This window comes from Rhinolophus ferrumequinum, chromosome 8 (genome assembly GCF_004115265.2).
Source record: "Rhinolophus ferrumequinum isolate MPI-CBG mRhiFer1 chromosome 8, mRhiFer1_v1.p, whole genome shotgun sequence".
NCBI classification, from domain to species: Eukaryota; Metazoa; Chordata; class Mammalia; order Chiroptera; family Rhinolophidae; genus Rhinolophus; species Rhinolophus ferrumequinum.
In genome coordinates, this window is record NC_046291.1 from 28853323 (window position 1) to 29118155 (window position 264833).

Below are 264833 nucleotides of genomic sequence, written 5' to 3' on the forward strand. Positions count from 1 at the left end.
TTAAAAACATCTTTTGTGTCTTGGTCAAATTTTTTATAATGATCATGTGGTGTATATAATGGCGGGGGGAGCTTTTTACATTATTGGGGAGAAAAGGTAAGTTCTTGACATACTATTAAGGGAAGAAATTAAGGCGCTGAATAATACGTATATGATCCATTTGTATATACATATCTGTATATTTATATATATTTAAAGAATATGGATATATATATACATATTAATAGAGGAAGGATAGAAATAATGCACTCTAAAATGCTACTGACAGTGGTTCTGTGAGGAAGGGATGTGGGGAGGGAGCCATTTACTATGAATATTTCTATATTTTTTGGATCTTTTAAAACTAGAATATTTTTGTTACTCAAGTAATAAAAAGACAAAAACCCATACAAATGTTAAAAAACTCAAGGCCAACAGAAAATTGTTTTTAAGTAGATTGCAATATAAATATGGGCTAGTGAAAAAACTGATATTTCACACAAGAAAAAAATAATATATTAAAAAACACTTCATAACAAAAAATGTTAATTTTAACAAAAATGAGATATTTCAAATTGGAAAATTTTTTAAATTATTGATTTAATTCTTATGAGTACACGATCAGATAGATGCACAATCAAAAATTACTGTGAGGTAGAATAAAACAATAATAAATTACAGAAAGAAATCTGATAATATCAAGAGCATAAAAATGCTTAAGGCCTTTAAACAGTAATACCATATTTAGAAACCTACACCAAAATATACAATAGTTAGAGATACAAAGAAAACGATGTTTAAACAAAGAACATTTGGCACTAAAATATTGCAAATATCTAAATATGCAACAATATGGGGAATGGATAAACAGATGTAAAAAGCAATATTGTGCATCATCAGAAATAACAATTTTGAAGAACCTTTAAAGCAATGGAAAAATACAATGTAGTGTTCAGTTTTTAAAAAGCAGACATATAACTGTATATGATCCAAATTATATTTAAAGAAGACAAATTACAAGGTTTCCAATATAATTATTTTTCTATCTTTTTCAAGGTTCGTCAATGGGAGCTTATTATTTTAACAATTTTTATGTTTTTAAATTAAATTTACTCAGTAGCATTTTAAAACTATGTTTCAGACAATCACTTGTCTGTTTAATCTTTGATTTCCTGATAGAAACCTAACACAATACAATAAAAAAAAATTTTAATTTACTGGATAAAGCACTGAACTTTTTAAAGTTTATATCTGGGTTATAGCTCTAAATCTGACAGTTACTGTATGATTCTGGGAAAACTTTTTATCCCCTCTGAGCCCAATTCACTCATCTGTTTTGTTTTGTTTTTGTTTTTTTTGAAACATTGGATCAGATTTGCAAGGTCTGTTCTAGATCAAAAAATGTTACAATCCACTATTATTTATTGATACCACTAATAAAGTATAAATCTCTTCCTTCTACTTTAGTTTGATGGTTTATGCAAGTATGACGGATTAATTCAAGAGCGTTAGTAAAATTGAGGAGGGCTGGATTAGAAATTTATAATTAGAATTAATTTTATTAACAATCTGCTATTGTACAATTGTTCAAACGGAGGCCAGGGACTCCTCCTGGTAGTTGAGTAACCATAGTCAGAAAAGAGAGAAACTGAAAACCAAGCACCAAAAGTAAAAAATCTCCCAGAGCTAATTTTAAGATGAATGGTTTTCCAAACTGTTCCTTCTACATATCAAAACATTTCTTTGGTTTAGACACTCTTTGAATAAAATAAACCAAATGTGATATTAGTAATGTTTTTAAATTAATGCATATTTTTATTAATGCAGTTGGACAAATAACCACATATAAATATGCAAGTCCTATTATTAGTTTGTTTAGAGACAATATTAGAGTCTCAAATCCCTCTAATTAATCTACAACCCCTCGGGGGTCTCAGCCAACAGGTAAGGAACTACTGATAAAGACAACTAGCAAATATGAAAGGAAAGAGGTAAAACTCAATTCACATTAAAAGCTGAAAGAGATACTTTAAATTGAATCTTCAAATGTTAACTGCACTTGACAGAATTCTCCTCTTTGAGTCTCAATTTCTCATTTACAAAATGAGAACAGTAATTGCTGCTTATAGGACTGCTATAAAGATTGAAAGATAATTATGTAAAAACACAATTTATAATATACAGTAGATATTCAAATAATGTCCCTTTCCCTTTGCTCTCTGCTTTCTGAAAATTACCATAACCAAATAGGAACAGAACCTGCAAAACTTGTATACCAAGAAATTTAATGATACAGAAAGAGAAAAGAAACAAAAAAATTTCCTAGCTATAAAATCTGCATCAGACCCATTTAGTAAAAAAATTGTTCCATTTAATAGATTGATATTACTCGTTTGCATTCAGTCCCTAGTGACAGATACCCATGTCATGAGAAGTATTAGCAGCACTGGGGCCCATATGGATAGTTTCCAAAACTCATAGGCTCCATAGGGCTAAGATATTTCAGAGAACCATTATATTCTATCATTCATCCTCACTCCCTTAGGTTGCAGATGAAGAAATTGAGGGCCAGAGAAATGAAGCAATTCACCCAATATTACTCAGCTAAGTAAGTGGCAGAACTAGTTCTCTGCTCCTATTATTTCACAAAACTACTTATCCTACCAGCATCCATTGCTGAGTTTTCTACAGTATTATATAGTTTACTTCCTGTAAAAATATTTTTAGCCACGGGGTATAGACAAAAATAGAAGAATCAATTGGACATAAACTTGCAAAGCAAATTTAGGTGAAATTAGAAATAATCAATGGATAGCTAAAGGTTGTAACTAAATGAAATTCATGATCAATTTAAACCATCTTTTTCTTCCTTTATATTTTTTAAAGTGAAAATGGGTAGAGCTCTAGTTTCTGTGCTTACTACTGCAAAGTTAAAATCTATGGAACTGTAAACTCTAGTGTAATTAAAAATTAAAATGACCTCAGTGTTTCCATGGAAATAAAAAGACCTCATGAATAAAAAATCACGATTACGCAACTGATATAAAAGTCTATTACTCTGAAAGCCACACTTTGTTTTATAGCTACAACAAGCTGGATGTTTTTGTTTTGTTTTGTTCTTGCCTATATCCTCTGGCTAAATTCTTCTTGAAAGTCTAAATATACCCATATTTTTTATTAATATAAGTCTGATGTCAAAACATTACAATGTATTTTCAAATGTTAACCAAACCTGAAAAGAGAGGGAAAGATATTCTTCAGACAGTTAACATATTTACATATTCGTATGTAATTCTAATCATCTTTTTAAAGCCAGAACTTACAGTGCCACCTAATAATATTTTAGGAAAAAGCAAAATAAGTGAAAAAAAATTATTTAATCAAAATTGAATAATGCATAAAAAGATAACAAAAAATCAATAGCTTCAGGTAGTTAGTTAAAAAAAAAAAAACAAGACTAGAAAGGAGAAGATAGACTTCTCCAAAATATTTTTATAATCTAGTCTAGAAATCTGATGCCCCTTACTTGCAGGAGTATGCTTTATGTAAATACAGTATATCACCGTGTTTCCCCGAAAATAAGACCTAGCTAGACAATCGGCTCTAATGCGTCTTTTGGAGCAAAAATTAATATAAGACCAGGTCTTTGTGATGTGATGTGATGTGATGTGATATGACATAATATAATACTGGGTCTTATGTTAATTTTTGCTCCAAAAGACGCATTAGAGCCGATTGTCTAGCTAGGTCTTATTTTCGAGGAAACACGGTAAAGGGCATTTAGACAGGAGTTACCTTATATTATGTCTCTTGGAGACCCCTGTTTATAACACACTGAATATGCTATTTGTTGACTAAGGGACTGAAAAGATTGCTTCAATTAGCAACTAGTCTGAGACATTTCCTGTCCCTATATTCCCTCACAGATTCCAAAATGGACTCCATTGACCAGTCCAAAGCATTCTTGTTGTTCCTTTCAACTTTTTAGCCATTTTTTCCTGCTCTAGCTAACCTAAAGTTTGGAGGCCTCTAGGGCTAGATTCTGAGCATTTTTCTCTTCTTTACCAACATTTCATTCCCAGGTGATTTCTCTGTTTTCTAGTTTTATTTTTTTTTTAATTTTATTAGTGTTTATTGTTTATATCAAAGTTTGAGATGACTTTTTTCTTTTTTTAAATTAGTTTCAGGTGTACAAAACAATGTAATAGTTAGACCTATTTATCATTTATATCCCCCACACAGTGATAACCCTCCTGCCCCTATCTACTACCCCTCTGACATCGCATACAGCCATTACATCTGTTTTCTAGTTTTAAATACCATCCCTATTAAAATCATAGAAATGTTTATCTCCAAACCTGATCTCAACTCGTATCTCTAAGTGCCCACTTAAAATTTCCATTTGGAAGTCAAAGTAACCAGGTCCAAAAGAGAGTTCTTGCTTTTCTCATCCAAATAAATTCCTCTCATCAGTCTTTCTCAACTCAGTAAAATTTACTACCATTCACAGTTACTCAAGCTAAAACCCTGATGTCATTCTTCATTCCTCTCCTTCCTTCATCCATCATTCCTGCACCCGCTGGCTAACAACCAACCCATCAACAACTCCTGATGATTCTATCTCCAAAATATATCCTGAATTAGTCTTTTTTTTCCCTCCTGTATTACTATCACTCTAGTTCCAAATCACCTAAGCTCTCACCTGTGCAATTGCCATAACCTCCTAATTGCTCTCCCATTTTCATTCACGTCCCTCTACAATACATTCTCCCGCAACATAAAAACGAAGTTATACCACTTCTCCACTACAAATCCTCTAATGGTTTTTGTTGTACTTAGAATGAAATTGACCCTATGATTACCATGGATTCCAAGGCCTTCTGTACGTCTCTGACTTCATCTCATACCATCTTTTCTAAGCTTATGCCACACTAACATTTTTGTACCCTTCAACCATTTTTCCACCTCAAGGCCTTTGCATTTACTGTTCCTTCTACCTATGAAGCTCTTTGAATGACAGCTCCTTTTCATGTGTTGAATGCTATCTCCTTGAAATATCACCAAAATAAGCCATTAACAAAACAAAAACTAAGTTTTCTCCTTACTGTCATAAGGAAGAATACTACCTCAATAAATCTTAGCAGTGTCTCTAAGGGGGAAGGGCAAAGGTGAGAGGTTTATAAGGTTTTGAGGGCATAATTTGAGTTTTTAATGCAAGGACCTAATTGATTTTGGGTAAAGTCTGCAAAGCTTATGGGAGAGGTTCGAGCCAAAGTTACCCATCAAAAAGCCCTCCTTCTCACAGAAACGGGCCTTAGTACCTTTGCCATGCTCAGCCATTGGCTCAGAGCAGCCTGTGAGAAGCATAGCTTCTGCACAAGCACCATGGTAGATTCAAACATATCAGTTGGGGCAATACGCCAATTACTTCATCTGCAGCAAGAGCTCTGAGTGGGTCATTTTCAAAGCTGCCATGGCCCACCCTTTGCGCTGAACAGATTTATCTCTTCCCATAGGTTCAGGATGCAGGTCTTTCACGGTTCTTGTGGGCCTATCTTCCTGAGGGAAAACTCAGAAAGGACCTCTGACACTACAGTTGATCTTTGGAGTTACAACTGGTACTCATGCTCTCTCTCTTCCAGTAGCTATTCTAATTTCCCTCACCCACAACTATCACCTCATCAGGTCTTGCTGGCGGTATGACTCAAATCTTAATCCTGAAGGGTCTGGGTAATCATATTGCTCTTATGCTGACATTCCTGCATTTGTCCATTCAGTTACAGTGGGTCATGGGAGTACCAAAAGTGCCAAATGGGTCATCTGGGTTCCACATGTAGTCTGCCTGCCCTGTTTTCTCCTGCTGATCAGGCTCAATCACCCCTGCCAGAAGGCTGATGCCTCTTGTTACCTGCTGATGCCTGGATAAAAGGACTTGCAAGTGCACTGACAGCAGTTATATCTTATGGTTCAGAAAACACTTTGTGTTCCCCCTGGCAAGAGTATGCTCCCTTTGGGCACCAGGATCTCCAACCTGCCAAGCACAGAATTAAAGAAATGGGAAGCACAGTATCTCCCAGTGTGTCATTGGAAATGATGGTAAATGGAGCCACTCCTGCTTCTACCCCTTGGTTTCTGGGCCCACGTATTCTTCCTGTTGGGAAGGCAGCTCCATAAGAGATCTCTTATTTAAAGCATATACTACATCTTCAACGATGACACCCATCCTTTCAGAATATTGTCTCTGAGTTAATGGTGCACATCTGCTTTCAGAAAGCAATTTCAGCATTCTACAAATTTACCATCTTAAGGCCAACAATTTATTTAAGGAACAAAAAATATAAATTATTTTAACTACATATTCATTTCTCTGTATAATTATACTGGACAGTCTTAATTGCTCCACTTAGCCTAACCTAGGTGACCAACTTTGTTTTCCCCTGGACAAAACTAGAAGAGAGAAAACCAGAAACTGTTTACCTGTTTTTCTAATGAGCATGCCTGTCCTATCTTTATAAATTTTAAGGAGGCTATTATATAACAAAATGCAAAGGCACTTCCACATCTTGTAAATCAGTATCTATTTTTAAATATATAGCAATAACAGTAAAATAAAACTGTTTGGTGACCAATGTTTTCTCTCTCCTTTTCTTTTAGAGTTTGTCCAAGTAGTCAAAGATTATGTATTAATTAACTCAGTTTAACATTTGTCTAAAGTCTTTAAATTAGCTAAGTATCTAGAAATTACAATTTTAGCTAAATATAAAGTTCTTAAGAATTTTGATATTATAGAAATATTGTAAGATCATAAACATTTTTAAGATATGCATCATTATAATTTTATCTAGTTAATCATGATTCTAAGTATTTCTAATCTTGAACAATTAGTAGAAATAAAGATAATGATAATTTGTTCATACCATAAAACAAGTGCAAGAAATGTAAATAGTTTAAATTATGAGACGATCAATCTTCTTGTACAAACTAGAATATTGTGTTGACATCAATGTCATACAGTAAAGTCAGGAAGAAGATAATTGTTTTTCAATCCTTTAAACCAATATGATTAACTCATTCTAATTTGTCCATTGATTCATCTATTTATCAGGAATATCTTATGAACATTTTCTATATAATATGTAAACTTTGTATTCATAAATGTAATTATAAAAACTCTTTAAATCCTGTTTCAAAGCCCTTCATCTTGGAACCAAGGCCTTTTCTTCTTTTCCTGTAGTTTTAACCAGAAATACGTCTTAAAAAGCAATTTAAAAAAAATCTACAAAACAATTTAAAGACTTTTCTTTCTATTTCAGGAATTCTTCATTAGATATTCCTAGATTGAGCACACAATGACAGAGTAATGTTTTTGTCAATTAATCTTTAATGTTTCCCTAGGGAGGGAAAAGAAGAGAAATAGAAAGAAAACATGAGAGAGGAAACCAGCTTCACTCAAATACAAAATTATCATTGTAAGAGACTAATTATTTTTCCTTAATTAAGGAGAAGGGAAAGTTTAGATGCAGGAAAACCTATTTTGACATACATGCACACAAGCATGGGAGAGAAAGGGAGAGTAGGAAAGGGAGAGGGAGAGAGAGGGTTAGTTATTATTACAGATGGTTTAAACATTAACTCAGGCCCCTTGACAATTTGATTTGTATGATTAAAAAGCCAGCATTTATTAATACTCGAAGCATGGAAATGAGAGAGCTGTCTCCAATACTAAACAAAGTGATCTTTCTCTTTTACAGCTACAAAACCATCTCCTTTTGAGGTGTTTTGGAGGGAAGGAGAAAAAGGCAGCAGGAGAGATAGTACAGAGGAAAATGAAGGACTATAGGATGAGAAAATGAAATAGAAGAATAAAGGACATTATCTTTAAATTGTGATTTAAAGGGATCTAAAAGATACAGTTTTAAATTTTTCACAAATTTCTCTTGCCTTTGCCAAGGAGTCTTTTAAGGATGCAATTTCATTATCCCTTGAATATATTTTGGAAGCTTCCTCTTATTTAAAATGGAGACAATTGTATGTTTGGGATATTGCTCCCCTTTTGCTTCAAAGTGCCTCCCAAAAGGAAAAATTTTGTTCATATCAAAAGTTCCCCAAAATAACTATTATAATTCCAAAAAATGCTTATATCATTTAGCAAGTTAAGAAGACACATTTTGATAATACTATAAACATATAAGATGCAGGAATCCAGCCCAGAGTAGGTACAGTACTAGACTAAAGATAAACCTATGAATCTAGCAATAGTCAGTCAAATCTTGTGTGCTCTGCATCTTGGGGACCCCACCCCACCCAAATAAATTTAGAGTTTCATAGACAAAAGTTTTGATACGATTTTTCATAAATGATCTGAGATAGTTTTTCCAAAGGATGCCAGTCCGGAGGGAAACCTTCTAAACATGTAAGATCACACCCATCTTCATCCCTGTCAACTTCCTCTTACAGACGCACACTGAAGAAATAAGGACAAAAGTACTGTCAGTGATAATGTAGATTTCTACCGAAAATAAAAGTGTTTCAAACGTGATCAATCAATGGATTTTTAAAAAGAGTTTCTTATTCCTAGATACTCTCAAACTAAACTTAGCATTGGGCGTGTTTGATGAAAAAGTAAAACTATGAGAGCTCAAACCCAATCTGAACTTACCTCACCATCTCCATTGGAGAGACCCAGTGCAGGCGGTTTAAAGCGCCTCAGAAAAGCATGCTGTTTCCATGTTGACCAGATTTTGATAGGACCTCCAAGATCATCAAACAGTGGCTCCTTTAAAATACCTCCAAAATAACCTGTTGGTAAAGCAAAACTGAGTTTTTTGCTTACTGCAGTAGGGAGAACACTATCTTGATAGCCTTTGCAGTGACTCACGGAAAGTCAGAGATGCAATATCAATGAATTTTGGAGATGTGGTTTAAGATGAGTTTCAAAGCAGAGGATCTGATTGAGATTAGCACAGCTTTTACGTAACAGTTTTTGACTGGACACAGGGATGTGAGAGTTTAGAAGTGATTATTATTATTTCACAGTCCTCTGCCTTCTGACACCAATCTGCTGTTCCCTCCACAACCTGAATTGTTCACCAGCCTCAAACTTCTTTAATATAAAATGTTTTTCCTTTGTTAGAATTGATAGCTCTTATACCATTTTACAACTGGTTAATTGTATAACTGACACCACACTGTGAGTTCCCATAGAGACAGGATTAGGTTTTGTTAATCTTTCTTATACAGTCAGCAGGTAAGTGTCTGGTTCTCCATGAATACTCAGTTACTGTTGATTGCAACTGGCATAAAACACACAAACATGCTGACTAATCTGAATTTCAATTTATGAACGTAAACCTCAAATGAACCCTTAATCAAGCAGGCCTGTTAACATTATTATACTTCCCTAGTTTAATTACTCTCCTACTAGCTTTTCTCTTCAATGCCCCAACATATTTTCCCCCACATACCCCTCTTCACACTTATCTAGGGGCCTTGCTTCTTATTTCACTGAGAAAACTAAAGCAATCAGAAGAGAATTTCTACAGACTCTCACTTGTGCCCACCTACTAGCCCCCCTACCCATGTAGTCTGTTTTGTCATCTATCCATAGATAAGGTATCCATGCTCCTATCTAAAGTCAAACCCTTTGCCTGAGCACTAGGTCCCATCCCCTTTCTCCTATTCAAAGACATTTTTCCAGCAATTCTCTCCCCTTAACTTTCCCATCTCTCTCTAGGTTGTTTTCCATTTATTTTCTTTAAGGACACTCTCAAATCTTAAATGTAAATGGTCATTCATTCAAAAATGTTTTCTAAGCATCTACCGTGATATATTAATAAACAAAAAACTACCCTGCCCCTAGGTAGAAACAGATTAACTATAAAGTTTATTCTGAATACAATGGTCAAAGTGATCCTTTTAAAGGGTAAATCATATCATGTTGTCATTCCTCTGCTCAAAACTCAGCAATGGCTTCCCATCCCCACTCAGAGTACAAGCCAGTCTTCATAATGGATTATAAGACCCTATGTGATCTGACTCTCTATTGCCACTTTGACTTCATTTTCCACTACTTTCTCACTTGCTCACTCTATTCCAGCCACATTAGCCTTCTTGCTGACCTTCAGGCACAGCAAGAAATTCCTAATCTTGCAGTTCCCTCTTATTGCACTACTCTGCATGGTACCTGCTTGACTAACTTATTCCTCTCAAGAATTTACTAACATATACCTTCACAGTGCGGCCTGCTCTGATTGCCCTATGTAAAACTGCAACTCTCTCTACACTGAACCTAGTATTTCCCTCTTTCTCTACTCCATTTGTGTTGCATAGCACTTTTCAACCTAAGATGTAAGTACATAATATGCATATAATAATTCATAGATGCACATATAATAAAATATACTTATGTATAAATACATACATTAATGTATTATCTTTATTATTTATTGTCTATCTCCCTCTACTGGAATATAAGATCCAAAAGGGCAGGAAACACGTCCGTTTTGTTGAATGAAAGAATACCCATGTTTAAGATTTTAGAGTGTCCTTGTAGAATATAAATGTAAAAAACCCAAGAGTTTCTAAAAGTAATTATAGATGCAAGAGTCACGGTCAGAAAATTTTATTACGGTAATCACTAAATTACTCTATCACCACTTTGGTAACCGTAACTATCTTCAGAAATCTGTAAACCTTAATTTTTCACCCAGATTTTACAAAAGCTTTTGGATTCAATGGGTTCCTTTAATAGATCATTTAAATAAGACATTAGTCTAACACATGCTAAGTAAAATGTAAAATTCTAGCCTGGCCTTCTAGAATTTCTGCCATTTAACCAGTTTTATCTTTCCAATCTTTTCCCAGCTTCTTTCCTTCATTGTATCCTGAAGTTCTCACCAAAATGAACTTACCCATATCCCCCAAAGTGCCACATAATCCTTCCTACTTGCTCCTTGAATTCTATACATCTTCATTTTAATCCCATGTCCACATTCTGTCATGAAAGATTCAACCGAAAGATCCTATCATAAAAAGACCCTTGCTTTTCTGGACTGTGTAGCAGAAGGAATGTGGAATGATACTGGAATGATACTTGGTACCCAAATGAGTTTTATCACTTAATAGTTGTGTGACAACCTCAGACAAGTTGTTGAATTTCGGAACTTCAGTTCTCTCATTTGTGGGAGACACCATTAGTGGCCTAAACAATATTCAAGGAATTCTGTTTTTCTCTATTACTAAAACACAATTTTTCTTGGGATGGTAATGTGCTCATATGTTAAAAAGAACTATACTTCCTAGCATTCCTTGTAACTAAGATAGTTATACGATAGTTCTAACCAACGAGATAAAAGTGGAACTATGTTTCCCTGAAAATAAGATCTACCCAGACCATCAGCTCTAATGCGTCTTTTGGAGCAAAACTTAATATAAGACCCAGTCTTATATTAATATGATATTAAAATAAGGTCAATATAATATAATACTGCATCTTATATTAATTTTTGCTCCAACACGCATTAGAACTGATGGTCTGGCTAGGTCTTATTTTCGGGGAAACATGGAAGTGGTTGATGGGTTTTCTGAGAAAGATCTTTGGCTCACTCACCTAGCACAGGTCTTTCTTTGTCCATTCCTTTCTTCCTATCTGAACTCTGATCAATGCTGGAGATAGGGAAACCATCATGGATATAAGAGTAACAACTATGTAGATGAAAGCCAAATGTGATGGCTACATGAATAGATTAATGAGTCTGAGTTCCTGGTGGCAACTTGGAACCACAATACCAGCCCTGTTCAGACTGGCTTTGGACTTGATTTCATTAAAAAAAAAAAAGACTATTTCCTTAAGCCACTACAATCATGTCTCTGTGGCAAGCAGCCAAAGGTGCTCCCTCCAGACACACCATTTTGAGATTAAGGATAATGCTTACCTTTTAGGATTTTAAATTTCATTATTAATAAAATTAATTATAAAAATTAGCATATATTGAGTGGCAGGATTCTGATTCTGTCTAAGATATTAATATGGATTACCTCATTAAATCCTCATCACAATTCAATGAGGAAGCCACTACTACTATTCCCTCAGATGTAAAAAAAAAAAAAAATGTGAAGAACTAAGTCTAAGTATTCTGTCCAAAGTTACATAGCTAATAAACAGCAAGTGGATTCAAATCCTAGCTGTCTGATTTCAGGGCACATGCTCTTAACCAATCTACAACAATAAGAAACCATTTACTTTATGCCAGGCAAAATGCCAAGTGGTTTAAACAATATGAAGTACCAAGTATAATGTCAGTTCTGTTCTTTGGAAGTATGTAATGTGTTCTTCCTCTGAATTCTTGTATAATATTATCTATATTCCTATAACCAAATTTATTATTTTCTATCTTGTATAAAGTTACGTACCTCATGTATAGGCACTGAATTCCTTTTTGGCAAACTTTTAAGTCATTCACCTTGGTATCCTGCAGTGAGCCTAACTCTCAGTGATGATACACAAAAGGCTCAGTCATTATGTTTGGTGTAGCTAAGACAGTAGAGACAGGAAATTATACCATTAAAGGTGGTCCCTATACAATCAGGCATTTCTTGGGAATTACTTTGGGCCAATCTTATACACTAAGTCCCACAATGATGCACATTCTGGTCTCACCTAGATTTGTTGTACCCTATTCTATTTCATAATCTATCCTTGCACTTCTCTTACAACCTCTTATTTCATCTTCTGACTCTACTGCTCCTGCAGAAACCTAAATGTGACATTATGTCAAAACTTCCACATCTAGTCAAGATGGACTGAAAGTGACTAGATTTACCCTCTTGCCTGAAACAATTATAAAATGGACAAAATATATGAAACAGTAATTCTCAGAACATTAGAGATCATGCAACAGAGTACAGTGATCCCTAAAAGATGGAAAATAAATGAGATAAGGCCTACGTTATCCTGGATTACCACCTGAAGAGGGTTTCCAGGCTATGGCACATGAAAGGGGCACCCAGGCAGAGTCTCTCTGAGTAGAGGAGATGCAACTTGGAATTCAGAAAGGTCAAAGCAGCCAGAGTTTTTAGGATAAAATACTAGAGAAGAGCGAGCTACACAAATAGAAAACTCCAAAAATCTTCAGGTCACTCTCTAGCCTTCAACAGAGTATAGTAGGTCTGCGAAAAACATCATTTTGTTCAACATCATTTCATTGTAACATTGATGAGATGCCAAAGAAACTTAAGTCTTGTTTATATCAATTAGCCTATGGTAAAACTGTTTTCATTACATGATGTTTCACTTGAAAGTCACAGAACTTATTGGCGACATGAAGTGAGGACTTACTGTACTTACTGATTAGGGCATGAGTGTAAGGAAACTACTTGAGGTTAGGGAAAAAACAACCTAAAAGGATTTGAGGGAACAACCTCCAAGGTTTACAACGGACCAGAAGAGTGCCTATTCTCACCCGTCAGAGTGGAAAAACCCATTAATTCAAAAGCACAGTGTAGAGTAAGAAGAAATGTTTTGCTTCAACAGCGGGGAAAAAATTAACATTACATTAATCGCTGCCTTGTTTTAACTAAGAATGATTGAAGGTTAAGACATTATAGGAACATATTGTTTTCAAGAAACTTAACTGTACCCTAGAACAAAACTCCAGAATATTTATAGGAATACAAAAATATCCAGCATCCAACAGGGTAAAAGTTAAGTCTGACATCTAATCAAAAGTTACCAGGAATTCACAGAATCAGGAAAATATATAAAAATAATGAGTTAGAAAAATCAATCAATTGAAATTGCCTCAAAAATGATAGAATTAGTAGACAAAAGCATTAAAATAATTTTATAGCTGTATTCCATATGTTCAAGAAGCTAGAGGGAAGATTCAAGATGTCAAGTAGAGACATGGAAGACAAAAAAATTTCCCAAATTAAACGTCTAAATATGAAAACTACGATGTCTGTGTTAAAAACACATTGGATTGTCAATAACACCAAGTTAACTTGGCATTAACAACAGATTAGACACTGCAGAAGAAAAGATCAGTGAATTTGAAGATAGAGCAATGTAACTACACAAAATGAACAGAAACAGAAAAAAAGATTGAATAAAATGAAGAGTGAGATATCTTGTATTAGTGAGATATGAGATAACTTCAAAAAACCCAACATATATTAAATTGGAATTCCTGATAGGGAGTTAAGCGGGAAGACTATAAAATTTTTGAGGAAAAGAATGGTCAAAAAGTTTCCAAATTTGATTAAAACTCAAACTTATCGACTCAAGAAGCTCAAAAATCAACAAATACGAGAAATGTGAAGAAAACCATATCAAGGCATACCATAAGCAAATTGATGAAAACCAGTAATAAACAGGAAATACAGTCATGCACCACTTAGTGAGGGGGAACACATTGCGAGAAATGCACCATTAGGCGATTTGTCATCAGAGTATACTTACACCAACCTAGATAGCATAGCCTAATACTCTAACAGTATGTGCTATATACTTTTACATGACTGGCAGTGTAGTAGGTTTGTTTACAATAGCATCTCTACAAACACATAAGTTATGCATTATGCTACATTACCACGGCTATATCACTACATGATAGGAATTTTTGAGCTCCATTATGATCTTATGGGACCACCATCATGTATACAGTCTGTTGTTCACAGAAATGTTATGTGGTTCATGACTATATTAAAATCAGCCGGAGGATAAAATGACAGATATGCTAAGGAAAAAAGATAAGAATGATAGCAGATTGTTCATTGGAAATAATTCAAGGTAAAAGGTAGTGGAGCGACATTTTTTAAATAAAGGAAAAAGCTGTTAACTTGGAATTCTTTATCAAGGGAAAATATCACTCAAAAATGAAGGCAAAATTGTTGTGGAAAATATAAAGGAGGTAAGACAGGCCCTGGCAACTGACTAGACATAAGGAAAGGTGATGCCAGGGTTGTATGCACAGGAACTAAAAGAAAAAGAAGGCAAAAAGAAAACAAAAATGAAGGCAAAATAAAGACTTTCTCAGATATGATAAACCTGAAAGAATTCATAATCCACAGACATATACTACAAAAAAAGTAAAAGAAAGGTCCATGTAAAGGAATGTATAAAAAAGGCAAAAGGAAAAATGACACCAGATAGAAATATGGATCGACACAAAGGAATGAAGAACATTGACAATAATAACTATGTGGGTAAATAATTTTTATTATTTAAATATATGACAATAGCACAAAGGTGAGAAAAGGGAAAAATGGAAGTCTACTATTTTAAGATTCCTATACTGCTTGTGAAATGGTGAAATAGTAATTGAACATAGACTGTGATAGTTAAAGATGTACAGTATAAACATTAAAGCAATTATTAAAATAAGAGTTACAACTAATAAATCAATAATGGAGGTAAAATTAAATCATAGAAAAGCTCAATTGCACCAAAAGAAGGCAGGAAAAAGTATAGATGGAACAGAATAAAAAACAAATAGAAAGATGGAAGACTTAAACCCAACCATATCCATAATAATATTAAATGCAACTGAAACCCAACAATATATAAAAACAGAATACATCCTAATGAACAAATATGATTTCTTTCAGGAATGCAAGGATACAAGGCTGTTTAACTCTTTCAAACTGAATCAAAGTTTCTCACCATACTGAGAGAAAATGGAAACATCAAATAATATTTTCAATATATGCAAAAAAGCACTTCTCAATATCAAATATCCATTCCTAATAATAACTCACAGCAAACTAAGAACAGAAGAAATCTTGCTCAATTAGATAAAAAATACGTAAAAATTATTGTTAACATCACACTTAATAGTAAAAGACTAAATACTTTTTCCCTAAGATCAAAAACAAGGCAAAGATGTTCACTGTAAATACTTCTAATCAAATTGTACTTTAGGTTCTAGCCAGTGTAATAGTTGAGAAAAAGAAATAAAAGGTATCAGATTGGAAAGAAAGATATAAAATAATGTGATTGTCTATAAAAATAATATGATAGGATCTCTCAAGGAGCTATTAGAACTAGTAAGTGAGTTTAATATGGTTACAAGATATAAAATCCATACAAAAAAATCAATTGTATTTCTATATACTAAAAAAAATCACGAGTTGAAATTTTTAAAAAATGCCATTTATAAGTTCTTAGTGATAAATTTGACAAAAGTATGAGACCTGTACAACGAAAATTGTAAAACAATGCAGAGAAAAATTAAAGAATCAATATTAAGATTTCAATTACTTCCTAATTGATCAATATATTCTACATAATCACAGTCAATACCCCATTAGGCTTTTTTTAAAGAAATTGACAAGGTGATTCTAAAATTCACATAGAAAAACAAAGGACTTAGAATAGTCAAAGTACAGTTGGAAAAAAAAAGAGTAAGGTTCAAGGACTTATACTACCCGACTTCAAGACTTACTATGAAACTACAATCATCAAGACAGTATAGTATTGACACAAAGATAGACAAGAATTTTTCAATCTCAGTACTATTGACATTTTCGGCCAGATAATTCTTTGTTTTGGAGCTGTCTTATGCATGTATGATGTTGAGCAGCATCTCAACCTACCAGAAACCAGCAGTATCTTCTTAGTTGTGATAACTAAAACTGTCTCCAGACTTGGCCAAATGTCCCCTGGATGCAAAATTGCTCCAGTTGAGATTAATGGAAGATGACAGAGTCCAGATATTAGCCCATATATTAAAGAATTTTTCATCAAAGTGTATTAATTCGATTGAAAGGAGAGAGTATAGTCTTTTTACAAAACAGTGCTGGAACAATTGGATATCACATGCAAAGAAAAAGTCAATTTATAACTTGTACTATGTATATAAAAATTAAGTCAAATGGATTAGGGACCTTAATGTAAACATAAAGTTATAAAACTTAGAAGAAAACACAGGAGAAAATCTAAACTTGGGTTAGGCAAAGATCTCTTAGGCAAAGATATAACACAAAAGTATCATTCATAAATAACAAAAAAAGATAAATTGGACTCTATCGCAATTAGGAACTTCTGCCCTTTGCAAAATTCAGAGGATGGAATTAACATGGTGAAAAGATAAGCTACAGATCAGGTGAACATATTTGTAAATCACATTTCTAAAAATGGACTTGTATCTACAATGTACTTTGTAAACCTCTCTAATAAGAAAACAATTCAATTAAAAAGTGGGTGAAAGATTCAAACAGACACTTCACCAAAGAAAATATACAGGAGGAGATCTAAGATGGTGAAGTAGATAAACACTGTGCCTGCTTCCTTCCATGAACACATTAAAATTACAACTAAATTATAGAACAATCAACCTAGAGAATCATATGAAGTCTAGTTGAACAGAAGTTTTACAACTAAGGACTTAAAAAAGGGACAGTGCTAAAACTGGTAGGAGGGGTGGAAACACGAAACAGGCTGGCCCCAAAACTCCATGTGGTGGTTTAGAATCAGGAGGAATATCTCAGCAGTGGAGGTTTCCCCCAGAGGAGCGAGGGACCCCAGCCCCACACCAGGTTCCCCAGCCGAGAGCACTGGTGCCAGGAAGAGGAACCCACACAATATCTGGCTGTGAAAGACAGTGGGGATTCCAACCATCCAGGTGAGATGGAAGGTGGCGAGACACCCAGACATTCTCTTAAGGGGCACACGTACAGTCTCATTCATTCACAGCCACTCACCTTGGGCTCCAGCACAGGTACTGTGATTCAGGGGGCGTCAGAAGCATATGGGGGGCAGACTGAGGTGTGTGGTGAGGGCTGGAGGACAGTCACCATTTTCCTTATGAGGGGGGACCTTCTCCCGTGCAGGCCGCAGGCAGGCACCATCTTTCCTGTTTTGAGCCCTCCCTGACAGGCCAAATCTGAATATGATTGGTCTGGTGAGCTCCCCTGTTCCAACCTGCTGACTCAGTGGGAACCTGCCCCCACCCAACTCCCCAACACCAGAGGCACTTTCTCTGTGAGAAGGCAGCCCCACCCATATTGCACTCTTTCTTGGAAAAACATCTGAGTCCACAGACCCCAGGCAGGCGGCGACTGGCCTTGGAGGGCTCTAAAACTTTTGCTGAGTCGCTCCAGGCTCAGCGCTGACACCAAACCAGAATCTACATTAAACTGGTGACAACTCTTCCCACTCTGGAGACTTCCTGAGACCCTGCCTCACCCAACTTGTGTACCACACAGGCTTTATCAGTGGCTGAACCTTAAGTGAGCTGGCAGGTAGCAGCAGGCCTTGGGGTGTCCTGGAATTTTGTGGAGCTATCCCAGGTCCAGTACTGGTGGCAGACATCATCAGTTTGCAGCATGGCCTCTCCCACATTCCTCTAGGTTTAGCACAGGTAGAGGCAACCATGGATCACTTTGCAGCACATACCAGATAATCCCTGACAGGTCACAGGCAGTGGGTGATCTGGGCCTGCACCAGAACCCCTCCCAAGAGGCCCCAGAATCAACCACTTGGAGGTTGGTTTCAGACCACAGCAGAAAACTGCCCAATTAGCCCCACAAGTGGCACACCCAAAGGGTGGTCTCAACAGGCACCAGAACCTGCTGGGATGAATCCCACTTAGTGGGGTGAGCCCCCCATACAGCCTGTAAGCCTGTAAGCTGTAGATGACCAAACCACACAGCCAATCAGCCTGACGGTCAATCCCACCCACTGACACGCCAGTAGCAATCAAGACTCAACTCTAACATGAGGGCACACACAACCCACACAAGGGACACTTCTGGAGCACTAGAGCAGGTGACCAGGGAAACTGTGCCAGGGCCACACAGGGCTCCTACTACATAAGGCCACCTGACCAAGACTGGGAGACATAGCAGATGTACATAATACATAGAAACAAACACAGGGAAGCAGCCAAAACGCGAAAACAAAGAAATACATTCCAGAAAAAAACTCCAGAAAAAGAACTAAACCAAATGGAGGCAAGCAATTTACTAGAGTTAAAAACAGTGGTTATAAGGATGCTCAAGGAACTTAGTGAGAAGTTCAACAAAGAGATAGCAAAGCATAAAAAAAGGTCATAGAAACCATAAAAAAAAAAAGAAGTCAGAAGTGAAGAATACAATAACTGAAATGAAGAATGCACTAGAAAATCACCAACAGATTTGATAAACTAGAGGATCGAATCAGCGATTTTGGAAGACAATGTAGCATAAAACACCCTATTAGAATAGCAAAAAAGAATCCAAAAAAATCAGGATAGTTTGAAAGACTTCTGGGGCAACATCAAGCATAACAACATTCATATCATAGGGGTACCAGAAGGAGAAGAGAGAAAGCAAGGGATTGAGAACGTATTTGAAGAAATAATGATTGAAAACTTCCCTGACCTGGCAAGGGAAATAGTCATACAAGTCCAGGAAGTGCAGAGAGTCCCAAACAAGAAGAACCCAAACAGGCCTACACCAAGACAGATTATAATTAGAATGGCAAAGGTTAAAGACAAAGAGAGAATCCTAAAAGCCACAAGAGAAAGGCAACTAGTAAGTTATAAGGGATTTCATGAGATTATCAGATGATTTCTCAGGAGAAACTTTGCAGGCCAGAAGGGATTGGCACAAAATATTCAATGTGATTAAAAGTCAGGACCTACAACCAAGGGTATTCTACCCAGCAAGGCTATCATTTAAAATCGAAAGACAGGTAGAAGAGCTTCCCAGACAAGAAAAAGCTAAAGAGTTCATCACCATCAAACCAGTATTACAAGAAATGTTAAAAGGACTTAAGGAAAAAAAGATCAAAATGATAAATAATCAAATGATAATAGCTACATATGTATCAAAAATTACTTTCTATGTAAATGGATTAAATGCTCCACTCAAAAGACATAGGAGGGCTGAATGGATAAGAAAACAAAACCCTTATATATGGTGCCTACAAGAGCTCACTTCAGATTGAAAGACACACACATATGGAAAGTAATGGGATGGAAAAAGGTATTTCATGAAAATGGAAATGATAAAAACAAAAAAAACTGGGGTAGCAATACTTAAACCAGACAAAACAAACTCCAATTCAAAGACTATAACAAGAGGCAAAGAAGGACCCAATAATCCCACTTCAGGGTATTTTCCCAAAGAAACCCAAAAAACTACTTCGAAGATATCTGTGCATCCATATGTTCATTGCAGAATTGTTTACAATGGGCAAGATGTGGAGGCAGCCTGGCCTGAATGAAAAAATGGATAAAGAGGAGATAGTACATATATACAATGGAATATTGCTTAGCCATGGAAGGGAATGGGTTCTTGCCATCTGCAGCAGCATGGATGGACCTGGAGGATATTGTGCTAAGTGCAGTGTCAGACAAGAAAGGAAGGTGCAATGTGATTTCGCTTTTATGTGGAATCTAAAGAAGAAAATAAACAAACAAAAGAGAAACTCATAGATACAGAAAACACTTTGATGGTTACCAGATGAGATGGGGGTGAAAAAAAGGGAAGGGATTAAGAAGTGCAAATTGCTTGCTACAAAGTAGTTATGGAGATATAGGGTATAGCATTAGGAATATAGTCAATATCATAATATCTATGTATGGTGTCAGATGGGTACCAGCTTTGTTGGGGTAATAGATGGACGAGGCTTGGGGGACAGGTTGAAAAAGGTGAAGAGATTAATAAGAACAAAGTGGTAGTTACAAAATGGTCATGGGGATGTAAGGTAAATCACAGGGAATATAGTTAACGATATGGCAATAACTATTTATAGTGCTGGGTGGGTACTTGACTAATCAGGTCAGTTCTTAAATTATACTAGGATAAGTGTCTAACCACTCTGCTGAAATTAATATAGAATAATATTGAATGTCAACTGAAACTGAAAAATTTTAAAATGGGGGAAAGGTGAAGGGGAATAAGAGGTCCAAATTCCCAGGTATAAAACAAATAAGTCATGGGAATGTAATATACAGCATGGAGAATATAGTCAATAATATTGTGATAGTGTGGTACAGTGTCAGATGGTTGCTGGACTTACCACGGTGATCACTTCCTTAGGTATATAAATGTTGAATAACAATGGTGTACCCCTGAAACTAATATAATATTGTATGTTAGCTATATTTTTAATAAGAATCTTTAAAAAATAAAAAGAAGATATACTGATGGCAAAAAACACATGAAAAAATGCTCAACAATTTTGGTCATTAGAGAAATGGAAATTAAAACCACAATGAAATACTACTACACACCTATTATAATGCCTAAAATTTAAAAGCTTGTCCATACCAAGTGTTGGCTATGCTATAGAGCACCTGCAATTCTCATACCCTGCTGATAGGAATATAAAATGGTACAACCACTTTGGAAAATCAGCTGAGAATTTCTTTAAAAGTTGTATGTATACCTACCATATGACCCAACTATTCCACTCCTAGATATTTACCCAACAGAAATGACAGCATATGTCTATATAAAACCTTTTACATAAATGTTCATAGCAGCTTTATTTGTAATAGCCAAGAACTATAAATAACCTTGATGTTCATCAATAGGTGAATAAATAAACAAATTTTGGTACATTCACAAAATGGGATACTAATCAGCAGTAAAAAGGAATGAACTATTTATCCTGTGACATAGATAAATCTCAACTACACTGAGTGACAAAAGTCAGGTTAAAAAGTTCATACTATATGACTTCATTTTTATAAAACTAGACAAAGAAATTGATCTCTAGTGACAGAAAGCAGATCAGTATATTTGGGAATGGTGGGGTGAGGTGGGAGGGACGAAGAAAGGGAGAAGTGGGAATGGATAACAAAGGAACTCTAAGAATCTTAGGGGGTGGTGGATATATTCATTATCTTAACTGTGGTGATGGTTTCATATATGTATACGTGTATCAAAAGTTATCAAATTGTACACTTTAAATATGTGCAGTTTATATATGTCAATTATAAGTCAGTAATCTAAAATAAAGACTGCTGGTATCAGACTCCCACTGTCTTCTGAAAGTTTTAGAAATCATTTTTTATGGAGATATAATTAACATATAACATTGTTTAAGTTTAAGGTATCCAATATGTTGACTTGATAATTTATATATTGCAAGATGAGTACCATCATAGCATTGGCTAACACCTCTATCATATCGCATAATTATTATTTCTTTTTCGTGGAGAGAACAATTAAGATCTAGTCTCTGAGCAACTTGTAAGTTTATAATACAGTATTTTTTACTGTAATCACTATGCTGTACATTAGATCTTCAGAACTTCAGTTGCAAGTTTGTAACCTTAAACAACATCTCCCCTGCACTCTTATACCCATTTCACAGTCTCAAAGGTTTTCCATATTAATCACACAATTTATTTTTTTCATGAATCAATTTAGGATCCATTAAAATGTGAGATTTTTTTAAAATTCTGATTTTATTCCTGAAGTTTAAATAATTCACTCAGCAACAAATATTTGCATTATTTAACAATAGAATTCATAGCTAGCGTGTATGTGGCAAAAGTATACTAAGACTTTGCCAGTATGACTAAATTAAGTAGAATTACAAATCTTTAGATACCAAAACAATACACCATTTAAGATGTCTAAAGCCTAAATCAGTTGATGGAAAAGAATCAATGCAGTCTCCCTTCTAGAAAGAAAAAGATTTTCTATGGTCCGGAAAAATAGGCAGAGTGGAATAAAGCAAAGAAAGCAGAGGGGGAGAAAAACTAATGATCCCTCCTTTTTAAATACGTACTTCTTGTCACTACTCCAAAAATATAAAGCTGTACTTGAAGACAGTGGCAAAACATGGGCAGAAAAGAATTATGCATACCTTATTTCACATATTATTTTAAAATTGATGGTTTGCTGAGCTGAGAGTACTAAATGCACATATTATGCTTAAAAACCTTCAGGTTCCAAATTGAACATAAATCTCTAGCCAAAATTCTCAGGTATTGAAGTATTTATTCAGCATCTTCAAGACGAACAAAACTACCACTAGACCCAGGGGGCAAAAAGGATAAAAAACTAACCAGTTTAAGAAACAAAAGCACAGTATTTTTTATTAAAAAATTACATTATAACAAGGACAGTATACATTAAATTACAATATATACATATATATATATACACACACATTACCTTAAACTTTAAAAAAAATCCTGGTACAAATTAAATGGCATCTATCTCATGCTCACATAATTAAGTATGCATTTTGATAGAAGATAAAGATGAAACACAAGCTGGTGGGCCCCCAAATTAGAAACTTTAATGCGGGGCCAGTTTCCAAAACTTTGTTTTCTATCACTTTTGTGACTTTTAGAAAACATTTAGCTTGTATAAGAAATAAAATCTTTAAGAATGTTAACTGCTTATAGTAAAAAATAATATTGAGAGAAAAGCCCACCATGCCTGTGTTTATCTATAATTCATTGTAGTATATATAAAGTTCATATATACTTGGAGATTTGAGACATAAAAACTACAACGAAGAAACAAGCTCAGCTGTAATTATGAATTTCTAATTGCTTATTCTAAATGTCGAACTTACTACTACAGATATTACACGTCGTAATACATGAAACAAAAGAGCATACGTTAGACTTTGCTGTAGAGCTGTTAGGAGAATGCCAAATATAGATACCGAAAAATTTATGTACTTGTATTTATTACCCTGTTCATTAAAAAAAAACTGGTTATTTAAAATATGTCGATGTACTTTTTAAAGTGATGCCAAGCACCTTTAAAATACAATACTGATATATTGTGACTAAACATGCATTTAGAGAACAAATAAATTTTTAAAAACTAATTTAGAAACCATTTTTAAAGAGCTATTTATTGAAATACTTACATGAAATATTGATAGTTCCAGTTTCTACCTAAAAACCAAAAGAGTATACAATTAGGGATTTAAATCTTCCTTCATGCTTTTTTTTCTTTTGTTTTTTTGTTTGTGGGGAGGATGCACTGAAACATGATTTAAAAAAAAAAAAACGGTATCAGAAGAGACATTCACATAGTATGAAGTGAGAGAAATATTTTAAACTATGTTTTGCTCCTAATGAAATGCCAAAGTCTGAATCCTTGGACATCTCTCATCCTCATCAGTAACTAAAGTTTGTATCTTAACAAGCATTTCTCCTTAGCAACTCAACATCAAAAAAGAAAGGAATGTCTCCTAAGAAATAAAGTTCAATTGGTGAAATATTTCATAATAAACTATTGTCATTAATGAAAGGTGAAGATTATTTAAAATATTGAAAAAGTTTCCATAAAAACTGGAAATAACAAGTGAAAAGAATGTTACCTACAATGCAACACTAAACTATAAATTAATTTGGACTTATTCCCTTTAAGTACACACAGTCTAAGAGAAATCTGAGTTTGAAGTAACCAGCAGTTGTGTTTAACTTAGCATAACATAATAGATTTGGCAGCTTAATTCTATAAATGCCCACATCAAATATTTTCATTTCTTAGGAAAAAGAAAATCAAGTCTTACGAAAAAATCATACATGTAACTGAATGTTAACTTTGCATTAAATAGGGGTATAAATAATAAATTTTATAATAAAGAGGGTATAAATCTAAAGGGCAAAGAACTTTAAAATTCCACCCACTTCTAATATAATACATGTTGTGTACCTGAAAATATTAAAGTGTATTAAGAATGGGAGACTGGACTTAGAAAAGCTAAAAAGACTCATAGTCATGTAAAATATTATCATTAAATTTCATATTATATTTCACATGCTTTGAATATTAAACATTAACATCCATTTGAAATCCTTATTACTTTTAAATATACCCACAGATGGTCTCTGGAGGAAAAAAAAGCCTTTAGGTTGATTTTTTGACAGTTATAATTGACATTTCTAGTTTACCAACCTTCCAGAAAACAGAGGCTTGTAATGAATATACTGATTAGCACTTTTTCAGTTTTTGAAGTAAATATACTTACTCAATAAGCCAATATAACACATCAGTTTTAAAGTGTTAAATATGAACTAAATTTTAAACTATAAATACTTACCTTGAAGTACTATAAATTCTAATACTATCAATTCAGTAAGGACTCTGGCTTAAAAAAAAATAAATACAACTCAAATTCTTCTCTAACCACAGCTGAATCTTCAACACAATATAGGAAAAAAACCTTCTGCTGACATCAAAAAGTTCCCCAAATTACCTGTAAACATCAGGAAATTCTACTATTCTTTCTGAATTCTCTCAATTTCTATATTTTTCTACCCATAAATAGTGCTTTAACTACAATACTGTATAAATACATGCAATATACATTTATTTCTGTTGCTTATCTTTCAAATTAAAATTTTCAGTACTTACCAAGACCCTTAAATTTCTACTAGATGACTATTAGTATGCTATTGGCTCCCAGTCATAAGTATAAAAATTAGAATGGAAGAAGCTAAAACACAAATAGTTTCCACAGATGTAAATGCTGGGCTTTGTGTTATGACGTTAAATTTATTGTTTTTTCTTTCCAACGGAGACAGACTAGAAATTTTCTCTCAACTGCCTGCCAATTTAAAAAATTTCTTCACATCTTTAAAGAGAGAATAAGTTCTTTTAGAACTTAAAAAAGTCATGATACACACACACACACACACACACTCACACACACACACATACAGTCACACACTATTTTTGTTGTTCTTTTTTCATTTTTCAAGAGCCAAAATTGGGTATTTCCAGCAGATGAGTTAGATAACCATTTGTGTTCAGACTTCACTACCATAGTAAGTTCAGATGATCTTCTGAAATACTGGCCTTATCAGATACTCAAAAAAGCATAAGAATTATACAAAATAAGAGTAAAAATAAGAGGTAAAAATATGGAATTAGCAACAACTATATCAATTTTAAATCAAAGCTGTTCATCAACCCAGTCTTCAGTCCATTTATAATGCTGCACTTCGACAATATTCACCTTCTTTTCTATGACATCAGAAATTACTGGAGTTGTTCAATTCTGAAAAGCTTCAATAATTTATGTAGCAGATAAATTCTTACAGTCCAAATTTTTTTTGGCGTCCATTGACAATGCTGGTTCTTTGGGTTCTTGCTTAACTTGGTTCACAGAAATGGTACCTTCTGGATTTTCGTCAACTTTAAAACCAAACATAAAAGAAAAACCCTAAAGGTTAATATGTCATAACACTAAAATCTTTAGAATTATATAAATTTAGGAGCAACGCATAAAACAGTAGTTTGGAAAAAAGAACCAAATAATTTAGAAAAGCAGTTGGTATATTTGAGAACTCAGTGCTTCTGATATCTTAACAGTCATTCATATTAAATTCCTTCAGTATGCTTATAGTAATGAAAAAAAAGAAGAGACCAAGGAAACTATAAAGTTATTCTTCTGTAAAGATACTTTGTCCAAAAATATCAGCCCATAATTTGATAAAATTATGAGGAACATCTCATATTTAAACTTAACTGTCTTTAAAAATATTTGTAAATAAAGGTCAGGAAGCCTCCCATTATTTGAAAATGATTTGTTTTAAGTTATGATTCTTGTTGATTTACTAGATGATTAAAAGTAGTCAGTGACTGTCATAAAATCATAACAGGAGAATTAGTAAATCTTTTTACCACAATTATTAATGTAAAATAATGCTTCTGGGAAATACTGATAATAAAATATTCTAATTCTAAGAATATGAAAAAACAAGAAAATGATTTGTTTTGCAAACAGCAGGCATATGCATCACACATTCACAGACAGGTTACCATTCCCACATGGTTTCCACATGTGGTCATACATCAATGAAAATGTTCCCTCCCTGAAGAAACTTCACTATATAAGTACTTAAAAAAAAAAAAAGGCACGTCTTAAATGATAGCGCTGACAGCTGCACAAGCTGTGTTTGCTTCTCTGAAATATTTCAGAATGCACTTACCATTCTGACTTCAAAGTACTTATGACCAAATTAATCTAAATTAATCTAAATCTAGCATACCAGCAGCACTATGGTGAACTGGCAGGTGGGAAACCTAAGATAAAGTCTTTCTTTCTCAGGAATATCAGTTTTTTAGTTTCTATAGAGAACTGAGGTTAAGGTTCAGTAAAGTGTGTCAAACATACCTGATGCTTGTCACATATGGATGTGTTGGAGTTTAGCCCATACCATAGAGAAAACAAGCAGAAGATGGATTTGAATGACCGTGAGAATAAATATTCAGGTGAAGTAGTCCCTCAGATCATGAGCTAACTTGACAAATTATGCAAGTTCAAATTCAAAGAGGGTCTCCTTTAAAGCAATCTAAATTAGAGATCCCAGAAATACTTTAGCACAATACAGGGGGAGAAATCTTGTTAAAATGGAAAAGAAGCTTTGGAAGTAGAAGATCTGAGTTAAAGTCCTACTTGGTCACTTATTAGATGTGATTTTAGGTCAATTACTTAACTTCCCTGAGCCTTGCTTTCCCCATCTGTAAAATGGAGACAGCACCAGCTATTTCATGGAATTGTGAGGATTAATTCATATATATTCCTTTTCCCTCTCTTCTACTCAATTCCCTCAGTAGTGAAAACTGCCACACCACTCTGGATAAAATTTCTTAATAGTAATAAACTTAAAAGACAACGATTCTTTTCTGAAAGGAACTATCTCACACTTTTCCTTACCCAAAAGAATTATCTTTAAGGATGGAGAAGAAATATATGTTCTAAGGATAATTCCTATGAAGATTTTTGCTCTTCAAAGAAACTGAAAGTCTTTTCCCACAAAAGTGTCCAATCCAGAATAATCTGTCGGGAGTGACATAGGTCAAGTAGGAGTTAACAGAGTTTATTACTATATTGACTGAGTTCTTTACAAAGTGATGAGGAAAAAGCTCATGGATAAAACCCAAGTCCCCAAGTCTTACTAGTTTCCTTCCAATTTCCACAGAACTCAACATTTAAGTCTATAACTTGAACTCTTTCTTTTGACCTTTACATCTTCCCATTTCATTCCATTTTTCTATTTGTGTGTATCAATTTTTCCATAATAACCTTTATACTAAGTAGTTTTCCTTTTAAAGTTTCTCTAATTTTTTTCGTGCATTCTAAAATGACATTCCTGATCTTATACCACCACAGATTTTTCCTAGTTTCTCTAAAACTAGGTACTTATAGAATGAATAATTTCAATGGAGAAAAAACATTTTAAGTTTAAAAAACTTTGCTCATGAAATTGTTCCTTTTTTCTTGTAGCTTTACTTGATTTTTTATATATTATAAACCCACTAAGTAGAAACGATAGGTTTTTTTTTTCTGTAGTGTAATAGTGATGTTAGTCCATAAAAGTTAAAAAAAATAAAATCATGAATTGATTTTAACTTACCAAGAGCTGGGTGGCTGTCTATAATCTGTACTGGAATGGTCTGCACATCTCCCAACAGAATCTGATCAACACTGCCTTCCAGATTCTCTGTTTCTTCAACATCTCCAACGTCCACCAGCTGATCCATTGCAACCAGGTTTTGATCTGGTCCTGGAAGGTTACCCACGGTAGAGGCAATACCGTTGTTCTGGGTTAGGCATGTATCGGTTTGAAGGCTATGACTTTGACCAAGCAGTAGAGAATTATTATTCATTACAGCACTTTCTATTGAATCTAAAAGTGTTGAAGGACTGGACGAGGGATGGTTATTTACTGACATCAGAGTCGGTGATCCATCAGGAGAAGTAAATCTTGGTTGCAACTGCAAACCCTTTTAAACAAAAAAGAGTTACATCAAAATGTTTGAATTTACTACGTACGATTTTCTCATAGGATCTATTATTGTTTTAACACAAAGTTGGAATAAAATACAAGATCAGTTGACAAATATCAAGTGAGGACAGAAACGAGAACTAAAGGAAAAGTAGTACAACTAAATTTTATTGCATGCATAGTTAACTCAAACTTTTTCAAAACATATTGTTTAAATTATCCTCTTAAATCAAGATACAAAAAAGTCAGGAAATTAATAATGAAAACATCTTTGACCATTATTATAATTCTATAATAATTCTGTAAAGTGCCTGAGAGAAGAAGAGGGGAGATTGAAGAAGAAAGAAAAGGCCCTCAAATTTGGCTACTTTACTGGATATTTATTTACCTGTAATTGTGTGAATATTTTGGGGGGAAATGAGGAAAGTGAGGAAAACACATGGGTTGGTTCTGGAGACAAAGAACCCCTCGTCTGATTTGTATCCACTTTGGTGGTAGATGACTCTCCTGGTGAATTTCCTAAATTACATAAAAAGGAAACTATTAAAACAAAATAATTTTTATGGCTTCTAGGATACCATACTTTATTACAACCCTTACTATCAGAATTGGAATAGAAAATAAGGTCAAAAGTTTGAAAAAGGTCTTTAAGAAGTTATCTAGTCCACTATTTGCAGAACATGGTATATAATCAGAATCACTAAGGGAATTTAAAAAACACACACACACACACACACACACACACACACACACACACATATATATTCCTATTAATTTTAATCCAGTATATCAAGGATGGAATGTAAGAAATGGTCTTTTTTTCCTTGAAAGATTCTACACGTGTAACTCTGAGTCCATTTTTCCATGCTATGATGCTGGGTTACACCTAAACTTCTCTTATGTGGGTAAACTATTCAGCCTCTCAATTACAAAGACCAAATTTAATTCATCTTTGGTAGCCCTAGGACAATGCCTGATATAAAGCAGGTACTCAGAATAACTGTATTAAATTTCTTTCAATAACTCACTTTGGAATAAAAGAATAAGAGTAAAAATCTCTCTGTTTTCTTAATATCTCAAATTTTAAATTGTCCTTAGGGAATTCTTTCTCATGTAATTCTTATGTTAACCCAAATATATTCATCTCTTTAAGTCAATCAAAAATCAATTGTGAACAACTATCTATTGCTTTCATACTGTAATTGAGTAACTTTTAAAATGACACTGGTGTAAGACAAGGATAGATTTAAACACTGGCTTTTCTCTGTAACCTTCAACATACTATTTAACTCAGTTTCTAAATTTCAGTTTCATGTGTGAAATGAGAATAATAAGAGAATCTTCCTCTAAGGACTGCTAAGATGATTAAATAGCACTCTCACATTTCTTGGCTTCTTCATTTCTAATTGTCATTCTGCTTCACTCTGCAGCAGTCACCCACTATTATGGTCATACCTGGACTAGTCTACATCTACATTTCTAATTCAAACACCCCATTCTCGGAACACAACCTCTTATTCTCCCAGGGATTTTGCTTAGCTACTCCACTACAATTGTTCTTCAACCTCCAGTTCACATGATTCCTGTTTTCTTCAGATCCATCAGTCTCTGCCCTAATAAAATTCTCTCCCCATCCATCTTAGGATCCTGGGCTTATAATTTTAGTCACACTCTTGCAAATATCCTAACCTCCCCTGCCTCTCTGCCCTTTGGTCATAACCCACTGTGTAAAATCCTCATCCTGGATGAAAATGGCTTCCACTGCTTATACATGTGAAGCCAAATACCACCGAGTAAGAAACTCACTGCTACCACTAATACCAATTCATGATCATCAACTTCAACAGAACCTCACCTGTATCTGACAACCTTACAAATTTTCTCTCACTTTGTATTAGGGATATCTAATCTCCATTTTCCTAAAGTCTTGGCCACCCTTCCTGAGATCTGCTCTCATCCTTAGCACTCTTACTTAAAGAGAAAAGAGAAGCTATCAGAAATTTCCTCAACTTCCCATCATCAAAGCTATCGAGTACCTTCACCTTTATGTATCTCTTCACATCTCTTCTGTCTTAAAAAAAAAAACTTCCCTCAACCGCTGTCGTGCGGGGTGTCAGGTGGGGTCTCTGGTCCCACTCCCCACATAACGCAGGACATGGTGAGGCCAAAAAGGTACACCCACGGAGCCATAGGTAGGGGAGTCATACCACTATACTCTCACTGGCGGCTGGGCTGGAGACACAGGAACCAGGAGCAACAAAATTCTCAACCCTCACTGTGCCGCTTGCAGACTCAGCCACCATCTTCTTGCTAGCTCCCCCTTTTTTTGCTAGCCTAGCCACGGCAGTTATATTAGTGCCCAATGGCTCACTGGTTACAACTGACGGCCAACTAGCCACAGCTGATGGCCATTTGATCGTAGTCGATGGTCATTTACTACCTGAGCCAGCACCTTTCTATGTGAGGCCGAGAGCCTGGAAACTGCTTTTTGGGGCTCTGTCCCCACAACCGCATAGCAAATCTGATAGTCCCCTTCATAGCAAACTTCCTGAAGAAGTGGCCCACGTTGTCTCTAATCTCATTCATCTTCCATTCACTCTTCAACCACCCTAATGGTTGCCTCCCAATCCACTGTATTGAAAGGGCTCCAATAGCAAGCTTTCCAAAGCTGATCTCATGAACTTTTTTCTCTCCCCTGCAGCCACCAATATCCTATCCTTATGCCAGTGTTGCTGAGCTCAGTAAATGCTACTATCAGTAAATTGCCATGGAAGAAACTCAGGAATCATCCTAGGTAATTCCCACTCTTTAACCTCCCACACCTATTCAACCGGTAACAAAGGCCTTTGAGTTCTATTTTTAAAATAACTATTAAATCATTCCAATTCTAATATAAATGCTATCAAGTGTAGTCTAAACCACTAACACCTTTCAAATGGAAAACTGAAAGGGCCTCCTAAACCTGTTTTGCTTGTCCAGTCTTATCTGCAAGCATTATTTATGCTTAAAACCAGACTTTAAGTTCTTTGAACATGACAAGCTCTTTCTTGCTTAGCCTTCAAACATGCTATTCCTTTGATTGGCAAATTCCTATTCATTCTTCAGATCTTAGTTTAAAAGTCACTTTCTCAAGTGCCACTTCCCTACTCCCTGGACTAAGTTTTATGTCTCTATCACTATTCCCACAAACTTTCTCATGGCACTTTTCATAATGGTAATTAATTAAAACATACACATATTTGCCTTTTTCTCTAGCTAAACTTTAAATTCAATGAAGCAAGAAACTTACTTGTTCTTTTTTTATGCCCAGCATTTATCACAGTGAGTGAAATATGTACAGAAAAAATGAATAATGTTAAAGAATTTAAAAGTTATTCTGTAGGGCAAAGTGACTCAAAGGTTAATAAGTTGAAGAATAAAAAAGTAATTGTGTTACCAGAGGGCAAGGAGAGAGGGTGGTAGATGACGGTAAACGGGGTCAAATATATGGTGATGGGAAAACTGACTCTGGGTGGTGAACACACACTGTGATATACAGATGATTGTACACTTGAAACCTATGTAATTTGACTAACCATTGTCATCCCAGTAAATTTCAATTAAAAAAGAAGTAATTATACTGTATATAGTTATTCATAAATTTATTCTAAAGCATTTATTTAGGTGTTAACTTTTTAGCTGGCATTATGCTATGTATCAGGTATTTTAATTTGAATAAAATACAATCCTTGCCCCTGAGGAGCTCAAATCATAACGAAAGATACAGATGTGTAAACAAAAGGATACCATGTAAAATGCAGAAGTAAACACAAAAGAATGAATATCTAACTTTATAAAAGGGGTTTAGTTAAGAGAGCACTTAAAGCCAAAGAGATTGCTATTTGAGTATTGAGTAGAGAATGCCACGCAGAAGAGGAGAAAAAACATTTCCAGAAAAGAGAACAAAAGGGCTGAAATAAGCTTGGACTATTGAGAGAACATAGGAGTAAGAACATATGTGAAAAAGCAAACCATACAAAAAAAGGACAATAGTTTCCTGATCAGAGTATCTAACGGTTATTACTATTGGAATTAGCCTAACTTTATAGTAAACTGTGCTAGTAATCAGACTCAAAATTTCAACCATAGAGAAGCATAAAAGCTGATTATAGGAGGAAATTTAAATAGCTGGAATAATTTTGATAAATCCTAACATAATTGTTCTTGCCTCTTTGGGCCATGGCTTGCTTATCCATAAAATTTGATTAGATGAGATAATATCATAAATGTCCTCCAGTTTTAACACTTGATTTTATATTTTAAAGGTATTTAAGATAACCTACCTTCTGCAAATGTAACTGTCACAGTCTCTCTGAGAATATTCCCACTATCCGTAGTCCATTGAAGCTTAAAAGGGAACATTTATTTCAGTAAAAATAATACTTCATTTATATTGAAAAACTATTTTAAAACATCACTATAACTGTCACATTGTATTCAGTCATAGTATAGGTGTGCTTTATCCTGTAATTACTCTCTTCACTTGTTTATATTCTCAAAGCACAAGTATACTTCACTATCCAAATGCATTAGCTTCCCAAGTTCAGATAGCAAGAATTTGGATAGCAAGTGTAGGTAGCAAGGATCATTGCTAACCAAATGTGTTTTTGTTCCTGAATTCTAGATAGTGAATAATTAAGAGTTTTAGATAGCAAAGAATAGTAGCTCTAGTTAAAAACAAAAAAAAAAAAATCTAAATCTATTCAGTTACAGAATTTGGGCAGTAAAAATGTAGAGAACAAAGAATACTGTTACTGAGATTTGAATACCATAATCACTGCTTGCATTATAATTAGTATTTTCTGGGTAATTATATTAATCTCTTCGGAGTAGGAAAAATTTTCATAGAAATGACCAATATTCAGGGGGAAACCACAGTATCACAGAATGAGGTTAACAATGATATCGATAGGTGGGATATAGAACTAATATCATCACGTTTTGTATTCAAGTCTGAAATATTCTATTTTAAATTTACCCATCTATTTAAAAAAGAGGGGAATATATACACAGCATGTACTCAATAAATGTCTGTTAAATGAGTAAGATATACTTTTTACAGAGATAAACTATGTTGATTTTTAAACATATATTTCTATTGCTATTATAGTCAGAGTTGGAAATTCAGTGGTTTTTCTTCTTGTAAGAGTAATTTAAAAAAATTGTCCAATCATCATCTGAGAGTTCATAGTGTTTACGTCTTACGAAAAAGACACTATTTTTCTTATATTACAGTTATGACCTAACTTTAAATAGCAACCATCCCTATTAGGCCAAACAGTAATAGAAGCTGAGAAAGATTCTGTAATAAAACAAGGAATTACAGTTGTAATCATACCGTTGCTGGAATAATCTCCGAGTTATATACATTATCTCCATTTCTCAAGGATTTCTGTACTTCATGGATGTGGTTTTTTATATCATTTACAGTTGGAAAAAAGGATAAATTATGTCTTTCAGGTACCTCATCAGGTTTGAACAGTTCCCTTTCTACAAATTTTCTGTGGAGAATGTAAAATGTAATAAAACATAAACAATCTAGCAATATACTTTATATCAAATGAGAGAAAGGTTCTCTTTTAGCATAAACTTTGGTAAAGCACGGTTTACAGCTTTATAAGTAGTCTACATTTTTCCAGTTTTAATTTTTTCCATACATTAAATCACAGAATTCATGCAGATTAAAGAAATGTAATATTTAAATGTTAAATGTTAATTTAACATTGGTTAAATACCTGTATATCTTAGAGTAAGTTTTAACATTTTTATGAATTTAAAGGAATCACTATTTTCAATTTAAGTAAGCTTTTGAATGTTTATTATGTCAGGCACTATACTGAACACTTCATATCAAGTATCTCCTTTAACCCTTAATATAAACCTATGAGGTAGGAACAATTAGCGTTCCCACATTAGAAATAAGGGAACTGAGGGCTGCAAAAGTTAAATAGTTTGCCCAAAATTATACACCTACCTAGTAAGTAAAAGAGCTTGGGCCTACACCCATGTTATCTGCATAAATATAATATTATATTTCTTCCAAAAGGCATCAATTAATATCATATGAAATACGACCTGCTTGCATTTTACAAGTAGACAAAAGAGAAGATAAAAACAGAAGGCGGCATTGCCACCTAATTGTATAAAAATAGATACATACAAGAAATGATAAAGTTTTATATATATATATATCATATGCTCTATATATGATATATATATATATATGATATGCTGTCTCTCTATAGAGAGAGAGAGACAGCATATATATATATATAGAGAGAGAGAGAGCATATCATATATAGAGAGCATATCATATATATATATACAGAGAGAGAGCATATCACAGAGCTGTATTATATCTCTGTTTTTAAGATTCAGGTTTCGTAAATAGTGGCTGGCTTTACCAAATTTTCGTTCTGCTCTAACAATGTTTGATGGAAATAAATATAAAATGTGTAAGAAAGCTACTAAATAAAAAAGTAATGTATTAATTAAAAAATAATCCTAGGAAACACTCATTTGTTGCTCAAATCTAGGATTTCCAGGCAGGAATTCCCGCCCATTCTCAGGAATATTTTTTGCTTATCCATTCCAAAATCCCGAGATATAAACTGTTTTCTGTTCTCCACGATGAATCATTTCCATAAAGTGACAGTCGATACTACCAACCACCTGGGTTCAAGGAACCAGTTTTTCCAATTTCCCGACCAACTTTTTTCAGGATTCGGGAATTGAAAAGCGAAAAAAATTCCCGAGAATGGGCGGGAATTCCTGCGTGGAAACCCTAGCGATAAATAGGAAAAATGTCTAAGAGATACATTGTGAGTAGTACGTTTATTTCCCATTCTGGGTATTACTGGGTTCAAGGAGCCAATTCTCCCAATTTCCTGACCAACTTTTCTCAGGATTCAGGAATGGGAAAGCGATAAAATTCTTCAGAACAGGCGGGAATTCCCTCCTGGAAACCCTACTCTGATCAGACTACATAAAACCAGTACAAACAAGGTCAGTTAAGTACTAGAGATCTGGCGTGAGACCTAGATTTCAGTTCTGCCTCCACCTCTTATTTAACCACCCTGAGTATCCATGGTCTCATCTGCAGAATGGGGATAAATATACCGACTTTATAGAGTCGTAAGAATAAATGCAACTATGCATATAAAGTGCTTAGCACAATACCTGGCACACACATGGTAAGTGCCACATGATAATAATTATTATATCCTGAATATCAATAAAATTAGACCCAAGTATTACATATAAAATCATTAGATAAAGCACTATCCATATTCTTTTCAGGTGATAAAATTTAATTGCTTAGAATAAGTACCTTAGCCTAGGTTTTAAAATCTTTGGTTCTACAAAGATTTTTTTAATGTAAAGGTACTTATTATATAATTCAATTCATATATCATTTAGAAATAGTCCAATTTGCCAAATCTGAATATGGAATATCTCAAATGAGTAATTCAAATCATTACTCATGGTTTGCCAAGCACTGCTGGGTTGTGATCATAAATAATATTATTTTAATAAACTATATTCCTTATCTACTCTGATAGCACATACCCTGGAAAATGTCTATAATGTTAAGCATATTATTTAAACCAACAAACAAAAATGAGAAACATAAAAGAACAATTTTCTTCTGTACCTTAGCTGTTTCCTCACTGCATACACTTGTTCTATTCCCTGTGATACTAATTCTTGAATCTTATGTGCTACTTGAGGATGTAAACGTGAGGGTAAAGTACAATCCTCATCTCTAATGGCAGTTTCCTCTTCTTCAAGAGAGGACACAGGAAAAGGAGAAGGTGATAAAGGGAGGGAAGGAGTCTCTAATTCGTGATACTGATGAGCTTGCTGTGTAGGCAACTGTACATACCACCTGATGAGAGAAAATAGTTAAAATTACATTACTAGGCAGAGGCAAGAATCAAAATTACTTATGTTAATACTTATCAAGAGAAGGAATAATCTCTTAAGAAAAAATTATATATGATTATATCATATTAAATAAATATAAATAAAAATTTTACAAATAAATTAAATATAAATAAAATTTAAAATGTCTTTCAAACCAAAGAGTGGATATTATTCAGAGTCTATCCAGATCAAGCTATGTGGGAGAATCTTCTGTGACAGGAGCTTGCCATACTGCCTCGACAGTGCTCCAGCTCTTGTAGCCCCAATGAGCAAGACAATCAACTGAAAGGTGAGTATAGACCTCTTGTACAGTAGTGCAGTGCAAAGAACAGATGCTAAGAAAATGAACTGATCTGGTAGGATATTGTTTTAATTTATATTTTTGCTTGCAATGACTGATATTGCAATGTTCTTAAAATGCAATGTTCTCCAAACTAAAGGATCTAATTACTGATTCTATTCCTTTTTCATGTATCTGAAAGTTTTTTTTAAAGATCACACAGAAACCATATTCCACACCCTTAACCCCATTATACAACTGTAAATTCTTCACCTAAAGTGACACATAAAAGAAAATAAGAAAGAAAGCTAATAGTTCTTATTTAAGACCTTCCTATAAAAGTTATAAAATGGAATTTTACGTAGGGCTTAAAATTCATTTCTGGCTGCCATAAGTTACCAAAGATGGGTTAAAAAATATATAGGCGACTGTAGATTTGGTTCTTAGTAAGTGTTTGAAACAAAGTACTAAATATAGAGAGAAATATGTTGCTAAATATGTATTTGTCATTTTGGAAAAAACCTTCCATGTGATATATAGAACTCTTTGGTCAGATTTATTTACAACATTTGGCAGATAAGCTCAATGATTTATACAGTGGCAAGTCATTTGAAAACCTATGGAACTACTAGTGAGACACCTCTCTTATAAAAACCATTTCTTAATGAAGTAATTGGAAAACATAATTTCTCTTACAGAAGGAATTCTTGCAAATGGAGCTAATTAATTTGTAAAATAAAAGAACTATATAAATGTCATACCTAAGAATACCACCAGCATCTACCAAGTTCTTCTTTAGCATGTTAAAGGCTTTCTCTTGCTCCATTCGGATTATTTTCCTGTCAATTTTGGGATCTGTAGGAACTCTATATTCAGGAAACTTTTGTACCTTTTTAATGTAAATCCTTTTTAGAAGAAAAAAAAATTTGCTTCATTATATTGTAATCTCAAGAAAACCTAATTAAACCAGAAGTTTACCTGAAATATTAAAGTTTACAGAAAATTCAATTAATCAAGAAAGCATTCAGAGGATTTTGTGAAAGATATGCCATATTCTCAGTGCATAATACTTAGCAAATTAACAATAATCATGACTTCAGTAAAAATATCTAAATAATTATAGTATACTATGTATTATACTATTATGTCCTCTAATATTTTTTTGTGTACTGATCTACAACATCGATATTTTAAGTTCTCCATTATTAAGTAAAGTATTATACCTCTTCTAGTCTCCCTGTTTCCCATGGCACCCAATATAGTTGCTGGGCACAGAATATTAGTAAAGGACATTACAACAGTCTTTTATTTTTTTCACATTTTTCATTGTTATTGCTCCCAAAGCAATAACTATTCTGTAGTCTTATTCTATCTAAAACTTACTATGTTGGTTTCATACATTTCTGGTATGAATATAATTAGTAAAATCTCTCTAAAAAAGCAACTTTCAAAAGAATATAACATTTAAAAAGAATATAACTTTTGCCCTAGCAATTTCATTTCAAGGAATTTATGCTACTGATACACCAACACAAGTGTACAAATAGGTACAATGTTGTTAACTGCAGCTTTGTAAATAATAATAAAGAATATCTTACAGAGCCTAAATGTCCAGCACTAATTAAGTAAATGTTAATTCATCCATAACTGGAATATTATATGGCTATTAAAGGAAGGATCCATGAAACTAATATATATCAATTATATCTCAATTCTAAAACTAAATTTTTTTTTTTTTAAAGGAAAGAACCAGTGCTTTTATGCACAGATATGTGGCCAGGTTTGAGATATATTGGGAATGAAGAAAAGCAAAGCATAGAGTAGTATATGTCATATTCACACTAGCATAAAGCATAATAGGTATACAGTAAATAACCACAATAGGTATTCATAATGAAAATAAATCAATGTGAATTCATAGCAGGAAAGAACCTACACTACCACCTAACTTTAAAAAAATATTAGTAAGCTTTACTGAAATCTTCAACATTTATGAGGGTAAAGAAGAATGTACATACCTTGTTTCCCCGAAAAATAAGACCTAGCCAGACCATCAGCTCTAACGTGTCTTTTGGAGCAAAAATTAATATAAGATCTGGTCTTATTTTACTATAATATAAAACCGGGTATAATATAATATAATATAATATAATATAATATAATATAATATATACTGGGTCTTGTATTTATTATATTATATAATATAATAAATACTGGGTCTTATATTTGCTATACACAAAATATCTTCGGAAGATTACTCAAGAAACTGGTAAGAGCTGTTGCGTTGGAGAGGGACATAGGAAGCCAGGGTACGAGGAAACTTAGATTTCACTGTATCTTTTTTGGCACAGTTTAAAACTTAATAAAAGTGTGCATATTCGCTATTCAAAAATAAGTACTTAGTAAGAAAGAAACAAAGGAAAATAAAGCTTACCGGGCTGGACAAGTGGCTTTGTAGAGCTGACAAGAACTGCTTTCCTGCTCACTGATTTTTTTTAACTGGAAACCTTTTCTCCTTGGACCATACTGACACTCCATTACCACCGCTCTACTCCCTGTGGGCCAAAACCAACTATTGATATTAGTTCAAGTATCCATCTGTTCTGGATACTAGATTAAAAAATTACTTGGTGGGGGTAATGTCAAAATCTATACTTTCTATTATACAACTTTAAAGAAAACATCAGTAAGTCTTACTAAGATGTACAAACAAATAAATTTAAAAGTTTATTGTAATATTTACCTAATATAGCACAGTATGTTAAGGAAATTAGCAAATACTACATATACTGAATGTCAACTGATATTTACATAAATATGATTTTAATAAAATTTAACATTTTATAAACAGAAATTAGCAAATGCTACATTTGTTAATAAATATTATTTCCTTTTAAAATAATTTATTTCCTTTTTTCTATTTTGGGCTGGTAGTGTAATGTGATAACCAGTCACTAAGATGGCCCCCCATTATCCCTGCCTTCTAGTACTCATGTCCTTGTGTGATTCCCTCCCCTGGAGCATGGGCTAGACTTATTAACTTACTTCTAATATGGGCTACACTTACTAACTTACTTCTAATGAATATGGCAGAAATGACAGGATGTTGTTTTTGATATTAGGTTATAAAAAGAGTATGACTTCCATCTCAAGTACCCTCTTCCTCTGCTTGGATTGCTCACTCTGGGAGAAATCAGCTATCATGTGGTAAGGCAGCTCCGTGTAAAGGCCCATGTGGCAAGGAATAAGGCCTGCCAACAGCCTCATGAGTGAACTTGGAAGCAGATCCAGCCGTAGTCAAGCCATGAGATGACGGCAGCTCCAGCCAACATCTTAACTGCAGTCTTGTAAGAGAACATGAGGCAGAACCACCTTGCTAAGCTGCTCTTGGATTCCTGACCCACAGACACGGAGATAATAAATGTTTGTGGTTTTCAGCCACCAAGTTTGGGGTAATTTGTTACATAACAATAGATAATGCAAATAAGTAGATGTGAAAACTATACGGTTTAAGATTTTAAGTTGGATATCCTACTCTATCAAGGGTACAGCAAACTTTTTAAATATCAAACCAAAAACACCCAGGGTGGCCGATGGCTCAGTTGGTTAGAGTGCCAGCTCTGAACAATAGGATTACAGGTTCAATTCCCACATGGGCCAGTGAGCTGCACCCTCCACAACTAGATTGAAGACAACGAGCTACCACTGAGCTTCCAGAGGGACAGCCTATGACTCAGTTAGTTAGAGCGAAAGCTCTCAATAACAAGGTTGTCGGTTCAATTCCCACATGGGATGGTGGGCTGCGCCCCTGCAACTAAAGATTGAAAATGGCAACTGGACTTGGAGCTGAGCTGCGCCCTCCCCAATTAGACTGAAGGACAACTACTTGGAGCTGATGGGTCCTGGAGAAACACACTGTTCCCCAATATTCCCCAATAAAATTTAAAAAAAAAAAAAAGCATTTGAGATCTTGTTGCCCAGCAATTATCATCACTTTGGCTCAAATAAACACTTAAAAAAATTCTCAAAAAAAACCCATAAAAACACCAATCATAAATTAAAATGTTGGTAAAGCTAACATAAAAATGTAAAACTTCTACTTAAAAGACACCATAAATAAAGGTAAAATGAAAATAACAGTTTGAGTATTTTATAATACATATAACAAAAAAATTAACATGCAGAATAAAAGAACCATAAATAATTTTTTTAAAAAAACACAACCTAATAGAAGAATGGATAAAGGTTATGAACAGGCAATTCAGAAAGAAAGAAACGGATATTAAATTAACAAATAACAAGATGTTGAATTTCACTAGTAAATGAGGAAATGTAAATTAAAACAATAGTAAAATCCTATCAGACAGAAAAAGTTAAGAACCATACGATTTCACTCATATGTGGGATATAAAACTGAAAGCAACAAATCAACAAGACAAACAAAAACTCATAGACACAGACAACAGTTTAGTGGCTACCAGAGGGTAAGGGGGGAGGAGAGGTAGTAGAAAAGGGTAAAAGGGGTCAAATATATGGTGCTGGAAGAAGAACTGACTTGGGGTAGTGAACATACAATGTAATATATAGATGATGTATTACAGAATTGTATACTTGAAACCTATATAATTTTACTAACCAATGTCACCCCAATAAATTTAATAAAAATTAAAAAAAAATACTATCTCACACTCTTCAGATTGGCAAAAATAAAAAAAAATTGACAATATTCTAAAACAACTGAATCAACTGATCAATCTTAACATCACAGAAAGGTGTTATACATAGGTAGCAATAAGAACTATACAGAATCTATGAAGTATTCTTACAAAATACTTTTACGCAGATTAAATCTTCATTTAGTTAAGCCTCTAGATCTAACAGTTTAAAGGAAATACAGGAGATAAAAGAACATGTTAAACACACCACAGAGATGGAATCAGCAAAATCCAGAATATGGCAAACTCTATAGAACAAATTACCTGGGGGAAACAGGAGAGAAATTTTTAGATGAAAAAAAATTTAAGTATATTACCCAAATATAATCTGTGAACTCTGTGTGGATGTAAATTTCAACAAACCTAGGGAAAAAGAATTATGAGATAAGTGAAGGAATGTGAATATTGGACATTTAGAGATTACTGTTAATTATTTTTAAAGGGGGTTAATGGAATACTCATTATGTATTTAAAGAGTCCTTATCACTTAAGATATATACTTTAGTATATATTATATATTTTAGTAATTATAGATGAAAATGATATGATATCTGGAATTTGCTGTAAAATCATCTTGGTGGTGGGGAATGAGCAAGTGGTTAGGGGTATAGATAAGACTGACTACATGCTGACAGTTGTTGAAGCTGGATGATGGATACATGGAGTCAGGGGATTTCATAATTATTACCTCTACTTTGATATACATCTGAAAATTTCATAATACAAAGATTTTTAAAAGTCTGACAATGCTAAGTTATAGAGTGATTGTGAGAAAGGTAAATTTTCATACGTCGTTGAAAAGAGTAAAAATTGGTACAGGCCATCAACCCCTGATGTGCATTTCTGAATCTGAACTCAAAAAACAAAATTTTGAGGGACTCATTTGGCTGCAAAACCTGACCTGAGCTTTATAAGGCTATTTATAGTCTTTATTTATTTCTTCTAGTATGACTGTCCAAAAAGTATTACTGTGTTTGATCAAGTGCTATTGTCTATAGAATGATTGCTAGAAGTATTTTGTAATATTACCACATTACATTCCAAAAATTCAGAATTCTAAAATACTATCCAAAAAAATTCTAGAGAACAGATTTTGGGCCTGTACAACCACTGTAGTGAGCAGCTTGAGAGACTCTTGTAAAGATGAAATGGGCATACTTCACAACTCAGCAATTCCACTTTAACACATATACTCCAGAAAAATTAATTACATCTTTTCAACAGAAAATGTTTATTGTGGAGACCTGACTATTGCATTCTTTGTGATATTTTAAAAGTTGGAAACAACCTAAATGATTGTTAGTAGAAAAATAATTGTGGTTTGGTCATATGCTGGAATGTTGTATAATAATTAAATTGAGTTAAGTAGGATCTATAAGTAACGAGGATAGATTTCAAAACATAAGGGTGAGTGAACAAATTTACATAACAATGTTTACAGTTTACTATTTACGTACATTTTTAAATATCAAAAACAATAAAATATATTATTATAAATACACAAACATGTATGGTAAAGTATAAACATATAGACTGGCAAGATATACACCAAATTCATGTAGTGGCTGCCTATGAAGAGTTAAGAAGGGGATTAGAACTAAGGAGAGGAAGAATGTTGCATTTCTTTTATAGAGTACTGATAAAACTGGGCAGAAGCAGTTAGATTTATCTTATCTTCCTCTAAGTATTTCTTTTTACCCTCAGAGTTCCAGGATGAGGCTATAACTCTTCCAGGTGAATCAGTACCCACATAGTCCTGAAATAAATCACTTATTTCTAGGTTCTGTGGGATCCAACTAGTCTGAGTGTGAATCTCTGGGAATTATTTGAAACTCTGCTGCTTTAGTAAACACTATCCCAGTGTTTGAGAATACTGTGTATAATACACCCAATGCTTGAGAACCCTAATATTAGAATGCTATATAACAACTCCTAATTATATACAAATTCTATACAGTAAGTCCACGGTTGTAAACTATATAAAATGGACACAAATTTGTCCCATAAGACAAATCAAGAGAGAAGGAGAGAATATCTGGATTGCATGGAAAAAAAAACACCCCAAGAGATAAACATATTTAAAATAATTTACTATGTAATTTGTATTGAATAGGTCTACCTGAAATTTCAATATTTTTATTTTCTGTTTTCAGCATAATATCTAAAGGAAGCATTATTCATTTAATATATTAAAATGCAATTTTATAACATAAAATAATTGGTTATATTTACCATAAGTTTTCTTTTTAGTTTAACATATTTTTTTTATCAATTAACATTCGGTTGTCATCTACCAAAAGAAAATGTATCGCCTTAGAAAAAACACATTTTCACAACAGATCATGGCTACTGCTGAACCTCTTAAAATAATTCTTTTAAAAAGTACCTGCATTGACAAATGGGATTCCATCATATGGAACATACTGCGATTTCCACATCAAACGTGTAGCTGGCTTGGCTGGGCTAGGAGATTGGCGGGTCCCCCAAACAGTCTGTGTTTGCTGCTTATGAAATGTTAGGACACTTTCTAATTCAGTCTCACTTATACAGTAGCCACGGTATGAATCTCCAATTTTCTGCATGTAGTAAAAATTAAATAACAAAATTATTAGCAAATATGTTTCATTATACAAAAAATTTAATGATGTGAGAATGAAATCTTACCATTTGCAACAAGATGGATGGACCTAGAGAATATTATACTAAGTGAAATAAGTCAAATGGAGGAAGACAAATACCATATGATCTCACTTATATGTGGAATCTAAAGAACAGAATAAACAAACAAACAAAACGGAAATAGACCCAAAGATATAAGGAGAAAAAAAAACCTGATGGTTGCTATATGGGAGGGGCGTGGGGTGGGGGGAGAAGGAAAAGGGATTAGAAAGTACAAATTGGTAGTCCCAATATTGCCACGGGGATATGAAAGACAGTTTGGGGAATATAATCAATGATGTTGTAAAGATTTTGTAGGGTGTCAGATGGGCACCTGTCTTGTTAGGGAGACCACTTCATGGACTGTGTAGATGACTGACCACTGTACTGTACACCTGAAGCTGAATAATATTGAATGTCAGTTATAATTAAATACACACACGCACACACACACAGACGTATGTATAGTCATGGGATATGGAGTACAGCACAGGGAATATAGTCAATATTAGTGTAACAGCTACCGTGTTTCCCTGAAAATAAGACCTAGCCGGACAATCAGCTCTAATTCATCTTTTGGAGTAAAAATTAATATAAAACCCGGTCTTATAGTAAAATAAGACCAGGTCTTTATGATATGATATGATATGATATGATATGATATGATATGATATGATATGAGACTGGGTCTTATATTAATTTTTGCTCCAAAAGATGCATTAGAGCTGATTGTCCAGCTAGGTCTTATTTTCAAGGGAGACACGGTATATACAATGTCAGAGGGATAATAGACTGCGGGGGGATTATCATTTTGTGATGGGTGTAAATATCTATTACATTGTTTTGTACACCTGAAACCAATAAAAAAAAAATTTAATGATGTGGTTGTCCAAGATGAAAGACTCATCAGCTCTCAAAAGAGAATGTCATTTCTCCCCTCCAATCAATATATTACAACCAATGGGTCTGATATGAATTCACCAGCCTCATCAAATAAGTATTATCCAAGTATTTGTTAGAGAATGCCAAATTCACTGCCACACTATCTTTATCAAAACCTTGTTTTAGAGAAATAATATTTAGGGAAGATAGCTTGAAGAACTTATTATATATCCATTCTTCCAGATATTTAAAATTCCACCCGTGTATCCAACCATTTCAGTATAAAACTAGCCACAAAGTACTGGTTCCCAGAGGGCTTCTTTCCTGAAATTGATTTTGATAGGATACCATGAGTCTATCTGAAATCCTATGAAAACTGGGATCTTGTATAAAAATGATGTCAAAGAATTTGTTCATTATATCAAGATTCTTTCTATAAAGATCCTTCTTTGATCCTCTCTGACCTAAGTACCAAAAATAGTTAATGTTTTTATTTTATTTTATGGAAATTAGCATAATTACTTTTATCTAACAGACACAGATTTAGTAGCTAACTAGGTTTCCCCTTTTGAATGTGCTTAGATTATAATAAAAAATGTGTACATCTGTGCATATAGAGAAACAAAACAAGGTCAAAAAGTGAACCTTGAAGAATTTCCACTGAGAATGTGAAAAGAAATAAGTGCAAGCAAAGAAAGAAAAGGAATCATCAAAAGATTAAAAAAAACAAAAAAACCAAAAAAAAAAACAGAGAAACCTGATGGCAAAGTTTCATGGAAGGCAAAGGAAAAGAATTGCAAGAAAAGAAAAGATAGTGAAGTGTAAAAGGATTTATATAATCTCTGCTTTAACAGAGCTTACAATCTCTAACAAATAAAAGAATAAGATGAAATCAGATTTAGCATAAACCTAAACAAAATATTATGGATACAGCCTCTATTAGCTGTACTCAAAAGTGGACATTTTGGGATGAATTATAGTTAAAACAAGTTAAATGAATCTAGGTAAGGAATTTTTTTAACTCACCTCACAGCTCCGAAGACGGCAGGCCCAGATAGGTGTGTTAGAAGAAAGTGTTTGGAGAGGAGCCAGAAAGGGTTCTTCAAGCATTCTGGGACAGGGCAGAAATATATATAAATATGTATTACAAATTATTTACACACACACAGATACACACACACATACTCACAAGATTCAATTGTGCTATTCTCTTAGCCAGGGTCAAAGACAACAAATTAAGATCACCAATAAGAAACTGTAATAATAATGAGTGATTGATCTGATGGGTGTATTAATTAAAATTTTCTTTAATCATTACTATTTTAGTAAATGCTAAAGCAAAGGCCTAAGTTTGTTCTCCAAAGTCCTGTAGTTCCAAAAAATTCAAATATTTTATGTCTCTCTCTAAAAGTATATTATATACTCTTCTCATTATATAATTATTTTCATTTATCAAAAAGTGAGGTAATAAAATATCTCCAAGTAATTTGTTAAGAATAACATATATGTTAAATTCTAAGACTAAATGTCATATTGTGTTAATTTAAAAATATTTTCATAGAACAATTAAAATAATATACATACAAAAACCATGTCTCTCTCTATATTTTTAAAGTTTATTGGGGTGACAACTATTAGTAAAGTTACATAGATTTCAGGTGTACAATTCTGTGATACATCATCTATATATCACATTGTGTGTTCACCATCCAGAGTCAGTTCTCCTACCATGCCGATATTTCCCTAAATTATTATAAAGTGTTACTATAAAGCAAAAATAAAAGCTGAAACAGACGTTAACAAAAAACATTTTAAACATTTTACCACAGAGGAATTACATGCATAAAAATGTGATGAAACCATTAAAAATTTTACAAACTAGAATGAATATTTCTTTATTCTAAAAACTCCATTAGTGTCAGATGTTTTCAGTTGGCTTCAAAAGATCACAGGCAAATGTCACTAGGAAAAGCAGCAGTTTGGACATTTATAGCTTCTAGAGTAGTCTCCTTGTTGCCAAGATACCATTAAAATAATTTAAAATACTCGTATATTTGATGACAGCTATTCTGTTCCCTGAATTTCTTTTCTATAGTTAGCCACCTTTAGATTTAATAATTTAAAAAATATTTCCATGATGATATCAAAAGATGAGCTTCTCCTTCCCATTAACTCACCTGGTCACTGTCTTTTTGGGCAATGTGAGGGATGCTTGAGGATGAAGAATGTAACTGCTGTTATTGTCTGCTAGAGCATCCACTCTTACAGTTGGTAAGTTTCTGTCGCTGGGTTTTTCCTCAGAGGCATCTTAACAATAACAAGAACAATGCAACATCAGTATCTTGAATAAGACCACGAGAGTGTAACTAACTAGAACTCATGTATTTGAAATAGAAAAGGGAAAATATGTTCTGAAGCTAAACATAACAAAACTTACAATGCTTTATTGAGAATTTCTCTGATAATCTTTTTTACTTTCCAATTATAATACTGACCATTAAAATTCTTCAATTAAGTTTTTGGAACTTATATTGAACAGTTAGGATATAAAAGTGGTAGAAGTAATTGTTTATTAAGAGTTTCACAGTATAATAAGAAAATGTAAAACTGACTTTTTTGTTTCTGTACCATGTATAATGTTTTGTGCAAGCTATGTTTTTTTCCTAAAGTTTTAATAACTATTAACAAAGACAAAGAATTATAACGCTAAGGTAAAAATATCTACTCTAAATCATTAACTCTGAATGAATGACAAAACAGTATAGCTATGATGTTAGAAAAGCAAGGGAAGAAAAAGGAAGCAAGCTAATAGAGATATTATTAAACAGGTAAAGAAAAAATAAAATAAGAAGAAATGGGGATTATGAGTCCCTTTCTGAATCTGAACAAAGGAAAGAGGAAAAGAGCAAACAGGATAAAAACAATAATTAAGAAAAAGTAAGTCACATGGCTAACAAAAATATTGATAAAAATACAAATGTAAACTCTCCTCCAGTAGTTATTAGCACTATCGTGTTATTGTTGCTGCTATTATTACTGTTATAATAATTAAGAAGAATTTATTTTATGCTCACTGGTCATTTGTGAGGAAGCAAGAGTCAACCAGCTTCACAGAATTCCAAAATGAAATAGACAGCTAACCTAGACAGGAGTTGAAAAATGCACTTGAAATTTATTTGGGCTAAGAAACTTTTTCTAATTCTTCAGTTTACATTCTTACCCAAAGAGATCAATTTTAGCATCGACTTTCATGAGGTGATTTTCCTAAATATACATTTGTTCTTTACAACATCCTAAAATCCCCTATACCCCATTATTACTCACCTAGAGGACTATTCGCATCCACAAGCTGTCCCTGAGGTATAATCACTTGTGCCATTCCTGTCTGGGTAGATGGAATTACACGAAGCACCTGTCCATTTTCTGATGGGCTGGCAACAATCATCTTGGAAACATTAAAAAAGAAATTAAAAACATAGGCCTACAATAATTTAACAGAGTTATTAAATTATTAAAGACATGCCTATCTCTATGGTCGATATTATTTCCCTCATTTTAGAGATGAAAATGTTGAGACATAAAAAATTTTTCCATAGTCTCACAACTGGTAAGTGGTAAAGTTCCACTTTGGTGGGAGATGTTGATAAAGGGGGGGCGATTATACATTTGAGTTGGGGGGAGACAGGGATGGGAAATCTCTGTATCTTCTACAAAATTCTACTGTGAACTTAAAACTCCTGTAAAAATTACAATGTATTAAACAATAAAAACCAAAAAGTTCCACTAAGTTTCCCAGAATATCACCACTTTCTGTTCTTTGGTTCTTTGAAGAATATACTTTCTTACACTCTGTTTCTTACATTTATTTCCATGTTACATGCCACATGTTTCCTACTTTATACCTTTAAATAACTCTCTGTATTATCTCTTACTCCAAACAATGTAAAATCACCAGCATACTCACTTTGTATATAAGTTTAATACAATTACAAAGAGAACTCAGTATTTTTAAAAGTCAAACAAACAACTTTAACATGACTTTTAGAAAAGGTACTGTGTATAAAATGCTAACCCTTTATACAGTTAGACTCCTTGATCCTTCTATCAGAACATACAGACTTTCTAAATGTTCTGAGAGAAAGCAGAATAAATGTCAAATAACAGGAGATATTACAAAAGTATTTCACTTTGGACATGAAATACTAAAACGTAGTGGGTTCACATCTAGATTATTTGTTACATATTAACTTCTGCTGGTGATGCAGTATGGTGACAGAAGCTTACCCTTACTTTGCATTTCCATCCTTAAGTAGGTCCAGAAATTTGATGAGCCTGAACATACACAAAAAGGACTTGTCTACATTTAGCCACCTCTCAACCAAGTTACTCTCAACCCCAGAATTTAGCAGGATTATAAAGGACTAACAGGTCAGGGATTAACTCTAGAATGCTCTAGAGTAGAAACACAAATAAGGATTAATTTTTGGTAAAATTATAATGAAATTAATAAATACTCATTGTAGAAAATTTGGAAAATACAGGTAAACAAAAGATACATTAGTCTTCATAATATTACTAATATAAGTATGTTCTTATTAATCAGAGAGCAATGGAAGTTTTCTCAGTAATTTTCTTTGTTTACTTCAAAACGATCTTTCCTTTAATCTACTCAAACTACAAATTTGGTCATACTTTTGGCACATTTTAAAGCAGTATTTTCATCTTTATGCATTGTTATTCACATGACACATATATATCTGCCTACAAAGACCAGCAAAGGTGTGTCTAATTTCCAGTATACCATTGGTACTTCCACTGCTTCTTCTTCAAGAAAGCACACTAGCATGTGGCATGTAAATCAGTGGCTGAGGTGTTAATAAAGCAATAACCTTGAGTTCAGTGAAATGTATATAAAAAAAAGTAAATGTAAATTATATGTTAACTCAGGCACTTTAGCACTAGTTACAGATTATGTTACATTTCCAACTGATCTCAAAGCACCAGTGTGCCTTGACATAATGGCTGGTTTGAAGCGCTATTTGTAGTCCTGAAAGAAAATCTTCTAAAGTTCTTACATAACTTAAAAACGCATGTTATGGAGCTTCTGCCGCTCCTGGTGCTACTTGTGTGCTCATTCAGTGTGGACCTGGTACCTCTTGTGAAGCGGAAGCTGAGGAGACTCTGGTGAGCGCCATGGTGGAGAAAAAGCCAAGGAAGGAGTCAAGACTGAGAACAACGATCATATTACTTGAAGGTGGAGGGCAGGATGGTTCTGTGGTGTAGTTTAAGATTAAGAGGCATGCACCTCTTAGTAAACTAATGAAAGCCTATTGTGAATGACAGGGTTTGTCAATGAAACAGCTTGGATTCCGATTTGATGGTTATACAATCAATGAAACACACACACACACACACACGCACACACACCTGCACAGTTGGAAATGGAGGATGAAGATACAATTTGTGTTCCAGCAGCAGACAGGAAGTGTCTACTAAAAAGGATATCTGCTACTTTATTCTAGAACTCAGTTCCTCCAGACCAAGAAGACATTCTCAATTAGAAAACGACAATTTGGTTCCACCACACCCTGACTACTACAATATAGTTTATTCTTTCATTTTCCCCTTCCCTATTCCTTTATTGCACATAAAATAACTAATGTATACGCACAGACGTTCACATTTTTTTTAACTAAATGGCCAATGGGATGTTTTGATTGACATCAAATGAAGATGGGATGGGAAAAAATACTGCTTCTGTGAAAATATCCCCTTTCTCGATCAGTGGCATGCTCATTCAGCTCTTATCTTTATATTCCAGTAAGTTATTTTGCTCTCACTGTTTAACAAAGAACAACATAAAAATCCTTGTAAACCTTTGAAGAATTTTGTTTTTCATTTATCATTGTAAAACCAAGGACAACTTTATAACTTTATTATACACAGCTGTTACATGTAGCACAATCTGTTTTTAAGTAGGGATAAATTACTCTAAAAGAAATAAATCCTAAGGTGGCTGGATGGCTCAGTTGGTTGGAGCGCGAGCTCTGAACAGGGTTGCCATTAGATTCCCACATGGGCCAGTGAGTTGCGCCCTCCACAACTAGATTGAAGACAACGAGCTCCAACTGAGCTTCTGGATGTGCAGCCAGATGGCTCAGTTGGTTAGAGCGCAAGCTCTCAACAACAAGGATGTGGGTTCACTTCCCGCATGTGATGGTGGGCTGCATTCCCTGCAACTAAAGATTGAAAACGACGACTGGACTTGACTTGGAGCTGATGGGCTCTGGAGAAACACACTGTTCCCCAATATTCCCCAATAAAATTTATTTAAAAAAAATAACATTGCAAGTTGAAAAAAGTTGTTGATTGTTAAAAAAAAAAAAGAAAGAAATCCTAGTTTTCCTTCAAGTCAAGCGTCTTGTTATTCGAATAAACTTCTTGTATAAAATGGAAAATAAATGAATGTCATGGAAACAGTATTTTTTAAAGCAATGTTAAGTCAACAGTGTCAAGCAATTAAGGTCATCTAGTAAGAGTAATACAAATATGGTGCTAACTCGGTTTTTGAATGTCTCCATTGACGGACATTTCGGTTTACAAACACTGTAAATTTTATGGATCTATGGTATCATTAGATAGTAAAATTCATGCTAAATTTGCAGTTTTAGGGGTTGGTTTCCAAGGTCTGGCATGGATTAATCCATTTTGCATTACTTTTTATGGGGAAACCATGCCTCAGTTTTTGAACATTTCAGGACTTGAACTGTCTTCCAGAACAGATTACGTTAGAAAACCGAGGTACCACTGTATATATATTTACAAATAACAAAAAAACTGGTTGTTTATAAAATATACTCACCATTTGTGCATTAGAATCCCCCAATGACTGAAGTTCATATTGAATAGGCTGCCCATTTTGGTCCATGAGGTGGAATTGCTCTGCAGAAAGAGTCTGTGCTTGAGTCAGGGACCCTGGTATATTCTGTGATGTGAGTGAATTATCTGCTTCATGAGTAGTGATGGGTAAAACTCTACCAGAACCATTTTGTCCAAAGGAAGGATCCCTGGAGTCCATACAGGTTGGATGCTTTGCCAAAAAATAAATAAATAAATAAATTACTTCAGTGTTTGTAAAATATAACATTACAATTTAAAAAAAAAATAGAATGTTTATAATAAAAATGGAAAGACATTCATTTTCAATTAATTATTCACTTTACATTTTGCAACAGTTGTCAATTCACACAGACTGATATAGACAAAAAGTAGTCCTTAAATGAAATTGATTTTTATTATATTTTATTTTAAATAAAGTTGAAAAATAGTCCACGGAAATGCAACTTGAAATAATGAAATATAATTCAACATACAGATTTTTTTGTTGTGCATAAATTTTTATGAATATATAAAATAAATGTCATAGATTTGCAGATAATAAAATGCTAAAATCCTTGAATACATTAAATATAACAGTATTCCTTGAGCATAAACATTGTGAAATGGCATGCTGTTTTCCCCTAGAATGGGAAAAAGTTCCCAGTTGAATCCCTACCTCAAATTACCTGAGAATCTGTTTTCGAGTCTTCGGAATCATTATGATTGACTATTACTGAATCATTAGACTGTTCCATGCTGATATCATATTCCATTCCATTTTCTTCTATTATTTAATAACTGAAAGAGTTAAATATATGATCAACTAAAGCACTTAACATTTTTATAGAATGTTTGTCAAACAAATGTCTCATCTCCCTTACCCTGTTACCCTATAAAACTTAAGTTAAACCATTTCCATTCTACAAATAAGAAAATAAACGTTTTTGTTAAATCACTAATTGCTAAGGCACCAGAATGCGTTCAAGGCAGAGCAAAGATCAGTGTTACGTAATTTCATTTTTCTGTCCTTAATTACACTCATGTACTGGCTTATTAAGATAGCTGTTTATGACAAGTACTGTTATACTCTTTCAAATACTTCTAAAATTCTCATTTTACAAAGATTTAATGCAAATAAAGCTTTTCAATTTTATGAGTTGGGTGTGCCCTATTGTAGCATTAAATAATTTTAGAAAAGATCTCTTGGTATAAATGGAGATTATGTATACAGAACTCTTACCATAACATACAATCATTCCATTTAATATTGGCTTGACAAGCTTTGAAAATGAAGCAATATGTATTCCAAAATGTTTGAGCCATTTAGGGTGTCACACGGGGTGGCGGGGGTGGAGGGGAGGAATGCTACTGGTATCTAATGAGAGAAGCTAGAGGTACTGCTAAACATCTTAAAATTATAGGACAGCCTCCACAACAAAGATGACAATGGTGCTAAGGTTCACAAACCCTGGCCTAGTACAGACTATGGGAGTCTGTATTATCTAAAAGGAACAATGTTTTATGGAGTAGGGTCAAAATGAAACTGGTGAAGAATACCATTAAAAAATTATCATGTAAAATAAATAGAATATATTTAGGATAATAGAAAACATTCATAGAATATTTTTAAGAATTCACCCATTTAATTTTATTTTTCAAGACAGCATAAATTCTTTTTTTAAAATCTTTAAAATTTTATTTTTTAAATTAATATGCTTTAAACTGAACGTGTGTGTGTGTGTGTGTGTGTGTGTGTGTGTGTGTGTACAGGTTCATGGATTTTAACTCGTGTCCACTTAACCACCAGCATACACAATAACTCCATCACCTAAAACCCTACTTTAAATTTATACCTTCTACTTTAGACTTATTCAGTAATACATATATTTGAATACATTGAAAACTTATTTTTCTATGATAGCATCTAAACATACAATTATAAAATTAACCATTTCATAAAATCTACAAGATTTGCCACTTCATATTTCCAAAATATAACTACTTATACTGAAATACAAATTGTGATAGGCTATAAAATCACTTATTTTTAATATGTAACTATAAAATATCTTAAAATTGCTTCTCCTTTAAGATTTTAAATTATCGCTTGTATTCTAATCTAACTTATTACAAAAATTTTAAAAACCTGTAGTTACTTCTTGGGCTGTAAAAGAGCAATTTTACTTTACAACCTTCTGTTTTGAATTTTTTACACTATACATATATTACTTATGAATTTTTAAAATGGGTTTAAAAAATAAAAAGGGATTGCTGGGTCATATGATAATTCTATTCTTAATTTTTTGAGGAACCTCCACACTGCCTCCCATAGCGGCTGCACCAATCAGTATTCCCACCAACAGTGTATGAGGGTTCCTTTTTCTCCATAGTCCATTGCTTTATTTACAGTGGCCAAGACATGGAAACAACCAAAGTGTCCTTCAATAGATAATTGGATAAAGAAGATGTGGTATATATACACAACAGAATACAATTCTGCCATAAGAAAAAATGAAATAGTGCCATTTGTGACAACCTGGATGGATCTTGAGATTATTATGTTAAGTGAAATAAGTCAGACAGAAAAAGTTGATAAACATATGATTTCACTGATATGTGGTATATAAAACTGAAAACAACAAAGGAATTAGACAAACAAATGATGAAACAAAAACTCATAGACACAGATAATAGTTTAGTGGTTACAAGGGGAGGATGGGGGTGGTAGATGAGGGTAAATGGGATCAAATATATGGTGATGGAAGGAGAACTGACTCTGGGTGTTGAATACACAATATGATATACGGATGATGTATTACAGAATTGTACACCTGAAACCTATGTAACTTTACTAACAATTGTCACGCCAATAAACTTTAATTAAAAAAATAAAAATAAAGTAATTAGAAAGAAAGATCCACTAATGACAACATGGCAGATTAGGTACCACAGAAGGCTTTCGTGCTAGAAAATGAAAAATATAGAGTTGATCTAAAACAGAATCTTATTTTGTGTCTGGAAGTAAAAATCAGAGGCCACTCTCCACACTCCCTCTCCTCCCACCAGAAAAGAGAAAAGCAAAAGCTGTAAGTTAAATCCTAAGTGATGAGAACATGCAAAGAGGAAAATTTCCCCGAAGGCAAGTGCTAACACACGTTTTGTGGCTGGGAAAGTGGGGCTTGGACAACCAGCTGGTAGGAAAGAGAATTTAAAGCTCCCAAGATAAGACTAGGGACTTGAAAGGTCTTAAACCAATAGTGTAACCTGGCTTCTAGTAAGAAAAATTCACATTAAGATCAATTAAATATAAGTTTACAATCAAAGAGTGCCAAAAACACAATGGAAATAAACCACCGTAAGAGAAAGTCAGCAGATTTAGAAACCCCTGAAAGATTTCAAATATGGGACCCATATAATACTTAATATAAAATAATTATTCAATGTTTAAAGAAATAAAAGAATGAATCATAGGAATAAGCAGGCAACAACAGTCTATCAAAAGTTTAACTTAAGGGGGCCGGCCTGGTGGCTCAGGCGGTTAGAGCTCCATGCTCCTAACTCTGAAGGCTGCCGGTTCAATTCCCACATGGGCCAGTGGGCTCTCAACCACAAGGTTGCCAGTTGAATTCCTCGAGTCCCGCAAGGGATGGTGGGCTCCACCCACTGCAACTAAGATTGAACACGGCACCTGGAGTTGAACTGCCTCCCGGATGGCTCAGTTGGTTGGAGCGCGTCCTCTCAACCACAAGGTTGCAAGGGATGGTGGGCTCTGCCCCAAGCAACTAGCAACGGCAACTGGACCTGGAACTGAGCTGCGCTCTCCACAACTAAGACTGAAAGGACAACAACTTGACTTGGAAAAAAGTCCTGGAAAGTACACACTGTTCCCCAATAAAGTCCTGTACCCCTTCTCCAATAAAAAAAAAAAAAGTTTAACTTGAAAAAGAACCAAACAGAACTGTAAGAAATGAAAAATATAATTGCTCAAATTAAAAAGTCAATGGATAAATTAAATAGAAGATTAGATGGAAAAGAAGGAATTACCCAATTGGAAGGCAGATTTTAAAAATTACCCAGAGTGCATCATAGGAAAAACAGAAAATAAACAATATGAAGAGACTTAAAAACTAGAAAAATAGAATGAAAAAGTTTATAGCATATCTATAATTGGAGTTTCAGAAGGATATAAAATGGATGAGAGACAATATTTGAAGAGAAAATGGCTGATAATTTTTCAAAACGGAAGACCTGATCCACAGATAAAGGAGTAAGTACAAAACATACCAAGATAAATCAAAAGAAAGCCAAACCCAATGTAATAAAAGTACAAAATTATAAAGAGAAAGGAAAATCTAAACTGCAGCCAGAGATAAGAGGATCAGTTACAGAGTATTGACGTTAGATATACAGCAGACTATTCTATAGCAACAATGGCAGCAGAAATAATAGGAATAATAAAAAAGAAAGTAACTATCAATATATAATTGTATATGCTCAAAACTACCAGGGGTGCCAAACAAATATATACAAGTGGACACTTTGGTCAAAGTTGCTCACGCAGTAGTTCGCGGTAATCAAAAGTGTCTGGACGCTGATGGTAACCACTTTGAACACCTCTTGTAATTGCAGAAGTCAAATGTGACTTGTATTCATCTTTTGTTTTCGGTATATATTGAGTATTACAATTTTAATACAGTTTTCTTTTCTTAAAATGTGTATACATTTTTTTGGCACCCTCTGTATTTTTTCACAAAAGAACATGAGAGAAAAACACTTTAAGATTAAAAACTCAAAGTTTACAATGAACAGATCCTACATGGAAGAAATTTCTAAAAATATAGAAAACAAAAATGACACCAGACGGAATTCCTGAGATGCTAGGAAAATGGTAAGCAAATTAATATTTCTATGAGAAATCTAATTAAACATTGCCTGTATAAACAATAACATTATAACAATTTTGTGTATGTGTATTTTTTAAATTAAAGTTTACTGGGATGACAATTGTTAGTATAGTTACATAGGTTTCAGGTGTACAATCCTGTAATACATCATCTGTGTATCACATTGTGTGTTCACCACCCAAAGTCAGTTATCCTTCCATCCATATATTTGACCCCGTTTACCCTCTTCTAAAACCTTCTTCCCCCCTTACCCTCTGGTAACCACTAAACTATTGTCATGTATGTGTATTTTAAAGATAGAAAAAATACTGTAGAACTAAATAAAATACATGTAACTCAAGAGAGGATGATGATAGATAAACACAATATTTTAAAACTTATGGGATTCAGGAAAAGCAGTGCTCAGCGGGAATTGTAACCAATAATGCCTTTATTTTAAAAAAAAAATCTCAAAACAATAAACTGATTTTATATCTTAAGGAATAGAAAAAGAAGAGCAAACTAAACTGAAATCTAGCAGAAGGAAAGAGCTAATAAAGATTAGAGGGGAGATAAGTAAAATCAGGAATAGAAAAACAATAGAGAGTATCAACAAATCTAAAAGTTGGTTCTTTGAAGACTGACAATATTGACTAACTTTTAGCTAGACTGACAATAAAAAACAAAGAAGATGCAAATAACTAAAATCAGAAATAAAAGTGGGGACATTATCACCAACCTTACAGAAATTTAAAGGATAATGAGACAATACTAAGAACAATTGTACAACTATTTCCATTCACAGATGACATAGTCTTACATATAGAAAATTCTGAAGAATCCACAAAAACAGTTTAAAAACTATTAAACAAATTCAACAAAGTTGCAGGATACAAGATAAACATGCCAATATTAGTTATATTTCTATATACTAGCAATGAACAATCCAAGAATGAAATCAATAATCCATTTACAATATGCATAGCATCAACAAGAATATAATACTTACTAAAAAATTTAACCAAAAAGGTACAAGAGTTTTACACTGAAATGACAAACTATTGCTGGAAAAAATTATAGAAGACCTAAATAAATATGAAGACATACAGTGCCCATGTAACTGGAAGACATGAAAATTGTTAAAATGGAAATACTACCCAAAGCAATCTACAGATTCAATGCAATTCCTATCAAAATCCCAATGGCCTTTTTTTCACTCATAGAAAAGCCAACCCTAAAATTCACACGGAATTATTTGCAAGGGATCTGAATGGACAAAACAATCTTGAAAAAGAAGAATGATGTTGATGGACTCTTTCTTTCCAATTTCAAAACTTACTACAAAACTACAGTACTCAAAAGAATGTTGTACTCGGGGTGGCCGGATGGCTCAGTTGGTTAGTGTGAGCTCTCAACAACAAGGTTGTCAGTTCAATTCCCACATGGGATGGTGGGCTGCGCCCCTGCAACTAAGGATTGAAAATGGCGACTGGAAACGACTTGGATGGGCCCTGGAGAAATGCACTGTTCCCCAATATTCCCCAATAAAATTTAAAAAAAAAAAGAATATTGTACTGACATAAGGAGAGATATGTAGATCAAGGAACTAGAATTGAGAGTCCAGAAATAAACTCATATATCTATGGTCAAATAATTTTCAACAAGTGTGCTGAAGCTTTCAATGGGGAATGAATAGTCCTTGCAACAAACAGTGCTGGGACAACTGAATATCCACATACAAAAGAATGAAGGTGGACCTCTACATCACTATATACAAAAAATAACCAAAAATCGATCAAAGACTTAAATGTAAGAGCTTAAACTATAAAATTCTTAGAAGAAAACATAAGGATAAATCTTCATGACCTTGGATTTGGCAAAGATTCTTTAGATATGACACCAAAAGGACAAGCACCAAAAAAAAAAAGAAAAAAAAAAAGACAAACTAGACATCATCAAAATAAAAAACTTTTATGCATAGGATACCACCATAAGAGTGAAAAGACAACCCACAAATGGGAAAAAATATTTGCAAATCAAATGTCTGATAAGTGTCTAAAATGTATAAAGAACTACAACTCAATAACAAGACAAGCCAATTAAAAAAATGGGCAAAGGCGTTGAACAGACATTTCTCCAAAGAAGACATACAAATGGCCAACAAACACATAAAAAGATGCTCGAGGTCAGTAGTCATTAGGAAAATGCAATTCAAAACAACAATGAGATACCAGTCCATATACACTAGGATGGCTATATTTTAAAAAATTAATAACTACAACGTTTGTGGGGACGTGGAGAAATTAGAATCCTCGTGCATTGCTGATGGGTATATAAAATGGTGCAGATGCTGTGAAAATCAGGCTGGCAGTTTTTTAAGAAGCTTAACATAGAATTACCATATGACAGCAATTCCACTCCAGGTATATACCCAAAACAATTGAAAACAGGTATTCAAACATGAACTTGTACATGAATGTTCATAACAGCACTATTCACAATAGCTCAAGTGGAAACAACTCTAATGTTCACGAGCTTATGAATGGATAAACAAAATGTGGCATACTCACATAAGGAATAGTATTCAGCTATAAAAAAGGAATGAAATACCGATACATGCTACCACATAAATGAACCTCGAAAGCATTAGGCTAACTGTTAGAAGCCAAATAGAAATGATTACATGTTATATGGTCCCATTTATATAAAACATCCAAAATGGGTAAATCCATACAGACAGAAAGCAGACTGGTAAAAGCCAAGGGCTTGTGAAATGGAAGAAGAGGGAATAACTGCCAATTGGGTACAAGGTTTTATTTTGGGGAGATGAAAATATTTTTGAATCAGATAGAGGTGATATATGCACAAGAGTGTGAATGTACAAAACACTACTGACTTATTCATTTAAAGATAATTGATTTTAAGTTATATGAAGTTCACCTCAATTTTTTTAAAAAAGTGCAACAGTACCAAAAAGAAAAAAATACGTGTGTGTAGGACAATCATGGAAATGTGTGTAGGACAATCAGGAAAATGTGAATATGGACTAGATGTTTGATATTAAGAAATTTCTGGTGTGTTTTTAGGTGTGTGAATGATATTATACATAAAATGATATGATGTTATGACACCCAGGATTTGATATTCTCAGTCTCTCTGAGTCTGCTACTGACCTCAGTTTTCTCTTGTGTGGCCCTGTATGACATGCATCCCTCCTTTTGAAAACTGTAATAAATAATCTTTCCAATGGCAATCATTTCCTGATTTGTTGGCCTCACCATATCTGAATAAAATAAAATTAAAATCTATTTTTAAAAAATTATAAACATAAATACTAAAATCCTAAATAAAAGGTCAGCAAACAAAATCCACCAATGTATAAAAAAAATACTGCATCTCATCAAACTAAGATGCTATTAGCTTAAAGTTGGGTATAACTTTAAGTACACCCAACATGGCCAATAAGATTAGGCCGGAATTTTGCATGAACGAAGTGTGATACCAACTGCCTAAAATAGCATAATGGCAAAAAATATGAAAATTTTAGGGATAAATTTGACAAAAGATATGCAAGATTATGCACTGAAAACTACACAATCTAGATGGGAGAAATGAAAAAAATGCTAGAATGAACGAATTCAGTAAAGTTTCAGGATACAAAATCAATACACAAAAATCTGTTGCATTTCTATACATTAATAATGAACTAACAAAGAAAAATTAAGGAAACTATCCCACTTTCAATTGCATTATAAAGAATAAAATACCCAAAAATAAATTTAACCAGGGAGGTGAAAGACCTGTATATTGAAAACTACAAGACATTAATGAAAGAAACTGAAGAACACACAGTAAATGGAAAGCTATTTGGTGCTTACAGATTGATAGAACCAATATTGTTAAAATGTCCATACTACCCCAAGTAATCTACAGATTCAATGCAATCCCTATCAAAATTCCAATGGCATTTTTCACAGAAATAGAATGAATAATCCTAAAAGTTGTATGGAACTACAAAAGATCCTGAATAGCTAAAACAATCCTGAGAAAGAACAAAGCTGGAGGTATCAGACTCCTTGATTTCAAACTGTATTACAAGGTGATAGTAATTAAACCAGTATGGTATTGTCATAAAAACAGAAACGAAGATCAGTGGAACACAATAGAGCACCCAGAAATAAACCCAAGTATATATGGTCAATTAATTTATGATAAAGAAGCCAAGAATATACAATTGGGAAAGGACAGTCTCTTCAATAAATAGTACTGGGGAAACAGGACAGCTACATTTGAAAGAATGAAATTTGACCACTATCTTACACTATACACAAAAATTAACTTAAAAAGGATTAAAGACTTGAACATGAGACGTGAAACCATAAAACTCCTAGAATACAACATAGGAGGTAAGCTCCTTGTTAGAGTCTTGGTGATGGTTTTTTTTATTCTTACACTAAAAGCAAAAGCAACAAAAGCAAAAATAAACAATTGGGACTACACCAAACTAAAAAGTTTTTGCACAGCAAAGGGAATCATCAACAAAATGAAAAGGCAACCTACTGAATGGGAGAAGATATTTATAAATTGTATATCTGATAAGGGGCTAATACCCAAAATATATTTTTAAAAACTCATGTAACTCAATAGTCAAAAAACAAACAAATAAAAAAAACAACAAAAAACAAAACAGAAAGAAAACAATCCAATTAAAAAATGGGCAAAAGATCCCAACAGACATTTTTCCAAAGATATACATAGATGTCAATAGGTATGTAGACATGATAAGTGAAATAAGTCAGAAAACGACAAATACCATATGATCTATCTCATATGTGGAATCTAAAAACAAACAAAAAGACTAAGGTCATAGATACAGAGAACAAACTGGTAGTTGCCACAGGTGGGGAGTGGAGAAGGGGAATGGGAGAAATGGGTGAATGAGGGTCAAAAGGTAAAAAGAAAAAAAAAAAGATAAACTAGGGGGGAAAATCAACTGGCTAGACAGAAACCCTTACAGAAAATAAAATTTTTTTTTCTGGCTTTAGAATTGAATCCACATTATGTTCCAACTGCATAGTGTTAGGTCAAAGCAGCCGGTCTGAAAAGGCTACATATTTTATGATTCCAAGTATATGACATTCTTCAAAAGGCAAACCTATAAACATAGTAAGGAGACCAGTCATTGACAAAGATTGGGGATGTGGGGGTTATAGAGGGATGAATAGGTGAAGCACAGGAGATTTTATGGTGATGAAACAATTTTATATAATACTGTAATGGTGGATACATGACATTCATTTGTCAAAAATCTATAAAACTGTATAACATAAAGAGTGAACCTTAACTAAACTATAGACTTTTGTTCACAATAATGTATCAATATTGGTTTTAAGAAATGTACCACACTAATGCAAGATGTTAATAACAAAAAACACTGTTATGCTAAGGAAGGGGTGAGGGAAGGAATATGGAAATCTTTGTATGACCCGCTCAATTTTCCTGTAAACTGTAAAACTTTAAAAAAAAAAAGAATTTTAGATAAAGAAAAAAGCATTCAGAGTAACTGCAAACTAAAGACAAATAACAAATCATAGTAATATGAACTCCAAAATTATCCTGAAATTCTTGGTCAAGTTCCAACGTGCTGGACAATGTTGAAGTTAGGGTGCACAGGAAAATATATTGTTTCATTAACTTTTAAAATAAAAATAGAGAGCTTTATTAGTAAAACAGTGTAAAACAGTTGAAGAGACTATTCTATAGTCATATGATATGGGTTTGAATTTCAGCTTTGTACTTACTTGTCAAGTTAACCACTACTCTGAGCTTTAGTTTTGTCATCTGAAAATTGGGATTAATATTGCATCTACCTCATAGGGTTATTATAAAGATTAAATAAAGTATGTAAAGGGCTTGGCAAAGTTCCTAGTGCTATCAATGCTCAATAATTTTTTTTTACTACCTATAATTACGCAAACTAAGGTCAAAATTTCACCTATCTAAATAAATAAATAAATAATTTCACCTATCTAAACAAACGCTTTGGTTTTTAAGGGTATAATTTTGTTAAGTACTGACTTAAAATATCTGAGCGACTATGAAGATTCTAAATATACTATTCCATACTCTCATTCAAAAATTATAAAAATGTTTACACTTTTAGATGACTAACAGGTTCTATTTCAATATTATTGCTTAGTTTAATAATTCACGTCTCTGGAATACTATTCAGCGGTAAGAAAAGATGAAATAGGACCATCTGTGACAACATGGATGGATCTTGAGATTATAATGCTAAGTGAAATAAGTCAGACAGAAAAAGCAGAGAACCATATGATTTCACTGATAGGTGGTGTATAAACCGAAAACAACAAAAGAACAAGACAAGCAAATGAGAAACAAAAACTCATAGACACGGACAACAGTTTAGTGGTTACCAGAGGGTAAGGAGGAAGGATGTGGTAGATGAGGGTAAAGGGGATCAAATATATGGTGATGGAAGGAGAACTGACTCTGGATGGTGAACACACAATGTGATTTATAGAGGATGTATTACAGAATTGTATACCTGCAATTTATGTAACTTTACTAACAATTGTCATCCCAATAAACTTTAATTCAAAAAAAAAACAACAACTCATAGACACAGACAATAGTTTAGTGGTTACCAGAGGGTAAGGGGGGCGGGGGGTAATAGATGAGGGTAAAAGGGATCAAATATATGGTGATAGAAGAACTGACTCTGGGTGGTAAACACACAATGTGATATATAGATGATATATTACAGAATTGTACACCTGAAATCTATTACTTTATTAACAACTGTCACCCCAATAAATTGTAATTTAAAAAAAAATTCACACATCTCATAAATAAAGAACATGGGGTCAGTCTAGATTTGATGAAAAAATTCAAACTGTTTATTTCTCTGAAGTTCAATTTCTAGTTTTTTAAAATGAGGAATCAGTGAGAGGGGTCGCTAAGATCCTATCCAGTTCTAAGAGTTTATGTTACTAATAGTTGATTATCATAGTGATTTAAAAACTTCACTTTAACAATTGTTTACTGACTTCTAATGTGCACTGAGCAGAAAAATAACTCTATTCAAAAAGAAAACTTTTACCAAGTTAGATTTAACTGAAAATAAGGTCCCATTGAGGGGCTTAATAAAACTGAAATAATTGCTGCAAGAATACAGTTTAATTTTTTTAAATAAATATATTGACTGTCTAAACACAATGACATTAAGATATATTTTCAAGAGCTATTTATTTTGATTTTTAAATATAAGTGCTATTATGATAGAATAATGTTATGAATTTGTCATAGGTATAAAATAATTTAATGTTTATTGAATGTTTTTATACTTAATAATTATTAGCTAGAATTAACAATCTCTCTACTATTCTGTGATGTAGGACCTATGAATATCATTTTACAGAAAAGGAAACTGAGGCTCAAGGTCACAAGGTTATTTATTGAGCACCTACCATAGTAAAGTATTACGCTAAAAGTGTTTTACATTATTATTTTACTTAATTCTTTCAACAACCCTGTGATTCCGTTACTTTCTCCAGTTTAGATACTAAAAAAAAAGACTCCGGCATTAGATAAGCTTACCAAGATTACAAATACACTAAGTGGCTGAGCAAGAACTCAAACTTAACATCTACTGATCCCAAAGCTCACTCTTCTTTATTATTATAATAGGAACTCTTTCAAGGTAACAAAGCTGCCTCCTTTCTTCATTAGTCATAGCTTTAAATCTTTTTTTTTAAAAAACAGATTAACAAATTAAAGATGCTAAAAGAAGTTTCTTTGTTCATTTTTCTCAACTTTTTCTGGTTGAAATGTAATTAGAGGTGGTCCCTAACACACAAAAGCCCTCCTGCAAGTAATCTAAAGATCTCTGACCTCGGGAGAAATCTAGAGCTTGAACTACTATGCAAGCGTTGCCCACTGAGAAAACATTCTGTAAAAAGTCAAAAGTGGAGCTTGAGAAAGAGAGGTAAAAACTGCAAATAGCTTAGGGGAAAGAATTCTAAAAATTTACTCCTAGTTTCCTAAGGTGCCCTGATCTCTTTACAAATTATCCCCTACTGACCTAATTTTTTTTTCATTTTACTTTCTCTTACCCTATCTGAAATTTCATCAATGAAATTTTCATTGTAGTTAATAAGCACTTTCTCTCAAAAAAAAAAAAAAACAACTCTGGGAGCATATAAGTCATTAACTAATTTGTATTAATTTATATAAGGATAGCTTTCTTCCTTTAAGATAAATTAAAAACAGCTATCCTGAAGCTTAATTTAGAGGTGAGAAAGCAAGTACATTTTAGGCTCACAGCACTTAAAAGGGATCAGCAGCCTAAACGATCTAGACGCTGCGGTGAACATACAGGGCAGGATGAAAGCCCTAGGAAAGTGCACTAGTGAAGGGGTGGGGACGATGTTACACGAGGAAGATTGCCGAACACAAACCAACTACTTCAGAACTTTGCCCAGACTGGGATTTTGCCAATGGAATCAAGATAACTTATTTTCCTAATGTCTTCTGGGAACTCAAAACAAAATTTCCCTTTCAGTATGTACAACTATACTATGGATTAAACAAGCTTTCTGTGAGTACACTGGGAAAATACTACTTAAAAGTAGTTTCCATATGCAATATGGGTTTCAATATCTATTGACCTAACGCATTGCTGAGTTGGAGATTAAAAGTACATTTTTAAGTTATAGACACCCTTTTAAAAAGTAATTTGAATGCGGTGGAAAGTATTACTCTCTTTTCCTAATTCTATCAATTTGCATTACCCTTTTACTACTATATCAAAGTAAAGTTTTTAAGAATGAAGATATTGAATAACAGTATAAAATGTTCTTTTCTAACAGGTAGCCATAAATAGAACAAACTACCTATATACAAAGTGTAATCTGACTTTTTCCTTAGTTTGTAATGGACAATACTTAACTTTTAGAGCTGTTACTTTCAATTAGTTAAAAATAAAATTACCTTCAGGCAGTTGTTCAAGATTAAAGTCCAGTCCTCAAGCATTTTATTACCCCCCAAAATGCCCTCTCTTGTCCACTGAAGTTCTTCCCTTTGGGGGCACTAAATCATGATAGTTGTAGTTTCATTTATGTGAAAGCTATGTCTTCATAGCAGCATGTTTTTCTGTAATGAGAAGGTATTCACTGTATATTTTATTTTCCTACACATAAAGAAAAATACTTCATGTTGTTATGCAGGTTTTATTAAAAAATAGCCATCAACAGCCTGGTATAGAACAGTCATTTGACTCAATTAAAAGGATGTAAGACTAGGACTGACTTTACAGGTAACTGCCTTTGTCCTGTGAAAGATGACTTAAGCTGTTTCCTTATCTAAAATTAGACATTTGGACTAAGGTTTTGTTTCAACTCTCACACTCTAGAACTACCACTGAAACAAAGACTTCTGCAGCATATTACATTTTTCTCCACAATAAAAATATTTACTAATAGGGCATCCTTTGGAGTCAATGGAAGCTTTAGAATAAAGCCCCCCCACCATCCTCCACCCCTTATGAAGTCCTAGAATTGATTTGACAAGCTTATTTCTTAAGCAAGTAGTATTGGGATTGGATGAAGAGAACAGAAAAAAAGGAGAAAGTATTAAATATGTAGTCTAGACAGTTAATGATTGGACTTCACAACAGTCATTAAATTTTGCTGGCAAATTGCTTTCCAGAACGTATCATATTATATTTAAAAAGTGGATTTTACCTTATATCAATTTTACCTTATTTTTTAATCAAAAGGCAAAGATTGGGAAGAAAGTGTTAAATTAGAAGTTCAATGTTTTTATTTACAGGAAAAAAGGGCTTTTTATTGTTTATACATATTGAATACATGGCAGAAGGGAAGAGACTACTCAGGTTGTAGTCACTCATCTCTATGGGCTGCATTTGGGCTACTGCTGTTTTGATTTTGTTCAATAGCATTTCTATTTGTTCTAAATTTTAGAGGCAATCCTCAACTGCAATTCCTAAAAATCTGTCTTAACATCTCATTATTGTTTTCTCTTAGAGACTTTTTAAAATTTTTTCAATTACAGTTGACATTCAGTATTATTTTATGCTTCGGATGTACAGCATAGTGGTTAGACATTTATGATTTATGCAGTGATCCCATTAGTCTAGTACCTTCCTGTCACTATACATAGTTGTTGCGACATTATTGACTATATTCTCTATGCTGTACTTTACATCCCTTAACTATTTTCTAATTACCAGCTTGTATTTCTTAATCCCTTTATCTTTTTCACCCAGCTCCCCACTGGCAACCATCAGTTTGTTCTCTGTATCCCAGAGTCTGCTTCTGTTTTAATTCATTTATTTTGTTCTCAAATATATTTTCCAAGCTGTGGTTCTCAGATCATTAGAGCTCAGATTCCAGATATAAGTGAAATCACATTCTTACAGAATTTTATGTAGTAAAATTTATCCATTAAAACCAACAGTCTGAGAGTAAATCCCCAAACACAACAACTAAAGGATGAAGCCACTTGAGTTTTAGAGTTTCTCAATTCTATGTACTTTGGTTAGTGTCTCAAGATTTAAAAGATCTTGAAATCTATTCAATATCCTATCTGTCAGATATTATTAACTACATTAAAAAATATTGCTCAAAAGTACTTTAGAAAATAAAATTCCTCTCATCTTTTAGGGTAAACGACAATGTACATTTTATGATGTATATAAAATTAATATAAATCAGTGATGTCAAAAATTGAATCAAGACTCCTAGTTCACAAATATTTTATACAATGATTTATTTTTTTAAAGATGGGTTTTGAATGTTATAGCTGTTAAATGAACCTCAAAATGTTCAATGTATGTAAATATAAACAATAGTTTTTTTTAACTTTTCACTTTTCAGTGAAAAAAATTTAAGGCTAGTGTTCACAATGTCTCGTTTATCTAAGGTTTGTCCTCTCTATAAATTTTCCTGTAATCTTGGTTTCCACCCAATTCTTACATTGTTTATATACACCTCTTTTTCCCTCTTCTCTTTGAGAACTACAAATTATTTCATGTAATCCTCACAGTGACTCTGAGGTAGACATTATCTCCACTTATAGATAAGAAAACCAAAGCTGTCAAGCAACGGTGCTTAAGATCATTAGAGCTCAGATTCAAAACTAAGTAGGAAAAAAAAAAAACAGCAACAATTAGGATTCCAAAACCCATGCAGTTTTTATACCATACCACATCATGCCATCATATATGGGGGATGGAGGGGGGACGCTATAATAAAGAGAAATATATTTTCCAAGCTGTGGTTCTCCAGGTAACAGTGTGTCTGCATGAAGACCATAGTAAATGAACCATGCAGGAAATTATTAAGAACCCAAAACTTGTAGTTAATATTCTAAGTACACTTAAGAAAAACACTCAAAATAAAAGCACTAACTATCCTAGGTATGGCATTGAGACAACACCAAATATATGTCACTGCTGAAAAAACACCAAAGCCATCATCCTAGGTGTTGTTATTTTGGAACACTTAATTAATTTTCCCTTAGCCAAAGGTCTCAGGCAAATGAAAAATGTATTTTAGTGATTTCAATATTTCTGCATTGCCAATAGAAGTTTTATCTTCTTAAGCATTCAGGTTCTGTATCTTAATATTTTCTAATTTAAATTAAGATTAATCTATACTGACTCTTACCAGGTACTGTATTAATTTTCATAAATTTCAAATACATGATAGTTTAAAATGTATTAATCTACTGATTAACTATACATTTTTAAAAGATATTTTAACCAATGAGATATGATCAATAAAATATCATCTGAAAAAGAACTTAATTGAGTATTTCAGGTTCAATGAAATTTAAGTGAGGCAATTTTTACTGCTGTTGTAACTCAAAAATCACTTATGATTAAAGGAGAATGCTTAAAACTATCAAATTTCTTTCCACTTCTACTAAATTTATAAAATATAGATAAATAGGAAGACTTCAACTAAGAAACTGTTTCAAGCTTCAGGTAGTCTAATTTATTTAACGAATGCAATTCTCACCATTACAATGAATCATATGGTTAAATGATAACCGATTTTATTTGCCAGCCCAGTCCCTTCCTAGAGCTTCAGCACAGAGGTTTTCTAATTTTATTTCTCTAACCATGAGGCTATTCTTCCTTATTTGTACGCATTGGCAAACTTAGTTTAACTAGCATCTAAATGACAATGATGGTAATAACTAACATTTACTATGTCGCATTTAATTCTCACAGATGACTAAAGTGTGGCAGAAAGGTTAATAAGGAGCTGAGGCAGGATTCTAACCCAGGAATTTGGGTTCCAGGGCCAGCATTTTAACAAAGTGAACAAACTCAAAACAGACCTGGTTTCCTTGTTATTGTTCTCTAATAAAATAGTTTTTTGTTTACAATTGTTTAATCACGTCTCATGTTCTATGGTTGAATGAAAATATCGGGTGTCTACTTAACTGAGGTTCATCTTTAAGCAACTTGTAAAAAATAAAAAAGAAAAGCTTTAGTTGTCTTCACCTGCACACATACCGCTCTGCCCACAAAATTGCAATCCAGTTCTGCCTGATTCTAAACTGTTGTCTCTTGAAGACCCTCTCTTGGAGATTTTCTGTCGAACGCCTTAATAAGTGACTTTGAGAACTGTATAGTATCTCTCCATCCATCCTCCCTCAGAAAACAACTAAATTCAATTAGAATAATTCTCGGGCATTGTGAATAAGACATAGGCCTTCGGATAATTTCAAGACCAAAAAAAGTAAAAAAAAGAAAAAAAAGCGAGAAAGTGTGGGAGGACACCTTTCCCCCTTCTAACCGTAAAGATATAAAGGGGCTCATAAAGAGAGGGGGAAAAAAACCTAAAAAGCGGGGCGCGGGGCAGCGCGAAGGACCCGCGCAAAGGGTCCCGGGATCCTTCTCCGCGACGGGAGGCGCGTCCTCCGGCTCAGCAACCCTCCTCAAGCCACCTAACCTCCACCTTCTTCAGCTGCCTCCCCTGGGCCCGCGAGCCCAGTCCCGGGAGAGGGGTAGTAGGCCTCGCCAAGCAGGATCCCGAAAAGGACCCGAAGCAGGGCGCTGAAGGCGCCACGAGGGCCTGACTGCGACCGGGAGCGGGGGCCGGCGGTTGCTCCGGGACCCAGCGGGTCAGGAGGTGACGGGAGAAGTCAGGAGAAAGAAAGGGAGGGGAGGGTTGGGAAGTAGCGTCCGGTCCGTCAGCACAGACAGCTCTGCCAAACCTCCGACTCCCCCAGTCCCGCCGCCGCTGAGAGCCCTACAGGGCGAGGAGGGTAGTCCACAAAGTGCTGGAGCAGAGGGGAGAAAATTCAAAACGAGTCTACTCAACCTCGTCTTGGCTCCGAGGCCCCGCCATGGAGACGAGCACAATGCGCAGGCGCACCCCCACTGAGAGCGCGCAGCACGTTACCATGAGATAAGACCACTATCGGCCACCGTCGTAGGTTTCCTTTGTGATTTGTTTCTTTTATATATATCTATATATTCCCTCCTCTCATCGGGATTTCCAATCTGAAGCTAGAAGCGAGAGGCCACGAAAAATCTCGGTAGAGTGAAGTTCTGATTGGGACTATGCGTGAGAAAATAATCCCGGAACGGCGTTAGTAAATTAAAGATGAAGACAGAAAATACAATAGATATAGGGCTGGAGTCGAGAAGGTTAATGAAAGGAAGATATCCTGAGGGCGGCGTGGCAAGAGACTACAATTCCCAGTGGTCACAGCGTCTGAGAAGCGCTGCTTTCTGGGGGTTGTAGTGTCTAGGAGCTGTGTTTGAAGTATCAGGTCTAAAGACAGCATGTTGAATTTAAAAAAAGTAGATTTGAATTGGGTCTTTCTGTATCTTCATGCTCGTTTACAGGCCTAACTATATTAAAAGACATCCAAAACGATTAAAGGGACATGCTGTCTTTAAGATTATGCTTTCCTAATCGATGATTCCTAAATCTATGAATAGGTAGTTAATGTTTGTGGGCTGGGCTTCGGTAGAAGGACAGCCTCGTGGTCTCTCTTTGGTGAGGAGGCCTGAGGAGGGAAAGCAGAATCCAAGTCTTGGACTGCAGTTCTGCTTTCCTGTGCAGTCTAATTTTGAGCTGCTTCTTTTTGTAGTCCTAAAGGACCAGAGCACCCGTTGTCTCACCATCACCCCATAGGTTTCTGTAGGCAAGTCTTGCGTGTGCTCTCCGCCATGGCTCAGCTCCAGACACGCTTCTTCACTGACAACAAGAAGTAAGTACGCGCCCTCCGCTTGTATCCCCTACCTGGGAACCTTTCCAAGGGCCCCTTCGGTATGACCTTCTGGATCCCTCGTTGTCTTTGCCTTATTCACTTTCACGTTCCCCTCCCCCCCACACACACACTTTTTTTTTTTTTTTTTTTTGCTGGACTCCTTGTTTGAGCGTGTTTTCCGCTCACGTGGAAGTGGTACCTTCAGGATTTCTTAGGGACCGAAATGCCTAGCTTCTCAGGCTAAGTATAATTTGAATTGTGAGTGTAGAGGGGCCTCCAGGGCTTTAGGTTTGCTTCCTGAATGAAGCACGTAACGTAATTTAACAATGAATAATGGACAAAGTCTTTACAGACTGCCTGCTGGTGGTGTTTCACAATTAAAGAAAATTGTTTTTTTTTAAGTAGGTGATAGACGATGCTTTCCTAAACTAGGCTAGAAAGGGTAGCTCTGAAGAGGGGTTTTGTAGAACTGATTTTTGATAAGAGTGAGGTCAATTGTTACAGATTTATGTATTTATATAGATGTATATGTATGTGTGTATATATATGTACATACGTAAACATTTTTACCAATAATCCCCAGGTCTGTAGCATTCATTTGAAATTTAATTATGTCTTGTGATATATTTGTAGCTTTATGAGTTGACCTGGTAAGTCATATTCACTCCTCTTGTGTTGTTGCTTACAGTACACATATATTGTGTTATCAATGCATATGAGTATATATACTTAGTCTACATACATCTTAAGAAATGTGGTGATGCAATAACATGGCCACTGTATTTTTCCTAGTTGAAATTTTTGTTGAGATTATTGTTGATTCACATGAAGTCTTAAGAAATAATAGAACACTGCATTTTAACCCCAGAGATAACATAATGTCATGTATATGTGTGTGTACATATATTTAGATTCTCCAAAAATATATTCTGGTCAATTAAATGAAAATATATTCTGGTCAATTATATGTTTTATTCACATATATGTATATAATTTACAAATATATTTATTTGTGTACATGTGAATTTTGCTACCTTCCCCCACCCCATTTTACTGACTAAAATGGTAAGGGATAGGAAGAATGAAAAGATTTAATTTCTAGGTTTTCTTACCTTTTAGAGAATCTAAATAACTGCTTTTTTTTTGGCATGATAAATGTATAATTATTGCCTTACTACTTAACATCAACATCAGAATAACTTAGGAGTTTCTTAGAAAAAACAGAATCTCAGACTCCACCCCAGACCTGTTTATTTAGACAAGATCTACATTTTGACAAGATTGAAACCCCACAACCACTGTGGCAAAGAGAGACTTATTGTAGCATGACTTGATGAGCCCTGTAGATTCTGCCTTAACACCTTTTGAAACTTTTCTATTCCTCACAAATACAGCCTTAATTCAGGCCTTATGGGAATTTTTTGTTTTTGGTAACAACTTTGAGATGTAATTCACATACAATAGAATTTAATATGTAAAGTGTCCATTTCAGTGGTTTTGAGTATATTTGCAGAATTATGCCACCATCACTACAAGTCAATTTTAGAACATGTTTCATTACCCTTTAGCTGTTACTTACCTTCAGTCCTTCCAATTCCTCAGCCCTAAGCAAACACTAATCTACTTTCTGTCTCTTGTAGATTTGTCTGTTCTGGACATTTCATATAAGTGGGATTATATAACATGTGGTCTTTTGTGATTGGCTTCAGGGGTCATCCATCCAAGCTGATGGACATTTAGTTTGTTTCAACCTTTTGGCTATTATGAATAGTGGTGATGTGAACATTAATGTAAAAGTTTTTGTGTGTATATATTTTCATTTCTCTTGGATATATATTTAGGAGTGCAGTTCATGGATCAAATGGTAATTCCATGTTTAATTTTTTGAGGAACTGCCAGGTGTTTCCAAAGCAACCTCATCATTTTACATTTCCCACCAGCAATGAATAAGGGTTTAATTTCTCCACATCTCCCCAACATTTATTATCTATCTTTTTTTTGTTCACTATTTAGAGCAAAATCACACTTTCTGGAATAGGCTGGGTGGGCAGTTTAGTAACTTCTTAGCTACTGTTTTGCTGCTCTCCCTGCTTTCCTGCACCCCTTCTTCCTGTCTGCCCCTCTTTCACTTGGCAAAAACTCATATTTCTACATGTAGCTTAAGAATGATCTTCTTTGTGCATCCTTTCAGACCCTGCTCTCTCATCCTTTTCTGTGGTTGAAATGACTTACGGCTTCTTTGCTCTCCCAATTTACATACTATGACATTGTTCTTATATAGTTTCATTTTATTTGATTACCAGACTTTCACCTTTTTTTGAGAACAGAGACCACGTCTTAATTCATTTTTGTTAACCCCATGTAGCAAAATGTCTGGCATGTATTAGGTAGTACCTAGTAAATGTTTGTTGAATGAATAAATTCACATTTGTTAAAATATCTGTAGACTCGATACTGACATTTCATTTCCTTTTTATAGATACGCGGTAGATGATGTTCCCTTCTCAATCCCTGCAGCCTCTGAAATTGCTGACCTTAGTAACATCATCAATAAATTGCTGGAGGCCAAAAATGGTGGGTATATATGTTCTGAAAAGTTAGGAGAGGGAACAATACCACTAACTACACTAAAATAAATCACCTTTTAATTTTATTTCTTTTTTTGGCCTTATTTTATAATGCATTTTATAATGGTAAGCTTTATAAATCATAAGGGTTTCCCTGCTATATTATACTTTGAAAAAGGCTTTGAAGTAAAAGTTTTCAGGAAATATTTCAGTTTAATCTGTTTTTAAGACAATATGGCGATAAGGTGGTTGAGATTTATAAATAAAGATTTTAGTATAATAGTTATGATATCAAGGTAATCAAGACATTGTGATTGTGCTAAAGAGGGCTGAGTTGGGTAGGCATAGAACAAGCATCTTGATGCTGGGCCCCACTTGCTATGTTTCTACGAAGCAAATGGCAGTATCAGTATTTGAGTATTTATTTTGTGTAATAACAAATGTCAATATTAATACTGGTATTTTTTTACGTTTTTAGAATTTATAAAAAAATTAATGGATAAAACAAACTTTTTAACGTGCAAGAGTTTCAAGTAAAACATTTACAAAGATTTAAATGTTAAACACGTGCTAGGTATGAATATAAATTATTAGCCCATAAAATTAATAAGAACAATGTATGCAAAAATAGTGGTTAACCAAGATTAGCCATAAATTGATCATTGGAGTTGGGTGACAGGTGTATGAACGTTTATTATAAGTCTTATTCTCTACTTTTGCATATATTTGAAATTTTCTATAATAAGATGTTTTTTAAAAAGTAAAACCATAAATAAAATAGAAGATTTAAACATGAAAAATTAAAAATAACAAAGGGTGATCTTTAAAAACAAAATTTGTCAATGGAGACACATTTAGAGGCAAGCATATTTTTAAGCAGATGTTTCGAATGTTACAAAGCTTTTTTGATTCAACCTTAGCTGGAGGAATGGGGAGGTGAAAGTTATAAACTAATGCCTATATTTTCTCCTTCATCTTCAAATAATCCCATAGCTTTTTTGTTAAGTATAAGATGATGTTTTTGAACAACTATTTTCAGGGGCACAGGGTCTGCAATCTTTTCATTGTTACTGTGTGTTTCCCGAAAATAAGACCTAGCCAGACAATCAGCTCTAATGCGTCTTTTGGAAGAAAAATTAATATAAGACCGGGTCTTATATAACACTTATATAACACAATTTTGCTTATATTATAGCAAAATAAGACTGGGTTTTATATTAATTTTTGCTTCAAAAGACACATTAGAGCTGATTCCGTCTGGCTAGGTCTTATTTTCAGGGGAACACGGTAGCAAGCTGTAGTTCTTGGTTCAGAGATATTCACATAGCATTTCCTACTGGTCTTTGTCTTTACTTCCGTCATGGATGTATCGAGATTCTGATGCATAGTTATTTTTCTAAATTTCAAAAATGTCATATATTTCACCTATTGAAAAAGTTTTGGAACTAGAATAAGAATTATTTTTGCAATCAGAAGTTTTGCAATACCGGTATATGGTTTTTGTTGTCACCCAAATAGTTGCATATTTTCTAAACTTGTAGATGAACATTGGTGTATCTTTTTGTATAAATTGAATAACTGAGTCATTGCTCTTGAGTTGAAGATGCAAATTATTCAGATTTTTTTAAAAGTAACAATCCAAATAGTCAATGGGGGAATTCTTTCAGAAGGATTATATCTAATAAATGCAGAAAGAATGAAGAATTTATAGCATATTGTAACTCCAAAAGAAATAACAGGTTTAAGTAGTGATTATCAATAGCTGTTAAAACCATTAATTAGGTAAAAGGCTGATAGAGAACATGATGGATGGGATCAGATTGACATCATCTGAGCCCAGAGGTGGATCTTAATAGCATAAAGAGACACAATGAGATAACATGCTTCCTGGTGTGATGCAATAGGAAATACACAATACTGTAAGTATCCTTGCCCTCCCCACCAGAGAGCAAACATCAAGTGTTTAGGTCTGTCTTGTGTACAGGGTATATAGGTGGTAGAGGAACATATTAAAGAACACGTGGAAATGTAATCAAACAAACTGAGAATGTAAGAAATATTAAGAGACAGATATTCAGTTTCTTCAACAAATAAATGAATGGCAAGGGAAAGAAAGCAACTGTAAAAGATTAAATAAAAAGATTAAATAAAACATTAATCAAATATAAGGTGTGGACTTTGGATGCTGATTCTAAAAAGGTCACTGTAAAAATATTTTATGAATTAAGGAAATATGAACATTGGCTTTTGATATTCAAACAAATAATTATTAAATATTTTAACATGTGATTTTTTTTTAAAGTCCTTATATTTAGAGATATACACTAAAGCATTTACAAAATGATAACCATATTTGAGGTTTGCTTTAAAATAAACCAGTGGGGGAGTTGAGGGAGGAGTATAGATGATTGTCCATGAGTTGGTAATTGTCAGTGTGTGATGGGAATGGGGATTCATTATATTATTTCTACTTATGTATATGTTTGAAATTTTTCATAGAAAAAAAATGTTTTTAAAAAAATTAATTATACCAACACTAACAAAAACATACAAACAGAATAAAGTATTTATGTTCTTAAAAATCACATAGTATACTGGAATACATGGCCTGATTATGCCATGGAGAGATTCTGGAGAAACTCAGAGGCCACACTGGGATAGTAAGTACCTTTTGTTTTGGGGTCTCATACCTCTGCCAATACCACTTCAGGGCCTAAGGGTAATGATCGTATTATGTGTTTTTTTTAGGGTTCCACAAACATGTGGAGTTTGATTTCCTTATCAAGGGCCAGTTTCTGCGAATGCCTTTGGTCAAACACATGGAACTGGAAAACATCTCATCAGTAAGTTCAAATGCTTACCTGCTCTGTTTTACGGAAGGTATTATCAGATAATGTAGGTAAACTACATTTAGAATCAGCCTAAATCTAAATCAGCAACGAAGATACTTTTGATTATTTTTTCCTAAAAATTTGAATTTCAGTTTCTGTATGTTCAATTTTGAAATCCCCTCTTCTGAATATGTATTATTCAACAAATGCAGATGAATGAATACGGAAAGATATCTTCATATTTGTGGAAGAATTGTCAAGAAAGGAATAGCAAATATGTATTTCCTACTAATAAAGATGTACAAAATGATTGTGCACATAATAAAAAATTATGGGTTAGGTTATTGTGATTTATAATGATTTCCCCCTTCTACTTTCGAAACTTTCCTTAATATCTCTTTTATAACTTAAAATATAATTTATAATTGCATTTATAATTTTGGGTGCAATTTTTAGGACTGTGGTAAAATATACATAAAATCTGTCATTTTAATCATTTTTAAGTGTACAATTCAGTAGCATTAACTACATTCTCACTCTTATGCAATCATCACTACTATCCACTTCTGTAACTTTTTCATCATCCCAAACACAAGCTCTATACCCATTTAACAATATGCCTTTATGATTTTATAATTCAAAGTTTCTTATATTCTTTTTTTCCCACTTTTAGTACAAGTTTTCCAAAGTCATTAATATTTCTCACTGTTACTCTGTGTAGATCAGATACAGTTTTTTACCTTTTGTGTGGCTCCAAATTTTCTGGGTTATGAAGGGGACGTACATGAAGGAGATACATTGAACTGGGGTCCTTTATCTTCATAAGTTACCATTTTAAAACTGCACCACCTAATTGATTTCTGGTTTCTCTTTGTGACTAGGAAGAGGTTGTGGAACTAGAATACGTGGAGAAGTACACCGCACCTCAGCCAGAGCAATGCTTATTCCACGATGACTGGATCAGTTCAATCAAAGGGGCAGAGGAATGGTATTGCCAGACAGATGTATCTGTTTTCTCATGCCACCTCTATCAGTCTTTTTAAGTGCACTATGAGAATATTCTTCTCTGATTTCTCTGTTCTTTGTAAAAGTAATTTGTGATATCTGTATCAGTGACCATGCCAAAGATTTTTACATTCAGTGTAGTCGAGAAGAAACATATCTATTAATCAGTTTTTTGTGTCAAGATGTTGTAGTGACATTTGTATTTTGAACAAGTGTCAGGGTGTTTGATTTGTGTATGTTGCTTTTAAGACCAAGGATATAATTTGCTTCATAGAGGGGAAAAGTCTTTTTATAGCCACCTATAGATCTCCTAGCCCACTACCATGAATATGCAGATCATGCTATTTTAGGGCTAAAAAGGGCAGACTAGAATCAAGATATGGATGGCTCTGAGCAAACGCTCACTGGCCTTGTAGAAAAATATTTCAGGAGTGGTATATAGTGGGAGCTTACTTCCAAAGAATGTTTCCCTGAAGTTATTACACAAAGTTGCTTTTACTTTTACTGGTTTTACTTTTACTGTAAGTGATTTTTCTGTTTTTTTTTTATTTTATGTTTTTCACTGGTTAAATACAAAGGACTATTAGGCTTTACAAGCAATTTGCTTAGCTTTCCTAAGACTTGTAGTACTTATAACAATAATAAAAATGAAATCTAGGGTCCATCAGTAATGTTTTTATTTTTAGCAGGTCAGGCAAAGCCAAATGTAACATCTTCTGATCTACTCTAGTGTGTTTTGAAATCTTAATCTTCATATTAAAGAAGAGTTTAAAAGTATAATCCTCAAGGTTTATTTTGTCATAATTGATTTCAATTTGGAAAAGCTACTTTTTGTATTTCATTGGATTTTTTTCCCCTCAGGATCTTGACTGGTTCTTATGATAAGACTTCTCGGATCTGGTCCTTGGAAGGAAAGTCAATAATGACAATTGTGGGACATACAGACGTTGTAAAAGATGTGGCCTGGGTGAAAAAAGGTAAGGACTCCGCTGAAACTGAGAGGAATCCTCGACAGAGAACTGGAAATAAGCCATTTTCAGTCCTAGGGCAGAACGTGGACGGGGTAGGAAATGTCTCGTGCCTCAGTTATTTTGAGGTCTTGTAAAAATACAGAGTTCAAGAACAAAACGATTACGAATACATAAAAAAATTCATAACTTAATAGAAGTGAATCCTTACTAAAATTATAATACATTTTCAAGTTAATATTGAGTATGTTAAGCTTATGTTTTAGAGTATTTTTGAAGAATCTTCCCTTTATACCTTAAGTTAGCTTTCTTTCCAAGCTGGCTATATGAGTTGTTTTTTTATGTTTTTACATTTTTCTCAACAACAACAAATTCAGTTCTTCAGTTTCAGAATACAGTGTATTTAAATATTTTGAACTGATTTGTTTCTTATTCTTCTTTCCTCAGATAGTTTGTCTTGCCTACTACTGAGTGCCTCTATGGATCAGACTATACTCTTATGGGAGTGGAATGTGGAGAGAAACAAAGTAAAAGCCCTACACTGCTGCAGAGGTCATGCTGGAAGTGTGGATTCTATAGCTGTTGATAGCACAGGAACTAAAGTAAGTTACTACTGTGTTGAATTAGACTTTGAACTTATATGCAAAAAAAATTTTTCTAATTATGTTCATTGTGATTTGCCTACTTTTATAAGAATTGGTGACCAAAGAATGTGATTTCAAGTCAGAAAGTAAATACTCATACAATAAAAGACATAGAGATTCACTTCCTCAGTCTGGGTATCTCTGGTTTAGAACTTTTATATTAATTGCAGAAATTTTAAGAAATCAGGTAATCCAGCAATTTATTTCTGTAACCTTCTCAAATAATAGTGATTGACATTTTTAATCTTTCAGCTACTTACAGTGCTGTCATCAATTGAAAATGTCTAGTTGATCATCTAATAAGCCTTAGCTTACACTAAGGTTAGTGTTAATATAGGCTGTTTTACATCATGACAAAATGATACAAGTTAAAAGGAAACAAACCTGAGGGCAACTCTGTTGACTTCTGAGAAATTATAAACTCTTTTACCATTTGAAAATTCCCTAAACCACAATGAAGGAGTCTGGATTTGAGTGTTTCTTCATCATTTCTTCACCAGTTAGCATAACGGACATGTGATGCATTCAGAGTTAAAGATTTATGATTATTAAGCCATAAAGGTTGACTTGTTGCTGAGTCCAAACTTAAGTGAATTAACTGTACCCTGTCTTGGCTATAAGACAAGACTTGTACTTTTTTCAGTTTAAAGTTTGTGAGATCCACGTGAGGAGCGAACAACCACATGATGAGCAGGGTAATGAGGCATTTGGGTCTTAGGAACCAGGGAGTGGAGGCTTGAATGTGGCTAGCACACACCCTCCCTTTCTTGTCTACCCTAGTTGACTTTATTCTCACTTACCTTAAACTGACTCTCCACGTGGCAATAAAACCTGGCCTTCAATATTCTAGTGTTTTACATCCTGTACCATCTGTCCCTGGAAAAAGACTAACTTCAACACTCTGGAACACAAGTGTTCAGAAAAAGGTCCTGAAGGAGAATGAGGCCTATTGGCATAGTGTAGGTCAGTTGTCCACCCTGATTTAAGCAACTATGGCCAGGGCACAGGGCCACGTGAGACTGGCAGCTCCTTCAGTTGCCATGAGATTGAGGGTACAACTTTCAGGAGACTAGGAAGACAGGCAGATGATATCATAGTAGTAAGAATTTCAGAGCAAAGTTAAGGTTTTAAGTTATTAAATAGAAAAAAACAAGGCAAATAATATGATGAATTATAGTATATACTCTTTTTCCCTTCATATATATCTGTTTAGTTTTGCAGTGGCTCCTGGGATAAGATGCTAAAGATCTGGTCTACAGGTAAATCACATATTTCTTTTACTTTGACTTATTAATGATATTTCAAGAATTTCAGTGAAAGAATGCTTTTTAACCCCTATTTTGCCATAAAAATGGACCAGGGCTTTTTAGGACACAAAGGAGCATAGTATAGAGAAAAATTGGTATATTTTTTTACGTTTCAAAATGTAATTCTATCCTACCGTCCCCTTATTTATTGGACAATGTCACTGAACTGCTGTAAGTGTCAACAACATGTATGGTGCAATGGGACAACTGCCTTTGTTCTTGGAGTTCCCTTATTCAGGAACCTGGAAATGAACAAAAATACCTTCTGAGTAATTTGGATACACTTTAAACTGTTACAGAAATTTCTTAGTTAAGCTGGTTTACTATAAAACAAACAAACTTTTAATGCAATTTACTAATCTTCTTACTTTGAAAATATAGATTAGAAGGAACAATTACAGGAGGAGGGAGGACTTCTAGAGGAAGGTGCATTGATAATAGTAAGAAGACACTGAAAGAAGAAAAGAGGAAAAAATCCCACGGATATTTAAGTTGTAAAACTAGTATAGAATTACTTATTGCACAGGTAAACAGATCAGAATGCCTGTTACTTCTGAAGTAATTGCTGTATTACAGTATAATACCCTAAATACGTTCACAAAGTAGAGTTGGGGGGATCAGGAAAAGCTTAAAAGTTTTAAGTAATTATACATAAGATGGCAGGAAATATATAATCCATTTTAGTCCATTTTTCCAAAAATGCTTAAAACAGTTTTGAGGCAGAAGGTGGTTAGTTTATACATTTTTCCCTTTGTGAAATGTTTTAATTTTTGATAGTTCTGGGTAAATGAGAAATGTGTATGATTTAAGGCATTTATAGTCTAGTTCGGGAAAAACTTTTAACATTCATAAAATAGTTACAAAACATTGATTTTCCATCTGGGTTTATTACTTGGCCAAAAGATGTGTAACAAAGATATTTTTTTAAAAAATCAAACATAACTATCCATGAAACACTTACAATTCATGATTAGAAAAGAATAAACATGGCTAGAATATATGTCCTTTTAACGTGTGGCATTTCCTTCTTCATAATATAAATACAATCTGGTTTGAAATACAATCTATGAAGCAGTTTTTCATAGATATGGTAAAGTAATGAATATTCATAATGGTGATCTTAAAGATATAGCAAGATGTCAAACTGGTTAGAGTCTAGGATTTTAATGTACTTTTTGCTTTCTCCTTTCGGAAGATTGGTAAGCCACATGTTGTTTTTATGTATAATTTTCTGTTAACCAAAATAAGGAGGAATATCTAGATGTTCCCTAGCCAGTTGAGATAATACGAAGAAAGTATAGACCCAGAAATGTACGAATTTGAGACTATTTGCAATTAATATTTACCATAAATTTTAAAAATATCAAATCTAATTCTCTGATACAGTCCCTACAGATGAAGAAGATGAAATGGAGGAATCTACAAATCGACCAAGAAAGAAACAGAAAACAGAGCAACTGGGACTAACACGGGTAAGTATTTGTGATCACTGACTATACTTGGCTTAGGTCTGTATTGACAAATATACGGCGATTTAATACAGCCTTTCCTATTTAAATTTCCTTTTGTCCTGCCTTATTGCTTCAACCATAATTAGGTTTTCTTTCAGCAAATTTGTAAATTTTTATTATAAATACTGCTGCACTGTGCTACATTTATCTGAGACATTGAACATAGTGGCATTGAATCAGGATTACAGATTGCTGGGTTGATTATTTAGCTATTACATTTGATCTAGTGTATTTTGAAGTAAGATATTTCAGTTGTGAAAGCTTACACTAAAATTAAATGAAGCATCTCATGACTGTTTAATAATATTGTTTCATACATTGAGGATGTAATTCTCACTAGGGATGCTACTTGTATCTACAACTAGAAACCAAGAGTTTAATTAGGATTTTGATTCCATCATTTAGCTACTAGATCTAATTAAATCAAACTCAAAAATTTCATCTATATTCTTGTTCTGTTAAGTTAGGAAGACATTTGTCATAATATGATCTGACCTGTATTCATATACTTAATGATAAGGGCAATACTGAGTTAGGTTCAAGAAAACATTTTTGATTTATTTTCTACAACTATAATGAATGTGCAATAAATCAAGCACACATTTGCACACTATTTCTTATAATTACCAATAATAAGATACCTTAACAACAATAATTGAAAATGAGGATAAAGTGTGATCATAAATGATTCATCAAACTCATGTAAAATAAAATAAACAATAGCATTTACTGGTTCTAACTGAAAGTGGTGATTTATAATTTCTTAATACATTTAACATGGACTGCTGCATTACAAGAGGAATGATCTGGCAACACTCAGCTTCCTTATCACTTAGTCTGGTAGGACAAATTAAAGTTGTAAATACCTTCCTAATTGGATATTGTGCCAGTGGTAATTTATTGATAGATATCCCTGATCAACATCTAAAGAATATATCTGAGAAGATTTCCTGAATTATAAAAATGCTTTGCACAGAAAGTAGCTTTTCTTTAACCTTTCTTTTAATTGAAGTTTGGCATACATGTAGATAATTGTACTGCTCAATGAATTTTTATCGTGTTTCCCCAAAAGTAGGACCTAGCCAGACCATCAGCTCTAATGTGTCTTTTGGAGCAAAAATTAATATAAGACTCGGTATTATATTATATTATATTATACCCGGTATTATATCATATCATATCATATCCAAGACTGGGTCTTATATTAATTTTTGCTCCAAAAGACGCATTAGAGCTGATGGTCCATCTAGGTCTTACTTTCGGGGAAACAAGGTAGTTTTATAAACACCTAAGTAATCACTATCCAAATCAAAACATTAAGAATTACCAACACCCTAGATAACCCCCTCCAGCCTCCCATGCAATCAGTAGCCTCCAAAGGTAATTGGTGTTGTGACTTAACTCATCCTAGATTAGTTTCACCTTTGTAGTATCTATGAGCTTCCATTCATGCTGCTGCATGTAAGGGTTTTTCTCATTAATATATAGTATTCCATTGTATGAATATACCAGAATTTATCCGTTCTTTTGATGGACATTTAAGTTATTCCCAGTTTTGACCACCATAAAGAAAGTTGCTAAGTAAGTTCTTACACTTGTCTTTTGATGCACGTACATATGCAGTCATTTCTGCATGCGTAGAATTGCTGGGTCACAGGGCATGCACAAGTTCAAGTTTTTGAATGTTAGATACTGCCAAAAAGTTTTCCCAGATAGTTGTATCAGTTTATACTCCCCCTGACAGAACATGAGAGTCAAAGTTACTTCACATGCTTACCAGTACTTGATATGGCCAATTTTTTAACACCATAACTGATTTTATTTTCCCACATAATGTATGTTTACATTTACTTACTTTTACAAAGTATATCATTTATAGACTTCTGGTTGTGTGCAGTGGAATTTAAAGCCCAGTCCTTTGATATCTAATTTATGAAGTGCCTATTCATGTTTTTAGCCCATTTTTCAAAAGTTGCCTATCTTTTTCCCATTGATTTGTAAGAATTCTTTATGTATTCTGGTTTCAAAATCTTTGCTGGATATATGTTATTATAAGCATTTTCTCCCACTGAGTGCCTTGCTGATAACTTCTGATTTTAAGTATGTACTTTTATAAGCTTGCATCCATTGTTGATTTTATTTGAGAGAAGTAATATATTCACTTTCTCATAGGTTATTTTAGAAACCTTTGAAGTGCTATTTGAAGTGAAAATTGTGCTGCAAGTAAAAATAATAGAAAAGGTTGGATTTTTAAGACCAAAATGATAAAAGACATATCAAAAATATTATTTTTCTGGATTTCTATTTCTATCTAGTACTTGATTTGTATTAATATGAGTAATGCTGCCAATCAGTTAATTTGTTATTTGTTTCATATATTAATACACAGTAAGGTTTTCTCTCAAAATCACTTTTTTCTCAACAGTATTGTTCTACTGGAGTTTGTAGTAACAATGCCAAAATAACTTTACTACCTTTTAAAAAAATTTTACATGTAGGAAATTCACTCTTTTTGGTGTATATCTCTTGAATTTTGATAAATGCATAGAATATAACTACTACATAATCAAGACACAGAGCACTTCGTCATCACCTAAAACTTGTGTTGCCCATTGATAGTCATCCCTTCCCTTCTACTTCTATCCCCTGCAACCACTGATCGGTTCTTCATTCATATAATTTTTCTTTTTCCAGAATATCATATAAGTAGAATCATACAGTATGTAGACTTCTGCATCTGGCTTTTTTTTCACACAGCATAATGCATTTGAGGTTTGCCCTCCCCCCAGTTTTTTTGAGGGATGGTGGAAGAGATTCATCTAGGTTATTGGTTATAATGGTTTCTTCCTTTAAAGTTGAGTAATATTCTATTGTATACATATACAACAATTGATTTAATCACTCATCAGTTGAAGGATATTTGGGTTATTTCCAGTTTAACAGTCATTAATAAAACTGCTATAATAAATTGTGGATAGGCTTTTGTATGAGATTCCTTTACTTCTTTCAGGAAAATTTTAAAGCTGGAAGGAGAGCCCTTAGGAATCATTTGGTCCAGGAGTTGGCAAACTAGAACCCAATAGCCAGTTTGGCTATGGCCTATTTTGTGCTGCGGAATGCTAAGAATGATTTTTACATTTTAAAAGGGTTTTCAAAACAAAGAAGATTATGCAACAGAGACTATATGTGGCCTGGAAAAACTAAAATATTTACTTTCTGAACCTTTACCAAAACACTTTGCTGATCTCTTATCTATTATAGTATAACCCCTTCATATTACAGATGAGGTAATAATATTTAAGGAGGCTAACTATAACAGTTACAAAAGTAAATTATCTCATTTCAGAATTATTTCCATTTCTCACATGTTCCTTATTTAAGACAGGCACTATACCTAGTTTGGGCATTTTAATTTGAGAGAGACAGTAGAGATTTTGGAGTATTAAATGAGCCACAGACATTATTTAAAAGGTTGGATGCTAAGGACATACAGTGGAAAGAATAACGTATTGAAAGTAATTTATCTGTAAGAGTCATGTAGAAAATGGCAATCCCTTTACTCAAACCTAGACCTGACCCCAGAGCTTTATCTACTAACTTCTACATATAACATATTTGGCAACTGAAAGAATTAAGTTAGTGTTAATATTAATACTCCTCAAAATGAAAAGTAGAACAGATGAGGAAACAGCAGACTATAGTAGAAGAACTACAAACTTTGGAGAAATATTTGGGTGCAAACTTAAATCTGTGAGTTATAAACTGACCTTGGGCAGGTTATCTTTCTCAGCTTCACTATCTTCATCTAAAAAATAGAAACAGAAATATCTGTCTTGGAGGATTGATGTAAAGAAGAAATAAGGCAGGATATGAAAGCCAAAGCACCTGACAAACTATGTAGCACATGGGCTTCAGAAGTAATAACTACTGTTACTGTTTCAATTACTCTAAACTGAAAATGCTTTCCCTTTTGGATGTCTCATTTCTAGACTCCCACAGTGACCCTCTCTGGCCACAAGGAAGCAATTTCCTCAGTTCTCTGGTCAGATGCTGATGAAATCTGCAGTGCATCTTGGGACCACACAATCAGAGTATGGGATGTTGAGTCTGGCAGTCTTAAGTCAACTTTGGTAAGACTTACAAAGTCAGTGGTTCTCTGATTAACTTTGAGCTTTTAAATGATATATGTCTAGAGATGATTCCTTATAGCCCACCATGGTTTAATGTCCTTCCCTCTGTTTTTTGTGTTTTTTTCCAGACAGGAAATAAAGTGTTTAACTGTATATCCTATTCTCCGCTTTGTAAACGATTAGCATCTGGAAGCACAGATAGGCACATCAGACTGTGGGATCCCCGAACTAAAGGTGAGTGTGTAAACCACTGGAGGAAAAGTATGTAAATAACATCAATTTCTTCTCACTAGACTTATGTATAAAAAGGTAGTTTTCTATAGTTTTTTTTTTTAATTTGTTCTGCCAGCTTCCCTTTTCTAAAATTCAGTAATTGTTATCTTTTTTGCTTTTTTTTCAGATGGTTCTCTGGTGTCGCTGTCCTTAACCTCACATACAGGCTGGGTCACAGCAGTAAAGTGGTCTCCTACCCATGAGCAGCAGCTGATTTCAGGTTCTTTGGATAACATTGTCAAGCTGTGGGATACAAGGAGGTATATCTTATTTAGAAATACGTCAATTGCCTGTTGCATACAGAGAAAACGAAATGAATACTGAAATAATAATTATTGATTATCAAAAAGAAAAGTGAGGATTAAAGAAATTTTCATATTAGTAATGTTGCTTTCTGCAATCTGAAAGAACTGAATTGTGATAGTTTATCGTTTGCCAAAAAAGGAAAAAAGTCCACAAGTTTATAAAATCCATCTTTTTGACCTTGTTATATAAAACGGGAAAAAATAGTTTAGAAAAAGTATCCTAACCTTAATGTAAATATAACTACAGAAGTAGAAGGCCAGTGGTCTCTGAATAAATGGAACTGTGATCAAATTATAAGTTATATGTTAATAGAAAGTTAAATAAAAATACATACTTTTAAAGATAGCTGGATATTAAAGGTTTCTTTCTTACTCATGGGCTAGTGCTATGATACTACTATATGCAGAGTGCCCCCAATAAGATGCATACACAATTTATTTACATATTTTTACGAGTGGTATTAACCAAAGTTGTTGTTTACCGTAAATCTGTTTTCTAATATCTTTATACTACATGATTTGTTAATATCTAGAAGGTATATACATTTTAATTGGATTCTTTATATAACTAGCATGTAGTTTCTGATAATAGTAAGTGCTATGATGAGAGTAAAGCAGAATAAAGGGACACTTCTTTGGGGAAGGCCTCTCTTTGAAAGTGATATATTCTAGTAGTTAACTGAACAATGTGAAGGTAAGAGCCATGCACAGATCATAGCAGAGGGAAAGCGGATACGATGGGGAAAATCTTGGCATATTGACAAAATAGCAGGAAAGCCAGTGTTGATTCAGTGGAGTAAGCAAGGAGGAGAAAGGGGTGGGCCATAGGGCAGGCAGTGGTTTTACTGAGCAGGACCTCGTAATGCTGATAAGGAATTTGGGTTTCATTCTAAGTGTAATGAGGAAGGCTTTGGAAGTTTTTGAGCAGGGTAACAAGAATGAAAGCAGAGAGGCCTTTATTGTAATTCAAGAGAAAGAGAATAGTGATTTGGACTATGGGGGTAGCATTAGCGATAAGTGGTTGAATTTTAGGTATATTTTGAAGAGAGATCTTTGGCAGGATTGGCTCATAAATATGGAGATAGAATTCTAGGATAATACCCATATTTTCTGCCTGAGCAATTACTGTGATGGGAAAGAGTAGAAAAAAGAGGTTTATGAGAGCAAATCAAGGGTTTTGTTTTGGTTGTTTTAAATTTATAGTGCCCATAACACATCCAGGTATCAGCCAACTGGATGTACATAACAAACTCACGGGAGGAGTTTAAGCTAAACATATAAACTTGGGAATTATCAGCATATAGATTGATAGATAAAGGGTATATAAAGCCACGATTTGGAGGTAAAAATAAAGTAGTCATGAAAGTGTGAAAATGGGCCTAATTATAAAGTTTATAAATAGCATTTTTCCCGAATATATTTGTTGTGGTAAATCTCTGTTGCCTACTAATGATATAAGGAATACAGAAGAGGTGGTTAAGTAAATACTCAGAATTTTAATATTAAGTGGTTATTGAGGCAAGGATGGTACACTCTAAAGTTTGCAGAAAAGTGTAAGTGATTATTCATATATGTTTGTTTTAATACTATGAAATGCATATAACATGTTAATGTTTTAATCTTTCAGTTGTAAGGCTCCTCTCTATGATTTGGCTGCTCATGAAGACAAAGTTCTGAGTGTGGACTGGACAGACACAGGGGTAAGGATTTATTAGTTATCTGGTGAAGAGGAAAATATATTATTAGAATAAGTCGATATTTGTGTTTGCAGAGTTAATAGTTTCAATATATCTGATATTTATAATTCTATATTCTAAATTTCCATTAATATTCATAAAATCTCACATCTCAAAGAAAACAAATTGTCCTTTAATATTAGGAATAGTAAAATTTGAAAACTTTGAAGCAGGTTTTTTCTCACAAGTATTGTAATGAAATGTTTTAAGTCCATAAAATTGCTCCTTTAGACTAATTGGATCAAAGTAGTTCCCATTTAGAAAAATCTTATATAATAAATCTAGATTATAAAATGTGTTTAAAGAATTACAATTTAATTATGTTTAATTATGTTTAATTATATGCATAAGCTTTAATGCCGAAGAATTATTTTCAAATATAGGTCCTAGGACTACTTGAATGATTTGTAATAGCCATTTTACCCACAAATAACTAATGTACTGTCTTTTAAAAACTTAATTTTCTTACATAGGCAAAACTGTATTACCTTTCAAATTTTTTAATGTTATTACATTTCTTAGCAAATACTTCATACAAGGTACAATAGCATGTTACACCTTAACCAAATTCAAATGACTACTTTTAAAGTTTTAATATACTATATTGTAATATAGTAGTGAAAATTGATGTGATCCGTCCATTTAAGCATTAACTTGCAATGCAAGTTGACTGCTTATCCATAATTCTTTCTGTAATAAGAATCACCATTATTTACTTAGGTTTAGCTATTATATAAAGTATCTGTATTTACTGTTATTTCTTTTTTTTTTCCCTCTCCCTTTACGCAGTTACTTCTGAGTGGAGGAGCAGACAATAAATTGTATTCCTATAGATACTCACCTACCACTTCCCATGTGGGGGCATGAAAATGAATGATGAATTTGACTACAGAGATTATTTCTATAAATGTAACTGGTAGATATTCCTCAGATTACATCAATGCAGATCACCTTGATAATAGTTATCACTGTCATTTTTCTTTATTTTGTATTTATTATATAACAGTTTGTGTTTATAAAATATAAAATGTGACCTGCATTCTCTACCTTATGCAAACTCTTGAAATTAAATTGAGTTTTTCATTTCTTTTTTTTTTTCATTTCTTTTTAAAGGTACTCTTTTAAATTAAGATTTGCTTTTGAAATACTATAAAAGCATATGTTAAAAATACAGTAATTGTCCAGAAATTTATTTCTGATGGAGAAACTTAACTTTTTAAAGTTAGCTGTTTTTAAAAACCTAATAAATTTTAATAGAGAAAAGAATTAGAAATACAGTTTGATTTTGGTAAAATAAGTGACATCTAATTATAATAAGACTTTCTAGGTACTCAGAACATTAAAACGTTAGATATTGCCAATTTATTACGAATGTGTTGAAATATTTTAACTGAAGTACTTCATATTAAAGATATGTCAGAATCCTTTAGAAACTTCATACAGACTTAGGGTAACCAGGAATCTCTACCACACTTATCCTTGTATGTAGATAAGAATACATTCTTTAGACAAAACCTTTCAGTCAGTATTAGATACAAACAATCCACACATTTGAAGTAAATGTCTCTTAAAATGTGACTTCCATTTTAGTGGATTGTATTCTTCAAGCAGAGCCCTTCAGCTTCTTAGTAATATATGGGAAATCAGTTTGGTCTCATCGTTAGACTTTAATGAAATATATCTCACATTAGGTTCCTATCACAGAGGTCTAGGAAACAGAGCTATTCTTGGCTGGAATTGAGAGCCACATCAACAGTGGAGTAAAGCAGGTGGGAAGTTAGTTCTCTTGTGTGTGGCAGTCCAGGGCTGATATTGTGGTTTTGTTCCACATTCCTTGGGGACATAGGCTCCCTCTATCCCTATAATATGGTCCTCATTCTTACATAGAGCAATAACTAGAGCTCCAGTTTATCATTTGGGGCATATATTTTAATGCCCCAAAAGAGAATAAAGGTAATCAGAAAATTCACACCCAAAGTCTCTGTTTTTCTCATTTAGCGCACATTGGTGTAAATTTCATCATAACTGTAGGTTCGGAAAATCTAATTTTCAGAGGACAGAGATATTCCTGTTCTAGATGGTCCCTGAATGAGTTATTTATCTTTCTTAACTCATCCAACCTGGGCTGCTCAAATGTAGTATGCATACATTAGATGGTTAAAGGTCAAGAGGCCTATTATACAAAGGACAAAGAAGGAAGTAGCATTCTCAGCCCTGGTTCCAAGGCAGGATACATTCCTGGTTTAGGCATTCTCCCTCGGGATGGATGTAACTAACACTAGTGACCAAGTCTCTTGGAGAACGATTATCTGATTGATCTCTGCCAAACTTCGCTTCTTGTGTAACTCAAACAGGAAGAACATAGAAGCCAATAGAAGCCTAGCAGACTCAGTCCTCTTAAAACATTACTCTCCTACCTTCCATCTTCCTTTGCCTTTTCTTCAAAAGTAGGAGTCTTTTTCAATGGTCCATTTTCTTCCATTTTAGTTACACCAGAGACAGGGCTTTACATGGATTTATTTATCCTGAGACTCCTTTGGAGAAATGAATGGAGCTGCTTTCCTAGCACTGGGAAAAGTTAGGAACCAGACAGTGCAGTGTGTTCAGAACCTGCTAACCAGTACAGGGTCATTTATGCCATAGCAATGCAGTTCATAAACATGCTGATACTTGCTCTTACCTCATAAAAGTTTAAAGAAATTCCTTTTCTTATTGTTTAACAATAAACCTAATTTTAATATTAGGCTCAAAGTATACCTAATCACTGAATAAGTCAGTTCAAGGAAAAAGGCTGAACTTCTGAATACCCTGTACCAGTATCTCCTCTGGGGTGGAGGAAACAGAAAAAAGAAAAACACAAAAATGTATAAGACATGGACACTACCTTCAAAAAGATCACACTCTCACATGGGAGACATTGATTTAAAAATTAGTTACAAGAGGGCCAGCCCAGTGGCTCAGGCGGTTGGAGCTCCGTGCTCCTAACTCCGAAGGCTGCTGGTTCGATTCCCACATGAGCCAGTGGGCTCTCAACTACACGGTTGCCGGTTCAATTCCTCTAGTCCTGCAAGGGACGGTGGGCTGTGCCCCCTGCAACTAGCAACAGCAACTGGACCTGGAGCTGAGCTGCGCCCTCCACAACTAAGACTGAAAGGACAACAACTTAAAGCTGAACGGCACCTTCCACAACTAAGATTGAAAGGACAAATTGAATTGGAAAAAATAAATCAAAAATTAAAAAATAAAAATTAGTTACAAGAGAGCTTTCTCTCAGGACCACATCAATTACAACTAAACTACAAAATAACCATCATTGAGAATCGCCTGAAATCTTGCTGAACGGAAGCCCTACTTCGCAGAAGCAGCCACCTTGAGATGGTAGAAGGGGCAGAGATGTGGAACAGCTGGGCTCATACCCAATCGTGACCATTAAAAATTGGGAGGGATTTCTCGGCTGCAGAGGTCCCCTCGGAGGAGCAAGGGGTCCCATCCCCTCCCCAGCCCTGTGTTCCAGTGCTGCAGAGAGAAGTCCCAATTATTTCTGGCAGTAAAACCAGCAGAGCTTGGGACTGAGTGACACAGAGGGCAGCTGGAGTCCCAGGTACTCCTCTTAAAGGGCCCGTGCATGGACTTGCCCACCAACAGAATCAATGGCTCTGAGCTCCAGCGTAGGGGCAGCAGCTGGTGATGCAGCAAGGACATACGAAGGGGAACTGAGTTATCTGGCTTCAGGATGGGCTGGAGGGGCAGCTTTTTCCTTGATACAGGAGCTGGTGGAGACCACTGTTTCTTTGATGAGCCCTTCCCTTCCGAGCGTGCAGATGCAGGCTGCTGCCATATCTGAGTCTCCATCAAGCTGGCTAAAAACGCAATTCTTCACCATGCCCTGGTGATTTGAGACCCCACCCCACTCAACTTTCGGACACACCCAAGTCACTTCCAGTGGCTTTTCATACAAACCGCCTGCTTTGTCTCATGCTGCAGACTTTTCTAGGGTCTCTAAAGGTTCATGGAACCCAGACAAGCAGCATCTGGCTTTAGTATGTCCTGTACCTTTGGCTGAGTAGCCCTAAGCTTGGCACTAGTGACAGCCAGCCTTGGTTTGCAGCTTGGCCTCTCAAGGCACTTCCAAGCACGGCATGGGTGGCAGCCATCTGCAGGTTTCTTTGTGGCTCCTGCTGGATGGCCCCAGGTGGGGCATGGGCTGTGACTGAGCTTGACCTGCAGCAGGACCCCTCCCAGATGGCATGGGGCTGGTTCCCCCAGCAGCCAGCTTCGAAATGAGCTGGAGCATCACCCAGCTACCTCCAAGGATGACACACCCAGGGGGCAGATGAGCAGGCACCAAAGCCTTGCTGAGGCAGATCCTGCTCTGTAGGGTCAGCCCCTGCACGACAACTCCACTGTTCAAGGCCAGTCCTCAAAACCAGTTAGCCCAAGGGTCAATCCCTCCCACTGATGTGCAAATAGCAACCAAGGTTCAACTACAAGAGGAGGGCACACAACCCACACAAGGGACACACCTGGAGTGCACAGCTCAAGTGACCAGGAAGATTGTGCCACGGAGCCCCACAGCACACCTACTACATAAGGCCACTCTACTAAAACCAGGAGACATAGAAGCGCTACCTAATGCATAGAGACAAACACAGGGAGTCAGCCAAAATGGGGAGACAAACATGTCCCAAATAAAAGAACAGAACAAAGGTCCAGAAAAAGAACTAAACAAAATGGAGATAAGTAATCTACTAGATGCCAAGTTCCAAACACTGGTCATAATAAGGATGCTCAGTGATCTCAAGGAGAACTTCAACAAAGAGACAGGAAACAAAAATGGAGATAGAAAACATAATTAAGAACCAGTCAGAAATAAAGAATACAATAACGGTAATGAAAAATACAGGGAATCAACAGTAGATTAGATGAAGCAGAGGATCAAGTCAGTGATTTAGAAGATAAGGTAACAGAAAACACCCAACCAAAACAGCAAAAAAAAAAAAAACAAAACCCAAAATTGAGAATTTAAGGGACCTCTGGGACAACCTCAAATGTACCAACATTCACATTATAGGGGTAGCAGGAGAAGAGAGAGAGCAAGGAATTGAAAAACTATTTGAAGAAATAATGACAGAAAACTTCCCTAACCTGGCAAAGAAAATAGATACACAAGCCCAGAAAGCGCAGTGAGTGCCAAAAAAGATGAATCAAAACAGGTACACACCAAGACACACAGAGAATCTTAAAACCAGTAAGAGAAAAGCAGTTAGTTACCTACAAGGGAGCTCCCATAAGACTATCAGATGATTTCTCAACAGGAACTTTGCAGGCCAGAAGGGACTGACACGAAGTATTCAACATGATGAAAAGCAAGGATCTACACGTTGAAAAGCAAGGATCTACAACCAACACTACTCTACCCAGCAAGGCTATCATTTAAAGTCGAAGGACAGATAAAGAGCTTCCCAGACAAGGAAAAGCTAAAGGAGTTCATCACCACCAAACCAGTATTTCAAGAAATGTTACAGGGACTTATTTAAGATGAAAAATATGTGTGTGTGTGTGTGTGTGTGTGTGTGTGTGTATGAATAAAAAATGGCAATAACTACATACCTATCAACAATTACTTTCAATGGAAATGGATTAAATGCTCCAGTCAAAAGATAGGGGAGCTGAATGGATAAGAAAACAAGACCCTTACATATGCTGCTTACAAGAGACTCACTTCAGATCAAAAGATACACATAGACTGAAAGAAAAAGATATTTCATGAAAATGGAAACAAATAAAAAAGCTGCACTAGCAACACTTAGACCACACAAAATAGACTTTAAAACAAAGACTGTAACAAGAGTCAAAGAAGGAACCAGTAATCGCACTTCTGGGTATTTATCTGAACAAACCCAAAATGCTGCTTTAAGGGGACATGCTCATCCATGTTTATTGCAACATTATTTACAATATCCAAAATATGAAGGCAACCTGGGTGTCCCTGAACGGATGAGTAAAGAAGAGGGGGTACATATATGCAACAGAATATTACTCAGCCATAAAAAAGAATGAAATCTTGCCATGGATGGACCTAGAGGTATTATGCTTAATGTAGTAAGTCAGACAGCGAAAGACAAATGTCATGATTTCATTTACAAGTGGAATCTAAAGAACAAAACAAAACAGAAACAAATTCATAGGTATGATACAGAGAACATTTTGATGGTTGCCAGATTGGAGGAGGGTTGGGGTAGGTGAAAAGGGGAAGGGATTAAGAAATACAAATTTGTTACACAGTGGTCATGGGGATGTAGGGTATAGCATAAGGAATATAATCAATAATATTGTAATAACTATGTATGCTGTCAAATGGGTACTAGATCTGTTGGGTTGATAGATGGGAGGGGGTTTGGGCAGGGTAAAAAAGGTGAAGGGATTAAGAAGTACAAATTGAACTCATGAAACTCAACAACAAAAAAACAAACAACCCAATTGAAAACTGGGCAGAGGACCTGAAGAGACATTTCTCCAAAGAGGACATACAAATGGCAAATAGACACATATGAAAAAATGCTCAACATCACTAATCATCAGAGAAATGCAAATAAAAACCACAATGAGATATCACCTCACCCCAGTCAGAATGGCTGTCATCAACAAGACAAATAGTAACAAGTGTTGGAGAGGCTGTGGAGAAAAAGGAACCCTCATACACTGTTGGTGGGAATGCAGACTGGTGCAGCCGTTATGGAAGGCAGTGTGAAGGTTCCTCAAAAAATTATGAATAGAATTACCATATGACCCAGCAATCCCTCTTCTGGGTAAGAGGGAAAAAAATCTGAAAACATCTACATATAAAGAAACGTGTACTCCAATGTTCACTGCAGCTCTGTTTACGGTGGCCAAGACATGGAAACAACCAAAATGTCCTTCGATAGATGAATGGATAAAGAAGTTGTGGTATATATACACAATGGAATATTATTCGGCGGTAAGAAAAGATGATACAGGAACATTTGTGACAACATGGATGGATCTTGAGAGTATAATGCTAAGCAAAATAAGTCAGACAGAAAAAGCAGAGAACCATATGATTTCACTGATATGTGGTATATAAACCAAAAACAACAAAAGAACAAGACAAACAAATGAGAAACAAGAACTCATAGACAGAGACAATAGTTTAGTGGTTACTAGAGGGTAAGGGGGGTGGGGAGTGGGAGATGAGGGTAAGGGGGATCAAATATATGGTGATGGAAGAACTGACTCTGGGTGGTGAACACACAGTGGGATTTATAGATGATGCAATACAGAATTGTACACCTGAAATCTATGTAATTTTACTAACAATTGTCACCCCAATAAATTAAAAAAAAAAAAAAAGAAGTACAAATTGGTAGTTACAAAACAGTCACGGGGATGTAAAGTATAGGGAATATAATAATATGGTAATAACTGTGGGTACTGTTGAATAACTGTGATATACATCTGAAACTAATATAATTGTATGTTAGCTATATTTTAATAAACATCTTTTTAAAAAAACTAATAAAAGATAAAAATTTGTACATACCAAAAAAAAAAGTTACAACAGTATCTTAAGTGCAAAGAAGGATGTAGAAAGATAGCATAGAGAGGGGAGCAATTAGCTTTGTTAGGAGCAAGTTAGCTATCAAGAAAGGCATCATAGAAGAGTAACATCTGAGGCAGATTTGGACAGATAATTGGTTGGAAAAGTGGAGATGCAGGTTATTTCTGGGAGGGAGCAGCACAGAAGCATCAGAAATGATAGAAATACTACTGTAAGGAAGGAAGTGTGGAGATTAATATTTCTTCATATGCTAAGAATCTTAATTTTTTTTCCTCCTTTAAATAAAGCTGCCTTCCAGATCTAATCTAAGACATGATGGTCTTTTACATTGGAAGCTGAAAATAAAACCTGGCTGTGATGATTAGTAAGGTAGAATCTTTACCTACTATTTTTATTCTATGTAGAACGTAGGAAAACATTATAATAGCTTTGCTATGAGTAGATGACCAGTATTTGCTTTATCATATCCTTTTCTTTTTAATTTAGAATGACTATTTTGGAATTATTGTGAACAATACATAATATATTGGAATGTTTCCTAGCATTATCAGGGGGAAGAAACAAATGACAGTTTAAAATGATACAAAATACACGTAATTGTACAAACAACCCTGCAAAACAAAATAAATGCAATCTGGGAATTTCTGATTAACAGTAATATCTGCACACAAAAATTCTTTTGATATATTCTAATCTTGAAAAGATTATTTGCTTATATGTTTGCTTATATAAAGCAAATCTAAAGAGAAATGTTAATCTTTGATATATGCTACCATAGCCCCTATTCTTAAAAGGAAAAAAATGTCATTTTAAGACAATGCTATGCGAGGGATATTCAATTAATATCTTTTTTCTTTTAAAAAGCCACTAATTGAAATCAGGTTTCATTAGGCAAGTGATATTCAAACTTTGCTAATAAGAAACTGCCAGGTATAAAAACAAATGGAACTTTTAGTCACTTTAATACTGACATTTTTTTTGACTGTCATAGATTTCTAGTATCAAACATATTAACAATGTTATTATTTTGTTATATAAACCAGATATATCTTTAACTTAGTAGAAAGGTGGGGGGTTTTTTTTGTGTGTGTGTGGTTTTTTTTGTTGTTGTTTGTATGTTTAATAGAATTAGATTGGCTGACTTTGTTCCAATATTAGTTTCGTGGATTTGCAGGTTTGAGGAAGTAAATTATTTTCTGGCAGTGTCGATTAAAATGGCAAAAAACTATCCCACCATTACAATCCTCTGACATAGGTACTAAATAATCTGTATTTTAAAGAAGAGGAATATATATGTTAGGTCAAGTTATTTGAACAGATTTCATGCGGCCAGTAAACACTGTCAAGGTTTGAATTTGGATTTATCTGAGTCTAGAGCTCAAGTTCTTAACTAGTACATATTCTGCCAATTCTTAATTCATTGAAAACAAGAACCTTGTTTTCATAAATGTAAAGAATAGGTGTGAAAATGTTCTCACCTACATGAAAGAATATATAAATGTAAGTGGCATTTATTGGTACCAAATTACCGTATGTCAGTTTTGCATGTTTCTGCCTTTAAAATTCATTTTAGTATGCTGTTAAATATATTAGCATAATATATAAATGTATACTTACAGATCCATTTCTGTATTTTCATATAGGAATCGTATATGGCAAAAAGGAACTTTAGAAATTATCCTGTTATTCGTATCATTTGAATTATCATGTTGTTCATGTTATTAAAGGAAACCACAACCCAGACAGGTTAAATACCTAATGTGAAGGTATATAGCCTATTAGTGATAGAGATAGGAGGCACGCCTTTGAGTAATAAAGACTACAGAGAAATGATCTTGTTATGTAAAATCTGATATAGCTTAGAAACGTCTAACAATTCTATGTCTAGTTAGTAAAAATATAAAGAACATGCCTGGGACTTATTAATACCAAATTAAATTCAATGGTTGTTTCAGGGCCTAGAAATACTTTTTTTATATAGAACATTTCACATTTAAAAAATCACTTTAATAATACTGTCTCTATTTCTAGCCTTACTTGAATAAACAAAACTGCAGTATGGGGGAGAGAGCATGTTTAGCTTGCCGTAGGTAAGTAATTAATAGTGTGGGCATCTGGAAGATAGCTCTCCATACATAACTTCACTGATTGCCACTGACTGTTGCTTCTGACTTCCTTGATAAGATCAGATTACAAAGAAAGTGGAACACCTTGAAGAAACAGAACTATTTCCATGACATCAGTTCAGTAGATTCCCTAATCCTTCATAAGAGTAAAACAGTACAAAACGGTAGAATTCTTAATATGTTTTCTAATATCAATTGAGATTTTATTTGGGAGATTATCCATAGTTGCTTGATAGTGCAAAAATATTAATAAAAGATCACTGCTCTCTAAGGACATTGATTCCAGGTTGGGAACCCAGATTTATGGAGCCCCACATTCCAAGTCATCTAATGGTCTTTCAGTTAACTTGTAAAAGGCCACAATGGAGATAAACACTGTTTATACTAGGAAAATCTGTTAACATGTTGATAGAAAATTAAATAACATTCATAGAACTGTTTGTATTAAGTGAAATTAAATCCACGTAAAAGTCTTTTAACGATGTTAAAATTTTTTGTTTTTTAAAACAGGTTATGAAACACTAAATTTTAACTATTGCAGCAGCCTCACCTGTTAAAGGATTAGTATAAGATATTTAAATATTTCCTTATCAATCCAACAGCTAAAGGAATATTATTAATTTCATTACACAAACACTAATCGAATACCATGAGTAAGAAGACTAGATTCCTGCCCTGGAGGAGTGTCAGCAGCTCTACCTCATTTGCTGAAACCATTCCTATACTGTGCCCCCAATTACACACTTAGTGACCTGTGAACAAAAAGGATTATGTATAAATGCTACATTTTATAGTGGCTTGGAGACATTGTGTAACTTTTGGTAATTTTCCCAATTAAGTGAACAAAGCCAACAGATGTGGCCAAGCCTCACTACTCTGACTTCCTGGTGTTCCTTACGGGTCTTTCTCTGCTTCAGATTGATCTGAAGAAGCTATTTGTTTAATATCCAACTTCTAAAATATCCCAAGAAACTTGCTATGGTGCATGGTAACATTTTGAAAGTCATTTTGCTTACCATTTATTCTTTGGGGAGAAAGGTGTTCAGTTCTTTTCAGATATTTTACAATGTATTCTTCAGTTGTCCATTAGCTATCTTTGTTTCTGTTTGTTTATGGATTGAATACACATTCGTTCGGAACCTGGTATATTATCAGGCACTGTGCTAAGACATAAGGCTATAGAAATGCCTAAGGTTTTCACTTTGGAAGAGCTCAGCCTTTAATGAGGAACACAGGCAGGTAAATAATCACATGACAGCTACTGAGTCAGAGTAGAGGTATGCCCTTTAGGAGGGACACCAAATTTACCACGAGTGAATCAGGAAAGATCTGAGGAAGTACAACAATTATATTTGCCAAATGCTAATTATTTCCCTTTTAAGGATCTAGACTTTGAGCATCTGAGGAAAGCTGTGGATTCTTAAAAAAAAAAAAAAAAAAAAATTTGCACATTACTTCAGGTATTCCATGAAATCCCATATATCATCTCAGGTTAAGAATACCCTGGCCTAAATACATAATATTTTCAGTCCAAATTAATTATGTAGTATAAATAACTTACCCCTTTTCCTATTGAAAACCTACCTCTTTTCAGGTTTTTAAGGTGTGTACTTTGTAATAATCTAGAATATCACCCCATCTTTATCTTTCATGATCTTATGGACTTTAGTTATCATTTCAAGTGTAACCCCTTTTCTTTGCTAGCCTACACATCATAGCTGTAATTAATTAGCATTTTGTAAAGTTTTAGGAAAGTTGATAATATTTTTTGAGTCACTTTAAAAAGAAAGCACTTCGAATTTAAATTATTTTCCACCAGTAATGCAGTTTTTCCTTGTTTCCTTTTTTTTCTGAGGTTTTTAGGCTCAAATTTCACCCTTTGCTCTTGAAGACTCATTGAAGACAACAAATTAGGTGTATTTGAGGTCAGTTATTAACAGTTGTTAATCCTCTTCAAAACTTTAAGAGTTGAATATGGAACGTGAACATTTCCCGCGTGCAGGCACTGGTACTGAGAAGCTGCTGAGGACACAGGAATGACCCAGGCCCAGAAGCTTAGAGCCTCGCAGGGATGGCCCTGAGGGCCCGTCGGGTGCAGTGGGGCCTCGGGGGAGACGGGAAGACCGGAGCTAAAGGCTAAGAAAAGGAAGCCGAGAATTCCTTCCACTTAACCACGCCTCAGAGGTCTCACCCTCAATTCCTTACACTGATGTTCTGACTGGTTCGGGGTTTGTCATTTCGCTTGACTAAGTAACGAGGAGTCCGGCAAAGAAGGAACACAAAGGCTCCCGGAGTTTACTGGGGCCCCGTCGGGTTAGGCGACAGCAAGAGGGAAGAGAAGGCGGACGCCCGGGCGGAGGCGCCGAGGGCAGCGCGGCTTCTGCACGCGCCAGGCAGCCAGGTTTGAATCTCCCGCCTCCCACAGCCGGAGCCCGACACCTCGACGCACCGGTGCAGAGGAGCACGAGCTGAGGGAGCGGCCCAGCGGCGTCGCGGGGCTCCCGGGCGGCGGCGGCGGGAACGGGTGCCGGGGCGGACTTACGCGCGGCCGGGAGCGACCGGAGGCGACGGAGGACCCGAGCGTCGCGGCCTTGGCGTCGCGGTGAGCTTCTGCGGCCTCCCCTCGGCTCCACTGGGTCCGGGGCGGCGATCGGGCCGCGCCCTCCCGGGCCAGCTAGGACTGAGAACAAACCCGTTTCCATGGCGACGCCCTAAAGTGGAGTCGCGGCGGGAGGTGTCCGCCACGCATGCACGCGGCTTCTCGGGGCCTCACCGGCCTCCCGGGTTCTCTCGGGGACCCTGGCCCTGAGGCCTCCCTCCCGAGCGAGGTCCTGGTCCGAGCTCCTCCGGGCAGACCCGGCAAGGACTGGGTTTTGAGATGGCTGGGTCCTCTCTGGACGGAAGGAGCTTCTACCCATGCTCGTCCCGGTAGCGAACATGCGCAGCGGCCTGAGGCTGGTTTAGATAATTTTTCTCAAAGGTGAATGGAGATCCTTCCATTAGAGACAAATGCTTACAGCCTTTAGGTGCTTTCCTGCTGACCTTTTTCTGTGCTTATTTTTATGTCGTTATTTTGCAATGAGAATGCTTTCTTTAGAAGCTAAGTGGCAGGTGGTGATTTAAAACAGAACATTAGTAGATGTGAGGTTTAAGGCGAACTGTGGAATGCACGAGCTCGGGAAGGTTTCCGTGCACAATTCCTGCGGTCTGAAGCCGTGAGCCCAGCCCCACGCACGGATTCGGCTGGTGGAGACGCGGATTATCTGGTCAGGTGCCCAGATGATGTCATTTGTCAGTTACCAGATGCTCTGAGAAAAGATGGAGAGAGGCGAAAAAATCCATCCTGGCAACGAACCCGCGATGCTGTGGGTTTGCCAGTAGAGGGGGTGGGATTATTTTTCATGTATTAGATGATCTTGATGTACAGAGCATAAAAGCTATTGTAATCTATGGGTCCCTGTGAAATAGCTCATTGAGAAGATAACGTTTATCCATGGTTTCCGGTTTTCTCTATTTATGTATTGATTTATTTGGTTCTGACTCAGGCAACATAGGCAAAATACTGTAAGGTGATATCTTCACATCAATATTTATGGAGTAGCCACAGGTGCCTCTTCCTTTAGTAAGAATTAATTATTTATTTATTGGCCAAATAAACATCTAATGGTATGTGTATATGTTTATATGACAATTTTTAATCGTTTTATATTTGTTGTCTGTGCCTAATATACTCAATGTTCTTTGAAATTATTGTATTAATAGTGCAAAATGATTGTACATCTGCCATTGAAACAGTTATATGCAAGACACTGTTCTAATTACCAGTAATTATAATTGCCAGACAAATCATTATAATTTTAGAGTTAGATGGGTGCTCAGACATCAGCGAGTCCAAATTGCAAAAACTGCAAACATAGCCCAGTAGATAAACTAAGAAGCCACATTGTGATTAGAAATACGTATTATAAAACTAAATTTATACCAGTGACTGAACTGGGACCAAATATCAAAAATTAAATATCAGATATAAAACAGATGATATATTGTTTTGTTCTACTATACTGTCAAACTTTTTTATTTCATTGTGTGATACATCCTATATTTAATTTTTTTTATTTTTATAGTTTACCTTTTTCAGTACTCACTGTGGCTCCTTTAAAATTTTATTCTTTTTATATTCTTTAACAACAGATGGGGTGAGGGGGAAACTTAAATATGTCTATAACTGGAAAGATTTCCTCATGCGAACTGGCTTTTGTTATTTAATAATATTCTTGTTCCCTTTTTGCACTGTTTTTCATTCATCTGTTAAGTTTTTCCTTTTTTTCTGAAGTCAAACTTTTCAGCCTTCTGTTTGAGTCCAATATTCAGTATTAAAAGTTAGTCACTTTCATGTAATTCATTATTATCATTTTTATTAGTAGTAGCAGTATTTTGCCATTGTTGACTAGTTTGCAAATAACAATTTGATTTTTAAAATTTCTTTTTGTATTGATTTAGTTTAGATTTAAAAATGTAAAAACAAAGACTTAAGTACCACAATACATATACTGGGGGTGCCAAAAAATGTATACACATGACTTGTATTCTTCTTTTATTATCGGTGTATATTGAATATTACAATTTTAATACCGTTTTTATCCATTCTTAAAATGTGTATATATATTTTTGACACCCTCTGTATTTACAATAGCCAACAAACAACTGTTAACATTGTGTCATTTTTCTTTCAAGTATTTTTTAACTTACGAAATAAAACATTTCCAATAAAGCTGAAGTTCTTTTTCTGCTGTACCCATTCTCTCCCTGTCCACCTGATATTGGTCATTCATATTTTTTTCTTTTTTTCTTGATCAGTCTTGCTGGAAACTTATTATTTTAGTAGTTTTTTTCCCAAATGAACCAACTTTTGACTGTTGGATTTTCTCTCTTATTGAATATTTGGGAATCAGCATTGTTACTGATTTCTAAATTCGTCATGTGGTCAAAGAACATATTATTTCAGTACCTTTAAATTTATTAAGGGTTGTTTTTTTTTTTCTGTCTAGCTTATGATCTATCTTGGTTAATGTTCCCATGGCTCTTGAGGAAAAAAGTGGGTTTTTGGCCAATGGTTAGTGGAATGGTTTATAAATGTCAATTAGGGTCAACTTGGTTAAAGTGTTGCTCAAACCTTTTATATAGTTACATTTTTATGTCTCCTTATTTTGTCACTCTGGGGGGGCAACTATTAAGTCTCTAATTATGATTGTAGATTTGTTTATTTCTCCCTCTAGTTCTGCCCATTTTTTCTTGTATTCGATAGGTTTGTTATTAGTCACATACACATTTAAGATTGCTATGTCTTCCTGATAAATTGACCCTTTTATGTCTGCCTTACTCAAATACCATACTTTTTTAATTCTATGAAGCACCTGTTCATATTTTCACATCTCTGAAATAATTTCTGAAATCTAAACCTTTTATGTATCTGACAATTGATGATTTAAAAGCATAGTTGACTTTGTAGCTCTTTTTCTTATATAGAGATACATAAAATAATTATGCACCTTTCAAATGATGGTGCTTTCAATTGATGAAATGTGGTAAGATAATTGCAAATTATTACTTTAGCAAAAAATAATTTTTTATCAATAAGGTTGGAAAAGATCAGAAAATTTAATAATACAATGTGATGGTAAATTGTAGTGAACAAGCACTTTTTATATTACTAGTAGGCATAAAAATTGGTCAAATCTCTGTGGAGGACAATTTAGCAAAATGAAAAATGTTTTAAATTTATATACTTTTTGATTCAGCCATTATACTTCCAGGAATTATCTTATAGGTATACTTGCATGTATTTTGAATGATACATATATGTTTATTCATTGCAGCATGGTTTGAAATAATTCTGGAAACAATTTAAATATCTTTCAATAATAGACCAGTTAAATGAATTATACTGCATCCATACAATGGAATGTTATATATCCATTAAATTACACTCCAGCTAAGTAGAAAATTCCATGTAATATTCTTTTTCCCTTAGCACTGTTCAGAGTACTCACTTTTATCCATTATCTAATGTTGCTGAGGAGATGTCTGAGTCCAGCATAAATTATTTAATTTGTAGGTGGCCCTGTTTCTTCTGTCTAGATGCTAATAGTATTTTTATTTATCCTTAAAATGCAGCAACATTCCATAATATGTCTTAGTCTTAATCATTTTCTATTAACTTTTTCTGGAACATGATGAGCCTATTCAGTTTTCAGCTTTATGTCCTTGAATATTTGGTCTGTTTTATATGTCTGTCTCTTTGTTCAAGACTATTACTTATGTTAGATCTCAATAGTTTGTCTACCAAATCTATCATCTTTGTTCTATCTAACCACTTTGTTCGAATCTAGCTACCTTTATCTTGGAATCTTCATTCTGAATGTTTTCCCAAGCTTGTCATACGTTATTAATTTGGTTTTCTGAAGTATCTATTCTACTTGGAGTTTTTTCTAATGTGGTTTCAAGTTCTATGGAATTTTTTCCTCTTCTTTTTTCTTTTATCTTTTGCTTCCTTCAGCTCTCTTTTCAAATCTGTTTTATGAAGTTATGTTTTATTTATCTGCATGCAGAGCAGTTTTTCTTTAAACCATTTTACAAAGTAGTTCTTCAAATGTATATGTATTTTTTCTTTTTCACATTGTGTCCCCTCCTTCTTATTTTCTTGCAATGCTACTTTTTCGTGTTATTGATTTTTCATGTTATTTATTGTTGAAAGGGGCAGTTGTATTCTGGCCTGCTCTTTGCCCAAGACTGGTATAAGAGAAATCTTCTCAACCCCCTCCCATTGGCCATTGGAATAACTGCTTTAGAGGCTGAGATAGGAGATGGATACATTATCATGATCTCTCTTCAATTGGCTGATGGATGGCACCGTTTTCATATGCTCTCTCTAAAGCAGTTTTCCACAAATATATATATATATATATATATATATATATATATATATATATATATATATATTAGTTATTGATTCCAAAGGCAGCTCTTGTCTATTTTGTGCAGTGTTGACGATAAGCTTGCTGTTTCTGTTTCTCTACAGCCATGACTCACCTCTCAGCAAGGAAAATAAAAAATGTTCTGGCCACTGTAGGTTTTAGGGAGCCCAATACATAATACTTCTCACATTTTTTGTTTCCTCCTGAGATTGGAACCAGTTCAGGTGTAGTCAAAGGAGCTAGACAGATGGAAATAAAATATCAGCCTTATTATTGAGAGCTGTTGGAGGATATGTATCATCAGGATCCTTTCTTCAGTAGTTTTCTTTGCTAGCCTGTAACAGGGAGATAGGCACCCTCCACAAGTGGAGTGCTGTCTGCTTCTTCCTGGAGTCTGGTGGCTAGGCCTTTAAGGTGTGATTAATTATTGGAATTGTTCTTCAGGACCCACTCAATTTGTTAAAACCAGATCTACTTAATTAATGTTATAGGAGATATGCATATGTCAGATTTGGACATCCTTTTTAAATATGACACGCTTTTCATTGTATTTGACACTTATTAGAGTCACTACTAAGAGATGTGGCCATTTTGCACAGGAGTTTCCTTCTCTAATTTTGGTCATATTTTTGGTCAGCAAAGGGAATTATGCAAAAATGCAGTCATTCCCTCATCTTTTCCAGAAGCTGCTAACATTTTTAATCATTGCTCAACTGACAGATGAACATATTTTTCTCTCACTTCTGCATCTTTAGTTACAAAAGAGATTAAATAACATTTTTGTGTATTTGTTGGACTTTGAAGGTCTTTTGTAAATTGCCTATTCTTGTTTTGTCCTTATTTTTCAATTGGTAAATTTGTATTTTCATTATTTAGTTATGGGTTCGCTAATGTAAAAATATTAAATTTTGTTCTTCATATCTTACCTTTCCTAGTTACTTCTTTTCAAAGTTGCTTATGGTTTATTTTGTCATATAAATGTACAATTTGTGTGCTCTTCTACATGATTTCTGTGCCTGGTATCACATATAAAGGTTTCTGACTCCAGATTTATAAAGCGTTCATCTATGTTTTCACCTGGTATTGTTATAAGGTTTTAACATTTAAATTTTAAACCATCCTTACATTAACTAACAATTTTTTTAAATAGATGGTTAATTGTCCCAACAATATTTATTGAATAAAATATCCCTTTCCTACTGATTTGAAATGCTACATTGATTGTAGTGAGTTGAATGGGACCCCAAAGGAAAACAGGTCCTAATTCCTGGAATCAGTGACTATTACCTCATATGTTAAAGTTTTTGTAGATGTGATTGAGTTAAGAATCTTGATATGAGATTATTCTGAATCACCTGGGAGGGTCTTAAATGCCATTATAAGTGTCTTCACTTTAGAGAGAGGGAGAGAGGGATTAAATACATACACAGAGAAGGTGATGTGAAGACAGGCAGAGATTGGAGTTATGTTGCCATTAGCCAATGTCTACCAGCAGCCACCAGACGCTGGAAGAGGGACGGAAGGAAGTATTCTCCCCTAGAGCCTCCCATCCTTGCCTGTAGCTTGATTTCAGACTTCTGGCCTCCAGAACTGTGAGAGAATAAATTTCTATTGTTTTAAACCAAGTTTGTGGTAATTTGTTACAGCAGCCATAGGAAGTTAATGCATTTCATATACTACATTATTTTATATATTTTGGTCTCTTTGTGGATTTTTTTTGTTTGTTTTACTGCTCTCTGTTTTGGTGTCAGTATTATTCTGTTTTAATTAGTAAGGTTCACATTCAGTTTTATTTTAATAATTGTTATTTTATTAAAGTATATATACATGACTTTTAAAAGTCCAATATTAAGGGATTCTAACATGTAAAAGCAGTCCTCTCATTCCTGCCTCAATTCCAATCTACAGTGGCACCAACCTTCAAGCCTTCTGTTCCTCTGGTATTTTCTGCCATACTTCTAAATCATATGTTTATATGCTGCTTTTTGATTTATTAATTTAAGGCCTTATCTACTTACTTTCCAGATGGAAGATGAGGACTTAGCTATCCTTCACCACCACTATCTCCACTTGCCCTCCCTCAATATAGCTATCCTACCATCTTTATTAAATCAAGTGTTTATATTACTGTGAACTATTACGTATTGAAACAACTCAGTCAATAGTGCCCTATAACTGTTGCTCCTTTTTTGAATATCCTTTTCCTTCATTTCTTGGAGTTAGTAATGGCTTTTTTTATTTCCCTAATTTTCTGAATACCATTGATTTTTTTTCCTGATTGTTCTAACGTTTCTGCTATATGACTTTAGTATGCTCAAACATATCAGTTATGTTTCACAGAGATCTCTTTTCCAGAGTCCTTCATCTTCTGCTTGAATATGGGCTGCTTGTTCTACGCAGCTGTCATCTTGGGCCTTCCCTTCATTGCTCTTCTGAATTGGATATTGCACTCTTCCATCTTGAACTGCTGCTTTTGAAAAATCTGCTCTTATTCTGACCCCCAACGTGACCTTTTTTCTCTCTTAAAACTTTCAAGATCTTTTTATCCCTGGTTGCCTAAAAGTTCACAATAATGCATTTTGGAGGAAATCTTCTTGTATGGAGATTTGTGTCCTTCAGTTATAGGAAAGTTTCCTAAATTATTTTCTCCTGTAAGTAATCTCCTATAAGTCAAATATTGGACTTTTTGGACAGTCTCTCCTTTCTTACCTTTTTTATGGTTCTACTTTCTGAGATATTTTATTTTTCAACACTTTCATTAAAGTTTTAAAAATTTCAGCTATCCTGGTTTTTTGCCCAAGGGTTCTTTCATATTCTTTTATTATTCCTTTCTAAGTGGTAATCTATTGTTTGTTTGTTTGCTTGTTTTGTTTTTGTTTTTTAATGGAAGCAGTGTCTTTACTTATCTCTCTGAGGAGATTAATTAGAGGGTTATGTTTTGTTTTGCTCCGTATATTGTCTTTGTTTCCTTTCAGCTTTTTTTTCTATTTGTTGGTTTAGGTCAGAGGTCTTTCTTGATGGAGACTTTCCTCAGCTATCTGGGGATATTTGAGTCTCCATTTATATTTAAGAATAAGACTATAACAAAGCTAATTGGAAGCTTTGTATGTATGAGTGAGCTTGTCAACTGGGAGTTTTGCTCTAGTGTGAACAGCAAAGACTCATCCTTTTAGAATGTTCAAATGACATACTCCTTTTCTCTGGAGTTTTTAATTTTTTCCAGAGAAAAAAGAATGTTCCAGTCGTTTCTGAGGAGTGGAGGGGTGTGTGTGTGTGTGTGTGTGTGTGTGTGTGTGTGTGTGAATGTAAATGCTTTGCTACTGGTGAACAAGGAAGGTGGAAAAGAGCCAGACATTCAACGATTTAGTATGTATTAATTTTCATTTAATCATTTTGTTTTCAGGCCACTGTGCTTTGTTGGTGTGCCCAAGTCCAGAGCTTTCCTGGTTAGATTTCTTCAACTTCCATTGAGTGACACAGATTAGGGAGGGGCCTCAAGGTCCAGCCAGCTGTATACAGACTTCAATGAATCCTTCCACTTCCAAATGGTGAGTCTTTCATATTCTGAGAGGTAATTATTCACTTCTCATTAGTATTTCTCTGTTAGTATCTTAAGTTTTTACTTTCTCTACTGTCTTCCAAAAATTTATTGAAGTCGCTTATCTGCTTTTGTCAGTATACTTATTCTCTATGCTTACAGATTAATAGATTACTTTTTTGTTTTATACCTTTACTGTTACTTTAGTGGGTTTGGGAAGGAAAAGCAGGTGTGCATTTGGTCAATCTGCATTTTTAACAGGCACCCTTATAATGTATTTTAATATCTGAAAGGGCAAGTTCTTTCTCTTCCAGGTTATTCTCAATATTGACCTTTAAAATTATTATGTCAATCAAATACAAAGAATTTAGAATTTAAAATATTTATATACTATATATTCTTGTTTATAGAATATGAGCGGTTCTGCACTTGGGTACATTGGGCAGAGGATTGGGAGAGGTGTTGGCCTGGAATTTACAGTAAAGTTGGAAAAATAATTCTAAAGTTTCATAAGGGATTAGCTTTAATATCATTTTAATGTAAAAACTTAGTGTTTGGCACTTTAAACTATCAAAAGCATTTGAAATACAGTTTTCTGCCATTCTTTCAAAATAAAATATTTTCTTCTCTAGTTCACTTACTCTTCTCAACATATTGTTTATATTTTGAATGGTCTTATTTATTTCATCAACAGTTTTCAAGTCTTATTTTCTAATAACTGTTTTAAACGCTACCCATATGTTCTTTATGAAATGATATGACAAAAGTAGTGTAAGTAAATTAATTACATCTCTATAGTAAATTCTTAAATCTTTCAGAAAGTCAGATAAATAGATAATAATCCTGAACCATAAAATTTTTGTAAAAAAATAATATCAATTAGTCTTTTTTATGTGGCCTCTTCTTTACAGACTAAAATTATGATGACTACTAAAATTATAGACTACTTATATAAAAACAATTCTTACTGTAACTAGAAATTCGAATGTAGTTCGCAATATAGGCTTTGTCAATATTTGTTAATGATCCATCTCTCTTGTTTTCATTCTTAAAAGCAACACCCTTTTTTATGTACCTAACTCCTGGAAACCTATGGGTTAAAATTAGGAAATTAATATTTTATATTTAACTCACTATAAGAGAGGAGACAGCTTTTAACCACACTTTTCCACCTTTAAAATGGAAAAGAACACTACACTACTTTTGGAGTCAAAAGATCTGGATATGTGCTAAGTATCAGAATGTTCTTAATGTATTTGTATTCTTGAGAAATTTCCCTTAATTTTACAGAGCCTCAGCAGTCTCATCTATAAAACTGGACTCATAAAATCTGCCATTTCTAGCTTTCAGGGTTCTCCTTAGGATCAAAAGAGATAAAATGTGTAAAAATGTTTTTTAAATTGTCAAGGGTTCTACAAGTATAATGACTATTTTATTAATAGTAAGTAGTAGTATTAAGATTATTGGGAACTTTTAAATATCCTAAGCTGTCTCTAAGACTCTACCTTTTATATAATTTTGAATTCTTTTTGAAAAATGATTAAGCTCTAGTCCTTTTATAAGAATAATGGATTGAAGTGGTAACCTATCTATGGACAATTTAACCTGCTTAGTATGAGATTTTGGGGTGTATGATGGAATGGAGGTAATTGCCATAGTCTTACTATTTTAGATAAAAACAGTTTTGCATTTAATTTTATTTTATCAATCAATGTCTTATTGGTGTATGATTGCAGTGCCAAATGTAGCATCCAGAATAAAGTTGGCACTTAATATATGCATGGAACTGAATTTCTCATTGGGACTATTTGGAAATTTCAGCTAATTAGTTCTGCACTAGTTCATGTCTCACTGTACTTGTAAATTTCAACTACTTTAGTCCTGTAATCGTTCTAGTATCTCAGTAACCAAACCATGTTTGTCTAAATAACAATTAAGGTCACCTATCTTAAAGGATTCATGTTTATAATCTGGATGCGATTCTAGTCTAATATCAAAGCTGGTTTTTATGTAATATAAAGCACAGGGCAGTTTGAGAAGCAGCTTCTCAATCTGTGACTTGACAGTTTGTCTTTCATACAAGTAACCCCTAATAATTTCAGCAAGCTTCAGTTTATTTCATCCATGAAAGGGGACATACAAAGGACCCTGTAATATAATCTACTCATTGATTTGCCAGAGTCAAAACCATTCCTGAATTAATGGACAGTTGAAAGATTAATCAAGCAATACATATATATATATACTATATGTATATAAATATACATATAGTATATTTATATATGTGTGTGTGTGTATGTGTGTGTGTATATACATACATATGAACAAAGCCTACTCAGTGTCTTATAACAAACAGTAAAGTTTAGAGAGACTTACAACTCTTCAGACTATACTTTGAAAACCATGGTCTGGATCGGAGATACGTAAACTTTTTCTATAAAAAGCCAGATATTCAATAATTTTAGCTTTGTGGGCCATTGCAATCTGCTTGATATACTAAACTCTGCTATTGTAGCAAGAAAGCAGCTAAGGACTAATTTGCTAGCAGGCTATAGTTTGCCAATATATCTAGATCCCTGAATTCAGTTGAGATGTGTTCTTGGTGAGGCAGACAGATCATTTGACCACAAACCACTTTGTTCTGAGGTGAGTTAGATCACATAGTCAAGTTGTTTGAATTATTTTTCTTTGGTTGAATCATATAAAATTGTTGAATTTGTAGGTCAAAATGGTCCATTGTTCCCAATTTCATATTGATCAGTCAAAAAAAAGCTATTTTACTTATGAAAACTGTTTAATAAGCATATATAGTCTATATTGCTAATGCCTCTGAATGGTGAATGATTTTCTGACAAATGAGGGTAAACAATATTCTAATCCCTTTATAGCACCTTTGTTGGGTAATGGAATTAATATAAGCTTTTCACTCTAATTGTATATAGAATAGGTTTTCTCTATGTGATTCCATGTTTCCCCGAAAATAAGACCTAGCTGAACAATCAGCTCTAATGCGTCTTTTGGAGCAAAAATTAATATAAGACCCGGTCTTATTTAACTGTAAGACCCGGTCTTTAATATAATAGAATGTAATGTAATGTAATACAATACAATACAATACAATACAATACAATACAATACAATACTGGATCTTATATTAATTTTTGCTCCAAAAGATGCATTAGAGCTGATTGTCCAGTTAGGTCTTATTTTCCGGGAAACACGGTTGTTTTATACTCTCACTCATGAATAAGATTTTTAAAATTCTTTTAGTGGTCTCTCATTTTATGGAAGTGTCTATCCCTTTTGAACCATAATAGAAAGTTGAACTAGATAACCTCTGAAGTTGTTTTTAATTTCTTTCAATTATGTGATTTAAGTGTCTATTTCCAAGTGCTTTACATGTATTTTCTCATTTAATTCTTATTACAGTCTATTTATTAATACTTCATTATTCCTGTTTTACTGATGAGAAAACTAAAGGTCAGAGATTGATATAACTCAAATAGCTACTAAATAGTAGAGCTATTAGCTTCAATATACGTAATCTGACTAGAGACCTAAGCTTGAAACTATCTTTATTACCACTTTTTACATTGTTTGTTAGATTATTTCTGTAAACTCAGATGTCCCTTATCATTTCAAACTCAGAATGTCACATATCAAATGCATAATGTTCTCACTTAGGTAGCTTCTTCTCCTAATTGCCTTTACTTTTCAGAGGCAAACTGTTAAGTCATTACTAACCAAGTCCTATAGAGTCTTCCTTCATCTCTATTCTTATGCTAATGTCCTTGGTCCAGACTCTTATTAGATTCTGTCTAGACTATGGAAAGATTGTTCTGAACTTTCTGTTGAGTCTTTCTGCTGCTCAAAACCTTCATTGTCTCATTACCTCCTAAAGTGTAGAGATCTGTACAATCAATCTACCTTTCTTTTTTTTCAGCCAATATTTAGAATGACATTTCCTTGCCACACTATTAAAATCTCTGCTTTTCTTCAATATTTCACTTATGGTACCTCTCACATGTAAATTCTAATCCTATTTCCCTTATTAATTAGGTGTGAGATTGTTGGCAGGAGAGGGGACTAGGAGCTCCTTTACAAATAACATATATGTGATTTAATACAGAGTGTTTTTAATAACTATTTTAAATTCAGACAATTTTTAGTCAATTTTCAGATAAGTTAAATTGCTACATAAAAGTGTCAGTACCTGATATATATTTAACAATACATGAATGACTCACCTTTGCTTAAGGGCTTGCTAGTGTTCCATAGTAATAAATAAAATATTAAAAAGATAAAACCAAAAAGATACAACTGGCTTCATAATCTAGTAAACATTATTTACAATCATAAGAATTATTCAAAAGCTAGTTATACATGTTAATTGTACTAAATTTGGAACTACAGAAAACTATTACTTACTCCACTGCAGAGAAAATGTCTGTAGACATTTGGGAGTTTCCTATCATTTTTTCCCCTCAAAACTGAATGATTAACAAACTGATTTTTTGAGGAAATGCTAATTATGTTTGTAAGAAAATTAATGGCTTGGGAGCCAGAGTAATTAGAAATACTACATTAATATTAAATAGCAAACCTGTCTGTTGTATTTCCTTAACTGCATCAAACAATAATGTTGCATTTAGTCAAAAGTCTTCACAGATTATTTTTCTCACGGGGATTTCAGTGCTTCAGTTTGCAGATTACCATCAGTCTGTTTTGCTTGCTTTTCAGGGATGTCACATTAATGAGATGTCATAAGTAAAGTGAGTACAGAACTACCTCTAAAGAGAATATTGACTTGTTTTATTTTAAGATTTATACTCTAAATCCAGGAGATAGCTAAAAATTTTAAAATGAATAAAGTGTTCCAGGTAGTGACTGTACTCAATTAAAAACAATGTACTCTTACTAGAAATAAAGAATTTTAGTTAAGATGGCATAGTAAAGTTGTTCCAAACTCATAGTAATCACTAAAAAAAATAAAGAAACCCCAAAATACATATCTTGGCTAGATAAGAAGATAAATGTGGACCAGAAACAAAAAAACAAAGTGGTGAGTGGGGCTGAAATGGATGTGCGGAGCTCTTACTATAAAAGTAGGCCCTGGCATCTGGGAGTTCAGTTTTTGCAGGTTGGTAGAAATTAAAAGTGTTTCCAATACAATGTTCCTTCAACTTAATGATTGTATCAACAGTATTTCAGGTATCAGAGGCCCAAAAATATCAGTATAATACACTGTAGAAGTGGGAACCTGAAGGTGAAGTGGAGACAACTCTATAACCACTAGATAAAGAGGAATAACCACATAGAGGAAGAAGAAAAAAACTAATGATACTGTACTCACAATGAGCCTACAAAATTAACCAACAAAATCAACCAACAAAATCAACATTTGGAACAATAATTCACTCCAGATGAAAATAATTGTGTGTAAAAGTCTAAGCATTCTGTACATTTAGGGAGCAAAGAGAAAAATTATGGAATTATATCTATTAAAAAGGACAAGAAATTAGGAGAATATGAACAAGAACCAATCAGAAATCTTAGAAATTAAGAAAGTAAGTAAGTTAGTTAAATTACTGGGTTTTTAAAAAAGAAACAACTCAAAATCTGGAATGAACTCTAGAATGAACAGAGTTGAAAAGAGAATTCATAAATTGGAAGATCATACTGAGGAATTTATCCAAAATATAGTAGAGAAAAACATACACAAGCATGAGTCATTAAGACATATAAAGAATAAAACCTAATAGAAGATTCAGATAAAAAGAAATTATGGCTGAAAAATATTTGAGGGGTAAGAGTTTAGAATTTTCTAGAACTAAAGGAAGACATGAATCTCCGGAATGACAATTCACTCTACCTAAGCATCTTAGAGAACCTCAGGACATCAAGTTTAAAGGGAATATTCTTTAAAAGATTCAAAGAGAAAAAGAAAGCTTATTTGTATAGGAGGGACAGTTTGACCCCAGACTTCTCATTGACTATTATAGATGCCCTAAGATATGGGGATTCTATCTAAGAGTTAAGGAACACTGAGGAATGATTTGTAATAGAAACAACAAAACAAATACATACATAGCAACATACAGAGGATGCCAAAAAAATGTATATACATTTTAAGAAATGAAAAAACTGTATTAAAATTGTAATAATATATACCGATAACAAAAGATGAATATTAAGTTATGTGTATACATTGTTTTGGCGCCCCTGGTATATATAACTTAAAAACAAAGGAGCAAGTGAAAAAAAAATCAGAAATGAAATCTACAGCATAAAATTATTTGATAAGATTCAGATATATACATAACAACACATTTTACAAGAACACATTCAAATAAAAAGGTACACATCAAACACATTAGAATGATTTTGAGTAGAGGTGGAAATGAGGAAAGCGTTAAAAAGGAATGAATGTACAAGTAAATGAAAAAAACGTAAGAAAATGAGTCTTGCATGGACCAATAATTATAGCTAAAAAAAGGAAAATTGTTGCCAATCTAGATTTTTATTTACAATTCAACTATTATTTGTGAATGACGGCAAAATAGAGCTTCATAGATACCAAGACTAAGAGAATTTTCTACCCACAGGATTCACTAAAAGATCTAAAGAATGGACCTTTGCAAGAGCACAGAAAGAAAGTATAGGATATAAAAAATAATGGTGAGCCATCCTTCTTCTTCGTCCCATATAGGGAAGCCTGCCATGATCCACTTACTTCTGACGGGTTGATGAATTTGTTTAGTCCTAATTCTTAGTTAGGAAGACTGTTCAGTTTTCACACTAAGCTATATCCACAAACTGCCACTGTGGTATTTTGGCCTCCAGCTACTATACTTTATATTGTTTCTTAACTTTTTCCTAAATTTCTGGTAGACTAATGCAGGGAAAAAGGATGCCATTTATTGGGTCCCCTCAGAGACCCGAACATTTCATGTAATGGTGAGAACACTGAGAAATAAAACATGTGGAATTTGATGTAATAAAATATACAGATGAAAAGGCTTTTGGTGAGATTAGGAGATATGCTATTTATAATGCTATTTACGTTTATAGCATCAATAAACGTAAAATACCTAGGAAGAGATTAAACAAAAGGTGTGCAATACCTCTATATTAAAAACTCTAGAACATGCTGAGAGAAAGAATACTTAAATAAATGGAGATGCATACTATGTTCATAGATTGAAATGTGTAATATTGTTAAGATGTCAATCCTTCACAAATTGATCTATAAATTCAATGCCATCCCAATCTAAATCCCAGAAATCTAACAATTCAATAATAAAAAAGACAACCCAATTTAAAAATTGGCAAAAGATTTACAAACACTTAACAATGGAGGATATACAAATAGCCAATTAACATATGAAAAAGTACTCCTCATCATCAGTCATCAGGAAAATACCCATTAAAGCTACAAGGAAATACCACTACACAATGACTGGAATGGATACAACTAAAAAGGTTTCCAACATTGTTAATGAGGCTATGGAACAATTAGAACTCTCATACATTGCTAATACATGAGAATGTCAATGGGAATGTATGTAGCAATTTCTTATAAAGTTAAGTATACACCAATCTTTTGACAGAGAAAAATCCATTTCTAGGTTTTTATCCGAGAGAAATAAAAACATTTGTTCACAAAAAAGACTTGTATAGGCATGTTCATACCAACTTTATTTACCATAGTCAAAAATGAAAACATACTGTTACATTCGTACAATAGATTACTAAATAGTAATCTATTCAGCAATAAAAAAGAACTAACTAAAGAAGTAAAAACTAAGGTGAAAAAAATCAACATAGTTATTACTTCTAGTAGGCCAGGCATTGGCTGGAATGGGATACAAGGGAACTTTCTGAGGAGTTTGAAATGTTCTATACCATAATATCCATTTGTCAAAAGTATACAGATAGAAATCATACACTTCAGTATATATAAATATTATAAGAAAGAACCATGTAATAATGATGATGATAGAATCTGTTTATTGACTGCTTTTTTTTTTCCTGGAGTATGGGTCACATTCTCCTATTCCTTTACATGTCTAGTGTTTTTCAGTGTGATTTTGACATTTTAAATGATGAATTTTAGAGACTCTGAATTCTGTTTCACTTCTCTGAAGAATCGTTTTTATTCGAGGAGGCAGTTAACTTGCTTGAAGTCAAACTCTAGACTCTGTCTCTTCTGTACTGGTAGCAGCTAAAATCTTTACCTAGTTACTTCATGTTTTAGCTGCTGATTTTCTGTCAGGACCCTTGGGGACCCCTCTCTACTTCATGATCAACACAGATCTTGGGAGGACTTTGTATATAGATTTTTGGGATCACCTCCTTTTTGGCTGCCTACCTTCCAAGATATTTTTCCTAAATTTCTGGTAGTTCTCCAGCCTTGAATTCTGTCATCTGATAGCTCAAGCCAGTAAGACTTGGCTTTCTGCTCAACCTATCACCAGTGGCAAGCATATTTTGCAGTGTGCTCTGTCCAAAAACCACAAATATGCAAATCTCACCTTGTGCAGATTTATTCACCCAGCCACTTCCTCCCCCTTGCCAAGGATTGTGTGCTCTCTGCAAGTAGCATAGCTTCCAGAGAGTAAAAGGAAGACTGAGTTTATTGCTCTCAAATCCAATTGTTACTAAAATAAAGGGGGTTCATTTTGCACATCAAAGCTAAATGAGATATGAGCAGGGGTTTGCAGCAAAGAAAGGAAAGGTTTATTTAAGGAATTGGTGCCAAGTCCAGAGACACATGTGAGCCAGTGCTCAAAACCTGGCTCCTCGATGGCCTCTACGGGTAAGTTACAGAGACAAAGGCTCATTAGTCATGGTAGCTAAGGGAGTTGGAATTGTGACCTCTACAGATTGGTTGGAGGGAGTTGATCATTGGATCAGCTCCTGATGTCAGTGATGATGTCATTCTGTCTGGCTTTGAGGGGTTATGATTGGTGGGATCGTTCTGCCTTCATGGGTCTGGAAATCAAGATGTTACCTTTAGTTGGATCGAAACTGTGTTTCTATGGTCAATAGGCCTGAGGCTTTATTCCTAAGACTATGTGATGCTGACCAGAATCTGATATCCTAAGGGCTTAATGATTGAGCAGTTGTACAGTATGTGGAAAGGTGGAAGGATAAGGAAAGAAAAGCAAGTGAGTCATGGTGCTGTTAGTCTAGACAAGGCCAGTTTGAATCGAGAAAGAAAAGAGAAGTGAAGTTTTGCGTGATTACACAATCAGATAAGTCACTCCTTCTCCCCCATGAAGGAGATAGTGAGGGAGAGGAGAGAGGCCAGGAGAAGAGTACTGTCTGAGATACAGCAGCAAGGAAGTTGAGGTAGGAAGAGAGGTTCACTTTCGATACGTCCTAGAATTTTGTTTTCTTAACTGATTGGGCCTAAGCCTGCAATCGCGGAATAGAAGAGATCAGCAGTCTGTCATACAATTGGACTGACCCGCATGCTAATAACAATCTGGGAGGAGGGGAAACTAGTCAAAAACAGTGAAGAGGAACCAAAAGCAGAGATAAATTAGAGGGGAAAGATAAACTACAAGTTTTTCCTCAAGACTACAACGAGTCAGAACAGTGTAATACTGTTTATTTTGTATAATACAGTATAATGCATTATAACAGTATAATGCCGTTTGTCCTTTTAGGTGGATCCCAAATAGTTTTTTGTTTTTTATCATTTGAAATTCTTTGTATTTAAGAGGAATTTTGCATTTATCACACTAAATAATATAATTGTTCTTATTGTGTCATCTTCGTTTATACTGTTTGTTATGTTGCCTTACTCCTGTTTTACCCACCCAGCTTTTTGCTTTTACTAGTTTTCCTTGCTCTCTTGTTTTGCCCCCAGTAATTTATAAGTTAGACATCCTATTTTTATTTAATTAGTAATTACTTCAAAATAAAAAGAAAGTGAAACTATTATTTTTTACCAACATTAAGAATATGTTAGTATTATTGATCCCCTGGAAATGAGAAATGAGTCACATACTTAATTCCTCCCTTTGTTCCTACCTCCCACCATTTATTGGAATAATCTGAGCTTTTAAAACTATCATTATTTCTTTTTTTACATTTCCTTAAAAAACACTTTTCACACTTGCATTTCCGTATATAGTCATATTAACCATGTTCAGAACAATTACTTTGACATTAATTTCTAAGCTAATAGGTTATAAATTCTCTTTTATAATAGATCTTCCCTATACCTAAGATCTTTACTTTTGCTTATTTATTGGATACTAAAGTATTTCTTTGATTTTTAAAGAAGAGTATGCATCTGAATTTTTGCATATTTGAGAATATTTATTAAACGTGTATTCTTCTGACTTTGCAGTTCTAACTATAAGAAGTTTTCCTACGACAGTAGTATACAAATGTGTGTGTACAAGTTCATTTTGCAGTGTTATTACAAAAGCAAAAAATAGAAACTAATAAATGTCTACAAATAGAAATTGGTCAGATAAAATAGGATTATGTCCAGCCACTATTGCAAAATCATAACACATTTATCATCTTTGTCACCTAACTGCAATTAAGTACATTAATCTTTTTGCCTGTACTTGTGCAAGTTATAACAAATTTAAATCCTACAAAACAAACATTAGCATGTTTAGCTGTTAACATTAATATTGTATTTAGCATCTTTTTTAGTTTTTCAATTAGACTAAATATTGGCTAAATAGATATTTATTACTGAAAAGATTTTTTTTTTAAGAACTTTAATTTTAGTCTGTTCCTTGTAGTCACTCCATGGATTCCTTTGGGCAATCCAGACCAGAAGATAACCAGTCAGTAGTCAGCAGAATGCAAAAGAAATACTGGAAAACTAAACAGGTCTTTATCAAAGCAACAGGAAAAAAGGAGGATGAGCACGTGGTGGCATCTGATGCCGAACTGGATGCTAAACTTGAGGTAAATCTGAGGATTCTGTGTATTGCATATAACTGGTTATTATTTGGGACTACAAGTGGGACTATGACAAGCTTTCACACTGAAGACTTACTGGGATAAATGCAAATTCAATAATAGAATGTTGAACTGTATTTATCTGTTAGATCATCTGGATAGCAGGGTCACAATTCTCATAAATTGAGAATTAATAGAACTGGTGTTCATAAATTAGATAAATCATTATTTATTTCTCTGGCACAAGTATTCTTATTTTTAAGCTAAATGTTAATGTATTAATTATATTTCTAATTGGGACCATATACTCATTATTTGGCATGTCATAATATTTTTACTACTTTTATATGAAGTCTTATACCTGACTGAAATAAATTAATTGAAATCAAATAGTGAGGACTTTGTAGGGTACAGCTTTTGATTCGATTATTAAGGGATAGAGTTACTGAAGTATTAATAATATATACTTTGGCTCTGTTTTTCATTTTAAATCAAAGGAATAATTACCAAGAAACAACTTTAAACCTAAAGGCATTTTATACTTTTAAGTAATTAAGCTAATTAGAGGGAAGGTCTCAAGTATTTAATGAAAGGTCTGGATTTTTAAATGCACATTTACCATTTCCATGTACATATACTAATTTAAGATAACTTTTCCAAATATTTCCAAGCAGGGACTCTGTTATGCTTGGAATATAATCATTTGTTGGGATTCTTAAAAAATAAAGGTTTAATTAAATAGGTCTTAATCTGAGTATTTTTGTTCTTAGTAAGTAAACGTATGTCATTGTCATAACAAATATGGAAATAGATACCAAATTAACAAGCTTTTACTATTTAGGTTTGAAAAGTATTCCTCCTAGAATTCAATGATAAATGTTGGAAAAATAAAGGGACTTTAGTAATATGTGTCTTAACACGAAGGGAACTCTTCTCTGTTTCCATATATATTCCCACAGAAGTAGATATTTTTGTATTGTTTTACATCGTTAGATAATCCATGGATGACATATTTTATATTCAGTGTTATTTTTTTCCATTAGACAAATATTTGGAATCAACCAAAAACTTTCTCCCACATTTGTACTATTTTTTTTTTAAACAGGATTTTATTGGGGAACAGTGTGTACTTCCAGGACTTTTTTCCAAGTCAAGTTGTTGTCCTTTCAATCTTAGTTGTGGAGGGTGCTGTTCAGCTTCAAGTTGTTGTCCTTTCAGTCTTAGTTGTGGAGGGCACAGCTCAGCCCCAGGTCCAGTTGCCTGTTGCTAGTTGCAGGGGGCGCAGCCCACCATCCCTTGTGGGAGTCGAACCGTCAATCTTTAGGTTGAGAGCACATGCTCCAACCAACTGAGCCAGGAGCTCAGCGGTGGCTCAGCTCAAGGTGCTGTGTTCAATCTTAGTTGCAGGGGGCAGAGCCCACCATACCTTGCGGGACTCAAGGAGTTGAACCAGCACCTTGTGGTTGAGAGCCCACTGGCCCATGTGGGAATTGAACCGGCAGCCTTCGGAGTTAGGAGCATGGAGCTCCAACCACCTGAGCCACCGGGCCAGCCCCGTACTATTTTTTTAATAATGAGAAATATTTTTATTTTATGTATACTTATGTCAAATCATTATGTTGTATACTTTAAATATATTAAAATTTTATGTGTCAAATTATAAAACTGAAAAAAGTATCTTCATTGTAAAAATACAAAGCAATCAAGGACCCATGGGGAAAAAATCAACCATAATCACTTCATCATAGCACTATGGTTTTTGTATTCTTTTCTAGTCTTCCATATGGATTTAAAATAGCTTTCTAAATTGCCAAATCCATATACCAAATTTAATTCAAACATACCTAAACTAATATGGAAAATTGATGGTTGCTCTTCTATTTAGATTTTAGTGTTTATTTTCAATCCTCCTTAGATCTGATCAAACATCAAACAAAATAATAGCAAAACTGCTTCAGAGATAGAATAATCAGGCTTAATGGAGATATTGGAAATTTATTTGATAATCAAAGGGTTAGTGCTTAATATTATAACACAGTGCCAAGGTCTTTTTGAACTAAAGTCTTATAACAATTCTTCAGGGTAGGACTTTGTTAGAAGGCTGCCACCCTAAAACCTATGCCAATTCTTTTCTCTGGGAAAACCTAAATATATAGATAAGTGTGAAGTGTTACCTCATGTGTATAATGTGTCCTAATCTCAAATTTTCATGAGCTTACTTTGAAATGGGAGTCTACTGGATATTTTATTTTTCTGTTAGCTATTACCAATAGTACCGTGTTTCCCCGAAAATAAGACCTAGCTGGACAATCAGCTCTAATGCGTCTTTTGAAGCAAAAATTAATATAAGACCCGGTATTTATATTATATTATATTATATTACATTATACCCAGTATTATATTATATTATATTATATTATATTATATTATATTATATTATATTATATTATATATTATATAAGATCGGGTCTTATTTTACTATTTACCGGGTCTATATTTTACTTATTTTACTATTACTTATTTTACTTATTTTACTATATATATTTTACTATAATTTTTGCTCCAAAAGACGCATTAGTGCTGATTGTCGGGCTAGGTCTTATTTTCGGGGAAACATGGTAGTAATAAAGGGATTAATATTCACGGAAAATTCTAAACTAAAATAATCCACAAGTAATTTATTTTTTATTGTAATACATTATTTAATTTTTATGGTAAATTCACTGACCTGTTTTGCTTAGACCAATATTGGAGAAAAGCCAGACTCAGGGTTAACATTTTCTAAGGTTATCTATACTCTTTTCATCTGTGGTTGACAAACTTTGATGCAGTTTATATTGGACTTACCTTTTTGCTATTTACATAGTTTGGAGCTGAGGGAAGGGCAAACTCCACAGTTACAAATTTTTATTAATTCCCATGTATTTATCACCATTTTTTGTCAGTCATCATGGGGGAAAATCAGAAATAAAACCAAAACTGAAGTACACCACAGTCCAGGAAAATAGGCATAATACTTACAAGGAAATGTTCAGCTTTTGAAGTGCTTCTAACAGATATTTTATATTTGTTTATGGTTCTTTAAATTGTCCTAATAAAATTTATTATTTCAAAGGTTTTTCACTCCATTCAAGAGACATGCTCTGAACTCCTGAAGATAGTTGAGAAATATCAGCTAAGACTCAATGGTATGAAACCATAGATATATATCCAATAATTTCCATTTAATGTAAATATTCATTTGCATTTTTAAAACAAAATATTTAATGTAAAAAGTTTATTGAACTGTTTTGTGAATAGTTTCTTATGACAAAATATGAGTATTTACAGTAACCTGTTCTCAAAGCCCCTATTGTCCTCAGCTCATCAGATCCTCTGATACAGATTCATTTTGCTAAGTTCAGTTTCCCTTCCCAGCTTCTTAAGTGGCTTTGCTTCCATTACTTAAAAACTCTAGCTCCTGAACCCGACTTGCCATTGCAGTTACCATCCCATTCCTCCTCATTTCACAGAAAATTTTGCCATAATTATCTGTATATACAATCTCCATTCCTTTCCTTCCACCTTCTCTTGTACTCACTCCAGTCAAGGTTTCATCCCCACCACTCCACCAAATTGCTCTCGTCATAATCGTGAAGAGCTGAACCCAGTGACCGATTCTCAGTCCTTGGCTTACTTGACTTGTCACATTTAACACAGTTGATTACTCCCTTCTCCTTCACTTGGCTTCCAGGCACCACACTTCCCTGAATTTCCTCCTACTGGCCATTCCTTCTCAGTATCCTGCCTTTCCTGCATTCTTCTCTTCTTGATATCTTCAGATTGGAATTAAACCTTTGGATCTCTTCTCTTGCTTTAATTACAGATGCCTACTGGATATGGTTGCCTCTGTGATCCTGGTTACTTCTCTGATCTAATTTTCTAAAACTCTCTCCTCTTCGGCCATACTGATCTCCTTCACAGAACTCATATCTCCATAGTAGGCTCCCTAACTTCCTTTATGTATTTGGTCAAATATCATCTTTTCAGTGAGGTTTTCCCTGACCCCCATATCTAAAATGAAGTACCCCTCTTTCTCATAACTCTCTGTCTACTTAACAATATTCAACATTCTGTATAGTTTATCTATGTTTATCTTATCATCCCTTGAATACGCTCTCCTTAAGAACAGGAATTTGTTTTATTTTTGTAGCCTCAAAGCCTAGAAACAATGTCTAGCATGTAGTTTGTACTCAGTAAATATTTGCTCAATGAATGACTTTATTGTGTAGCTATGTGACCTCAAAACATTATTATCAACGCTCATATACGCTCATAATGTTCCATTAAAACAAGAAACCCAGTATAGCATGATAATTTTTTGAGTGTATAAGACATGTATAGCATGTATAAGACTATGTGCTTTGCCTAAGGAAATGTTGGAGAAACAACTTTTTGTAACACAATGAGAGATACCAAATAGTATGTAATTGAGTTCAGAAGTGATACAGACATAACTCTGAATTCTCTCACAGTGAGAAATAACTGGATTAGCGTAATTAGTAAAGGCAACTCCTTTGCTGGGAAATGAGGTAAAACCTAAAGTGTTTATAGAAGTTGAATATGTGGAGAAAAGATGAGATTTGGAGTCAACAGGATAAGCTTAGAGTGAGAACAGTCTGCATGGGGAGAAGAGTTTGTAATGAAGACGAATAGGGGGATAAAAGAGCAAAGGAAGGTGGGTCAGATTGCTAAGGACCTTAAATATTTTACCAAGCAGTGAAAGCCATCACAGTCATTGGACCAAGGGAGTCCTGTGATAGAAATGGAAATATGAAGAAACATTGGCAAGTTTGTGTGTCCTGCATTTTGTCCTGAAATCATGAGACCTTTTAGACTCCAATGGGAGATATATATATATTCACTCCTTATCCTGAAATGTTTATATATATTTCATTGGGTACTTTCTCTTCAAGATTGTGTATAATTATGTGATTTCTTGAAGACTATTCTATTAATACATCTTCTGTTGAAACTAACATCAGACAACTATAGTAGATTAGTCCAGTGCTGTAAATCTTTATGGGAATCACTTGACTGGGGATAGAACATGTAGGGGTAGGGTCTCTGTAGTTTGGGGCAGGTTCCAACACAGAAATCAGCACCGATTCAGTTTCATCTCCTACCGTTTTTGCATTCATAAGGATAAGGTTCAATTCTTCAGGGTAGAACTTTGTTAGAAGAAGCCTGCAGTCCTAGTTCTTAGAGAGCTTTGTGAATTATCATATACAAATTAATATTTTTCAAGTGATGTTCACTGAGGTATATTTAATGAAATTCCGATTCAAAGGAAATGTATAACTATACATCTCTCAAGTAATCAGAGTATTAAATTTAAAAGATTCCCCAAATCCAGTCCACTCCGGAGCAGGTTAAATGCTCATAACAGAGCATATGGTTTTATTAAAGGTGATACTACAGAATGCGTAGACACCCTCTCTCATAACACCATCGTGCTCTCCTAGGGGCACCCGTAGGTATGACAGGGAGTAGCAGTGGGAGTGGGGAGCTAGCAGGTGAGAAGGCCTGAGTTCTATTGCTGCCTCAGAAGTACAAGGGACTTCCCTTTCAGTTGTGTTTTTTTTAATTAAAATTTATTGGGGTGACAATGGTTAGTAAAATTACATAGGTTTCAAGTGTACATTTCTGTGATACGTCATCTATATATCACATTGTGTGCTCACCACCCAGAGTCAGTTCTCCTTCCATCACCATATATTTGACCCCGTTCAGTTTTTAACTTCAGTTTTTCCATCAGTAAACTAGGGTGAAATTAGGCATGGTATTTGTCATTTTTTTTACTTTAAGCTTACAGTTTGATCACTTTATGGTCCTCCCCCCTTATTATTCTTATTGTGATTAGAAGGTAGTTTTACACTTCAGGAGTTCTTCTAAAACTTTGTGATAAAGGACCACATTTTTTGTTTTGTGTTTTATTTTCAATCTGTTGAAAACTGACATTTTTGTAAAATACAATAAAAATGAATTTTTTAGAAAAATGAAGTGAAAGATGAAAAATATAAGCATACTTTATGATTATTCTATTCAACAGATAGAAAATGCTTAGTCAAATTGGTGTTAAGTTTCTAATCAGTTTCTTAGTTTTGGTACTTGCCACAGGTAACATGGTCTGGACTGGCATTGGTCCATGGACCACACTGTGAGTTGCAGGACACTGTATGGCAACTTTTAGGATTTCAGCAACAAAATTATAGGCATCTGTGGGTCTGTGATAGTGAGCATAAGAAACTGAAGTCAGGATGTGTGTGAAGAATAAGTTAAATTTAAATAGGAAACAAATGTTTTGTAAGAGGCCAATCCTAAAATGAATTTCTGCACATTTGAAAATGCATAATTTCTGGTTTTGTTTTACTTTGTCTTTATGGAATTTTTTTTTTTCACTAAAGATCAATCTTTCCCAAAGCAAGTTCAATGATTTCACTGCATCAAAACCATCTGTAATGCTTGTTTAAAAAAGCATTCCTTGGACCTATAAAATAAGAATCTTTGGAAATGGAGACCAGGAGTTGCATTTTTAAAATAAGTCATCTTCTCCCAAGTAATTCTTATGTATAGAGAATTATTTCTGTGAGAATTTTAGTTGTGTTTGTGGTGTGTGTGTGTGTGTGTGTGTGTGTGTGTGTGTGTGTTTTAAACAAATGATAAAATGAAACAATTAACTATACTATAATTTTTTCCTAGTTGTATCAGAGGAAGAAAATGAACTAGGGCTCTTTTTAAAGTTTCAAGCAGAACGAGATACATCGCAAGCTGGCAAAATGATGGATGCCACTGGCAAGGCACTCTGTTCCTCGGCCAAGCAAAGGTTTACATGGTTTTGTATCATCCTTAAATCTGTAGTCAATATGACAGTTTTGATGTATGTACCTGAATTTGCATATTTGAAAAGATCATTCCAGTAGAGGGTTAAAAGGGAAATATATTGCAGTACATAATTATTTTGATGCCTAACTCTTATTTTGTATTTTAAATAATTATTTAAAAATTGACATTCTCAGTTGCTTTATTCCTAGAAATAGGCTTTAGGCCTGATTAAATTTCTTAAGAGGTTTAATTAACAGAGGCATAGAATAACTAAAATTTAAATATGTATAGGTATATATTTTTTCACTTTTTTGGATACTATACTATCCATGAGTACACTGGAACTTTTTAAGCAGAGGAAACTTTTTCTTCTTAATTATGTACTTTGCATTTATCATTTTACAGTTTTTTTAGCTTAAAGATACCTGCTGCAAAGAATCTCCTACAATTGCTAAATACAACCAAAATCTTTGCATTTTCAGAAGAAAATAAAAACAGCCTTATCAGACCTATAATGACGATATATAACTTAAGTGGCTTTGTTCTGAAACCCCACATCGGTGCAAAAGTCCCTCTTTAAGGAATTGACAAAGAGGCATTCAATACAAGACCCTCCAATGTCATTAAGTCAAACGCAGACCAGCAGAACTGAATAGACTTGTTTCTTAAATCCTTTTTCTTTTTTGTCCTTATCCTCAGCTGCTAAGAACTTGATCCTCATTAGTTCTTCTAATATTTTATCTGCTTTTCTATACCAAGATTTTTCCTAAATTTGTATTTCTATTTGTAAGATAATACTTAATGAATACAGGATCTCTTACCCATGGAACTCTTTTCTAAATGGCAGATTTACTTGGCCAGTTATTTATACATGGATTAACATCTAAAATGTTGCAAACATGGTATATTTCTTAAATTAAGAAAAGGGAAAGATATTGACACATCTTTATTAACAATTCAAAGTTAGCTGTATGATCCTTACTTGCCTTCTAAAGCTCCTTAGGAGTCTTCAGAACTTCCTGTTTATAGATTAATCTTGATAGCAAATATGCTCTATGTTTTTTTTCAATCTTTGTTTTGTTTTTGGGATGTACATCTCTCTGATTTTACCTCTCTGCTATTAGATTGGCCCTGTACACGACCCTGTCTCGTCTTAAGCAAGAAGTAGCAACATTCAGTCAAAGGGCAGTATCTGATACATTAATGACAATTAATCGGATGGAGCAAGCACGCACAGAATACAGAGGAGCTCTGCTGTGGATGAAAGATGTATCCCAAGAACTAGACCCAGACACCTTAAAACAGATGGAAAAGTTCAGAAAAGTATGAAAGTGCATCATTTTTCTTTTCTTGATACATAAACTTGTTAAACTTCCACAGAAGAACATAAAGATTACATTATTTTTGAAAAAAATGTTATAAATTCTTGGTTGCTTGGAGATCCTTGGTTAAAGTACAGAACGTTATCATACTTTTTCTTTTACTCTTTGAGTGGCATCCCCACCTCATCAACATTTTCCATTAATTTTTTTTTATCCCCCTCATAATAGATCTAACTGTCCTTTAAATGTTGCTTACCTAGACTTTTAGGACTTGTTTGCAGGAGGGAAATAGTTTATTAGGAAAAAATACATAAGTAAAAATTCATGTAAATGATTATTAATTATAAATAAAATAAAGGTTATCAAATTTTTCATTCTGTAATCTATGTAATTTTACTAACAGTTGTCACCCCAATAAACTTTAATTAAAAAAAATTTTTTTCATTCTGCCATAATACATAGTTTTACCACAAACTTTTAAAGGAACTATTTATGTATGAATATGGTTTTGCTAAATAAACTTCTTAATTATAAATCGTATCCCATAGTTTATCACACATGAATAATAAAATTCATTTATTCCTTCATTTCATAAATATTTAGAGTGACTATAATAAAAATTATATTTAATGTTGATGGAGCCTTTATTCTATGCCAGCTGTTATAAGTGGTTGCCTCATTGATTACTCCCAACAGATCTGAGAAGTAGGTGGACACATGGCCTCAGGCCACAGCAACCTGTTATTCTATCCCCTTTATAGTCCTTGACAATTAGAGTACAATTCGAGTGAGTGGTTGCACAACATTGTGAATGCATTGTTACTTTATTGTATATTTTAAAATGGTTAAGTATATGTTATGTGAATTTCATCTCAATTAAACAAAAAGCTGAAAGATTTAAGAAGTACAAAGTGGTAGTTACAAAATAGTCACAGGGATGTAAAGTACAAAATGGAGAATATAGTCAATTATCATGTAACAACTATGTATAGTGCCAGATGGGTACTAGACTTATTGGGGGGATCACTGCATAAATTATATAAATGTCTAACCACTATTCTGTACATCTGAAACTAATACAAAATAAAATTGAATGTCAATTGTGAAAAAATAATAATAATAAAACCACAACGGCATATCATTATCAGAAAGTCTAAAATAAAAAATGTGACAACAATAAAAAAAAGAATTCGATTCAAACCTCTTCCGTGGTTCCTCTGTGGCCACCTCTTGCACTTACTTTCTATACTCTAGCCCTTTCTGTGCTCCAGTAAGGAATATGTACTACCCTATTCCTTCCTGTTCTGTCAACATGATAAACTCTGTACCCATATCCCATGCCCAGGACTTTGGTCCTTGTTTTCCCCTGGGCCTGGAATGTTCTCTTCAGGGTCTTAGCATGGCCCACTCACCACCTTTCCATCCCAGTTCAGACATCATGCATAAGCTCACTAAGGGCTTCTCTGATCATCTTATCGAAAGTAGTCACCCATTTCTGTTCACTTATGTTATCTTTACAGTTTAAGATTATCTTATATATTTATTTACTTTTTTTTTTTTTCCTATTTCTTCCCACTCAGGGATGGTGGAGAAGAACACTGTTTTGTTCACAATATCCCAATGCCTAGCACAGTGCCTGGCACATAACAGATACCTTATAAATATTTGTTAAATGAATGAATATATTTAAAAGTTGAGTATTCACACTATTTAGTGACATGTAACTCACCTTATGTATAACAGAATAGGCCTGTATTTAAATTTATAAATATACCTCCATGATTCAGAACTATTATTAATGCTTCAAAACACCTTAACTAGTTTCCCTTTCCATTTATTCTTCTACTCTTATCTAAATATTATCTATCAATAGCTGTTTTTTTCCTTAACTACCATGTTTCCTCAAAAATAAGACCTAGCCGGACAATCAGCTTTAATGCGTCTTTTGGAGCAAAAATTAATATAAGACCGGGTCTTATTTTTGGGTAAACACGGTATATACTTTCCATCTGTAATTGCATACTTTCTCAGAATAAAGATAGCTACTGGAAAGAATCTCCTATAATTACTAAAAATAGCCAAAGTTGTTACCATTAATCATGAAATAATAATACAGAGAAAGGGAATTAGTCGTGTTTATTACAGTTTCATGTGTTTGAAAATATGTATCATGAACCTGTATGTATACTTATAATCTCTATTATCAGTAATAATAATTAACATTTTTGTGGTTGCAGGTACAGATCCAAGTCAGAAATAGCAAATCTTCTTTTGACAAGTTAAAGATGGATGTTTGTCAGAAAGTGGATTTACTCGGAGCTAGTCGCTGCAATATGTTATCTCATTCACTCACTACCTACCAGGTAACCACTTCCATGGTCAGCATGTCCTTGCAATAAAGATGAGTGGTGAGATTCCTTTTGAAAAGTTGTCTAAAAGGTGTGAAAAAATGTATAATTGATCAGAAACCTTTGATTTGCTAAAATTGACTTACTGAGGTGATGAGTCAGAGAATCACAGAATTCTAGACTGAAAAAGACCTTGGGGATTGTCTACTCCAGTGGCTTTATTCTCCTTAGTGTCCTAGGACAGAGAGAGTTAGGGACCATCTGGGATTAAGGAGAGGAATGTTGAGGAGCCCATTAGCCCTATTCACCCAGAGCTACTCCATTTCTGCATATAATTTCATTTGAAGCAAAGATGCTGTGGTCCAAAATATTTAAAACATTTTTGTCATTTAATGGATGAGGAAAGTGAAACCTATCATAATTAACGTAAATGGCAGTGTTGGGCCTAAAAACCTAAATTTTCTATTCTGGGTTGTGTGTTCTTCATATTCTGCCAAGTTACCATCCCACACCACTTTAACCTCAAAAGCCTCACTTGTGCTTATATTACCCCAGATCACACATAAATACATACAATGAATAAGTTAGATATTAATAAGTAACAGTTACTGATTTTAACATGTATTTGTAAATGGCAAAATAGGAGAATAAACTGCCTTTACATTAGAAAAGGGTAATAAACTAAAGGAAATGGACAATCACTGCTGCATCTAGGAAATCTACCTAATTCAGTTCAGTACTGTGGAATTCAAGAATCAAGAAAGGATGCATTTGAAAATAAAAGTGTATGAGAATCTGTGCAGCCTAACGCCTGAAATACAATAGCTGTTACCATGTTTCCCAAAAATAAGACCAGGTCTTATATTAATTTTTGCTCCAAAAGACGCATTAGGGCTTATGTTCAGGGGATGTCATCCTGAAAAATCATGTTAGGGCTTATTTTCCGGTTAGGTCTTATTTTCAGGGAAACACGGTAGTTCAGTTCTCCTTTATTCTCCCCACTCATCTGCCTCATTTTGAACAGGAACATTAAAGCAACAAGGTAAATATTCCATTACTTGAGTTAGCTTGAGAACACATTTTTTGGGCAAGTCTTTCTTGAACCCTAAATGAAAGACCCAATTTAGTGGTACATACTGTTTTTCTCCAATTAATAAAAGTTTATATATGCCTACGAAGATAAAGATTTACACATATACCCCTAATACAGATATGGTATTTTTGTTCTTTCAAGGCTTCTCTTTTGGATTCCTCAGAAGGTGTTCTTATCCGCCAGTTCATTCTCTTCGCTACAATTACTCTCCAGCTGGCTCCAGTGTACATTCCAGTGTTATATGTAGATAACACATACATGCAGATACAGATAGATGCCAGTTCTTACACAGAATTACTGTTTACTGTGCTTTTTGGTTCCCCAAACTTGAAAATTGAATTTAGTGCCTGCTGCTTATGATTTGGCAACTATTCATCTACTATCGTAGTGAGGAAAAATAGCACTGAAAAAAATCATAGAGAGGAAGCAGAACTGTAAAGTCAACTTTGCCCTTTTTTTGCAGAGAACACTGCTTGGATTCTGGGAGAAAACAGCTCGAATGATGTCCCAAATCCGTGCGGCCAGTATTGCCTTTCATCCATACGATCTTGTAGCTCCCAAGGTACATTTCTTTCCATGTCTTTTGCTAGCTATATTACACTTCATTTGGATAATAACATTGAAACTGTTTTTTATTAAGTCTAATTGCAAACTTACAAAACATTGGGAAACATTTTTCTATACTTCTTCAGCCAAGAATCTGCACTCCCAGAGCCAGTCATTTTTCTGCACTTCTGTGATTCCAAATGCTACCAGCATCACTAAAATATCCGTGGGAATACTGCTGGTGGGCTCAGGATATTAGTTGGGGAGTAGTAAAAGAGGGAGAAAGTGAAAAGAAAACTAAAATGCAAAAGAGATAAGAAAAGGTTACAGAAAGATTTAAGTTGGAACAGTGATGGAAAGTGGTCATTTATTTCCAAAAATGACCAGATTACCTACCTGACAATTTTGCAAGTTAAAGAAAATTTTCTTTGCTTTACTTTTATATTCATGTCATAGATGTGATTCATAACATAAAAATTATGCTAGTTTTGGTTATTATACGTATGTGGTTGCAGCTGAAACTACTACTGCATTAGATCTGTGCTTTCTATAAAACCTACGTGTAAGAGGCGCTCTCCTGCTATGATAGTGGTTTTAACATTTGTGTATCTTCCTGTCAACTTTCTTTGCATATGGCTTCTCCAGCAGAGTCGCACTGTGGTAATCAGTTCTTCAGTTCTGGTAGGCTAGGTTTCAGTACGTTTGAATTTCTCATTCTGTATTATTTTCAGTACAGCTTGAAAATGTTGTTTGTTCAATCTAGATGTGGTATCTGTGATGGATTTATATCTTGCAACTGTATATTCCTGGGGCGTGGTATAGATTTTGAAGTCATATTCTGACATAGTATATTGCAGTCTAATAGATATGCTGGAATTTGTGTTTTTGTTTTTTGTTGCGTGTGTGTTTTGTTTTTTTATTTTTTCTATATCAATGCTTCACTGAATGGTATACTATGTATTTAGGCAAATTTAAGATCCAATTTCTGCTCAGAATTGAAGCTGAAAATCTGTAGGTATATTTAGAGCATTGCAGTACCGGCTAACATCACGGCATAAGTTTTCTTCGGCATATCACAAAGTTGTAAACCCTGTGGTTAGCCCACGTAACAGTGCGTGGCTGTCACAGGGCAGCCAGGAAAAACAAGGACTCAGGGCTCAGTTCAAATTATATTAATATTAGCATACATTTCCTAATCCTCTCACTCTATTTCAGAACTATTCCTATTTTATATTGTTCTTTAGAATTTTTACTCTCATTTTGTTTGCAAAAAGAGAGAAACAATCTTTCAGCTTATTTACTTATGAATTGCTTATCCTTAGCAACAACAAGACACTTCAAGCAAGCTTACTGAAGACCACAAAGAAAAACAAGTAGAAAACAATTATCTCACCGAAGACCTCAATAAGTAAGCAAGCAGAAGTTATATATCATATTATAGAAGTCCTGGATACCACTGTATGATTATATTTGGAAAGAATTGTTTCTTCCCTGGCTTATGAATACTTATTTTTATGTCATTTTTCCAGTTAACATTAACATTTGTTTTGAAGCCTTATGTTTTCCCCTCATTTTTAACATGGCAGGCAAAATCAATGACAGGAATACAGAACAGCTTGGGGTGAGAACTCCAAATTCTGTCGTTTGGGAGACTAAGCCTTGTATTAAGATCCTCTACCTGTGAATCCCAGAAGGGGCAGCTTGAAAAAGAAAGGGACAAACGCCAGCAGCTTTTAGACAGAATTTGTTGAAAATCCATCTCCAAAACAACACCGATAGGACTGGGCCTAGATTCCTGAAAGTGGAGGCTCTTGCTGTGAACATCCTTCATGTCGCCTGTTTTCCTTTTATTACATCTTACCTTTTTTTCCTTTCAGAACTGTCACTTCTCATTTTAACCAGATTGTACTAAGTATAATAACAAACCCAGAAATAAGGCCCAAACAGTTACAAACCATATATTGTTGAGTGGAAGAGGATCCAACATATAAGCATTTCCCCCTTTGCCCTGTGGAGAAATTCAAACAATTTTTTTTGCTAATTTGAATATGTAAATGTTTTAGAATGTAGATTAAAGAATCAAAAGTATAGTTATAAATTAAACTTAACTTCGTTCTAATTGACATTTAAAATAACAGATTAAATACATTAATTTAGTAAATTTTTTCCATTATCACATTTCATGAAACTTTTATTCAGAATCTTCTCATGCATTTTCAGCATTATGAAAACTACTTTTTGAGTTAACAGATTCCAAAGCACTTCGCCTGCTCTTCCATCCAAGTTATTTAAACAACCCATATATGTACTATCATTGGAAATTTCATTCCAAGTCACAAATATCTATTTGCTCTGTAGGCTTATATTTGTGGTATTTGCAAATAAATACTGTATTACTTTTTAAACATATTTAAAGACATTAAAAACAACCTTCAGGGCCAGCGTGGTGGCTCAGGCGGTTGGAGCTCTGTGCTCCTAACTCCAAAGGCTGCCGGTTCGATTCCCACATGGGCCAGTGGGCTCTCAACCACAAGGTTGCTGGTTCAACTCCTCGAGTCTCAAAGGGATGGTGGGTAGCGCCCCCCTGCAAGTAAGATTGAACACGGCACCTTGAGCTGAGCTGCCACTGAGCTCCCAGATGGCCCAGTTGGTTGGAGGGCATCCTCTCAACCACAAGGTTGCCAGTTCGACTCCCGCAAGGGATGGTGGGCTGTGCCTCCTGCAACAGCAATGGCAACTGGACCTGGAGCTGAGCTGCGCCCTCCACAACTAAAAGGACAACAACTTGAAGCTGAATGGCACCCTTCACAACTAAGATTGAAAGGACAACAACTTGACTTGGGGAAAAAAAAAAGTCCTGAAAGTACACACTGTTCCCCAAAAAAGTCCTGTTCCCCTTCCCCAATTTTAAAAAAAAAAAGAAAGAGAAAAAACTTCAATACCATAATTTTGAGGTTGTATGCCAGGAATAATGACTAAATATGTGTTCAATTTCTTTGTCTCCTTTTTTTATTATTATATCTTTATTTTATATTTTTATTTCTTTGTCTCATTTTTTTATTATTACACCAGATGGGTGATATAAATATCCAAAATTGGTGTTAATTGAGAATATTTGAGACAAATGTGTCTTATACTGCAACCATCACTTTGTTGTTCAAAATAAAGTACTCCATTTTTTCTGCAGTTCTTCATTCTCTCTTAGTTCCCAAGTGTTGTTGAGCAAAACCCTTCAGTGCTTGACAACTACACTTCATACTTGATGGTTTTGTTAACAGATATTCTCTGTGATATAATACTTGCACAGTGCCTGGTGTTTATTCAATAGTCAGTAAATGTTTACTGAATGAATAAGGGCAAATGATTCTTTTCATAATCTACATAAATCTATAGAAGGTATAAGATTTGTCTCAGATTTTAGGAGGTCTACCGGACAGTTAAAAAGGGTTTTTGAAACTACATAAACTGTTTGTAGAATATGAGTCCCCAATTTATTTTAACCAAAATATTTGCATTTTTGGTTTTTAGGTTAGTTTTGTCAGATGAGGAAGTGAGCTTGGGAAGTGAATCAGGTAAGATGGTAAATTCATTAAAATGTGAAATAATCACATTTTAAATGTCAAATGTGATTTAAATGTCAATTTGTCACAGCCTTTTAAAATAACATCCATTCAAATAAGAAAACATGTTCAGTCACTTTATAAGTCTCTTCTGTACAATCAGTTTTGTTCCCTAGCTCTAGTTTTGTTCCCTAGCTCTACTGAATTGTAATTGACATATAACATTGTGTAAGTTTAAGGCGTACAACATGATGATTTAATATATGTATATATTGCAAAATGATTATCACAGTAAGATTAGGTAACACATCCATCACCTCTCAAAGTTACCGTATTTATTTTGGGGGTAAGAACATTTAAGATTTACTCTCTTACAACTGTCAAGTACACAATACAATACTGTTAACTATAGTTACCATCCTCTACATTAGATTCCCAGAACTTATTCATAACTAGATATTTGTACCCTCTGACCAATCTCCCCATTTCCCCTATCCCCCAGACCCTAGCAACTACCAATTTACTCTGTTTCTGTGAGTATGGCTTTTTAGATCTCACATTGAAGTGAGATCATACAGTATTTGTCTTTCTCTAACTTATCACTTAGCATAATGCCCTCCAGGTTTATCCATGTGGCAAGTGGCAGAATTTCCTTCTTTTTTTTATGGCTGATAATATTCTATTGTTTGTATATATGTATTTTCTTTATCCATTCATCTGTGACAGACACTTAGGTTGTTTCCATGTCTTGGCTATTGTAAATAATGATGAAATGACCATTGGGTGCAGATACCTCTTTGAGATAGTGATTTCATTTCCTTTGGGTATATACCCAGAAGTAGGATTGCTGGACTGTTATGGTAGTTCTACTTTTAAGCTTTTGAAGAACCTTCATACCATTTTCTACAATGTCTATACCAATTTACAGTACACAATCAACAGGACACAAAGTTACCCTTTTCTCTACATCCTCACCAGCACTTGTTCTCTTATCTTTCTAATAATAGTCATTCTAACAGGTGTGAGGTGATGTCTCTCATTTTCTTTTTCCTTAACTACAGCTTTTAGTTTAGAAGTTAGTAAAAATGCCATGGTGGTAAGCTTGGCTTATGTTTGTTTGAAAATATTGTTATTTATCACTTTTTAAAGACAGTTTTATTCAATAAACAATTTTAGGTTGGCTCTTTCTTTCAGCACCTTGTAAATATTATTTTATTATTTCTGCTTTCCATGTACTGTTGAGAAATCTGTTAATCTAATTATTGTTTCTTTATAGTGAATTTTTCTTTTCTATCTGTCTGCATTTAGGATGTGCTGTTTGTTTTTAGTGTTCTACTGTTTCAGTACAGTGTATCTAAATGTGTGATTTTTTTGTGGGTTTTAGTTTTTTTTTTTCGTAGTATAAGTTGTGTTTCCTGTATCTGTGTCTTTTCCCAGTTCTGGAAAATTCTCAACCATTACCTTTTTTTCTTTTCTTTTTTTGATGTGATAAAATATGCATAGCTCAACCATTATCTTTTAAAATATTGTCTCTCCTCCTTTTTCTCTATCCTTTCCTTCCAGAACTCCAATAAGCTTATGTTGGACCTTTTCATTAACCCTTTATATCTTTTATCCACTCTTTTACATTTCTGTCTCCTTTCCCTCTATGCTGGTTTCTAGGTGAGTTCTTCACTAATTTTCTTTTCTGGCATTTAATCTACTGTTTAATCGGTATGAATTACTTTTCCTCATCAACAACTTTACTTTTTATTTCTAAAAGTTCTATTGATTTCTTTTACAAATCGCCCTAGTCAGTTTTTATAATCATTTGTTCTTTCTCACCTTTTTGACTCAATCTGTATCTAAAATTATAAGTATTTGAAGTCTTTGATGGGGATGTCTTTATCTATTATTAGCTGGATTATCCCAATTATCTTATGGTAATTTAGAAGCTTGTTTTAGTGATTTCTGATTATGACCTAATATTTGTTTGGTCTTAATTTGTGGGAATCCTGGAGGCTTAGAAGATTTTTCTCTAGTTAAAATTAATTTGCTTCTTTCCATAGGGAACAGTACCAGTCTGGTGACCACTTTAACCTCCTTCCAGAGCCTTTAGCTCAATGTAGGAATCCTGGGCTCAGCTTAGTTTCTTTATGTTTTCTGAAGGCTTTGTCTCCAGAGAGCAGTGTGGTGTGGGCATCTGCCCACAGAGCATCTCCCTTTCCTCTTCGCTTGCTGTGGTTTCAGCTTATAGTGTTCATTTCTAACAAGTCCAGCACTGCATTAAAAGTATATTTCATAGTTTTAACAAGGATTTTTTTGTAAAGGAGGGTGCTTCTGAGTATCTAGTCCATTATATTTACAGGTATCATTTTTCATTGGTCATGTTAATCAGAAAATTTGGAAAATATTCAGTGTCCTTGGGACCAAGATAATACATCACTACTTGTAGAGTGGAAACTGGAATAACCTTTCTGAAAAACATTGCCATCCCAAACTTTAACTGAATAATGTAACTTTTAGAACTATCTTGAAGTAATTTGAAATGCCTTCAAGCATTTTTTTATTCTCTGAAATATTTACTCAAGTGGTATTTCATATAATGCAGTAAAACTATGCATTCTGAGCTAGCCGTTTCTCATATGCCTATATTGATCCCAATCTCACACACATCTGTAGATTAAAATAAACCCAAACCCCACATGAATCCATATCAAATGCAAAGTGGAGTAAAGCAGATCATTGTTAAAGATCTCTGGGGAAAAGAGAGGGGGAGATTACCATGCATCTTATACAGCAACAGTTCCTTAAAGGTCCTTTAACACCATCCTTCATTCCCCAAGCTCTATTTCTGTCGCTTAACAAAACTTTCCATGGTGTGACTCTGCTTGTCTGTCTCCCCCATTCCTGCCCTCAAACCCTGGTTCTCCTCCTCACTTGTTTCTCTAGCCATCTCTAGAATCTCTTTCCCATTATCTGTTTTGCCATCTACTTTTTTCCAATGTTCAACTGAAATCTTTACTAATAAAGCCCATTTTTTCTTTATCTTCTGTACTTTTCACCATCTTTATACTAACTGTATTTGTACTTAGAACTTGAGTCATTCTTTATCTTTCTTCTCTTAAAGCTAAATAACCTGGAGTTCCTTGTATTCCGTATACCTTTCTCTTGAATTTTTCCTTTTGATTACTTTAGTTGAATTAAACTTTTTAACTTTTTTTTTTTGCAGTATCCCAAATTGAGCATTGCATTTTAATAAGAGTGTGATAGAGATATTACTTCCTTGTCCTTAGATGTAGTACAGCCTCTAAGGTCTCCATACAGAAACATTATCCACTTTTGTATGTAGGACACATTTACATTTCATTTATCTTTTTTTAAAATCGGCCCTGATAATAGTTGAAGATATGAAAATCTTGGATTTTTTTTTTTTAAGCTCTGTGTCTGTATTGGGTATATGTGTATATAGAGATATACACACAAATGTGATTTTTATATTTGATTCTTTAAATTTTTACATCTCCCTTCTATAATCTGATTAGATTAATTGAACATTTTGTTCAAATTACAAAATATTACAGTAAATAAGCATGCTAAATTTCTTCTTGTTCAGCTTATCTTTTTATGTGCTTTTGTTTCAGCAACTGAATATCACAAGGAAAAACATTTTCAAATAAGAGAATGTGGAGCACCTCAGTTTTCTAACTCTGAAAAAAATGGTAAGAAATTATACTTTCAACTATATATGGATAATTTACTTAAAATTATTTCGTTTTTATTTAATATTTATTTCTTTAACCTTAAAATCTGTATAGGTCTCTATACAAGTATGCAATCCTGTATTTCTATTCCATAGCACATCACAATGGGAATTAAGTTATTCTTTTTTTTGTATTATTTTGGCCCTGTCAGATGTATCTGTATCACTGAGGACAGGTAGGTCTTACAATTTGATATATCTCCACTATCCAGCAGTGTAGGCATTCAGTAAATACTAGCTTGAATATCTTCCCCAAGCAATTATGTTGCAAACATTTTCTCCCAGTCTGTCATTTGTCTGTTGACTTTTCATATAATTTCTTACCATATAAATTAAAAAAAAAAGTTTTTATGTAGTCAAATTTATTACTCTTTTCTTTTATTGGATCTGGATTTTTATCACATGCAAAACCCAAGTTAAAAGAATTCAGTTATGCTTTTAGTATTTGTATAGTTTTATTTTTACATTTAGATCTCCAATTCATTTGAAGTTTATTCATGCATATAGTGTTAGCAATGGATTAAAAGTTACCTTTTTGCAAATGGCTATACTTTATATCAATTTTTTAATGCCTTCTTTGCCACAGTAATTTGAGATAACTTCCAATCACATGCAATATTTCTATAGGTCTTTGGGACTATTTTTGAACTTTCTTTATATTTCATTGATATTTGCATGCACCAGTGAGTGCCACAGGGTTTTAATTATGGCTTTCTTGCGTGTTTTTGTATTTGGTAGGTCTGTATCCTCCTTTTCTTTTTCTTAACTATTCTTGCATATTTATTTTTCAGTATGAACTTTACAAGCATATGAAATTGTCTAGATCCATAAAAAAGTTCATGGATACTTTTATTGTGATAACATTAAATGTGAAAACTGACAGCTTGATGATGTCGAGACAGTCTAACCAAAAAACAAGAAACAGCTTTCTATTTGTTAAAGTTTACTTGTGTAGCTTTCAGATGTAGTTTTTTTCAAAGGTTTTGAACATTTCTTATCAAGTTTATTTCTCTGTACTTATCTTTTTGGTTACCATTATCGAAAGGTTTTCTTTTCCAGTGTATCTTTTAACTGGTTATTGTTTTGTACACATGAATGCTATTGATTTTTGCATGTTATTTTTATATCCTGCTACCTTGCTGAATTTTTTTATAGTTTGAGGTTTATCATTGATTTTTCTAGAGTTTTCCAGGTATTTCATCATGTCATCTGCAAACAAGATAGTCTTGTTTTTTCTTTACCAATTGTTATGACTGTAATTGATCTCTTTTGTTTAATTGCATTTGTTACTACCTCCAGAACAATGTTAAAATAGTAGTGGGCATTTCAGTTATAAGTCCATCTTTGTCATTGTGCATTAGCCCAGTGATATTTTATTTACTATTTTTGCGTTGCTGTTAATTTCTCTGTGAAAACATGTAGGGCTGGTTCTTTTTTGTGTTTTCTTCTCTATGGAAATTGGTCTTTTTAAGCTTTCTATCTGTACTGGGATCAATTTTAGTAAGTATATTTTTCTCAGCTGTTGTTCATTTTCTCTAAATTTTGAAATTTACTTGCAGAGTTGTATAAAAATCTCTTTTGATTTTTTAACAGCTTTATTGAGGTGTAATTTAAATACTGTTAAATTCACCCAACCAGTACCGTAATTGACTATTAGAATATTTCCATTACCCTAAAAATTATCTTATGCTTGTTTGCAGTTAATCCTTGCTTCCACTCCCTGCACTGCGAAATTGCTAATCTGATTTCTGTCTCTATAAATTTCCCCTTCCTTAACATTTCATATAAATTAAATTATACAAAGGTAGTCTTTTTTGTCTGGCTTTTTGTGCCTTTCATTAAGTATAATGGTTTATCGAACCTCCATGTTGTTATAGAGAGCAGTAGTTCATTACTTTTTTCTGAAATCTTAACGTTTTTTATGTGGTAAGATACATATAACATAAAATTTGCCATCTTAACCATTTTTAACTGAAGATACATATAACATAAAATTTACCATCTTAACCATTTTTAACTGTACAGTTTTGTGGTATTAGATACATTCATAATGTTGTGCGACCATTACAACCATCCACCTCAATAACTATTTTCATGTGTAACCTGAAATTCTATACCATTAAACAGGTATTCCCTGCTTTCCCCAGCTTCTGACACACACCATTCTTTCTGTCTCTATGATTTTGACTACTCCAGTACTTCATATAAGTGGAATCATACATTATTTGTCTTTTTTACTTAGCATTGTATCCTCAAGGTTCATCCATTTTGTAACATGCTGCAGAATTTCCTTCTTTTTAAGGCTTAATTATAAGTATATACTTATAAGTATAATTTCTATTATTATACCACATTTTGCTTATTGTAGTACACTACATTTTGTTGATGAATAGTGTTCTCTATTATAGATATTAGATATATTGTGTTTACCCATTTACCCATTGATGGACATTTGAATTGTTTCCAGGTTTTGGCTATTGTAATATTGCTGCTATGAATATTCAAATACTTCCCCTTTTATGGACATATATTTTCATTTTCCTTAGTCAGATTTCTAGGAGTGGAATTGCTAGATTATGTGATAAATTTGAATTTAATTTTTTTAAGGAACCCTCCAAACTGCTTTTCAAAATGGCTGTATCATTTCATTCCTACTTACAAAATATGAGCGTTCTAGTTTCACCACACCTTTATCAGCATTTGGTATTGTCTGTCTTTTTATCATATACATTATAGTGCTTTTAATTTGTGGTTTTAATTTGTATTTATCCAGTGACTTATGATGTTAAGCTTCTTTTCATGTGCTTATTGGCCACTTATATATCTTCTTCATCGACAAATCTACTAAGATTGATTGATGATTTTTTAATTGGGTCATTTACTTTATCACTAAGTTGCAATTTTTAAATATATTCTTAAAACAAGTACTTTTTCAGATATATGACTTGTAAGTATTTTATCTTTGTCTTATTTTCTTATTTTTGCCTCTAAAAACATAAGTTTAAAAATTTTATGCCAAGCAACTACTAATAGAACTAAAAGGAGAAATTGACCGAAACACAATTATAGTAGGGAACCTAAATACATCATTGACAGCTATGGATAGATCAAACAGAAAATAAAGAAATATCAGCCCTAGATGACACATTAGGTGAAATGGACATAATTGACATTTATAGAACACTTCATCCTAGAACCTCAGAACATCCTAGAACATTCTTTACTAGTGTACATGGAATATTCTCAAGGATAGACCATATATTGGGACATAAAACTAGCCTCAGCAAATTTAAGAAGACTGAAATCATACCAAGCATATTCTCTGATCACAAGGCTTTGAAATTGGATATCAACTGCAAAAAGACAGCAGGAAAATCCACAAATATGTGGAGATTAAACAATGTACTTTTAAAGAATGACTGGATCAAAGAAGAAATAAGAGGAGAGATCAGAAGATACATAGAAACAAATGACAATGAAAATAAATCCTACCAAAACTTTTGGGATGCAGAGAAAGCAGCTTTAAGAGGGAAATTTGTATCATTACAGGCCTATCTCAAGAAACAACAGGAAATCCCAGACAAATAACCTCATGTTACTCCTTAAAGAACTAAAAAAAGAAGAACAAATGAAACCCAAAGTCAGTCAGAAGGAAGGAAATAAAAATCAGAGCAGAACTAAATGACATAGAGAACAAAAAGACAATAGCAGAAATTAATGTGACAAAGAGCTGGTTCTTTGAAAAGAGTAATAAAATTGACAAACCTTGGCTAGACTCACTAAGATAAAAAGACAAAAGACACAAACAAAATCAGAAATGAAAGAGGGGAAGTTATCATGGATGCCACAGAAATACAAAGGATCATCCAAGAATACTGTTAAGGACAACATACCACCAAATTCAGTATCCTAGAAGAAATGGACCAGTTCTTACATAGAAACATATAGACTTCCTAGGCTGAATCATGAAGAACTGGAAAATCTAAAATAGACCGATCTCCAGGAAGGAAATTGAATCAGTCATCCGATACCTTCCCAAAAGCAAAAGTCTGGGACCAGATGGCTTCACTAGTGAATTCTACCAAACATTCAAAGAGTATCTAATACCTATCCTACTCAAACTCTTCCAAAAAATTGAGGAAGAGACAATACTCCCTAACTCATTTTATGAGGCCAACATTACCCTGATACCAAAACCTGGTAAGGATAACACGACAAAAGAAAATCACAGAGCAATATCTCTCATGAATACAGATGCAAAAATCTTAAAATTCTAGCAAATCGAATGTAACAATGCATTAAAAAGATTATACATCACAACCAAGTGGTATTGATCCCAAGGGCACAAGGATGGTTCAACATATGCAAATCCGTCAATGTGATACACCACATAAAATAAAGGACAAAAATCATGATTATATCAATAGATGCAGAAAAAGCATTTGACAAGATACAACATCCATTTATGATGAAAACACTTAATAAAATAGGTATAGAAGGAAAATACCTTAACATAATAAAGGCCATATATGACAAACCCTCAGCTAATATCATAATTAATGGTGAAAAACTGAAGCCCTTTGCTCTACATTCAGGAACACAACAGGGCTTTTCAATATAGTATTGGAAGTCCTAGCCAGAGCAATCAGGCAAGAGAAAGAAATAAAAGTCATCCAAATTGGGAATGAAGAAGTTAAATTGTTACTCTGTAGATGACATGATGCTATAAATAGAAAACCCTAAACAACACACCAAAAAGCTATTCGAAACAATAAACGAATACAGTCAAGTTGCTGGCTACAAAATTAATGTACAAAAATCCATTGCATTCCTATATACTAACAATGAAATCTCAGGAAAAAAAATTTTAAAAAACAATTCCTTTTGCAATTGCAACAAAAAGAATAAAATACCTAGGAATAAACTTAACCAAGGATGTGAAAGACCTATATACTGAAAACTATAAAACATTTTTAAAAGAAATTGAAGAAGACACAAAGAAATGGAAAGACATTCCACGTTCATGGATCAGAAGAATCAACATAGTTAAAATGGCCATATTACCCAAAGCAATATACAGATTTAATGCAATCCCCATCAAAATCCCAATGACAATTTTTAAAGAAATAGAACAAAAAATCATCAGATTTGTATGGAACCACAAAAGACCCCAAATAGCCAAAGCAAACCTAAGAAAAAAGAACAATGCTGGAGGCATCACACTCCCTGACTTCAGCTTGTACTACAGGGCAACAATAATCAAAACAGCATGGTATTGGCAGAAAAACAGACACATGACCAATGGAATAAAATTGAGAACCCAGAAATAAACCCACATAAATATGGACAGATAATTTTTGACAAGCCAAAAACATACAATAGAGAAAAGACAGCCTCTTCAATAAATGGTGCTGGGAGAATTGGAAAACACGTGTAAAAGAATGAAACTAGACTGCTGTCACCGTGTACCAAAATTAATTCAAAATGGATCAAAGACTTAAGCATAAGACCTGAAACAATAAACTGCATAGAAGAAAACATAGGTACTAAACTTATGGACCTTGGGTTCAAAGAGCTTTTTATGAATTTGACTCCAAAGGCAAGAAAAGTAAAAGCTAAAACACATGAATGGGACTATGTCAAACTAAAAAGCTTCTGCACAGCAAAAGAAACCATCTATAAAATAAAGAGGTAACCAACCAAGTGGGAGAAGATTTTTGCAAACAACGTCTCCGATAAGGGGATAATATCCAAAATATATAAGGAACTCATACAACTCAACAACCAAAAAACAAACAATCTAAAAACTGGGCAGAGGACCAGAAGAGACATTTCTCCAAAGAGGGCATACAAATAGCCAATAGACATATGAAAAAATGCTCTATATCCCTAATTATCAGAGAAATGCAAATAAAAACCACAATGAGATATCACCTCACCCCACTCAGAATGGCTATCATCAACAAGACAAATAGTAACAAGTGTTGGAGAGGCTGTGGAGAAAAAGGAACCCTCATACACTGTTGGTGGGAATGCATACACTGTTGATGAGCTGCTATGGAAGGCAGTGTGGAGGTTCCTCAAAAAATTACGAATAGAATTACCATATGACCCTCAATCCCTCTCCTGGGTATCTACCCAAAAAATCTGAAAACATTTATACATAAAGACACGTATGCTCCAATGTTCATTGCAGCTTTATTTACGGTGGCCTAGACATAGAAACAACCAAAGTGTTCTTTGATAGATTAATGGATAAAGAAATTGTGATATATATACACAATGGAATACTATTTGGCCATAAGATGAAAAGTACCATTTGCAACAACATGGATGGATCTAGAGATTATAATGCTAAGCGAAATAAGTCAGACAGAAAAAGTAGAGAACCATATGATTTCACTGATACGTAGTATATAAAACTGAAAACAAAAGAACAAGACAAACAAATGAAGAAACAAAAACTCATAGACATAGAGAATAGTTTAGTGGTAACCAGAGGGTAAGAGGGTAGGAGGTTCTACAAGAGGGTAAACGGGGTCAAACATATGGTGATGGAAGAAGAATTGACTCTGGGTGGTGAACACATAATGTGAGATGTAGATGATGTATTACAGAATTGTACACCTATGTAACTTTACTAACAATTGTCCCCCAAAAAACTTTTAAAAATTTTTATGAAGTCTAATTTATTATTATTTCTTCTGTCGATTGTTCTTTTAGTGTTATATGTAAGAATTCTGCATAACCCAAGGTCACAAAGATTTCTCGTATGTTTTCTTCTCGACATTTTATAATTTTAGCTCTTACATGTGAGACTATGATAATTTTGAGTCAACCATTGTATATGGTATCTAAGTTTTTTAAATTTGTTTTTGTTTGTTGCATATGTACCAGTTGTTCCAGCACCAGTTTTTGAAAAGACTCTCCTATCTCCATTGAATTTTCTTGGCATTTTTGTTGAAATCAAGTGACCAAAACATGTAAGAGTGTACTTCCTGATTCTAAATTCTGTCCCACTGGTCTATATACCTATCTTTGGTCAGTACCATACCATCTTGATTACTGTGGCTTTATAGTACATTTTGAAATTAGGTAGTGTAAATCCCACAACACTATCCTTTTTTCAAAATTGTTTTGACTACTCTAATCCATTTGCATTTCTATATAAATTTTACAATTAGCTTGTCCATTTTTACAAAAAAAAAAAAAAAGCGTAGTAGGATTTTCATAGGTATTATGTTAAATTCATCCATCAATTTGGAGTTAATTGCCAACGTGGACTATATTGATCCTTCCAGTCCATGAATGTGGGGATTTTGTCTTTATCTTTGACTTTCAATAGTGTGTCAGTGATGTGTCTAGATAAGGATCTGTTTGTATTGATTCTACTTGGGTTTTTTAAAGCTTGTTGGGTGAGATTGTTTTCAACAAAGTTGGGACATTTTTTCCATTATTTCTTCAACTCCAATCCCCCATCCTTTTGAGACTTTTATTATGTGTATACTGGTGCTTTTGATATTGGCCCACCATTTCTCTAAGGCTCTGTTCATTTTTCTTTATTCTTTTGTTCTCTCTGTTCTTTGAATTGCATAATCTCTACTAGTGTGTCTTGAAGTTAGCTAATTCTTTCTTACGCTACTTCAGATCTACTGTTGATCCTCTGTAGTGAATTTTTCATTTCAGTTACTGTACTTTTCAATTTCAGAATTTCTATTTGGTTCTTCTTTGTGATCTATTAACTGTTTATTGATATTCTCTATTTGATGCAACATTGTTATCATACCTTCCTTTTTTAAGATTGCTTTTTAAAATTTTTCTGCTTTATTGAGATAAAATTGTAAGTTATTGAAAGTATGCATTTGTGGATATATGTATACATTGTGAAAAGATTCTCTCCATCTAATTAACACATCTATCACCTCACTTCCTTAATCATATTTTCCTTTAGTTCTTTGAATATGTTAATAAGCACTACTTTGAAAGCTTTGTCTGTTAAATCTGACATTCGATTTCTCACACAGGCAGTTTCTGTTGCTTGCCTTCTTGCTGTTATATGGGTCATATATGTATATGTATATATATACATATATATGTGTGTATATATATATATATATATTTGCATGCTTTATTTTTTGTTGGAAACTGGACATTTTGGATAATACATTTTCGCAACCTTGGCTACTAGTCCTCCCTTCTAAGGCTTATTATTATTTGTATATTTGTCTGGTGACAGGCTGGATTATTTCAGTGGAATCCATTCCTCCACTAGTGGAACTCCTCATGGGATGCAGGCTTAGTTATACCCACAGTCACCCTGGAGTAACGGTGGTTTTGAAGCAGTTCTTTTTAAGTCTCTTTCCCTGATTACACCCAGCTGTTAAACTCTACTAATTTCCAGCTGTTTGTTCTATTGTTTTCAAAAATGCCCTGGACCTTAAATTGTTCTACAGACAAAATCAATCAAATTTGGACTTCTATGAAAGGATAGTTCCTAAGGTCAATGTTTGAGATTTGTTCTTATAGTAGGCATGCTCTTCCCTGCTGGCTTTTCCCCCTAGTTCCTCAGGTAAACTGGTTAGCCTACAATAAATCTAATTCATTGTCCAGTGAAGTCCACCAATCTCCTCCCAATTGCCTTTCACCATAAGTTCCACTGTTTTTGAGAGTATCCGTAAGCTTGAATTTCTTCAAACTCTGTTGCAAGTGAAGTCTGTTCCTTTGGGAAAAGATTAGGAGCTATCTACTTCTCAGTTTCTCCCTCCAGGCAAAATCCCTGAGACACACCTTGATGCAGGGGTGACACATATTTTTTCTTTGAGTGACATCCTGTTGTAGGAGCTGAGTGCTAAGTGTGGAGGGTGAGAGTAGTCATAGGTATTTTGGGCTTGCCTCTTCCTGCATGAAACTACCACCTATGGGCAGGGTCAAGTGATTGGGGCCTCCAGAGTTTCAGCATGCCACACCCAAATCAGTCTCCAGACCATGACTGGGGTCTTGGTGTCTCGAGAAATAAGAGTTTCTACCTCTTGACTGTACTCCCCTGGAGTACAGCCTTAGCGAGAGGTAACCAGGTACAGGATATGAAATGCTGACATCTACCCCTGCTGGGAAGATAGCTCTTGGCTGAGAGCTGTAGGAAAGGGAGCCCTATGTTCTTGGCTGCACTAGGCTAGAGTGGAACTTCCATCTTCCTGAACTGGGAGTTGGAAAGAAGAGAGTAGTTCTTAGTTTACATACCAGCCTCTCATTATTTCTAAATATTACTAGACTTCCTTGAACAAACATTTCTTCATTTGATGTGTGTCCTTGGAACAATTTCTAAGAGACTTTAAATGGTTGTTTTTAAAATAATTTCCACCAGTTATTTAAAAACTGGTGTGAAGGTTCATAGACCTCCTCACTCTATCATACTGGAAGCCCCTCTCTTTTGTTTTTATTTAATAAAGGTGTTTAGGGTCATTATTTTTCCTCTGTTAATTGCTATTTAAGTATCCCATGGATTATGATTTGAAATGTCTTCTTTATCACTATTTTTCAGAATTCCATTTCCCTTTCAACCAAGAGTTAATACAAGGTATTAAAATTTACAGGTGGAAGAGCCTTTTAGATTTTTTCATTTTTAAAATTATTTCATTTTATTGCATTGTAATCAGAATATGTTGTTTGTAATATTTCTTCAAGAAACTGACATTTTTGTGTGCCTCAGTATAATTAATTTTTGTGAATTTTCAATGTGTGCTTGAGATGAAGATATATTTTCTATTAGGGTTTGTATATATTCAAAATATCTTATTGGTTATGCTGTTTAGATCTCTTATATCTTTACTTTTCTGTTTTTTTTTTTCAACTGAGTGATATATTACAGTTTCCTATACTTAGTTTGTATTTCTCCTTGTATCTCTTGTAGTTTCCATCTTACATAGGTGGTTGCTTATTTCTTACGTAGATATTCATATATTATATCTTCATTGTTTAATGTGGTCATTTTGATCCATAGCTTACCTAATTAGAAGTAATTTTCACATAAACTTCCAGTTTTTAAAAAATGTTAATAAAATATGAGAGTAATCAAACAAATTTGATTTGCCCTATATCCTACTTTCATTTCCTCAAAAAGAAAAAAACCATTCTGTTTTTATTTTCACTCAACAGTTACAAGAGATTTACCTGTAGATTCACTGGAAGACGATTTCGAGAAGGAATTCTCATTTCTGAACAATCTCCTAAGTCCTGTTTCTTCAAGTACTAGTGAATTTACCCAAGAATGCCAGACTGCCTTTGGGAGCCCCAATGCCAGTCTCATGTCCCACGAGCATTCTGTGGGATCTGAGTCTCTTGCTCATTCTGCACAATTCCTTCCTTCACATCTCTTTGACCTTGGCCTTCATGCTGCTGGAGCTTTCAACAGTAAGTGTCTATGAAACACTTGGACACCGTGACTTATATTGTCCTTGTGAATCAAAACTTTGTGTTCATGTGGATGCTAAAATCAGTAAGATTGATTTTAACGTAAATACTACTAGATAAAACCTGCAGTCACACAAATCAACTGGAAAAATGAAAACTATTATCACCCCTGGAGTCTGCCAATGAGAGTATAACAAGGGCTGCTTTCCTGCCATCTCCACCAAACCCCACATTTTCTTCACTGACTTTACCAGGTGTCTTCTCTACATAGAAAATCAGCGTCTTGTCTGAAACTCTTGACTTGCTGTTACCCCTATCTAGGGCAGGCAGGGGATACTGTTTCTTCTGCCTAGCAAAACTTGGTGTGTTTCCTTCCTGTGGGTTCAGAGTTGACAAGAGACAAAGTTGTATGGCAGCCTTCTGGGCAAGGCTGCAGGAGTGGGGACTGAAGTAGAAAGCCGAGGGCAGGGTTTTTTCCTGAGGAAGGGGTCATCTTCTTTGTTTATATGTCAAGGACTCCCTCTACTTACCTGCTGTTCTACCATCCTGTGTCCAACCCAGCACCTTGGGCGTCATTTTGCTCCCCAGTTCCATATTGGTTACTAATCCTGTCAATTCTTTTTCTAAAACATGTCTCAAATTTCCCACTGCTCCTCTCTGCCTCCACTACCAGAGCCATTTAGAGACTCATTTAGTGTCCTGGGTTGCTGCAAGAATCCACTTTACAGATCTCCCAACCCCCAGTTCAGTATCTAAGCTTCCTCCAGAGTTTATTCTCCAAGCAAATTCTGATGTCAGCACCCTGGTTACATTTATAAAAAATGAAGCACCATGGGCTCAAGGATATAACCTGCCTGTCCCTGCATTTCTATCTTTATCGCCTACCTTACTTCCAAAAACTTACCATTTTCTATAACCAGATTGAATATTTTCAGATCTCTCTGAGGCATCTTTGCTTGTGTCACTTTTTTGACTTATGTTCAGTATTGGAACTTGGGCTTGAGCCTGAGTATTTTAGAGTCCCAATCCAGTTATTTCCTTAAGATAAATTTCTAGGAATTGGATTTCTGAGTCCAATGGCATAAACATAATTACTGGTTTCAAGATTCTAATTATCAGGTCTATTTCCTCTCTGATTCCTTAGAACTTCTCTTTCTAAACCTTATCCTTTTGCAGTTGTTTAAAAAAAAACTTTTGTATTTGCAGTCATGCACCCATTAAAGATGGGGAAATTTTCAGAGAAATGTGTCATTTAGGCAATTTTGTCATTGTGCAATCACTATAGAGTGTATTTACACAAACCTACAGGTTATATAGCCTACTACTGCAACTGTATGTGCTATACTTTTATACAACTGGCTGTGCAGGTTTGTTTACACCAGCAGCACTACAAATGTGGAATGCATTGTGCTATGTCACATTACGTTAAGACAGCTATGATGTCAGCTAGGCGATAGGAGTTTTTCAGTTCCATTAATAATCTTATAGAACCACTGTAGTAAATGCGGTCTGTCATTGACTGAATCTTCGTTATGTAGTGCATGACTGTGTTTCAAAACCACTTTGAAACTGTAAGTCTAATCTAACTCTAGTTGGAACTAAACTGATATGATTTGAATAAAATACATAATTGCAGATAAATTCTAAGTGTTTTATACCTCTATACTGTACCCTGGTACCAAGCTTGGAAGATTTATTAGATATTTTTCTTGTTTTTCTGATGCTACTTATTTGATTAACAATGGATAATTCGTAACTTCTCTCCCCCCCCAGGCTGGGCCTCCAAAGGGGGATTCGAACTTCCCCTTTCACACACTGATAACCAGCCGGTGCCTTCACAGAGTCCAGAGAAATTAACAAAGTGTAAGTTGCTTGTTTATATTCTTTGCCACTATGTTAACAATCAGTTGAATTCAGATAAATTTAGAAAAGGATCACTTTACAGTCCTTGTCTCATATTATCCAGAAAAACATTTTGTTAATAATGAATTAAAATGAAAGCTGTACCTGGCTCTCCCTCATCGTAGAAAGAATTGGATAGAAATTGTGAGCTTGTCATAATAAACTAAATTCTGTACTTTAATCTTTTATATTTTGTGTTAAGGTTTGTTGATAGTGGATAATAGCACTGGGGATAGAAGATGCTGTTTGACTACAGCATGACTATACACAATGCACTCAGGCACTTAGCATGGGCCTGGGACGTGGTAATTACTAACATATATGGAACATTCACCATATTGTCTGCGGAGCTGGTCCATGTTGTAATTACCATGTATAGTATACACAGAAAATAGACACATTCTGTCTTGCAGTATTTTAGATACATATTAATCTTGGTCACTGATGTTGATTTTTAAAAACTGTTTAATTGGAAAGAATTTCAAATGTACATAAATATTGCATAAATGAAAATAGCACAAAAAAACACTAGTATACCCTTTATCTAGATTCGCCTATTGTTAGTATTTTACCCCAATCGCTTTATGCAGGCCTCTCTGTGTTATTTTGTTTTGAACCAATTGAGAGTGAGTTACATACATCATGACCTTTTACCCCTAACTACTTCAGTTTGTGTTTCCTAAGAACAGATATATTCTCTTGCATGACCAGAATATGATTGTAAACTTTGGGAAATTTAATATTAACATAATACTTTTCTATAATCTACCATTTATTATTCCAATTTTGGGAGTTGACCCAGTAATGTCCTTTATAGCACTTTCCCCCTCTGGTATGTCAAGTCTAGGGTCATATGTTGTATTTTTTTGCCATGTCTCTTTAGCGTCTTTTAATCTGAAACTGTTCCACTGATTTTTTGTTTTTACTAGAATGCTCCTTATTTCTCTTTTAGCTGAAGTCTCCATGTGATTAAATTCAGGTCTTTTTTTTTCTTTTGTTCTTTCTTTTGCTAAATTCTTTTACATAAGAATAGCTGGTATACAATATTAGTTATATCAGTTTCAGGTGCACAATATAGTGATTTGACATTTTTATACCTTACAGTGTGATCATCCCACTAATTCTAAAAACCTGTCATCATACATACTTATCACAATTTTAGTGTCTAGAATCCCCTTTACCTTTTCACCCATTCTCCTTTTCCCTCCTCTCTGGTAACCATCCCTTTGGTCTGTTTGTATGAGTCTGTTTTTGTTTTGTTTTATGTTTTTTTTAGTTTCCACATAGTATTTGTCTTTCTATGTCTGCATTATTTCATTTAGCATAAAACCCTCTAGATCCATCCATGTTGCAAATGGCAAGATTTCAGGCTTTTTTTGTTGTTTTTTTTAAAGGGGAGCCAGGCTGGACAGGGAGGCTTCTATTGTTAAAACTGTGCCCCTTTTGAAATTTTCTTTTTTTTTAAAGATCTTTTTTTTATTGGGGAAGGGATACAGGACTTTACTGGGGAACAGTGTGTACTTCCAGGACTTTTTTCCAAGTCAAGTTGTTGTCCTTTCAATCTTAGTTGTGGAGGGCACAGCTCAGCTCCAGGTCCAGTTGCCGTTGCTAGTTGCAGGGGGTGCAGCCCACCATCCCCTGCAGGAGTCGGACCGGCAACCTTGTGGTTGAGAGGACACGCTCCAACCAACTGAGCCATCCGGGAGGCAGCTCAGCTCAAGGTGCCATGTTCAATCTTAGTTGCAGGGGGCAGAGCCCACCATCCCTTGCAGGACTCGAGGAATTGAACTGGCAGCCTTGTGGTTGAGAGCCCACTGGCCCATGTGGGAATCGAACTAGCAGCCTTCGGAGTTAGGAGCATGGAGCTCTAACCGCCTGAGCCACCAGGCCGGCCCAAGATTTCGTTTTTTTATAGCTGTGTAATATTCCATATTGTGTTTTTTGTGTACACACACACACACACACACACACCACAGGTTCTTTATCCATTCATCTATTGATAGAAACCTAAATTGCTTCCATATCTTAGCTATTGTAAATAATGCTATAATGAACATAGCGGTGCATATATCTTTTCAAATAAGTGTTTTCAGTTTTTTTGGATAAATACCAAGAAGTGAAATTGCTAGGTAGTATGGTACATCTATTTTTAATTTTTTGAGGGATCTCCATACTGTTTGCCATAGTGGCTAACAATTTGCACAAGGGTTCCCTTTTCTCCACATCCTGTTGTTTGTTGACTTTTGGTAATAGACATTCTGAATGGTCTGAGGTGGTATCTCATTGTGGTTTTGATTTGCATTTCCCTAATGATTAGTGATGTTGAGCATCTTTTCATGACTGTTGGCCATTTTTATGTCTTCTTTGGAAAAATGTCTTTCATGTCCTCTGCCCATTTTTTGATCAGATTGGGTTTTTTTCATTACTGAGTTGTATGAGTTCCTTATATATTTTGAATATCAACCTTATCAGAAGTATCACTTGCAAATATATTCTCCCTTTAAGGAGGTTATCTTTTCATTTTGTTGATGATTTCCTTCACTGTGCAGCAGCTTTTTAGTTTAATGACATCCCATTTGTTTATTTTTGTTTGTTTCCCGTGCTTGAAGGGACATATCCAAAAAGATATTACTCAGACTGATGTCAAATCGTTTATTACCTGTTTTCTTTTAGGAGTTTTATCGTTTCAGGCCTTATATTTAAGTCTTTAATCCATTTTGAGTTTATTTTTGTATATGGTGTAAGGCAGTGTTTTTTTTTTTTTTTTGCATGTATTTGTCCAGTTTTCCCAACACCATTTGGTGAAGAGACTATTGTTACTCCATTGTAAATTCTTACCTCCTTTATGCTACATTACTTGACCACATAAGCAAGGACTTTCTATTCTGTTCCATTGATCTATTTGTCCATTTTTGTGCCAGTACCATACTGTTTTGATTATTATAACTTTGCAGTATAGTTTGAAATAAGTAAATGTGGTATCTTCAACTTTGTTCTTCTTTCTCAAGATTGATTTGTCTATTCATGGTATTTTGTAGTTCCATATAAATTTTAGGATTATTTGTTTAGTTTTGAGAAGAATGCCATTGTATTTTGATAGGAATTGCATTGAATCTGTAGATTGCTTTCAGTAGAATGGGCATTTTAATGATATTAATACTTCCAGTCCATGAACACAGTATATCTTTCTATTTATTTGTGTCCTCTTCACTTCCTTTCTCTAATGTCTTATAGTTTTCAGACTTTTACCTACTAAGTTGAATTTATTCCTAGGTATTTTATTCTTTTGATGCAATTGTAAGTGTGATTGCTTTCTTAATCTCTCCTTCTGATTGTTCATTATTAGTGTACAGAAATGCAATGGATATCTGTATATTAATTGTGTATCCAGCTGCTTTACTGAATTATTTTAGTTCTACTCGTTTTTGGTGGACTCTTTAGGGTTTTCTATACATAGCATCATTCCATTTGCAAATAGTGACAGTTTTACTTCCTTTCCAATTTGATGCCTTCTATTTCTTTTTCTTGACTGACTGCTGTGGCTAGGACTTCCAATACTATATTGAATTACAGTGGTGTTATTCAGTTTTTCTCTTATATAATTACTATTTTATTTTATCCTCTCTTGCAATTACTATGCAGTCTGTGGAGAGACACTTTGTTGTGACCATGCACAAGTCTTCTTGCTCTTCATCAGAATTTCCACTTAGATTTAAGAATCATTGTTGCTTTTTCCCTGATTCAATCTTTACTGTAATGGGTGAAAAATGATGATTTTTCCATTCTTTTGTTGTGGTAGAAAACATATAACAAAAATTACCATCTTAAAAACTATGTTTAGTAATGTTAAGTATATGCAAATTGTTGTGAAACAGATCTCCAGAACTTTTTTTATAACTTTTAATTTTTACTTCTTTAAGTAGAAAAGATCAAAGATATCAATAAGAAAATATACAAAAGAAAAAAAAATGCTCACTGACAAAGGCAAAGTAAAACTAGTGGATCAACCAAATGTAAAGCTAGTACAAAGGTTAAAAGACAAAAGTGTGAAGACCATGTGTAATTACAACAGTAAATTAAGGGATAAACACACACACATGAAATAAAAAAGGACAAAAACATAAATGTGGACAGGGTGAGTAAAAATGGTAGTAATTTTAAAATGTGTTTGAACTTAAGTAACTATCAAAACAGAATGCCGTAAACAAAGATTGGTATATATGAAGCACATGATAACCACAAACCAAAAGTCTATGAGATTTACAAGAAATAAAGAAAAAAGGAAATCAAAATAACACTACAGAAAATTATCAACGTACCAGAGAAGAGAGCAAGAGAATAGGAAAGGAGCAGAGAACTACAAAAATGATCAGAAAGCAGTTAATAAAATGGCAATAACTACATACCTATCAATAATTACTTTAAACGTAATGGAGCAAATGCTCCAAATGACATAAGGGTGGCTGAATGGACCAAAAAAAACAGACCCTTACATCTGTGCCTACAAGAGACCCACTTCAGATTGAAAGACACACATGGACTGAAAGTAAAGGGACAGAAAAAGATATTTCATGCAAACGGAAACAAAAAAGCTGGAGTAGCAATACTTATACCAGACAAAAGAGACCTTTAGCCAGACTCATCAAGGAAAATAAAAGAAGGCCCAAATAAATGAAATTAGAAATGAAAGAGAAGTGACAAATGTTACCACATAGAACTCAACACCAAAAAGAACCAAAAAATCCAATTAAAAAATGGGGAGAGGACATGAAGAGATATTTCTCCAAAGAGGACATACAGATGGCCAACAGAGATATGAAAAGATGCTCAACATCACTAATCATCAGAGAAATACAAATTAAAGCCACAATGAGATACCACCTCACTCCTGTTAGAATGGCTGTCATCAATAAATCAACAACAAATGTTGGCAAGGATGTGGAGAAAAGGGAACCCATGTGCACTATTGGTGGGATTACAAATTGGTGCAACCACTATGGAAAACAGTATGGAGGTTCCTAAAACAATTTAGAAATAGAACTACCTGTGTATGACCTAGCAATTCCACTCCTGGGTATTTATCCAAATAAATCCAAAACACTAATTCAAAAAAAATATATGCACCCCTATATTTACTTCAGTATTATGCACAACAGCCAAGATGTGGAAACAATCAAAATGCAGATCAACAGATGTTCTTTGTCCATCTATTGGACAGATGGACAAAGAAATTGTGGTACATTTATACAATGGAGTATTACTCTGCCATAAAAAGAATGAAATCTTACCATTTGCAACAACATGGATGGAAGTGAAATAAGTCAGAAAAAGACAAATGCCATATGATTTCAGTTATATGTGGGATTTAAAGAAAAAAATAAATGAACAAACAAAGCAGAAATAGACTCATAGATACAATGAACAACCTGATGGTTGCTAGATTGGGGGGGTTGGGGGAATGGGTGAGAAAGGTGAAGGGAATAGGAAGTACAAATTAATAGTCACAAAATAGTCACGGGGATGTGAAATACAATATAGGGAATATAATCAATAGTGTGAAAACTATGGTGTCAGATGGACATTAGACTTATCAGGGAATCACTTTATAGATTACATGCATGCCTAACCATTGCACTGTACACCTGAAACTAATATAAAATATAAAATGTCAACTATAATTATATATGTGTGTGTGTGTGTGTGTGTGTGTGTGTGTGTATGTATTTATATGTATGAGATGTAAAGTACAGCATAGGGAATACAGTTAAGGGTATTGTAATAGCTATGTATGATGTCAGATGGGTAGTAGACTTCTTGGGGTTATCACTTTGTAAGGTGTTTGAATGTCTAATCATTATGTTGTTTTTGTACACCTGAAAGTAAACTAATAATACAAAAATTTTTAAAATGTAAAAAATATATTCAGAAATCAGTTGCATTCTTATATACCAATAACAAAATATGAGAAACAGAAATTAAGAAAACAATCCTATTTACAATTGCATCAAAAAGAATAAAATACCTAGGAATAAGTTTAACCAAGGAGGTAAAACACCTGTACTTAAAAAACTACAGGACATTAAAAAACAAATTGAAGAAGATACAAATAATGTAAGAAAATACTGTGTTCATGTATAGGAAGAATTAACATCATTAAAATGTCCATACTATTAACAATTGTCACCCCAATAAATTAAAAAAAAAGTCCATATTATCCAAAGCAATCTACAGATTCAGTACATCCTATTAAAATTCCAATGGCATTTTTCACAGAACTAGAACTAATAATCCAAAAATTTTTATGGAACTGCAAATGACCCCGAATAGCCAAAGCAATCTTGAGAAAGAAGAACAAAGCTGGATATCAAACTGTACTACAAGCTATAGTATTCAAAAAAAATATAGTATGGCACTGGCATCAAAACAGACACATCAATCAATGGAACAGAATAGAGAGCCCAGAAATAAACTATTGCCTATAGTTAATCTATGACAAAGGAGGCAAGAATATGCAATCATGTAAAGACAGTCTCTTTCATGAGTGGTGTTGGAAAAACTGGACAGACACATGCAAAAAATGAAACTAGACCACTTTCTTATACCATATACAAGAATCAACTCAAAATGGATTAAAGATTTATATATGAGACCTGAAACCATAAAACCCGTAGAAGAAAAAGAGGTAGCAAACACTCTGACATTGCTCTTAGTAATATATTTTTTTGGATATATCTCCTCAGGCAAGGGAAACAAAAGAAATAATAAACAAATGGGACTACATCAAACTAAAAAGTGTTTGTACAGGAAAGGAAACCATCAGCCAAAGGAAAGACAACCTACTGAATGGGAGAAGGTATTTGCCAATGATACATCTGATAAGGGGTTAACATCCAAAATTTAAAAAGAACTCATTCAACTTAACACCAAAAAAACCCAAACAATCCAATTAAAAAATGGGCAGAGGAACTGAAAACACATTGCTTCAAAGAGGACATACAGATGGCCAACAGACATATGAAAAGATGCTCAAAGTCACTAATCCTCAAAGAAATGCAAGTTAAAACCACAATGAGATATCACCTCACATCTGTCAGAATGGCTATCATCAGTAAATCAACAAACAAATGTCAAGAATGTGGAGAAAAGGGAACCCTTGTGCACTGTTGGTAGAATTGCAAGGTGGTACAGCCACTATGGAAAAAAGTATGGAAGTTCCTAAAAATTAAAAACAAAACTACCATATGACCTAGCAGTTCCAGTTCTGGGTATTTATCTGAATAAATCCAAAACACTAATTCAAAAAGATACACACATCCCTATGTTCAGTGCAGCATTTACAATAGCCAAGAAATGGAAGCAACCTAAGTGTCCATCGATAGACAAACGGACAAAGATGATGTTGCACATATATAAAATGGAGTACTACTTAGCCATAAAAAATAATGGAATCTTGCCATTGTGACAATGTGGATGGTCCCAGGATGTATTATGCTATGTGAAATAAGTCAGGAAAAAAACAAATACCATGATTTCCCTTATATCTGGAATTTAAAAAAACAAAATAAATGAAAAAACAAAATCATATACAGAACAAAATGGTGATCACCAGATCGGCGCTTAGAGGGATGATTTAAAAAGGTGACGGGATTAAGAAGTACTAATTGCCACTTATAAAAATAGACACAAAGATGTAAAGAACCACACAGGAAATATAGGCGATAATATTGTAATAAACATGTATGGTTCAGGTGGGTACTACACTACTAGGCTTAATGGGGGAGATCACTTTGTAAGGTATGTAAATGTCTAATCATTATGTTGTATACCTGAAACTGATATAATATTGTGTATGAACTGTAATTGAAAAATAAATATATGTATATAAATTTGTAAAGCACACAAAGAAAAAAACTGTAAACCAAAATGACAATTGTTAGTTATGTTAATGGGATAGGATTAGGGAGATTTTTTTTTCATGTTAGTATTTTAACATTGCTTTTATAACAGATTTTAAGCACCAAGTTTATAATGTGACATTTCTATTTTGTAGGAGCAAAGGTTACTTTTAATTTTGAACCTTATCTGAGAGCCTTCTATCAATTATCTTAGTATTTCTAAGAAAACTGTACTACTGCCTGCCTTTTCATGTCTAATCAAGTCCTTTCTCAGAGAAACGTGTAATTACTTAGCTATTAGAGCCTCAGCAAAGCACAAGGTATCTGCACTAGCTTTAAAAATTATCCTCATGGAGATAAATAATTGATAGTTAATTCTTGTCAGTTGTCATAAATTTGATTCAAAAGAAGCATCTATTTTAAAATCATAAAAGAGGTACAATAATATGATTTCAAAAATCTGAGACTCTTTTTAACGTGTTTTTTTTTTTTTCCTTTAATAGCTCCCAACAATGGTAACCAAGACATGTCAGCTTGGTTCAATCTATTTGCAGACTTGGATCCACTTTCAAACCCAGATGCTATTGGACACTCGGATGATGAGCTTCTTAATGCTTGACTGAAATTATGAAATAACTTCAATGGCCTTGAGATATCAGTTTTGCAACATACTGCCTGGTGGAAAGGAGTTTATATTGTAACCCATACTCAAAAGCATCGTGTTTCTGAATATAACACTTGTCAGCCAACTTTAAACAGATGGCAATGATCACATTTGAATAGATTAAGTGTCTTTTTAATATCTTAGATTTGCAGCTGTTGATAATATATGGAAAATTTTAGAAACTGTTGAGTCTGAAATAGATAAAATTTCAAAATAACAGCTAGGAACGATTCTGTCAATAAGGATTTGGGCTTATTTTTTTTAAAAGCCTTTTATGTAAGTTGTTGGCTGTGAGAATCTTTATATGGATAAAGGACAGCATATAAATTGGATGGTGATTTGGGGTTGGTTTTTAAACAAAATAGTGGCAAGCAGAATGTTCTGTTTTGGAAAATAACACTAGAACCAGACCAGTTTCATCTTTAGTTAGAAGGGTAGAAAAAGATTTGAGAACCCAGTTTGCTTTAATGAAATCAGAGAAACAGAAAACTGGTGCTTGTTTTCTCCACTTAGAGGCTAAAATGTAATACAAATATTACTCAGTTTTTTTTCCTTTATAGAAAATCATGGAAACCCCCCAATGGAACCCCCTCAATTCCATTATCGAATTTTCATGAAGTAGCAGGATAGTGTATTTGCTAAGTACATCCTCCGTAGAAACAGAAAAATCTCTTCCCATTTCACAAATCAGAAGACTAGTAATATTCAAGACATTTTACAGGTGTTTTTAGGCTTGATTTTTCACATTGCTACCATAACTTACAGTATTCATATTCTTCCTGAAGAGTGAAGGGGGACACTCCCTAAGCAATGGTCAATAGCAGTCCTGAAATTACCCAGAAACTTCCATCTTAATGAGGGATGAATTCTAAACACCTTATACATACTTGCATAATTACCCATATTTCTTTCTTGATGTGATTTAACCCAGAATACTTTCTGGCAGAGTTACAGAAAACTCGACATGATCAATAAGGAGTGTCTTATTTTTCCACGTTTTCCTTTCTTTGGGTGACATCATCTGAGGCTCTATTTGGTTACTAAGGAAAAACTGTTAACCCATAGAGGGTTTTGAATCTGAGTACTAGGGGGGAGGTTATTTAACTGAAAATAGTGCAAGTTAATGAAAATAGCCACTGTATACATACATCAATCACTCATTTTCCTGTTTGTTTTCCCTGTCCACCCCTTCATTTTGAGGCAGTTCTCCAGGTGTCTCATTTTTGTCATCCAGCCCATTGCATCTCCATAATAAGCATTTTAACTTAATTGTCCACAATAGTTTCCATGTGCTCTTAGTTCTAAACAGGCTTATTATTTATAAAAGAATTGCTTGTAATGTCTGAGTCATTGTATATAGAAAAACATTTTTCAGGAATGGATCAGAGTAGGTAAAATGCAGTCCACCTCCCATCCATAACAGGCCAGCCTAACTACAATCTGAACTGCCCACAAGTTCTCCAGAAAAGCACAACTATGGCCAAGTACTGCATACGTTGGAAAGACCTTATCTGAGGGTCAGGAACACAGACCCACGAAGTTTTTCCTTAAAATCTTTTCACATGCTTATTATTTTTATTTGGTTAACCCTTCAGAAGCATTTTTTAACTCTTGCTTTTTATTCGTGAAATTCCCAAGAATGCAATATTGTCTTTGTTCTGCCAAGATTCAATCACCAAGGGTATCGATTATGATTTGCAATCTAAGTTCTATACCCAAGGTGACTGTCCTGTCAGCTTTGAGTACCTCCAAAAATGCTGACTTTATACCATTGAGTTTGTGCCACTTTTCTGTTACTAAGTTCTTTCATTAATGCATTAGTTCAAAACTATTTATCTCCTTGATATGCATGCAAAGCAGTCCGTTATCTCAGATAAACAAAGACACCATAACTCTCAGAGGAAAACCATAGTCTCTCCAAGCAAGAAGTATGAATCCCAGACTATGAATATGAAGGGATACTGCCCTCAGTTTTCCAAGAGCAAAGGGTTTCAAAAAACAGAAACAAACAATGGATTTTTATTATTCAGTTCTTAGTGTCTCTAACATTGTCTTTCAACAGAGTATGTAGTTGCCCATTTAACCCAATGCAGCATTAACTGCCTTTAGCAAGTCTAGTACCGTATATCCCCAAAAATAAGACCTAGCCGGACCATCAGCTCTAATGCGTCTCTTGGAGCAAAAGTTAATATAAGACCTGGTCTTATGTTATGTAAGACCTGGTCTTATATTTTAGTAAAATAAGACCAGATGTTATATTAATTTTTGCTCCAAAAGACACATTAGAGCTGATGTCCGGCTAGGTCTTATTTTCGGGGAAACACAGTAATAACTTCAATAAGTCCAACAACTCCATTTAAGAGCACATTGAAAACTTAGTTATTAAAATTAAGGCAACCAGGGCCGGCCAGGTGGCTCAGGCGGTTGGAGCTCCGTGCTCCTAACTCCAAAGGCTGCCGGTTGGATTCCCACATGGGCCAGTGGGCTCTCAACCACAAGGTTGCTGGTTCAACTCCTTGACTCCCGCAAGGGATGGTGGGCTCCGCCCCCTGCAACTAAGATTGAACACAGCACCTTGAGCTGAGCTGCCGCTGAGCTCCCGGATGGCTCAGTTGGTTGTAGCGCAGGCTCTCAACCACAAGGTTGTGGGTTCGACTCCCGCAAGGGTGGTGGGCTGTGCCCCTGCAACTAGCAATGGCAACTGGACCTGGAGCTGAGCTGCGCCCTCCACAACTAAGACTGAAAGGACAACTTGAAGCTGAACGGCACCCTCCACAACTAAGATTGAAAGGACAACAACTTGACTTGGGGAAAAAAAAAAAGTTCTGGAAGTACACACTGTTCCCCAATAAAGTCCTGTTCCCCTTCCCCAATAAAATCTTAAAAAAGAAAAAAAAAAAATTAAGGCAACCATTCATATTTTCTCAAGATTAGTTCTTTGAAGCTCATTCATTCATTTAGGGACCAGATACAAAAATTTGGCTATTATACACCTAGATTGCTAATACAGGAAACCAACCACATATTCAATATGGAGTGAAGGATGGGACAGAATAAACAGAACAGAAAGGTGACTAGTTGCTATTTGTCTATATCTAGATCTTCCATTCAATAAAAAATTAATTAACCTTAAACAAAGGTAGGCTAAGAACAACTCTTTCAAATAGATGCTTTTTATATCAAATGGAAATACCTATCTTTTACCTTTTAATAGCAAATAAGAATGCATTTAACATTAGAAAAGCCCAGTTCTAAAATCTGCCTAATCTTTCTACAACCACTTCACTTGAAAGTCAGGAATAGCAGGGCATATTAAGATCAGGTTAAGTGTAACTTTATATTTTTGAAATTTTTCATTAATTGTAAAACATAGCTTTGATATGGTTAGAAACAAACTGTATTTTAACAAAGTACGTTTCAGTATTGCACAATGAGAAAAGTGTATTTCAACTATGGATATTTATTTCACATAACTATCTTTACAGACCATCTGGAAACGTAGAGTTCTTACAGCATAAGAACAAAGGAAATTTGAATGTGCTCTATTTTTCCGGGCCTCTATTAATAAAGATTACAAGATGGCATAAACAAAAAAGTTTATTTCTTAAAGTACTCAATACAAATCCAATTGTTTCCTTATTAAAAAACTTGGGTTTTACCTTAGGAACATAGTAGTAGTGAGGAAGGTAGTTTGAATTGATCTATTAGATTGGTGCAAAAGTAATTGCAGTTTTTGCAATTATTTTTAACCTTTAAACTGCAATTACTTTTGCTCCAACTAATGAACATAAAACCAGGGCAATTAGTATCCTTGTGAGACTCATTCTTTCTAATTTACTTCTTACATAAAGGACTCTGTAAGATACAGGAAATAACAGAATGTGTGTTCTTTGTGTAAATACTCTCAGTAACAAAATACAAATTCTCAAATATCAAAATTTGGTGCCTAGAAGCAATAACTTGTGAAATATAAGCCATAGTATTTAACCTGATTTCCTGAAGGCAGGAATAAAAAGAAGAAAGTCAGAATTGATCCAGCACATTGGCAGGGCCCTGCATTTTCTTTCCTTGAGCAATGAAGCAGCCCCAGAATCTTTGGATATAGAAATTAAACTAGGGAAGAAATTCAAACTTTAAAATATTAACTAACTCAGCAGTACTGAAAGTTATACATTTAAAACATACAATGGTAAGTTGTTTAAACAGGGCTAAGAAAACCTATGGAACAGGATGGGAATAAAAATGTTACACATCCATACGCCCCACATAAAATTTCTCCTTCCATTGTTAAGTGCCATTTAAAAGGAGACGAAAGAGTTCAATAAAAACAATCCGTGGCATTAATAGGTAAGATTTTGAAGTGCATTGTTTTTACATTAAAGAAAGTTGTTTGCTCTTTCCCATTTCACAGTAATACCCTCATTTAAAAGTCTGAAAAACACTGAAAAGAAGAAAAAGAAATTGTCTGCAGCCCTTACCAACCAGGAAGAACCACTGTTAACATTATATATTATTTTGTAGTGCCTTTGAGCTCACGTATGATTTAAATTGAGATCCAAGGTTTTGTTTTATTGTCTTCTCTGTCTGAAATGGGTATAACCAAGTTAGTTAGAGATTGAAGAAATTACTTTTGTTAAATATTTCCCTCAAAAATTAAAAAAAAAAAAAAAAACTACCAAAAATGTGACTGCAGTCACTTTCTGCCTCTCTAAAAGATGCACTCTCCACATTAAAGAAAATATTTCTCTTGAATTTCTACAGCTGTAACAACCTTAAATCCAGAGCATGAGGACTTGTGTCACTAACTTGCTTGGTCAGGAACTGGTGTCTGACCAGCTTACTTTCTCTGCTTTCTGAACCAAGCTGCCAGCAGCTGAAGCAAAGAAGTCCACACAGGAGAACACACAGGGAGGGCAGTGAGTAGCAGTAAGGTTTTGTGGTTAAGTTTGAGTTCTAGAATCAGTCTTGGTTCAAAGCCAGACTTTGACATTTCCCAGATGTATGACCATGGATAATTCCAATTTTCTCATCTATAAGATAGTAAAAATGCAGTACCTGACTTCATAGGGTTATAAAGATTAGGGTAAACAGTAACATATAATGTGCCTGGCACTTGGTAAGCTATCAATAAGTGTTACCTATTTTTATTATGATTTCAGCTTAACAGCCTTGACTATAATATACTTGACGAGATAAAATTAATCCAGTGGGACTAATTTCTATGACCAAACACTTGCAGCTTTCCTAAAGAATGAATAAACTTACCTAACAAAAAAGGAGATAAGTGTTTGCTTCCAGTTTTGTAAGCTATTTTCGTATTTACTAGGCATTTAACTCATAGCACTATCATCAGTACTTCCTTCCTCATATAATTAAGAAAACAAGTTCAAAGAGGTGACTTTTTTTACCCAATATCCCATGACCATGAAGCTGCAGCACCAGTACTAGTACCCAAATAGTAGCCCTAAATCCAGGGCTTTTCTGCCTCTTGGAATCATCCCAATGATCTCAAAAATAAATGCTTATTAATACATGGAATTGAGATGAATGCTTATACTCCAGGTTTTCAACCATCAGAGCCTCCTAAGAGCCTCCTAAGAGTCTTCTATAAAATATGTTTAGCAGGAGATAAATTCTCAGTTTGAGGGAGATGCAAACTGTTGAAAAGACAAGTACTTTATTTTTGGCAAAACCAGCCATTTGGAGATACTTATTAAAGGGATGGAGTAACAATGTCTTACAAGACTCCAATCTCATCTCTGTGTTGAGATACCAGACCATCCCAAAGACACATACACAAATTATATCTAAAAGTACTTTTCAAATCATTTTGTTTACAACACACAGTAAGAAATACATCTTACTTTACTACCTAGTATGTATGTAGTCACGCGCTCCTTAATGACAGGGATACATTCTGAGAAATGCGTCTTCAGGCGATTTCGTCATCGTGTGAGCACCATAGAGGTACTTACACAAACCTAGTGGTACAGCCTACTACACAGCTAGGCTCCATGGTACAGCCTGTTGCTCCTAGGCTACAAGCCTGTACAGTAAGTTACTGTACTGACTACGGGAGGCAATTGTATTATACAATGGTAAGTATTTATGTACCTAAACATATCTAAACCTAAAAAAGGTACAGTACAAATACTGTACAAAGGTATAAAAGGTAAAAAATGATACACCCATATAGTGTACTTACCATGAATGGAGCTGGCAGGACTGGAAGTTGCTCTGGGTGAGTCAGTGAGTGAATGTCAAGGCCTGACTACTGTACAGTACTAAAGACTCTTTATAACCAGTGTACACTGAGGCTACACTAAGTTTATACAACATGAGATTAAATTAAGCACACGAGATCATGCAATCAAAATGCACAGTAAACAGGAGATGTATGAAGTTGCTACATGTAACACGGCATACTGTTTTACAGAAAACTTCTGTAATAAGGAGAAATACTCTAAAATACGACAAAAAGTGTATTATAGCAAATACATAAACCAGAAACACTGTTATTTATCATTATCAGGTATGTACTGAACATAACTGTATGTGCTACACTTTTATATGACTGGCAGCATAGGTTTTACACCAGCATCACCACAAACACGTGCGTGATGCACTGCGGTAGGACATTGCAATGGCTAAGATGTCACTAGGCAAGAGAAAGTGTTTAGCTCCATGACATGCTTATGGGATCACCGCCATATATGCCGTCCATCATTGACTGGAATATTGTTATGCTTTGCATAACTGTATCTCTTTGTCTAGCAAAAGTTTTACATGCCAATAATACTCTCATATATGAATATACTTGTTTTCTATTCTGCTTCATATTTTTTTAAAAAGTTGGCTGGGCCCATTTAATTCATTTTAAGACCCAAACAGTTTGAAAAACACGGAACCAAAGAGATACAAAGGCTATTTATATTATCATACCATGTTCTGTAAGTTTAAAATAAAGATATTTAATAAGCACACCTAACCTTAGCAAGAAAAACTGGTACTGACATAAGCAGGTCCTTGAATAACATCAAGTCATTATAACTTAACTCATAGGAACTTAACTCTTATTTATATCAGCCTATAGTAAAATTGGTTTCGTTATAAATCATTTCTCTCAAGTCACAGAGCCTATCGATGACATTAAGTGAGGACCTTACTGTACATTGCCAGGAAACGGCTATGAAGAGAATACTCTAAGTATTTCACACCCAACCACTTAAAAGTAACTGAAGGGAAAGGATCATTACAAACCTAAAAACTTTTCTTTGGTGTTATTTAATACTAATGCAAAAAAATAATAAATGGGGGAGCACTCAGCTTAAAATCTAAATTTGCTCCTTTCAATCTCTTTAAAGGTGGGAGGGATAAGACAAAAAAAAAATGGGAGAAAGTTTGAGCCAGTTTGAGATTCTCTCTGCATTTGATGTAATGTTAAATATAAATATATATACATTAGTTATCCCCAAATTTTGGTTAATCTTTTCCCCCAGAAATAATTTTTTCAAAGTAATTTGGTGACCACTTTTTATGACTGACAGCCGTGATGACTTTTAAACTTCCCTTAATAGGTGTCCCTGCTTTCTAAAGTGGTTATCCTGCACGAAGTCTTCACTGGGACATATCTGATTGCGTCTGTCATGTGCATCCAGACTAAACCCCTCCGCCTGAACAATAGTCTTGCATAAATAAACCACGGTCACAAAGGAAGAATATGGCTGGGTTACCAAGAATGGACTACCAACACCACAAAGGGGGAAAAAACCCTCTTCTGTGTTCCTCAGAATGAAATTAAGTAACTGCCCAGCTAAATCGCTTAAACTTCAAAGCACTGAATTACTTAACACGCATATCCTTCAGTGTACTTGCTTATACTTCAATGTTTGCTTAGCATTTACCACAAAGATCAGGAACTTTAAATTCTGGAGCAAGTAAGGAGGTAGCATGGAAATAACTGACAATATTATATATCCTACTTCACATGCTCATTTTTCTATCAGTTTGTGAACAAAGAATATACTATTTAGAAGTTATTTCAGGCTGGAAGTGTCTGAAAAAAATTTGCATTTGAGGCAAGTCATGAAAACACACAGGAAAGAACTCAAGAAGAACAGACTTTATTTTTAACATAAAAGTTCTATTTTCTTGTGAGGCAGCAACAAATGTTCAGATACAGGGAATACATAAGTACATAGTAACAATATTTATCACCATTGGAAACGCTATTTGGGGGGGAAATTCTGTTAGAAAAACAAAATTTTTAAAAATTGCATTTTAAAAAGATTTACACAGCTTCAACAGAGATGAAAGATACAGACTTTAAAAAAACATAAATTATATTCAACAGGATTGTATAAACAAAATATTGTTCAGGACTGCTCTGCTTATCATTCATTTATGCAGAGTAAAACTTAAACCTTAAAGTGCAGAGTTAAGTATTCGTAGCTTAATGCAAATTCAGCACTTCCACTGGTCCGGTTTTGAGACATTAAAATTCCAAGCATTAAGGAATGAATCTTAAAAGTTTAGAACAGTAATGTAAATTCAGTAGCGGCAATTTTTCTTTTATTTCCTTTAACAAAAGAAAATCTTGACAACCCAGTCCTAATCTTGCACATACAAAAGGCTACAAATTCTGCCATTTTTTTATTACCTTCTAGTAAAAGCTAACCATTAAAAAGAAAGAAAGAAAAGTATTTCTTGTTGCCAGTAATTCCACAGCTAGCAATAGCACCTTCTAAAAGGCTGATTTGGCTTGTCATAAGTGTAAGAAATATTTTAAACAAACAAAATGAAGAATCAAGATCAAAAATAATTTTGGCATCCATGCTCACCATATTAACCAAAAATGCAAAACAGGGGTTTTTAAACCATAATTGCTCACAAAAGCCATGACAAGTAATAGACTTAATCATGATCAAAACCAGTAAATTTACATATTTTATCATCACAAAGAAGAAATTGTTTAAGGGCAAAAAAATAACTTAAGACTGACAAAGTGAATAACCACAGATTAGCTCCTTTTCCCGAAATATACATGCCACCTATTTCTTTCTTTTACTGCAATGGAAATAAATTTATTTAAAATTAAAAAAAATTTAAATTATATTCCCATTGAAGCTATTCTAATTTATTTACCTTCTGTACAGTTTTCTACAGAATAGCAAGATAATTATGGAATGCAATTTTAGAAAACAGTATTATGTATTCTACTGAGACCCATCTTAAAACAAAAACAAAAAGTCAAACCACCTGTGAACTAAGGGTTAAATAAAAACTCTGAATGGACCTATGGTTAATATTTTTTCAACACTGCGATAAAGCTCATATGCTTAAAAATTAGCCCTTTGGCACTGGCAGTTAGAGTTGTTTGTACCTTGTACCATTTTTTTTCTCCTTCAAATCTCAGGCTCTATTTCTCCCAAACCCAAGGGATATGTCTGGTTGCCATACAATTCATTTATCTGCAAATTCACATTCTCCTTGCAACCAAGCATTAGAAGTTCCATTTATAAGACTATGTAAATAATAAATCTTAAACTTGTTCTCCCATTCTGATTTTAAGTTACTTTAGATTAAGGATATATGAAATTCTACACAAAATGTGAATTAGACAAACACACACAACGGAGTAAAAGGAAAAACTGTTAAGAAAGTGGTATTCTAGTTGTAAAATCCCCTTGTGACTTATAGGGATAGAGATAGAAGAAACTAAGTGTAAGGCAAAGAAAATAATATAGATTTAACAGAACTCAGGTAGTCCAAAAACTGAAGGTTTTCATTTTAAATCTTGTTTTAACTTCCTTCTCCTACCATTCAAACCAACTCGCGTCTGATTTGTTTTGCCTTTTCTTCTTCTGTACTTTTGATGCAGCAGTTCTCAGTGGTGAGATGGTCAAGTCAAAGGCATAACAAAGGCAAAGAATCAAGGCTCTCAAGAAAGTCAGCAGAAAAGTTGATCCTGAGTAACTGAGCTTTTACTGATTTAGAAGCCACATATACTAATTCCAGGTAAATTAGTTTTGGACAAAAAAGTTACCAAAATTCATCGGTCCCACCAACTGAAACCTGACAGACTTACTCAAGTTGCAATTTACCTAACTTGCCTAAATATACCTCCATTTTAAACTTCACAGGGCACACTTTTGATTACTTACATGTTTTAAAGGTGCGTGAGTGTAAGAAGTCCTTTCCAGGAGATTTATTGCTACCACTAAGTTTTCTTTGATGGGATATGTCGGGATAAACTGACATATTAACCCTCTCAACTGTATCCCTTTTACAAGTACTTAAATCTTTTCCTCCCTTTAATATGTAGAAGAACATTAAATTATTGCATCATAAGGTAGTATAAGAAGATCTTAGAAGGATGCTTTTTATCAGGTTTGCTGAAACTCATTTTAAAAAAGAGCTGCTCCTTAAATTTCACGACCGCATAACCAGACATGAAATACTGCTGTCATGTGATATTGGCAGTGATTTTATTAGCATGAGCCTAAATCCAAAACTGTACGGATTTTTCAAAGGTTCCTGTTGTTTATGCTCCAAAGCTCCCTTGCCTGTTTCCCCCACTGTGTGGAATGCTGGAGGGACAACTAGCAAAATCTGTAGGCAACAATGTATCTCAGTGCCAACCACCAAAAAAGAAAAGGTCAGTCACAAGATTCTGTGACTTTGGATTGCTATTCAATGGGTTACACTCCTGGCAAACTACTAACCCTGACCAAATCCACAAGACAACGACATCACAAAAGCAAAGGAGGAAATCCATGCAGTCATTTTAGGATCTCTTGGGACTATGATACAGCAGTGATTAAAGACAGAATGACATCTGTGGTAAAGGGAGATCATGTGATAAATACTGCCCAGAAAACCAAAAGGGCTCCTTACTCCTAGCTATCAACACTTACTCCTAGCTTCCTTTTGGCTGATTTTTAAACCAACTTCCAATGATGGGTGAGAACATATTAAGCACTTGTCTCCAAATTTTTCTGACCACATGGTGAAACGTGTACAGGAGTAGTGAAGAAAACAGCAGTTTTACAAATAGTTCACCCAAAGCACAAACTTCTGACATCAAAAAACATAAATCACATAATGTACTAATATTGCTTTTCATCTCTTTTTATATATACTTGTTCAATGCATTTACCTATCAATTCTTGTTTGGGAGAAGAACACAGTCATGATATTAAGATTGCTGGGAAAATGTCAACAATCCCTTTGGTCCCAAAGCTGAAAACAGCTGAGAAAAGCACACATCTAGAAAGGGAAACAAGAAACAGAGGCCATCAAAGAATCTTTTGAACATCCTGTTAACTACGTTTCAGAAAATGTAACATTGGTAATATAAAATAGTCATCTTCATATAAAAGATGGTTCTTGCAGCATCATTCATGTCTCCAGGAATCATGTTTGTAGGGATCAGGTTTTTGTTTTTGTTTCTAAAGTTTAATTTGAAAACAAGCCCTCCAAAAGTAAAGAATGAGACCTTCTTTGTTTCAACCAGCGCTTTAGGAAAATGCAGGCCAAGTACTTAGGGCAGGCCTTCAGAAGTGAGGAAAGCCATCAGAGGAGCTGCTTTCTTCCAGAAGCTGTACTGTGACATGTCACTGTGGAAAGCTGGAGCACGTCACAACCAACTGGGAGCGCACGATGCCATCCATCATAGTCAAGTAGTCTGAGGAGGTTCCCAGTTGCCCAGAACAATGGCTATGCAGCACTGGGACCTAGCCTTCAGCTTCCTCAATCGGGTCTGGTGGTGTGAGGAGAGAGGCCGACGGCATGACTGTACTCGTTCCTCGAGAGACTCGGTCTTGCTCTGTGTTTGTAGATAGGGAAGCCACAGCGATAGGCTGCAGTAAGGTGGTTGTCATGCCAGTAGTGACTGTCAGACTGTGGCCAGAGCCCTTGAGGGTAAGATCTGGGGTGGGGAGGAGTGGCTTGAGGATGCTGACGAGGCAGAAAGCAGAACCGCTTTTAGGAATGAAATTCACCTTGTTTTTGTCAGGACAGTAAAAAGCTGGAATTTCGTGAAGTTGTTTTGGCCTAGACATAGAACAGACAACCCAGTACTTTTAAGTCACGGAACACTGGAAGGAAGCTCTTTTATTTTTTTTTTAATACATAAAAGGAATACAAAATTCAGGCTATGTCAGAAGTTTTAAATGCCATGAATAAAAGTAGAATTAGACATATGATTCAAAACACGTATCTTAGAATGCCAGAAGGCCACCACTCGTTACTGCTGCTTTCAGGTCCCTGGCGAGCCCTGGGATCCACACTGGCAGCTCAGGCTTGATCACTGCAGCTCAGTAAAGATCAAAGCTGGCCAATATAAACACACTTTCCTAAAGCCAAAGAACTTCTAGATGTTCATAGACAAAATATGTCCACTACCATGATTTTCCAAAGTTTGTACTATTTTGAATGGAGAAGGCAAAGAAATTAATGACATACAATGTCCATCTTTTGCTAAGTGCCACCACTGCGTGACTAAACTTTGGTAGGCTCTAGTTTTCTCTTGAAATGCGCTTAAAAATCTCTGATTGAAACAATTCCTTGAGTTAACCATGATGGTTTTCTGAGTAATGTAACAAAATATGAAAGCAAAATGAAACTTTGCTCTGAAACTTCTGTAAAAGCCAAATCCTTCCTTGTCCCCAGGTACTCGAAAATTAACCCAAATAACTTGCAAAATACTAGTGTTAACTGTATTCTATGAACATAAAATATAAAACAAATTGTTAAAGTAACATGGAAGTGCCACAAAACGAAAAAGAAATTAAGGTGGGAGAACCTAAATAAATCAAGATTCAGGTGGAAAAACGTCATGTGATCATCATACGATAAAAGTATGGTTCTCATCTTCCAATGAAACAACAAAACCTGAGTGCCAAGTCTGCACTAAATTCTGGGGACCCAAAGATGAAACAATCTACAAAGAGACAGAAGTATGTAGATTTTGGGGGAAGGAAAGTACTAAGGACTGAACTGTATTTCAATATAGCTAGTCTTCTTTGTAATCTTGTGTGTTTTATATATTTAAAAACATAATTCAGAGAAGCTACAGATAACTTTAAAGAATCCATAAGCTTTACCAGATAGCCAAAGGTGTCCACAGCACAAAAAAAGTTAAGAACTCCTGCAAGAGGGTCTCACAAATGTGATAAAATTGGCTTGTAAAAGGTTTAGAAGTAGCACAAAGGAGGGGATAACCTGTGCAACAGAGGTAGAGGGAGAGTTTGGTAGGAAGAAGCTTTCCAAAGAAGTCACACCTGAGCTGAGTTTGATAGAATGAATAAACAACAGACCTGGGGAGTGGATGCAAAAAAAAAAAAAAGTTTCAAGTAAACAATGCTTTAGGTGGGCAGATTTTACTGATTAATAGTGAATACATGGACAGCTTTGACAAATATAATAATTTAGGATCAAAGAAATTATACCATTTCAATGTTTTATTTGTACACTATTCTTTCTTGACTGTAACAGAAACTTGACATGTTGAGTACTTTTAGGGGCACAAGTGAATTTGGACTTATGACTGATAAGAGCACATATCCCTCTATTTTTGCTACATGAGTATGGTTTTCAATTGCGTAAAAGCAGATAGGAAGTTAAATAATGCCTGAATTTTCTTTTGAAGACACAATTATTAGAAATAACTTTCTTATATTAGGAAAAAATGGCTAATCAATTTTTACACCCTCCTCCAAAAAAGGCCTAGGTTTTTAATTAATTTGAGGTTAGCTTGTTAAAAATGACATGTGACTGCTTAATGGAGCTTGAGAATAAAACCTCACATTTCTGAAATACAAATGAACATCCTGACTTTGACATATCTTAATGATAGAATCTAAAAAGTTTAATTTCTTTGTTGTTTTCATGAAAACTTATTAAAATTTCTCACACGAAATATAAACAGTAATAACTTGTCTGACTGGCACCCAGATGAAGACACAGAACATTAACATGAAAAGCACCAACACTGCCCCCCATCCCCACAGCCAGTTATGACCCCAACCCACCAAGAGGAATTACATTTAACCTCTAACATTTAACTTCTAGGAGCATATTACCCAAGAAACACATTACCCACCCCTAGGGTGTATAAGCTATACTTATGCTAATAGAATTTGCAAGTACTACTATTACTTCAAAGCTTTCTTCAACTTAAAAACCATAAATTAAAAAAAAAATCTCAGAACTAGTTTTAAAGTCTTTTTTTATTTTTCCTTATGAAGCTATTCCAAAAGGATTGTGTCTCAAAATAGATGTAACTGTTTGCTAGCTGATTTTCTGAAAAATGGAAGAACAGGCTGGATAATTATTATAGGCATTTTTATATTGATGCAAGGAATTCTTTGGCATTATTTTTTTAAAGACGTTACTTTGTCCTTTTTAATTCAGGCATAAATTATCAGCAAAGAAAATGGGTCCAAGTTACTTATAATGGAGAGGGAGGGAGGAAGGGAGGGTGGGTCATGTTAATTTTTTTTAAATACCTCTATACTGCAAAAAGGCCGTGATACCCAAAAATCTAAGATAACTGAGGTCAAGGAGTTCATTAGTTGGCATCAGGAAACAGCATATTTGACTTCATTAAAAAGGACTAAATGCAGGTGACACGGTTATGGTATGCGTGTATCAAAAAGAATACAGAGACATTAAGTGTAAAACCTGGTCTTGCCTTTTCTGAACTCAAATCCAACTACCTATTTTCTTTCAGGTAAATATATACACATTTCTGGAAAAGAGATCATCCCTCACTCCGCTCCTACCTCTTGTTCAAGTCAGAGTTAGTACACTTAAACCAAAAATAAGACTTAGAAAAGTATTCTTTAAAGAATAATTAAATAAGCTAAAAATTTTAAATTAGGACCAATAAGCTACCTTTGCTTTAATGCCCATGAGTCCAGTTAATTTTGCTCTAATTTTGACATAGCTAGGGCAAAAGAGACTAATTTTTTTTTCAGACTTTGAGTAATTTGTTGTATTGATAAAAGGTTAAAAACACGTCTGAGAAATCCACTCTTGGGTAACTGCTGTTGATTTGTTTTTGAACATAATGAAAATTTTTAAAAATGAACAGGTTTTTGTGTGCTACACAACCTTTATATCACTAAAATTTATAATAAACTATATACATTTAAAAAAGAACAGGTTTACCTTCTAGTAACAGATAAATGAACCATAAAACATGTTAGGATTTACCTTATGTATCTTTTATCTATTTATCCATCCATGCACACGCGCGTACACACACACACCTATCCTTTCTTCCCTCCTTTTTAGATACAAACAATGTAGTATATATATAGCTCAGATATTCAGTCTTGAGAGAATTTCCAAATGTAATAATAATCTAAGGCAGGTACCACAGGATACCAACCTACACAACATATTCACTCAAAGTCATTTATAAAAGAAACTCAAATTGCTTTTGAGCCAATCAACCATTTCTCTGCATTTAGGCAAATATTAACTACCATTAAGTAAATCAGAAGAGCTCAACTCCAAAAAGGTCCATTTGGACCACCTGCTTTTTACTTCATAGAATGACTCTATTTCTTAAGAATTCTCTTGAGGTTACTGACTGCTTTCTAATCCCCTCACCTTCCCCCTTATTCTCCCCACCCCCCTCCCATTTAGCAACCCTCAGTTTTTCCTCTATGTCTCTGAAACTGTTGCCACGGGGTTACGAAAGTTAATTTGGAGAATGTAATCAATAATGTTGTAAAGATTTTGTAGGGTATCTGGGGGACACTTGTCTCATTAGGGAGACCACCTCAGGGGGTGATGTAGATACCTGATCACTGCACTGTACACCTGAAGCTGAAGCTGAACAATAATGAATGTCAACTACAAGTTACATATATATGTATGTATGTATGTATGTATGTATACACTTACTAGAAGCGGAGTACAGCATTAGGAATAGACAGTGGAGATGTAATGGCTGTGTGCAATGTCAGAGGGGTAGTAGATGGGGGTAGGGGGGTTGACACAGTGTAAGGGATATAAATGATAAACGTCTAAGTGTTACTTTGTTTTGTGCACCTGAAACTAATAAAAAAGAATTCTCTTGAAAAAGTCTAAGCCAGTATTTTCAAAGTGAGCATAAAACTCGTATGAGGTATTTGTTAAAGATGCATAATCATGGTCCTACGTCCACATTTACCCTGTAGGCCTGGGAATTTGCAGTTTCAACTAAGATCCCAGATGGTTATCATGCCAGGAGTCCAAGAAACAGATCTGGGGAAATACTGCTTAAACTCTCAGCTAGCACCAGTCAAGTTTAAGACTGACATGGTGGAAAAAAACAAAATAAGCAGCTGCTAAAACAGAGTTTCCAATTACTATCAGAAAAACAGATAGGAGGATGACAACTGGGATTTCCTAGTAGAGGAGAAAGGATTCAAAACCAAAACTCTTTGTGTAGGAAGAGTATTCAGAATTTAGGTTAAAGGAAGCACTGACAAAACGGGCACATAGAGGAACAAAAGGATGTCGTATTTCAAAATGATTCTAAGATTTGTCTAATGAAAGAAAAAAATTATGTGAATCAGACAATGTAAGACAATATCCACATCGTATTTTAGGTTTCATAGTGGGAAAAGGCCAGAAGCGTGGCTCTTAGACTTGCAGCCATAGTGAGGAAAGTGAAGGCTAACTAAGTACGATCATATCCTCAAATAATGTTCACCACTTAATTTACACAGTCTCATATACACCTACAGCCCTGCAGCTATCGCTTTGTAAAGGAACCACAGCTACTGAAAGCACAAGGCTGTAATATTTTCTAAGCAAATCCTGAGTCTCAAATTGGAGTACTTGACTAGAGTACCATCCAACAGAAGTATATGAGCACAGATCACATGACAACGGTACTAGACACTGTTTAAAATCCCCCTTCTTATATTATCTTCATCACAGTACCATGATTCTGCAAAGTGATAGAATTTTGTTTCCTACATTGGCACACAAAATATATATTTTTTAATATTTATAGAACTGGAGACTAAAAGTAGATAAAAACGGAAGGAATTTGATCCTTAAAAGAAGAAACCACACTGGGTGAGATCTGTAGTCTATCATGAATAAATATACTGCTAAATTCAATGTGTGGTGTGGACTGCATACAGGTTCAAAAATAACAGCCACAGATGATTTTGTTGGAAACTGAGGCAATGTGAGCAACAAATGGATATTAGTTGATAGTAAGCATTGCTGCTAATTTTCTTTGGTGTGATAACAGTATTGTGGTAAGTAGGAGTACTATGGTTACTTTTAAGAAACAAAAATTGTATTTAAGGTTAAGTGTCATGTCTGCTACCTTACTTTCAAACAGTTCAGCAAAAACTACCACCACACCACAACAAAGGAAATATGGCAAAACGTTAACTATAAAATCGAGGTGGTGATTATAGGGGGAGGTCACTGAATTATTCCTCAACATACTTGAAGATTTGCATTATAAAAGTTAGGGATTTTTTTGGAGGGGGATACTTACGAGCATTCCTCAAACACTTTGACCCTTTCACAGCCCTCAGGAGGTTCTCTTTTGAACATGTAACTGTTGTTAGGTTTTGGTGAAGTTGCATATTTGGGCAAAGGAGAGTTGTTCCCATTCTCTGCAATAAATGACATGCTGGGTTACCAAGAAATACTACTCCATAAATGTACAGTCATTCTGTATTTAATTGTTCGTGGCCTCCCCCAACTCCATGAAATGTCTGAGGGTAGAAATAGTTTTACTCATCAATATCTAACACAATTCCTGGTAAATTATTATTATTAGAGAAACAATTATAAGATAATTCATTTTTTCTATTTCTTCTCCACTTACAATTACCACAGCCTCGGCTGTATCACTTAATCCGCAGTACTGAACACTGAACTATCTCACTGCTTTATTTCTATTCCATGCACAGTGAACAGATTCAAACGTCACTTCCATTCACCCCAATACAAGTAACTGAGATAGTTCTTCACTGGTTGCTTCTCATTCTCTTGGTCTGCCCTTCAGAATTTCTCAATTTGATTTCTCTGTTCCTCAGGGTTTTACTCTCTGCTCCAGGTAGTTGGAGCCATATACGCGCTGGACGCCAAAGACTTCCTTTTGCCTAAGAACATCTCCACACCTAAGGGATCCTTCTCTGTTGATTTCCCAAAACTGCCTTTAAAGTATGACTCAAAGTTTTTTAAATCTTTTCGAATTAACCCTATCAAAGGTTACTCTGATATTCCTGTTCAGTGTTGAGATCGTCAGTTTATATTATATTAACTTAAAATTCTTGATTATGTTACATAAGTGTTCTAAATTTTCAGTCTGACTGTGACAGCTAAGCTACAAATTCCTTGGTGGCAGTAGCACTGTGGTCCTATTTTCTTATAAAAGAAATTCAGAGAAGCTAGCCAGTCACTAGTCTCCTAAAGTCAAATACAGCAGGACACAAAATTTATGGAGTTCCTATACACTACTGAAGTAAAAGTAGAAAGTCTGGGAAATCAAGGGCAGATTTAATAGCCATGGTTTTTTATATTCGGGGGGGAGGGGAGGTACATTTGATTGAGCTCTAAGTACCAGGAGCTGTGCTAAATGGTTTGCAATGACTACCCCTTTTAATCCTCCAATAAATACAAGAAGTACTTAATTATGCCGATTCCTGACAAGAAACACAAAGGATTTAACTGAGTAGGTGTTAAACTTGTGTGCACACTGGAATCATCTTGGAGCATCAGAAACTCCCACCGTGTTTCCCCGAAAATAAGACCTAGCCAGACAATCAGCCCTAATGCGTCTTTTGGAGCAAAAATTAATATAAGACCCGATCTTATTTACTAAAGTAAGTAAGTATATACTTTACTATATACTTACAGTAAAATAAGACCGGGTCTTATATAATACAATATTATATTGTCTTATACTAAATTAGTCTTATACTAATTTTTGCTCCAAAAGACTCATTAGAGCTGATTGTCCGGATAGGTCTTATTTTCGGGGAAACAGGGTAGTGCCTATGTTCTACCCCAGGGGTTGTGATTTAATTGGTCTTCGGTGTTAGCCTGAAATAGCCATGTGTTACTTAACCTAGAAGCTAGTAAAAAAAGGTCCAAATAATAACATTTTAATGGCCTATAGTTTGAGGTGACCTCTTCAGAAAATCTTATGTTCTCTACAAGTGCTAGTCTCAATAATTTAGGTGATTGGTAGCAATGGCCAGTTGTAACAAAGGAACATGAACACTTTAGGATGTTCGATACAATGTATGAGATCCTAAGTAAATAACTAATGAACTGAGCTGTAGAATTTACATGTATACGCATCTCACTATTGTTCTCTAGTACATGTGTAACTAGGATGAGGCTAACAAAATATTGCCCTGATAGAGACAGATGAAAAGTCCTATTTGTTTTAAAAATTAGGAATATTGGTAATTAATATTCAAACTGCTTATGTCTCCAAGTTATTTTTTTAAGTTGCATAACTAGTTTAATACTATAAGTATCCCTCCAACTTTTTACTCCAGGCTTGCCTTGAATACTCACTTTATATTCATATAAATCAGCTTAATTCTAGTTAGAAATACCACAAATATAGATCCTAAAAACCTTTAACTTGAAGGTTTAACATTTAATTAAAAACTAGTAAGGTAATAAAAACATGACAACTATGGTGACAGAACAGTCTGTCACCATTTTCAGGACAAATGTTCACCTCATTTATTCCAAAAAGAATGTTTCTCACTAATAAGGAACTTGTATTAACAAGTGCAAAAAAAAAAGTTATAGATAAAAGGTCCTAAACCCACTCACCAGACTATCACCTGAGCACCACAGTAAAACCTACTGTTTTGTACTCCATTTTTTTTAAAATCTATGTTTTGAAACATCTCAAATTAACTACCTTCGTAGACTTAAGTGTGTGTTAGAAAATGAAGTTATGCTAGAAAATCAACAGAGAGACAGATGAGTGAGGTGGTATTCCCTTATCACCTGGTAACAAAATGCTCCTGCACTGTACCTTTATCCCTGGGATCACCAAGCAGGTCATCAGCTGAACAAGGGCTTTCCTCGCTCCCTTCATTGGAGATGGTGAGGAACGATGTGGGGGACACAGACTGTGAGCGGCTGCTGTTGTTACTTCCCCTGTCTGCCCCGCCAGGGGTCTGTGTGTCAATGCTGCGTGTGCTGCTGCTTCTCTGTACCAGCGGGGGAGGTGCCCGATGGCCATCTGGAATATCTTGTGGCTGTTAAAAAATTTTTAAACAAGTGTATATTTACCACTGATTTTGAAATTCACCCAGAAATAAGCCCAATGTCAACTTTCCCTTGTTGTTCCGGAAGACTCATAAATCAGAATATCCCTATTTATTAGGCCTAACAAGAAAGAAGCTTCTGTGTTGCTCTATTAGTGACAACCCTGTCTAATCACCTCCCCGACTAGACACCGAGCAGCATGGGCAAATACTTTGTATTTTCTGGGTCTGGCATGTGACAAGTGGTCAATGCTTGCTGAATGATGAACTGCACTGATTTACTTATATGGTAAATATTATTCTAAAAATTATAAAGAAGAGGAGAAATCTAGCTATAACACTAGGTTCCATATTAGAAGAAAAGATTATCCATTGTGGGAACTCATGATACTTGCTGTCGGGCCCTGTTAATTTTTCCCGCTGCCAATTTCCCCATAAAGGGTTTTTTTCAAAGAAACCTTCCTTCATGAGGAAAAGGTTAATCACAGAAGTGCTAATTATAGGGGGTGATCAAGGAGAACAATCCGAAAAAAGCTTATGTGGCTCACTTAGCAGGGAAACCAACCCGCTATTCACCTTTGGCTCATTTACCTTTATTACATCAGGGAAAGTCTCCCCCATCATGCAGTATGGAGATGGAGAGGGTGTGGGGAGTCCTGTTTTCTCTAATCGAAACCAACTTTTGATCTTAAGGGAGAGGATCTTAAATGTCAACAAAATACTACTTCAAACTACTCAATTCTTCTTTCACTGAAGAATGAAGCTTAAATATACTTTGACGTGGTTTTAAATATAAACAGGAAATTTTCTCACTGTATCTTACATGTGAATCATTCTTATGTGCATTATAGGTAAGCAGAACTGCACTTCATGATGATATAGTTAACCAAATAGTAACTCACAAGTAATAATAAACAGATTCATGCTTAGAAAATATCTGATGTCATATCCATCCCTTTCCAACAAATTTGCAAGCTAAACTTTTGTTAAATGGAGTTACAGCAATTAGAAGTATACCTCCTGTCTAGTGCTTTTAAAATACAGATAAACAAAAAAGTTTCTGTTGAAGGATCCAAATTTAAGTCACATCAGTTGTCTCTATGAGATGTAAAGAAAACTTCATTTTCTCTCAACATGAAGGAAGAAATCTAAGTAAATATTGAAAATAAAATTGTGAATTTTTAAAAAATAATTACAAGAGTTAAGTGTAAGGATGATTTTAAGATACATTACTTACTATAAGTTGCTCTTCCTTTTCCCCAGTCTCTTTAATTATTATTTCTATCTCCTGATTCAATCCTTCCACACTATTCCGGAACCGGGAGCCTGTTGATTTGGTGATAGGAATTACTGGAATAAGTGCACTCTTTGGAACAGGAGCCTTGAGAAAAAGTGGTAGAAGGGGGAGAAGAGAGTTTTAATATTACCTTTTAATTCTCTAAATTAAAACATAGTTGACATGAGTAACTCAAACAGAAATCAACATAAAGTTTATAGGCCTTGCAAAAAATGTGAATAACCAAACCTACTGCTTGGTAAACATGAAATATAATTTAAAACCAAAACCCCAGATAATGAAGGTAGACTTTCAGTTTATTCCCATCTATGAAGGACTGTAAAGGGAGTAGGGACAAAGGAAAACACTTAAAGAATGTCTATCTCAGAAATTTTTTATGATTGTAAGAGTTCAGATTTCAGAATATAACTTTAAAGTCCTCTAGTGCTATAATTAACTAGACTCCAGAAAAGAAACAAAAAGAATTGACTTATAAAAAAAAATATTTTGGTTGGAAAAATAAAATTACTTCCAAAATCCATATATAGCAGCAAGACTGAAATAAGAGTAAGTTCCCTATAAAATATAATTATTTACACTTTCATTGTAATGATTTTAATATGTTTTGTTCAGTAGTGAAAATGACATAATTCAGTTTTGTTTTTTTCCAAAGCCTATCTCTAATTTTTTTAAATACTTTTTTTTTCACTGACACAGTATTACTTTTGAAATTATGTAATTACAGGATATTACTTGGTTTCCTGACAAAATACTGAAAATAAAACATGAAACAAGAATTGCAGAGGTAGCTGCCAAAGTTAATAGCAACAGAGCCAGAAGATCATCTTGTATATGGGTCCTGCTGTCTGGTAAAGAAATGTGATTAGCCCATCCTTCATTTAGGGAGGTTTGTAAAACCTCACTTAGGGTAAGGTGGGCAAGGGAACAACGGTAACAGGGCCTCTAATCAATTATCACTAGTTTCATTCAACAGATAACCTTGTCGTCTGATAGAGAACTTAGTGTTAAACCTGTATTTCTCCTCTTTAATTCCTGCTCACCTTTATAATTGAAAATTTTTTTAAATAAGCATAACATAACAACAATATTTGGAAAAGGCAAGACATTTGTCAGAAAAAAGCCAAGGGAAAGCTTCAGTCTGGAGTGCTGAGCCGGCACTTCTTCACTGCTCAGTTATTGCTGGGCCCCTGGGAGTCTCACTTTCCTCACGTGGGAAAGTGGGAACACAAAGACCTACCTCAGAGAGCAGCCTTAAGAATGAAATGAGAGAACACGTGGTACAGTGCCTGGCCCATAATGGGTGGATGCTCAGTAAACAGCAGCTACAATTTTTATTTTGTGTTTTCCTACCATGTGTTTTATTCTTAAAATAATCCTTTGTCTTTCCAATGTTTTTCAAGTATCATTTATTTTCTTCTACATATGGTGTCTTCTAATTTGCCCCTCTTTAATCACTCTGCCATACTCTCAAGCTTTTCATTATTATTTATCCCCTCTTCAATTCTATCTTTTCTTTCTGTTCTCTTCTCTAGTCTCAATATCTACTGTATCAAAGGAAGAAATATGAAAAATCTTAAGTTTAGATATTCTAATAGTTGTTTTATAGAGAAAATTCATATAAAAATTTTTTTGAAACCCACACCTTTGAGCCATTCTCTACAGTATACAGTATAGATCCTCACGGCACTGATACACCATTTCCGAAATTGTTTTTTGAGCAAAATCTTTGGCACATCAATAAATCTATTCTCTTTGTCTAGTTCACTTTCTATGAACATTTGTCCTGGTGGTTAGACCCCCTTAAGATTTCTTCAGTAATAACAACTCTACATCCAACTTGGCTGGTGACTAAAGCACATTCAGCATCATAGATCAAGTACTGGTTTGAAAAATATAATTTTAATTTACTGATACTCTGTATCAAAATTTAAATATGATATAACCTGGTGTTAGCTAAACTTTAAAATCCAAGCAATACAGAGTGGCCTGTAAAGGCAATAATGATGGAATTTTTAAGAGGTAAATGAGAGAATTATTTTCAAATTTACGAAACAGAAAATTATGGGCATATAACTTATGTATCTCCAAAAGGTTTTGGTCACATTTTTATTTTGGTTCCTTCTTTCCTCAAATAAAAACATAAATACTATGTTTAGGGGAAAAAAACCACCTAATTTCTCAACATTTTCTGCACTACCTATTAGAACAAAGCTCCATCTATCCTAGATGCATCACAAAACCAAAGAACTTTCTTCCTTTGTCTCTTAAAGGTTATCTGACCAAAAGTGCACGCACGCACACACACGTATCTTACACATTTATATTTCACACAGGAAAAACAAAAAGACTATTTACCCCAAATATCAAAAGTAAGCTATAGTTGGGTAGAGGGATTACAGGTGATGTGTTCTTTTAGATTGTTTTTCTACAATCAATCTGAGTGGAGACACTGTCTTATTCATCTCCTTATTGCCACTGCCTAACACAGAGTCTAGAACAGACATGATGCTTATTCAACAAGGTTAGAGTCATGGACTGTATGTGTGTCCCCTAAATTCATACGTTGAAGCCATAACCCCCAATGTAGCTATATTTAGAGATAGCAGCCGCAAGGAAGTAATTAAAATTAAATAAGGTTATAAGAACGGAGTCGTGATCCGGTATGATTAGTGTCTTCATAAGAAGAGACACCAGAGAGCTCATTCACTTGTGTTCTTGCTCGCTCTCTCCCTCTCTACACACAATCTCTCACACACACACACACACACACACCAAGAAAAGGCCACTTGAGCACATGGTACACACACCACCAAGGAAAGGCCACCTGAGCACATGGCAAGAAGGCGGCCATCTTCAACACAAGGGAAGAGCTCTTTGCAGACACAAACCCTGCTGGCACCTTGATCTTGGACTTCCAGTCTCCAGAACTGTGAGAAAATTAATTACTGTTGGTTAAGCCACTCAGCTTATGGTATTTTGCTATGGTGGTCCAAGCGAATACATTCACCCTTAGTTTATTCATTTTTTACAGTCTTCAACAATCTACAGGGACATTAAACATAATCCTGAGATACAGTGATTGAGAGAACTTTAATATAGCCATAAAAACTTTACTGTGAGAACCTATTTTTAACTGGCATTGTTTTCTTTATTGCAAAAGTAACAAGTATTCACTGAAGAAAAAAATTGGAATTCAATCACCCAGAGATAATAACTGTTACTAATTTGATAAATATCCTTCTATCTAGCCCGTTTTCCTCTGTTTATATATTTTTAACCAGAAACAGATTGTAACTTGTGTTCTATAATTTATTTTTTTTATTTTCTATATTTGTAACATCTAAACTTTAAAACTCTTATCTACCAAATCATTTTTATAGCTGCATAGTATTTCATTGTATAACCAATATTCTGTTATTGGACAGTTTCCAATTTTTCACTATTCAAAACAAATGCTACTATGAACACCCTCTTTGAGAAATATTTGCTCACACATGTAAACATTTCCTTAGGGTAAATTCTTGGGGCAGGAGGGACTATTGGCTCAAAATGTAGGAAAGCTTTTAAGGACTTTGATGATTCATACTCCCAAATTGAACAGCAAAATACTTTTACTCCTCACAGTATCTGTACCTCCATGTTCACTGCAGCATTACTTAGGATACACAAGACATGGGGAAAAAACCCTACGTGTCCGCTGACGAATGGATAAAGAAAATGCGATCTACACATATACAATGAAATAGTATTTGCTCATAAGAAAAGAAATCCTTCTATGACAGCATGGATGAACCTGGAGGGCACCTGGCTAAATAAAATAAGTCAGAGAAAGACAAATACTGTGTGATGTTACTTATATGTGGAATCTAAAAATAAACCAACTCTTAGAAATAGGATTAGACAGGTGGTTGCCATGGACAAATGGGTGGAAGAACTGAGTGAAGGTGGTCAAAGAATACAAACTTCCAGGTATAAGAGTCATAAGATAAATACCTCTGGGGATCTAATGTAATAAATACCTCTGGGGATCTGGTGACTATAGTTAACAATCATGTATTTTATACTTGGAGGTTGCTGAGAGAGTAGATGTTAAAAGTTCTCACCAGAAAAGAAAAAAAGGTAACTGTGAAATGACGACAGCTTGATGGCCATTCCAGAAAGAGTTCCAAAATTGCTTTGAAGGGTTGACTAGGTGCTGGCATCAGTGCACAACTTCCCAAGGGGAGTACTTCGAAGGTGACTGTAGTGATATTCAGCAATGAGGTATATAGCACTTTTTCGAGGATGAGTTCGTGAACTTAATTGTCTGACTTCATAAACTACAAATAGATTTTTCTTTTCACTGAAAGGTACTCAATTCCAAACTTAATTTTCTCTTCTAAATATCACAAAAAAAACATAAATAATAATAGTTTGCAGTGGATGCCATTTTTTAGGCTGCTTTCAGGTGATGAATGCATTTGGTTTATAACTATTAAGTAACAAACGAAGGAGAAGACAAGAAGGAGATGATGATCTGTAAAAGTTTTTACAAAATGTTGACCTTATTAGATTTTAGAACCATAAAAATCTACTAGTCAGCCTGCTTAAGAACGGAAAGTTAAGTTTTCTGGCTGTCATGTTGAGAAATGCATATACACAGAAAGCTGCCAGTTTAATAAATAACTGTATATCTGATAACTGCCTTTCAAGGCAGCTAAAGAAGTCATACCCTACACATCTGGTAGGGAGTTTTTCTCAAATATAATCTAAACCGCATCAAGTATTTATCAACAGCTTAGTCTATTTAAAGCAAAGAAATAAAGAAAATGACCACTTCTCTAAGGTCAACACACCATTTTAGGTAAAGAAGCAAAGCTTCAACTGTAATTAATTAGCAGATAGTTGTATTAAAAGAAAAGCAATCCACCCAAGGTGACTGGGAAAGATTTCCTTCATTAAATATACTGTTATTGTTCTAGAAATAGAAAGTAATAGGCCTCTGATTTCACTCCTTACATAAATTATAAAGTATCTAAAAATAAAAATGGTTACACTTAAAATTTTATGCTTCATTTCAAGGCCTCCTAAGGAATTTTATGTGTGTGTGTAATTTATTTTTCCCATATCTGCACAGGTTTCTGTAACAAAATTTGTATTTCTACATATAAATCAGTATATGCAAATGTAAGTGGACTATTATACTAATAGAGAGGTCATCTTTAGACAGCTCTGAAAGATTAAAAGTTCTTCATTGTACTAAGGTAAACTTTCTCTCTCTCTCCTAAAATCTGTCCTTTGGAAATATCAAGAACAAGGATCTCCTATTTTCTTAGCTTTTGATTATTTCTCTTCAAATAAGAATGTTTTCCACTCAATTAAGGTTTTTAGTTAGGTGAATCATCATTTTAAAGTTTTATTTTTCTATTTACATTCTCCATATATCTATTACAGATTACAGGTCAATTTCTACATAACAGATGAGAATCAGCCAACAATGAAAGAACACCAAGAGAAGATTTAGCCAACATTGAACCTTCTAAGATTATTGTACATTATAACTTACATACCTGTTTCAAAGTGTAAGGAAAAGTATGGTATGACTTTCCTGACATAAAGAATCAGGATAGATGGGAAGAACACCTATTGAAGCAGCAGCTGAGTAGGAAAAAGAAATATAGAATTAAATTTTTAAAGGGAGAAAAATGTGCCCTAATAAACAAGTATGATGGGAAAAGGCCCATTCAGGAATTCAACAGTGATCTGTGAGAGAAATATAAGCCAGAAACCCTAATATAACCAAAGGGAGGTGAAAACTGACAGAATGGTTAAAAAAAAAAAAAATTAGAAAGCACTGAAAAAAGAGTTTTCCTATCTTAAGGGCTTTTGATTTGAGGCCTCCACTTGGCCTTGATTCCTCCTGTCCTGTTACTTTATTTCTGTCCTCTCTTCTGGTATCCACCTTTAGGTCTTCTAAGCTGCAGCGATACTCTTTAATAAAGGTCGCAGCAAAGTTATCTACTCTTTTGATTTCTCGGTGGCAAAATATTTTCAAAAGTCAAGAAGAGCAACCATGTCCTGGGTCAGCGTATAAAGTTCCAGTGCAGAGCAGCAATTTTCATTTTTAAAGTGCAATGGTCCCTCTCATTCCTCAGATGAAGATAGGTCTCTTCCTTTTCTACCTCACTATCCCTTTGCTCTCAAACGCTTCACAGGCTCCTATAAATCTATAGTGCCCCCAGCCCAAATGAAGAAATAAGAAATTCCATGGCAGAGCTTTCTTGCTTGGGGCTATATCCAACAGCCAGAAAACACCTGCGCAATTTCTTACTTCTCACCTAGAAATTAGTTGATGTGGCTGTGAAGATGTTGGAATCTCCCACTCTTCAGTTATTAAGATGTGACTGTAATCCTCAATCAAACAATTCTGAAATAAGTTGACTACGTTTTTTAGTAAGAATATTTCTTGAAACACTCCTTAAAATATAACATTGTAAGCATCTGAGGGCTTTGTCAATTTTGGAAACCACTGACATGTGAAAGAGACTTCCTAAGAAATGTGGCAGCATTTATTCCTTATAACAAATAATTCCTCCCTGAATTTCCTGGGAAAGAACCACCCAAAAAAGTACATGAGAATTATTTTCTAACTGTAATATTCATTGTATGCCCAAGAAAAATATCTTTTGTTACCTAATGGTTATAGACCACACCGCTATCAGAACAATACTGTCTGTCCCTTTACTGCTAAGGGATAGTAAAGAAATTTCCCAGTAAAAGTCATCTACATAACATGAAATCCAAACAAAAAAACAGTAATAACTTAGAAAGCCTATAAAAAACAAAAGAGCCTCTAAAATATTCAAGCTTTTTAACCAAATAATGGAAAAGCTATCCCTAAAAAAGTATAAATATAGAAAAAACTTTAAGCACACAAAAACTAGACAGAACTAAATGGTCAAAATAGGGAAATGCCCTAAAGAATCCAAAACACTAAAAATGTTCCTGAAGCATTTGTAATAACATAAACGTTTACCATGTTAAATACAAAAACAAAAAAAACACGAATATGAAGTCTAACATATTAGGTATGATCTCAACAAGAAATGCAAAGAAAAAAACCACAAGAAAAAAATGTCACGAACAGCTGTGTTTACAAGGGTATGACACTGGATGATTTTTTTTCTATTTGAATTTTTTTTTTTTAATAACACCTTTCCTCAATATAATTTTTCTATTTGATGTTTTTTTGTTTCTAAAATTTCTGTAATGAGCATGTCAGTACTTTAATAATAACTTTAAAAAAAAGTTAAATAAGAAAATGGCAGAGAAGCCTGGTGGAAAACCCAACTGGTTTACTTGTTTTATATTAAGGTGCTACCTCAAACAACTTAAGAGTTACTGAGCAATTATTATATTCCAAGAATTGCATTAAGTGTTTTACAACATTCTATACTATTTAATATTTAGGACAACACAAAAATAGGTAACATTATGCAGAAAATCTGAAGAAATTCATACGGCATCCAAGTGTCAGGATCCAGATCTTCAGCTAAACAGTCTAACCTCTGAGCACCTGTGCTCAGTCTCTACCATGTTACAAGACCTCCCAGCATACTTTTTGGTTCTTTTTTTAACCATCTCATCTGATTTATTATTTCCAGACAATTACATTTGTATTTTATGTATTTATTTTTTATGTTGGTTGGTAGATTTTTTTAATAACAGCTTACTGAAAAATAACTCATAATACCATTCATTTAAAGTGCACTTTTGCTTTTTTAATGGTTAATAAACAGAGTTGTGCAACCATCACTATTAATTTTAGAATCACACCCAAAAAATCTCTTACTCAATAGCAGCCACTCTCCATTTCCCCCTAACTTTCCCAGTTCCAGGCAACTATGAATCTACAATCTGTCTCTATAGGTGGACCTATTCTGGACATTTCATATAAATGGAATCCTATATGTGCCCTTTTGTTACTGGCTTCTTTCACTTAGCATGTTTTCAAGGTTCACCCATGTTGTAGCATGCATCAGTACTCCGATCTTTTTCAGGACTAATCTTCCACTGTATGCATATACCACATTTTTATCCATTTATTGGTTGACTGTCATTTGAGTTATTTTCAAACTTTGTTATAAACCATGCTGCTATGATTATTTGTGTACAAGTTTTTATGTGAACATATATTTGTAATTCTCTTGGGTACATTCTTTGGAGAGGACATCCTGAGTGACATGGTAACTCTGTGATTAGCCTTTTGAGGAACTGAAAAACTATTTTTCCAAAGTGGCTGCACCATTTTACATTCATATCAGCAATATATTAAGAACTTTAATTTCTCCACACCTTCACTAATAGTTATCTTCTTAATTTTAGCCATCTTAGTGTGTATAAAGTAGTATACACACTTTTATTCAAAAAAAAAATTAGAATTTCAATTTTTAATTGAAATTCAGCAAGTTTCAATTCTCATTAGAATTTTTAATTACATTTCCCTATTGACAAATGATGCTGAGCATCTTTTCATATGCTTATCGACTATTTGTATATCTTATTTGGAGAGCTCTCTATTTAGAGCCTTTGCCCACTTTTAAGTCTTTCCTTTATTGCATTGTAAGAATTCTTTATATATTCTAGATACAAGTGCTGTATTGGATATATAATTTGTAAATATTTTCTTCTATTTTGTAAGTTGTTGTTTCACTTTTTTGATGGTGCCCTTTGAAGCAAAAAAAAAAGTCTTAATTTTGATAAAATCCAAATTATCTACTTTTTTTGTTGCTTGTGCTTTTGGTATCATAGCTAAGAAACCATTGCCTAATCCAAAGTCACATTTATGCCTGTGCTCTTGTCTAAGAGATTTTAGTTTTATTCTTACATTTAGTTCTTTGATCCATTTTGAGTTACTTTTATACATGGTATGAAGTAGGTATATATATATTTTTAAATCATGTTTAAAGTCTAGAATTGGTATGTATTATCCTTTACTCCTATCTTTCCATCATTCGCATCTCATCAACCATCAGCTAACATACAGTTGAAAACTCAGGTTCTGAAGTTAAAATGCCTGGATTACAATACTAGCTCTGTCTCACATGACCTTGAACAAGATACCTGACCTCTCTGGGCCTTAATTTACTTGTCTGTAAAATGGGGATAACAATAATTCCACCTCAAAGATGAGGATTAAATGCTAGTAATATATCAAAATCTGAATAGAGTGCTTACAATATAGTAAGCACTTAATGGAGGTCAACTATTAATTGTTACTATCTAAATATCCCGCAGGTTTGTCCATTCTCTCTAGCTCCATAGCTTCTACCTTACTTTAGGTTACCATCCTTTAGTACATGGATTATAAATCTTATTCTTAAATGATTTTCCTGCCTCACCTCTTGTCTTCTTCCACATTGATTCTCTACTCTGAACTCATAATGGCCATTAGAGAATGTGTATCTGGTCACATATCAATCTCCCTCTGCACTTTAAAAAATACCTCCCTGGTGCCTCTATGACAAAGTCAAACTTCTTAACAACTGAGACATGAAGACTTTCAGGTTTGACTACTATTTACTTGTCTAGCATAATCTCTTACTACTACGTCTATCTGGAGCCGTGATTTCTTCCTTCTTCAGAAGACTGGATAAATCCTACTTCTCCTTAAAGGATCAGCTTAGATACCACTTTCTCTGAGAGGCATTTCTAGATGGCTCCACAGCCAGTAAAAGGATAAATACCCCTCTATAACCCTCTCAACTCTCCCCTATTCATATACTCATTACACTAGGTAATAATTAACTGTTTGTTTATATCTATCTGAGACTTAGTAGGGGGCAAGCCCCAATATTTTCTTTTATCACTGCTTTCCCTAATGACTACTACAGTACCAGACATATGGTAGGTATTTAATAAAAGCTGTGTAGATGGAGGAACAGCCTCCAAAGTACACAAAGTGGTACTTCTCTCCACAAGACAGAGAACCCACTAAAACAAAGCCACATCCATGACTTAATGCACAGTATTTTCATGCTCACAGTCTGAAAGTCTCAATTACACATGAATACCACTGTCATAGCTATCATGATGCTCATGTGCCTGATCTCTGGTTGGCTATTAAAACTCAATAAAACAAGTCAAGCAGTCATGATGTTTGGTGTGTCATGTGTACAAAACTCGAGTTACATGAATTTATTTTTCAACTTAACTCTATTTTCTAGTCCTTACCCTCTCTGCAAAGAGATGTTTTAGAATTAAACAAACATGAACTTTATGCAAACTCCAATAATCTTTATTATGAAAATTCAACTTAAAAAATGAAAATTTTGGATTTTACTAAATTGTTGATTTTAAAGCTACTTAAGAAAAATCACTTCAGAAACTTATAAATTCCTAAAACTTATCACTTAATTCAATAAATTTCAATCTTGAGCCCTATTATACTTGAAGTAAAAATATGGGTTGCGAATAAAAAGTGGCCTTATCTCTTAGACATACATATAAATTATTTATGGATAAACAAGAGGGAGTCGAAAGTTGGTAAATTCACCTGAAAAACCAACTGGGTCTGTAGCCTTTTGAGAGTGAGAGAGTTTGGTTTTTAATTAGCACGCCAATTTTGATAGTTATTCATCTATTCAAATATTTCTTTTCTTATTTTGCCAATTTTACACTTTCTATTTCTCCACATATATATCCACTTTGTTTAGGTTTTAAAAATATATTTATGTACATTGTTATTTTATAATTAAAATGCCTTATATAGAAAAAAGCCATTGGAAATTACAACTGAACTATAAATATATGAAATCCAATTGACCCCTGTGTCAATATTTTAGGAAAAAATCAGTTTGAAAAAATATATACCTCTACCAGTACATTCTCTTAAAAACAATTCACATATACTTGGCAATCATCAAAAGCTATCAACCGATAAAGAGGGTTGACAAAATTTTCCATGCTCTCTCTTTGCCAAGGGACCCTATGCAATTTCTTTTTTTTCCCCTTAAGGGATTTCTTTAATTTTTATTTTTTTCAATTACAATTGACAGCCAATATTATACTATTTTCACGTGAACAGCATAGTGGTTAGACATTCATGTAACTTAAGAAGTGATCCCATTAAGTCTAGTACCCGACACCATACATATTATTACAATTTTATTGACTATATTCCCGATGCTGTACTTCACATCCTTGTGTCTACCCTGTTTCCCAGAAAATAAGACCCAGCCAGACAATCAGCTCTAATGCGTCTTTTGGAGGAAAAATTAATGTAAGACCTGGTATTATATTATATTAATTATACTGTATTATAGACCCACTCTTATAGTAAAGTAAGACCGGGTCTTACACATTTTTAATTTTTGCTCCAAAAGACACATTAGAGCTGATTGTCCGACTAGGTCTTATTTTCTGGGAAACACGGTATTTTTGTAACTGGCAATTTGTACTTCTTAATCCCTTCACATTTTTCCCTCACTTCCCCAATACTCCCCCAATCTGGTGACCATCAATTTGTTCTCCGTATCTATGAGTTTGTTTCTGTTTTGTTTGTTCATTTATTTTGTTTTTTAGAGTCCACAAATAAATGCAATCACATGGAATTGGTCTTTCTCTGAATTATTTCACTTAGCATAATACACTCTAGGCCCATCCATGTTATCACGAATGGCAAGATTTCATTCTTTTTTAAGACTAATATTCCACTGTATACACGAGGTCAATTAAGTTCACAAACTTATCCTAGAAAAAGTGCCAAATGCCCCACTGCTGAATAGCACTATGGTCACCTTTGAAGTACTTCCCTTGGGAAGCTACATACCAACACCAGCACCTAGTCCACCCTTCAAAGCAATTTTGGAACTCTTTTTCCGGAATGGCCATTAGGGCTGTCATCCTACTACCCTTGATGTCCTGAATGTCATCAAAATGTCTTCCTTCCAGTATTTCCTTTATCTTCGGGTAAAGAAAGAAGTCAATAGGGGCCAGGTCAGGTGAGTAGGGAGGGTGTTCCAATACAGTTATTTGCTTACTGGCTAAAAACTCCCTCACAGACAATGCTGTGTGAGCTGGTGCATTGTCGTGATGCAAGAGGATGAATTGTTGGAGAAAAATTCAGGTCGTCTAACTTTTTCCCACAGCCTTTTGAGCACTTCTAAATAGTAAACTTGGCTGTTTGTCCAGTTGGTACAAATTCATAATGAATAATCCCTCTGACATCAAAAAAGATTAGCAACATCACTGCAACAAGTTTGCAAACTTAATTGTCAGACCGAATATGTACCACCTCTTTTTTATCCATTTGTCTATCGATGAACTTAGGTTGCTTCCATATCTTGGCTATCGTAAATAATGCTGCAATGAACATAGGGATGCATGTATCTTTTAGAATTAGTGTTTTTGATTTCTTCAGCTAAATACCCAGAAGTGGAATTACTTGGTCATGAGGTAGTTCTATTTTTAATTTTTTGAGAAACCTCCACACTGTTTGCAATGACAAATAACGGCTACATCAATTTGCAATCCCAACAGTGCATAAAGGTTCCCTTTTCTCCACATACTCTACATTTGTTTGTTGATTTACTGATGATAGCCATCCTGACAGATGTGAGGTGATATCTCATTGTGGTTTTAAGTTGCATTTCTCTGAGGATTAGTGACTTTGAGCATCTTTTGATATTGGCCATCTGTATGTCCTCTTTGGAGAAATGTGTTTTCAGGTCTTCTGCCCATTTTTTAATTGGATTGTTTGGGGGTTTTTGGAGTTAAGTTGAATGCGTTCTTTTTAAATTTTGGATGTTAACCCCTTATCAGATGTATCATTGGTAAATACCTTCTCCCATAAAGTAGGTTGTCTTTCTTTTGGTTGATAGTTTCCTTTCTTGTGCAAACACTTTTTAGTCTTGGGGGGGGGGTTATTTATTTATTTATTTATTATTGTATTTTATTGGGGAATACAGGGGAACAGTGTGTTTCCCCAGGGCCCATCAGCTCCATTTCGTTGTTCTTCAATCTAGTTGTGGAGGGGGCAGCTCAGCTCCAAGTCCGGTTGGTGTTTTCAATCTTTAGTTGCAGGGGGCGCAGCCCACCATCCGATGCGGGAATTGAATCAGCAACCTCGTTGTTGGGAGCTTGTGCTCTAACCCACTGAGCCATCCGACCTCCCCGAACACTTTTTAGTTTGACGTAGTCCCATTTGTTTATTATTTCTTTTGTTTCCCTTGCCCGAGGAGATATATCCAAAAAAATATTACTAAGAGCAATGTCAGAGAGTTTGCTGCCTCTTTTTCTTCTAGGAATTTTATGGTTTCAGGTCTTATATTTAAATCTTTTACCCATTTTGAGTTGATTCTTGTATATGATATAAGAAAGTGGTCTAGTTTCATTTTTTGCATGTTATCTGTCCAGTTTTTCCAACACCACTTATGGAAGAGACTGTCCATAGATTAATTGACCATAAGCAATGCTTTATTTCTGGGCTCTCTATTCCGTTCTATTGATCGATGTGTCTGTTTTTATGCCAGTACCGTAATGTTTTGATTAGTACATCCTTGCAGTGTAGTTTGATATCCAACTTTGTTCTTTTCTCAGGATTGCTTTGGCTATTAAGGCTCATTGGTGGTTCCACAGAAATTTTAGGATTATTAGTTTTAATTCTGTGAAAAATGCCATTGATATTGTGATAGAGATTGTACTGAATTTGTAAATTGCTTTGGATAGTGTAGACATTTAAAAAATATCTATAGCATTGTGGTTAGACATTTATATTTCAATCTTAAATTTACTGAGACTTGTTTTGGCCTAACATGGGGTCTATCCTGGAAAATGTTCCATGTACACTTCAAAATAATGTATATTCTTCTGCTTTGGGGTGAAATGCTCTAAAAATATCAAAGCCATCTAGTCGAATATGTCATTTAAAGCCACTGTTGCCTTGCTGATTTTCTGTCTGAAGATCTGTCCATTGATGCCAATGGGGTATTAAAGTCCCCGACTATGACTGTATTACTGTTGATCTCTCCCTCTATGTGCGTCAATATTTGCTTTTTGTGTTTAGGTGCTCCTATGTTGGGTGCATAACGTTTACAAGGGTTATATGCTCCTGTTGGGGACCCCATCCAATTTCTACTCAGTTAAAGAGAAATGCTCCCTGCATGAGCCATCAAGAGCAGCTCGTAGGGCTCTATTAAGGAATCAAAGCAGCTAAAGGTTTTCCTACTGAAAGACTTTAATGAGACAGGTTGTCATTATTATCCTCAATCTTCAGTTAAGGAAACAGAAACTCAGAAAGAACAGGTTACTTGTCCAGAATCTGGTTCCAATCTTTATGTCTCTATATTATTCTGCCTCCAATGTACTAAACTGATAAAGACAAAAATATGGTAAATCAAAATATATAATTAACTATGTCTCCTAAAAGTAGTATCACACGCCACCAAAGGAAAATACTCTTTTGTCAGATTAATATTCCGTGTTTTTTTTTTTTTAACGAAGGCTATGATTCAGTATTTAATCATTGTTTCAAATATGCTTTTGAACATTTTGTCCTAAACAGTCGCCTATGAAATAACAAATCACCAAGAAAACAACAAATCCCTTGTCTGGATTTTGTGGTATCTCTGCTCTTACCTGACACTGGTTAATAGCTGCATGGTTGCCATGGAATGGAGACTGTCTTTCTTTATCTCGATGATGCCGACTGCTGTGTTTACTTCTCTGCAATTGCTGGCGTAATTTTGCAATCTGAAAAGCAGAAAAATAACAAGTGCATCAGAGTGTTTTCCACACTAAATAAAACGTATCTTTGCTTAATAAAAACCAGTAAAATTCACCTTGAATAAATCTTTTGAATTTTGAAACCATACCACAATGTCTGATTTACTGTAAAAAATTTATGTTTATATACACATACACACATGTGCATGTTTACATCTTTCTTTAAAAGAGAAACAAAATTATGTTCCAACACTGTTCAGAGACTTCAAGCTTTCCAAGCACTAAACAAATGAAGTTTTCAGCATTTAGAATAAATTATAGCTTTCACAAATTCAAAAAGAATAAAGATTCTCTCATTGCCTTTACAAGCCACATTTTATTTAGATTTAGATTTCTTTATCAAACACCTAGCCTTTCAACAGCTCCAAAAAAATTACACATTATTTAAAAATCTATTCAAGTCATGAATAGTATTCATAGATGCAATCTTTACATAATACAATTTTGATCCATATCCCATATTATTCCTTGACTGAATTTTTCTGTTTTATTTCTACATTATGTGTAAAATGAAAATGGCATAATTATAGGAGCGAAAATCACAATCACACTTAGTGGCATAATCAACTTGGTTATTATACTGGGTTACTGAATTTCAGAAACATTACACTATATATAGAAATAATAAATGTGAATTTGTTGTATCACTACAAGTTCATACAGCAGGTATTTATACTATAATAACAGGTACAGACTCATTTAAAAAAAAGACAAACACATAATCAGACAAGTAATGAGGACATTCAAATCTTTACCCACTCGACATATTAACTGTTTTTGTTATTTCTCAAGTAAACAAAACAACTAAACACACACACACACACACACACACACGAAAATTGACTAATTCCTGCTGCCCAGAATTTCAAGGAAGTAGCCAACGATGGGATCAACCTTCCACACCCACTTTCTTGGAACCATTTTCCTGACCTCCTTAAGTTGATCTGTACTGCCCCAGGATGCTGAACGCTTGTGGGACCCTTTCTTCTTTTCAGAGTATTCTTCAGCCCATGCACTCTCTGTCTATAATGGGAAAAAGAGGTAAAGGGTATTTTAATAAAATAGTCATTTAACAATAATGTATACTACACTTCAAACAACACAGATGGAACTTGAGGGCATTATATTAAATGAAATAAGTCAAAGCGAGAAAGGCAAATACTGTATGATCTCATATATGTGGAATCTAAAACAAACAAACAGAAATAGAGATCATGTTTGTGACGAGTAGAGCCAGGGGGTGGGTAGTGGAGGAATTGGATGAAGGTGGTCAACAGGTACAAACTTCCAGTTGTAAGATAAATAAATACTGGAGCTGTAATGTACAACATGGGGGTTATAATTAACACTGCTGTATGGTATATTTGAAAGTTGCTAAGAGAGTAGATCCTAAAAGTTCTCATCAAAAGGAAGTAAATTTTTTTTATAACTGTCTAAGGTGATGGATGTTAACTAAATTTATTGTGGTAATCATTTTGCAATATATGTGTCAAGTCATTATGTTGTAACACCTTAAACTTATACAGTGCTGTATGTCAATTATACCTCAATAAACCTAAAAAACAGTCCCTTTCTAAAAAAAATAACATATACCATGTTGCCCCGAAAATAAGACCTAGCCAGACGATCAGCTCTAATGCATCGTTTAGAGGAAAAATTAATATAAGACCCGGTCTTATATAACATAAGAGATCATAATATTATATAAGACCAGGTATTATATTTATTATATTATATTATATCTGGTTTTATATTATATAAGACCCAGTATTATATTATACCCGGTATTATATTATACCCAGTATTTCTTTTTATTTTATTATATTGTATTATGTTATACCCTGGCTTGTTTATGTCATATCATATCATATCATATCATACCTGGTCTTATAGTAAAATAAGACCAGGTCTTATATTAATTTTTGCTCCAAAAGATGCATTAGAGCTGATTGTCCATGTAGGTCTTATTTTCAGGGAAACATGGTACCATACTTTTCTATTAGAAAATATATTCCCATTACAGAAAAGTTAGATAACAGAAAACATTTAAAATGATACAAATTATCCATAATTCTCCCAGCACAAGTTACCTAATTACAACATCTTAGCCTATTTCATTTCTATAACTAAAACTTAGTTATATTATTTTTATATAATTTTAAGTACAGCACTTATTGAACAAATGCTTATTAGTAATAGCTAACATTCAACACACAGTGTGATAGATGATGGATTACAGAACTGTACACCTTAAATCTATGTAACTTTGCTAACAATTGTCACCCTAATAAACCTTAAGTAAAAAAATAATAGATAGATAAATAAATAAATAATAGCTAACATTCCTAGTATCTTATTGTGTGCTAGGCACTGTGCTTTATAAAAGCATAGTGAAGGGTCTTCTTGTATTATCAGATTTAATACATACAAAAAGTTCTACAAGTTTTGCACATAAAGAAGCTGTGACAATGAGAGGGTAGGTCAGTTGCCTAAGGTCTCACAGCCAAGAAGTGGCAAAGATGTAAACCTAAGTCCAGAGTTCGTAATCCTAATCCCTATACTGTGTCTTGTCTTGCTTTAAAATATTTGTAGAGTACAATATAGCTTCAAAAGTGTTAAATCATTAGTGGTTATGCAAAATCTAGAATTTAAAAACAGTGTATCAGAAAAAAAATACAAATGAGTTCTTGGCATATGAAAACATGCTCAACCTCACCCATTATAAGAAAAATGCAAGTTAAAACACAAATACTGGGTGATTTGATAACATACACTCTCCTACACCGCTGGTGGGGGTGTAAATTAGGACAGCCTTTATGGAAGGAGATTCAACAACTGCTGTCAAATTTATAGATGCACAGAGTAATCTCTTTTGCTAATTTATCTTGTAGATGTACAAACTATATGTTGTTATCACAAAATGATGCATCATATGTTATTCCCCGTATCACTGTGTTTACAAGTAAAATATTAGAAGAGTATAAAGAGAAGATTGGCTAAATAAATTACGGTATATCTTTAGAACAGAACACTATGCAGCTATAAATAAAACAAGGAAATTCAAAATGTAGTGATACAAAAAATAATCTCCATAAGAAACTGTTCAGTGAAAAACTCAAGACTCAGTACAGTATGGATAGCAACTACCTTTACATAGGAATGCTAGAACGAATATATACATACATATGTAAAGTATCTCTGGAAGAATATACATGGTAACAAAAAAAACTGGTATCAGTGGCTGCTTTATGGAAGAAAGATCCTTCACTGTATATTCTTATATACCTCTTAAATTTGTGCTATATGAATGAAGGCATAGCTTATTCAAAACAATACGTCTATATAAGAGGGAAAAAACCTTTTAAGGATAATGGGGAATGTTTCTATATGAATAGAATGATGTCCATAAGAGGAAAATAAGGTTGCAGAAGATTGTATAGAATATGCTATCTTGTGTTTAAGGGAAAGAAAAAAAATTTTTTTTTCTTTTTTTGCAGCCTCTAAAGAAATAACTGATTTAGGGGAGGATCATCAACGAATACTAAAACCATTAGGTGAAAAGTTACTAGGGAACAGAATATTCATGTGGAGCAAAAAAGTACTCCACAAATTACTTGCTAATTGCAAAAGGAAAAAGCATCTCTTTTACAAATACATGAGATAATTCATTAAATAACTTAATGTCATTAAGACCAAAAAAAGAAAAAAAAAAAGTATGAGAATAAGCTCTTTTTTTTTTTTTAAGATTTTATTGGGGAAGGGGAACAGGACTTTATTGGGGGAACAGTGTGTACTTCCAGGCCTGTTTTTCCAAGTCAAGTTGTTGTCCTTTCAATCTTAGTTGTGGAGGGCGCAGCTCAGCTCCAGGTCCAGTTGCCCGTTGCTAGTTGCAGGGGGCACAGCCCACCATCCCTTGCAGGAGTCAAACCGGCAACCTTGTGGTTGAGAGGACGGACTCCAACCAACTGAGCCATCCGGGAGCTCAACGGCAGCTCAGCTCAAGGTGCCGTGTTCAATCTTAGTTGCAGGGGGCGGAGCCCACCATCCCTTGCGGGACTCGAGGAATTGAACTGGCAACCTTGTGGTTGAGAGCCCACTGGCCCATGTGGGAATCGAACCGGCAGCCTTCGGAGTTAAGAGCATGGAGCTCCAACCACCTGAGCCACCGGGCCGGCCCGAGAATAAGCTCTTTTAAATTAACAGGGACTAAAGAGAAGTACAAGGCATGAATATCAGGTGGGATCCTGGTTTAAAAAAAAGAAAGAAATCACGGGGAAATTTAACATGGACTGGAAGTTATATGAAATTATGGAATTATTAATTTTCCTAGGTGAGCTAATGCTATTGTAGTTAAACAGGAAGGATCCTTTTTATTAGAAGATATATGCTGAGGAATTTAGGGATAAAGTGTATGACATATGCAACATACTTTCAGAAAGAACAGTAAACACACACATACTGGTAAAGCAAAGTGGATACTGGAACACAAAGACTGGTAAAGCAAATATGGCTAATGTTCAACACTGTTGAATCTAATAGCAGCTCTACTATTCTTTCAATTTATTTGTATGTTGAACACTTTCTTAGTAGGTAAAAAAAAAGGGGGAAAATACAGAATATGAAGTCGTACCAGTTGACGTTTATAAAATCCACTTCGCACAATTCTGTAAGAAATACTTCTATCAAATAGTATTAGACCAAAAAAATAAATGCAGAAAGAATGACAGGAGAGTTAGAAAATCATTGGGAACTACTACAGTAATTGCTCATTTACATAAGAATCATCAATGAACGCTAAAACCAATTGGTCAAAGTGTGTTGTGGAACAGGCTATTTAGTTTCAAATATTTCCCCATGTATTATTGACTAGTTACAAAGGAATGTGGCAGATCAAACTAACATCACTGACAACATGCACCTGTACATGCACAGAGAGAAACACACATCACATACAATATTCCTGCCAAAAATGTGGTAACTTGAATCTAAACGTGAAAAAAAACAGATAAACCCAAAATGAGAAGATTCAACAAAAGTACTGGCTTGTACTGTTAAAAAAGTATCAATGTCGTGAAAGAGAAAGAAAAGTTGTGGGGCTGTTCCCGATTAATGAACACTAAAGAAACATGACATCTAAATACCATGTGTGCTCTTTTACTGGATTCTGGCTTACAAGAGAAACTGCTACAGAGAATATTATTGGGGAAAATGAAAAAAACTGTATATGTACAACATATTAAATGGTATGTTATTTAATGTTAAATGTCCTGAATTTGGTAATTATATTGGCAATATTTTGAGTACTTCTTCATATACACGCTGAAGTATTTGAGAAGAATCAGAATGTCTCTACCTTACTAATGATTAGCAAATAACAACAATATTAATAACAAGTGTATATATAAACAAAGAAATAAAGCAAAATATGGAAAAATGTTCTTGCAACTTCTCTATAAACTTGAGACTTCTCAAAATAAAGATGTTTTAAAAATAGGGAAATTATTAAAGATATTAATTTTAAGTATAAAAATTAATTTAATTTTAAGTATAAAATTAATTCAAGGAAAAACAAAGAAACAAACTTTCCTATAGATTTGTTAAGAACAAATGAGAGATAATAAGAACAAGAGTAATTAATAAGTTAGAAAAAATAGCTTAGAGATACAATCTGCAACATGGATGAATCTTGAAAATATTATGTTAAGCAAAATGAGCCAGATATACAAGGACAAATATTTATTATTGCACTTACATGAAATATCAAGATTGGGCAAATTCATAGAAACAGAGTAGAACAGTGGTTACCAAGGGCTGGAAAAGAATAGGGAATTAGAATTTGTGTTTGGGGTGATGAAAAAAGTTTTGGAAATAGACAGTGGTGATGGTTGCATAACATTGTGAATGAAATTAATGCCATTAAACTGTATACTTAAAAATGATCAAAATGGCAAATTTTATGTTACATATATTTTACCAAATTTAAAAAGTTGACTTAATTAACTAGCACGCATATATTAGGGAATCCAACATCTACAAATGAGGAATTTGAGAATGTCTCATTGACCATGTTGGTGCTCAATTCACTTGCCAAAGGCGGAGGCCCCACATGTGAATGAAAGACTAGAGTGCCCAAGTATTACTGCATTATGCTTAACGAGATTCTATCCAAGCTTTGAAAGCAAGATTAACAGTATGACAATTACAAACTTTCTTTACATTTGTACCCTTACCATTCCCATTTGGGGGACGTTTAGAAGAAAGTGAAATAATGTTGAATAACCATGGTGTACACCTGAAACTAATATAATATTGTACGTTAGCTATGTTTTAATAAAATCTTTTTTAAAAAGATGATGAAGAGAACATGAGACTTATACTTTAATTCACTGAGGTCAGAGCTACATTATAGAAACTTGCTGAAAAGACTTACTAAACTGCCTCCACAGATCAATGGACTCCCAATGGCTTATCTGATTACGGTAGTACCTCAGTTTTCGAACATCTCATTTCAGTTTACGAATGCCGTAAATTTTATGGATCTATGGTATCATTAGATAGTAAAATTTATGCTAAATTTGCAGTTTCAGGGGTTGATTTTAAAGGTCTGAAACGGATTAATCCATTTTGCATTACTTTCTATGGGGAAACCGGGCCTCGGTTTTTGAATGTTTCAGAACTCGAATGGTCTTCCGGAACGGATTGCATTCGAAAACCGAGGTACCATTGTATATATTCCTTCTAAGACAAAATCTTTGAACTCACTGAACCTGAAACTGCAGAGAAGATAAATAGGGTTGTAGAAATGTTCAAGGAAATACACTGACACTAATTTAAATGACATGTAGATTAAGCAGAAAGCAAGTAAAGACTGTACTCATTCTCTACACCACATGTCCTATTGTCAGCAAAGTTACAGATTTTGAATAAATGCAGAGTTCTACAGAAGTCTTTGGTTAAAAAAGTCACAATTTCTAGGTTCCAGTCAAAATGGCAGAGTAGGTAAACAATGTGCTTGCCTCCTCTCATGATCACATCAAAATTACAACTACAAAACAATCAGCATTGAGAATTCCCTGAAGTCTAGCTAAACAAAAGTCCTGTAACTAAGGATACACAAAAGAAGCCACACTGAAACTGGTAGAAGAGGCGGAGACATGGAAGGGGCTGGTCCCACACTCATGTGTGGCAGTTAAAAATTGGGAGGCATATCTCAGCTACACAGGACCCCCTTAAGGAGCTAGGGGTCACAGCCCCACAAAGGCTCCACAGTCCAAGGTTCCAGTGCCGAGAAAAGAAGTTCCCCCATAACTTCTGGCTGTGAAAACCAGCAGATTGTGGCTAAGTGATGCAGAGGGCGGATGGAGTCCCAAGCACTCCTTTAAAAGGGCCGGTGTACAGCCCTACTGATGGACTCACTCAGAATTCCAGCGCTGGTGCAGGAGCTCAAAAAGCACCAGGGACATATGGAGAGGAAATGAACTGTCTGGCTTCACTGCAAGGGCTGGAGGGGCAGCTTTCTCCCAGACAGAAGTGCTAGCAGAAGCCACTGTTCCTCTGCTGAGCCCTACCCCACACACAGCTCGCAGATGCAGGCAGGCACCATAACTGAGTCTCCATTATCTGAGTCTGCTTCACCTAGCTAACACTGTTTGTCCTGCCCTGGTGATTCCCTGAGACCCCTCCCCACCCAACTTAGAGACCCACCCAAGCTGCTTCCAGTGGCTTTTTCAAACAAACAGCATGTTTCAGCTCATACTGAGGACTTTCCCAAAATCTCTCAAAGGTTCACAAATCCCAAACAAGCAGAATTTGGCTTAAGCATGCCCCATACCTCTTGCTAAGCAGAGCCTGGCACTAATGGCAGGCCCAGTTCATAGCTTAACCTCTCCCAGGCACCTCCAAGGCCAGCAAAAGCGGCAACCATCTGCAGATCAACTTTGTAGCTCATACCAAATGGCTCCTGGAAGGGCACAGGCAGCGGCTAATCTTGGCCAGCAACAGAGCCCGTCCTAAGAGACCTTAGAGCCAATATACCCAATGGCCAGCTTCAGACCACACCAGAGCACCACCCAACCATCTCCACAAATATTATAATATAAAAGGGCAGATTGGGCAGACACCAGAGCCCTGCTAAAACAAGTTCTGCTCCATAGGGACAGCCCCTGAACAGTAGCTCTTCCACTGTAGTTAGGGCCAGTTCTCACAAACAATCTAGAGTCAATCCCTCCCAATGACATGCAAACAGCAATCAAGTCTCAACTACAACAGGAGGGCCCACACAACCCACACAAGGGACACACCTGCAGAACCCAGCTCAAGTGACCAGGGATCCTGCACCACTGGACCCCACACCTACTACATAAGGCCACTCAACTAACACCAGGAGATATAGCAGCTTTACCTAACACACAGAGACAAACACAGGGAGGCAGCCAAAATGGGGACATAAAGAAACACATCCCAAATAAAGTAACAAAGCTCCAGAAAGAAACTGAACAAAATGGAGACAAGCAATCAATCAGACGCAGAGTTCAAAACACTGGTTATAAGGATACTCAGTGATCTCAGGGAGAACTTCAACAAAGAGATAGGAAACATAAAAATAGAGATAGAAAACATAATTAAGAACCAATCAGAAATAAAGAATACAATAACGGAAATGAAGGATACATTGGAGGAAATCAACAAATTAGATGAAGCAGAGGATAGAATCAGCAATTTAGAAGGTAAGGTAGCAGAAGACACCCAATCAAAAGAGCAAAAAGACAAAAAGAATCCAAAAAAAAATGAAGATAGTTTCAGGAGCCTCTTGCACAACATCAAGCGTACCAACATTCACATCATGAGGGTGCCAGAAGGAGAAGAGAGCGAGCAAGGAATTGAAAACCTATTTGAAGAAATAATGACAAAAAATTTCCCCAACCTGGCCGAGGAAATAGACATACAAGCCCAACATGTGCAGATGAACCCAAACAGACACACACCAAGACACATCATAATTAAAATGCCTGAAGGTTAAAAACAAAGAGAGAATTTTAAAAGCAGCAAGAGAAATGCAGTTAGAAGTAAGAGAAAAAGCAAAGGTAAAGAAAGAAGTCATTGGGGGCCAGATCAGGCGAGTAGGGAGGGTGTTCCAATACAGTTATTTGTTTACTGGCTAAAAACTCCCTCACGGACAGTGCCATGTGAGCTGGTGCATTGCCATGATGCAAGAGCCATGAATTGTTGGCAAAAAGTTCTGGTCGTATAACTTTTTCACACAGCCTTTTCAGCACTTCCAAATAGTAAACTTGGCTGTTTGTCCAGTTGGTACAAATTCGTAATGAATAATCCTTCTGACATCAAAAAAAGGTAAGCAACATTGCTGCAACAAGTTTGCAAACTTAACTGTCAAACCTTGCAGGCTGCCTACAAGAGACTCACTTCACATAGACAAAGACAGAGACTGAAATATAAAAGAGTATTCGTGAAAAGGGAAACAAACAGAAAGCTGGTGCAGCAACACCTATACCAGACAACACAGACTTTAAAACAACAGCTATGCCAAGAGACAAAGAAGGACCCAGTAATCCCACTTCTGGTTATTTATCCAAAGAAACCCGAAACACCCAAGACATTACTTCAAAGAGACATGTGGATCCATATGTTCATTGCAGCATAATTTACAATACCCATGATACTGAGGCAACCTGGGTGTCCAGCAGTGGATGAATGTATGAAGAGTTGGTACATATATACAATGGAATATTACTCAGCCATAAAAGAGAATAAAATCTTACCATCTGTAACAACATGGATGGACCTAGAGGGTATTGTGCTGAGTGGAGTAAGTCAAAGACATGCCATATGATTTCACTTATATGTGGGATTTAAAGAACAAAATAAACAAACTCATAGAACATATTGATGGTTGGGGGATAGGTGAAAAGGCGGAGGAGATTAAGAAGTGCAAACTGGAAGTTACAAAATAGGGGCTTTTTCCGCCACTGGGAGCCTGTGGAAGCCTCCTGGGAACAGGATTTCTAAAAGGACAAACATGTATGCAAGGCTGTGGTACAAAGCCATTTTTGCTAGCTATAAGCAAAACTGAAAGTGTGTATGCTTGAAATGAATCTGATTTCTGTGGGGCAAGAGATGTGCTTATATGTAAAAGGCAAAAAAACAACACAGCGACTCCTGGGGGCAAACTGCACAAAACCAGAGTAATCTGAAGAGGGGCAACTCGTACTCATGGAAGCAGTGGTACGGTTCATGCCAAATCCCAAAGCAACCTTCCTGCTAAGGCCATTGAACAAAGAATCCATGTAATGCTGTACCCCCTACCCCCTGAAGTATTTAAACTTATTTGAAAGTAAATAAAATGGATTTGTTCTATTGTAAAAAAACACATTTTTTTAAAATAGTTATGAGGATGTAAAGTCTAGCATAAGGAATACAGTCAATAATATTGTAATAGTTATATGGTGTCAGATGGGTACTAGATTTATTGGGGTGATCACTTTATAAGTTATATAAATGTCTAGTCACTACATTGTACACCTGAAACTAATATAATACTGTATGTCAAATGAAAAATTAAAAATTCTTTAGAAAATAAAATCAAAGTGCAATTAGGGAATATAGTCAGTAATACTGTAATAACTATGTATAGTGTCAAGGGGATACTAGACTAATTGGGGGGATCACTTTGTAAATTACATAAATGTCTAACTATGCTGTATACCTGAAATTAATAAAAAATAACACTGAATGTCAACTATAATTAAAAATAAAAAAAGAAGGGTTTCTCAAAAAAAGTCACAATCTCTAAGATTCATTACTTTTTTTAACTAAATTTACTGGGGTGACACACAGGTTAAAAAGATTATATAAGTTTCAAGTGTACAATATTCATAACTTTTACTGAGTACAGACACTGTATTTTCGACTCTGTAGTTGCCACTGGAGTGTAAACTTCAAGGTAATCTCAAATCCCAAGCATCTACCCTAACAATGGAGCTCAGTCTGAAGATTATCAAAACAGAAAGCAAACTAAACCCACCAAGAACACCTGAAATTTTGGAACCAATATACAAACCCAAAAACCACTGCAAAATGTTTTCTTGGTTCTGTAAAAGGACAGTATCTCAAATTGCTGGGATCAAGCAACCATCAGTAATGTAAATTTAAAGTCTAAACTGAGATGTCCTTAGCTGATTTTCAACAATCAGTATAAAAAATCTTTTAATTCTTTAAATGATTTTCATTCTTCACTAGCAATAAAGCTTTAACTGTTCTGCTCACTCATTCCTATGCAAATATCCCTTGAATGTGTCTTCTGTCAGGTAAAGTACTAAGTCCTGGGGATAAAAATACAGAAACGGACAAGCCCGCACAGTTCCTGCCTTAGTGGGTTCACCATCTAGTATGAGATACATTAAATAAATGAATATAAAAAGTTAATTAATTGTAACTGTAGTAGATGCTATGAAAGAAACTATACCTAACTGAGACGCAGTCATCAACTGGCTTTATGATCTTGGATCTCAGCTTCCTCATTTGTAAAACTCGGAAGTAGATCTAACTGATTTCTTAACATCCTTTTAATTAAAATATTTTACAAATCTAAAAGTATAAAATTTTACTTCCAGAATACCTTTGTCAGGATTATTTACACTTATAGAATCTATTAGCAATGCAATATAATCCCTATTTTCCAACACATAAAGATTTTTTTGGCACAAAAATACAGTTAAGACCCCACTTAACATCATTGACAGGCTCTGCGACTTTAAGCAAAACTATATATAACAGAAACCAATTTTACCATAGGTTCATTGGTATAAACAAGAGTTATGTCCCTGTGGCATCTCATCAACAATGTAATGAAAAGACAACATTCAAGGGCCTGCTGTATAAGGTTAAGTGGAAAGTAAAGTAATCTGTTATAAATGTTTACGCACAAATTCCGTATATTAAACATACTGTGATGTTCTACACTATAGAGAGTAAGTGGGAGAAAAGTATATACAGAAATTTCACATATGTATGGGAACTACTGTAGGAACTATTTAAAATGCACATTCCCAACCAAAATCTACTATAGTACATATGGACTGGTAATCTGCACTTTTGGTAAGCTTCTCAAGTTATTCTTACACTAATGTTTTAAAAATCTGAGCACACAGTAGAACAAATAATATTATGAAAACCGGTTTCAGAGTAAAGCACTTCAGAAGAAGAACTGTAATAAACCCACCTGTGTAGCCTTGTCCCTCATGCAAGGAGCTGCCTGCCCATGACTCTCACGAGGCCAATGCCCTGCAAGGTACGGAGCAGCAAGCGTGTCCAGAGAGGAAGTGCGGCGGATGATAGCAGAGGGGCTGGAGGAAGGGGGTCGCGTTTTGTCACCTAGATTTAAGACAAATGTATTTAAGTTAAAAAGAGATTAGGAAGGAAACAAGGTAGAAACTATGTTTTCAACTATGAAGTTCTTTAACTTAAATATAAAAACAAGTACAAAAGGAATAAGCTATTGATTCACACAAACTTGGATGAATCTCCAAACAATTACACTAAGTGAAAACAGCTGACCTCAAGTATATGATTTCATTTATAACACTTCTGAAGTGACAAATTTTAGAAATGGAGGCTAGACTAGTCATTTCCAGGGGTTAGAGACAGGCAGAAAAAATGAAGTGCTGAGAAAGAAGCAGGTGTGCTAAAAGGGTAACACAGAGACCTCTGTGATAAGGAACTATTCAGTATCTTGACAAAGTGGCAGATGTACAAATATACAAAGAAAAAGATTAAACAGGATAGAATTACACAAACACACAAACATACATACACACACACATACACACACGAATACAAGTAAAACTGAAAAAATCTGAGTAAGAGCAGTGAATTGTACAATGTTGATATCCTGCTTGTAACTTTGTAGTATAGTTCTACAAAATATTGTCATTGAGGGAAACTGGGCAAAATGTACAAAAGATCTCTCTCTATTATTTATTATGATTACAATTATCTCTACAGAAAAAAAAAGAAAATAAGACAAACGTGTATCTATCCATTTTTAAATGATCAGTTTGGTTTTAAGATTACAGAGGTATGATACGTAAAACACTCATTTATCACTATACCATCTATACTCAAAAGCATATAAGGCAGCTAAGATAAAGTTACTGATAAAATTCCATTTTAATCAGCTCTATGACACACATATCTTAGTGAGATTTTGTTACAATAAATAGACTGTAAGAAACCATATTAACCAGGCTATAGGAGCTATAACTAAGGCCACATATGCAAAAATCTTTTCCATTCCAAGCTACATGGTATATACTCAGATGTAAACCAAAAATAAAAACTGACAAAACTAGAGGTAATGGGAAGTTAGAGATAATGTAGAACCACCCTCATATCTTCTGTTTTGGATAAAAGAAGGTAGTAGGCTTGGCTAATTTATGCTGTAAAATAAAATTTTAAAAAATTAAGGTGCTTAAAAAAATATTGAACATAAATATATGCATAAGTATGACTATATTGCCATCATTCTAGTTCTATATAACAAACGCCTTGCTCTTCTTATCCACATATGAAAAAACTTTAAGACATCTCTCTTCTACTTGTATTACATTATGTCTTAATAAAGGGTCTTGCATAGCTACAAGTATAAAAGTTCAGTTGCTGTTATGTGACCCAGATAACAACAGATTTACTTCCACTAAGATTAATATTTACAGCAGCTGTTGCTGATAATCATTAAAGCTGCTTTACAGCTATACCTCAGATTTGCTTTTAAAATGGCACAATTAATTCAGTAAAAACAATGCCTAATTGTTGCGAACACTAACCATCTCTGCATAGTCTTCCTTTTATAGTAAACAGAAAAGAAATGCAGTACATACCTATAACTTCAAGAAAGCATGCACCCACATTATTAACTGTGATAAATGAAAAGCAATAAACATTCACGTTCACAGCTTTTCCTCTAAAAAAATTAATCTCTATTAGGACAGTCACAAGAAGACTGCTCTAAGCTAAGGGGGGGGAAAGACACACACACTATGTAAACTGATGTCTATTCATTAAAATCAGATTTCTAAAAGCTGTCTGGTACTTTTCTTCCCTAACTATAATGCTGTTTCTACCACTACAACTAATCAAACATACCTTACCAATGGGTCTGATTCAACTTTCAAGATTTTTATTTATTTAAAAGTTGACCTTTCAACTAAGCACTAAGGCTATTAGATTTTCTATAACGAAATGGAGAAAAGTTATACATGGTCATATGTAAAAATACTAAACATTTTCTGTTTTGATCTCCCTTCCTGTAATTCATTCATTTAAACATTTACTAAGGGTCTGTGAGCTAGCACTAAACCCTAGAAATTACAGACTAAGTTACAGTCTGCTGTAAAGAACAGTTCTGTATCTATAATAGCTTGTCATTCCATTTCAATCCAAGTTCCCCAAATTGACAGGATTTGGTGCCTAATAATGAGGGAGTTAAAAGGAGGGAAGGGAGTCTTTAAGAGTCAAAGATGACTCAAAGATTCCCAGCCTACATGCACAAAGGCTGTACTCTATTTATAAGGAAGTCCAGAGGAAGAGATTCTTGGACAACTGACAAGACCCTTCATGCTCTGGCCAGTCCAGCCTCACTTACCTGCACTGCCTCAATCCCTACCATGCTGAACAACTTGCAATTCCTAACATGTGCCATGCCCTTGCATGCCTCCAGGCCTTTGTCTCTACCTAGATTACCTTCATATTCCTTTCTTTGGTTTGGCTAATTCATCTTTAAGAAACATATCAACATCTACGTTAAAAGCCCTCCTGTGTGCTGCCGTAACGTGGTTCACTGAAATGGTTCCTTGACTGTTCCAGGGCTCCACTAGAGAGTGACATATTGGAGAGCAGTAATTTGACTTTCCCCCATCCCAAGGATTAAGACAGTACCTGACAGTTGGCATAGAAAAAAATGACTTCTAACGTTACTATCACTCTCAACAAGGGCAGGTACATGCAATAAATTCATATACTCTCTTGTTAATCCAAAGTAAATCAACAAATACTGCACGGTACCACTTATGTGTGGAATCAAAAAAATAAAGAAGTGAAACTCATAGAAACAGAGTAGAAAAGAGGTCGCCAGGAGGATGGGGGAAGATAGGGAGAGGATGATGGGGGAAGATAGGGAGAGGATGATGGGGGAAGATAGGGAGAGGATGATGAAAGGGTAAAAACTTTCAGCTAAAAGATAAATAAGAAAGTCTGAGAATCTGATGTATAACATGATAATTATAGTTAACACTGTTGTATCACTGAAATGTGCTAGAGAGTAGAACTTAAAGGTTCTCACCAAGAAATTAAAAACAAAAAAGATAAATATGAGTGCTGACTGTGTTAATAAATGTCAGAAATCCTTCCACAATGTACAAGGTGTGATCAAAAGATACAGTGAATGTTTAAATTAAAAAAAATTACAGTAAAAGACACATTGCTATTAATCCCCCTCAAAATAGCCCCCCCTTCACTTCGAACACACTTATCCCATCGTTCTTGCCACTTTCTGAAGCAGCTCTGGAAGTCCTCTTTCGTGAGTATCTACAGTTGCGCTGTCATTGTGGCCTCGATGTCCTGAATCCATTCAAAATGTTTTCCTTTCATGATCATTTTGGGGAAGAGGCGTTAAGTCGGAGGGTGCCAGATCCGGTGAATAAGGTGGATGAGGACACAACATAATGTTTTTATTTGACAGAAATTGCTGTACCAGAAGCAATGTGCGACATGGAGCCTTTCTGTTGTGGTCACAAAATGCGGTGAATGCTTCTGCCGAATGCCATCCAACAGAAAGGCAGGGACCTTCAATACAGAAAGGGGTGCGTCGAACCTTAGTAACAGCGTATGACAAGTTTCAACTTGTTCTGTGTACTCAGTTGGGTGTGAGCTAGGTTGATAGAAGATGTGTTTTAAAGTGTGCTGTAAATGATCCTCCATCATGACAACGCTCCATGTCACACATCGCTTCTGGTATGACAATTTCTGTCAAATAAAAACATTATGTTGTGTCCTCATCCACCTTATTCACCGGATCTGGCACCATGCGACTTCTGGCTCTTTCCCAAAGTCAACAGGATTCAGGACACTGAGGCAGCCACAATAGCACAACTAATGACACTCACGAAAGAGGACTTCCAGAACTGCTTCAGAAAGTGGCAAGAATGATGAGACAAGCGCATTCGAAGTGAGGGGGAGTATTTTGAGGAGGATTAGTGGCAATGTGTCTTTTACTGCAATAATTTTTTTATTTGAACATTCACTATACTGTTTGATCACACCTCGTATATGGATATCAAATCAAGACTCTATCTTACAATTTTATTTATTAATTATAACTCAATAAAGCTAAAAAGTAAATCAAAACAATAAAACAAAGGTTCAAACTTGACTTTGTTCTTTAAAATCAAATCCTTATAGAAGTTAATTACAGCAAGGTGTGGCATGAAAACTTTCAGTCAATGCCTTGAGCTCTATCTAGAGTTCAGAACTTCCCAACGATCTGTACCAGTTTAACTGGTTCCCGTGTAGCTCAACAGCAGTTGGTAGAGCATACCAAACCATGGCCCCTAGGTATTACAAAGGTCCTACAGACCTTGTTAGATGTAGGTGTTTGTAGAACTTGATCAGGTCCTGGCTTGAAGGCTGTCGTTCCTGATATCCAGAGTCATTTAATAAGAAGAAGGGATATACCAGACAGATTCATTTGTTCAAACAGAGGGTAGGAAAACACCCTTCCTTCTTGAAGTATAAAAATAATAAATATTCAGTATACAGAAATCTAGCAGCACCAAAACAAACCAAAATCCCAATAAGGCACCATTCAGAGCTAACCATTTTCATGAATATTTCCAGAACTATCTAGACTTACATACATGTACAATTTTATATAAATGAGGTCCTACTGACATGCTATTTCTTATTGTTGAGAAACAAAAAGGGCATGTCAAAGACCAATTTCCATTGCAATAAATATAAATCTGTAATACATCACTATTTTTAATAGCTGTATAGTATCCTATTGAGTGGATACACCATAACTTAATCCCATGTTGATGGTCATTTTCAGTTCTGATACATATTTTTCTACACTTTAAAAAAAATTCCTAGACGTCAAATATCCAAGGATACACACAGATTAAAAATTTAAGTACTGTCAAATTACCTTCCACCACAAAGGATTCTGACCTCATAAGAATACACATTTGTCCACATTCTGAAGCGCATTTTATCTCTTACCGGCAAACTATAGAAGATGAAAAATACCATTTTATTTGCATTTAAATTACTGAGTTCTAAAATAATCATAGTTTACTGGCAATTTATGTATTTTTATACATTACCAGTATTTGAAAAATATTACTCCTAATCTCTCTTCTTAATCTTACAGAGATCTTTTCTTTTGATAAAGAAACATTTAAATTGAAGGAAGTTCCTTCAGTTTCATTTTAGCTACTTTCTCTTAATAAAGTCAACTAAAATTAAATATAGTTGATTTTGTCTTAAATAGTGTGCATAGTATGATTAAATTTTTATAAAAAGTATATGTCTATTTACCCATTGTCCAAACTTCTCCTACATGCCAGGCATGCACACATACACACATGTGCATGCACACACACAAAATATCTCTGGAAAGAAATACAAAAAACTGATGACACTGGCTGCCTCCAGGAAGGGAAACTGGAAGGCAAGCAGACAGAGCAGTACAAGGGAGATATTTCACTGTCTTCCCAAATGTATTAATATCTTTTAAATTTGACATGTGAAATTACTGCCTATATTTTGAAAATTCATAACCTTTGAGTCAATGATTCTGTATCTAGGTATGTATACAGAATAATCAAATGTGGAAAAGGGCTTTAAATTCAAAGATATTCATTACATTTGCAATAGTAAAAATCATAAATAATGTTCAAAATTGGAGAAAAAGGAAAGTGATGGAAAATACACAACAGAATATTAGATATTAAAATTTATGTTTGTTTTGAAATGATAAACTTACATAAGAAAGAAAATTCAGGAAAAAAGTATTTCCATACTTTATTTCTAATTTCATTTCTTCAGTTATTTCCTGTTTCTTTTCAGTTAATTTCTCCTCTCAGTTTTCAATAAAGCATTAACTAATAACTGATACAGGCACAGTAGCATCTAATTAATAATTAATCCTAATAAGAACTAAATGATTAATTTAGCCAAACTGATTTCCTATAGACATGATATCCAAAAAAAGAACTATTCTAGAAATTTTAAAATCCAACTAGTAATTATTGTTTTGTTAAACATAAGATTTCATTTTCATAAAATAAACGACCCCTTTTTTAGTGTACAATTTAAAGAGTTTTGAAGAACAAATACACCCATTTAATCATGATTACAATCAAGATTTAAAATATTGCCACCACTATCGACAAAACAAAGAGGCAACCAACCAAATGGGAGAAGGTATTTGCAAACAACGCCTCCGATAAGGGGCTGATATCCAAAATATATAAGGAACTCATACAACTCAACAACAAAAAGAAAAACAATCCAATTAAAAAATGGACAGAAGACCTGAAGAGACATTTCTCCAAAGAGGACATACAAATGGCAAACAGACATACAAAAAGATGCTCAACATTACTAATCATCAGAGAAATGCAAATAAAAACCACAATGAGATATCACCTCACCCCAGTCAGAATGGCTATCATCAACAACGTAAATAACAAGTGTTGGAGAGGCTGTGGAGACAAAGGAACCCTAATACACTGTTGGTGGGAATGCAGACTGGTGCAGCCGTTATGGAAGGCAGTGTGGAGGTTCCTCAAAAAATTAAGAATAGCATTACCATAAGACCCAGCAATCCCTCTCCTGGGTATCTATCTACCCCAAAAATCTGAAAACATTTATCCGTAAAGATATATGTGCTCCGATGTTCACTGCAGCTTTATTTACAGTGGCCAAGACATGGAAACCAAAGTGTCCTTCAATCGATGACTGGATAAAGAAGATGTGGTATATATACACAATGGAATGCTATTCTGCCGTAAGAAAAAATGAAATAGTACCATTTGTGACAACATGGATGGATCTTGAGATTATTATGCTAAGTGAAATAAGTCAGAAAAGGTCAAGAATCATATGACTTCACCGATATGTGAGATATAAAACTGAAAGCAACAAAATAACAAGACAAACAAACAAAAACTCAGAGACACAGACAATAGTTTAGTGGTTACCAGAGAGTAAGGGGTAGGGAGTGGTAGAAGAAGGTAAACGGAGCCAAACATATGGTGATGGAGGGAGAACTGACTCTGGGTGGTGAACACACAATGTGATATATAGATGATGTATTACAGAACTGTACACTTGAAACCGATGTAATTTTACTAACCAGTCACCCCAATAAATTTTAATTAAAAAGAAAAGAAAAATAATATTGCCATCAATCTAAAACAATTCCTCATGCCTGTTTGAAGACTGCTCTCCACCCTTGGACCTGAGGTAAACTCTGACCTGCTTTTGGCCAAAGGTTAGTTTTGCCTTTTTCAAAAGTCATATAGGGCCAGCCCGGTGGCTCAGGTGGTTGGAGCGCTGTGCTCCTAGCACTGAAGTCGCCGGTTCGATTCCCACATGGGCCAGTGAGCTGCGCCCTCTCTACAGACAGACTGTGAACAACAGCTCTCCCTGGCGCTGGGCCACCTGTGGGCCACTGTGGGCTCCCAGCATGAGCGGCCAACGGCCTCATCCAGGTAGAGAGCAATGCTCGTAATACCAACATGGGCCAGAGAGCTGTGTCCTCCACAACTAGACTGACAACAACAGCGGAGTTGGGGGGAAAGGGAAAAAAATAGTCATATGGGGGTCGGCCGGATGGCTCAGTTGGTTAGAGCATGTGCTAATAACACCAAGGTTGCTGGTTCGATCCCTGCATGGCCCACTGTGAGCTGTGCCCCCCTAAAAAAAAAAATGATTCAATGATTCATATAACTATACATGTAATCATATAGTATGTACTCTTTTGTGTCTGGCTGCTTTCACTCAACACAATGTGAGATTCACCCTTTTGTGTATTAGCATTCCTTTTTATTGCTGAGGAGTATTCTACTATATGGAAATATGTGATGGTTAATTTTGTGTCAACTTGACTAAACCATGGAGTACCCAGAAGGTGGTTAAACATCATTCTGGGTGTGTCTGGGAGGGTGTTTCAGGATGAGATTAACATGTGGATTGGAAGACTGAGTAAATCAAATCGCCCTCCCCAATATTGATGAGCCTCATCCAATTCATTAGAGACCTAAGTAAAATAAAAATGGCTGAATAAGAGGAAATTCCTTCTCTGTGACTGCTTTCAAGCTGGGATATCGGTCTTCTGCCTTCTGACTCAGGCTAGAATTTAGAGCATCTGCTCTCCTCAGAGGTTCTCCTTCAAAGGTTCTCAGGCCTTTGAACTCAGACTGGAACTATACCATTGATAATTTTGGATCTCCAGCTTGCCTACTACAGATGGTGGGACTTAACTTCCAGAACTGCATTAGCCAATTCCTTATAATAAATCTCTATCTATTGTCTATCCAATGTGTCAACAGGATGGGGGGGGGGGAGAGGGAGACAGGAAGAGAGGGAAGGAGGGAGGGAGAGACGAAGCCGGAGAGGGAGAGAGAGAGACAGATCTCTGTTTCTCTGGAGAACCCAGACTAAAACAATATACTATAATCTGGTTATCCAATAGCCTATTGATGGAGAGTTGGGTTGTTTCCAGCATTTCACTATAAAGAATAAAGCATATAGTCACGCACCACAGAACGACATTTCAATCAATAGGGCTACGGTTACCAAGGCTCAAACAGAGGAGAATCTGCTTCCAAGCTCATTCATATGTCTAATGGCAGACCTCAGGTCCTTACCATAGTTGGCTGGAGACATCCATTTCTTGTCACTTGTGCTTCTCCACAGGACTACTTAAATATAGCAAGTTGCTACCCCAACAGAACGAAGACTCTGACAGAGAATAAGTGAGGGAGGGAGAGCAAGATCAAGTCTTTTTTGTAACTTAACAAATGACATCCCTTCACTTTTGCTGTATTCTTTTGTTAGAATTGAGTCACTAGGTCCAGCTCACACTCAAGGGGAGGGAACTACACAAAGCAGGAACACCAGGAAGTGAGACCAATCAGGAGCATCTCAGAGGCTCCCTACCTACAAGAGATCACACCTACAAGAGGTATGACCAGGTGCTAGTGATCACAACTGAAGGATACTCAAGGAGAGAGGACATGCCTAGAAGAACAGAGGTTATGTGAAAGGTGGCATTTGATCCAACTCTTAAAAATGGGTATTTGACAGTGATGGAGCGGGAAAGGGCATGCCAAAAGAACAAAAAAGAAATGGTAAAATACATTCTAAGAACTACATGTACGTTGTAATGGCTGAAACAAAAGGACCGTAATTGGCCAGCAAAGGTCGTGAATGCTATGCTAAGGATTTTGGATTTTATCCTGAAGGCAATGAGAGGAAATGAAATGAGATTTGCATTTTACCAATTTTTAGACAGCAGTATAGATGGAGAAAAACTGAGTTAGGAAGATCTATCAAGTGGATTATTGGATTACTGCCATGCAATAATCCAAGAGAGCATGGCAACTAGAACCAAGAAACATAAAATATTTCAGAACCATTCAAGAGATCACAGTATCGGGTCGGCGTAGAGGTGTCTACGTACTGTGTTTATGTTGAAGGGACGGAGGCAGAAATGCAGCAGAGAGGATAAAGTATGAAATTTGACACTATCCTGATCCTGTTCAAATCCAACTCTATCAGTTATATTTGCCACCTGGTTAAGTTACTTAACTGTTCTGAATCTCTCTCACTGCATCTATAAAATAATGGGGTTGCTGTTGAGGATTAAGTGAGAATGTTTATTTACGAAGCCCAGACACGTAAATAGCATCTAGCATTACTGTGCTTTCCCCAACTCTCATACTTAGGCAATGAGGACATAATTAGTTCAGTTTCAAACTCACTGAGTTTGATACAGCTATAGGATATTAAATTGAGACTTAATAGGCAGATTTACACATTCATGTGTGTACAATAATATCTAGAGCTCTGTGCCAGAAGGAGAAATTTAGAAGTAATCTGTGTTAAACAGGTTAAAGCTAGGTGCTCAGCTGATGAAGTGTAAGAGAAGTGACTACTGAATGGAACCCCAGAAAACAAGAACATTTCAGGGACCTGCAAAGAAAAAGAAGTTTGGGAAAGAGGCTGCCTCTGGATTGCTGTGAGGATTAAATACAAGGAAAAACAAACAAACATAACATACCCAGCGTGTAGAGGACACTGCACTCCCTTTCAAGAGCATTTCAATAAAGTCAAGTCAACAGCAGAAGTCACACTGGATAGTTTGAGGCATGACCAGGAAGTGAGAAGTTAAGACATCATGACCCTTTAAAGAAGGTTCCTTATTAAAGGAAAAGAAAAAAAGCTTCACGAAATGGAATGGAAGGAATGACTGGCTTTTAATTCATCACTCGAAAGCAGGCACTAGCAACTTTTTTACACTGAATTCAAGTCCGAAACAGACAGACGAAATGCTTTGTGGATGAAGCAAGGACTTAGCCCTCTAGCACACACATCACCCAGCTGTAACCCAAGTTCATGCTACCTTAGTTCATAAGCACGCTATATCTCCTTTCTGGGCTCTCCAAAATAGTCTTTCCCATCTCTTGCAAACAATTTTTTAAAAAACTAAAACAGATTCATTTGCAACTAATAAATGCTTGTTAATATCAATCTTCAAAGACTGACAATAAAACAACAAAATAAAAAAGGAAACAATTTAATTTGTTTCCTATTTCAAAAGGTACTTTAGAATTTAAATATCAATCAGTGCATGCACCAAGCTGTATTGTTAACATCCACACCATTAGCTTCAATTCTCCCCCGTCCCCCTGCTTGCAGGAGACATAAATTTAGAAATGCCTTCCATATACATCTACAAGGTCAGCTACAAGGAATTCTGAACTTATCATTTCTATAATTTTCTTCCTGTGTTGCCAACCTTCCACAGGACTCACGAAACATTTATTGAGTATGTATTATAGATATAGGAATGAACAAAACAGAAAGGTCCCTCTTATTGTAAAACATGTATTCTAATAGGGAAAGTGAGACCATAAAACCAGCAAGTAATATGTTAGATGCTAATAATAACAGAGAAAAACAAAGAAGGGCAAAGAGGTTTGGGGAGCATGTTGTATGGGTTACCATTTTATACAATAGCTAGAGAAGGCCTTTCTGGTGAGGTGACATTTACAGACCTTAGAACAGACACAGGAAAAAGGTAAGTGATCCAGCTGGAGAGAAGAACAAGAGCCCTGAGTTCCTGAGCCCTCTTGGCCTCCCAAAATCACTTACCCTTTCCCCTCCTGTAACCCTCCTAACCAAAAACAGTAACATTCACCAAGACAGTATCTTTCTTTTTTTATTTAGCAATTAATTCATTTAAACTATCTGTAATAAACCCATTACATGCAGGGTGATTGTGATCTTCAGTCCAAAGAGTCAAATAACTTAATGATTTAATACATAGTTTCCCATAGAGTTCATCATATTGACAGGAAAGTTGTAGTCTTGTAAATTATAAAGACACAGTTTTGGAAATTAAGGTTACATGATGTTTTAGTTCAGGTTCTTCTAAAAGAAGAACTTATTGTATGTTTGTGAGTCTGTAACACTAATTAATTTTTTACCAACAAAGTACAAACTCTATTGAGTTGACTTAATTTTTTTTTTTTAATTTTATTGGGGAATGTGGGAGAACAGTGTGTTTCTCCACGGCCCATCAGCTCCAAGTCCAGTCACTGTTTTCAATTTAGTTGTGGAGGGCGCAGCCCACTGGCCCACGTGGAAATCAAACAAGCAACCCTGTTGTTCAGAGATCACACTCTAACCAATTGAGCCATCCGGCCGTCCCAAGTTGACTTGATTTTTTTGATTAATTTATTAAAGACCATAGGTAAACCATTTGTAATTTTTTCAATTTTCATGTTTATTTTGCTAAAATAATTCCTTCTGTTTCAACTGCTTTTAATATAAAGCTTACGATAAAGATCCAAGATTGCTTTTGACTATATCAAATTTTATCAATTAGAGCCTTTACCATCAGGAGTTTCCCTTTTAACAATTATCACTATCAGCCCAATTGTATACAGGCAAATGGTGCAAATACATACATATGATAACATGTGTGATCTACATAAGGTTTGCAATGTATAGAGATATAATATACATGAGAACTTCATCATAAAAAGGAGAGGCTCAAGAGATATGATTGATTGTATGATTTCTACATTTCACCTGAATTATTATATGAGAAGTTAGGTATGTATATTGTAAGACCCATAGCAACCAACAACAAAAAATCTTTACAAAAAGAGTCAAAAAGCCAACATATATCCATGAAAACAGATTACTAAAAAATATTCTAACATTCCAAAAGAAGGTTGACAAGAGGAGAGGTCGAGGAATAAAAAACAGAAGGGAAAACAAACAGTAGACGTAGACCCAAACAATAATTTCACTAAATGTAAATGATCTAAACACAGTAATTAAAAGACAGAGATCCTCAGACTAAATTAAAAAAAAAAGACCCAAACTACACACACACACACACACACACACACACACACATACACACACCCGCACAATGGAAATATAGAAAGGATGGAAAAGATAGACCATGCAAACATTAATCAAAGTAGACTTCAGAACAAAGAAAATTATCAGAGATAAAGGAAAATACATAATGATAAAAAGATCAATTCTAAAAAGACAAAATTCTAAATGTTTCTGCATATTAGGGGAAAAAAGCTTCAAAATACACGAAGCAAAACCAACAGAAATGGAAAAAAAATTCACTACCATGTTTGGAGAATTTAACACTCCTCTCTAACTGATGAAACATGTAGACAGAAAAATCAGCAAGGATAAAGAAGACCTGCAAACCACTATCAATCAATTTTACCTAACTGACATTTATAGAACACTTCACCCAACAACATCAGAAAATACAGACCACATGAAACATTTGCAAGGTAGATCATATACCTTAACAAATTTAGAAGAAATGAAATCATAGAAAGTATGTTCTCTGACCTGGAATCAAACTAAAAATTAATGAGAGAGCTATCTAGAAAACCCTCAAATATTTAGAAATTGAACAAAATCCTTCTAAATAATCCATAAGCCAAGAAGAAAGAAGCCTCAGAGAAAGTAAATATTTTTAACTGCATTAAAATGAAAATACAACATAAATTTTATGTTATGGGATGCAACTAAACAACTGATTAGAAAAAATATATACAACATTAAGTGGTTCTATTAGAAAAGAAGGTCTCAAGTCAGTAATTTAGGTTTCCATCCAAGGAACTAGAAAAAGAGCAAATTAAACTCAAAGCAAGTGGAACAAAGAAAATAATAAAGACAGGAGCAGAAATAAACAGAAAAATAAATGAAACCAAAAGCTGGTTCTCTGACAAGATCTATAAAAGCATCTAGCCAGACTAAGGGGGGAAAAAAGAGAAGACATAAATTTCCAATATCAGGAATGAACACCCCTAAATATCTTCCAACTAGTGAATGAATTAACAAACTGGGGTACATCTATACAATGGAATACAATTCAGAATTAAAAAGGAATGAACTACTGATACATTCAGTAACATGAATGAATCTCAGATGCACTATGCTAAATAAATGAAGCCAGACTCAAGAGGCTAGGTACTGTACAACTCATTTATATAATATGATTCTGAAAAATGTAAAACTACAGGAACCAAAAACAAATCAGTGGTTGTTACAGCCTAGAGGTAAAGGGAGGGGAATGACTTAAAGAAAGCATAAGGCAACTTTACAGGTGATAGAAATTTTCTATACCTTAGTTATGGTTGTAGTTACACAACTGTGCTCTCTGTCAAAATGTATACAACAATATATCAACAAGGATGAATTTTAGTGTGTGTTAATTATACCTCAATCAACCTGACACCACACACACCTGCCCAAATGAGGCAAATCTTTTAAAAACAGTAACAGCTAAAAATGTTAGCTACATCGTCAATGAATAAATGGTCAGTCAACAGTTAACAGACTTCACATAAACAGTGAACAAGCATTTTAAAAGAATATTTAACCTTGTTACTAATAACAGCTATTATTTCTTATTAATTGGTATTATGTAGCTACTCTATGAGGTGATTAAATATATTCTTTCAAATACTCACTATGACCTTAGGAAATATGTAAGGAAATACAAATAAAACTATGATGTACTGTCTCTTGGTAAAACTAAAGAAAGGGCATGAAATCTAATTCTGACAAGGCTTTACAGCAACAGGTAGACACATTCCTTTCCGTTAACAGGATAAGTTGATTCAATCCTTTTTTGGAAAGTAACGCTACAAAGCATTAAATTATTTAAAACTTAACCAAATATTCTCAATCCGAGGGAATTCTTTTCCTAAACTGGATGCATATAAATGCACACTCATACCAGCCCCCAAACATATAAATTTATAAAGATATTTTCACTAAAGTAATTTATAAGGAGGAAAATTGAAACAAATGTCCACTAAAAAGAATGAGTAAGCCAAAGTTCATAAATTTGATAAAGTACTCAACCCCATATTTAGTAGCATACTATATATACTTTCTTACCTATTTGAGGATTCAGACTCTTTAAAAAATTATATCACTTTCAATTTTTTTTTCACATGGTTATAATATGGTCCAAGTGTGACTCTATGTGGGCAAAAAAGCTTTAGAGAGGAAGTTGTTCCATAACCTCTTGCTATACTTAGTCTTAAACCCAGTTAGCAGTCAAAAGCATACTATTAATCAAAAAAGTATCAGATAAGAGTGTATAGATGGATCAGCATAATTTCATCAACCATTACTAGAAATATGAAACTTTCCAGTATTAAAGGGATTTCCAACAGAATTTCCATGGATCATTGAAGATACTATATTCCATAGTGAGCTAGCAATATAAGCATAGCTCAATTATAAGACAAGAAAATAGTACTCAAAACAGGCAAAATCCAGTAGTACCCAAGGCCTCCAAACCAACAGGGAACAAAGAGACAAGAGAAAGGATGGGGCATGGGTCTTCATGCACACACACACACACACACACACACACACGTCTTTTTAAATAGGAAGCCATCCATTCATGCATTTGAAAAATAAATTTTATTTTGACTCATTTAAATCTTGCAAGTTCCCCCTACCCCCACTGAGGGGCAAAAGGGACAGACTAATTATAATTATAACAGAAGCACTGAGTGGGCCACACAGTTTTTTATTTAAGAAGTTTAATTTGTAGGGAGATTGTCCAAAGGTGTGGGTCCTAAATCTTCCTTGTACAATTAAGACATCACATCTCAAAAGTAGGATAGGAGTATTCCTGTGACACTAAATCAATTCCCAGGAGCAGACTTTCCAAGAATTCTTAAGGATAGCATTAATGGCAACTGCTTTCTAGAGAAATAAAGGATGTCTATCCTACAAGTCTCTTAACAATTCCTGACTGCATACAAAGCACTATGACTAAAGAGTCCCCTATGGCCACATCAAGCTTTTGCCATTAAGTATGTACTACTCTTCTTAGTAATATTACGCATTTTCTTGTTTTTATTGTTAACCCCCAGATATTACAAAAGTATGTTTTTTCTCTCTAATTCTCAATTCCATAATGTCTTCTCAATACCTTATAAGCTGCTCTTCACATACTGAACATGAGTTCTAAAGTAATACAAATAGACATCACTGGTCCTTATCTTTACAAATATCAGTATATATACACAATGGGAAAACTTATTTAATGTCAAATGGTTTGTCAGAAACTACGAGACAGATCTTAGTAAGTCCTAGTAGAACAACAAATAAAATAAGTTACAATTTTTTAAGAATAGTAAATTGGAAGACACAAAAAAACAAAAAGCCTTTTTATCTTACAAAATTTCCATATTATCATATTATTTTTGAAATGTTAAAAATTTTAGTGCATTATGCCCCAAAAGTCTATGGCCTCTTCTATATGAATACAGAATAGCATTTATGAAACCAATTAGTAATGACATTATTAATTCAACCACCCAAGTATGTTCAAAATCTCAGCCATCATTATGCTCTCATCTCCCTCACCCCTCAAATCTAATCAGTTAACGGTCCTATCAATTCTTTGCTTCTCAAAAGCTCTTTTTCATCCGCATATTACAACCACTCTATTTCACACAAAGAAATTAAGAGTGCTGAAAATGGTAAAAATTAGGGTAAATATAAAAGATTTTTTCTTATTTTTAATTGCTTTAAAAGATAATTAACCATTTAAAGTAAAAGTAACAGTGCACTGTGGGATTTTTAACAGAGGAGCAAAATATTTGACAAATAATAGCACAAAGAATGGGAGGCAGGAAATGAAGGTACAGTCATGCGCCACGTAAGGACATTTTGGTTTATGACACGCCGCCTATATATAAAAGGGTGGTATATTATATAGTCTAGGTGTGCAGGAGGCTAGATCATCTAAGTTCATGTAAGTGCACTCCATGTTTGCACGACAAAATGGCCTTACAACCGATTTCTCAGAATGTACCCCCATCGCTAAGCAGTGCATGACTGTATATTGATATGTTTCTAACGTGAAATGTTAGAAAACACAGATACGGAACATTTCCATTACTGCAGTAAAGTTCTTTTGAACTACACTGCTCTAGCACAATCACTAACAGCATAATAGAGAGGTATAACTAATTACTAATAGTGAAGGTAAAATGGAATCACAAAAAAATAATTAATCCAAAGGAAGATAAGAAAAAAAACAGGATCTTGGAATTCAAATATGAACTAATATCAAGTCCTGAAAATATATTTGATGAGAAAGGAAAGTGTACATCTTTGACTAAGAAATTTCATTTCTAAGCATTTATCCTACAGATTACACTAATACACAAGTGCACAAAGAAGTGTAAACAAGAATATTCAACACAGCGCCATTTAACAGCAAAATGGAAATGATCTAAATGTTCAAAAGAAACCTGATGAAATAATGTAATAAATCTACAGGCACAGTCACGTATGCATAACTGAAATAATAAAGAAACAGCTACCTGGTTTCTCTAAGAATAAACTTAAAGACAAGTAGGGGGAAGACTGCTTATTATATTTTCTTTACCAATTTATAATTTTAATTTTTATCATGTGTATGTAGTACTTGCATAAAAAGAAAAAGAAAGAAGATAGGATGGGATGGAGGGAGGGAGGGAGGGAGGGAGGAGAAGGAGGGGAGCGGAGAGAGAGTAAGGGGAAGAAAAGAGGGAAGGAGGGAAAGATGAATACATGCTGGTAGGTAGCCTACAACATTTAGTTACAGAATCAGCTCCTTGACGGCAAGAATTCCCCAAAATTTTTAAGTTTACTTCCAACAGAATTTTACATTAGTTCATAAAGAAGAATTAGTCAATTAAAAATGTCGTGTAGATTTTTTTTTTTTGGAATAAACTATAGGTGATTTCACCTTGCCCTCGTGCTAGCCTTTTCCAGAAGGAGTATCAAAGACTTCCTATTAAAATACTACTACAGAAATAAAAATATACCTTGAGGGTGTAACTCACAAGGAAAACAGACAGGAAAGAAGGCAACAGCAGAAAAGAGGTTTCAACCAAGTCTGGGAAGCAGATGTACAAGTGGTAATTTAGCTCTAGTCTAATTATAAAGCTCAACTTAAGATTTCCTGGTCTGCCCTGATACAAGTTCTAGATTTCTTTGGAAAGAAAAGTGTCTTGCCAGTCACAGAAAAGCAACAAATAATTTGCTTCATTTTCAACTTCTTATATGAATAAACAAACTTTTTCTTGTTTAACAAGCATCAAGAGCAAGGAAAAAAATGCTTCATTTCATTTGAAAAAGAAAGGTGGTGGTGCTCATTTGAAGTTCAACCCAGAAATGACTATTTGTACAGCAAAAGGGGAAAAAAAACATCCAAGTACATGTTTCGCCTTTAAGAAATAAAATTTTTATTTTTTAAAATATTTTTTTTAAATATTGATTTTTATGTACAGGTGTATACATGAGGTTAAGAAATCAACATATGTGTAAAATAATTCTGCTAGACCTATATATTTGAGACAGATCATGTTACTCAGAATTTTTTCAAACTCTTATACAAAATTGTGTCTCAGGCTAAATTTTTTCACATTATCTTGTCTTATGGTTTTATTAGCTTTACCATACAACTTTGTCAATAAATTTTCATACTGTAAAAAAATAACTTTATTTAAATTAAATATACGAACTTACCTTTAGAAAAATTAAATCCCATTTAATCAAAATTTATTGTGGTTGCCTATGGGTTTTTAAAAAAAAATCAATGAAAGGGGATTAATTTCAAGAAAGGTAAGCTAAGATTACCTACATTTTCCCCCAAGAATTAGAGGGGAAAATATGCAAAATGAATAGGCTTATAAGTTGGCCAAATAAACTGTTCCAGAGAAAAATTAAGTCTGTACTCAGAAGAGCATTAATTATTACAATATCATTATATCTCAACTCATAACAAAAGTATTCCAAGGGTTTCTCCAGAGCACAAAGATTGGGAAAAAATGCTCTAGAGAGATTAACTAGCCAGACTCTGGACTTAAGGACAGAAGACATATTTCAGGCAAAATATGTGTAAGACTCTTCCGTGGGGAAACTGGCCCAAGAGAAGGAAAAAAACCTAAATTTGAGAATCCTTGCGTCACTGTTTTACAGTAAGATCCTCCAGTCTACCAACCTGACCCACAAGACAGAACTAATCAGCATATATGTGTCTTATTTAAATGTTAAGAGAAACTAAAGAAAATTTCCAACATGAAAGACAAAGCTCAAGACAAAAATGGCTCTGAGGACAAGAGGGCAAAAGAACACTTTGACGGTATTTATACTTTTTATAAGTATTTTTAGAAGACACTAGCAAGGAACAATCAGAGTAAGTTCTCTTGAAAGATAAAAATATAATAGCCAAAGGTTAAAAATCAGTTGAAAGGATAGAGGATAAAATAAATCTGCTAGGAAGAAGAAAAAGATACAGAGATGGAAATTAGGACAGAAATAAGAAAAGTATAGGTTCAACCCAAGAGGTTCCATACAGCAGGGGTTCCAAAAGATAAAGCAAAGATAACAGAAAGGAGAAATGATAGAAGAAAATTTTCCAGAAATGCAGAATCTCTAGATTGAAAAATTCCAGCATTAGCACGCTAAATGGGGAGAAAAATAAACAACAACAACAAAAAAAACCCTGACCTACACCAAGGCAATCATCATTTCAGAATGGTTATAACACTTCCACAAAGAAAACCACACACACAGACACAGACACACAGACACACACACACACACAACATATATAAAACTTAGAATCAGAATGGCATTAACAGCAATTCTAGAAGCTAAAAAATGAAGTCCTTTCAAACTTCAGTAAAAAAATTATTTCTAACCTAGGAGTCTATGCCCAGTCAAACCATCAAGCACAAAGACAGATAACCTGCAAATATTCAAGATCTTAAAAAAAAAGAAATAAAAATACACACACACACACACACACACACACACACACACAGAGGATGCCAAAAAAATGTATACCATTTTAAGAAAAAAGACTGTATTAAAATTACGCTGATGGTAACCACTTTGAGCACCTCCTGTAACTGCACAAGTCAAACACGACTTGTATTCATCTTTTATCAGTATATATTGAGTATTACAATTTTAATAGTTTTCCTTTCTTAAAATGTTGTCTACATCTTTGTGGCACCCTCTGTATATATCCTATGTACTGTCGCTGGGGGCTTACGGGGACGTCCAAGAGAGGATTCAACCCAGAGCAGCGGTGACCGGGTTCTAGTCTCCACGCAAGAAAGAATTCAAGAGCGAGACAGATGCAGGAAAGCGGAAGTGATTTACTGAAAATGAAAGTACACACTTGAGAGAAAAGTGTGGGAGAACTCAGAGAATTAGTCAAATGGAGGAAGTCACAATCGGGTTTTTATCCCTCCAAGGGTGGAAACTGGTGACAACCCATAGACGGGGTTCATTCATTTCCTTCCCCTGGACGGGACCATCGTTACCCGGTTTTTCCTCCTTATTTGTTTCCTCGGAACTGTCATGGCATCAGATACAAGATGGAGGCCACAGTAACTGCAATGTAAATAAGATTATAATGACCTTCTAACTAGCTAAAGATCAGGTCCCAGTCATAGGGCTTAGCCTTGCTGGATGAAACTGCTTCTTATTTTTCTCCAGCTGCAGTTACTGAGACAGTCACTGGTTACTTGTGTAACCAGTGAGGCACCTCGTGTTGTACCCCGGAGGGGGTTGTCAATTTCCTAGGCTACCTCTCCTACCTCAGTACCATCTCTCAAAAAATTACTGAAGGTTATATGCTCCAGCAAAACAAGATCCAGAGATCATAGAGTATCCAAAATAGAGGTGAAAGAATTCCCAGGGAAGTTTCAAAGTGATACTATACCAGAGACCTAGAGATCAATGAGCCAGTTTGAAGTAGGATAGAAGACTCCAAAAGGGATATCTCCAACAAAAAAAACAACAAAATACCTGATTTGTTTTAAAATATTTTAAAAGAAAGTTTCTGTTACCAAAATTTGGAGGATGAGTTTGTTATAGATATATAGAAAACAAAGTGAACAAAAAACAAAGCAATTTTAATTTCAAGGAGCACAAAAAGTTATAAAGAAAGGAGATGTAATTGTAGCATTCCACAAGGTTCTGCTGTAAACATTATATACATAGTCATAGTAATTTAAACAATAATGATTTAACCAAGAGTGCTACAACCATAAATGGGAGAACTGGGGAGGATGGCAATATAGGAGCTAAGTCTATGTTTTCCATAGCACATATATATGTATAGAAAAACTAATATATTAACATAAAGCTGAAAAAAAGATCTTGAAGGAGTAGTACCAGCATGTTATTTAGAAATATGTAGGTAAATTCGAGGAAACCATGAAGAATTGAAAGTGATACCTCTATGAAGCAGAAAGTGCAAGTGGAGAGAGATGTGTCAGGCAAACATTTTATTTGATTATATGTTTAGTGCTCTTTGACATCTTAAATTACGTACAAGAACTTTGATTAAAAAAATAAATTTAAGTTTAAAAGTAAGACAAACATGCTATTTTTCTTCAAGTAGTTTAGAGATGGAAGTAGCTGACTTGCTCAATGTCCTTCCCTTCTATTGCGGAGTTATGTATCATCTTAACCCACCCTTACCTCCGTCCCATCCTCAGAGAAAGAAGTGTCCTTAATAGTTGCTGAGATTTCCAGACAATACCATGTGCTGGATCCCACTTCCTCCCACATTTTCCATGACTTTGCTCCATCCACTATTTCCATCTTCTCTTGAACTTGCCATCATCTTTCATTCTCCTGTAAATCTTTTCCCCAAACGTATAAAGCATGCTTAGGTTTTCCCCATCCTATAAACAAATGAACCTGAGCTCAATAATTCATCCTGTTTTTGTCACTTTCCTTCCTTTTAGTTACCTAAGAGTAATTTATAATCATTACCTCTACCTCCTGACCTACCACTTTAATCCGATTTGTACCACCAACATGCTACTCAAGAGATCATCAACTGATCAAAATACCAAATTCAAAAGGCTCAGTCTACTTGTTCTCATCACAGAATCTGAAAATCTTTAGCATCTATCTCCCCCTTGAAATCTGCTCTTTCTTTGGCTTTCTCAACACTGTGCTACCATTTCTCCACCTATCACACATCCTCATGCTTCTTCCCTGGCTATTATTTTTACCCTTAAAATGCTTGTTTTCTCCCAGAGTTTTATCTTCTCCCCATCATCTTATCCATCCTAGAGATTAGTCATTTCAAGTATTGTTAAATGAATGTTTATTGAATTGAAATAAATGAGTCCCAATTTTTTGCCCCCAGTTCAAACTGCACCTCTGAATTCTAAAACTGTATTTGCCAAAATCTAGAAAATTACTTGGATTTCCTGACAGCACATACTAAATTTGTCTAGAACTGAGTTCATTTTCTCTTCCTAAACTTGCATTCCCTCTGTATTGCTTATGTACCACCAAACTACGATCTTCAACTCCCCTTTCTCAAACCCCGAATCCAACCGTTGACCATATCAAAGTCGCCTCAATCTCTTTTCCTTGCCATTCCCACTGCCATTGCACCTAAATTCAGGTATCCAATGTCTTTGTAAGTTACTTTCCTACAGTCTCTCCTATCTCAAATTCATAATCTACTCATCCTAAGTATTTATAAACTCTATGAATTCTAAGATTGCGAATTCTTATGACAAATTAACTTTTAATGCCTAAACAATTGGATGATTAGGATGATAAAGAAGATATGAAAACAGCTAACAATGAGCGATTCCTATACCCACAGGAAGATTACAAGGATTTTATCCTTTTAACAATCCTCTATTATAAGTACTGTTAGTTACTATTCCCTTTGTACAGGTGCAGTGAACTTGCCTGAAGTTAAACAGCCACTAAGTAAGTGGTAATACCAAGATCTGAATCCTGGCAGTCTGACTCAAGAGCTATTACCATGGAATACATTCTATTCAAGGCCATTGTGATAACTTATCTTTCTTCTCTCTTTTCCTACTGCTCCCTCTTCTCCCCAACATGCTATACTCTACATTTTAAGACATATAGGACTGAATATGATATATTGTCACACCTCTATGATCCAACTATAAAGTTCTGCTTCTCCCTTTCCAACCCAAATCAAAAGCCATCTCCTCTGCCAGAACTTCTACACCCATCCTGTACAGAATTATTCACTCTTTATGAGCCTATCATATTATATACTTAGGTACCTGTCTTACGTGGCTGCTCTGTGAGTCTCTGGAGTTCCCTGCTTCTTTTACATTTTTGTATTGAACACAGAGTAATCAAAGCTTACAAAATTGAACTTAATTAAATGTAAATTCTGCTAGCCAAAATGTTGAATAGTAAGGTTCTACTTTACCTCATCTTCAAATATAAAATGCATACATTACAAACCAAAAGGATTCCTTGAAGGTGTGAAGTTAGCAGCAATCCTCCGAATGCTGGAGAAACACTGAATTCTTAAAGCTGTGTACTTCACAAAGTACTAAAAAGTAGAAATCTAAGATGCCACAAATATGAAGTTCTGGTACTCTAATTCCTGATTACTAGTCCAAAGAAGTCCATCTCTTTCTGCTGCTCTTGCCACTTCCCCTACGCCAATAAACAACCAAATTCATACACAACATGATACATCCAAAGTAAGGGGGAAATTAGCATAAACACAACTTGCTATCTACAGATCAGCCACACTACAAAAAAAAAATAACTGATACATATTAATGCCCTTTCTCTAATGAGGAGTTCTCAAATATTTCCCTTTGGTGCTTTTAGTGACTGTTTTTTTTAAATTTAGAGCACAGGAAAATCACAGTGGAGTGGAGTGAGACTTTCAAAGTCTGTACTAGGACCTGGGAACCTGCATTTTTAACAAGGACCCTAAGTGATTATGACACAGATGGACTACAGACCACACTTAGAGAAACAATTCTGGATGTTCCCAGGCAACGTTCTCTCCCATGTGAAATGCCATACAGCCATGAAAACTAAGCCTACAATTTGTTATAGTCACTAAAACTAGAAGCAAAACTAAAATGATACACAATAGCTAATTTTTATACTAAGGTACTGCGATGAGTATTTTTCAGTTTTCTTTCATGAAATCCTTTCCACCATATGAAGTAGATATGAGATAAATAGATGAAAGTTAAGGGTCAGGAAGTTATTCACTTCCCCATGTCACGTGGCTTCTAAGTGGTGGAACACAGCCATTAAACCCACACTGTCTACTCAAAGCCTATTCTCCTAACCTGTTATACCACCTCTCTTTTTACAATATATCTATCTGATACTTTATGAAGACAAAGTCAGGTAAAAAGAGGGAAGGCACAAAAACAAACCTCACCTTCTTCACCATTTTATCTACAGTTATCGCTGTTGCCTAGCTACCTTCTCTAAGCATGTCTTAGTTCCTAATGACAAACCACTTTGCCATGGAAACAACAGGCACTGAAGGTGGGAAGTTTGAAATATCTGTCAGGAATGGATGCTTGGATTACCTTATAGTAGTCAAGAGAAGTTCTGGATCAGCTCTAATCCTGGGGGAACAAAGCAACTGGGTCGGGATCCAGCAGAATAGGGAAGACCCTCTAAAGATCCTGCGACCTTATCAGACTCAGGGACTCTTCGGATACTGGATCCCTAAAAAAGGTTATGACATCCAGTTCATCCGACAGACACCCAGAAGCTGGCAGCCTGATAAACATGAGGTTTATGGAACTAACATAAGGTAGACACTTCCCCTCTACCAGTAAGGATTTCTACATTTCATTGAGGGTGCAAACTAGTAGTAGTAATCTCTCTTTAATCAAAAAGGGAGTCTAACAATTGAAAAGACTCTCCTTTTTTCTTTTTCTCTCCTTCCAGTTTTGGTCTGAGAAAACAGCAAATAGTCTAGTTTGTACTATGAAGGAAGACTCAAAATCCGAAAACATTTTGTCCCACTCTGCATGGAAGTTCACTATGGTGAAACAAGAATACATTCCTGGGAAGGAAGCTATCAAGACATCCACTTCAGCGTAACTTAATAGGCAGGATCCCTTTTCACACCTAGTAGTTGAGAGTGCTGCCTAGAGGAAAGAGTTTTTCTTTATCTGGGGTTTTATTTTTTTTTGGGGGGGGGTGGAGATAACAACAATGTTCATTTTACAGCATGAATACTCCATGGAATGACAGATCTGGGGGAAGGGAGCTTTGCGAAACATGAAAAGTGGGTACATCAGGAGCCCAAGATCCCAGGAAATAGAGCCCTTCTAGAGATCAGAAAAAATTGTTATCAGAATGGAGTAACCACCTTCTACCTACATCTCTACTGCCCACGTAAGCAGCTGTCTTTCCCTTCTACCTACCACACTATGCCAGCTCCAGAAGGTTGAAGGTAAATTGCGGCATTTACCTTCACCAAATATCTCTGAGAGTTGCTTCAAAAACTAAGCACATGTAATTTTGGTGTGTTATGTATTTCCCAGGTTTTATCTCATACATCATAAAGCTATCTCCTTGATAAAATGTAAAAGACATGGTTTTGGAGTACCAACCAGCAAAACTCAAGTATCAACTCTATCACCTGTTACTTAACATCTCTAAAATCTATTGTGAGAATCAAAATGAGATCTTGTAGGTAAATCACCCACCATATGGCAGGAGCTCAGTGATAGCTATTATTTGAGGGAAGACAGGGTTCTAGTACTTTTAACAAAGCTTTAAAAAAACATTTTGCATTTTCAAAAGGTTTAAAACTGTCCTCTTGCTCTAATTAGAAAATACTATTGATCATTTTTCAGGATAATTTTCTCCCAAAAAAGTTTCCATTGTCTAAATTCTTTGACAAAATAAATAGAAAAATTCATCCTACTCCCTGCATTTCTGAATGAACTCTTGAACCACTTCATCTATTTGGTTAGGAAATACTGTACTGTTTCCTGAAATTCCCAGCCATTCTGCCTGAAAGAGTTTAACAGAAATTCCCCAGACAGGGAATGACAAAGTTATATACTGTCAGTATTTATACATAAGCTAAAAACCACCCATATCTTCATTCACTAGACTCTTAACAGGAGAGCGATCAGATGATAAATTTTCTCTCTCTCCATTTTCACAATTTGAATCTCTTTTGAGTTATTCTTCATGAATGACTCCAGTGGAACCCAACAGCGCCATTCAGGACCTTTCCCAAAAAAGCTCCCAGATATAGAGATAAAACAATTTTGGGGTCCCTTTAGTAATAACAGAGACAAACCTTGAATTTTGGTTTTTAAAAAAACAAATGGCTTTACATCCTAAACACAAAATCAGTGTATCAGAAATACACCCAGACCCTCAGACAAAGCACATAAACTCTCTCTAAAGGAATCTTGCTTAATTTACTTCTCACTTCTTGCTATCCACTTTATCAAGTCTTAGGAAATGCTAATACCGTACGCTTCCAGGCTCACGTCTCTTCAGGGATCCAAATATGCTATGTTGACGTATTCAGTCCCTCAAATCTGGAACTGTTTTGAGGAACAGAAATACTTAGCAGCAGACAGTGCTATACTAAATTAACCATGTCACTAAGACAAAGTGACAAACCACTCCTAGTCTCACCACCAAATGAGGGTAAGCAGTAACCAGCACGCGCCCAGAATCCCACGTTTATCATTAACACTTATCAGCCGAAGAACAAGGTTAGCGGCTGCGCCTCCACTGTAAGAACAGGCGCGGAGCCGGCTGAGAAATGAATGAGACCGGCGGGGAGATACGGAGGCGGGCACGAGGCTGGCCCGGGGGAGGCGGGGCTGCACCACTCGGGCCCCGCCCCCAGCCCTACCCCGGCCACCGCGGTTCGGCGGCACCGCCGCAATCCCCGCGCGGTAGCAACGCACGCGCGGGACCCCTTCCCAGTACCGCCTTCCCCTCGCCGCGCGGCCCCCAGCACGTACCTGCTTTGCAAACGGGGGCGCTCGGGCTCCTCCTCTCCGGAGAGCATCGGCTCTGCTCCGGGGACCTCCTCCGGTGCCGGACGCGGGCTGGGGGTGGGGCCAGGCTCACCTCGCCAGTCCACAGGTGGGTGGGCGACGAGCAAGGCGAAGACACGGTGCCCAGCAACGGCGGCGGGGGCTGCGGCCGCGGGGGGCTCCCGCGAGCCCCGGCCGCGGCGCCGCGCGTGGGGCTGGTGCCTCGCGTGGAGGTCGCGGACGCGCCCGTCTGCGTGGCCACCGTGGGGCTGGTGCGCGCGGCCGCACCCCCGCTGCCGCGCGTGGGGCTCGTGCTGCGTGAGGCTGTGCGCGGGCCCCCTCCACTGCTGCCGCCGCCGCCTGAGGGGCCTGGGGCGCCGCCACAGCAGCCGCTGTTGTTGTTGCCGCCGCCGCCGCCGCCGCCGTTGTTCCGCGTGGGGCTGCCATGTTGCTGCTGCTGCTTCAGCTGGAACGGAACCGTCGCCCTCATGGGTTGCAGGCGGCTCCCGGCTCCTCCGGGCGTGCCGACCGCACCGCCCCCAAGGGAGCCGGCCGGCGTGGGAGACCCATTACGCCTCACCCGCTGGGACATATCGGGCCACCCTCCCTGGTGACTGAGCGAGACGGGGAGTTTTGTTGTTAGGTTGAAGGGATAGGATTCTGGAGGCAGAAGGGAAGGTCCCCACGACAGGGTGATGAGGCCGGAATCCGGGGGACGCCCGAGCCACGGCCGGCAGCAACGAGGTGGTGTAGCCGCTGCCGCCGCCGCTTCTCCTCATCAACAATAGTGTCTCCTCCGTTTCCCCCGCCCCCGGCGAACGCCCATTGGTGCAGCGTCAGCCGCGCTCGAGCCGCTCCACCGCGCCCATTGGCTGCGAGCAGCTCGGGTCCCGGGCCCCCGGGGCCTTAGAGAGCCTGGGTTTGCGCGGAGACCGTCTGCTCTTTAAAGAGAAAGAGACCCGCCCCTCGGGGGAGGGGGAGCGGAGGAAACAGGCCGTGTGTATGTGTAGTGTGCGCGCGCGCGTGTGTGTGTGTGTGTGTGTGTGTGTATACACGTGAGTACGCGCGTTCTTAGCCAAGCGCGTATTTCCCTTCCTACTGCGGGGTGCCCTGGGTACTCAGACTGTGGAATATTGCCGAAGGGAATGTCCTGAATCATAGCGGTCCCCAGGGATGTCTTAAGTCTTAACACTCATAACTCATTTCCTTACCTCAGTATTCACTGACAGAAGCCATGAACGTACCGGTACGTCTTTCTGGCTTTTTATTTCTTCATCTTGTTGTGTCCTAATTACATCAATGTTTGGGCAGAGCTCAAAGGAGAAGAAATTTAATTAATCTTACTGGCATTTCACACCTCGTCTCTTTTTTATTAAGCTCTACAAAGAGCCAAAACTCAGAAAGATCAAAATTGCTTGTTAGAATGCAGTTTTAGATTGTATCTACGAAGTCCAGTTACCAAATGCTATCACTGCCCTCCTGTATCTTAAGTGATCAAGAATTTATTTTAATCAGCTACTTCACAGTTCCATGATACCTTGAGAAGATGTATGTATGCTACCTTACAAATTTGTGAATGCCATAGTTTAGTGCCATAGTTTACAAAGGGCCTTATCTGATCCTCACAATCATTATTTGAGACAAAACTGGACCAGCCATTCATATTTTTATCTAGTGGAGGAAACAGGGCTCTCTATTATGGGCAAGAACTCAGGAAGGCAGGTGGTAACAGTACGTTCTGAAATAACCTTAGGGGCTCCTCATATAGACCAAAAAAAAAAATCGTGGTGGACCCTTATCCCACATACCTCTCAGGCTATAAATCTCCTGTCCATGACCTCTTTTCCCTTTACTACTTTATTAAATGTACATTCTAGACAGATTGCATCTTATAAAAAGCGGAAGGCACAGTGTGATTTGCTCTGGACCTGAAATTCTACTGGATCCCTGTGTATTCTGGTGGAAAGCCTTTGAAGACTTAGAAAAGAGATTCAGGTTGCCAGATATCCTACTTACTGTGTGGCTTTTTACAGGTCACTAGCTGTAAAATGCAGTTAAACAATGTCATCTTCATACAATTGTGGTGAATATTAACCAAGGGTTAAATGAGAATGTGATATGTAGAGGGTACTCAACAGTTTCAGTCTCCATGTGATTCAGAGGTCCATATCTCTCCTTATCACCTACTCCTCTTCTCTCTCTCACCACTAAGAGAGGCCCCAAGCCCAGGAACTGCCTAGTTGCCTTGTGCTCTGAATAGACCTGACATCAGGACCCATCCCCATAACCTGGAGTGTAAACAAAAACAGCTTCTTACTAGACAGGACACACAGGAAACTGCCAACAAAATCCATACAGAGAGCTAAGGCTGGTCTTAAAACAATAGGTAAGAGAGGAGATAAGCCTTTAAATAAGGATGTCATGGAAGCTGTATCTGGCACTTTGTCCTGCACAAAGTAGGAGTTCAATATATATTTACTGAATTAAACCACAGGAGTTCAGCAGCCCTATTGTCTTCAGCTTCCTGATCACTTTTGATGTTAGTAGAGACCTATTTGTTGGTGGCAAGAGACTTAATTTTTCTGAGCTAAAGTACTGATTTCAGCACAAAAGTTCATTAGATTAAAGAGTTAAAATGTCCTTGGCTCAATCCTGAGTTCATCCTTTGCTTCAAGTGATGTTTCCTATAGAAACTCAAACTCTACATTTCCAGACAATGCCTGTTTTTCATCTTATTTGACAGCTTACCTCACTCAATCAGTTTAGGGCTTAACTTTATAAACACATGCACATCAACTGAAGCAGGTATTAACCATTTCAGCCTCCTGTGTACTAAAGGATATTTGTGATGGCTTGTATTAGGTTGGTGCAAAAGTAATTGCGGTTTGAAAGGTTAAAAAAATTACAAAAACCGCAATTACTTTTGCACCAATCTAATAAATAAAACTTTGAAGATATGAAATCATCAGAGAATGTTTAAAAAAATAAACCACTTGGATACCTTAGAATTCTTTGGTCTGGTTTTAAGATTTAATGGCAATGCATAAAAGCGTCATTTACATGACTTCATTATCTGTTGTTGAAGATTCAACATAATGTGCTTCAGGTTGATGTATTGGTCTTCAGTTTGCTAGTTTATCTATGAAGAGAGTCCTTGTATTTCAGGGATCAATAAAGACAAGTCTCCCTCTGATTTAACTTTGTTCTTCTTAGGATAGAATTCAAATTTCTCTCCAAGGTTGAAATGTGTCTATGAAGTTGAAGAAGCAATGTATTAGAATTGGTTTATCTGTATTTAAAACTCCGGAAGATAAAATTAATAGGCTCATTTGCTTCTGTGCTTTTATAACTCCTTAAAATGATCTTGTTATGGTAAAGGAGGGTGGGTTTTTAGGAAAAGTTTATCTGTAGTTTTTTTTCTTCCCACAGTTTCAGTAGAATAAGCCATATTCTTTTGTAAATCTCTAACATATCGTTGAATGGAACATTATACAGCCACTAAAATGATAATTAGGAAGTCATGAATTCCTTTCATTTTTAAAATGAAACAAATAAATATTATGCATGTTACTGTACAAAACAACACAAGATTAAATCAAGCACAAGAGAAAATGATATAATCAAGATAGAGGTACTTCATGGACTGTGTAGATGCCTGACCACTGCAGTGTACACCTGAAGCTGAAGCTGAATAATAATGAATGTCAACTATAATTATATATATATATATATATGCACAGGATGTGGAGTACAGCATAAGGAATAGAGTCAGCATAAGGAATAGAGTAACAGCTATATACGATGTCAGAGGGGCAGTAGATTGGGAGAGGGGGGTTATCACTTTGTGAGGGGTGTAAATGTCTAACTATTACATTGTTTTGTACACCTGAAACTAATAATAATTTTTTAAGAGTGGTAAAAATGAGATATATGAGGCTGCTGCCAGTGTAACACGGCATACTGTTTTGCAGCAAACATTTTTTTTTATAAATAGAAGGAGTACACTCTAAAATAACAATAGAAAGTATAATGTAGTAAATATAAAAACCGGTAACACAGTTGTTATTATCAAGAGTACACTGTATGTGCTATACAGGCATATAAGGTCAGACAATTAAGTCCGCGAACTCATCCTAGAAAAAGTACCACATACCTCATTGTTGAACATCACTATGGTCACCTTCAAAGTACTCCCCTTGGGAAGCTATGTGCCTACACCAGTGCCTAGTCCACCCTTCAAAGCAATTTTGGGACTCTTTTTCTGGAATGGCCATCAGAGCTGTCGTCCTATTACCCCTGATGTCTTGAATGTCATCAAAATGTCTTCCTTTCAATATTCCCTTTATTTTCGGGTAAAGAAAGAAGTCACTGGGGGTCAGATCAGGTGAGTAGGGAGGGTGTTCCAATACAGTTATTTGTTTACTGGCTAAAAACTCCTTCACAAACAGTGCCCTGTGAGCTGGTGCATTATCGTTATGCCATGAATTGGTGAAAACTTCAGGTCGTCTAACTTTTTCACGCAGCCTTTTCAGCACTTCCAAATAGTAAACTTGGCTGTTTGTCCAGTCTGTACAAATTCACAATGAATAATCCCTCTGATACCAAAAAAGGTTAATAATATCATTGCAACAAGTTCACATACTTAATTGTCAAACATCATACCTTCGAGATATTTTGGTTTTCGGTTCCAGACACCACAATAAAGCGAGTATTGCAATAAAATAAGGTATGCCTGTACTTGTATATGACTGGCAGAACAGTAGGTTGGTTTACACCAGGATTATCATTAACACATGAGTAGATTGCCCTCTGACCTTTCAATCACTGTAATGTCACTAGGTGCTAGGAATTCTTCAGCTTCCTTATAATCTTATGGGAACATCATCGTTTTTCGGTTTTTCGGTCTGTCATTGACCGAACCATCGTTATGCAATGCATGACTACCATAATGTAACCAATCTCCTACTGATAGACATTTAAGTTATTTTCAACTTTTTGATATAACACACAATAGTGTAATGATATCTTTACATTTACACTTTAAATTCTTTTGAGAGTATTTAAAATTTAGTGTTGTATAAAAGCAATGTGTATACACAGATTAACAAATCAAATAGCTTTAGAAGGCTGATTTTCTCAAGTAACCATTTGCTTCGTTTTCATTGCCCTTCACAAACCCTCCAAAGAATTGTTAAACCTCTCTGACAATGATTAGTGTTTTGTTTTGTGTTTTTTTTTGTTTTTTTTTCCCTTAGAGACATCTGTTCTAGGACTTCTGCATTAGCTGTCAGCCCAGGGTTCCCCTTCACTTCTTCACTGTGCATACATCATGTTCCCTCTACCCAGGGTCTTCCGTTTTTGTTTATTTGCTTGTTTACAACTTTGTTTTGCAATAGCTTCCGGAGGGTGTATAGCAGATCAATTTTTTGAGACATTGCATGTTTGCAAATGTCTTCATTCCACCCTAATGATTTGGCTTAGAAAGAATGTTTCCTCAGTAATTTGAAGACATTCCTCCACCGTCATTTGGCATTCAGTGTTGCTGTTGAGCAATCGTATGGCATTGTGACTTCTTATCCTTTATATATGATCTGTTTTTTCTTCCAGGATCTTCTCTTTGTTAATGGTGTCCTGAAATTTCATTATGCTGTGCCTTATGTAGGACTTTTCAAACTTTTTTATTTCCCAGGGATGGACACCAGATGTTTTTCAGATGGGAAAAAGTTATTATTCTTCTGTAATTTATTTCCCTTCACATTCTAACCTTGCCCTCCCAAGAGAATGACACCTTTGGACTATAGACTGTATCGGCTAATTTCTGGTTTAGATTTGGGCAATGTGAGATCAGATTGCAGGAAGAGAGCAGTCAGACTATTTCTTTCTGCTGTATTCCTGATGCAGAGCCACATCTCTCAGACAGTAGTATATCTTGCACTGGGGGGCCCTTCCTCCTCTACTCCAGTTCTACCTGGGCTCCATTTACACTGCCTCCTCCAACCTTGTCCCTTCAGCCCTGAGTATAACATCTTCTCATTGTTGCTATCTGGACACTATACCACCTGTATTTGTTCCCTTAATCCTTCCTGATTATAATTCCATAAGAGTCACTTCGTAAAAATCTCTTTATCTGAACCATGTGGGGTGAATTGTGTTTGCTGTTGGGACTCCACCTGATACAGTTTCTCTCTCTCTCTCTTTCTCTCTCTCTCTCTCTCTCTCTCTCTCTCTCTCTCTCTCTCTCTATTTTTCAAGAAATATTGAGCTTCTTGGAGTAACCCTCTAACTTTTTCTGTTACCCATTTCTATATCATCTCTTGAATCTACCTCCTGGGAAATTTCTTTGTCTTCATCTTCCAACCCCTCTATGAATTGCGTATTTCAGCAATCATATTTTTCATTTCCAAGAGCTCCCTTTATTCTCTGATCATTCATTTTTATTTTAGCATTCCATTGTTGTTTATTCATGTTTCATGGATCTAATTTATTTATCTTCATGTATTGTCTTTGTTTTCCCAAAATTCTTTTGTTTTGGTGTCTGCCTTTCATGATGGAGACATTCCTCAAATGTCAAGTGACTTGCACATAAAAACTGATTGTTAGGTCTGCGTACTCAAGTGTAGCTTGTCCCTTGGTGGGCTTTACTTTGGGGTCATTGAGCAGGAATCCACCTGCTTCATTGTAGGCCCCCGAATGTGATTTCTCTTGTGCTATTAAATTTTTCCAGAAGAGAATCCACCAACCACTTGTCTGGCATTCTTGGAGCCAAGTGCAGGAATTAAACTGAGCATCGTCAAATTCAGAATAAACTTTCATTAATGGGAATATTTTTAATGGGAAGAAATTCCTTGAATGAAATTGTGGTATCCAAGAGTACGCATTTCAAAATTTGATGGGGGAAAAAAAAAAAATTTGATGGAGGCCAATGCAATTTTGGAAGGTTCCAAAGAAAAAAGCTTAATGTGGTTTAAAAGAACAAAGCAAATGCATTTTATAAGTTTTAAATGTCATCAGAACTTAATAAGGTGCTTTCCTTAAGGAATTAATGTTCCAAGAGGTAAAAGAGACTGAAATAGATTCTTCTTTTCCACAGGTCCTACTTAGGTTAGCTTCAGAATTGGTGCTAACGTAAGTTATTGAAAAGATTAAATTTCTCATCTTTCAAGAAAAAAAAATTAGATTCCCTAAAAATGCCATTTGATTGATATTGCAGTAGAGGCAAAAATGGAAAATTATAAAGAGGTGCTTGGTCTTATCTATCTAGAAGGACCTAAGGAAGTAGCAGCTAAAAATAGTTGCTTAAAACTGATGATTTTTGGTAACTGATACTTGAGTTTATGACAACTGTGGGAGATCAATCTCAGGGTGGTAATTGCTCTGTAGGTTATGAGAATAATTAGGGCTAAAAACTATTCAACCATACTCCAGAGAGAGGCATTCCACAGAACATGAGGATAAGTTACTTCTAGAGTACCTAAATTATATCCTGGTTATAACTAAACTGTAGAATCTAGATCTATGCTAATCAAAGTAGGCTTTGCCTTTTTTCAAAATTGCTGATCATCTTACCCCGTAAGCTTGGTCCATTTTTTGTGCGAAATCCCTCCCTACATAGCAGACAGTAAGAAACTCTTCATAAACTGTACTCCAGAAAGGCAAAATCTCAACCAGAAACAGACATTTCCCTTCCAAAATGATTGTAAGGAAATCTTTAAGTTTTATGTCATTACGTTAACAGCTTGATAGAGATAAATGAGGATTGGTACATGAAACGTGCCTTGCCCTTTCAAATTCTGTAACAACCACTCAACATGAACTCACAGATACCAGTTGTTGCTGTGTAATAGCAATCCCTTTACCATTGCTGAACTGGAGCTGGATTTCTTAACAGAGGGAAACAGAAGAGAGAAAATACATGCAATCTACATTGTACCTTATCATTCGTTCTTAACCTATCCTTCTACTCTGTAGATGTAGTTGAATTTTCCTCAAAGAAATACAGTTAAATGCTGTTTATTGGCAAATCCAAGCACTGATTCATAGTCAACAAAATTTAAGCTCCTGCTATAGACCAGATACTGTGTCCTATACAGATACCATTGTCAATAAATATTTGCGAATGAATGATTTCAAGAGCACTAATATTACCAGTGATTACTGCTATCTTTTCTCAATATCCCTTACCCATGCCAGAATAGACAGTGAATTCAAAGGGCAGAGTGTCAAATCACTACTTCATGTTACACACAGAGAGAAGTAGCTTAGCCCCCAGTTATGTGTCTCTGGTAAGTTGGGAGAATTAGCTGAGACGTGGTACCTTGTGAGATAACTTAGGCAGCTCAGATGTGGATAAACTTAACCATTTACCCCTCCCATGTAGTGAAAGCATAGGCCTGCCCAGACTTGGTATCCAGAAAACTAAAATAAGATTCCTTGGTTGACTCAGCTCCTAAATAGTCATTATACATAGAGCACAAAGACTTCTTAGAGATCTCTCTAGGGAGAAAAAGACTTCGGATGACTAGCAGCTCTTTGACCTGTATTTGTAGGTCAAATGACAATCACTTATCATGTTATTGTTTTTTATATATTTTTAAAGCAATGTCCTTTTAAAATCTTTCCTACCAACTCCATTTTAAGTACATACCGTTCGTTCTGAGGGAGAGTTGCAGAATAGAGTGCTTCTCAATACATGCATAGTCTATTAATAGTAAGTATGAAAAAGAAGAAACCAAAAGGGAATTTAAATTCATGCTCAATATATCAGTTGATAAAATGGTGATCCTACTCTTCCCTGCCTACAACCAAGAGGCTCCACACTAACCAAAGTCTAAGCTTCCCTCCTTTCCCCTCACTTCTGGCATGATTTTTCTTCAGTGCTCTCTGTGACTGGCATTTTAGTTTTAATTCTTAGGAACTCTCACCCGTTTCTCATCACTTCCCTCAGTGTGATTCTACTGAACCCTAAATCTTCTGTAATCCAAGAGCAAGGGACTTGTGAGTGGTAAATAACCTTAAACTAAATGTCTCCTTTTTCTTATTCTGGGAATGATATCATTATTCTTCCAGGGTTCCAGATTCTAAAACATAGAATGATAATAACAATTTTATTGATAGTTACCATTTATTGAACATTCACTATGTGTCAGCCTCTAGGCCAAGTACTGTACACACTACAACACACTTATATTTTACAACTCTACACACAGGTACTACTATCCCCATTTTTACGGATAAAGGAAAGGAGGGGTAATTTTAAGTGGATTTTCCAGGAATGTATAGCTAGTCAGTGCCATAGGCGGGATGAAGTCCCAGGGAGTCTGAATCTAGAGATCATACTCTCAACCTCTGCACTGGGATAATTTTCTTCCTAACTTTGACTTCAGAGACATAGTCCAGCACAGCAGTTAAGTGGCTTTGGAGCCAGAGTTCTTGAGTTCAAATTCTAGTTCTCACTTACACTAGCATGACCTGGAGCAAGTCATTTATTTCTTCTCATACAGTTCTGCTGAGGTTTGAACACATAAATTCATGTGACAAGCTCTCCATGTGGCCAGCACATAGAAAGCACTCAGTGAATGTTAGCTATTATTGTCCCAGCCTTGGTCCCGCCCTGTGAATTGATTCCATCTCATCCTTCCAGTTCATCTCCACTTCATTTTCACAACTGCAGCTTTAAAAGGGCCCTACCACTAACTTTTCTATATTAGTTTATATATAGCAGGAAGATTAATCTTCCTCAGTTCCATACATCATTTCCATGCTCAAGAACCTCCAGTGGCTCCCTATCACAAATTTTATCAGATCCAAATTCCTCAGCTCAGCCTTCAGGTGTATTTCTACAAATTCCCTTGTTTGGCTTCCTCATTCCCTCTCTACTCAAGCCCTTTTCACATAGCTTGCCATGTGATTTCTTCGTTTGCATTTTTTGCATTCTCAGGAACATGATTCAGTGGGTTTTATCATTTAAACCCTTTGTAAAATTGTGCCTGGGCTCTCTAAGTAAGTATGTTAATATATTCAATTAAATTTGCAGTGACTATTCTTCTAAGAAGGCTTTTCTGATTAACTCCACCCAAGCCTGGTCCTGCCAATTAACTCCTAAACATTTCTGGAAATACTCTGCATTATGTTAATTTGTACTTGTTTGTGTAGTACTTAGTGTTTTTATGCATTCAAGTCTTCTCTCAGCAAATGTTTAGTCCTCAAGGCCAGAGATCATGGTTTTTCTTCCTTCTCAATGCTGTAGAGTGATTGATGGTGTGAAACTCAATGCAAAAGAAAGTTCTGTTAGAGGCGAACAAAGTAATGTGGCACTGGATCTTATGTTCCTTTAAGTGCAGGTAACAAATACCTTGGCATTCTACAGCTTTCCACATCAAGGTAATTTTCATAATAAGGCAAGCCACTTGCCTCTGACAAATAGGGCCTCCTTTCAACAGCAGCCAGAAAGCTGATCTCTTGATTCTCCATTCCTGGGTGTGTAGGCATGTAAGCAGAAGAAGGCAAGGGATAGGCTGCCATAACATGTCTAGAGGCCTTTGCTGTGATAACACTAAGTCAGTAACCCTACAGTGGGGAACGGAGTCAGATTGCAACTAACTCCATGTCACCTGCTATAGCAGTCAGAACCCTGGCAGCTTTCCTTTCCTCTACTTAGAGAAAATGTTCCCCCTTTCAGGCACCTCCCTGGATCCCTGATCCGAAGGAGACTCTACACCCTCCTCATTTCCACAAGAAGCAAAAGAAGATAGGATCCATGAATACTGTCCAACTCCAGATGAGTGATAGAGAAAAGGGAGGAGGTCTAGAGGTTTTCAAAGTAACACTTGAAATGGGACCCAAAGGAACTGAGTCATAGATCACCTTTAACCATAGTGCCAATTACTTCTTTGGTAGAATGACAAAAGGAAGATAATAACTGAAACCGCTGAAATGAAAACTCAATCATCCCAGTACATCAAGCAGAGCAGAGAAGGCTTGTCAACATTCACACAAAAATGTAAGGGTGCTCAAATTCCATGAGGCTTAGGTGTGGCTTTTACTTTAAAGATGGAAAAATTTTTTTTTAATTCTTCCTAATTCAGAATTAGAAACAGGTAGAATGATGGGATTTTAGAGCTCATGTGGTCTACGTTCTGTATTTTATAAATGAGGAACTGAGATCCAAAGAGGAAAATGAACTGCCAAGGCCACAGGAGTGGTGAGAGAGCCAAGATGAGAGCTCAGGTCTTCTCATGCTCCAGTGCAAAGTACATCCACTGAGCAGTAAAGACATCTGTGCCTGGGCGAGGCTCTCACGTTCAAGTAAGGTCCAGAAAACATGAGTAAACACAATACATCTCTAGAAAGATAAAGTTCCAAACCCACCATGCTGGGCCACAACGCAGCATGGTTTTGTTAAAAAGTTCCAAGTTCTCTGATTTGCAAGTGAAGGAAATAACGTGAAAAAAAGAGAAAAAGAACAAAGAGGGAAAAAAACAAACAAAAACCCAGTATAACCTAAAACAAAAGAAGTTTTCTTAGTGGTTTAGTGTTGTTCAGAAGCAAAGTGGAACCGAGGAGGGCCCGAATTCTCCTGACTCCATCTCTAACACTAACTAGCTTTGAAAAGTCATTTAATATCTCTGGGTCTCAGTTTCCCATGTGCAAAATGAAGACATTCTACAGCAAATTATTTCTAAGGTCTCTTTCATCTCTATTATTTTAGAATAAACATTAGAATAGTATTCAAGCCTTATGACACTAATAGAATTTTATCACATCCAAGATTTGTAATACAAAAATATATATAAAATGAGGGTGGTGAACAAGGTGGTTGATTGTGAATTCAACTAAATGGATATTTATTATGTGCCTGCTCTATGTCAGGTCTAGGACTCTCAAGACAAAGAAGATGTGGCCCTACCGTGGTTCCCCGAAAATAAGACCTAGCTGGACAATCAGCTATAATGAGTTTTTTGGAGCAAAAATTAATATAAGACCCGGTCTTATTTTACTATAATATGAAACCGGGTCTTTAACATAACATAACATAACATAACATAACATAACATAACATAACATAACATAACATAACACCAGCTCTTATATTAATTATTGCTCCAAAAGATATGTTAGAGCTGATTGTCCGGCTAGCTCTTATTTTTGGGGGAAACATGGTAGCTCTGGAGAAGCTAGCAGTCAGCCTAGAGGAAAGAACTATAAACCTCAGTATTCACAGATAACCTCTTATCTAAGTACTATCCTGTTTGACCAAAGATCAAACAAGAAGGGTTTTGCCAGAGGCACCTTGGCAGGCAACTTCCTGGTTTCTTTTCTCTTTTTACATCTCCACCAACTCCCAAGTATTACAAGTAGTAAGGGCTAACTGGTCCCTGCAAGAACCCACTTGAACAACATTCCTAATGCATGCGTCTGGCCAGAAGCATGACAGGTCAGACACTGTAATAGCTGTTTACTGAGAGTATTGTAAATAATAGATGTAAATAGTCATTAACCCAAATTTTATCCTGGATCAAAGCAAAATGCTAAGAATTTGCAGTGCGTGCCCTTTGCTCTGCTCTGAAAATGGACAAATCAATGTAAGCATCTCTGTTGGAGAAACTGAGGGAAAGAAGTAGTCTATGAAATATGTGCCTCTGTACATGTCTGAAAAGATTAGAGTGGTGGAGCCTTTGTTCAGCAGGAAGGGGGTATGTGAGCTGTTGGGTAATCAAGGGAAACCTTTGAAGGTATGAACAGAATGAGAGAATCAGTAAGAACTGCTTTGGGTTTAACTTCGGCAGAATTGTGCACAATCTGTCTGCCTCTGTGTGTGTAGGTATGAATATTCCTTGTATGTGTGTATGCACATGGATGCCTCTACTTTCAATACTTTTCCTCATTTCAGAATAATTTTCTTTGAAGCAATGGCAATAATGTCTTGTTTCAAGGATGTGTACATTTCATTTAACACCAGGTTAGTGTGTTATCCTAAATGCACTGTCCTAGTGCTCGCTTCGGCAGCACATATAGTAAATGCACTGTCCTAGCCCCGTTTAGAAATAAAGGCACCATAAGCAAATAAGAAAGAGGAGAGAGAGAGAGAGAGAGAGAGAGAGAGAGAGAGAGAGAGAGAGAAAGAAAAGACACCTGCTGTGAGCCAAAGACCGAAGACCAACAACCATCAACCGATTGGGCCAGGGAGCTGTGTCCTACACAACTAGACTTGAGAAACAACAGCTTGAACTGGAGGGAGGGGAAGGGGGAGAGGTGGAAGGGGGGGGAAGATGTGCCTCTGAACAGCATTCTGAATTCTAGAGGTATTCTCAAGACTTGTCAGAGGTGTAAGAAAGGTGCTTAATGCAAGATACCCTCTCCATCATAAGACTAAATTTTCAAGTCCTGCTATTGTATACTACCTCCATATATACATAGGTATAGTGATGCGAAATCTGTCACTACTCAGCGTAACAACCAGGGGAGTAGCTGCAATCCAGTTTACCAAACAACAATTGCAAGGGCCACATAGGTGTGTTATGCAAAGTGAAAGCTTAATATGTGGAGACAAGTGCAACAACCACCTTGAATTACTTTATTCTGTCTTAAGTGTTGTCCTTTCATGCAAACAGCACGTAATGTGTGCGTAAATGACCCTAGCTACAGAAATGGGGGGGGAGGGAAAAAGGGGACCGTCTAGAAGAAAATAATTGGAGTGGTAGGCCCAGCTTCTGAAGAAATAACAGACTTGAGAAGAAAAATGCCTGCAGTCACTTTTCCCATGAATGAGACATGGTGAGAGGGCGCATGAACAGGCACCCTCTGCCTCCTAAGCTAGAAAACACAGAGACCAGGACTCTGCACATATTTACCCTCCTCTCTTTTTGTGACCCCATCCCATTAAGTTTTTTTTCTCTACAAGTTTGAAAATAGAGTTCAGTGTTTGTCGGATTATAAGCCCTAAACCAATATGAGTCATTTAGTCATAATGCCACTGGCTTCAGCAATGTCTTCTGATTAAGCAAAAACGTATCCAAATACCTATCCAAAAACCTATCCAAAAATCTATCCAGAATCTAATAATAATAATAATAACAATAACAATAATAATATACTGAGCATTTCATTGCACATTAAATGAGCAGGCCACTATTATATAGGGCAAATAGAAAAAGTACAGAACACTGAATAAGCTTTCATATCCCACTGAAACTCACGGTAGGAGCAGGAAAGCAAAAATGGCTAAAGGAACTATACACAATAGCTAAGACATGGAAACAACCAAAATGCCCATCGGTAGATGACTGGATTAAGAAACTGTGGTACATTTATACAATGGAGTATTATGCAGCCATAAAGAAGAAAGAAATCTTACCATTTGCAACAACATGGATGGATCTAGAGAACATTATGTTAAGTGAAATAAGTCAGACAGAGAAAGATAAGTACCATATGATCTCACTTATTTGCGGATTCTAAAGAAAAGAATAAGTGAATGAACTGATCAGAAACAGTTTGGGAGACAATGAGGAAAAACTGAGGGTTGCTAGATGGGTGGGAGGGGTGGGGGGTGGGGGGGAGGGTGAGGGGATTGGAGGGCAGTCGGTGACCATAGGATGGCCACGGGCTTGAAAATTAATCTGGGGAACGTAATTTGGTGGTTACCAGAAGGTAAAGGGGTTGGGGGGTGGGGGATGAGGGTGAGGGGGATCAAATGTATGGTGATGGAAGGGGAGCTGACTCTGGGTGGTGAACACTCAGTGTGATTTATGGATGATGTGATACAGAATTGCACACCTGAAATCTATGTAATTTTACTAACAATTGTCACCCCAATAAATTAAAAAAAAAAAGAATAGAAGGTAGGTTAAGGAAAGGAATTGTAGTTCACGAGGCTATAGACAAGTTGTTTGGGATACCTCTGGAGACAGTATCAGAGTAAGACTTAAAAACAACAAACAACCCCTAAAATCACCAAATAATTTCAAAATGTAATTTTTACAATGTAGAGTGCTTATTTTGCCTCACAATCTTTGAACCTAAATATTATAAAACAGTCTCTTTATATTGGATGAAACCAGCCTTTTTATATTGGATGAAACTCAATCCAATCTCTGTATTTTATGCCTCTGCTAATACAATATTTGATATGAAATCCATTAAAAGACACCTCAGAAAAAAAAATGGCTAAAGGAAAACTATATGACAAGAGAACTGTTCTCTAACACCTGCTTTAGGAATAGGATAGATTTTCCCCTGTTCTTTCTTGTTTGGGGGTGTTTATGTCATCAGAGCATTCTTTAAAAATATTGCACAAACATTGTGCAAAAAATTAAAATGTATAGTTAACCAATAAATAAGTAAATAGAAAGAAAACAAAGGAAAATCACCCATGTCATCCCGCAAATATAATTGCCATTAACTTTTCTAGCCATTTTTTCTGTGCATTTGCATATGTATTTCACACATAAAAAGAACAAGAATCATACTACACATATTATTTTGTAGCCTGTTCAACATACGTCATGAAATTCTTTCCATGTCTTATATATTTCTAGGGCTATTTTTAATGGCAGCAGTAAAAATTCGTACATGAACTAGAATGTATGGATATACCATTCTGTGAATACATCATAACTCATTTAATTCCCAGTTCTTGGATGAGGTTATGTTATGGGCTGAATCATATCCCCCTAAAACTTTTATGTTGAAGTCCTAAGCCCCTACAGTCTCAAAATGTGACTGTATTTAGAGATTGGGTATTAAAGAGGTAATTGGGTTAAAATGAGGTCATTGGGGTGGGCCCTAATCCACTCTGATTGGTGTCCTTATAAAAGAGGAAATTTGGACACAGACATACGCAGAGGAAAGACTGTAAGAAAAGACCGGGAGAAGATGGCCATCTACAAGCCAAGGAAAGGAGCCTCAGAAGAAACCAATCTTGATGATGCTTTAATCTTGGATTTCTAGACTCTAGAACTGTGAGAAATAAAATTCTGTTGTTTAAGCCACCCAGTTGGTGGTGCTTTGTTATGGCAGCCCTAGCAAACTAGTGTGGTTGTTTCCAATGTTTTCTAATTAGGAACATCCTTGTATTTAACTCTCTGGGCACATGTCCAATTATTTTCTTGGAATACATTTCTAAACAAGGATTGTTGGGTCAAAGGGTGACTATCTTTTTACCCTTCGGACATCTATTGTCAAATTGCCCCAGCCAAGGGTGTGGTTTCCAGATACTCCCAAGGCCACTAATCTTCCAGGTGCCAAAGATTTTTTTATAGGTTTTTCCTCTTTTTTCTAATTATGTGTTTTTCAAATTTTCCATTAGGAATACATATAGTTTTTATAATAATAAAATATGTTTATTGTAAAAAAGGGAAAAGAGAGCCTTATATAAAAGATTTCTACATTTGACTGAATTAAAATGAAACTTACATGAAACTGGTTTGAAGAGACAAACCTGAAAGCTAATCATGAGAATGAGAAGACAAGCCACAAACTAAGAAGAAATTTATGGGGGGAAAAAAATCTGAAAAAGAATTGTTATCTAAAACAACAAAGAACTCTTAAAACTCAACTAATAAAAGAAAGAAAACCAAAACTCAACAATAAGAAAACAAACAACCTAATTTAAAAATGGGCAAAAGACCTGAACAGACACCTTGCCAGAGGAGATATTCAGATGGCAAATAAGCATGTGAAAAGATGCTCAATATATCATTACGGAATTACAAATTAATACAACAATGATAATTCTATTCTTAATTTTTTGAGGAACCTCCATTCTGTTTTCCATAGTGGCTGTACCAGTTTCCATTCCCACCAGCAGTATATGGGTTCCTTTACCTCCAAACCTCTCCAACACTTGTTATTACATGTCTTGTTGGTAACAGCCATTCTAACTGGTGTGAGGTGGTATCTCATTGTGGTTTTGATATCCATTTCCCTAACACCTAGTGAGGTTGAGCATTTTTTTTCATATATCTGTTGCTTGTTTGTATGTCTTCCTGGGAGAAGTGTCTGTTCAGGTCCTCTGCCCATTTTTAATTGGATTATTTGGTTTTTCTGTTGTTGAGTTGAGTTCTCTATATATTTTGGATGTTGGCCCACTATTGGAGGTGTTGTTTGCAAGGATAATATCTTCTCCGATTCGGCTGGTTGCCTCTTTGTTTTGTTGATGGTTTCTTTTGCTGTGCAGAAGCTTTTTAATTTGATATAGTCCCATTCATTTATATGACCCAGCAATCCCTCTTCTGGGTATCTATCCAAAAAATCTAAAAATATTTATCTGTAAAGATATATGTACCCCTATCTTCATTGCAGCATTATTCAAGGTGGCCCAGACAGGGAAGCAACTGAAGTGTCCTTCGATAGATGGCTGGATAAAGAAGATATGATACATATACAAAATGGAATAATACTTGGCCATAAGAAAAGATGAAATACTGCCATTTGGAACAACATGGATGGATCTTGAGATTATCCTGCTAAGCGAAATAAGTCAGACACAAAAAGTTGAGAACCATATAATTTCACTCATATGTGGGATATAAAACTGTAAACAACATATGAACAAGACAAACATATAAACAAAAACTTACACACACAGACAATAGTTTAGTGGTTACCAGGTAAGGGGAGAGGAGGGTAAAGGGGCTCAAGTATACGGTGACGGAAGGAGATTTGACTTTGGGTGGTGAGCACACAATGCAATATTTGGATGATGTATTCTAGAATTGTACACTTGAAGCCTATATAATTTTATTAATCAATGTCATCTCAGTAAATTTAAAAAACAATAATGAGACACCACTGGACACCTATTAGAAAGGTGAAAGTCCAAAACACTGATAACACCAAATGCTGGCAATGATGTGGAGCAGCATTCATTGCTGATGGGAATGCAAAATGGTACAGCCACTGCGGGAAAAGGTTGGCAGTTTCTTACAAACTGAACAGACTTTTACCATATGACCCAGCAATTGTGCTCCTTTGTATTTACCCAAATGAATCAAAAACTTATGTCTACCCAAAAATCTATACTTGGATGTTTATGGCAGTTTTGTTCAGAATTGCCTTGGAGGTAACCAAGAATTTAACCAAGGATAAACAAACTGTAATACATCCATATAATGGAATAGTATTAAAATAGTGTTAAAAAGAAATGAGCTATCAAGCCATGAAAAGACATAAAGAAAATTTAAATGCATATTACTAATGAAAGAAACAATCTGAAAGGCTACATATTGTATAATTCCAACTATATGACATTCTGGGAAAAGCAAAACTATGGACACAGTAAAAAAAAAAATCAGAGATCACCAAGGATTAGAAGGAAGGGAAAAAAAATAAGCAGAGCCTAGATGATTTTTAGGACAGTGAAACTATTCTGTTTGATACTATAATGATGGATACATGTCATTATACATTTGTTGAAACCCAAAGAATGTACAAGAAGAGTGAACCCTAATGTAAACTATGGATTAGGGGTGATAGTGATGTGTGAGTTAAAGTCATCAGTGTTAACATATGTACCACTCTGGAACAGGATGTTGAGAGTGGAAGAGACTGTGTGTGGCAGAGGGGGGCTGTGGGAGGATAAATATGGAAATTCTCTGTATTTTCCACTCAATTTTGCTGTGAACCTAAAAGTGCTATAAAAAAATAAATTCTATTACAAAACAAACAAAAACTCATGGAGAGACTGCATGTTGGATCAAGTCATTATTAAGAAACCTGGAAAACCGAAAACCACTGTGCCGGGCACGCATGGGATCCCAGGCGGAGCAGAGAGCGCAGAGACCGGGGGTAGGCTCTCTCCCTGCGTACCACGGCTGATTTCTCGTACCACGGCTGATTTCTCCCGCCGGGAAGGCGGCGCACCCTGCGGCGGTCGGGGGGCGCAGTCTCCATATCTGGGCCCCCCCCCCCTGCTCTCCCAATCCTACCCCGCCCTTCCAGAGACTGGGACTGGAAACCGCGGTGCAGCCCCGCTGTGCCGGGCGCGCACAGGGGCCCAGGCGGAGCGGAGAGCGCAGAGACCGGGAGGCGGGCTCTTTCCCTGCGTCCTGCGGCTGATTTCTCCAGCCGGGAAGGCGGCGCGCCCTGCGGCGGTCGGGGGCGCAGTCTCCATACCTAGGCCCCTCCCCCGCCTCGCTCTTCCAATCTTACCCCGCCCTTCCAGAGACTTAAACCGGCCCCTGAACCGAGGAGTGGTATCTAACGCTCACGCTTTGGGAAGCCTGACGGGCAGCCCTGACCCAGGCAGATTGGGCAGTGTGCGTGATTTTGGCTGCGCTAGGAGAGAAGAGACGCCTCCACCCCCAGCCACCACCTTTTCTGGCCTGCGGGAAGAGGGCGACGCACGGCTGGGCTGGGAGAGTGAAGACCCCTCCATCTCCAGCCCCCACCCTTCCTGGCTTGCCTAGGGTGGGGTGGGTGCAGCTGCCGAGACACACCCGGAGATCAGCAGTGAGGCAGGTGCAGCTCTGGGCTTTCAGCAGATCAGAAATCTCCCGCCCGCACTCACACACACACACTGAAGAGGTGCCTTAAGACTCAAAAGTTTTGGTCACGTATCTGGTGGTGCCACTCTCAGTGTGCATTTGTGCAGGCAAGGGCAGAAACTGCATTGACATTGTAAAAACTATCATCCAGACCCCTCAGGCCCACGCTTTTAAGTCTGCAGTCCCAAAGTCTCTCTGGGCACCAGGTGACCGGCTCTGCCTGCGCAATAAGCAGGGGGCTCCTTGGTACAGCAGAGAACAACCTAGACATTGCTTGGTGGGCTTAGGCCGAGACTGTCGCTGCTTTCTGTATTGCTTTGTTTTGTCTTGTTTTGCTTTGTCTTTATATCTTTGATATCTTTGCCTCTGTCGAGTGGGGTTATCAGGTGGTTTTGCATGTGAACGTATTTGATATTTTTCTTTGTTGTTGTTGTTGCTGTTGTGCTTGGTGATTTGCTTTGTTCTGAAACTGCCCTGCCGGGGCCCAGCTTGTGAGGCACGGTCAGCAGATCAGAAATATCCCGCCCGCACCCATACACACACACTGAAGGACTCACGAGCTCTGGACAAAGGACTGGTGGTGCTCCTCTCGGTGTGCATACGTGCGGACAAGGGCAGAAGCTGCACTGACTTTGTGGAGACTATCATCCAGACCCCTCAGGCCCACGCTTTTAAGTCTGCAGTCCCAAAGTCTCTCTGAGCACCAGGTGACCGGCTCTGCCTGCGCAATAAGCAGGGGGCTCTTTGGTACAGCAGAGGACAACCTGGTCATTGCTTGGTGGGCTCAGGCCGAGACGGTCGCTGCTTTTTGTTTTGCTTTGTTTTGCTTTGCTTGGTTTTGTTTTGCTTTGTCTTGTATCTTTGATATCTTTGCCTGTGTCGAGCGGGGGTTATCGGCTGTTTGTTTGTTTGTTTTTTTGTTTTTTTTTTTCTCTTTGCTGTTGTCGTTGCTGCTGTGCTTGGTGATTTGCCTTGTTCTGGGACTTCCCTGCCGGGGCCCAGCTTGGGTGGCACGGAACTCGGCATATCCGGGGGCCAACTCCAGACCAAATCGGAGTGCAGCCGGGTTTGACCTGCAGGTCACACACCTAGAGGGGGTTCTCGGCAGGCTCTGGAGCCCATAGAGGCCAAATCACATTGGGGTGGTCAACCCTCACGCAGCAGAGTGCCCTGCGGGGGGCAGAGCCAAGTCTCACGACAGGTCAGCCCAGGAGGTGACCCCACCTGCTCATTAGCGGGAAGCAATTAAAGATCTTCTTGAACGGGACAGTGTACACAACACTAGACTCATCTTTGGAGCACACGCAGAGGAGGACGACGTGGTGCGAGTCAAATATAAAGGACACATACTACATAAGATAACCTAGCAAGAACTAAGAACTCTAGGGGATCTACCTAATATATCAAAATAAACACAGTCAGCCACAATGGGGAAACAAAGATACACGTCCCAAATAAAAGAACAGAAGAAGCTTCCACAACTGGAACCAAATGAAGCAGACGTAACCAACCTCTCAGAGACAGAGTTCAGAACACTGGTGATAAGAATGTTTAAGGAGCTTAGAGAAGACATAAAGAAGGATGTAGAAATCATAACAAACGAGCTTAGAGAAAACATAAAGAAGGATGTAGAAATCATAACGAAAAACCAGTTGGAACTAAAGAACACAATTACCGAAATTAAGAACTCACTTGAAGGAATTACCAGCAGGCTAGATGAAGCAGAGGATCGAATCAGCGACTTAGAAGACAAGGTAGCAGAGATCACCCAAACGGAACAACAGAAAGAAAAAAGAATAAAAAACAATGAAGATGGCCTAAGAGACCTCTGGGATAACATCAAGCGCAACAACATGCGCATCATAGGAATACCAGAAGGTGAAGAGAGCAAGCAAGGGATTGAGAACATATTTGAAGTAATAATGTCTGAAAACTTCCCCAACCTGATGAAGGAAACCAACATACAAGTCCAGGAAGTGCAGAGAGTTCCAACCAGGATTAACCCAAACAGGTCCACACCAAGACACATCATAGTTAAAATGGCAAAGCTTAAAGACAAAGAGAGAATCCTAAAAGCAGCAAGAGAAAGACGGAGGGTTACATACAAGGGAACTCCCATAAGACTATCAAATGATTTTTCTACAGAAACATTGAAGGCCAGGAGGGAGTGGCAGGAGATACTTAAAGTGATGGAAAACAAAGGCCTACAACCTAGATTGCTTTATCCAGCAAGGCTATCATTTAAAGTTGATGGAGAGATAAAGAGCTTTCCAGAAAAAAATAAGCTAAAGGAATTTATTACCACCAAGCCAGCATTGCAAGAAATACTAAAAGGACTTCTGTAAATAGAAGAAAGATCAAAACAACCTAACTACAAATTTAAAAATGGCAATATCTATGTACCTATCAATAATCACTTTAAATGTAAATGGATTAAATGCTCCAATCAAAAGACATAGGGTGGCTGACTGGATAGACAGCAAGACCCTTGTATATGCTGTATACAAGAGACTCACCTCAGAACAAAAGACACACACAGGCTGAAAGTGAAGGGTTGGAGTAAGATATTTCATGCAAATGGAAACGAGAAAAAAGCTGGAGTTGCAATACTTATTTCTGACAAAATAGACTTTAAAATGAAGAACATACTAAAATATAAAGATGGGCACTATATAATAATAAAGGGATCGATCCGACAAGAGGACATAACCCTAGTAAACATCTATGCACCCAACATAGGAGCACCTAAATATATAAAACAGGTACTGACTGACATAAAGGCAGAGATCAACAGTAACACTATTATAGTCGGGGACTTCAACACACCTCTGACCACAAGGGACAGGTCTTCCAGACAGAAAATCAATATGGAAACAACAGCCTTAAATGATACATTGGACCACTTGGATTTAATCGATATTTTCAGAACATTTCACCCCAATGCTGCAAAATACACCTTCTTCTCAAGCGCACATGGAACATTTTCCAAGATAGATCATATGTTAGGCCACAAAACAAGTCTTGATAAATTTAAGAAAATTGAAATCATACCAATTGTCTTCTCTGATCACAATGCTATGAAATTAGAAATGAACTACAGGAAAAAAACGGGAAGACACACCAATTCATGGAGGCTGAATAACTTATTACTAAATAATGAATGGGTCAAGCAGGAGATCAAGGAAGAAATCAAAAGATATTTCGAGATAAATGAAAATGAAAACACGACGACCCAAAATCTATGGGATGCCGCGAAAGCAGTCCTAAGAGGGAAATTCATAGCTTTGCAGGCCTACCTAAAGAAACAAGAAACATCACTAATCAACAGTTTATCTTCACATTTAAGGGATTTGGAAAAAGAACAGCAAAATAAGCCCAAAGGGAACACAAGGAAGGAGATAATAAAGATCAGAGCAGAAATAAATGAAATAGAAACCAGAAAAACAATACAAAAGATCAATGAATCCAAGAGTTGGTTCTTAGAGAAGATAAACAAAATCGACAAACCTTTAGCCAGACTCATTAAAAAAAAGAGAGAGAGGACCCAAATTAATAAAATCAGAAACGAAAGAGGAGAAGTGACAACGGACACTGCAGAAATACAAAGAGTTTTAAGAAGTTACTATGAGCAACTATATGCCAACAAATTTGACAATTTGGAAGAAATGGACAATTTTCTAGAGGCGTACAACCTTCCAAGGCTAACTCAAGAAGAAACAGAAAACCTGAATAGACTGATTACCACCACGGAAATTGAATCAGTAATCAACAGTCTCCCAACAAACAAAAGCCCTGGACCAGATGGCTTTACAGGTGAATTTTACAAAGCGTTCAAAAAAGAATTATCACCAATTCTCCTCAAGCTCTTCCAAAAAATCCAGAAGGAAGGAAGACTCCCAAACACTTTTTACGAAGCCACTATCACCCTGATCCCAAAATCAGACAAAGACACCACAAAAAAAGAAAACTACAGGCCGATATCTTTAATGAACATAGATGCAAAAATCCTCAACAAAATATTAGCAAACAGAATTCAGCAATACATTAAAAAGATCATTCACCACGATCAAGTGGGATTCATCTCTGGTATGCAGGGGTGGTTCAACATCCGCAAATCTATTAATGTGATACACCACATTAACAAAATGAAAAATAAAAATCACATGATCATATCAATAGATGCAGAAAAAGCATTTGATAAAATCCAACAGCCATTTATGATAAAAACCCTTAAGAAAGTGGGAATAGAGGGATCTTATCTCAACATAATAAAGGCCATATATGACAAACCCACAGCTAACATCATACTCAATGGGGAAAAGCTAAAACCATTCCCCCTAAGATCAGGAACAAGGCAAGGATGCCCATTATCTCCGCTTCTATTCAACATAGTTCTGGAAGTTCTTGCCACAGCAATCAGACAAGAAAAAGAAATAAAAGGCATCCAGATTGGTAAGGAGGAAGTAAAGTTATCATTGTATGCAGATGATATGATACTATATATAGAGAACCCTAAAGACTCCACCAAGAAGCTATTAGAGCTGATAGATGAATTTAGTAAAGTGGCAGGATACAAAATTAATATTCAGAAATCAGTTGCATTTGTATATACCAATAATAAAACATCAGAAGGAGAAATTAAAAAAACAATCCCATTTACAATCGCTCCAAAGACTATAAAATACCTGGGAATAAATTTAACCAAAGAAGTAAAAGATCTATACTCAGAAAATTATAAGACACTGATGAAAGGAATGAAGGAAGATATAAATAGATGGAAACACATATCATGTTCATGGATAGGAAGAATTAATATAGTTAAAATGTCCATACTGCCTAAGGCAATATACATATTCAATGCAATTCCTATCAAACTGCCAACGTCGTTTTTCACAGAAATAGAACATATAATCCTAAAATTTATATGGGACCATAAAAGACCCCGAATAGCAAAGGCAATCTTGAGAAATAAGAACAAAGTGGGAGGTATAACAATACCTGACTTCAGATTATACTACAAGGCTACAGTAATCAAAACAGCATGGTACTGGCATAAAAACAGACACATAGATCAATGGAACAGAATAGAGAGTCCAGAAATAAATCCACGCCTATATGGCCATTTAATCTACGACAATGGAAGCAAGAATGTACGATGGAGTAATGACAGTCTATTCAATAAATGGTGCTGGGAAACCTGGACAGACACATGCAAAAAAATGAAGTTGGACCACCTCCTTACACCATATACAAAAATAAATTCAAAATGGCTTAAAGACTTAAATGTAAGGTCTGAAACCATAAAATACCTAGAAGAAAATATAGGAAGAAACTTCTCAGACATTACCCGGAGTAAGATTTTTACTGATATACACCCTCGCGCGAGGGAACTAAGAGAAAGAATAAACATGTGGGATTATATCAAACTAAAAAGTTTTTTCACAGCAAAGGAAACCATCAATAAAACAAGAAGGGATCCTACTGAATGGGAAAAGATATTTGCCAATGATATATCTGATAAGGGATTAATATCACAAATCTATGGAAAACTTACTCAACCCAACTCCAAAAAAACAAACGATCCAATTAAAAAATGGGCAGAGGACTTGAAGAGACATTTTTCTGAAAAGGACATACAGATGGCAAACAGACATATGAAGAAATGCTCAACCTCACTAACCATCAGAGAAATGCAAATAAAAACCACAATGAGATACCACCTCACCCCAGTCAGAATGGCTATCATCAATAAATCAACAAACAACAAGTGCTGGCGCGGATGTGGAGAAAAGGGAACGCTTGTGCACTGTTGGTGGGATTGCAGACTGGTGCAGCCGCTATGGAAAACAGTATGGAGGTATCTCAAAATTCTGAAAATGGAACTACCTTATGATCCAGTAATTCCACTCCTAGGTATCTATCCGGAGAAATCCAGAACTTCAATTCAAAAATCTCTATGCACTCCTATGTTTATTGCAGCACTATACACAATAGCTAAGACATGGAAACAACCAAAATGCCCATCGGTAGATGACTGGATTAAGAAACTGTGGTACATTTATACAATGGAGTATTATGCAGCCATAAGGAAGAAAGAAATCTTACCATTTGCAACAACATGGATGGATCTAGAGAACATTATGTTAAGTGAAATAAGTCAGACAGAGAAAGAGAAGTTCCATATGATCTCACTTATTTGCGGATTCTAAAGAAAAGAATAAGTGAATGAACTAATCAGAAACTGTTTGGGAGACAATGAGGAAAAACTGAGGGTTGCTAGATGGGCGGGGGGAGTGGGGGGTGGGGGGGAGGGTGAGGGGATTGGAGGGCAGTCGGTGACCACAGGATGGCCACGGGGTTTGAAAATTAATCTGGGGAACGTAATTTGGTGGTTACCAGAGCGTAAGGGGGTTGGGGGGTGGGGGATGAGGGTGAGGGGGATCAAATGTACGGTGATGGAAGGGGAGCTGACTCTGGGTGGTGAACACACAGTGTGATTTATGGATGATGTGATTCAGAATTGCACAACTGAAATCTATGTAATTCTACTAACAATTGTCACCCCAATAAATTAAAAAAAAAAAAAAAAATGTCCATACTGCCTAAGGCAATATACATATTCAATGCAATTCCTATCAAACTGCCAACGTCGTTTTTCACAGAAATAGAACATATAATCCTAAAATTTATATGGGTCCATAAAAGACCCCGAATAGCAAAGGCAATCTTGAGAAATAAGAACAAAGTGGGAGGTATAACAATACCTGACTTCAAATTATACTACAAGGCTACAGTAATCAAAACAGCATGGTACTGGCATAAAAACAGACACATAGATCAATGGAACAGAATAGAGAGTCCAGAAATAAATCCACGCCTATATGGCCATTTAATCTACGACAATGGAAGCAAGAATGTACGATGGAGTAATGACAGTCTATTCAATAAATGGTGCTGGGAAACCTGGACAGACACATGCAAAAAAATGAAGTTGGACCACCTCCTTACACCATATACAAAAATAAATTCAAAATGGCTTAAAGACTTAAATGTAAGGTCTGAAACCATAAAATACCTAGAAGAAAATATAGGAAGAAACTTCTCAGACATTACCCGGAGTAAGATTTTTACTGATATACACCCTCGCGCGAGGGAACTAAGAGAAAGAATAAACATGTGGGATTATATCAAACTAAAAAGTTTTTTCACAGCAAAGGAAACCATCAATAAAACAAGAAGGGATCCTACTGAATGGGAAAAGATATTTGCCAATGATATATCTGATAAGGGATTAATATCACAAATCTATGGAAAACTTACTCAACCCAACTCCAAAAAAACAAACGATCCAATTAAAAAATGGGCAGAGGACTTGAAGAGACATTTCTCTGAAAAGGACATACAGATGGCAAATAGACATATGAAGAAATGCTCAACCTCACTAACCATCAGAGAAATGCAAATAAAAACCACAATGAGATACCACCTCACCCCAGTCAGAATGGCTATCATCAATAAATCAACAAACAACAAGTGCTGGCGCGGATGTGGAGAAAAGGGAACGCTTGTGCACTGTTGGTGGGATTGCAGACTGGTGCAGCCGCTATGGAAAACAGTATGGAGGTATCTCAAAATTCTGAAAATGGAACTACCTTATGATCCAGTAATTCCACTCCTAGGTATCTATCCGGAGAAATCCAGAACTTCAATTCAAAAATCTCTGTGCACTCCTATGTTTATTGCAGCACTATACACAATAGCTAAGACATGGAAACAACCAAAATGCCCATCGGTAGATGACTGGATTAAGAAACTGTGGTACATTTATACAATGGAGTATTATGCAGCCATAAGGAAGAAAGAAATCTTACCATTTGCAACAACATGGATGGATCTAGAGAACATTATGTTAAGTGAAATAAGTCAGACAGAGAAAGATAAGTACCATATGATCTCACTTATTTGCTGATTGTAAAGAAAAGAATAAGTGAATGAACTAATCAGAAACAGTTTGGGAGACAATGAGGAAAAACTGAGGGTTGCTAGATGGGGGGGGGGTGGGAGGTGGGGGGGAGGGTGAGGGGATTGGAGGGCAGTCGGTGACCACAGGATGGCCACGGGGTTTGAAAATTAATCTGGGGAACGTAATTTGGTGGTTACCAGAGCGTAAGGGGGTTGGGGGGTGGGGGATGAGGGTGAGGGGGATCAAATGTACGGTGATGGAAGGGGAGTGACTCTGGGTGGTGAACACACAGTGTGATTTATGGATGATGTGATACAGAATTGCACAACTGAAATCTATGTAATTCTACTAACAATTGTCACCCCCAATAAATTAAAAATAAATTTAAAAAAAAAAAAAAAAAAGAAACCTGTCCCCCACGAAACTTCCCATTTATGTAAGACTCCATCATTCTCCTAGTTACACAAGCCAGAAACCTGGGCGTCATTCTTGACGACTTCCCTTACCTCACTCCTCGCTTTCATTCACTCCTACTGAAAACATATCTTAATATTCTTTCCATCACTGTTGCCACCTTTCGAGGCCAAGCAATCATTATCTTTCTCCAAGACCAGAAATAGTCTAAAAGGTCTTCTAGCTTTTATCTTGCCACATTTCAATCTGTTCTCAACACAACAGCCAAAGTAATCTTTTGGAACATAAATGTATGTGATTCCACTATTTAAAACTTGAATAGATTTTTTTTCCTGCACTTTGAATGAAAGCCCAACTCTTCAAAGCTGGTCAAAGGCTGCCTCTCTTCCAACCCTAACTCACACCCCCTCTCCCCTTTGCTCATCAAGCACCAAGAACATGAGCCTTCCTTCACCACTTTGCCTAACAGACTTCTTGTTAATCTGTCTCTGGATCTGGTTTATTTCCTTCATGACTTTGAATTTTGTCAGTTCTTATTTATGTACTTATTCTCTGTTGATCTCCCCACAACCTGGAAGCTCCATGAGAATAGGAGTTCTTCTATCCTACCTAACATGGAATGCCAACACCTGACACCATCCCTGGCATAGTAGGCAGTGGTGTACCAAGGGAGTAGTAACCCCAGCAATAAGGGGATGCGTTTAAAAACAGTAATGTTAATAAAAACCAACTAGGAGTTGGTCTGCTTTTTATCATTACCATGAGTCTTAAATTCTAAAAATGTCTATGATAGAATACTCCTCCCCTACCAAATTCTTTGGTTGGTATAAATTCTGTAACAATTGTTGCTATTACTAATTTCACTAAGAAAAGCTTCAAATGAGCACAAATTTGTATTACTCAGACTTCAATAAACACTTTATTTTACATTAAAGTTAACTGAGAGGATTTCCAGTTTATAGTAGGCTCTTGAGACAGGCAGAGTCAGCTATACACAGGCATTTCACGAGTACATTCACAACAGTTTAGAATTGTTCTAGCTCATTTTGGGAGCAGTTTGTAGCTCAGACCCCTGTGTCAGTACATATTGAATTTAAACAGTAGATTCAAAATAAATAATAGCACATGATTGTAGAGATTAAGATACAAAATGATTTCTATTCTCTCACTCTATGTGATCAAAGTTTAATTTGTGTTTAAAATATAAAACAGTGAAATAGAGTGCACACTGCAAGATATAACACTTGTGATTAGTATTTTAGTTCATACATGAAATATTTTACTGAATTTAAATATCTTTAAAAATGAAATTTTTTCTTTTAAAATTGTTATTCTTGTTATTTTAATAAGCTAAAATATCATTATTCATCAACAGAATAATATATAGGCATATGTCTTTTCAAATGTAAAAAAATACATTAATGTTAATTATCAATTACTTCTTTCCTTTTTTGAACTGATATTTATTTTATTATTCTTATTAATGTCATGATTTTATATATATATATATATGTATATATATATATACACACACATATATATGTATACTCACATGGTTCAATAAAACAAAATTTTCACCTTCACATTTTTTTTCTGGCCATTATTGTTCATTTCATGATTCTTATTACAAATAAATTAGTTATATAGAGAGAAGCTAAGAAATTATCTGTTCCAGGTTTTGAATTTGTTGATCACTTACATCATAGATTTGACAATGATGGTAGGTGATCAAAAAATATTTGTTGAATGTATGAATTAGTCAATTTTAAAAGTCACTAATGTGTAAAGATTTAATCTCCCTCCAAATTAACCAACCTACATACTAACTAAACACACCAATAATTTTATTTCCACCTGGTAAAACCTATATATTTATAGAAGATGTAAGACCAGACAAATCAAATTTTTCAAAAGGCAAAACATATCTATCCAGATTATGACAATGGAGACAAGGTTTGACCT

At 35.3% G+C, this 264833-nt stretch overlaps 4 protein-coding genes and 1 pseudogene across 13 annotated transcripts; 3 read left to right on the forward strand and 2 right to left on the reverse strand.

Moving 5' to 3' along the window:
• Positions 1-7488: 7488 nt before the first annotated feature.
• On the reverse strand, positions 7489-70374 carry CARF (calcium responsive transcription factor). 5 transcript variants are annotated; one of them, XR_004423701.1, is made up of 19 exons: positions 70324-70372; positions 65957-66118; positions 52748-52859; positions 52045-52272; positions 48507-48627; positions 47360-47489; positions 46209-46293; positions 44029-44218; positions 39362-39482; positions 37689-37832; positions 36376-36609; positions 34060-34222; positions 33005-33068; positions 29071-29201; positions 28311-28680; positions 25907-26085; positions 23807-23834; positions 8639-8778; positions 7489-8443 (listed from the first exon to the last, which is right to left on the reverse strand). XR_004423701.1 is itself a non-coding variant. In XM_033112633.1 (15 exons), exons 2-15 carry the CDS (start codon positions 52832-52834, stop codon positions 25967-25969), a joined length of 2187 nt encoding a protein of 728 aa, XP_032968524.1. In that variant the 5' UTR covers positions 52835-52859; positions 70324-70374; the 3' UTR covers positions 25625-25966. The 5 variants fall into 5 exon arrangements, 1 of the variants encoding a protein (XP_032968524.1); XR_004423700.1 differs by lacking the exon at positions 65957-66118 and having other exon boundaries at positions 70324-70374; XM_033112633.1 differs by lacking the exons at positions 7489-8443; positions 8639-8778; positions 23807-23834; positions 65957-66118 and having other exon boundaries at positions 25625-26085; positions 70324-70374.
• LOC117025903 (small ubiquitin-related modifier 2-like) lies at positions 48702-50678 on the forward strand (annotated as a pseudogene).
• WDR12 (WD repeat domain 12) lies at positions 69974-89585 on the forward strand. 3 transcript variants are annotated; one of them, XM_033112636.1, is made up of 14 exons: positions 69974-70123; positions 71102-71221; positions 73701-73795; positions 76537-76631; positions 77501-77607; positions 78486-78601; positions 79040-79194; positions 80450-80495; positions 81930-82015; positions 86044-86184; positions 86313-86418; positions 86585-86717; positions 88390-88462; positions 89288-89585. In XM_033112636.1, the coding sequence occupies exons 2-14, from the start codon at positions 71181-71183 to the stop codon at positions 89363-89365; spliced, it is 1272 nt and encodes a 423-aa protein (XP_032968527.1). In that variant the 5' UTR covers positions 69974-70123; positions 71102-71180; the 3' UTR covers positions 89366-89585. The 3 variants fall into 3 exon arrangements, with proteins under 3 accessions (XP_032968527.1, XP_032968526.1, XP_032968525.1); XM_033112635.1 differs by lacking the exon at positions 69974-70123 and adding an exon at positions 70305-70434; XM_033112634.1 differs by lacking the exon at positions 69974-70123 and adding an exon at positions 70433-70540.
• Positions 89586-100667: 11082 nt separating this feature from the next.
• Positions 100668-160572, forward strand: ICA1L (islet cell autoantigen 1 like). Of its 4 annotated transcripts, none has more exons than XM_033113071.1 (14): positions 100668-100805; positions 108581-108725; positions 119488-119656; positions 122766-122838; positions 126392-126515; positions 127639-127837; positions 130074-130199; positions 131741-131839; positions 133146-133231; positions 135352-135395; positions 139007-139084; positions 149281-149535; positions 151309-151398; positions 159836-160572. In XM_033113071.1, exons 2-14 carry the CDS (start codon positions 108703-108705, stop codon positions 159949-159951), a joined length of 1482 nt encoding a protein of 493 aa, XP_032968962.1. In that variant the 5' UTR covers positions 100668-100805; positions 108581-108702; the 3' UTR covers positions 159952-160572. The 4 variants fall into 4 exon arrangements, with proteins under 4 accessions (XP_032968962.1, XP_032968964.1, XP_032968961.1 ...); XM_033113070.1 differs by having other exon boundaries at positions 100705-101183; XM_033113072.1 differs by lacking the exon at positions 100668-100805 and adding an exon at positions 101204-101469.
• A 7572-nt stretch (positions 160573-168144) lies between these two features.
• On the reverse strand, positions 168145-235777 carry FAM117B (family with sequence similarity 117 member B). The gene is made up of 8 exons (XM_033112857.1): positions 234996-235777; positions 208562-208713; positions 197254-197346; positions 196177-196290; positions 181501-181644; positions 180029-180254; positions 177515-177635; positions 168145-172050 (listed from the first exon to the last, which is right to left on the reverse strand). Exons 1-8 carry the CDS (start codon positions 235600-235602, stop codon positions 171732-171734), a joined length of 1776 nt encoding a protein of 591 aa, XP_032968748.1. The 5' UTR covers positions 235603-235777; the 3' UTR covers positions 168145-171731.
• Positions 235778-264833: the final 29056 nt, after the last annotated feature.

What these genes read in the sequence shown, in the direction of transcription:
- WDR12 (XM_033112636.1), top strand. Translation starts at nt 71,181, where the DNA reads ATGGCTCAGCTCCAGACACGCTTCTTCACTGACAACAAGAA. An exon ending in TTCTTCACTGACAACAAGAA is followed by an intron (nt 71,222 to 73,700) that starts GTAAGTACGCGC and finishes TCCTTTTTATAG; the next exon opens with ATACGCGGTAGATGATGTTC. An exon ending in TGTGGCCTGGGTGAAAAAAG is followed by an intron (nt 78,602 to 79,039) that starts GTAAGGACTCCG and finishes TTCTTTCCTCAG; the next exon opens with ATAGTTTGTCTTGCCTACTA.
- FAM117B (XM_033112857.1), bottom strand. Translation starts at nt 235,602, where the DNA reads ATGTCCCAGCGGGTGAGGCGTAATGGGTCTCCCACGCCGGCCGGCTCC. An exon ending in CGCCCCCGTTTGCAAAGCAG is followed by an intron (nt 208,714 to 234,995) that starts GTACGTGCTGGG and finishes TCTTAAATCTAG; the next exon opens with GTGACAAAACGCGACCCCCT. An exon ending in TGAGGGACAAGGCTACACAG is followed by an intron (nt 197,347 to 208,561) that starts GTGGGTTTATTA and finishes TTCCCATTATAG; the next exon opens with ACAGAGAGTGCATGGGCTGA.
- ICA1L (XM_033113071.1), top strand. Translation starts at nt 108,703, where the DNA reads ATGAATCCTTCCACTTCCAAATG. An exon ending in TGTTCCTCGGCCAAGCAAAG is followed by an intron (nt 126,516 to 127,638) that starts GTTTACATGGTT and finishes CTCTGCTATTAG; the next exon opens with ATTGGCCCTGTACACGACCC. An exon ending in TCCAGAGAAATTAACAAAGT is followed by an intron (nt 151,399 to 159,835) that starts GTAAGTTGCTTG and finishes TTCCTTTAATAG; the next exon opens with CTCCCAACAATGGTAACCAA.
- CARF (XM_033112633.1), bottom strand. Translation starts at nt 52,834, where the DNA reads ATGGAATATGATATCAGCATGGAACAGTCTAATGATTCAGTAATAGTC. An exon ending in ACTCGAAAACAGATTCTCAG is followed by an intron (nt 52,273 to 52,747) that starts GTAATTTGAGGT and finishes TTTTTGGCAAAG; the next exon opens with CATCCAACCTGTATGGACTC. An exon ending in GGGATTCTAATGCACAAATG is followed by an intron (nt 48,628 to 52,044) that starts GTGAGTATATTT and finishes AATGTTTCCAAG; the next exon opens with ATGATTGTTGCCAGCCCATC.